Below are 262304 nucleotides of genomic sequence, written 5' to 3'. Positions count from 1 at the left end.
TTTCCGAAGGTGGGATTGGACGTAATCTGTCACCCCTGAGGCGGAAGCCATGCAGTGGAGTTGGGATGTACGATCTCTGCTGGCTCGAATGTTAGGGGGTTGGGTAGGGGTGTCTACGTGGGGCTCCTTCTTCGATCGTTTGGATTGTCTAGGGGCCTCTTCCTGATCAGACGTATGGTCTGAGGAGGTTTCCTCGTCGTCATCGTGATGCGAGTCAATGGATGCTGCCTCTTTGAGGGGGGCGATATAGTCATGGTCACTTGCCATAGCCTTGGCTAGTTTCGCAAAGTCGGCAGTGTGGGGATTTCTGACCCCCTTCCTATTGGATTTGGGGTGATTGCCAGAGCTGGGGAGCCAGCCTTGCTGCTGGGCATATCCGCACAGGTGACACTTCAGCTGTTCTAGGGCTCTCACCAGGGCTCTTTTGACTGAGTGCTGTACCCCTGCATCAAGTGCCTCCACAAGGTCTTGTTCCATGGACCCAGAGGGCTCTTCTTCAAAATATTCCTCCTCATAGAAGTATTCTGACATGATGGAACACTGCAGTGCAGCTATATATCCCACAGGAGGATTGTATGTCTCAAACACGAGGGGTTAAACCCACACACAAATACCTATATCAAATATAAGGGTCCAGGGGGAGTCGAACAACCCCAAGAAAGCCAATAGTAATTGTATATTAAAATGAGGTGGAGGGAGGGCTTGCCAGTACCACTCTAGGCAGAGCTTATGCAATTATACATCCTCACAATCGATATTTGCTGGGCGTCGCCAGGAGCAGATCGAGTGTTCACCAGCCAAGTGGGAAGACGAGCAGTGAAACGCTGCTCCCACGCTCGTTTAAGCCTGCTATTTCGGAAGAAAACAGGCAAAATGGCCGCCGCGCATGGATAACAAACAAGCATTAGGAATGCATTAGGGCTCGGGTTTGTTTGAGTTAGAGATAATGGCGTTGTAAATGGCAATGTGTTTTAGGCATGTGTTTTGGAGTGGAAACATGTGGTGTGTGTTTGAGATATGTGTGTTGGATTGGAATGTTATCAATGGTGGCATGCTGCACTTTAACGTAATATCTTTAAAAGGAAAAAGTGCAGCATAGTGCGATAGGTACAATATTAATTGGTGGATGCGTTATCAATTGGTGTGTGCATTGATGTGTGGTGGATGTGTGTGCCTGTAGGAATTGTGCAGTGATGGCTGTTGGTGTGTGTGTTTGGTGGAAGCGTGTAGTGGTGGTGTGTGTGTTATGTGTGTGTGGTGTATGTGTGTGTGGTGTGTGTATGGTGTGTGTGTGTGTGGTATGTGTGTGTGGTGTATGTGGTGTTTTCTGCACACTCACACACTGCCCCCACACATTCACACACTGCTCACCCGCACACTCCCAATGTCACCCTGCATAGTCACACACTGTTTATCCTGCACACTCATTCTGCACACTAACACAATGCGCACCCTGCACCCTTACACACTGTCTCTGCCGTCACTCTGTACTCACTGTCACTTTACACTCACTCTGCACTCACTCTGAACTCTGCACTCACAATCTGCACTCTGAATCTGCACCCTGCACTCTGAACTCTGCACTCACAATCTGCACTCTGCACCCACAATCTGTACTCTGCACTCTGAATCTGCACTCTGCACTCTGAATCTACACTCTGATTCTGCACTCTCAATCTGCACTCTCAATCTGCACTCTCAATCTGCACTCTCAATCTGCACTCTCAACCTGCACTTTCAACCTGCACTCTCAATCTGCACTACTCTCAAACTGCACTCTCAATCTGCACTCTCAAACTGCACTCTCAATCTGCACTCTGCACTCTCAAACTGCACTCACAATCTGCACTCTCCATCTGCACTCTCAATCTGCACTCTCAATCTGCACTCTCAAACTGCACTCTCAATCTGCACTCTCAATCTGCACTCTCAAACTGCACTCTCAAACTGCACTCTCAAACAGCACTCTCAAACTGCACTCTGCACTCTCAAAATGCACTCTGCACTCTAAATCTGCACTCTGCACTCACATTCTGCACTCACAATCTGCACTCTGCACTCACAATCTGCACTCTGCACTCTCAATCTGAACTCTCAATCTGCACTTTGCAGTCTCACTCTGCACTCTGCACTCACAATCTGCACTCTGCACTCTGAATCTGCACTCTGAATCTGCACTCTGCACTCTGAATCTGCACTCTGCACTCTGAATCTGCACTCTGAATCTGCACTCTGTACTCTCAGCACACATCACTCTACAGCACACACCACTCTACAGCACACAGCACTCTACAGGACACAGCACTCTACTGCACACAGCACACAGCACTCTTCAGCACACAGCACTCTACAGCACACAGCACTCATCAGCACACAGCACTCTACAGCACACAGCACTCTACAGCACACAGCACTCTACAGCACACATCACTCTGCACTCAACTGCACACAGCACTCTGGAAACAACAGCACACAGCACTCTGCACTGTACAGCACACAGCACTCTACAGCAAACAACACTCTACACCACACAGCACTCTTCAGGACACAGCACTTCTCAGGACACAGCACTCTACAGCACACAGCACTCTACATCACACAGCACTCTTCAGCACACAGCACTCTACAGCACACAGCACTCTACAGCACACAGCACTCTACAGCACACAGCACTCTACAGCACACAACACTTTTCAGCACACAGCACTCTTCAGCACACAGCACTCTACAGCACAATGCACTCTGCAGCACACAGCACTTCTCAGGACACAGCACTCTACAGCACACAGCACACAGCACTCTTCAGCACACAGCACTCTACAGCACACAGCACTCTACAACAGTGTTTCCCAAACTGTGGTCCGCGGACAGCCAGGGGCCCGTGACACATTCCCAGGGGGTCCGTAGGCAGCAGTTTTAAAAGCACAGAAAAGTTTCTTGTGTAATTAGAAGCTTTCCAGCAACAATAAAAGTGTCAAGATAATTCCAGTGATTAATGTACCTGCTGGAGAGCGAGGCGAGTTTTGTTCAGTGGCAGCTTCGACTTAACTAATGTAGCACAGAGGGTTAATGTGCCTACTGCAAAGACCGTGTAACATGCATTTTAGAAAATAAATATTTTATGTGCATAGGTTCGGGGTTACTGCTTTTGTCACAGAAATTATTTTGTTACTGTGCACTTCATAAGTGGCAATTGTAATATAGCAGAGGGGCCTATAAACTGTCATCAAAGAGAGGCTTGCAAACTGCATGATACCAGTTAGTAACTTATGTTTTTTCCCAGGTATTCATTATCCTGATGCTGCTAAAAAGATTTATTTGGGCGGAAATACATTTTTAATGTTAATAGCCAATGTATTATGTTCTGAATCCTGAGTTTGTGCTTTTCCATACCAAGCACTCTTTAAAAATGCCTACCAGTATGAATAACATGTAATCTTTGTAGTCCCCTTTACCTTATGTAACATTTTATATACACACTGATTTACATGTATGATTCAATGTCTCTATGTGTGTGTGATGTAAAGTGCTCTGACATCCTACAATAGTATGAGAGATGCTATAAAACAAATGAAATCCATGTGACAGAGGGGCTGTTCCTTCAATATAAAATACTAAGGGCCAGATGTGCGATCGGTTTTTATATGCGCGAATGGGTTCGTGAACCCATTTGCGCATGCAAAAACCTATTGGGCCATGTAAATAGCCTATTTCGCGAGTCGCAATTTGTTTGTGACTCGCTAAATAGGTTTTGCAACTTGCTATTTGGAAGGGGCATTCCCTTCCAAATAGCGAGTCTCAAAACCATGTACAAATGTTTTCCGGTCGCAAAACACTTGCAATTACCACCTACTTAAAGTAGATGGTAATTTTGATTTGATTTGATTTGAGCATTTGTAAAGCGCGCGATTGCCATAGGCGTCTTGGCGCTGTGATTCGATTCTGACTCTTATGATGTAAATTTAGGGATATGCGGAAAACAGCCACGTTTTTACTTGCTTTCTAAATGATTTCAGTGATGGACTTGTTTTTATATCTAACGGTAGTTGGTTCCAGCTTCTTGCTGTATGTACCAGGAAGCTCCTTCCGCCCCAGTTTGCTCTCTTGAATCTTGGTACCGCGATCATTTTCTTTTGGCCAGATCTGAGGGTTCTATTTGGCTCATATAGTTTTAGATGAGTTTTTAGAAATTGGGATCCAGTTCCATTGGTTGCTTTATATGCTAAGCACAGTGTTTTGAATTGTATTCTTTTTTCGATTGGTAGCCAGTGTAGATCTCTAAGTTTGTGACTGATTCTTTCAAATTTTGGTATCCCTAATATCAGCCTGGCTGCTGCATTCTGCAGGCGTTGGAGTTTGATTAGAGTTTTCTTCCTGGCTCCAGCATATAGGCCGTTCCCATAGTCCAATCTGGTCAAGGCTAGTGCTGTCACCACCGTCTTTCGTGAATCAAGTGGTAGGTAGGGTAGAATTTTCTTGATCATTTTTAGAATATACCACAGTGATGATGCCAGTTTATTCGCTTGGGCGTCAAAGGAGAGATTGGTGTCTAGAATAATTCCCAGATTTTTTACCTTTTCCGTTGGTTCAGGACATCCTCCTAGTTCTTTTGGCCACCATGAGTGGGACCAAATTTTTTTGTCTCCTCCTAGGATCATGACCTCACTTTTGTCTCCATTTAGTTTTAGACAATTTATTCTCATCCATTGGCTGATTTTATTCATGCAGATTTGAAATTTTTCTGCTGTGTTCTCTACGTCTTCGTTTATTGACACCACAATTTGGGTGTCATCGGCGTAGGATATTGGGGTGAATCCACAGTTCCTTATTAGTTGTGCGAGGGGGGTGACATATAAGTTAAAAAGAGTGGGGCTAATAGAGGAGCCCTGCGGGACACCACATGGTAGGTTGAATTGATTAGATTTTGCTTCTCCTGATTCTATTGAGAACGTTCTGTTCTCTAGATAGGAGGTGATGAGTGCACATGCTGATTCATGTAGTTGTACTGTTTTCAGGCGTGTGATGAGGATCTCGTGGCTAACCGTATCGAAGGCCGCCGATAGATCAAGTAATATCAAGGCGGCCTTCGATCCGTTGTCCAGTACTTGTCTAAGCTCCTCCACCGCTGAAATAAGGGCGGTTTCCGTTCCATGCCCTTCACGGAAACCGAACTGCGAATGGTCCAGCCAGTTGCCGTCCAGTAAGTATCGGGATAGTTGTTTATTTAATAATTTTTCTAAAATTTTGGCGGCGAAAGGGATCCTAGCTATTGGCCTATAGTTGTTCGGCCTTTCGCAGTCCAGGTTGGGCTTTTTTAAAAGTGGCCTGATCGATATCATTTTTCAATCATCGGGAAAGATGTTGGTTTTAATAATTTGGGAAAAGAGTTTCTCTAATGTTATGCTCAGTTGTTCGGAGCAGACATGCATTATTTTGAATGGGCATGGGTCCATTGGGCTGCCTGAATTAATGTTGTAGATCTCTTTTTGGATCTGTTCCGTTGTTGGGGGAATGAATTGGAAGAAGGTGGTAGGATCTGATTCCTTGCTCACTGAGGTTGTTGTCTGTGAATTATCCTTTATGGATATTTCAGTGCTATGATTCTTAAAGGAGTCATATACTATTGATACTTTGTTGACAAAAAATTCTCCTAATACGTTGAGGAAATCTGAGGATAACGTTTCTGAATTGTTGTTCTCCAATTTTGATAGTTTTTTGACAGTATCAAATAGGGTTTTGCTTGAGTTTTTTGACTCATTGATTTTATGGATAAAGTATTTACTTTTTTCCGTCATAATTAGTTTTTTATAACATGCTAAAGTGGCTTTGTATTCTTGTTTGAGATCGGTGTCATAGTTAGTTCTCCACTTTTTTTCCGCTCTTCTACATGTCTGTTTCTGGGTTTTTAGTGCTTCCGAGAACCAGGGTTGTGAGGGTGTTCTTCTCTTTAGAATGGCTTTTTTTCGTGGGACTGTTTGCTCTACTGCATTCTCCAGCCATTTATTAAATTGTTTGCAGGCTGTATTGCAGTTTTCTTGAAATGTAGGGTAAGATGTTTGTAGTATGTCAATGAATGTTTGGTTATCCAACTTAGACCAATCTAGATATGTTGTTTGCTTAATATTCTCCATAGGTCTTCCTGTGTCCTCTTTAATTTCTAAAGTGGAGCTGATTAGTTTGTGGTCTGTCCATGGGATAGGAATGGTATCTATTGTTGTTAGATTTTCACAAGAGGTAAAAATACCGTCCAATGTGTGGCCTGCCTCATGGGTATCCGCGTGTACTTTTTGTTTTAGATCAAAATTTGACATTGTATCAATGAATGAGGCTACCTTTGGATCGAAGGTTTTTTCTAAATGTAGATTAAAATCTCCTAGAACTGTGTAGTCCGGACTAATCACGCTAGATTCGAGAAACGGACTTAGCAGTTCGATCAACGGCGTTTTTGCACTAGGTGGTCTATATATAAGTAGTCCATTGAACGTGTAGTTGTTCGTGACTTTTATTTGGAATGTTAAGGTTTCATAGTCTGGGGTACTACCTTTATCAGATGTTTTAATTTTGTAGTCATTCTTTGCTATAATTGCCAATCCTCCTCCACGTTTTATTTTTCTATCCGCTCTGGAGAAGGAGTAACCCTCTGGAATAGCCAGGGTCAAGTCGGCGTCTGATGCTTCATCCGCCCAAGTTTCGGTAACAAATAGTATATCAATATTATTTGCATTTGCAAATAGGAAGGGGCCCCCAGGGGACCGCTTCCCCTTTGCAAATGCATTCAAAATTATTTTTTTTAAAAATGAAAAAAAAAAACGTTTAATTTTCTTTTTTTTTTAAATGCATGGTAAACGGGCTGCATTTTTTAAACAACTGCTTTATTTAAAAGCAGTCCCAGACATGGTGGCCTGCTGAGCCCAGCAGGCCACCATCCCTGGGAGGGCGGGCATTTCCAATGGGCTCGCAAATTGCGAGAGGCTCATAAATATTAACGAGCCCCGCAATTTGCCACCTCATTGGGAATCCCAAACAGTGTTAACACACTGTTGTACATTTCATTTAGCGACTCGCAATTTGCCACTTGCATTGTGTCGCCAATTGCGAGGCGCTAAATGAAATGGTCGTACATCTGGCCCCAAAATCCTTAGTACTTTGAGTATTTGTTTTGTGTGAACACGTGTGTTTTTTTTTTAATTACTGTTTTAATATTTGAAATTTAACTCATACAAATTGCTTGGGGGTCCCCGGCTTCCAGTGGTGACTCAATGGGGGTCCTCAGGAGTCAAAAGTTTGGGAACCACTGCTCTACAACACACAGCACTCTTCAGCACACAGCACTCTACAGCACATAGCACTCTACAGCACACAGCACTCTGCACTCAACTGCACACAGCACTCTGGAGTCAACAGCACACAGCACTCTACACTCTACAGCACACAGCACTCTACAGTACACAGCACTCTACAGCACACAGCACTCTACAGCACACAGCTGCACACAGCACTAAATGGGAAAAGAATGCACACGTTTGAAGGCCGATATATTTGTGACGCGGGTGATCCAGTGGTGCCATGTGCTGGAGTCTAATTGAATATGCTTGAGCAAATTCTAATTTTTGAATGATAAGCTAATGCTTTTTCTTACATAGCTTGGTGCTTATTTGTGGATTTTCTAATGCTGATCATGGTACAATCTGTTGAGTATTCAGGGTATTGTCATGCATAATTGACAAGAATCTGAAAGTGCTATTGAATTTTTTGCACAAATCAATTATAATATTTTGCCTCGACTAATCCGACGCTTAATGTTAGGCTAATCTCATGTAATTTTGAGCACACCCTGATGTTTATTTTGCTGAAGCCTCCTAGTTGAGAGATATCTCTCATTCGGGTAATTTTAGAAGTCAACAGTATCAAATTATAAAAACGTTCACGGAGGGCCTTTTCAACAATTTGTGCCACCAAAAAGCATACCTGTTGCTTTATCCCTCCCCTCCCCTACCCTCCCCAGTACTGGTGCACCTTTATGGGTGACAGAAGCGTTTTATATTCTCCTCCAAGAATTTGCTGTTCGGTTTTGTTGAATACATTCACAACATGCACCCCGCGGATTGGAAGTTGAAAACTTTTTCAGCCATTATAAGTCACACATTCACGTTATTATCGTTCATGGTGTTGTGCAAGGGCGGCAATAGATATATAATGGAATATGGAGCTCTGAAAATAATGAATTTATTTTTTACTCAGGCAGGGTATTGCAGCTGTGCTGGCTAGCTGGCAACAAGTGCATCACGTTTCCCTGAGCTTCGATTTCCTGTTTACTTAAATCATGAGGCAATTCAAGTTACCCTTCTTAATGAATCATTTTCACAATAGTTATTGGAAGTGGATAGCATGTTTCCTGTTTTTAGCCAAGGATTGCCACAGCAGAAAGTCCGCCAGCAGTCCAAAAGCTAAGGTGCAGGGCAGAAAGGGAAAATCATATTAGCCTCTGCCTCATAACACATTAACAAGCTGTGTCCTTCATGGGTGAATGCAGAGCTGGCCAGGGATACTGCGGATTTAGGAGAGAAAAGGCCTGATTCTTTGAAACTCACAAGGTGTCCAAAAACATCTGTTGAAGCTGACAGAGACAGTTGTCTTTAAGTTATAATAATGTGCTCCTATAAAATAAAAATAAAGTAAACGTAGTAGACAGGTGGGTGTATCAACATGGAAATGTCCTTTTCACCCAAATTATCTCACCCTTTTAACAAAAAATACTTAAAAACATTATTTCAAGGTGACTATGTGTACTAATAGGAAAGAACTGATCCATGGCAGCTCCACGAAGTACCTGCCCTTCATCATGGAGAATATCCATGTGTTGCATAATGGGAGCCATTTCAAAAGGTACTTCAGCGTCTATTTACAAGTCAATTATTTCTAGCTCTACGGTGCCAAGTAACATATATTTGTGAGCCTGTAAAATTTGAACACTGAAAAAACCAAAAAGACAATTCATACTATTTTGAGGCACAGATGCTAGAAGTACGTTATGGTTCTGCGCAGGGCACTTCTGTAGTGGTCCAGGCCAAAATCTGCTACTTCGAATATCTGGATTACAGAGAAGTGGACCAGGGGAAGGGGACGCCTTACTGACCTGTGGCTGAGTGACCTGAAACGCTGCCCTAATCGCCGCTTCCAGTACAGCGCCTCGCGGAACCCGCTTCACGGGTCCCGCTTCGAGTGTCGTGCGCTGTGGACACTTGGACCTCTCCTGTTGTTTTGCCCTAATCACACGGAGACTGCTGTGGGTGCAAAAGTGTGTGGGCAGGGCTGCGAGCTGCGGGACTACCTCTCCCAGGAGTCCTCGCCAGACCCAATTGAAACCAGCTGGGCCGCTCTCCCTGCCTGCCTGCCACGCCCCCCACCACTGGGATTTAAACCTTGGAACTTCAACGCTCATTGGGACGCCTTACTGACCTGTGGCTGAGTGACCTGAAACCCTGCCCTAATCGCCGCTTCCAGTACAGCGCCTCGCGGGTCCCGCTTCGAGTGTCGTGCGCTGTGGACACTTGGACCTCTCCTGTTGTTTTGCCCTAATCACATGGAGACTGCTGTGGGTGCGAGAGTGTGTGGGCAGGGCTGCGAGCTGCGGGACTACCTCTCCCAGGAGTCCTCGCCAGACCCAATCGAAACCAGCTGGGCCGCTCTCCCTGCCTGCCTGCCACGCCCCCCACCATCGGTAATAACTATATAAATAATCTGTTCTCCCCGCTGCGCGGGAGCGAGCGGGAGAGCGTCGGGAGAAGCCCAGGACAAGGGCGGGGCCGTCTGTGGCCGTCAGGGGCTGAAGGAGGCTGGGCTGGGCCCGGTCTCTGTCACATCTCACCCTTTTGTACTAATTCTGGTGTTCTGTCTCCATGGTGTATTAAATTGTGTGGTACTTTATTAATTTTGACCAAGTTATTGATATGTCTAAACCACTCCCCTCTTGTGTCGGTGTATCGTTCCTTGGGCCTCTCGACAAATACTTTGAGAAGGCAAACAAGGCGATTGATAAAGAGCTGTTACTAGCCGAGAAACGTCATCGCTCCATAGAACACCTGAAAAACAAATCACTGTCTACTCAACCAGATTTATACACTAGTCAAGATATTGTTAGTTCTGTGAGGGCGGTTGGAGATGCTGATATATTTAGTATCGACCAAATCCCTAGCATCTTTCGGGCACCTAACACCTCCCCCCTCACTCTGTGACTAATAGCGAGGGAAACAATAGTAGTCATTCCATCGTCTCTACCAGTCTAATTGATTTTAACTCCCCTGTTGTCAAGTCCATAATGCCCAACTTGCACTCAACACTTACCAATCGTTCTTTGGATAGTGCTGGTCCGAGTGAAAACATCCGGTCAAAAAATTATAGTGAGACTACACCTGAGGATAGGAACTCTAAAAGGGCTGTGTGTTCCCCTCTAAGGAAAAAGAGGAAAAAGGGTGGTGACAAAAGAAAAAGAATTAATAACCAGGCTTCTTCTTTGCCCTTAGCCACTCCTATTACCGGTCTCACTGCTTTTCCGGTGATAGAGGTTCCCCCAGGTACTCCCCTTTGTGTAACTCTTTTTCAAGATAATGCTATTGGGCTTAATAAGGAGTGCATCGATATAGTCGAGAAACTCCTTAACTCATATATGCTCCCCTTGTTGGAGAGGGTTAGGACCTTGGGAGAAAAAATTGATTGTATTTTGGCTAATGCTGCAATATCTCCCCCTAAGAGCAACATTATTCAGCCTAGTTTATCATTAAAATCTAGTGCTAATATAGCTGGTCCTAGTAACCCCCATAAGATAAACAGTAACCCCAATAGTACCAACAAATCTAAGGTTTCCCAACCGTCATCTAATGTACCTAGCTCTATTACCCTTGATAAAGATAAGCCTATGTTAGTATCTAACAAGTTAACTCCATTGGGAGAAAATCAAACTGCTAAGCAAGGGGATCCCAAACCCATTAACACCATTCATAGACACAAATTACAACGTAAGAATATAGTAGACCTCCCCCAGACTCAGTAAATTTTGTTATTGTTTTGACGGGTGTGCCTCCAATCCTAAATGGAACTTTGGAGAATAATGCTAATTTGAAAAACAAAGTCATCTTCTGGCTTAAATCTAATAGACCCCTTCCTGCTAATCTAAATGGGGACATTATTTCAGTCAGAAGATGTGAATGGGTGGGTCTTCGTCCTAAGGACATAGAGGGAGATATCGTGATCATTAATTTCAAGGATCATAGAGTTGTTTCTCATATTAGTGACTAGTATCTGGGAAATAATGTGGGAGGCATCTCCACACGGAATCTTAGTTATTTTTATCCAGAGAGTTTGATTAATCCACATCCACAACTTCGTTCCAAAAAAGTACCCCATTTTCTGAAACGTCCAATTTTCACTCCTAGCTTTCAAGGTCCATCTTTAAACCCTGAGGCTCGGTTTAGACCTTATGCTCAATCTAGCTATAATAGTTTCATACAAGCTCCGAATTGGGCTAATCCCAAAACTTGTTTTTCTGAATACCCCTCTACACCAACTTTCCAATTTCCTCGCCAGTCCCTTACTTTGAATCCCTACTCAAACAATTTAGGCAATTACAACCAACCGAATGCGTACTAGAATATTCCATTGAGCAATCTCTATGAACCACTTTCGGGGTTGGATTATAATGATTGACCATCTATCCTACCTTTTTCTTCCAAGGCAAATAAAGATTGTACGGGTACCGTTGTAACCCCAGTTAATGCATTATGCTTTATTGAAGATCCACGGGGCCACTCCTTTCAAAGTGTTAAAGGGTGTTTAGTTTCTACGAGTGGGTCCAGTGACAAGATATCAGATTTAGACACGGTGCCACAAGCTGTTTTATTTACTGAAGATGTAGTGATGGGGACTGTGGAACAGGGAGGGCCCGCTCGTTCCATCGATATAAGGAGTGATGATGCTTTGGAATATGAAGCCTCCCCGCTGCACAAAGTGGTTTATTTCCCTCCTAAAGTCATTTCTAGTGCTCAGGTAGGCCCAAGCGGTTTCAAGCTTGGAAGTTGGAACATAGCTGGTCTCGAGTCCCGAATGTGTATTCCGGACTGGGTGAACTTTGTAGAGCAAGTTGATGTATGGTCTTTTCAAGAAACCTGGGCACTTTTACCTTTATTCCTTACTGGTTACTTGAATTTTAGTAAATCTGCTAGTAAAGGCCATAGAGGACGAGCTATGGGTGGCTTGACCGTTTGGGTACGACAGTATGAGGGTGTGATAGCAGAGGAAATTTTTATTGATAGTCCCGACATATTAATGGTCAACATTAAATCCACCAGTGGACTGAATATCCTTTTGATTAATATTTATGTTAGGGGCATTCAGGGCGGAAGGGTTTCTCCAACACTTCTAGTTTTGGACGACTTCTTAAGTGGTGTTTCGTTAGAGGGTCATAAGATTGTTTTGGGTGATTTTAATACCTGTTTCGAACCCCTGAGTGTGGATGACGGTATAATTACCGAGGCCGAAGATTTGGTCTGGGGGATTCCACAGCTTGAGCTAGTCCCAATAAAAAATGGTCACAAGCGGCTATTTTTATTAAAGGATTGTGTCTGGATCAGGGTCTGCGTGCTTTAAACGGTAGAGTCCATTCTGATAGGTCGGGCAGTCACACTTTCTGTAATGGTAGAGCTAGCAGTCGAATTGATTATATTTTAATGGATGTTAAATTGTGGGCTGTCGTAGCGGATATGGAGGTTAAGTCCCGCCCGGAAAGTGATCACGATCCTTTGGTGGCGAAACTAAGGGATTTCAGCTTCTCTGGGCCAGTATCAAGTATGCCCAACCCAGTCCAGGTTGAAGTTGCTCTTACCAATGATGTGAGAAGGGTTCGTTGGCCTAAAATCTCTGTAGACACTGACGCACGGAAATTGATTAGATCTCTGGTCTCTAACTCATTGCTTGAAATCTCAAAATGTGACTCCCGGGAGGGCATTAATGCCACTATTACTGACATTCACTCCAGTCTTTTTTTAGAACTAAAAAAACTGTTTACAAAGTCCATTTCTAATCGGGGGAATAGGGGGAAAATGAAAATTACTAACTGGTTCGATGATGAGTGCCGTCGGACCCATGGTGACCTGTTTAAAGCGTTAAAGCTTAAGAATCATATTTTAATCAGGTCCTGTAGGAAGGCATTTAATGTCGCAAAACATATAGCCAAGGCCAAATGGGATGAAGAACGGTGGGTTATGCTGACAGAAGCATGCAGTTCCAGGAACCTACAACGGTTTTGGCACCTATTAAAATGGGGTTCCTCGCAGGAAGACCGCCCGAGTCCAGCTTCGGTGGGCCAACAACACTGGGTACAATTTTTTGAGGAACAATTCAGGTGCCGTAGTAGTGCACAGGAATATATTTTCTGTCCTGTGTCGGCCGATCCACTAGAGTTTACAAGTGGAGAAGTCAAAACTGTTCTGCAATCCATACCAAGGGGCAAGGCACCTGGCCCCGACTGCATCCCAGCTGACCTATTTCTACAAGACCAGGATCTATGGGTTCCCTATCTAGTTCAACTGATTAATGCTTTGGCCACTGGAGCAAGGGTTCCCGAATCCTGGGCAGGGGCTGAAATCCTGCCCATATACAAGAAAGGTGATCGGTCAGTTCCCTCCAACTACAGGCCGATCAGCCTTATAGACGCGGTGCAAAAAATCACAGCCCATCTTGTTCTTGGCAGGATTCAGGACTGGATGGTAGAGTTTAACATTCTAACCCCGCTTCAAGCTGGTTTTAGATCGCATGTGAGTACCTTAGACCAGGCCTTCCGTTTTATTCTACTTTATTGGAAGACGGTCTTCCTGGGAAAGGGCATTCTATATGCGGCCTTTGTGGATCTTAGGTCTGCTTTTGATCTTGTTCCGAGGGCTGGGATGTGGAAATGTTTAGTAGAAATGGGCATGCCAGCCCCCCTTGTTCGTTTTCTTGTAAATCTACATGCTCACACCTATGCCCAAGTACGCGGGGGCAGACCAGGGGAGGTAACGAACAGGTTCCCAGTCGCCAAAGGTGTATGGCAAGGTTGTGTATTAGCTCCCACCCTTTTTTCGTTATATATTAATAGGGTCATTAAGTACTTTGATAACCATCCCACCGACGCCCCATCACTAGATGGAATGAAAATCCCCTTGCTCATGTTCGCTGACGATACTCTTCTGATCTCACAGACTAGACAGGGACTTCAACAGGCCCTGATGAGGTTTGAATTGTTTTGCAGCGAACATGAGCTTGAGGTGAATGTGTCGAAGACTACATTTATGGTTTTAAGAGGAAATAAACTGATTTCAGCAAGGGTTACCATGGGGGGCACCTCCTTGGAGCAAACAAAGTTGTTTACATATTTAGGAGTAACATTTAGTGAGAACCTAAATTGGTCCCAACAGGTTGATATTATGGCCCTCAAGCATGCGCAGTTGGGAGGAGCCCTGATTAAAGAGCACAAAGGCTCACATACTCGGCCAATTTCGCAGCTGGTGAAAATCTATGGATCTAAGGTTCTTCCCTCTGTTTTATATGGGGCTGAACTTTGGGGTTATAGTAACCTGGACCCCTTGAGATTAGCACAAAATAAATTTCTTAGGGGGTAACGGGTCTACCACAATCAACTCCAAGGATCCCACTTCTGTATGACCTTGGGTTCCATCCTGTGGAGGACCAGGCCAGGTTTCGTCCACTAGCATTCTGGCGTCGTCTGTGGACAACGCCGGAACTCCATTTCTATGCAAGAGCCTGTTTGGACGTTAGAGAGCGTCCAGGTTCTTATAACATTGGCTGGTTTAAGGACCTTAGAACCACTTTGTTTTCCATGGGGTATGGCGAATTGTGGCAAGAACCAGCAACAGCAACATTTCCTTCAAAAAATGCTCTGAAATTAAGCTACTGGGAATGGGTGGTCCAAAATAGACATTCGAGATTGGGTTCTAGTAATCTTACTAGTTCATTTTTGGTCATTAAAGATTCCCCCAATCTTGAAAAATACTGGGATGTCATAACCAAGCCCATGGACCGCAAACTATTCCACCAATTCAGATGCGGTACACTGCCACTAAGGGAGTTTACTAAAAAGTGGGGCACAGGTGGGACTGGGCACTGTCCAAAGTGTCCGGGTCAAGGTGAATGCCTAAACCATTTTTTGTTTGTCTGCCCCTTGTATGCTGCCCCGAGAGCCAAATGGTTAAGTCCGGTTTGCAGAAGTTTGGGAACGCGCTCGGCAGTCACTGCTAGTAGAATATTAAAATCAAATGTGTCATCACTAATTGTAATAGGCGTAGCAAAATACATAGGTTGGGCCTGGATTCTTAGAACCAGGTTCATTAATGTATCCTAGGTATTTATTAAAAAAAATCCTAACCCTCTTTACTTCTGGGTAGTTGTACTTATTTGTGATATTGTATTGTGGTACTTTTAAGTGACTTTGTATTCTTTCAACGGTTCATAAGAAGTCTGTAATGTAATTTAATACGGTTTTAGAGGGTTTTTATTCTGTTTTTTTAAAACATTTTATATTTCATGTATATTTGTATTGCCTGTCTTTTATGATGAATCAATCGAATAAAGACTTCTTGAACTTGAACTTGAGAAGTGGACCAGCAGATTTCACAGCATTTTCCTATTACTAAATGCCTTTTGGAAACACGCGAAAAGCCTGCCATCTGCCTTCAATTACCGGCACCTCTGACAGCTCGTAATTGAGAATTCATGGCATTCTCCTGGCCGGGGAGACAGCATGCGCGCACTTACAGCTCAACAAAACTACAGACTCGTAAATGCGCGAACGGACCCTGACATCTGGTAATTGGGAATTTATGGCATCTCAGGCGCGTTCTGGCACGGGATATGCAGGAAATAGAGAGAGCAACATTCCTAGGGCCTATTGCGTGAAGCCTTACAAAAACACAGCTGTGAGAGGACGAATTGCCATGCAGATGGCACAGAACACCACGAAACATGCTCGCGCACTGAGGAATTGTTCCTGCACTATCCAGAAGCCCTAACATAAGGAGCTCGGAGCTCCGCCTCCCCTGCTGACGCAGGAGGCGTAGGCCGAGCCCTAAAAAGGACTGCGTGTCAGACAGACGCGCGTCCTCTCTCCCTTTCTCCCTCTCCACCAGCTGGCAACGCGGGCATGAGACACCCGGTCAGGGAGGCAGAGCGCTCCCAGGACAAACGCGCTTAAATCGGCAGCCGAATGCAGCTGAAAAGAACTCGCAAACAACAAATCGGTGATATCCTTGATACAATATATCAATCAAATTAACGATCCTGAAATGACAATCCTGAAATAATCTTAGCCTTCTTATAATCAATTGAAAATTATTCCAATTGAAAAATTATTACAACATGCAATACACAGGCCGAAGCTTGTCACAAGCTCAATCAATAACAGTAAAGGGGAATGCACTTCACTGGCTCCGGAGCAGCAAAGAAAGAGGACACAGTTACCTTGGTCAGAGCCTATATAGGGTCCAACTCTATGCTTGGTCATGCGAAATTGAGGTGTTCATGGGTAATGTAGTGTTTGTGACTTTTCTTTTTATTGGCTGCTGTGAATAAACAGTAAAGAAATAAGAAGCATAATCTGAGCCCCTGGTCCTGACATAGAATAAATTAAACATAGCCATAAAAAAATGTTAAATATTAAGCAGCATAATTAATCTTTCTGTAAAGTTCTAAGGGTGATAATGATGCAGCTAAGCTTTTCGACAAACCCTCAACCCTGTCACATTTAACCCAGGAGAAAACTAATTTCTACTCATCGGTGGGGCCCATAGCACCGCGAGTCTCACATTCACACACCACACTGCCCCTGAATCAGTGACAAAGAAAGCGAGCTGCTGGATAGCGGCGTACCTCAATTCTTACTCCTATACATTATACACATTTCAGAATATTCATGTAACTTGTTATAAGGAAATCCAATCATCAAGATACTCCGCTAATTGGTCGATGGACCAGCTAGTAGAAGTCAGTTGATGGCGATTAAGACCAGCTCAATCACAGTATTCCCATAACTTTAACATTACATTTTGTCATGACTTTTATTAAAAGAAAAGAAAACAGACTTGAGTTTATATTTCAATAGTTTATCTACTTCATTTAGGAAAAGAAATCTAGCATATTCTAGAGACAAGTACACTTTTAAGCATTTATTTAGTACATGTTAAAGAAAAGAAAATTAGAAAAGCATATTACCAATCTGTCATGGGCGAATGACAGAGTCGCATTTAGCAGGTTCCCAAACTGTCTGTCTCTCTATTCTCCTCAATGCCTCCCTTCTGACATAAAATCTCTGCAATCAATCATCTTCTCTGCTCCATCAAAGTTAAAGTCCAAAAATATTTCAAAGTCTCTAACACCATAAAATTGTTCAAACCGACAGCGTGTCGTGGTGCAAAATAAAATCTGTGGAGCCAACTTTTTTCTCTCTTTCATGCAAGCTCTTTTATACCCTTTTTTCTAACTATCTAACTCAACATTTGAAACTTTTAGGGTCCACAGTCATTTCTGATTGTTCCATTAGAGGGGTGGTGATGATCACCTCATGTACTCCTTGTTCAAACCAGTTAAAGATTCTGCCTTGTCACTCCCAAGACCTTCTCAGGATGTCATTTTTAAAGTTGTACTTGTCGTTCATTCCATGTATCATTTGTTCATAATAATACTTTTTCAATTTCCTTTCCCAGGCTTTTAGATGTAGGTATCCTTTGGCACATCTCCCGATCAAAGGCCAAGCTGACCTTGACATCACTTGCTTCGAGCATAGGCCATCCACTCGCACTTCTCATATTCACCGTGCATACGTGAGGGCCATCTTTCAGCATTGTTGTTCTCGTTTCACTTAAACTGCCATTCTCAGACTAGGCCGCGCTGGCCTCATTGGGAACTTAATGCAAAAATAAACATAACAAAAATTAGATTTAGAATTACAGCCCTTCTGTTCACCTCCCACTATTCTAATTTTCCCAGTTAGATGTTAGCTAGCAAAAGCACACAAATAAGCGACTTTTTACTCACCTTTTGCTTTCTTTATTGTCACAAAAGAACTTCTAATATAAGCACAAACACACATGCTTATTCAGTTAAACTATAATATCACAGCTCTATATTAGTATGACTCGTTTGTTTTTGTTAGTATATTTATTTCAGCAAAACAGCAATTAGTTTTACCACGTTTTGTTGACTTTAAGTGCACTTTGTTGATTAGTTCACATGCTTTGCTCCATTAGTATCATTATGGTTATGACAGATTAACTTTACACGGGGTACACAACATTTTTTGTCTCTCCCCTGCTCCATCAATAACAGCTTTATTAAAAGCATGCAACATTAAAAAGAATAAACTCATTGGATAACATCTGTAAAACAGAAACCTGGACAGACTTGTAAAAACAACCTCTATCTCTACGTAGTAAGACAATGAACATTATTCTGGGCACAGTATAAAATTGACAAAACATGATACAATGCATCATGTCTTGTGGAGACCTGTTGTCGCAGGGACCCAGGTAATTTTAGTCAAAGCATCCTTTTGGGTAGGCGAATGACAAATATAATAAATTATATCTGAACCTGACGAGCAAAAATATTTCCCTGTTATTTCTCTCCAGAGCTAAGTAAGGCATTGTGTCCTGGCTAGTGGTTAACATAACATACTTTGTGATGAAGGGTTTCACCAGTTCGGACTCCTCTCTTAACAGAATGTTCTGTTCTAGCAAGTGGTCTGTGGTATTCTTGTTTCATTAACATCCAATGCAGCAGCATGGTTATGTCATCAGAATCTTAGTTATGGAACCTTATGAGTCATGAGTGGCTCCGTATCAGTAACCATTTGAAATGTGACAGTTGTCTTTTGTATGCTGCTGGGTCCTTTTATCTTGACTACTTAATTAAACCTTATCAATTACTTACTGGAGTTCGTCAAGCTTATTTATAAGCAAACACCTCATTTTGGTGACGATTGACCTACGCTGCAGAAGATATGAGAGGACCTCAACAGATAAAATGTACTCATCATTTATTTAAAAGACACAGAAGTATTGCTGAACGAGAAGACTGTGTTAAAAAGTAATTTGAAGATATAAGTATTCTACGTATTCTACTTACACTGTGGTGAGCAAGAAATATTTCGGAGGTATTAATTTGTTCAAAATTAAAAGCGAACAGTAGTTTAAAGATGCAGAATGTAGCGACACCACCGTTTTTTCTAACTAGCCCAGGTGACCCTCCACTACTTTGGAAAAAATGGGAAAATGTTTTTGCTCATTATGCTCAAGTTTGTGGCATGCCACTAAGTGCGGAGAGAATAACATCTTTACTCATGCACTGTCTAGGTTCTGAAGGATAGGAGGTTTTTGAACATCTTCCTGAGTTAACTGTTGATGAAGGTGCTTCTTTAAATGAGTATGAGATATGTATAAAAAAACTAAACTTGATTTACAGAATCTACCAAAAATAAGCACAGTCCTTGAACGTTATCACTTCGGAAGAAGAATGCAAAGAGAAGATGAGTCTGTACAACAATATATAGCTATTCTACCGAAATTGGCTTCAACTTATAACTTTGGTGCCAGTTTAGAAGAACGTTTGAGGGACCAGTTTATGTTGGGTTGTGCACAAGATAAGAAAAGAGATGCTCTATGGCAGAAAGATAATCCAACAATAGCAAAAAGTCACGAACACTCTAAAGCGTGTGTGGATGTCATAAAGAAAAAAGATTTTCCTAATGAAAAGAAAGAAGTTTCTGAAGTAAAAGTTGTTGAGAACAAGTATGATGATTAAACTGTAAAGTCCAAAGAAAGAAGTAACCTTACACAGAAAAATACTTCTCGAAAAGGTTTTCAAGGAAAGTGTTACAGATGTGGTGATTCTGGCCATTTAGCAAATTTCAAAGACTGACCTGGCTGGAAAACTATTTGTAAAGTTTGTAAAAAAAGGGGTCATACTTCAAAATGTTGTAGGTGGAGTAAAAGTCAAAAGAAAGTTAGTGAAGTTGATCACTTAGTAGAGGATGATAACGAGGAAGAAATAGTAGTTTCACAAATTCTAAGTGACTCTTTAGATGGTCCTTATGAAACTGTTTTAGTCAATGATGCACCAGTTAAGATGCTTTTTAATTCTGGAGCTAAGATAACTTTTATACCCAAATATTTTTATGAAAAAGGTTTATTGGGAATAGTATCACTTGTAAAACCTGATATTAGACCAAAAGGTTATGGTGGAGTAACCATTGATTTGCTAGGTTATTTTTGGGGAACGATTGATTTCAAAGGAAGAATTATACCAGGAAAGATTTACATTTCTATGAAAGGAGATTCACTAATCAGTTGGTTTCATCAAAGAGATCTTCATGTCTTTCTTGATCCCAATGTGAAACCATCTATTTGCTTGGAAGAGTTACCTCCTGTGAGTGTGGTTGAAGTTTCAGATCAAGATTGGATTAAACTATTTCCTGCTGTTTTCAGAAATGAGCTAGGATGTCTTACAAAATATGTACATCGCATTCTAGTAAAGAGAGGAATTGAACCAAAAGTTGCAAAAGTAAGGAATGTACCTTTGCTAGTAAGGAATAGCATGAAATGTGAATTAGATAAACTTTTAGAGAAGGGCATAATTCAAGAAGTAGAAGGAACACAATGGGTTTCTCCAGTGGTGATGGCTCGAAAGGCCAATGGAGATGCTCGGCTGTGTGTTGACTTAAGCGAACTAAATAGGGCAGTGATTGTAGATCACTACCCTTTACCTAATATTGCTGAGATGTTGTGTTCTCTTGAAGGAGCAAAATTCTTTTCTTCTTTGGACTTAACCTCACCATATCATCAGGTTAAACTTCACTCTTCGTCACAAGATCTTACCACCTTTATAACTCCCTTCGGGACCTTTAAGTATTCGAGGATGCCTTTCGAATTAGTTTCCGCAGCCTCTGTCTTTCAGAGGGTTATGGAAAGCATTTTAGGAGGTCTTGATGCGGTAAAAGTGTATCACGATGATGTACTTATTGTTGGGAAAGATCAGAACCAACATGATTTGAGATTGAGATCTGTATTACGTCTGTTACAAGATGGTGGTTTAACTCTTCGAGCTGACAAATGTAAATTTAATGTTTCAGAGATAGAATATCTTGGTCATCGTGTCTAAGCCAAAGGCATTAGACCAAAACCATCACTGGTTGATTCTATTCTCAATTTACGTTCACCTTCTAACAAAGAGGAGTTGGCAAAGTTTTTAGGTATGGCAGAATTTTACCACAAATTCATTTGGAATTTTGCAAGACAAACTGAAATATTAAGGTCTCTCTTGAAGAAAGGTTTTGAATTTAGTTGGTCAAGAAGTTGTGAGGAGGAGTTTATTGGGATAAAAGAAGATCTATATAATGCTCCCTCCCTTAGCAGTTTTGATCCTACAAAAATGTCATATATTATGACTGATGCAAGTTCCACTGGTCTAGGAGCAGTCTTATTACAGAAAGTTGATGGAGAAGACAAAACAGTTTTGTTTATTTCAAGACCTTTAAGAGGTGCTGAATGTCATTATTCAGTTATTGAGAAGGAGGCTCTTGGTGTATTTTGGGCAGTTCGGAAGTTGAGAAAGTTTTTGTGGGAAAAACAATTTAAAGTGTTATCTGACCATAAACCTCTGAAGGAGGTTTTTACAAAGAAAGAAATTGACTTTGTCTCTCATCGAATACGAAAATGGGTGGTAGCGCTTCAGGAGTTTATGCTTGATGTGTCATATTTGCCTGGTGCAAATAACCTAATTGCAGATTGTCTTTCAAGACTTGGTGATGCTAACTCTGAAGATCATGTTGACGGTGTGGAATGGTTTGGTGGTGAGAGTTTTGAGGAAGAAGTTAATGTTTGTCTGATTACTGGAGGAATAGTGTCAGAAAATGAGTGGAAACAAAATATTATGGATGATGTCACTTTGCAAAAAGTGATCTCAATGATGAATAATGGTTGGTGTGACAAGAAAGATTGTTGTGATGAATTACAAGGTTTTTGGAATGTAAAAGAAGAATTATCTGTGGTGGATAACCTTCTTTTATGAGGAAGAAAACTAATTCCTCCTTCCTTGCTTAAGAAGAAACTTGTTGATAATGCTCATGCTTCTCATATGGGCATTGCAAAAACAAAAGAAAGAATCAGAGAAGCCTATTGGTGGCCAGGGATGGATGTTTTTATTGAAAGGGTTGTTAGAGATTCTGTAGAATGTATGAATTGTGATAAACAACTCAAATGTAGAATACAGCTCATGGTTGTTAGAGAACAAGCAAATAATCCCTGGTCAGACATTTCAATAGATATATTGGGTCCTGTAAAATTTGGATCTCATGATAAATATGTTATTGCTTGCATGGATCTTTTTTCACGTTGGCCAATCATAAAAGTAGTTAACTCTGTTGAAACAACAGTTGTTATTGGATTTGTAGATTACATTTTTGGAAGTGAGGGTTTTCCACTGACAATTTTGTCCGATAACGGAGTACAATTTACTTTACAAAATGGAAGAATTTTTATCATTGAGAGGAATTGAGCATAAAAAATATGCCTTATATCATCCACAGTGTAAAGGTGTTGTGGAAAGATGTATTAAGGTTTTGAAGGAAACTATGCAACAAGCAAGAGCCAATAGAGATGATTGGGAAGTAGCAATAAACAAAAAAGTCGGAGAATATAGATTTACACCACACTCCTCTACCGGTGTGGCACCTTTCAGGTAATACAAAGGAAGAGTTGCTAACACTGAAGCTGTTTCATTATGGGTGTGTGAAAAAAGGGCTTTAGTTTGTGACAATGTAGGATGTACGGATGGTTGGAGAGAAAAAGAGAGAAAAATAATGAATAAAAGAAAAGTTTGGTACGATGAAAGGAAGGCAGTTAAAAGTACAAAGGTTTGTGTTGGAGATTGGATTAAGATAAAATCTCCAAAGAAAAGTGGAGGTGTCTCAAAATTCAGTAAACCTTTTCAAGTTATCAAATTGTTTAAGAATGCCATAAAGACAAATGATCATAAAATTTGGAATTTAAACAGAGTTGCAAAATTACATTCTGACACATCTACTGAGAGAAATATTGGTTGTTATACACAAGATGTTAATCCAGATATTGACTCTAATGTGAAAAGTTCAAGACCACTTCGTGTGAAAAGTGTTCCTCTTAGATTGCAAGACTGTCTAACTTAATTAATTTGTTTATTTCTTTTTGACTAGTTTCTTTCACTGTTAAATCATTACTTATATTTTATCATTATATTGTTTAGTAATAAGGGGGAGGTGATGTGGTATTCTTGGTTCATTAACATCCAATGCAGCAGCATGGTTATGTCATCAGAATCTTAGTTATGGAACCTTATGAGTCATGAGTGGCTCCGTATCAGTAACCATTTGAAATGTGACAGTTGTCTTTTGTATGCTGCTGGGTGAGGTCCTTTTATCTTGACTACTTAATTAAACCTTATCAATTACTTACTGGAGTTCGTGAAGCTTATTTATAAGCAAACACCTCATGGTCCTTTACCCATTTTTTATGTTGTTAAACAATTCCACCCTACCCATCTCCTGAAATGAATCTATTATGTACTTAAGCTAGGGTATTTTAATCAATCAATCAACCAGGGGAGTTTTAAGCACGCTACTCACCCGTGAGGGTCTCAAGGCGCTGGGGGAGGGGGGGGCAGGTCCGGTCAGTCGAAGAGCCAGTTCTTGAGGGTCTTCTGAAGATGTGCAGGGTGGCGGGGGTGCATCTGATGTTGATCGGCAGCTCGTTCCAGGTCTTGGCCGCGATGTAGGAGAAGGTTCTTCCACCCTTTCTTGCTCTGCGGGTACGTGGGGCTACGGCGAGGTCGGCGGATCGCAGGTTCCTCTTGGGTTCGTGGAAGGAGATTCTGTCGTTGAGGTATTGGGGTCCGGTGTTGTGGAGGCATTTGTAGGCGAGGGTGAGTATCTTTAAAGCTTACTCTTTTCTCGGTTGGGAGCCAGTGGAGGTCACGTAGGTGCTGGGTGTTGTGTTCGTGTCGAGGGATGGCGAGAATGAGTCTGGCTGCGGTATCTGTATGGTCTGGAGTTTTTCGGAGCAGAGATTTGTTGATCCTGGTGTAGAAGGCCTTTCCTTAGTCCAGTCTGCTGGTTATGAGTGCGTGGGTGATGGTCTTCCTTGATTCAGGGGGGATCAATTTGAAGGTCTTTCGGGGGATGCGGAAGGTGTTGAAGCAGATGGAGCTAACAGCATTTACCTGTCGGGTCATGGAGAGAGAGGAGTTGAGTACGATGCTGAGGTTTCAAGCGTGGTCCGTGGGGTTGGGGGGGCTGCCGTGGGTGGTTGGCCAACAGGAGTTGTCCCATGCAGAGGGGGAGGGTCAGAGGGTGAGGACCTCTGTCTTCTCCGAGTTGAGCTTCAGGCAGCTGCTGCTCATCCAGGATGCAACATCCTTCATTCCTTCCCGGAAGTTGAGTCTGGTGGTGATGGGGTCCTTGGTGAGGGAGAGGATGAGCTGGGTATCATCAAAATAGGATACTATGCTGAGTTTATTTATTTATTTATTTATTTTGAAGCTTATAAAGCGCACGGCTACCCCTAACGGGGGTGTCCCGACGCTGCAGACAACCGGCTAGCGTGGGACGATAGCAACTAGAGACTAGAAAACAGCCAGGTTTTCAGTTTACTCCGGAACAGTGACTCTGATGGAGAGAGCCTAAGATCTAGTGGAAGACTGTTCCAGAGTTTCGCGGTCCCTACTGCAAATGCTCTGCCTCCCATTCTGGACCCGCGAAAACACGGAGTGAAAAGGAGGCAGAGGTTATTAGATCTGAGAACTCTTGTGGAGTGGACAGGTTTAAGCCTATTTCTCAAGTAGGCAGGACCAAGGCCTTTTAGGGCTCTGAATGCAACGACCAGTGCTTTAAATTGAATACGTCGAGTCACTGGCAGCCAGTGCAGCTTCCTCAGGTATGGAGTAATCGAATGACGGTAAGGAACGTTACCAATCAGCCTAGCAGCCGCATTCTGCACAATCTGCAGTCGATTGATCAGGTAAGCAGGGGCCCGACATACAGACTATTTGAATAGTCAAGATGCGAGGTGATTAATGCATGTATGACGGTCCTGCGTGAGTCAAGAGGTAGATAAGGAAACATTTTCCTGATCATGCGAAGTTTGCCGAAGCAGGTTGTGGTGACTTTGTTCATTTGGGCTTTACACGATAGAGTATTATCAAATTGAAAACCCAAATTACGAGCTGCTTGGACCGGGATTGGAGGAGGATTTACCTCCGAGGGCCACCATAATGTGGTAGCTAATGGGGACTTCTGATTGAAAAACAGGACTTCCGTATTGTCCGTATTAAGTTTAAGTTTATTAGAAGTCATCCAAGAGGAGATGTTGATAAGACAGAAATTGGTTAAACTGCCGTCAGAGTGATCTCTGAAAGAAAAAACAAGCTGAGTGACATCAGCGTAAGAGATCACTCTGACCCCCCAGGATTCAAAAACTTTTGCCAACGGGATAAGATATATATTAAAGAACAAAGACCGGGGGCGTGGCTACGCAGGCGAACGTAATGGCCGCCTGACTGTAGAGCTCCGCCGAGCGGGCGTGGAACGGGGCCATTCACACGAGATCCGACACTGCGCTGGGGTCGGCAAATGCCTGACACCGACCCCTGACACCATCCGACGCAGCTGGCCAAGTTTGGAGGCCGGAGGACGGCGAGAACGGGCGAAACAGCGGAGGGGTGGTGAGGCCTCCCGAGCCTCGCTGGACGTTGCCCTGCAGCGCCGGAGCGCCTGGTGAGTTTTCTGGGTGGCCCCTTCGTTGTCCCCCTCGGCCTTGGGGTTGCTGTTGGGCTCTCCCGGGCCCGCTGCTTGCTCCCGGAGGTCTCCGCTGGTGGAGGGGCGGTCCCTGGGTACGAGACCGGCCCGTGCGGCCTGGTCCGACTTTGGGAGCCGGGGCCTCGATTTTGGAGACTGCCCGGGACATGTGGCGGCGGGCGGGGGGGCTGGCGACGGGCCCCGGTGGTGAGTGGGGGGTGGCGGGGGGTGCGACCGGTGGACTCTAAGGCGTCCTTCGGGCGGCTACTCATCGCTGCACTCGGTGGGGACACTACACCTTCGCCCTCACCACTGACGTGCACCCCAGGACCACGCCTGTCCCCCAACAGGCCCAGGAACTACGCACTCCCCAGCTATCATACTGCTGCAACTAGCCACGAACATTACACGCCTATGACCATTGGAATGCCCAGCGGAGTCTGCATGACCTGAATGACTTTACCCGATTTCCTTGATGACGCCTCATTGACCTGAATAACTGGTCCCCCTACTACGCTGCCACTTGCTGCCTGCCTAGGTGGATGAATAGTCCTGCCAGCTGCTGCTGAGTGGTCGCCACGGCCCTCCACTGGCCCTACTTACTGCAAGGGGCTGCTAACGATCTGCTACAGACGGTGGGGACACTCAGACGCGGGAACTCCCTGGAACAGCGTGGCTCGGCCTTGGCGTCCCTGGGGCCCCTGCGGTACTGACCAGCCCTGGCCCGAGGGGGTATCTGAGACCCCTGATCCATTGGTCCCGGCCTGAACACCTTTCTGACAGGGTGTCCTGTGACTGTGCTAAACATTCTGGCTGGTCGCAATTGTCGCTGTGTCTTGCACTGCTGGGGATTGTTCCACCACCATTTCCATCATGGGCAAGAGGGATCTTAACCAGAGTAAACTAGCCTTCGGTGCGGCTTCCCTCCGTACAGTTGAAGTCCCACCTACAAATACTGCGGACACTGGGGGCCAGGCGACAGCGAACGACACCGCTGGTATGGTCGCTGAGATGATGGGTGAAATGCGTGCAGGATTCAAGGCCTTGGACTCTCGCTTCGACACCCTCGAAAAGAAAATGGCGGACATGGGCGCGACGATTCAATTGCATGATAGGCGCCTGGATTTGGTTGAATCCAGAGTTTCTGACATCGAAGATGGAGCTGCTTCGATGCTGAAAAGATTGGAACACGTGGAAAAGATCCTTAAGGATGTCGCAATTAAGAACGAAGATTTAGAAGCGCGCAGTAGGCGCAATAATATTCGCATAATTGGTGTGGCGGAGACGACAGCAACCGGACGCTTTGACACATTTGTGGAAAATCTCCTAATTGAACTATTTGGCCGAGACACGTTCACAGCTGGCTTCATAGTGGAACGCGCACACAGATCGCTGGGGCCTCGGCCTAATCCGGGGCTGCCACACCGACCCATCATAGCCAGAATCATGAACTTCAGAGACAGGGACGCGGCGCTAAAGGCTGCCAGAGAAGCGGGCGAGGTGAGGTGGCAGGGTGGAGTGCTATCTTTCTACCCAGACTTCACAATCGTGGTCCAAGACGCGCGCCGTAAGTACACTGGTGTCAAGGCTGCTTTGCGAAATCTGGGGTTACGCTACGGAATGCTGTACCCCGCCAGGCTCAGAGTGGACGTGAATGGCAGGTTTTGCATTTTTGATTCCCTCGCAGAAGCACAGGAATTTTGCCAAGTTTACAAAAGCAGGGGGTCGCCTCGAAACTCAGGCGATGCACAAAAATCTCCGCCACACACAGACTCGCAGGCTAGTGCGGACCTCTTTGCTGAAAGTGGACAGGGTTGACTTGTATCTCCACCCTCTTGTTTATGACAGGCCATTTCCTTCAGTATTACGCATCTAACAATGTTGTTATTTTTTGCAGTGTTTTCTATACTTGCTGAGAATTGAATGTTGCCCCGGTTGGGGTACCCGCATGGCGGAGCGTTGCCACCCCCCAATGGCACGAGCCGTACTGTACTTTTCTCTTACTTTGTCTTTATTTTTCAGGTACATTTCTAGACAACTGTTTTTGTCTGATGATATTGGTTTTCTTCTTAGGGGTGGGAGAAGCCTCCTAGGGCTTAAGGAGTGGCTGGGTGGTGGGAGGTTGGGGAGGGTTGTGTTATGCTTTGGTTCTAATGTTTGTGATAATGCACTGTTTTTCTACATGAATGATGCCTATTTTGCGGTAGGGAGGCGGCGATTATGCACACACATGTTTTATTGTGATTCCTTCGGATTTGAATGGCTAAGGTAGGACAGCAGTCTGGTTCTTCCGGACTTACCCTCATGTCTTGGAATGTCCGAGGTTTAAATGACACGAGAAAAAGACGGCAGGTTCTAAACTACGCAGCGCGACATGGGGTCGATGTATTGTTTCTACAGGAAACGCACCTGGTGAAGACTGACTCTTCCTCCTTTGCCAAGGGTTGGGGCATCCATAGGTTCTTCTCCAGCTATAGCAGATATGCGAGAGGGGTGGCGATAATGATACATAGGCGCGTCCCATTTGTGCACTCAGACAGTATATTTGATGATGATGGCAGATATGTTATAGTTACGGGGGTACTTTTTGGCTTTAAGATCACCTTTGCTGGAGTATACGGTCCCAATTCAGATTCCCCCGCCTTTTTCCAGAGTCTCCAGGATGCTCTGCTACGCTTGGACACTGATATGTTGGTGATAGGGGGCGACTTTAACTTGTTGATGGACCCTACCAGAGACAGCACTTCTTCTTCCCCAGATTGTAAACCCCGTTCACACGCTATACTGACAGATATGTGCACACACTACCCACTAATTGACATTGAGGCTCGTTTGCACACTACCACACCCGCCTATACCCATCACTCTGGATATCACAACACTAGTACCAGAATCGACTATTGGCTCCTTTCCCCAGGGGTGGCCGGCTGGGTTAGAGATCATTCGACACTCCCACGCACACTGTCTGATCACTCTCCCATTGTGCTAACCCTACTGATTCCCAGACTGGGGGGATACGAGAAGCAATGGCGCTTCCCGGGCAAGGCGTTATCTGACCCGGTCTTCAAGGAAGACGTTCGTACGGCAATAGAGGAGTATTTTGAGCTCAACACGGGCACAGTGGACACTTGGGCCACATTATGGGAGGGATTCAAAGCCACTATTAGAGGGGTTTGCATCAATAAACACGTAGGGACCTTGCGCGAGATCCGTGCCTCCTTGACACGTATCGAGAATGCAATAGCCACACTGGACAGGGACGCGCTCACAGACGCTGACGGTAGGATAGAGGCGGAAAGATTAGAGCTACTGCAAGAGTTCAGAGACACTGCAGACAGGGAACTGAACTATCTATGCGCACAACACTCAGCTAGACAATATGGAGAAGGAGAAAGGCCTGGCAAGCTCTTGGCTCAATTGCTCCGCCCTCCCCGCCAGGCTTCATATATCTCTGACATGGTGGATGAACTGGGTGTTCGTCATCAGACCACCCCTGCTATTTGCGATGCCTTCTTGTCCTACTACAAAACGTTGTACACCTCCACTCTAACAGAAGACCGTCGCGACCCAGGCCCCTATATCAATGAGATCTCTATGGTATTCCTGGAGAGGTATATGCAGGAGTTTCTGGCGATGCCTATCGATCCGAACTGCGTTATGGAAGCCATAGATGCATTGAAGGGCTCCTCGGCGCCGGGTCTGGATGGCTTTTCGGCCGACTTTTATAAAGAATACAAAGAGGAATTGGTACCGCGCCTGATTGAGGTGTATGCTGAGGCGCTTGAAACAGGGGTTTTGCCACCCACGCTTCGAGAGGCGGTCATCATTTTACTTCCTAAACCGGGTCGAGACCCCACGAGATGTGGATCATACAGACCCCTTTCCCTACTCAACCTTGACTATAAGATTTTAGCGAAAGTCCTCGCAACCCGACTGTCTTTACTTATGGAGTCTATCATTTCACCGGCCCAGTCCGGATTTGTCCCCCACAGATCCACTTCCTTTAACCTAAGGACGCTGTTTTCTGTGCTCCACAGAATAGACCCAAATACACCGGCGGCTGCGGTGTTCTTGGATGCCGAAAAGGCATTTGACTCCCTGGAGTGGCCCTTTTTTTTGTCAGTTATGGAACGGATGGGCATGCCACCACTGTTTGTCTCCACGGTCAAACTGCTCTATACCGCCCCTAGGGCACGGCTGCGCCTTAACGGCACGCTCTTTGATAGCTTCCCCCTTTCCCGGGGAACCCGACAGGGATGCCCCCTGTCCCCCCTGCTATATATCCTGGCCATGGACCCTTTGGTACGGCACTTTCAGGAGCGTCACCTACACCGTGGGCTCCAGTTTCGAACGGGTCCGGTACTCATCTCCCTCTACGCAGATGATACCATTTTATATGTCAGGGCTCTGGAGACAAATCTGACGCCCTTGCTTCTGGAGATCACACGCTTTGGGGAATACTCCGGCCTTCATATTAACTGGCATAAATCCGACATTTTCCCACTCACCCCCTCCACTGACCGCTGGGACTGTCCGTTCCCGCTTGAGTGGAATGCTGATTCGGTGAAATATCTAGGTATCCACATTCATCTAGACACGGTATCCATGGTTCGTCTGAACTATGGCCGAGCTTTGGACTTTCTGGAGGATAATGTGGCGCGTTGGATTCGCCTCCCTCTCTTGATGGCTGGCCGTATCGCCATAATCAAAATGATTGTGCTTCCCCGTTTTCTATATTTATTTAACAACATACCGATCCCACTCACTAAAATCTTCTTCACCCAACTACGCTCACTGTTGCTGCGGTTGGTGTGGGGGGACAAGAACCCGCGGGTCTCGTGGCGTATCCTGACGCTGCCTTATGAAAGAGGTGGCTTTGGAGTGCCAGACTTTTATCTTTACTACCTAGTCGCACAATGCGCCTATGCACATCCTTGGTTCCATCCGGACGCTCGGATTCCATATCTGAGACCAGAGGCAGACTTGGTACTACCTCTTGCCCTCAACACGATATTACCCAAAGGCTTGCCCCGAGACCCGCTTGACATACAAACGGTGTCCACTACGTCGTGGGCTTGGATGCAATTACGTAGACTACTCCAGTTAGACGTGCTGTACTCTCCGTCTCTTCCACTACCGAACCCACACTGGTTCCCCATCACCGCGGAGACAGTGGTCCGCAAAACGTTGTCCAAATATCAACTCACCAAAATGGGAGACCTGTTCCCAGACGGACATGTTTTTTCGGTGTCCGAAGATCCGCGATTCACGGACCGGACGTTTATGGATTCGTTTGTCTTGACCAGATTGCGATCCATGCTCAGATCGCAGTTTCCCTCGTTCCCACTACCACCAGATGACATGCCTGCCCTGACTTTCCTCCAGTCACAAACGGGAGCACATATGGTTTCCAGGTTGTACGGACTCTGTGTGATTGCCCTTCCTACTTCGGACGCGAGGGTCCGTGCGGCATGGTAAACTGATCTGGGTGGCACTATCACAGACGACCAATGGGCTGCCTGTTGCCGAGCCACTAAAGATGTCTCCGTCAACAGTAGGCATAAGTTGATACATTTTAAGTTTTTGAGGCGACTGTACTTCACACCGGCCCTGGCCCACAAAATCGACCCATCCAGACCTCACTGCTGCCCTAAATGTCTGGCCCCACATGCCGATTTTGCACATCTCACTTGGACTTGTCCGAAACTACATAACTACTGGCTGCAAGTACACCACATCTTGGGCGACATTTTAGAGTGCAAACTGCAACCCATACCAGAGATTGCGTTGCTTGGGTATGTCGCGGAGTTCCCCCGCGCCACGCGGAAACTTGCTGCCATAGGTTTCTTGCTCGCAAAACGGGAAATTGCTTTACTCTGGGGGTCCAGACGACTCCCCACTTCCAAGGCTTGGTTGCGCAGCCTTGCCTGTTGTAATACCAATAGTGTGGAATACTCCACACAGGTCCCAACAGCTTCACGCCCAGTCGACATCTGGGGCCCATATCGACAGTACGTTAGCAAGTTAACGAGGGCTACACAATCCCAAGCTGCTAGTTCCATTGTCCCAGAAGAGGTGGGCTAGATGTCTCTAGTATGACAGTTGAGCGCTGCCTGTTGCGTTATAAAGGGCTTAGCATTGAAATACTACTGAGAAGGGGAAGGTGTGAACTGCTGATTCCAGTATGGATGCTGGTTGATAATGGGGTGTTTTTCTCATCTGCTTCCTTGCCTACTTGGCCCCGATTGAAAATATTGCATTACCCACGTCTTTTCATTTGTCAATCCATCAATCCTCGTCTGCCTACCCCAGTGATGCTACCACCTTGCTCATAATTGATGTGTTGCTTGTCGTTCTCTCTATCACGAAGGCATATTCTTTTTCGTTATGTTTGAAAACAGTTATATCTCTTTACATTATCCTTCCACGAATGCGATTTTCATTAAGAACTGGAATAAGGAAAATAAGAGTTCTAGAATGTTTTGCACTACTTGTAATATTATTGGTCACGTCCTCCAGCTACTTATTTTGTATAATTACCACTACAGTTTTCAATGTAACCGGTTTACTATGTGATTGTATGCTTGCACGGACCAATCTGATGCTAATAAAGAGATTTAAAAAAAAAAAAGAACAAAGACCTGAGTGCGGAGCCCTGCGGGACACCGCAAAGCAACGGTTTTTCCTCAGAAATAAAAGGGGGAAGAAAGACCTGCTGGGATCTATCCGTTAGAAAGGATCTGACCCAGGCCCATACAGTTCCCCCAATTCCAATATTACGCAGGCGGTCCAGTAGTATGTCATGCGATACAGTATCGAAAGCCGCGGATACGTCGAGGAGAACCAACATGGCCTCCTCGCCCGTCCATGCTGTCTGACGATGGCGGCAAGGGGGGCAATGTATATGTTGAAGAGCATGGGGCTGAGCAATGATCCTTGGGGTACTCCGCAGTTGATTTCCGTGGGTTCGGAGAGGAAGGGTTGAAGTCTGATTCTTTGGGTTCTGCCGGCATGGAAGGAGTGGAGCAAGTCGAAGGCGGTTTCCTGTATGCCGGCTTCGTGGAGTCTGGCAGTGAGTGTGCGGTGGGAGACGGTATCGAAGGCTGGAAAGAGGTCGAGTAGGATCAGGGCCACGGTGTGTCCTTGGTCAAGGAGGGTGCGGATGTCAACTGTGGCGGCAAGTATAGCGGTCTCAGTGCTGTGGTTGCTTCGGAATCCGGACTGGGAGGGGTCGAGGATGGAGTTTTCTTTGATGAATTTTGTTGGTTGGGTGTTGACGGTCTTCCTTGTGACTTTTGCCGCGAAGGGTAGGAGGGAGATGGGTTGGTAGTTCTTGATATCCCTGGGATCTGCTGAGGGCTTCTTGAGTAGAGTTCTGTGCGTTTCCAGTCGTCGGGAAAGATGCCGGTTTCAAAGGTGGCGTTGATGGTGCAACGTAGTTCTGGGGCGATGGCAGCGGCGGCTCTGTGGAAAATGTGTGGGGGCGGGGGTCCATGGGGGCTCCTGATTGGATAGCTTTCATGGTCTATGTGGTGTCTTCGCTGGTGACTGGGGTCCAGGAAGAGGTGGTAGGCTGGCTGGCGTTGCTGGCGGGTGGAGTGGTTACGCAGTCAGGTGTCTGGTCGTTGAAGCTGTCATAGAGGCCCTTGATCTTCAGGTGGAAATAAGAGCCAAGCTTGTTGCAGAGGTCTTGGGAGGGGGTGATGTCAGTGGTTTTGCTTGGGTGTTTGGTGAATTTGACAAGGATCTTGTTCTGGATAAAGGTCCTTTTGGTGGATCTGATGATTTGGTGGTATTCTGTCATCGTTTGTTTGTAGGAAGTGCGGTCCTCCAAAGATTTGCTATTTCTTCAGTTCTTCTCGGGACGTCTGCAGGTACGTCTGGATTCTTGGAGTTTGGCGGTGAACCTGGTGGCCTTCCTGGGGTGCTGTCTGTCCATCTAAGGGGGTTGTGTGGTGCGGCTGAAGTGGGTGTTGTTATCTCCTACGAAGATGGGGTTGAGGGTGTGTCCTATCTTGTGGGTGGGAGTTTTGATGAGTTGTTTTAGTCTGAGATTGGTGAGGTTGTCCAGGAGGGTGGCGTGGTTTGGGTCGCAGACGGTTTCGAGGTGGAAATTGAGGTCTCCGATGAGTCTGTAGTCCATGGAGGCGATGGCGTGGGGCCCATTGAGGTCGGTGAGGGTGGTGGTGAACTCCGTTCGAGGTCCGGGAGGTCTGTAGGCGAGGGTGCCTCTTAGGGTTGTTCTGGAGCTGGCCTGGAAATGGAGGTGTTCGGTGGTGGGCGGACAGTTGCTCGAGCTGGAGGTCATGAGTCGGAGGGAACTCTTGTGTGCAATGGCAGGTCCTCCTCCTGGGCGGTTGGGGCGATCCTTCCCATGGATTTTGTATCCATCAGGGATGGTGGTGGTGATGTCTGGGGCTGAGGTTGAGTTGGTCCAAGTTTCTGTGAAGAAGGCAAAGGCTGGCGAGAGGGTGTTGAGGAGGTCCCAGATGTCTACTGCGTGTCTGTGCAGGGAGCTTACATTGAGGAGGATGCATCTCAGGGCTTGAGAGGTGTTGGCGTTCGGTGTGGGGGTGGCGACCGGGGGGGATGCTGGCGGTGGTGAAGTTCTGGCGACAGTGATGGTAGGAAATTGGGGCTGTGGGTGTTGTTTGGCGTGGACAGCTGACAGTTGTTGTTCCTCCCAGGGTTGAGTGTGAGAAAGGGCAGTGGAGTCATTGCGGAGTGAGGCCGGAGATCCAGGGTCCCTGGGGCTGGTTGCGGTCGGGTCGTGGATGGGTGCAGACGGGCCTGCCTTTGGTGCGCATTCGGCGTGCCAGTGGCGCTACTGTGCAGCAGCCGCTATTAAATAGGGAAAGGTGAAGGGAAGCGCAGCTGGGAGGTGGGAACCAGCAGGGGCCGCGGGCACAGCAGCAGCGGGAAAGGAAATGGGCATGGGGACACAGCAGGCCAAAACAGAACAAGGCACAATAAAAACAAAAACCGGAGCAGAACCAGAAAACAGAAACCGAACAAGGCACAAGGAACAAGGCACAATAATCATACAGAGCACTGACAAGACAGCAGAAAAAATGGGGACAATATAGAATGGACAACAGCGGCCTCGAACACCTTCCAGGTGGAGGTGAGCGGGGTCAGCGGCACCGGCACAGTCAGCGGAGCTGCTGGGTAGAGAGCAGGTCTCGGACCAGGAGGTCAGAGGTCTTGCCTTTAAAGGCATGATTAAATGATTAACAGTCCCACTGAATTAAAGGATTCAGGCTACGTTCCTCCATAGACCCTACCCTAATCCATCCCAACAAGGGGTGGAGGGCTAACTGGTTGCTAATGTACTTGACTTCCAACTCCTCATGTACACAAACGGTCGACATGCTTTTGGAGACATACAGCAGGTATGTAAGAATTTATTTTCCACAGTTTGCAGGTTTGTTGAGAACCACATAACTCCAGATATCACCTCCATAGGATACCTTAGAGATATAGAGATACACTTCGCCTGGTACACCTTGACTAATGCCATAAGCGGGCTACTCCACATTCTTGTTGCAAAGCTAAATAAAGCTGCATTGGTCTTGGGAAACTCCTCTTTCTTTGCTGTTATTAAGGGTTTCCAGCTCATGTTAGAGTCGAATAACACACCCGAAAGAAGGGAAAGCCTTAACTTTTGCAAGGACATATTGGCTCACACTAAAAGTTTTAGATTTTGTAGATGTAAGTCCCACCACCATAATAAAAGATTTAGTAAAATTAACTGGCAGGTCAGGCTTACTCATAAAAACATCAAGGGAGTTCAGAAGGCATTGCAGACCCTTGGCTGTCCTAGCCATCAGAACAGTGAGCGGGTGGGAACCAATGTAGGAGCAATATGCCTAAAACTGCCACAAACGCCTGTTCAAGCCCATTTATGTATAAAGAAATAAGAAAGGGGCAAGTATCCACCACACTTGGCGAACCCCCTCATTGTAGTAAAATTGTTAGTTCATACAGATTCATTAAAGTATCTAACTGACGCTGTCGTGTTGGCATGCAAGTCCCATAGAAAGTAAACAGTTTTTGGGTCCACCCCCATTCCCAACAGAATACTCCACAATTTGTCACAGTTAACTCCGTCAAAGGCTGATGTAAAGCCACAAAGGTGAGGTGGACTGACTCAGAAGGGGAAACAGTGTTTTTATTGATGACCATATAAAGATTCAAACACAAGTCAAATTGCGGATTTACCCGGTCTAAAACCAAATCACGATTCTCAGATAACATTGTTCTCATCCGCCAAACAAGATAGACTTTCCAATAGAACCCTCCCCATGACCTTTACAACTGAATGGATTAGTGATATGGGCCTTTAAAATGCAGATTATCTTTGTTGCCCTTTTCAAAGACATGCATCATTACAGCAGAGGACCAGGACGGCAATCCAAGATGACTTTTCTCTGCTCTCTACTGATGAAGGGCTAAACCCAGAAACATGTATCTAGAGATAACAGCACTACCTGCACCAACTTTGGTGAAAACTACAGCAACGTTGAAGTAAGGGTATTGCATTTACCAGAATGCAATGGCATTAACTGTGCTGGGATGACAGTCAGTGTGCTTCCTCTGCCCTGTGTTTAAAAGACTCCCTCGAGCCAACGAGCTGACACGCTCACCTGGGATGCACCTGTGTGCCTGTGGAGTGGTACCGCGACCTGTGAAGACTTGGGAAGCATTTCAGCAACCCCAGATTACTTTTCTCTGCTCTCTACTGATGAAGGGCTAAACCCTAAAAATAAGCAAGCCGTGAGGTTCAGGAATCGACTGCGGTCTTGCTGACCTCATTGGAGCTTCAGAAATGAGCCACCATTCACTGTGGCGTCAAGCTCTGCCCCAGGACTGAGTCTCCCTGATAATTTGAGCAAACCACTTTCACAAGTTGTTTGGGAAGCACTGGAACCTGCTACTATTATTAGGCAAACATGTTCAGTAGGAGGCTAAATAAAATACCACTGTGGGGGTGATTACGATGGCGGACGGACTTAAGTCCATCCGCCATCGTCCCGGGGATTGGGACCGCCTGCCTATATGGTGACTGTCCCGCGCCACAAATTACATAGCGGCGGCCACAAAAGGCAGTTTTAACATTGCGGCGGGTGCTGCTGGCTGCAGGGTGGAGTAGTATGTTGTGGAATAGAGAAGTATAGTGGCATGGAGTGGCGTAGAGGGAGTTGCGTAGAGCGTTGTATAAGTAGTGTCGTAGAGTGACATAAAGCGGAGTAGAGTGTTGTAGAGTGGAATAGAGCTTCGTAGAGTGTAGTGTAGTGTCTTAGATTGGATTAGAGTGAAGTGGCGTAAAGTACAGTAGTTCAGATTAGATTGGCGTAGAGTGCATTGACTTTGAGTAAAGTGGTGAAATCCATTGCGGTCGGCCATTACGCTCAACTTTGCTCCAGTCTTGCAGCAGTAGATGTCCGCTGTTGGTGCTTTGATCTTTTAGGTGCTAGATTTCATGTTAAATGGAGTGCAGGACAGATAAACAAACTGGATTGGGCCCAGTCTCCGCTTACCGTCGGACTTTAAAAGACATTTTGAAGACAAATGTGTCACAACAGAGAAAGGTTCACTAACCTTACAAAGCCGGATACAGCAGGAGCGAGGATGATGCTAGTTTCTCCCTTCCGCCCTTCACGGTACCACCTGAGAGTAGATAACCACACACTCAACAGATGGGACCCTAACAGGGGAAGGGAAAAAAAAGGGAGAAATAAACCAAAACACTGTGGCAGCCATAAACCATCTACAGCTAGGGTGGTAGGATTGGTAAGCTTCCTTCTATGGTTTGTATCTGGAACTGTAAGGGGAAACACAAGAAACAAACATAAGTTTTTTGTCCTCCGCCCATGCCTCTTTGTATAGCTATATATATTCAATGTGGGTACTCACTATATGTACTGCCACTATTATCCAAGAATAAGAAGGCACAAAAAAGAAAAAAGAAAGAAATAAAAATAAAATAATTCTTCCTTGTTCCGTAATGCCTGTAACAGTTCTGGAACAGTAAATGTCACCAAATGTCAAAAGGTAATAAGACCTTTACTTATCTGACCACTGTCTCTTGGCTTTCCACTGTAGGTATTTGTGTCATGCTCGTGTCTGTACCTAATGCAGTATGGAGGCGCAATCCGAGCCTCTCAACGGCTCCACGAAAAAGAGGAAAAAACAAACGTAACAAAAAAAAAAACTTTTCGATAGACTGTTCCAAACGTTACCGCTAGTTCCTTCACCAACGGATACAAAAACGAAGGGTAATAATCAGTCAAGGGCAGACGATACCATCGTTCACCAAATAGAAGCTCTCACCTCCCTTACAGGGATAACGTTTCTGGCAACGTAATTCTCCAACGCCTTCCTTATAATTGCAGGTTGCGTTTGTTTCGCAATAAGCACAGAAGCAAAAAAGAAGAATGTTCCATTAAGGAACCGAACTCCATAAAAGTAATGTTCCGCGTTGCCCGCACTTCATTCAATAGCCGTGATGCACGGATTCCAGCAACTCGGATCCCCGGCTGCCGGAACAAAGTTCAAAGGTCGTGAACGCGCTCCAGCGCGTCTTCTTTCCGTGAAGAGTTTCCTCGTGCCTCCAGACTCAAAAACACAAATCTATAGTTCCAAGCATACAACAAAAAGCCATAGCGGTTTCCACCATGAATACAGGTGACAAGCACCGGTTAGGTGTAGAGGAGGAGACTATAGGGAAAACCAGTGATAGGTAGAAAGAAGGAAAGAGAGAAAAGACTAAAGCTAGGTGTTCTGGGAGATGTAGTGCCTCAAACTAGCCCGGCTGCCTAACCCTTTTAAGCGATGCAATCATGACAACATGCATGAGAAGATAATATTCCATGGGGCAAGACAGCTGGCGGTGTCCAAGGAGGAGGCATCACCGTCGGGGAGTTGCTGGTCGAAGTCACAGTGAAGTCCTTCATCTGACTAATTTTTGAAAGTCAAAGATGTCTAGCGGGATGAAGCTGCAGGTTATAGCTGATGGGGCTCCACGAGGTCAGCTACCCCTAATCCGAGGAGACACTGAACAGGATTTGCTTCTGCAAGAAAGAACATAACGGGTGCTGCCTCAAAGTCAGGCCGACCGATAACAGGTAGGTCGCAGTCCCCTCTTGGTCCTCAGAGCACTTTTTGGTCAACATTTTTTGATGTCCGAAGTTTTAGATTTGTGCTATTTGGGCATTTTTAGCACCTCTTCCAAGGGTCAGGCACTGAAGGGGTAACACTTGGAGGTTCAAGTGCTGAAACATTCCTAGCTGGTGGCTGCCATCTTGGCCATGCCCCACTCCCATTTAAAAAGGATTTTAAATTACACTTTCTCAGACACCAAATATGACTTTCCTACTTGCTCCCAATCAAAAGTTATCATTTATTAAATATAATAAGGTAACCTCATGTTATCCTGTGGGAGAGGTAGGTCTCACAGTAGCAAAACATTAATTTCTACCAGGACATGTAAAACTTAAAAGTTTCTGTCCAACTTTTTCATTACAATGCATCAAGCCCTAAGGGCTGTCTATGGTCTACCTTAGGTCTGAATTATATGTACTAAAAAGGGAGTCTAAGGCTTGTCAGGGAGTTATTTTGCCAAGTCGAATCTGCGGTTAAAACAGGCTGCAATGGTAGGCTTTGAACATGCTTTAAGGGGCTACATAAGTGGGTGGCACAATAAGTGCTGCAGGCCCACTAGTAGCATTTCATTTACCAACCCTGGGCATATGGTTTACCACTTTAGTAGGGGCTTGTAAGAAAATAAAATATGCAATTCGGATGTTAGCCCTTTTCACCACACTTTACGGAGTGAGCTCAAGCACTGTAGCACTGGTTAGCAGTGGTAAATTGCACAAAATCGAAATGCCAGCAAACATGATCTCAGCAATAATAGGAGGGATGAAGGCAAAACGTTTAGGGGAAAAACACCCTAAGGCAGGGGTACTGAAAGTACGGCCCGCGGTCCTCCAGCGGCCTGGCAAGCCTTCTTGGCGGCCCGCAGACCTTTCCGACATCCTACCTGTGTTTAAAAAAAAGTAATTAAAGAGTGTCCGCAAACACTGCGGTTGCAGTAGCGCTCTATGGGGGCCGGGTGATTCCAGCGAAAGTCAAAGTGATGCAGGGGCGCTAAGAAGAGGCGAAATACAACAAAGCCTCATTAACAAGTAAGTGGTCTGTTAAAGACCTGTGAAGTACTCGGGTGCGGCCGGCAAGCTGCCTCAGCCCTGGCTGACACACACGCACGCCAGGTGAGGTGACAGAGGGAGGGAGACAAAGTGAAAGGGAGAGGGGAGGAAGGGAGAGAGAGTCAGAGGGAGGGAGACAGAGTCACTAGTGAATGTGGGTCTGCAAAACTGCCCAGCAGCGCTGGCCGTGTTTGTGCGAAGTTTATTTAAAGCACATTATTGCTCAATGTGATTAGGGGTCAAAAAGTAGTTTGTTGTGTCAGTGCTTAAGAGATTTCTTTTATTCTCTGCCATATGACTGCTGAGGAACAGCCCCGTCTGGCACTGAGTGAGGAAATACTCTTGGTGCATGTGTTAAATGCCTGACAGGTGACCAGGCGTGCTGAATGAATGAACGAACACTAGGTCTTTCTAGATTCCAGTTGCTTCTAACCTCTGCTGTGCCAATGATTCCAGCAAGGAATTCATTTGAAAATGAGCATTTAGAGCCAATGTGATGCAGGCCACCAGCATTACAATTAAGTTTCTTACTTTTCTCACTGTTAGAGGCTGTGACATGTAGTAAAGAAGAAACAACCATAGTCGCTCGAGTTAAGAGTAAACCTTTTCCATAATTAAATTGAGAGTTGCATCCAGAAAATTCTGTATTGGCTAGGAATGCAGATGTGACTTTTTGACCGTGGTATTAAAACGAAGATTGAGTAGCAAAGTTTTTGAGCCAGAAAATTGCATTTTTGAGCTGTGCTCTCCTACACCAGCCATCTAATTATGGACTTTTGATATACATGAGCACTTTCACAATGTAAATGTGCCGCAACCACTGCCAAACAATTTGTAAACATCCATGTAGTTGACATTATTCCACAACGCAAGACTAAATTGGGAATATGTTCGCTTGCCACAAAGGAAGATAAAACTGAGAAATGAATGCACTGCAATGTGAAAATATGCATCATTTAAATCAGTGGTGGTCGTGAAGTCCCTCTCCTAACTCCTTCAATACAGGATCACTTCCTGAAGGGCTATCATTCAGAAGTGTACTGTCTTTACATAAAGGTTTACTAGACAGAAGTCTATAAATGGAGACAGAGAGAGAGGGAGACAGAGGGAGACAGACGGGGGGAGGGAGAGACAGAGGGAGGGAGGGGGCGACAGAGGGAGGTAGGGGGAAACAGATGGAGGGAAGCAGAGGGAGGAAAACCGATGGAGGAAAACAGAGGGAGGGAAACAGAGGGAGGGAAACTGAGGGAGGAAAACAGAGGGAGGAAAACAGAGGGTGGGAAACAGAGGGAGACAGAGGGAGAGGGAGACGGGGGAGTGAGACAGAGGGAGAATGAGACAGAGGGAGAGTGAGGCAGAGGGAGACAGAGAGAGGGAGACAGAGGGAGGGAGACAGAGAGAGGGAAGAAGTCAGAGAGGGAAGGAGACAGAGAGAGGGAAGGAGACAGAGAGAGGGAGACAGGGAGGAAGACAGGGAGGGAGACAGTCAGAGTGAGGGTGACATAGGGTGTGAGAGGGAGGGAAAGAGAGAGAGAGGGAGTGAGACAGGGAGAGAGAGACAGAGTGAGGGTGACCGCGGGTGAGAGAGAGAGAGAGAGGTGTGTGTGTGTGTGTGTGTGTGTGTATGCCGGGTCAGGTGGCACAGTGGACAAAGGCGTCCGCTGCAGAGACCTGTGTTCAACCTCATGGTCACAGTTTTTATTTTGCTCTAGACCCGCCTCCCTCCCCCACTGACCCCGCCCCCACCAGTGCGGCCCTCGGCCACAAACCACACTGTAAATGTGGCCCCCGAGAGAAAGTTTGTGAGTACCTATGCCCTAAGGTATACATGTTTAACATGGACCATCATTCAAAGGGACAGGGTGTCCCTCAGATAACTGGCTAGAAGTTTAGGTCTTCTTCAAGCATCAGTTCAGGCCATATTCCCAGGTCCACTTCACTGCAAAGCTCTTCAGAGATTCAAGGCGAGTCATCTCAGGAGAGGTGTAAAATTATTAGAACTCACACAGCTATTGTCAGAAGCCAGAATGGAGATCCAGTGATGGCTGGACCATATGAAATATATCAAAATATTTCCTTTCTGTGTATTGATCTTTCAGTTGGTGACCATACGGCCTACACACTTAAATTGTTGTTACATTATATTTACCATCATATGATTACCAATGGAACGCCACACATCAATATTATTCTTTATAACTCTCAAAGTTTTATTTATATATATTTTTTTTTTTGTGAAGAAATTTCTTTAAAATCAAGAACATATTACATTGGTACACCATATAGATACAGCTATATTTATAAAAAGTGTGCTCTGTTACAATTTTATCCACTATCTAACAAATCCAAATTACGGTATCTACTGCAGAGTCACACCACAATTTAAGAATCCTGGTGTAATAAAATTAAATGCATTGTACAAACAAATTATACACAGTAAAAAGTCCCATTGTCGACGCGTTTCGGTGCGTAGATATACATTTGTGGCACCTTCCTCAGGACAGACGTAATGTTAAAACCAATGATTTAAACTTCTTTCTACAAAAAAAACACAAATAAATATAATCAATACTTTATACCTCTAGAGAGTTTTTTCTAACTGAGTGTGGGCTAATCTTATTAAAGTTCACTTTTGATATATCTGATGCTCTTACTTGAATTTTAGATTATGGGGTCCTTATGTTAATCTTTCAGGACTTCTTCGCTTTTCATGAAGCGTTCACATAAATTCGTTCTCACCATCTACATTCCCTTTCAATGGCCTTTCTATGGATAGAAAGCATGGAGTTATACACCATACTGAAAATGAGTACTTGGCTAATACCTTCCGATCTCATACGTTACTTACTCTTGGGGTTTCTAAATGGCCCCTTAGAGAAAACGTCTCAATATAGCAGAAGTCCTTTTCAATTTAAGGTCCGTTTCTTTTCTGCACTTTTTCCGCGCCTATAAACAGTGCACAGTTACTTTGGTGTTTTTTTATATTAATGTTACGTTTACTGTTGCTAATACTGTATGGGACTAATGGCACCTATACATACCCGTAGCTTTTGTTAATGTAGCCGACACCCAGGCTTTTCTTCCTCGCACCGCCTCGCAGGGTCTAATGTTACCTGTTCTTAAAAAACATGTGCTTATATTTTAGTGGGTCAGATGTCTTGATTTCTAGATGTTCTATCCTGACGTGCGCTTAGGCTTACATACCTTGTCGGGGTGGGGATTTCTTTAAAGTGCCCAAGATGCAGCTGTTAATATTCTTGAGCCGTTACTGGTGTTCACTGATTGTTGGAGGATGTCTCTTCCCTCTTTTTCAACCTGGGTAGTAGATACGACATATGTCAAATGAAGGTCCCTTTTATGTTAACACTCGCTTCCTAGTTGTTACATTAGGGCTATTTTTAGTTTTTAGGTTTTTTCTGGCTAGTCTGGGACTCCACTCCGTGGTACTTGTAAGGGTCCCACTCTTTTTCTTATGTTATTACCCTTAAACCCTTTACAATGGGGTGGTTGTACGTTAGACTCTAGTCACAAGGCAGAGGTTCCCACTCCCTCCCATCAACCCGCCTAGCTCACGGGGACAGATTGCTCACCTTTTCAGTGCGGGCGTTGTAGTGACTCAGCGTACATCGGACCTTCAACTGGCGGCTTCCTCCTGCTTCTGCTAGCCAGACTCGGAGGTGCCGACCTTTTATACTTTTGTGCTCAATTTAATTAGTCCCAATTGTTCAATTATCCAATTATTACAAGGGACAGACGCCATACTTGTAGTTTATTCACGATTTTTGATGAGGCTGAAACACTTCAGACCTCTCAATTTTTTCATGGAAACTGCATATTTATGCTTAATTAGCTATACCCTACGTGGGGGATGCATTTTTCTTTTTTAATTTTATAAACTCCAGGGTTCTGGTTATCCTCGTCTCCCGGATCGTGTTTACTCATGTTGGTACTCGCGGGTCCCGTATTTCCGCGCCATTTTGGTAGTTTTTTGTATTAATATAAACTACCAGGATACGTGTTCGCGCCCCGGGGTCGTCAGAACAATGTCTTGCTGGTCTGCTTCTTTTTATTATTAATGCCCGCTACACAACGGGTAATTGTGCCTATTTATTTGGAGACATCGCGAACCATTTATTTTTTATATATACGGGCCAATTTTAATCCGAATCATGCTATCTATAACCAAATACCTATTAAGGTATTTGTTACTGATTCAGTCTTAGTGCTACGTAGATTTTGGGAAACATTACTCGTTTTCTAGTACAAAATGGTGAAAGACAACCACTGTTTCATTATCCATCTCTATTATCTAACAGTCAGCTTACTCTTCAACCCAATATTTAAGGAGACAGATCTACTTAAATTAACCAATTCATTAATAATAGTACAGTGATACATCTTGCTACAACTAGTGGTAACTATAGGGATGTTACAGGCTGTCAAACACTATCTACGAAAATCACACCAATTCAATCGGATGGGGAAAATTCACATATGTCATAATCTCTCAGTTATTTTCATGTAGTGATTAGTATTGCAGACAGGTGAATTCATATAGGGCTATTACAATATACCTAATCCACATTTTACAAATATTACGCAGATGTCATGTTATCGAATCATTCTGTCCCACTCCTCCCGAGAATTTAACCCGTGGTAGTATGACTTAAATTTGGACATATAGAATTGTTCCCGTTGTTTTCGTTTTTTGTTCAAATCACCCCCTCTCGCGGAGATCTTGATTTTCTCCAAAATGAACCACTTGATTTCATCAAGGTTATGTTTTTCCGCTATCCAATGATCTACCAGTGGAGCATTCTTTTTTTGGTTTCTGATCGCGGAGCGATGTTCTGTCAGGCGTAGGCGCATTTCGCGTCCTGTTTCGCCGATATAACATTTGTTGCATGGACACAGCAAAAGGTACACTACGTTTGCAGTGCGACAATTGACGTGTTCATTCATCCAGTGGGTTATTCCCTGCACCTCCAACTTATCAGTCTTGATAACATTCTTACAGTGTGTGCAGGAGCCACAAGGTAAATTACCCCTAATGGGGTTATTTGTCACAACATCTCTTTGTCCTCCCCGCTTTGGCTCTTTGAAAGTGTGTACTAGATGGTTTCTTATAGTCTTATTTCTCCTGTAAGCATAAACTGGTTTTGCCATAGATGTTGTTCCTGCTTTATTTAATATGGTCCAGTTTTTATTTATGAGGTTCTTTACTTTATTGCTGAAGCCATTAAAATCACTCACCATGATGATTTTTTCATCACTACTACATTTCTGTTTATGTGACACCTCAAAAAGACTATCACGGTTATAATATTTAGCTCGCTTGTAAGCTTGTTTTATTAGACGTTTGGGATAGCCTCTTTGTGCAAGCTTGGTTTTTAGGTTCGCTGCATGTTTTTCATAGCTTGCCCTATCACTGCAGTTCCGCCTTATTCTTAGGAACTGACTAAAGGGTATCCCATCTTTTTGGCATCTGGGATGATAGCTTTCATGATGAAGGAGCGTGTTTCGATCAGTCGGCTTTACAAACAAGTCCACATTTAAGACTCCTTCTCTTTCATGGATTTTGATATCGAGGAAGTCTACTGCCTCTTGGCTTTTATTTGAAGTAAACTTGAGGTTTGGATCCCCACAGTTTATCCATTCTAAAAGTTGTCTAAATCCTTTTCTTCGCCCTCCCAAATGAAAAAAATATCATCTATAAAACGTGACCAACACTTCACATTCTCAAAAAATGGACACATTTCATTATGGATATGTTGGGTCTCAAAGTTCCCTACATATAGGCATGCCAGACTGGGAGCACATGTGGCTCCCATGCTGGTGCCCTTGATTTGACAATAATAGTCCTGGTTAAAAAGAAAAATGTTATTTTTTAAGATTATCTCTATGCACTCTAGTATAAAGGAGTTTTGTGAAGTTAAGTCACCATTTTCATCACTTAAAATGCCCTTCATCATTCTGACAGTATCTTCTTGCGGAATGTTTGTATATAATGCTTCAATGTCGAGGCACACCAGCCACTGAGTATCCTTATTAAATTCCCTACCCTCTATTTTTGAGATCATATGGGTGGTGTCCTTTACATATGAAGGTAATTCCGTGACCAAAGGTTGAATGAAGTGGTCAACGTATTTACTGAGGGGCTCAGTCAAAGAGTCTATTCCCGACACTATCGGGCGCATTGGAGGATCCTCCAAATTTTTATGCACTTTAGGCAGCCCGTATAGTGCCGGGATTCTGGGATTTTCGTTTATCAGGAATCTATATTCCTCCTCGCAGATGACATTATCTTCCTTTGCAAAGTTTACAACGTCGTGAACTTTTTTCTTAAGATTATTCCATTCCCTCACGTTGCTTGGTTTATAATGGAACTCATTATTTAAGAGTGTTAGCATTCTAGCTTCATAATCTTTGGTGTCTAAAACCACTATGCTCCCCCCCTTATCTCCAGGTTTTATAGTTATTTCTTCACAGGAAGCCAGGGTTTTTAGAGCATCCCTTTCCTCTTTTGATAGATTGTTTTCTGTCCATGTTTTTGTATCTAATAATTTTTCAAGGCCTATGATCACAGCTTTTTCGAAAGTATCTACTTCAGGGCCTACCATCCCAATATTGGGAGTCCATGTGGATAAAGGTTTGAGGCCAGACTTGTTGGTAGTTTCTCTATCTTCCTTGCCCATAAAGAACTTCTTAAGTCTTATCTTTCTAAATAGGTCCCTCACATCCCTTTCAATGTTAAATCTGCAGCCCATTGTGCTGGGGGCAAAACCCAAACCCTTTTCAAGGACACTAGTTTCATGCTTACTCAATGCTTTATTTGAAAGGTTGATTATTGGGGCTTTTTGGACTTCACCCTCCCTTGTCTTTTCCTGGTTCGGGGATATTGGGTTTTCTCCTATTAGTCCCATTCTTTCTGACTGCGGGTCCGCATATAGGGTCTCCGTGTCATTCCTCCTGTTTGTTGATTGCCCTGACGTCCCCTCCCCCGGGCTCTGAAACCACGTTGTTGTCTCCTCTGTGGCTGACCTAAAAAAACTGGTTGGTATTCTCTGTTTGTCTGGCCTCCTTGTCTGTCATCAGTTTTGTTTCTAGGGTCCTGATGGTTTTCCCCTTCAGATTCAGAGCTATTATAGGAGGTATCAGAGAATGTTACATTCTTCTTATGATACCGATTCCTATTGTAATTAAAGTGTTTACCGTTATATTCTGTAGGTGCTGGTTGCTCATAATAATCTTTTTGGGTATATGGATACACAGTTTCAATTTTATAATTAGCTATATCTTTCCTTAGCTTGTTGTTTTTTCGTCTGTCCCTTGTAATAATTGGATAATTGAACAATTGGGACTAATTAAATTGAGCACAAAAGTATAAAAGGTCGGCACCTCCGAGTCTGGCTAGCAGAAGCAGGAGGAAGCCGCCAGTTGAAGGTCCGATGTACGCTGAGTCACTACAACGCCCGCACTGAAAAGGTGAGCAATCTGTCCCCGTGAGCTAGGCGGGTTGATGGGAGGGAGTGGGAACCTCTGCCTTGTGACTAGAGTCTAACGTACAACCACCCCATTGTAAAGGGTTTAAGGGTAATAACATAAGAAAAAGAGTGGGACCCTTACAAGTACCACGGAGTGGAGTCCCAGACTAGCCAGAAAAAACCTAAAAACTAAAAATAGCCCTAATGTAACAACTAGGAAGCGAGTGTTAACATAAAAGGGACCTTCATTTGACATATGTCGTATCTACTACCCAGGTTGAAAAAGAGGGAAGAGACATCCTCCAACAATCAGTGAACACCAGTAACGGCTCAAGAATATTAACAGCTGCATCTTGGGCACTTTAAAGAAATCCCCACCCCGACAAGGTATGTAAGCCTAAGCGCACGTCAGGATAGAACATCTAGAAATCAAGACATCTGACCCACTAAAATATAAGCACATGTTTTTTAAGAACAGGTAACATTAGACCCTGCGAGGCGGTGCGAGGAAGAAAAGCCTGGGTGTCGGCTACATTAACAAAAGCTACGGGTATGTATAGGTGCCATTAGTCCCATACAGTATTAGCAACAGTAAACGTAACATTAATATAAAAAACCACCAAAGTAACTGTGCACTGTTTATAGGCGCGGAAAAAGTGCAGAAAAGAAACGGACCTTAAATTGAAAAGGACTTCTGCTATATTGAGACGCTTTCTCTAAGGGGCCATTTAGAAACCCCAAGAGTAAGTAACGTATGAGATCGGAAGGTATTAGCCAAGTACTCATTTTCAGTATGGTGTATAACTCCATGCTTTCTATCCATAGAAAGGCCATTGAAAGGGAATGTAGATGGTGAGAACGAATTTATGTGAACGCTTCATGAAAAGCGAAGAAGTCCTGAAAGATTAACATAAGGACCCCATAATCTAAAATTCAAGTAAGAGCATCAGATATATCAAAAGTGAACTTTAATAAGATTAGCCCACACTCAGTTAGAAAAAACTCTCTAGAGGTATAAAGTATTGATTATATTTATTTGTGTTTTTTTTGTAGAAAGAAGTTTAAATCATTGGTTTTAACATTACGTCTTACCTGAGGAAGGTGCCACAAATGTATATCTACGCACCGAAACGCGTCGACAATGGGACTTTTTACTGTGTATAATTTGTTTGTACAATGCATTTAATTTTATTACACCAGGATTCTTAAATTGTGGTGTGACTCTGCAGTAGATACCGTAATTTGGATTTGTTAGATAGTGGATAAAATTGTAACAGAGCACACTTTTTATAAATATAGCTGTATCTATATGGTGTACCAATGTAATATGTTCTTGATTTTAAAGAAATTTCTTCACAAAAAAAAAAAAAAAAGATATAAATAAAACTTTGAGAGTTATAAAGAATAATATTGATGTGTGGCGTTCCATTGGTAATCATATGATGGTAAATATAATGTAACAACAATTTAAGTGTGTAGGCCGTATGGTCACCAACTGAAAGATCAATACACAGAAAGGAAATATTTTGATATAGTTCTTATTACCCAGTCCTTTCTGGTCCCTGGGAGACTCTCTAATTTTGGAGATTGTTCTACAGCCTATTGGCTGGAGAGTGGGCGCTGTAATATATAAAATGGACACTTTACGCACGTTTGGTTTTTCAGAAGACCAATTTAAACAATTGATAGGGGATTCATCTAAAACAATAAACTCTTTAACATTGACTAAAAATGATGATGAAAGGTGGAACAAACTGTGGAACCTAAAGAAAAAGATGATAAGAACAGAATTACATTCCGAGTTCATAATTCAATATTGTAGGAAGGGGATTATACCAATAGGACTTCAAATTAGGAACGAACCGGGCCTGTTCGTTAATAATGAGAAGTTCAAGGAAAGCTGGACTCTAATCGCGAACAGGTGTAGTCGCGATTGGATGTTGCTCATAATAGAGACTGCCCAAGTCATAATTATAATAGAGAGGGAAGAAATTGAGACCCTTGAAAAACAGCTAAATGAAAGTACAGCGTTGGAGGAAGCTAAGAAGAAACTAGATGAGATAAAGGAGGACATCAATGGATACCAGGAGTGCATGATAAACAAAAAAACAAACAAGCTAAGGAAAGATATAGCTAATTATAAAATTGAAACTGTGTATCCATATACCCAAAAAGATTATTATGAGCAACCAGCACCTACAGAATATAACGGTAAACACTTTAATTACAATAGGAATCGGTATCATAAGAAGAATGTAACATTCTCTGATACCTCCTATAATAGCTCTGAATCTGAAGGGGAAAACCATCAGGACCCTAGAAACAAAACTGATGACAGACAAGGAGGCCAGACAAACAGAGAATACCAACCAGTTTTTTTAGGTCAGCCACAGAGGAGACAACAACGTGGTTTCAGAGCCCGGGGGAGGGGACGTCAGGGCAATCAACAAACAGGAGGAATGACACAGAGACCCTATATGCGGACCCGCAGTCAGAAAGAATGGGACTAATAGGAGAAAACCCAATATCCCCGAACCAGGAAAAGACAAGGGAGGGTGAAGTCCAAAAAGCCCCAATAATCAACCTTTCAAATAAAGCATTGAGTAAGCATGAAACTAGTGTCCTTGAAAAGGGTTTGGGTTTTGCCCCCAGCACAATGGGCTGCAGATTTAACATTGAAAGGGATGTGAGGGACCTATTTAGAAAGATAAGACTTAAGAAGTTCTTTATGGGCAAGGAAGATAGAGAAACTACCAACAAGTCTGGCCTCAAACCTTTATCCACATGGACTCCCAATATTGGGATGGTAGGCCCTGAAGTAGATACTTTCGAAAAAGCTGTGATCATAGGCCTTGAAAAATTATTAGATACAAAAACATGGACAGAAAACAATCTATCAAAAGAGGAAAGGGATGCTCTAAAAACCCTGGCTTCCTGTGAAGAAATAACTATAAAACCTGGAGATAAGGGGGGGAGCATAGTGGTTTTAGACACCAAAGATTATGAAGCTAGAATGCTAACACTCTTAAATAATGAGTTCCATTATAAACCAAGCAACGTGAGGGAATGGAATAATCTTAAGAAAAAAGTTCACGACGTTGTAAACTTTGCAAAGGAAGATAATGTCATCTGCGAGGAGGAATATAGATTCCTGATAAACGAAAATCCCAGAATCCCGGCACTATACGGGCTGCCTAAAGTGCATAAAAATTTGGAGGATCCTCCAATGCGCCCGATAGTGTCGGGAATAGACTCTTTGACTGAGCCCCTCAGTAAATACGTTGACCACTTCATTCAACCTTTGGTCACGGAATTACCTTCATATGTAAAGGACACCACCCATATGATCTCAAAAATAGAGGGTAGGGAATTTAATAAGGATACTCAGTGGCTGGTGTGCCTCGACATTGAAGCATTATATACAAACATTCCGCAAGAAGATACTGTCAGAATGATGAAGGGCATTTTAAGTGATGAAAATGGTGACTTAACTTCACAAAACTCCTTTATACTAGAGTGCATAGAGATAATCTTAAAAAATAACATTTTTCTTTTTAACCAGGACTATTATTGTCAAATCAAGGGCACCAGCATGGGAGCCACATGTGCTCCCAGTCTGGCATGCCTATATGTAGGGAACTTTGAGACCCAACATATCCATAATGAAATGTGTCCATTTTTTGAGAATGTGAAGTGTTGGTCACGTTTTATAGATGATATTTTTTTCATTTGGGAGGGCGAAGAAAAGGATTTAGACAACTTTTTAGAATGGATAAACTGTGGGGATCCAAACCTCAAGTTTACTTCAAATAAAAGCCAAGAGGCAGTAGACTTCCTCGATATCAAAATCCATGAAAGAGAAGGAGTCTTAAATGTGGACTTGTTTGTAAAGCCGACTGATCGAAACACGCTCCTTCATCATGAAAGCTATCATCCCAGATGCCAAAAAGATGGGATACCCTTTAGTCAGTTCCTAAGAATAAGGCGGAACTGCAGTGATAGGGCAAGCTATGAAAAACATGCAGCGAACCTAAAAACTAAGCTTGCACAAAGAGGCTATCCCAAACGTCTAATAAAACAAGCTTACAAGCGAGCTAAATATTATAACCGTGATAGTCTTTTTGAGGTGTCACATAAACAGAAATGTAGTAGTGATGAAAAAATCATCATGGTGAGTGATTTTAATGGCTTCAGCAATAAAGTAAAGAACCTCATAAATAAAAACTGGACCATATTAAATAAAGCAGGAACAACATCTATGGCAAAACCAGTTTATGCTTACAGGAGAAATAAGACTATAAGAAACTATCTAGTACACACTTTCAAAGAGCCAAAGCGGGGAGGACAAAGAGATGTTGTGACAAATAACCCCATTAGGGGTAATTTACCTTGTGGCTCCTGCACACACTGTAAGAATGTTATCAAGACTGATAAGTTGGAGGTGCAGGGAATAACCCACTGGATGAATGAACACGTCAATTGTCGCACTGCAAACGTAGTGTACCTTTTGCTGTGTCCATGCAACAAATGTTATATCGGCGAAACAGGACGCGAAATGCGCCTACGCCTGACAGAACATCGCTCCGCGATCAGAAACCAAAAAAAGAATGCTCCACTGGTAGATCATTGGATAGCGGAAAAACATAACCTTGATGAAATCAAGTGGTTCATTTTGGAGAAAATCAAGATCTCCGCGAGAGGGGGTGATTTGAACAAAAAACGAAAACAACGGGAACAATTCTATATGTCCAAATTTAAGTCATACTACCACGGGTTAAATTCTCGGGAGGAGTGGGACAGAATGATTCGATAACATGACATCTGCGTAATATTTGTAAAATGTGGATTAGGTATATTGTAATAGCCCTATATGAATTCACCTGTCTGCAATACTAATCACTACATGAAAATAACTGAGAGATTATGACATATGTGAATTTTCCCCATCCGATTGAATTGGTGTGATTTTCGTAGATAGTGTTTGACAGCCTGTAACATCCCTATAGTTACCACTAGTTGTAGCAAGATGTATCACTGTACTATTATTAATGAATTGGTTAATTTAAGTAGATCTGTCTCCTTAAATATTGGGTTGAAGAGTAAGCTGACTGTTAGATAATAGAGATGGATAATGAAACAGTGGTTGTCTTTCACCATTTTGTACTAGAAAACGAGTAATGTTTCCCAAAATCTACATAGCACTAAGACTGAATCAGTAACAAATACCTTAATAGGTATTTGGTTATAGATAGCATGATTCGGATTAAAATTGGCCCGTATATATAAAAAATAAATGGTTCGCGATGTCGCCAAATAAATAGGCACAATTACCCGTTGTGTAGCGGGCATTAATAATAAAAAGAAGCAGACCAGCAAGACATTGTTCTGACGACCCCGGGGCGCGAACACGTATCCTGGTAGTTTATATTAAAACAAAAAACTACCAAAATGGCGCGGAAATACGGGACCCGCGAGTACCAACATGAGTAAACACGATCCGGGAGACGAGGATAACCAGAACCCTGGAGTTTATAAAATTAAAAAAGAAAAATGCATCCCCCACGTAGGGTATAGCTAATTAAGCATAAATATGCAGTTTCCATGAAATAATTGAGAGGTCTGAAGTGTTTCAGCCTCATCAAAAATCGTGAATAAACTACAAGTATGGCGTCTGTCCCTTGTAATAATTGGATAATTGAACAATTGGGACTAATTAAATTGAGCACAAAAGTATAAAAGGTCGGCACCTCCGAGTCTGGCTAGCAGAAGCAGGAGGAAGCCGCCAGTTGAAGGTCCGATGTACGCTGAGTCACTACAACGCCCGCACTGAAAAGGTGAGCAATCTGTCCCCGTGAGCTAGGCGGGTTGATGGGAGGGAGTGGGAACCTCTGCCTTGTGACTAGAGTCTAACGTACAACCACCCCATTGTAAAGGGTTTAAGGGTAATAACATAAGAAAAAGAGTGGGACCCTTACAAGTACCACGGAGTGGAGTCCCAGACTAGCCAGAAAAAACTTAAAAACTAAAAATAGCCCTAATGTAACAACTAGGAAGCGAGTGTTAACATAAAAGGGACCTTCATTTGACATATGTCGTATCTACTACCCAGGTTGAAAAAGAGGGAAGAGACATCCTCCAACAATCAGTGAACACCAGTAACGGCTCAAGAATATTAACAGCTGCATCTTGGGCACTTTAAAGAAATCCCCACCCCGACAAGGTATGTAAGCCTAAGCGCACGTCAGGATAGAACATCTAGAAATCAAGACATCTGACCCACTAAAATATAAGCACATGTTTTTTAAGAACAGGTAACATTAGACCCTGCGAGGCGGTGCGAGGAAGAAAAGCCTGGGTGTCGGCTACATTAACAAAAGCTACGGGTATGTATAGGTGCCATTAGTCCCATACAGTATTAGCAACAGTAAACGTAACGTTAATATAAAAAACCACCAAAGTAACTGTGCACTGTTTATAGGCGCGGAAAAAGTGCAGAAAAGAAACGGACCTTAAATTGAAAAGGACTTCTGCTATATTGAGACGTTTTCTCTAAGGGGCCATTTAGAAACCCCAAGAGTAAGTAACGTATGAGATCGGAAGGTATTAGCCAAGTACTCATTTTCAGTATGGTGTATAACTCCATGCTTTCTATCCATAGAAAGGCCATTGAAAGGGAATGTAGATGGTGAGAACGAATTTATGTGAACGCTTCATGAAAAGCGAAGAAGTCCTGAAAGATTAACATAAGGACCCCATAATCTAAAATTCAAGTAAGAGCATCAGATATATCAAAAGTGAACTTTAATAAGATTAGCCCACACTCAGTTAGAAAAAACTCTCTAGAGGTATAAAGTATTGATTATATTTATTTGTGTTTTTTTTGTAGAAAGAAGTTTAAATCATTGGTTTTAACATTACGTCTGTCCTGAGGAAGGTGCCACAAATGTATATCTACGCACCGAAACGCGTCGACAATGGGACTTTTTACTGTGTATAATTTGTTTGTACAATGCATTTAATTTTATTACACCAGGATTCTTAAATTGTGGTGTGACTCTGCAGTAGATACCGTAATTTGGATTTGTTAGATAGTGGATAAAATTGTAACAGAGCACACTTTTTATAAATATAGCTGTATCTATATGGTGTACCAATGTAATATGTTCTTGATTTTAAAGAAATTTCTTCACAAAAAAAAAAAATCTATATAAATAAAACTTTGAGAGTTATAAAGAATAATATTGATGTGTGGCGTTCCATTGGTAATCATATGATGGTAAATATAATGTAACAACAATTTAAGTGTGTAGGCCGTATGGTCACCAACTGAAAGATCAATACACAGAAAGGAAATATTTTGATATAGTTCTTATTACCCAGTCCTTTCTGGTCCCTGGGAGACTCTCTAATTTTGGAGATTGGACCATATGAAAGCCTGCAATCAAAGAGTGATTTTTAAAGACTTCCCAGACATAGTTATAGAGTCAGATGCCAGCTGATGGGGCTGGGGAACTAGGTTGGAAAGCAGGATATTCCGACAAATTGCAGGGGTCAACCTCATCCTCTCTTTGCACAGGGTCATGTCAGACCGATGGCTTGGAGTATTTAAGAGGCCATTGGGTGACGAAGAGATTTCAGAAGTCGCTGCAGACCTCATACACACGGCCTGGGTTGGTAGAACACTTGAGACATACCACTCGGCCTGGAGGAAATGGTGTGGGTGGTGTATGGAGAAAATGGATCCCCTGGGTGCAGGAATTGTCCACATCCTAAATTTCCTATCAGAAACAGCAGCATCAGCTCTAGCCTACCTTCTGATCGGTGATATTTGCAGGACACTTCAGGTGAACAAGACCCCAGTGGGGGAACATCCTTGAGTGTAATGAGAGGAATAAGGCTGCCTTAATCTATGTATGCCAATTTATGGGGTATGGATAAGGTTCTAAATCATCTGTAAGTCTAGCAAGGCAACACCTTCGTATCTATAAAGGAGTTACAGCAAAACTAGCCATACTATTATGCCTTGTGTCATATCATGGGGTCACCGGTGTTAGATCACAAAATATTTCAGGCCGTATGTTTACTCGAATGGCGTCACCATCACCATTGCTAGAAGGAACAACACTATCACCAGAGCCATCCCCTACCCAGCTTTTGTAGACAAACTGAAGCTATGTGTGGAATGTTGAGTGAAGTAATACTAAAACATGACAGCGGAAGTCAGACGGGCGAGTGAAAGACAACTTCTGATTGCACTAAAGAAACCTTTCAAGGCCACTTCATCAACATCCATCGCCAGAAGTGCAAGGTAGATTATGCAGAAACCAGGTATAGATGCGGTTTGTTACCCTGCAAATAGAACAAGAAACACTATGTCCCCTAGAGCTGTTGCGGTGTGAGAGCAACTGGAAAATATTATTAATTTGGCAGACTGGTCTTCAGAACCGAATTTTAGGAAGTTCTACTTTATATGTTGGATGAAAGAACTGGATAATAGGTTTTTTGCAATATTTATTTATTGATGATATAACAACATAACTAAACATGTATTTGTAAAGTGCACATTCATCCAGAAGGGCATCTTGGCACTGAATAACAGATGTTTATTGGTACCCAACTCAATGGTACTCATTTTATCAACCTCAGAAGGATGAAAGGCTAAGTGGACCCACCGGAATTTGAACCTATCACCATGAGGAAAAGCACAGGCCCCTACAGAGGATACATAAGTCCACCAAGCCACCTGACCCAACAAGAATGTGCCATAGAGAAAAGTAATATCACCTCTGGAGTGACTCCGTACGGAGAGTCCAGAGGCGTACAAAAACAAGCAAAGTAGGTTGGCTCCGACTGTTGCGGCAGGAACGTCAAACGACAAATCACAACCGTTTCAGGTAGTAAAGTCCAAGTTGATGCTTCCTATGGATAACCGATTTGTATTATTTTACTAGGAGCAGATCTGAAGAACAAACATTGAGCCAAAAGGAGGTTTGGATTTTCTTGCAAGAAGAAAGAGAATGTTATTATTTGGAGAGGAGACTTTATGATGGAATGACTATGGTGATAGGTGGAACAAATGGTTACTTTGTTACCTGACTATTTCTCTATGTTCTTTGGGAAATGTAGTTGTGTTGACATTAAAGGAATGTTCTTGATAAGGACCTCTGTTAAATAAAAGTGTAGAAGGATATGCATAATCCCTGTTTCAGTGTCTGTAATAGAATGGAAACCTTCCTTCTCGATAGTTAGGGAATCTTACATGCTATCAAGGACTCGGTGGTGAGGGTTGTTCATGTCTTACATCACTTTATTTCATTTTATTTTTTATAGCAGTTGTTTCCAAGGATTATTCTTTAATAATAAACAACTACATTTCCTCAGAAATACAGAGAAATCTAATTGCAACAGACTGACCATATAGTTCACCAATCGCATAATCAGTCCTATATATTGTTTACTGTCTACTGATCTTCCTGTTTCTTCTTGGAAAGAGATACTAACCTCTCTTCATCTCACTGGTTATTCTTCCTTTCCAAACCTAATAGGGCAATGGAACCACATTATCCAGCTCTTTCAGTAAAACTGGTTTATATAATACTTCATTTGAGCTCATGAATAACAATATTACCTGCAGTAGTAGCGTACAGTAAAACAAGCATTGGCAAAGCCAATAGGTCTGGCCGTATCCAACCAGTCTTTTGGCATTTCTTATTTTGTTCTGTCATGGTTTTTATTGTTGGGGGAGCTGATGTTCTGTCATGGTTTTTATTGTTGGGGAGCTGATGTTCTGTCATGGTTTTTATTGTTGGGGGAGCTGATGTTCTGTCATGGTTTTTATTGTTGGGGGAGCTGATGCTCTGTCATGGTTTTTATTGTTGGGGGAGCTGATGTTCTGTCATGGTTTTTATTGTTGGGGAGCTGATGTTCTGTCGTGGTTTTTATTGTTGGGGAGCTGATGCTCTGTCATGGTTTTTATTGTTGGGGGAGCTGATGCTCTGTCATGGTTTTTATTGTTGGGGGAGCTGATGCTCTGTCATGGTTTTTATTGTTGGGGGAGCTGATGCTCTGTCATGGTTTTTATTGTTGGGGAGCTGATGTTCTGTCATGGTTTTTATTGTTGGGGGAGCTGATGTTCTGTCATGGTTTTTATTGTTGGGGGAGCTGATGCTCTGTCATGGTTTTTATTGTTGGGGGAGCTGATGTTCTGTCATGGTTTTTATTGTTGGGGGAGCTGATGTTCTGTCATGGTTTTTATTGTTGGGGGAGCTGATGTTCTGTCATGGTTTTTATTGTTGGGGAGCTGATGTTCTGTCATGGTTTTTATTGTTGGGGGAGCTGATGTTCTGTCATGGTTTTTATTGTTGGGGAGCTGATGTACTGTCATGGTTTTTATTGTTGGGGAGCTGATGTTCTGTCGTGGTTTTTATTGTTGGGGGAGCTGATGTTCTGTCATGGTTTTTATTGTTGGGGGAGCTGCCCGGCCCGCATTAATTCAACAAATATTGGCTAAAGGCAGAAAAATGTTTTTGGTCGTAAAAAGCACACATTACCATAGTAGCCCCTAGCACGCAAGGGAACTACTTTGCGTGTGGGCGTGCTCCTCATGAAAGGGCAGCAATGCCTGAAGTGTGCTGACCCATTGCCCTAGGATACATGCTGGAGTGGGCCGGAAGCAAATTGTGAATAACACAACTATAGACTAATGGATGAAGTCTGGCTGAACACCCTACCACTAACTCAATTAAACACCTAGGGGGCTATTTATGAGCCAGTTTGCATTGTGTTTGCACCACTCCATGTGGTACATGCACGCCACACACGTTAAGTGAGATTTATGAAGCCACGGCAGGTCACTTTGCATGGCCCTGAGTGGCTCCATAAACCTAGAGTAGAGCAACGCACCGCAAATTACTGTGCCTGAGAAGGCGTTGCATGGGCGTTGCTTGGGTGTTCCCACACAACTCCCATGGTTTGTGATGGATTCCCAGATTTATCATAACTGGTAAACCTGGGATGCTCCAAAAAGATCCGCCTTCCCAAGGTGAAATATCTTTATTTCTCCACGTTACTTCCTCTTTCCATCTGTGCTGTATTCTGCCTCTCCGTTTTTTTTTGTGCTGTAAGATGCCCTTTCCTGCACAAAAACAATCCTGCACGCAACAGAGGCATCCTTGCATCTTGGTGCAGGGGTGCCGGCCTTGGCGCTAGGCTGCCAAAAGGGCGCCAATGCTGGGAAAAGGGCAGGAATGCGCCGTATTGACTTCAATACGGCACATTCCTGTCCTTTCCCTGTCACGCCGTGCCACACAGCAAGGAGGCTTGCTGCACTATATTGCGTGACAAGATCATAAGTCTACCCAAGAATTTCTTTTCACATCAAGACGTCTTGGTTAACACCAAACCTTAAAAGCCAAGCCAATCAGTATGATGTTGCCTTCCAGACTCTTGCCGCTGCTAATGCTTTTGTTGTGATGGTTTTATAAACCTTTGTTACAATTAGATAAAAAGGCGCACAAATACAGATAGAGAGGGTTGTGAATAGATTGTGCATATAGCCAGCTACATAGATAGCTAAATAGTAAGCTAGAAATGTAGCTAGATTGCTAAATAGGGAGAACATTGCATTCATAAATAAAAAATAAATGTAAATGTTGTATTTGTAAAGCGCACAGCTGCCCACGCGACAGGGCGTCCTGGTGCTGTACTCATACCGCTGTGGAACCCGTCCTGGCCTGTTCCTGTGAGGTGCCCACTCCTGGGCGCCCCAAGGTGAAGCCAGGCATCCCAGTGCTGTTGGGGCCGTTGTGGAGATTAAGCAAGCTATTGCCCAGAGTCACAGAGTGGGACCCATGATTAGAATAGGCACCGAGGAGACAATTATCAGGTCCGGGGAAATTGAGCCCAAGACCCGCCGAGGCGGGAATTGAACCCTGGTCCCGGCCAGACCTCTGCATCAGGGTCTGCCGCTCTAACCATTGAGCCACACTTCTCCACATATTTTAGACATGTTTGCAAAAATAGACACCTAGCTAGAGAGTTTTGCATGCATAGAGAGAGTTGTATAGTTATAGAGGGTTGCATAGATAGATAGATAGGTCAGGCAATTGGAATAAACGGCATAGCTTCATGTAATAATATAATAGTTAACAGTCTATGTAAGTGCAACATACAAGAGCACTGAAAGCAAAGTAGAGATTCATACAAGCAGGAAATACAGACTAAATTGGTTTACAAGTATAACTCCATTCCTCAATTAAAATACATTCCAGCGTGACATACAGGAGTGAAGTTAGAAATGCACTTTCTTGGGTTGATACTAAAAAGAGAATAATGTTGGATACGGGTCCGATTTTTCTTGATTGATGGCAAACCCCAGATCGTGTAAAAACGGATGAGTCACGTTCAAGTTGGAAGACAGCTACTGCTGACATTGATCCAGCAATTCCTCCAGGTATATAATCAGTCTGATCCCCCTCGCTCTCAAGTATTCTGCTACTGAGCACCAGGGGGCTAATCACAGTCCGAACATCAGTACCCGCAACTCATACACATAGGGGCATATTTACAATAACTGGCGCATCCCTGCAAATCAGCAGGGATGCGCCAGTTATTGTGCGCCACAGCTCCGCCATCATGGATGCCCCACATTTACAATGCAGCGCACCATGGTGCAAAAACGGCACAGATGCGTCACGCATCTGTGCCGTAAAAGTGATGCATTGCTGGAGTTGTGTCGCAAGCGCAATACAGCTCCAGCAATGCTCTAGTGGCCCTACCTAGTTAATGCTGCGTCAATCCTTACGCCTGCTTCAGGCAGGCGCAGAGTTTTGACGCAGCATGGGCCCAAAAGTGACTGAGTGAAACCTTGTAGATTTCACTCAGCCACTTTTAGGAGGCGTTCCTGTGCCGGAACGCCTCCACCCCCTGCACAGGAACGCCTACATGTGGCGCAGGGCATTACAACGTGACGCATCTCCCAGATGCGTCACGTTGTAAGTACCCCGAACCATGGAGCAGGATTTGCGCCGCCGCTGCGTCACGAAAGTGACGCAACGGCGACGTAAATGAGGCGCAAGGGGCTTGTAAATCTGCCCCTTAGTCCCTCCGCCACATTTGAAGAAATGTGTAGAGTTAAAATGGGGACTGTCAAATAGGGGTCCTTCAGGTCGAGACGGACGTGCCAGTCTTCCATAGGAAACATGTCTCTCAAAAGATGGAGTCCCTCTATCTCGGAGTGGTGATAAACCAACCACTCGTTGACTTCCTTCAGATTTATCACCAGTCGGAGCCCTTTGTCTTTTTCCTGACCAAGAAAGTATTGCTTAGAAAACCTCTAGGCTGTATAAACAACCGGTAAATTGCACCGCTGATCTCCAGTTCTGATACCTCTTTATCTATGAGTCTCATCTCATCTTCTGAAAATCTTAGAGGTTGGGGCAAGCAGTGTGAACTGGGGTTGCATAAAGCTCTAAGTTGAAACCATGTACTGATGGCCAGATTGAAATGAGAGACTTAGGCAGGGACATGGTAGACATCAAATCTGATATGCAACCACTCAGTGAAAGGATGGAGCCAACGGGAGGCTAGCTGGATGCAGCACATGAGAGAACTGCAACCAGTGACTCAGGACCTGAGCAAGAAATACAACCAATTTTTTTTTTAATATCTTTTATTGCAGGTTTTATATGAGAATACAGAACAAAGGAGTATTTCTTTACAGGATAAGCTTGTATTTTCCCGTTTCCTTCCTATGTACATGATAAAGAAAATTAGATAGTAAGAACGGGAATCATTAATGCACAAATATATATATACTCAACAACAGTTCGCTACGATAACAGTGCCTACCATACAATTCCTGCAAGTCAAATGTTCGGTTTAGGGGACCTTTTCTAGAGAAATGAAAAGTCCAGGAATAATTGAGGACTATTGAAGAACAAATAGGATTACATCCAACAAACCGATTAAATTACATACCAGTTGGTGGGTCCCATCTCATGTGGGAGGAACTGTATGCAAGAAAGGGTCGGGACAGAACAGAGTGTTGCAGTATGTCCGGTCATGTATGTCACTCGGTGAGCAAGAAATACAACCAATATAGACTCCATTTAACTTGTTGATCATGATGTACCAATGATTTCTACACTGCTGTAGTACTTTGAATTTCTGAAATAAAACACAGATGGCTCTTCCCAATGGGACTAGGATCCACATGGCAAGGAACACGGAAGACAGTCACAACAATGGACGATGGCTTCGAGAAGATCTGCTGTGAGGATGTCTTCTCCCTTTGGTGGAACAGACTGAGCTTAAGGATTCAAAGGGCTCTTGAGGGATTGTTGACTGAAACACCAATGGAACAACGGGAAAAGTTGACAAGAGGGAGAATAATCTATGCAAATCTCTATCACACCAAACAGAAATTTCATTTTTTAGTATACAGTTGTATCAAAGGAGAACACAATATATTTCTTCAGGGATCTTTAATGTGTAGTATCTCGTATGATTCCCGCCAACACGTGTTTCGTCGTAAAGGAAATACCCACGACTTCCTCAGGGCTTGCGTTTGTCAACGATTATCAGTGAGCCTTCTGACTGGTTGTATTTCCGTCCCAGCCTAAGGATGGCTGATTTATAAATGAAGTTTGTCCAAGCGTCAATATTGTGCATAAATATAAAGCCTCTTGAAATTGAGAATATAACCGCATTTATCAGTTGGGATCGTGGTAACCGTTAGCACAAATAAGTGCCATCCATACAGACAATATTATGTCAGACCGAACGATGCTTCAGGCATTAGCACCGCCAACAATCCTAATGCCGTAAAAGCGCTCCTATCTGTGGCCGAAATCGAGAAGCGCCATAGTTATCCAGGAAAATAATCATCCTATCTTGTTCGAAGAGGGAGAATAACCTCAGGAACAGCATTCATGAGTCATGCAGGCTGAACACCACACTGACCTGGAACCCCATGAAAAAGGAGTCGCTCTCCCACAGATGCTGCATCAGACGAGAGGGCTTAACCACCGTACATTATGGGGGTGGATCAGGTGGGAAGTGGGGAGACAAAGAAAGAACGTGCCTGGTCCTCTGGTAAAAGCTATAATTGGCGTGAGGAGTTGAAGAGGTGGAGACACAGAACAGTCATCCAACTCATCGCCAATTTGAAGTGACCACACTGGACAAGGTGAGTGAGGAAACCTTCAGTTTATTGACCGTTCGTCTCCACAGCTTCCAGGGAATGAGCAACAGTCGCGGCCAATTCAAACTTGAACACTCTGTAACCATAGTGCCAAGTTACCGTAAGGGAAACAGGTTATTAAATTACTACAGGATGGTTAAGACGACCACGTGTACCAAGGCGACTATGTACATGCCAATATACACGACCCAGGCTGGAGACTAGTGATTTTTTAAGCCAAAAACTTTATTTTACTTCTCTCCTGCCCGAAATTGCCTCTGTGTCAATACTAATTAATGGAAAAAATCCATTCTCCTGATTTATTTTTCAAAATCTTCCACTTACCGGTACTAAAAATGTTTGCATGTTTGTGACTATGTTTTTAATAACAGTCCTATTAGAGAAGTGGGCGAGTGGGTTTCCTATCTCTTGGCTGTATGGGAATGGGAATCAAGCTGAAGGCATTGCTCGGGCTCTGTTGGCGTTGACCAGTTCCACAATAGGAGGGGTTGGATTTCTTTAGGTCCCCCGCTACATTATGTAAGATAGAGAATGGGGGCATCATAAGGAGAGAGGACAACTTCGCATGCCGCACCAACAACAGCTACGATTAAGGGGATAAGGCGTGAACAATATGAGCGATGATTGTTCAGATCCAGAGGGCCAAGGCGCATTAAGGACACATTAGGATGTTGAAGGGGGACTTGGGAAACAAAAGAAACTGAGAAACAGGAAGCCTTCCAATGGTTTTCAGCACTTGTACTCCCAGCGATAGGAGAGATGGAGGTAATCGAAGCCTATTTCAAGGAATGTAATGCCCCTACCATCCCCCCCGGGCATAAGGAGGGAAAGAGTACCCCCCCCACTGAGGCTGTGGAGGTCTGTAGGGCATGAAAGGAGATGAGTCTATGCAAAACCCTGTTACCTGACAGTCTTACAGGCATCTTCTAAAGGCCTTTCACTCACACTGCAAACACCATTGGTGTCTCTATTTAAAACCTGTACACAGGATAGTGGCCCATCCCTCTCCATGAGGGAGATGGATATTTCTTTAATTCACAATCTGAACTCTCAGATGAATAGGACACGTTACAACGCAAACTTATACAACACACGCAATTACATTGCAGTTTTTACCTCGCAACATCCATTACAACGCATGATTTTACAACGCATGCCATCACAACGCATTTTTAGAAACTACACCTACAGCACATTCCATTACAACGCATACCATTATAGTACATAATACTTTTAGGGCAACAGTAGGGTAAGTGTTGGATAGTGTAGGGGTAAAAAATACTATTTCCCATTACTTACCTCATAATGCGTTGTAATGGCATGCGTTGTAATGGCTTTTGTTTAGGCAGGCAGCAGGGCACTGGTTAGCAAAAGAACACGCACGGCCATAAATGAGAGCGGAAAGCTTGGCGCTCTGATGTTTAAAATGTTTTCAGGCGGGGCATCTTCAGATTATAGTGGAATGGATGGCTAAGGATTTGGGAAAGAAATGGCTCCCATGGGATAATGCAGTGGTGGGACAAATCCTATAAGATCTTTCATGGTTAGCGGAAGTCCAACAACCTCAAAAAACACGTATCGGGCCACTCCAGTTAAGAGAGTGTTGGAGGTGCAGGAGGGGGCAGGCTGGCATCCTGTCCTTCACTGGACACATCGCGACACTTCAGTCCAACCTAGCCCCCTTCCCGGGCGTGAGTGCGAAAGTGGGCTCTATGCTTGCGTCTCCCTTTGTTGCTTCTTTTTTTGTCATGTCTTATCTTTCTGGCCCCCTTCCTTCACTGTTCATCCTGTGCACATATATGGACCCACGTGCCCACCTTGATACGGCCTCTTCTTGGCTCCCAAGGTCCCCAGCTTTGTGGGACCCCTACATGCTATGTATTAAGTTCAATGATCCATTTTGCACTGTGTTTTTTGTACATTATTATTATAGCTTGACTCCAGTGGTGTGGAGATGCTTGATTCCAGTCTGGGAAAGACATGGCTTGGTAGTTCGGACTGGACTGTTCCCATGAGGCACAGGGTCAGAGCTGATTTGCATATAGCCAGTGTCTAACCCAGGGTGGTGTGGAGTGCAAAAAAACGATGGATTTAGGCCCAGATCCTTGTACTGGGGTGAATGTATGACATTGTTCTACATTCTGTCCATCAACTGTGTTTTTTGCAATTTTCACCCCGAGTGGGCTGGGTATGCTCAGACGTGAGTCTCAGGCTCTCCAAACCACTGGAGTCAAGCTATCCAGGCTGAATGAAGGCTGATAGCCAGAAACCGGTCCTTGGATGCTTGATTCCGGTCTGGGAAAGACATGGCTTGGTAGTTCGGACTGGACTGTTCCCATGAGGCACAGGGTCAGAGCTGATTTGCATATAGCCAGTGTCTAACCCAGGGTGGTGTGGAGTGCAAAAAAATGATGGATTTAGGCCCAGATCCTTGTACTGGGGTGAATGTATGACATTGTTCTACATTCTGTCAATCAACTGTGTTTTTTGCAATTTTCACCCAGAGTGGGCTGGGTATGCTCAGACGTGAATCCCAGGCTCTCCACACCACCGGAGTCAAGCTATCCAGGCTGATGAAGGCTGATAGCCAGAAACCGGTCCTTGGATGCTTGATTCCGGTCTGGGAAAGACATGGCTTGGTAGTTCGACTGGACTGTTCCCATGAGGCACAGGGTCAGAGCTGATTTGCATATAGCTAGTGTCTAACCCAGGGTGGTGTGGAGTGCAAAAAACGATGGATTTAGGCCCAGATCCTTGTACTGGGGTGAATGTATGACATTGTTCTACATTCTGTCCATCAACTGTGTTTTTTGCAATTTTCACCCCGAGTGGGCAGGGTATGCTCAGACGTGAGTCCCAGGCTCTCCACACCACTGGAGTCAAGCTATCCAGGCTGAAGAAGGCTGATAGCCAGAAACCGGTCCTTGGATGCTTGATTCCGGTCTGGGAAAGACATGGCTTGGTAGTTCGGACTGGACTGTTCCCATGAGGCACAGGGTCAGAGCTGATTTGCATATAGCCAGTGTCTAACCCAGGGTGGTGTGGAGTGCAAAAAAATGATGGATTTAGGCCCAGATCCTTGTACTGGGGTGAATGTATGACATTGTTCTACATTCTGTCAATCAACTGTGTTTTTTGCAATTTTCACCCCGAGTGGGCTGGGTATGCTCAGACGTGAATCCCAGGCTCTCCACACCACCGGAGTCAAGCTATCCAGGCTGAATGAAGGCTGATAGCCAGAAACCGGTCCTTGGATGCTTGATTCCGGTCTGGGAAAGACATGGCTTGGTAGTTCGACTGGACTGTTCCCATGAGGCACAGGGTCAGAGCTGATTTGCATATAGCTAGTGTCTAACCCAGGGTGGTGTGGAGTGCAAAAAACGATGGATTTAGGCCCAGATCCTTGTACTGGGGTGAATGTATGACAGTGTTGTACATTCTGTCCATCAACTGTGTTTTTTGCAATTTTCACCCCGAGTGGGCAGGGTATGCTCAGACGTGAGTCCCAGGCTCTCCACACCACTGGAGTCAAGCTATCCAGGCTGAAGAAGGCTGATAGCCAGAAACCGGTCCTTGGATGCTTGATTCCGGTCTGGGAAAGACATGGCTTGGTAGTTCGGACTGGACTGTTCCCATGAGGCACAGGGTCAGAGCTGATTTGCATATAGCTAGTGTCTAACCCAGGGTGGTGTGGAGTGCAAACAAAATGATGGATTTAGGCCCAGATCCTTGTACTGGGGTGAATGTATGACATTGTTCTACATTCTGTCCATCAACTGTGTTTTTTGCATTATTATTGTTTCACATAACTTAAGCCCCTCCCCCTTTCCTTATAAATTGTTTTAATTGTGAAATCTAACCGGGAGACCGGGTTGTGGTCCCTGGAGACAACAGGACTATGGGACCCTCTCAGATATACTTAAACAGGGGCACAGAAAATCTTCGAGGAATGGAGGCAAAGTTCAGAGTGAACGAAACGGATAGGCTTCAATACAGGCAGCTTAAGCACTGGGCATCGTGCCCACAAAACAGACTGCCCCAAGCGAATGAATGCAAATATTTACAAAACACACCAGCACTCAAGGGAGGCTGTCTCCCTCATATATCAAATATTGTGCAGGTGTGTGCTGTGCATAAGGCACAGCGAACAGGATATATTGTACGCGTTGACTTGACTTCTCTCCATAACGTCTATTTGCTTATTAGGTTCATTATTGCCCAAGTTTTCACACATATTTTAACATTTTTAAACTGGTATGTGCTATTTCATTTGTGTGCATTGACAGCATGGTAATATTGTATTACTCTTTAATAGTGTAATATGATATATACGTATTATTAGAACATTGGAATGTTGGCAGCTCCATTGAAAACAATTGAGTGCTCCGGGCTTATAATGGCTGGTATAAGACTGGAGCTCCAACATTCCAATGTTTCATTGTTCACAGCTCTGTCTGTGAACCAAGGCTTCAAGGAGTCTGAGGGGATTCCAGTCCCCTCACGCTCCCATAAGGCTTTGTTCTTTTTTGTTGGAACATTCTACTCTCTAGTGGCAGAATGTTCTAATAGCCTTATAGCCCTTCGTAGCTGGGCTATACCGGCTTTTAAAGTCCCTCTCCCTTGTTAAAGGCCCTCGCCTTTGGCTCTGGCCTTTAACGCTGGAGAGGGCTTTCAATAGCCGATATAGCCCTCTATGGCGGGCTATAAGGCTATATTAATTGATTCGAACATGGAACTCGGACTCATAAAGATAGCAAGATATAACGTATATATCGAGATACACCGACTATGAGAATGTTTTGCATTTAATTGTACCGCAATCAGCGGAATGGCTGAATAAAATGTAAAAGGCAATAAAGTTTGTTTAAAAAAAAAAGTATTAATTGATTGGAATTTTTATAAAGCACGCAATTATCCAAAGGAGAGGCATTTCGTGGCTCTAAAGGAAACATAGTTTTTTGTTTTTGTTTTAATAGCGTGAACTTGACCCGAATCGGGTATCAGAGCGCTTTACATAGCACCAGTTGCCTTACATTAGGGCACATTTCTTTTTTTTTTTTTTTGTTCGGCACAGGGAGATTAAAGTGATTTGCCCAGAATCACAGGATGTTCAGCGTAATTTCCGAGACTCAAACCCAGTTTCTCAGATTCAAGGTCAACTGCCCACGCTGTTAGGCCAACTCCTACGGTTCGGGACCATTCCATAGAAAAGAGAGGAGTTTTTAACAGTTTAGTAAGACATCTTTCAGACCAAGTGTCCAAAGGGAGGGCAGTCCATCCTTGGGCAGCAACTTCAGTGAAAATGCTGCCTCCTCTACTGGCTTTTCTAAATTTCGTCTTGGTCCCATAATGCAGGGAAAAAGAAAATAGGGTCCTGGAAAGAATGTCAGAGGACATAAACGAGGCCACGTAGTGTCCAGTCGGAAGATCATATAATGCATTGCAACAAAAATACAAAGCGGTAAGTGGGCAGCGTTTGCGGACGGGAAGTCAACGCCATTGCAAAAGATGGGATTCGTTCAGCTCAGGCCAGGAATGAGGCGGGTGTTCTCATTTGAAATCAGTTGCACTTAATTAAGGAGATAGCCTGCCAGCCCCACTAAAGTGATCTGCAGGAGTCTAACCAGGAGGCGATGAGCCCAGCCCCAAAAAAGTGATCTGCAGGAGTCTAACCAGGAGGCGATGAGCCCAGCCCCACAAAAGTGATCTGCAGGAGTCTAACCAGGAGCCGATGAGCCCAGCCCCACAAAAGTGATCTGCTGTAGTCTAACCAGGAGGCGATGAGCCCAGCCCCACAAAAGTGATCTGCAGGAGTCTACCCAGGAGGCGATGAGCCCAGCCCCACAAAAGTGATCTGCGGTAGTCTAACCAGGAGGCAATGAGGCCAGCCCCACAAAAGTGATCTGCTGTAGTCTAACCAGGAGGCAATGAGCCCACCCCCACAAAAGTGATCTGCAGGAGTCTAACCAGGAGGCGATGAGGCCAGCCCCACAAAAGTGATCTACAGGAGTCTAACCAGGAGCGGATGAGGCCAGCCCCACAAAAGTGATCTGCAGTAGTCTAACCAGGAGCCGATGAGCCCAGCCCCACAAAAGTGATCTGCTGTAGTCTAACCAGGAGCCGATGAGCCCAGCCCCACAAAAGTGATCTGCCGAAGTCTAAACAGGAGCCGATGAGCCCAGCCCCACAAAAGTGATCTGCAGGAGTCTAACCAGGAGGCGATGAGGCAAGCCCCACAAAAGTGATCTGCAAGAGCTTAACAAGGAGGCGATGAGGCCAGCCCCACAAAAGTGAACTGCGGTAGTCTAACCAGGAGCCGATGAGCCCAGCCCCACAAAAGTGGTCTGCAGTAGTCAAAGCAGGAGGCGATGAGGCCAGCCCCACAAAAGTGTTCTGCAGGAGTCTAACCAGGAGGCGAAGAGGCAAGCCCCACAAAAGTGATCTGCCGTAGTCTAACCAGGAGCCGATGAGCCCAGCCCCACAAAAGTGATCTGCAGGAGTCTAACCAGGAGCCGATAAGCCCAGCCTCACACAAGTGATCTGCCGGAGTCTAACCAGGAGCCGATGAGCCCAGCCCCACAAAAGTGATCTGCAGGAGTCTAACCAGGAGGCGATGAGGCAAGCCCCACAAAAGTGATCTGCCGGAGTCTACCCAGGAGGCGATGAGCCCAGCCCCACAAAAGTGATCTGCGGTAGTCTAACCAGGAGGCAATGAGGCCAGCCCCACAAAAGTGATCTGCTGTAGTCTAACCAGGAGGCAATGAGCCCACCCCCACAAAAGTGATCTGCAGGAGTCTAACCAGGAGGCGATGAGGCCAGCCCCACAAAAGTGATCTACAGGAGTCTAACCAGGAGCGGATGAGGCCAGCCCCACAAAAGTGATCTGCAGTAGTCTAACCAGGAGCCGATGAGCCCAGCCCCACAAAAGTGATCTGCTGTAGTCTAACCAGGAGCCGATGAGCCCAGCCCCACAAAAGTGATCTGCCGAAGTCTAAACAGGAGCCGATGAGCCCAGCCCCACAAAAGTGATCTGCAGGAGTCTAACCAGGAGGCGATGAGGCAAGCCCCACAAAAGTGATCTGCAAGAGCTTAACAAGGAGGCGATGAGGCCAGCCCCACAAAAGTGAACTGCGGTAGTCTAACCAGGAGCCGATGAGCCCAGCCCCACAAAAGTGGTCTGCAGTAGTCAAAGCAGGAGGCGATGAGGCCAGCCCCACAAAAGTGTTCTGCAGGAGTCTAACCAGGAGGCGAAGAGGCAAGCCCCACAAAAGTGATCTGCCGTAGTCTAACCAGGAGCCGATGAGCCCAGCCCCACAAAAGTGATCTGCAGGAGTCTAACCAGGAGCCGATAAGCCCAGCCTCACACAAGTGATCTGCCGGAGTCTAACCAGGAGCCGATGAGCCCAGCCCCACAAAAGTGATCTGCAGGAGTCTAACCAGGAGGCGATGAGGCAAGCCCCACAAAAGTGATCTGCCGGAGTCTAACCAGGAGGCGATGAGCCCAGCCCCACACAAGTGATCTGCCGGAGTCTAACCAGGAGGTGATGAGCCCAGCCCCACAAAAGTGATCTGAAGGAGTGTAACCAGGAGGCGATGAGCCCAGCCCCACAAAAGTGATCTGCAGGAGTCTAACCAGGAGCCGATGAGCCCATCCCCACAAAAGTGATCTGCAGGAGTCTAACCAGGAGGCGATGAGGCCAGCCCCACAAAAGTGATCTGCAGGAGTCTAACCAGGAGCCGATGAGCCCAGCCCCACAAAAGTGATCTGCAGGAGTCTAACCAGGAGGCGATGAGCCCAGCCCCACAGAAGTGATAGGCCGTAGTCTAACCAGGAAGCGATGAGCCCAGCCCCACAAAAGTGATCTGCAGGAGTCTAACCAGGAGGCGATGAGGCAAGCCCCACAAAAGTGATCTGCCATAGTCTAATCAGGAGCCGATGAGCCCAGCCACACAAAAGTGATCTGCCGTAGTCTAACCAGGAGCCGATGAGCCCAGCCTCACAAAAGTGATCTGCCGGAGTCTAACCAGGAGCCGATGAGCCCAGCCCCACAAAAGTGATCTGCAGGAGTCTAACCAGGAGGCGATGAGGCAAGCCCCACAAAAGTGATCTGCAAGAGCTTAACAAGGAGGCGATGAGGCCAGCCCCACAAAAGTGAACTGCGGTAGTCTAACCAGGAGCCGATGAGCCCAGCCCCACAAAAGTGGTCTGCAGTAGTCAAAGCAGGAGGCGACGAGGCCAGCCCCACAAAAGTGTTCTGCCGTAGTCTAACCAGGAGCCAATGAGCCCAGCCCCACAAAAGTGATCTGCAGGAGTCTAACCAGGAGCCGATGAGCCCAGCCTCACAAAAGTGATCTGCCGGAGTCTAATCAGGAGCCGATGAGCCCGGCCCCACAAAAGTGATCTGCAGGAGTCTAACCAGGAGGCGATGAGGCAAGCCCCACAAAAGTGATCTGCCGGAGTCTAACCAGGATGCGATGAGCCCAGCCCCACAAAAGTGATCTGCAGTAGTCTAACCAGGAGGCGATGAGGCAAGCCCCACAAAAGTGATCTGCAGGAGCCTAACCAGGAGGCGATGAGGCCAGCCCCACAAAAGTGAACTGCGATAGTCTAACCAGGAGCCGATGAGCCCAGCCCCACAAAAGTGGCCTGCAGTAGTCTAAGCAGGAGGTGATGAGGCCAGCCCCACAAAAGTGTTCTGCAGGAGTCTAACCAGGAGGCGATGAGGCAAGCCCCACAAAAGTGATCTGCCATAGTCTAACCAGGAGCCGATGAGCCCAGCCCCACAAAAGTGACCTGCAGGAGTCTAACCAGGAGGCGATGAGGCCAGCCCCACAAAAGTGATCAACAGGAGTCTAACCAGGAGCGGATGAGGCCAGCCCCACAAAAGTGATCTGCAGGAGTCTAACCAGGAGCCGATGAGCCCAGCCCCACAAAAGTGATCTGCAGGAGTCTAACCAGGAGGCGATGAGGCCAGCCCCACAAAAGTGAACTGCAGTAGTCCAACCAGGAGGTGGCGAGGGCCAGAGGGAGTCCTGGTGAATCAGGTCACCAATTTGATGTCCAGATAGACAGCTTTCTAAAGATGAGAATCTCCGCTTTGTCTATTTTTAGACCTTTTAATATTAGAATTCTCCTAACTGGCCTTAGAACGTAAGCACCATTTCAAGTTGTTTTGGTAGGTAGTCCAGCCCGAAACCAGTCCTGTGTTGCTTGTTTCCAGTCCAGGGAGGACCCGGCTTGGCAGTAAATTCATAATGTGGAATTCCTGAGTGTGCATCGTTCAGGGAAAGGCTTTCGATGACTCCCCTAATATAACATGTTTCCCTGACAGTGTCTGAAAGAATATGATAGTTGCCCAAAATTTTTATCTGCAGTTGAGTTGAAAGAGACATGTGGGTCACAGCCTGCCTGCTCCCTCCCTCAAGCTGGTAATTTGGCTCAAACCTGTGCTTGAAGAAGGGCCAAAGAGAATCTACCAGGCCGTGATTGCAGGGGGACTTGTAAACACCTATCAAGTCGCCCAACTTATGGGCTGGATGTCTGAGTACCAATAGGAGGTCACACACAGGTAATTACCAATTACTATGAAGCCAGAGATGTCTGTTGTAATATGTGTTTCCTCTCACTGTCCAGATGTCAGAAATCAGCAGGAGATTGTGAGTTAAAAAACTGCTGTAAGCAAACTACTGAGTTGTTTCCCCTTAAGATGATGGTGGACCAGCCTCTGGAGATTGGGGGTGCCTTCACTAGTAGGCCAGCTCAGGCAAGGGGAAGCACTTCCAGGTTACAACAGGCAGCAGTACTATTTAAATATCCTGAAGGCAAGTGACAACTTTGCCTGTCACAAGTGTTGAGCTTTTTCACTGTCCCCGTCTCTCACATTGTTATTTTCACCCTCTACGCTTCCCTCGGTTACGAGATCTTTGCCTGTTTGACTGACCTGGCTCATTAGACTTCGTTTGGGCTTTGTCATATTGCTTGATTTTTTCTCTGTTGCCGTCATCTTACTTTGGATCCCTGGATTGTCGCTCGATTGCTGACCTATCAGCTTCCCTCCAGACTGGCCTTGGGTCATCGTGACCCGCCATCTTGAAGCCGTTGAGCATACCATGTCTGTATACCATCATTGTCAACTCCTCATGATTACATCTGATACTAAAGTAGTGTGTGTTTTCTTCCTTCTTAGTGCGTCACTCCCCTAGCGGCAATACTAGTTCATAACCTTGATGTGATACAAGACATAGGGCCAGATGTAGGTAATTTAGATTTAAATACCGACCCATACCGAATCGGTATTTAAGAATCGGTAAATTTGAAGGAGGCAGATGTAGGTAAAAAAATTACCGATTCTGTAAGAGTCGGTATTTACCGATTCTGTAAATACCGAATCTGTATTCCACATTGATTCCTATGGGCCTTGAAGCCCATAGGAATCAATGGGAAATACAGACTCGGTATTTACAGAATCGGTAAATACCGAATCCTGCAAGGGTGCAGGGAGTGTCACTTTGACACCCTCTAGCACCCCAACTACAGGACTGTGTGCCATGTGGCACACATACATGCCCTAAGGGCATGTCTGTGTGTCACATTGCACAGGTGTGCATGCACAGATGTGCATGCACACCTGAATTCGGTATTTTACCACCCAATAGGATTGGGTGGTAAAATACCGACTCTTAAGTGCCTGTGGCACGCTCAGGAGTGTCATCTACATATGGATTTACAGAATCGGTATGTTTACCGATTCGGTAAAATACCGAAGTGGTAAATTTACCGAATCGGTAAATATACCGATTCTGTAAATTCCGACCCACCTACATCTCAAAAGCCAAATCTCTCTTTTTCTGAATCCTAGTCCCTCTTTCCTCTGGTATTTAGTTCTACCTTGAACTTTCTCATTTATACAGGTAAATCTACAGTCTGGGAAGTGGGCTAGACTGTCACCAGAATCTGTAGGACAAAACTCGCAAATTGTGACACCAGAGAGTTACCTATGCTGCTGAAGTGTTTGTTAAGTTTAACTTTTAAAAGAAGTTTCCCGTTAGTCTATTGGATTTTGAATCATAGTTTGCATTGGTGCAAAAATCACATATGGGATTGTCCAACAAGGGCAATGTTAGGGGTCCGCAGACACAACGTTTAACTGGGCGAGTCTTCTTTGACTTAGGGGTGAACAGGTTTTAGTTGTCACAGCAAGCCCAGCTTATGCATTTGAAATATTTTACTCATGGGTAAAGGTTCAACCAGTTGAGGCTACTACTGGGCATTTTGCTGCAAATAATCTTTAACCAAATCAGGCACAATATATAACTTATGATTGACAAGAGATCCCATTAGTTATCAAGAACTTGTATTATGGTTTGATGGGTGAGAGCTTAAGCAGGTTGGGGGTTAATCACACACGTAAACTTACAAGAGAGTAAAATCTATACATGTAAGTTTTCTTATACCCGTCAGGAGTAACTTTACTGCTTTTGCCTATTCACCATTTAGAAGTGTAACTCAAAAATGTAGACCCCCTTCCCACTTTGTCACACCCGTATTGAGTCTGTAAAATCTTCATGTACGACTGAGAGTTCCTACTAGTAGTGGCTTTACAACCATATTTGACATACCACACACTTTACGGCTACCCCTGCAATCAGGGCAGATATCTCCCTGTGCTAAAGAATAGGGGCATTTTGAAAAGATAAACAAAGTTGTAAGTTAATGTAAATAGTTTTTCTAATACATTTTAAATGTAGAACGTTTTTTTAAAAAAATGCTGCAGTACTGTTGACTAAATGTTAAATTAAAAAGTAATTAATTTTAGTATATTAAATTAACATTATTTTTTAAGCTTTCTTTACAACAAAACATACATAAGGGAAAACATTTATAGTTATTTGCTTGATATTAATTGTTATTAACGTTATGCATAGAATTCTTGTAGATTAATGTAATTTATTTTCATTAAAAGTTTCAATTATTTTATTTGAAAAAGGTTGTTAAAATATGCTTTTAATGAATGATTATTTGTTTATAACTTGACATTTATTTTTTAAACATTATACTAAATGTATAATTATTTTTTCAAAAGTTGAAATAAATTAATTATTTTAACATTATTTCCTAGTGGATTTTATTTTAAGTCCCTATGTGATGGTTTTGCAGTACCTATGATTGGCCATGAGTGGTGCTGGACTTACTCCAGCTCCGAGCTAGAGAACATTCACTACTGTTTTTGGTCCTTTCTGGAAATAACAAATTTAGAACTGAAGTTTGAGAATAAGAAAGAGCTTACTCTTTTTTGGGTAGGTGAATGTCCCTCATTAACCTTCTTCCTAGCTCTCGCATTACCCCTCCTCAATCCTCCCAAAACCACGTCCCTTCACTAGTAAGTATTCCTGATTTTCCAGCCACTCCCCGTTCCTCCCACATTTATGACTAAAACATATGCCTATGTGTGCAGTGATATCTGGAGTTGGACGGAGTATATTTTGGTAGACGGGATATCCATCACCATTGTGACAGAGTAACCCATCCGCCAATATTTAAATCAGAACTAAAGAGTCTGCACACTATAAACAATAGTTCTAGGCAAAATGCACATCAACCAAAATGAAATCCCTTTTTGTATTTCTCACAAATCTAATTAATTGGAAGCAGTCTATCCTCATGCCCCAAGACAAACACCGATTATTGACTATGTGTTTTCCCTTGGGAACAGTACCACTTATACAGGATTATACCATGTGGTATCCCTATATATGCTAGCATGTATTCTGCAATGAATGGTGTACCCGCTTTAGCTGTATTTCAAGAGGTCTTGAAACAAATATAAAATGAACTTGGAAGAACAACAGGAACTTGGAGCCTCTTCGACAATTGATTTGGGCATAATGGTAATGGGTAGCCGTGGTAATGTGTTATGCTTGTTCTGTATTGACATGCTAACTCTCAATTCTGTGTTCAGTTCTAGAATTGTGTTGCACAGGTTCTGGGGCACTGCTCAGTGGGCTGACTTTGTCAATTGCTGTGCTGCTCCAGATCCTGCCAGTCCAGTTGTGTACGTGGGCTTCATGCAATAATCATATAATAAATATCACTTTCTTCCACATTCAACTATTCTTCCGAACTTGTGTATCCCTTACCACAGTAACTCCAATGCCTTAGGTGTCCATCTTTTAAAGCCACAACTCAAGTCTAAGATTGAGGCAGAGGGAATAGTAAAGGAGAAAGCTTTTATTTTTTTATTTTATTTATTTATATAAAATTTGTATCGCGCGCAGTTACCCAGGGGCATCCCGGCGCTGTGAACACAGGAAGAAAGGCTCTCACTCAGTCCTACACCGGAAACAAGTGTGTTTTCAATAGTTTCCTAAAGTGCAGGATATTGGGCTCAACGCGGATCTTGAGGGCAAGGAGTTCCAGTGTGCCGCCACTTGCACCGAGAAACGTCGCCCCTCAGAGCGAGCTCTTTTTACTCTTGTAGTCTGCATCAGATGTCCTTGATCTGAGCGCAATGGACGTGTGGGCTTGTAGGGGCGTGCCATCGCGGACAGAATAGAAGGACCCCTACCATGCAAAATTTTATGGGCCGTACATAGCGCCTTAAATTTCACCCGCTCCTTCACAGGGAGCCAGTGGAGCGCTTTCAGGGCGGAGGCAGCTGACTGCCTTCGCGGCACATCCATCAGAACCCTCGCAGCTGCATTCTGCACCTGCTGAAGGGTTTTAAAAGTCGCTTCGGGTGCGCCCAAAAATAGCGCATTCCCGAAGTCGAGCCGTGACAGAATTAGACCACGGATCAAAAGCTTCCTAGATGAATTAGGGAGCAAAGGTAACACCTTGCGGGCAGATCGCAGCAGGCCAAAGCAAACCCCCGCGGTTTTCCTAGCATGGGTCCTGAAGGATAAATCTTCCTCCAACCATACCCCCAAGCTCTTGATTTCCTTCTTGGGGGAAGGCGGGTCACCCAGGGACCGAGGCCAACAGCTAGTGATGAGAGAGGGACTGGCCTTGCCCAGCACCATCAGCTCAGTCTTGTCACCGTTGAGCTTCAAAGCGGACTGGGACATCCAGCGATGAACATTAGTTAGACAGTTATGAAGGACTTCGGGTTGTTCCTCCAGCTGGGTGAGGCCTACAACCAGCTGAGTATCATCAGCATAGCTGATGATCTTCACTCCTGAAGGGGAGACCACTCTTTCAAGTGGAGCCATATAGGTGTTAAATAAGGTAGGGCTCAAGGATGAGTCCTGCGGGACTCCACATTGAAGAGGGAACAAGGTGGACTGTTCTCCCCCTTCCCATACTTGATAAGACCGGTCTGAGAGGAAAGATTTCAGCCATTTCAGGGCCGTCCCTGTAACACCCACCTCAGCCAGCCGTTGGAGGAGCACCTGATGATTAACGGTGTCAAAGGCCGCACTCAAGTCCAGGAGGATCACTGCCACTGATCCCCCTGAATCAAGAATGCTCCTTGCTTCCTCCACCACTGCCAGCAAGGCTGTGTCTGTCCCCTGACCAGGGCGAAAACCCGTCTGGGAGTCCCCTAGCAGATGGTGGTCTTCAAGATGGCGAGAGAGCTGGTAGTTGACCAGCTTCTCTGCGACTTTTGAAAAGCCGGGCAGGAGTGAGATGGGCCTGAAGTTGGCCAGATTAGATGGATCTAATCCAGGTTTCTTCAGTAGTGCTTTGACAACAGCGGATTTCCACCTTCGAGGCACTATGCCCTGGGCAAGCGAAAGGTTAATAAGATCCGCAAGCGGAGTGGCAAGAACATTAGCCACCTGTTTAAGGAATTTCATGGGCGCCGGGTCACTTGGAGACCCACTCTTCATCCTTTTCAGGACTTTTTCGACCTCCGCCTCTGAGAAGGGGCCGAACGAGGGCAGCTCAACGGGGCTTATTGTTGGGCTGCCGTCCATTTCCAAACTCTGCGACATCGCAGGCAGTGAGGACAAAATCTTCTCGATTTTCAAGTGAAAGAAATCGGCAAGCTCCTCACATTTCTCCTGCGGGTTGTCGTAGACAACTGGGGGGACCGGAGCCTTCAGCAGCTCTTAAAGATTTTAAAGGATTCCCCTGGTGAATTGCTTGCCTTCTCAATCCTATCACTAAAAAAGTTCTTTTTAGCCTCTTTCAAAGCCACTTTGTACTTCCTCATCCCTGTCTTGTAGTCGTTCCGATTTTCGTCGGTCCGCTCTCTTCTCCATGCACGTTCTAATCTTTTGCATGAAGTTCTAAGAACCCTGAGTTCGAAAGTGTACCATGGGGCGGAGCCAACTCTTCTTTCTCTGAGAGGCCTCCTCTTTTTCGGGATCAGCGAATCCAAAGCCACCGTGGGGTCAGTAACAGGGGGAGGACAGGTTCTTGCCAACTCGGCTGCCCAGCTTTCCACTGGTAGCCTTGACCAGAGACATTCCACTGTGTACCGTTGGGGTACCGAGTCTTTCCCCTTCGCCAACTGCCACCTAAGAGGAACCAACCGATGGTCAGTCCAGGGAAGAGCCAAGGGATGTAGGGCAAGCAGGTTTTCCGAGTTCGCAAAAACAACATCCAGCTGATGGCCTCTCTCATGGGTGGCGACGACATTAACAAGGTGAAGATCAAGTGCGCCCAGCATGCCTTGTAAGTCATTCGCCCATCCATCGTGAGGGTCATCAAAGTGCACATTCAGGTCCCCAAGAACTACAAAATTAGAGGATGCAGCGGCTAATGGTATCACCGCTTCGATAAAGGAATCTACAAAGTTTCCCATAGTAGCAGGAGGCCTATAAAGAAGGAGGCCTGATATGGAAAAAGTAGAGGATAGTCGCAGCACAAATTGACAGCTTTCCGAATTATTAATGCCACAATCAACAGCCTTGCACATGTAATTGTCTCTATACAGGATGGCTACCCCTCCCCCCCTCCCTTCCAGCCTGTCCTGATGAAATATGAGGTATCCCGGCGGAAGGGCTTTTACAGTGTCCGGTCCGGAGCTAGGGGTTAGCCAAGTTTCTGTTAGAAACAACACGTCCAAATTATAGTCTAAAATCAAAGAATGGATTTCCGTGGCGTGGCAGGGTAAAGACCTGCAGTTGAGCAAAGCCATAGATAACTGTGTTTGGTCCCTGGCACCACAGGCCGAACTACAGAGAGCACATTTCGAATAGGGGGTACCTTCTACCCAACAATAGCTACAACCAGAGCGTCTGGGGGCATGCAGTGACATCAGAGTATCCTTAGAGTACCTGATAATGGGATCCATGTGACGTACAGGATTAAACAGAGTAACATGCCCTGTGCCCGTCCGTGCACGGATGGGCACAGACGGGCTGGACTCTGGCGTGACTCCGGCGTGCTCCCGCTGCGCGCGAACGCTGCGCGCTGCCATGGCCGTTTTAAATACCTTCGGTATTCACGCCGCCTAGTACGCTGCCCTGAATGGCGCTACCGTCATGAAAATTACCCCCAAGATGGCGCTGCAAATACGAAGCAAGGGAAGAAGGGCCGCCAAAAGCGGTGATGACACAATTATTGAGCAAGTAAGTGGGTTAAAAACAGGGTAGAATTGACAAATAATTAAATAAGATACAAAAACGGGTAATTTAAAATTATTCAACAATCCGAGTCTAATAGAGATAAATGCGCTGCTGATCAGCGCGCTGCGCGAGAATTGTGAGTCTTGCCTGGTCAGATGTCCGGATCCCAAAACCCAACCCACCTTAAATACCTTCGGTATTCACGCCGCCTAGTACGCTGCCCTGAATGGCGCTACCGTCATGAAAATTACCCCCAAGATGGCGCTGCAAATACGAAGCAAGGGAAGAAGGGCAGCCAAAAGCGGTGATGACACAATTATTGAGCAAGTAAGTGGGTTAAAAACAGGGTAGAATTGACAAATAATTAAATAAGATACAAAAATGGGTAATTTAAAATTATTCAACAATCCGAGTCTAATAGAGATAAATGCGCTGCTGATCAGCGCGCTGCGCGAGAATTGTGAGTCTTGCCTGGTCAGATGTCCGGATCCCAAAACCCAACCCACCTTAAATACCTTCGGTATTCACGCCGCCTAGTACGCTGCCCTGAATGGCGCTACCGTCATGAAAATTACCCCCAAGATGGCGCTGCAAATACGAAGCAAGGGAAGAAGGGCCGCCAAAAGCGGTGATGACACAATTATTGAGCAAGTAAGTGGGTTAAAAACAGGGTAGAATTGACAAATAATTAAATAAGATACAAAAACGGGTAATTTAAAATTATTCAACAATCCGAGTCTAATAGAGATAAATGCGCTGCTGATCAGCGCGCTGCGCGAGAATTGTGAGTCTTGCCTGGTCAGATGTCCGGATCCCAAAACCCAACCCACCTTAAATACCTTCGGTATTCACGCCGCCTAGTACGCTGCCCTGATTGGCGCTACCGTCATGAAAATTACCCCCAAGATGGCGCTGCAAATACGAAGCAAGGGAAGAAGGGCCGCCAAAAGCGGTGATGACACAATTATTGAGCAAGTAAGTGGGTTAAAAACAGGGTAGAATTGACAAATAATTAAATAAGATACAAAAACGGGTAATTTAAAATTATTCAACAATCCGAGTCTAATAGAGATAAATGCGCTGCTGATCAGCGTGCTGCGCGAGAATTGTGAGTCTTGCCTGGTCAGATGTCCGGATCCCAAAACCCAACCCACCTTAAATACCTTCGGTATTCACGCCGCCTAGTACGCTGCCCTGAATGGCGCTACCGTCATGAAAATTACCCCCAAGATGGCGCTGCAAATACGAAGCAAGGGAAGAAGGGCCGCCAAAAGCGGTGATGACACAATTATTGAGCAAGTAAGTGGGTTAAAAACAGGGTAGAATTGACAAATAATTAAATAAGATAGAAAAACGGGTAATTTAAAATTATTCAACAATCCAAGTCTAATAGAGATAAATGCGCTGCTGATCAGCGCGCTGCGCGAGAATTGTGAGTCTTGCCTGGTCAGATGTCCGGATCCCAAAACCCAACCCACCTTAAATACCTTCGGTATTCACGCCGCCTAGTACGCTGCCCTGAATGGCGCTACCGTCATGAAAATTACCCCCAAGATGGTGCTGCAAATACGAAGCAAGGGAAGAAGGGCCGCCAAAAGCGGTGATGACACAATTATTGAGCAAGTAAGTGGGTTAAAAACAGGGTAGAATTGACAAATAATTAAATAAGATACAAAAACGGGTAATTTAAAATTATTCAACAATCCGAGTCTAATAGAGATAAATGCGCTGCTGATCAGCGTGCTGCGCGAGAATTGTGAGTCTTGCCTGGTCAGATGTCCGGATCCCAAAACCCAACCCACCTTAAATACCTTCGGTATTCACGCCGCCTAGTACGCTGCCCTGAATGGCGCTACCGTCATGAAAATTACCCCCAAGATGGCGCTGCAAATACGAAGCAAGGGAAGAAGGGCCGCCAAAAGCGGTGATGACACAATTATTGAGCAAGTAAGTGGGTTAAAAACAGGGTAGAATTGACAAATAATTAAATAAGATAGAAAAACGGGTAATTTAAAATTATTCAACAATCCAAGTCTAATAGAGATAAATGCGCTGCTGATCAGCGCGCTGCGCGAGAATTGTGAGTCTTGCCTGGTCAGATTTTGACACTAAGAAAAACCAGAAAGGTAAACAGAAAACATGGACTGTATCTCGACCACAGTAGGAGTCCAGATAGGGAGGATAGAATTTGAAGGACAATGTTAATGAGCCAGATCGGTATCAGTAAAAAGGCAGCCATTCTTCCCAGGGTTTTAAGCAGCTTAGACGCTAAGGAAATGGTGAAAGGAGCGGCCAAATCGAGTATCGTAGAAGGTACGAGTACATCCGTCAGAAGACTTAAAAATAGCATGTTTGAAGCTGGAGATGTACAAAGAAGAAATAGATAGGTTCATATTCAAAAGCTCATTATAAGGAAGGGAAACATGCTGGTTTGACAAAAAAGAAGCATACCTCAGAAAATGTGAGTGCTTTTGGGGAATGGGACATGGCTAGTAGACAGAAGAGAGGTAAAACAAAAGGGTGACTAGACTCTCAAGCAGCATCTGGCCAAGACTCCTAATATCAAATAGAATAGATTCAGATAGAACTGCTTAAGTGGCGTAAATTCCCATGACAGGTTAGCATTTAAGAAATACAGACAGAGATATATAATATATATTGTACACTATGTAATAGTCTTCTGGTCACATTTGTTGGCTAACCACGATTAGCTTCCATCTTTTATAATGGACACCTCATGGAAAGGATGTAATGCTTGAAGCATTTTCATCATGTGCGCCTGAGGTTCTTCAGGACAAGTAGGCATGTGAATCAGCTCTGAAACAAGTTCCATAATTTTAAAGAAGTCAAACGGGTCGGATAACGACTCTGTCCCACATTCCCCTTCTGAGTGAATTGCAGGTGCAGCCTCAGTATCCATGAAAGCCAGAGGTGAATCGTGATATAAAAGCTATCCTGAATCAGTTACAGTATAAGGGAGTGATAGTGCCTTGTCGCTCAACAATGAACACTCCTTTTTTTCCGTTGCTTAAGCCAAACAATTCATATAAAATCGAATTCACACACACATACAATACAAAACGCTTACAGTACTTACTGATGACAACTCGGACATTGCCAATGGATTCTTCAGCCAAAAGGTAGCGCCTAAACCACAATCTTTAACTGTCTTTACATTCAGTGATACTCACTACATATACAAGGGATTGCCTCAGGGGTATGATCAAATTCTGGAGCTAGTCACAGCCAGAATTATGGAGAATCTTTAAGAGGACGCTGATGTGTTATCATATATCAATTACATATACATTACTGATAATGACTTCAATGAACACCTGGAAATGGTGGACAAAAAAGTGACCATTTTAATCTTACATATATATAACATTAATTTTCATGAACCAAAGATTGCATATTTTAAAATGATCCTTTTAGTTTATGAACTGTCCGGAGAAGGCAAAGGATTGGAAGCAGATTTCCTAAAATAATGTATCATCTTACAGCCACCAAATGCATTGAGAAAATTCTGGGCTCTCATCTGGGTCTGTAGTTTTGGAAGAACCTACTTGCCTTTTTACAATAAGTGAGTGAATTCCCTCAATCACTTGATAACACTCACGTTTTCTGAAAAGAATTAGACAAATACACAAACATCTTTTCTACGTGAAAGGAGAAATATCTCCAAACACTGGACAATAAAAAAAAACTATTAATTACGGTTGTCCGTAGTACTCCAGATTATGCACCTGTCATATCAACGAAGGACAGACGGTGCCCATAGACTACAAGTCTCATTTATATTTCAAGGATGGGAAACGATTCACTCAAATTGAGAACCGTCTCATGGCTGTGCAAAGGGCTATTTTGAAAGAGCGGCCTCTCACGAAATGAAAACAAATGACTGTAGTTTCCTCTGTAGCTACATTGGAGGCAGCTATTAAGGCTAGCTTACCTAATGCACATGCAATACACCTGAGTTGGGTGCAGTGGGAACTATGCAAATTTCTAGTGATATAAAATTTAAGTGTGACCTCATGTTAAGGACACAAAAATGTTTTCATTTGGCAATACCACAGACTCCTCACATACTACCCATACATGAGTATAAGAACGTGTTCTATTCTGACACCACTGCACAGCCTGCAGTTGGCACTGAACAAAAAATATTCCCCAAGTTGTACTGCAATATTTTGTGTCTTTCTAGACGGTGACTTCAAGGCACAACAAACTCACACTAAGACATTAGGTAATTCAACTGCAAAAATAGCTTAATTCAGGCCCATCATCGGGGAACATCCTTTACGACACAACTATTACTCCGCACTACCATTACAACGCGGGGATTACAACGAAAGTCGATACAACGACTTTCGCTGGAGGGCGCTGTTGGATAGGGAATAGTTTAACTTTCTATCCAACACCTTCCCTACTATCAACGGGGACTGGAGTTGGAATAGAAAATTAAACTATTCCACTATCCAGCACCCCCCAAGGCAAGTCGTTGTAATGACTTGCGTTGTAATCCCCGCGTTGTAATGGCATGCCGGGTAAAAGCATGCGTTGTACTGTCATACAACCCCATCATCTGGTTCTTAAGATGTCTGATCTGCTGATAGATGGGGCTTTGTAGCCCAAGAAGGTGGGTGTGAGTCGCCGAAGTTCTGAGCCATACTCTTATAATCCAAAACAATCCGTCCAGGAATTTCATGGAAGGATTGTTTTGGGTTGCCTGTCGTTGGTGGAGGTCTTGAATGCAACACATGCAGGTCCTGGAGGCGTTTCACCATTTGAGCTGTGGGAAGGTGGCTCTGTATGAGGGGCAATGAGCCAGGAGACACTAAGGCAGGCCTTGACTTGTCTATACATAATTTTGCAATGTCAGTAGAGGTAATCAATCACATTTAATACAATGGAAGGCATTAGCTGGGTTGATTGGGCCTGACCAGTGGCCTCCTCAAAGACCAAAAAACACCCAAAAACAACCAAAATCTCCCCCTTCTTATTTCAATAGAGCAAAGCACGGTGAAGCCAGTCAGGGCCTCCTCATAACATAACATAACAGGTGTATTTGTAAAGCGCACAATTACCCGTAGGTGTCCTGGCGCTGAATAACAGATGTTTATTGTTACCCAACTCAATGGTACTCATTTTATCAACCTCCGAAGGATGAAAGGCTGAGTGGACCCACCGGGATTTGAACCTGTGACCATGAGGTCAAACACATGCCCCTGCTGTGGACGCATTAGTCCACTGAGCCACCAGACCCGGCTGTTAATAAGCACAACAGACCTACTGTTTTTGTTTTTTTAAACCACCTTTATTGAAGTTTCATAATCTCTCTGGCAGCACACTTGCAGGGTCCTCCACCAACACAAATGCAGGCAGGACATTGCGGGTAAACAATACCGTGTACATTACATAATGAAGGATTACGATGGTGGGATAGTTCCAAACAAAGTCAACAGAACTGAAACAATGAGCCTAGCCATTCCATCAACATGGAGGTAGACCCCAGTGGGGTACAGAAATATGTGCAGCACACCCAAGAGTAGGGGAAGGAGGGGACAGTTGAACGCGCACAACACTAGGAAAGACCTGCAAATCTCAGATCACATTAACTCTGTGCACATGAATTAGAGTACTTTACACTGGGGGGGGGTCAATGGGGGAGGAGAGAGGGAACAAGGCGGGGCAACCGGGCAGACATGCCCATAAAAAGCGCTCTCATTGTGAGAGACATTACTTACCGAAGGTGAGATTGTTTTACATCCACAGGCACTGTAGTTGGAAGGATTAAAAGACCTGGCAACCAATGGGAGTGTGTTTTGTAAAATAAATGAAAGAACTGATAACATCAGACCCCCGGTGAAGACAAGCATTGAGAAAGGCGAATTCTCGCCGAAACGCGTCTGCTTGGCACAATAAAAGGGCTGTGGAATACGCTGTGTGCTCCTGAATGTTCCTATTGGAGCGTTGTTGACAGAAATGTTAAATTCGTGCAACCACTGGCACGCTAAAGGAGCCACCTGATCTGAAAAGTGTTTGGCGGTCACAAGAGTGGCATTTTGTGCTAATGGCTCCTCCACCAAGGCAAAAAGCAAAGGGAAAAGGGAGCAACACTGACGTGTACCCCTACCAACCGGAAACCACTCGGATATCCTACAACCTATCTTCACCCTTGCCAATGGCTCAGTGTAAAGAAGCTTGATCAACCCTAAAAGCCTACCCCTGATGCCCATTTGTTGTAAGACTACAAATATAAATCTCCAGTCAAGGGTGTCAAAAGCTTTCTCAGGGTCTATCGCCGGGTAAGCAGAGATGGACCAGTATGTCATAGAACTCTCCAAAACTCTATGCAATCGACGGAGAGTAAGAGTCGTGGATCCACCCAGGATGAGTCCTTTCTGATCAGAGTGGACAAGTGTTGGCATATGTTCCAAAGACCAGGCAGCCAGCACCTCACTAAGAAGCTTAAAGTCTGAACCCATCATCGATAGCGGCCTATAACAGGAGGCCTCCAAGGGGTCCCGCCCCTGATGGGGAGGGACACGAGAAGGCCCCCCTCGTAGTTGGGGGCAAATACCCTACAACAAGGGCAGCAGTGTATAATTCTACCAATTTATGTAACAATAAGGCTTCATAGGTCTTACAGAATTCAATTGGTAATCCATTGAGCCCTGAGACTAAACAGGCAGGGGAGTCCCGTGCAGTGCCCCAAATTTCCTACTCAGTTACAGGAGCACTCATGGCCTCTCTCCACCCCACAAGGACCGATGGCAGCGGTACATCAGGCAAGTAGTCTGGGATCCTGATCAGTTGAGAATGGGCCGCAGGGTCATACAGGGCCTGGTGGGGCACACAGAATGCACTGTGGATCGCGTCCTGGGTGGTGGTGACAATGTCTGGGGAAATACGGATGCTGCTCACCAGTACAGGGTCTAATGCACTCTGTAGCAACCAAGCCAGCAGACGCCCCGGCTTCTCCCCCTCTGCATGGACCCTGGCCTGGCAAGCCGCGTATGCCAGGCACCTCAATGATTCTAGAAGTTGGGAATGTCAGTTCTTCGTATCAGTTAGTTCGACCCTGGCACTCTCAACCTCAATCGATGCCCACTCTATACACCGCAAGGAGATTTCTGCCTGGAGGAGCCCCACAACCATAGTTTTCAATGCACCCCACTCCACCAACCATGTGGTGGCCGTGCCACTGTTCTCTGTTATATAGTTAGTTAAGGTGCTATGGACAGAGTCATGAAACACAGTTTCCTCCAGCGCCGGGAATTGCAAGGACCATGTAGGCACCAATGGTATTGTGGCTCCCCCGCGCAATCTGCCAGAGCAGCGGTGTGATCTGACATGGCCTTCCCCAAGTATTCCACCAGTGTGACCGTAAGCTGCTTGGCAGGGTCGCATAGGAAATGGTCAAGCCGCACATGGAGGTTATATGGCAAAGAATAAAATGAATATTCCCTGGCATCCAGCTGCAGGGCTCGCCAGCCGTCCCTTAAGGACCAGTGGGCAAGCCGCAGTAACAGGTAGGCAACTGTACCCATAGTGGACGACTGGGAAGAGGAGGGTAGGATCTATCCAGGGCAAAGTCCAGAACACAATTAAAATCACCTCCAAGCAACATGAGACCAACAGGTCAGCAATGAGGAGATGCGTGCAAGGAAGCCTGCTTGGGCAATATTTGGCAGATACCGACTCCTCAAGAACACCTCCACCCCATCCAATCTCCCCACCACAGGGTTAGCTTTAACCACTGTCTCCTGAAAGGCCACCCCCGTCATATCCATATGAAATGAAATGAAATTAAATGAATTTGTATTTGTAAAGCGCACGGCTGCCCCAGCAACGGGGTGTCCTGGCGCTGTATTCATACCGCTGTGGAACCCGTCCTGGCTTTTCCCTGTGAAATGTCCACTCCTGGGCACCCCCAAGGTGAAGCCAGGCATCCAAGCACTGCTGGGGCCGTTGTGGAGATTAAGCAAACTATTGCCCAGAGTTGCAGAGTGGGACCCATGATTAGACTAGGCACCGAGGCAAGAAATATGAGGTCCGAGGAAATTGAGCCCAAGACTCGCCGAGGCGGGGAATTGAACCCTGGTCCCGGGCTAGACCTCTGCATATGGGTCTGCCGCTCTAACCATTGAGCCACACTTCTCCACTTATCACTCCCCTAGCATAGCCCGAATAAGGCATGCAGAAGACCCTCCCAATCCAGGGGTTTTGAAGTTGAAGATTCTCCCCTGTCTCCAGGTTAGTCTCCTGATAGAGGACCACATGTATCCCCCGGGCTTGAGGCATTGATGGACTGAGTGGCGTCTGGCCGCCATTGCCCGTCCCTGGACATTCCAGGTAAACGTTAGGATATCCGTACAGTAAACAAGCAGAGAGGCAACAGCAGACCACACCTCCGGAACAGGGTGATCTGAAAAAAGAAAGTACGATGAGAGTCTCAATTAAAATGTCAAAATGGAATCCCCAAACCCAGGGCAACAGAGCAAAATCTGGCTGCCAAAAAACACTTAATGTAATGCTGCAAGTTTGTTGCCACTACTAATCAGCCATGGTATCCCAAGGGGGGGGGTGAACATGGTGAAATATACTCTGAGTACTATCCAGGTGGAGACAGAGGGGCCCAATATTGGCAACATAATTCCCAGACCCCCATAAGTCCGGAGACAGAGAGACTGGGGCATTGGTCTTAGAAGTCACCAGCAAACGAGCATCAAAATAGGGTCCATAATTAAAGCAAGTCATTGGCCATTTGCGGAGTGACCGGCGGAAGCAGGTTGAACGATGCACTTACCTTGGAGGGAAACAACCTTTACAACTCAACTTTTACAACGCACTACCATTACAACAAAACTTTTACAACGCAACATCCATTACAACGCATGCCATTACAACGCAACCATTACAACGCATGACACTACAACGCATACCACTACGACGCATGTCATTACAACACAGTCATTACAACACATACTATTACAACGCATAACATTACCATCCAATACTTACCCTACTGTTGCACCCCCTGGAGTTAGAATAGTAATTTTTACCCCTACACTATCCAACACTTACCCTACTGTTGCACCCCCTGGAGTTAGAATAGTAATTTCTACCCCCACACTATCCAATACTTACCAAACATGCAATGTAATGTTATGCGTTGTAATGGTATGTGTTGTAAAGGTAGTTTTTAAAAATTTGTTGTTATGGCATGCGTTGTAATGGATGTCGCGTTGTAAAAAATGCGTTGTAAGGATATGCGTTGTAAAAGTATGCGTTGTAACGTCATACATCCACATTGGATGTTGCAGGGTTTCCATCAGAGGATGCATCCTCCACGTCTTCCCTGCCACTGCCTGTGCCAGGGTCCTGGAGATGAGTTGCCACCGGTGAGGGCTGAAATCCTTTCGTGGCCCGTGCAGTCAAGAGAGCACCAGGGCACCGGTAACAGGTGCACGCGGCCTGAAGTACATGGTAAGAAACTCACCCAAGCAGTTCTTCACGTCCTGGCTCCATGTAGGGAAATTGTCCTCATGCTTTGTGTTAGAGAGGCCCATCGGGCATTGGCCCCAGCCACCCACCGGGCCCTCTCATGGCCTATAATTACGAAGCTCGTGAAGGATGCCGACAGAAATGCGATAGTACGGATGGCAAGACACAAACTGGACCTCCAGCGCGAAACAGCACAGGTCCTCATCTTTCCAGATTACTCTACTAGAGTGCGACAGCAGCAGTGCTTTGTGGGGTAAACCAGGTATTTAGGGCCATGCAGACCTCTTATATACTGCTGTACCAGGCTATGTTAAAGGAGTTGTTTGAGGGGATATCCCTTTTCTCTGAAATGCCTGGATCCGCCTGGGAGTGGGTGGAGGAAAGGAAACCCTTGCATGCACACCCAGAAACGAGGCTTCAGATGGGAACATTGCCAGTCCCAGCTTGAAATGGGGGAGAAAATGCCACATAAAACTGAAAAAGAAGATGACGGACACGACGGAAGTGGCTTCCTCATCTGGAGCTAGCAACAGCTCCAGGTGAGCTTTTTAATAAAGAAGATAAGAATAAGGTGAAAGAGAGGGGGTCCTGCATCTTGACAAGACATCACCCTGTGAGCTCCAGGACTGGGGTGGTGACCATCAGCTTCTCTTACAGGTTTGAGACTCTTAATCCTTTACACCTGGGAAAAGTAGACTAGCCTGCCCTGAGGGACTGCCTACAATCTCCTTTGAGGGAGAAAGCTGACTGACTTCACAGGAGGGCTTCAGTGGCAGTGCATGAAGAAGACACTGCTCAGAAGCAACAACTGCAAGGAACTCACTCAAGACGAAGTTATGCCACTAATGCAAAGTGGAGCGACACCCGCACCGCGACACTGCATAGGTGTGTGTCCACAGGGGAGGCAACATCAACACCAATGGCTGAGGATGGCCCTACATATACAGACTTCACAACACCCACAGCAACACCCATGGAAATGCCATTCAAAGCAAACTGCTGCGTGGGAAGGGGCCGTATTTACAAGGAGAGGAAAAGTCACGCAGGCTGGCTTTTCCTCTCCTTGTAAATATGGAGGAGCCCCCTGCCAAAAAGTGACGTACTGGCGGCGCAGGGGGCTTGTAAATCTGCCCCTCTGTATTTATTTCTAAAATGTTTTTTCTGACTCTGTTTAATTATCAATCAGATATTCTTTAGGCAGCTTTAGCACACTTTTTAAAGTGTTTTATTGTTGAATTTGCTTTGTTAACTATATACTGATGAAGGGACAAATATAGGCTTTTGGTATTTTCCCAGTTTTATATGCCAGCCAGAATAGTAAAATACTGGCCATCCCGGTAAGAAAACGACTAGGAGTCAACCCTAGAGGTGGGAAAGGTACACTAAAATACAGACATCTAAATTACATACGTTCAAAGTGAGACTCACCCATTTTTTTTTAAATTTCAAATCGTTTTTATTAATGAGAAAAGAAGACATGACAAACAGAAATCCTCCAGTATAAAAATGAAAGCAATTGTGTTGCTTGAGTACAATACATAAACCTAAAAGAAAATCAAATCAAATCATATATTGCTTGCAAGTGTCGTCTGCAGACAGAGCTACATAATGAATATCACACAGAAAGGAACCATATACATGTAATCAATGAAATATACAGTTACACTACAAGTCAATCTACCATCCATAAGGTCTGGCGTCGGACTGCGCAGTAACCAGGGTAAACAGTTTAGTAAACACATCATGGTGGATCAAAGTGGAAGGAAGACATGTCAAGCGACTTCCAGAGTTTCTTGTTGGAAGGGCGCCACGTAGCCGATTGTAAAGCCGAATTGTCAGCCCCCTTCAGGAATGAAAGCCATTCCTGCCAAATTTTGAAATTCACCTCTGACGTGTTTTTACATTTGCACAAGATTACCTTACAGGCAAGTGTTAACATCAGGTCTAGTAGCTGGCGATCATGTGTACTAGACAAGTTTGGATCAAGGACTCACAGTATAATATATACAAAATCCCTGGCGGGTTTCAGGTTGAACGTATGTTGGATGCAACTGAAGATTTTTCCCCAGTAGGTTTGAGACTCAACCATTTGGAAGTCAAATTCAGTGGCGTGACTCAAGGCTCCCCATTATGCATTCTCCTTCAAGCTTTTATTTAAATAGCAGCCGTATTGGAACTTCGATATTGTTCAAGTTCAAATGTTTCTTGTTTCAGTTAATTAAAAAACATAACAATGTAAATTCTAAAAACAGAAAAGGACAGTAAAAAGTTGTATTCCTGTTTAAAAAATATTTTGGTAGCAATTATTAATACTCAAATATATTAAAAAAATATTTTAAACAATTAATTGATCACTTAATAATATTCAAATGCTTACAAAATACATGCTTAACAGTTAGTAGATCAGAAGCGTTTTTTGGCCTATAATCCGCTGTACTAAAGAGAATACTTTTCAATTGTTTTTGACATGCTTTCCAGTATTCACTCTCCAAGGCCAATCACCGGGCAATAGCTCGAGATTAAATTTTTAGAGCTTGCTCATGTACGGTAAGCAACTTTATTAGTTTACAGTTCACTTAGGTGTCAGTTGGATCCAAGCCAGCTATGATTGCAGATCTGCACGACCTTATTCTGCTGATGTTCATAGCATTTTTTAATAAAGTGACTCGTTTGTAACAATTTAGAACATGTGCAGACTAGATAATTAAAATCCTCTTTACTGCTTCCACATAATCTACATTCTTTCGACCCTTTGTGGACCCTTGATGGCTGGTCCACAACGGATGGCAGTTTACCTGAACGCAGGGCCATTAGTTGTGACTTTCTATAGGCCGAGAATGTGATATCTAGATATGGCGCTGGGGTAAGTGTCTCATAGTTGGTGATTACCATCCAGAAATGTTTTCTCTTACTGAAGATGTTTTTGTCTACTAGCAAAGAGTGAAATTTTGCGGAACTTCCATATAGAAAAGTAAAAGAACCACAAAACCTATGGTTCTTAGAAGAAAAAAGCGAGAAACTGCCTGAACAACGCGGATAGAGCTACAAGTGCTGTTCCAATACAAGAGCAACCACGCTTGTCTTAACCAAGGTTATGTTCGGGAATGGCAATGCGCAGTCTAGATGCTGAGATGGGAAGGTCCATGAACAGGAAAGATCAGAGAGGACAAGGTGAGGTAAGTGGGGCTCAGGCCGGGTTTTGGGGGGTGAGGGGTAGTTTTTATGGGTTGGGGTAGTTTTTAGGGCTCAGGGTTGGTGCTGGGAGCGGGATGTTTTTAGGGCTGATGGGGTCGGAGTAGCTATTAGACTCATGGGGGGGCGGTATGGGTAGTGTTTAGGGCTCAGGGTAGTTTTTCGGGCTCAAGGGGGGTTGTGGGTAGTTTTTCGGGCTAGGTGGATCAAATGTTTTAGGGCTCAGGGTGGCGTTGGGGTACTTTTTAGGGAACGGAAGGCATTGGGGTAGTGCTTAGCGCTTGGGGGTTTGGAGTAGTTTTTATGGCTCGGGGGTGGAGTCGTTTTTTAGGGCTCAGTGGGTGTTGGAGAAGTTTTTAGGGCTTTGGGGTTGTCTGGTTAGTTTTAAGGGCTCAGGGTGGGGTCGGGTACTTTTTAGGGCTCAGGTGTGGGTCGGGTAGATGTTAGGGATAAGAACAGGTAACATAGAGTGTGATCTTTACGACACATCCCTATACCAGTCATGCCTTTACCACAAATTTGCGTAGTAAAGGCATGCGTGGTAAAGGAATATTTTGTTCGGACGCATTCGTAGTTTAGGCTACATAATAGAAGTGGTTTAGCCATGCGTGCCTCTGTCATACAGCCGGAAAAAAACCTACTACAAAGATGGAACTCAGAGCATTTGGCTCCTTGAACTCATCTGCTGGCATCTGATTCGATTATTAAGTTCAGAAAGGATCCAAAGATCCCATTTCAGGCGTCCATGTGATCCAGCGAACTCTGGATCTCCGTCCTAGCCTCCCTCAATGGGGGAAGTAAATGGGAGTTTGTCAGTCCTGTCCTGAGATGTGATATTTTGAATCGCTAGAGGTCGATGAAGACAGTAGACCCACCGTCCTGGCGAGTTGCGAGAGAAATCCTGTCTCTTCTCATAACTGTTGTAAATTCTTTTTTGTTCTTGGATAACTTCTTCTCCTGAAGACTTAGAGGCATGTTTACAGAGTATATCACGAGGCCTAGAAAGGAAATAGTCTAACACAGTCTCAGGTCTGACTTTTCTTGATTGATCACGAATCCCAGTTCCTACAGCAAGGAAACAGTTATGATCATTTTCATGGCCAGACTGGCCGTAGCGGGCACCGGGCATTTCCCCAGTGGGCCGCCAGGGTGGGGGCCGGTTTTGGGGCCCTGGGGGGCCGTTTTTGTTACAGGGCCATTGTTCAGCATAACTGTAATATCGCCCCTGTAACAAAATCATTAGAAACCGGCCCTCACAAATAGCTCGGCCGCACCCCCTACCCCCGGGGGCTGGCTGAGCACTTTGCCAGGGCCGGTTTTGGTTCCCAGTCTGGCCCTGATCATGTTCAATTGTAATTGTTGTCATCATTACTATTCCATCAACAGGATATAGTCCAGATGGATTATAAGTCATATTCTTCTGGCTTTAAGATGTTCCACCACCGTGCATAGTAGCCTTGTAAAGCACCGCGGGCCGATGACAGGTCAAATGGATGAGTGAGGAATACGTACACTTGTTCCCTCCTAATAAACTGAGGATCATAGATAGGAACCCCTCAAGCATCTGTCTTTCCGGCCAAGCCTGACCATTCAGTCTTTAAGAGGATGTCCCTTAGTAGGTGGGTCCCCTCCATTTTGAAGTGACGGGAGACTACCCAATCATTAAAGTCTTTCAGTTTTATTATGGGTCTGAAACCCTTGTCCTTTTTCTCCACTAGAAAAGGGTCGTTCTTAAAGTCTCTTGGGTGTAGTACTGACCTGTTAATCACTCCTTTGGCTTCCAGATCTCTCGAACCTTGATTTATCAGACCCATATTTTACACAGTAAACATCAGGGGCCTGAGGTGAGAGGATTGCCTTGGAGAAGAATAAAACTCTATGTGAAGCCCTTGAGTCATTTTCAGGACCCTTGGAGCTGATGAAATCTCCATCCATTTGTCTGTGAACCCTCTCAGTCTTCCTCTGAATTTTAGAATGGTAAGGTGGATAATCCTTCCTGGGAAATACTCCTGAAGTTGTTTCCGTTGTCCCTGCCTCTTCCGAAATCTCTTTAGGGGAAGAACTTCCCTGACTGATGACCATCATACCAGTTGTTGTTCCTACTTCTTTGTCATAGAAAAGAGCCTTCATGGAGAACTCGGTTGAAGGAGCAGTCCCTACCTCTTCCAGTCCGAGGAAAACTTTCCCGAAAAAGATTTTCTTAATAGTGTTTTTCCCCTTGTTTAGGCCTGAGAAAGTGGCAACAAATGTTCCCAACTCTTTAAAGAAATGGTCTCCTGGGCAATGGTGCCTGCCTCTGAAGTTGATATTTCCCCTAGCTTAGGGGTCAATCTTAATCTGGATTGATCTGCGTCGCTCCACCTATAGTACACAGTTAGTGTTACACAGCATGCCGACTGCTCGTTGTAGCGTCCTCCCCAGCCCGGGTACATGTAAATGGTAACACCACTCACCTGTGCTCTGTATTACATTTTTTTATTCTTCAGAGTGTAACCGTTAACTGAAAGTACTACGTCATAAAGTTTCTTAACCACACCCACTCACTTACGTCATTATCCTAGGGTAGTCACAACCGCTCTCTGGTTGTGAGGTGCTGTCTTCTCCTTTGGTGGCCCGCAGTAGCTTTGTTTCTTGCACGGGGTCTTCGCCACTCTCAACTCTTTGAATTGTACCTGGTTTCTACTGCCTTTAGTGTTTCTTTTTGTAAGAAATGTTTCTGCTTTTAGCACTCTGATATCACTGCCTTTAGAGCTTCTCTGTACCTGATTGTCACTGCATTTAGCATTTTCGTATTGTATGAATGACTGTTTTGTGTTAGGTTGTGACGCAGTATCTCATGTCTCAACTTTACCAGAAAATTTCTAGCCGACGACAAACAAACTTTCTCTAAGGCCTTCCCTTTCTTTGCTTTAGTGTCAGGTGAATTAACAATGACAGGACCCTTGTGGCTCCTGATGAACTCCGTAGAGCTATGATGTAATGAATAAAGTGTACTGCAGTGAAGGCTGCTTTATATTAGTGAGTTTGCAGTTTCATGCAGACAAATAAAGACATGTTTTACTAAGCTCCATGTGTGGCATAGTCATTGGCGGGTACCCTTGCTAGGAAAACACTACAAATGCGGACAAGATAGGGGACAAGTAACCTGAAGATTGACAATGCTCTCTCAGAGAGTTTGCCGTGGTCCAAGCAAATGCGTGTGTGTCACATGTGATGTCGTTGAAGTACGGAATCAATGCTGAATGCACGTGGAGTAAAAACGCTGTTCCAGCCACTGTGAAACAGTTGAAAGTGAAAGCATTTGCAGAGAATCTGCACATTGTTGTTCGAGAACCTGGTTGTCCAACCATACATAAAGGTATTGTGCTACTACGTAACATAGAGCCATACCTAGAATGGAGAAATAATGCTGCACTTACAAGTGCTGCCGAGCAGAGATCAACTAGGTGTCATGAAAAGGACAAACAACAAAGCGCAAGATAACATTACAATTAGAAAGTGGTGAAGACAAAGAGCGCACAAAGAGACGCCTAAGGATAACACAATTATTTACTCACCAGTACCTGAATAAAGTCATCCAGTATCACCTCAGCGCAAGGCACCGCAACTGAGATCAAGCACAGAAGTTGTGTTTGACAAGTGCACGACTATTTCCACAGTCTCCAAATATCTTCGGAATAGTGAAATGTTTAAGCTGGCAGACAAGAAAGTCATGCTTCCAGCTATCATTAAAGAGGATCCTGAGGCCAGTACAATGTAAAGTCCTCACTGCTGAGTCACATAAACCAAGCTACAGAGATCAGTGCACAGTATTAGTAAGTTCTACACTGGTCTACAATGCTGCCGCTTTCCTAAAACGACCACCACCATTTAGTACCACCAAAAAGCAAAATATTGGCGATAGATGGACTGCACAATAGAGACATTTGATGAAATAATTGATGCACTTGAAGAGACTGATAACAAAAAGATGATTAAATACCTCAAAAATCTTGCTGGTGATGTTGTAAAGGAACTCATAAAGAAGATGCCACAAACTGACCAAGAAATAACATACCATCAGATTAAAGAAACCTTGAATCTCAAGTTCAAACCAATGCAAAATGTGACCATGAAGAATATATCTTCAGTCAAGAACGAAAGAAAGTTGGTGAAACCATTGATGAATGTGTATACAGACTTCACACACTCATCAAACACTGTAAGTTTATTGAGTGTAATGATGAAGAGGCTATACCTCTCGGGGTCATTGATGGATACTTGTCCGATTCATTCAGACGGCGAATGCTGAGAGAAACTTTCAGTCTGGAAACAGTGTTGATGGCTGACAGAGCCAAAGAGCGTGTTGATCGGGAAGCTGCTGACATGGAGGCCGGAGTTACCCAGATTCAATCAGACATGAGTGTGAAAAGCAAATCAAAGCACAAGACTGAAGGACCCAAGGTGATGTTCACACATGAAAAGAAGTTATGTTTTAGATGTGGTTTTTCATTTACGCACAAAGACATATGCCCCGCTATTGGGAAAATATGTAAGGGCTGTGGGGAGGAGAACCATTTCATGACTGTGTGCAAAACAAAGGGAAGAACAAGTGTGTCATGATGTGCAGACAAAATGGCTGCTGGAATGTTCCAGAAGTAACGTTCTACACACACCCATAAAGCCCAGTGGAGGCATCAGATACAACAAATCAACACAAATTGAAGTGCCCTGGGAGGTCTACCACCAGAAACGCTTCTCACTTTCGGCATTTGATTCATAGTTCACCAGACCTCTATGGTGAAGGAGAGACTGATTCTGTAACACCAGTGATTCCTGCTGCCTTTTCACCATCAAAGTAGATCTTGGATCATGATGGTGGCTGGTCTGAATTCCACACGACACAATCTTTTACATACTTTGCAAAAAAGGTACATATGTGCTGGCCAGTGTCAGGCTTTGCAGTGACTTTGCCTTCAAATGAGGGTCTGGGCCACCCCGGGCTCAGTCGTGCCGTGATCTCCTTTTTCAGAGGCTGCCTGATTTTCCTGGCAATGTAGTCTGCCACTTTCTGAGTAGTGACCCAGTCTGATAACCTAGGACGGTATATATTTTTGAGCATGCCAGACTGGGGCACCTTCTCCGGTGGTGTACCCATATGGGTTAAACCGGGTCGCCAGGGCCAGCTGCACCCAGGTTCACTGTCTGAGGCGCAGTTATTACCGCTCTCCCATAATGCACGGGAACTCAAGCTGGGTTTTGCATCTGGGTTCCAGAGTGTAAATGTTTCAGCACACGTGAAAATCTGATGGAAGACTTTGTGCAGTCTGTTGAAGCCTTACAGATATCCCACGTCATACTTACAGGATGCCTTCTTGGGGAATTGGCTCTCCGACTCTGAACCTGTACTTGGGGTATTATATTGAGGGGTGGGGGGTCTTCCACCACAGGATGGGGAGTCTAGCATATGGACTCCTAATTTGGTCATTAATGATCTCAGGAAAGAAGAGACTGCCCTAGAAATAGAATTATAAGATTCCCCAGATAGACTGCCCCATAGAGGGCCACTCCTCTCCATCCCCCTCAGAGAAGTGGAGCATTTATGGTAATTAAATGCTTACATTTTAGTAAGGGTGAGCGGACCTAAGAATATAAATTGTGCAGAGAAGCTTTAGTCGCCAAAGCATAGCTGCCAAGGGTTCAGATTGCTTAAGTGTGACATTTTCATAATTTCCGTGTAATTCTGAGTGACATTCAACGAATATGAGTGCCACTTTTCATGAGCAAAATCAAGCTATGAAGATGAGGGAAATATATAAATAGCAGAAATTACACCCATTTGAGCAACAAGTAACTCTTAGAAGATCTTTAAACTGCTGCAAATCACCATAAATGGAAGGGCACTCTGGAACCCAACTGTACCAAATAGGATGTAAACATAGATGCAAAGTGTTCAGATTTCTTATGCATGACATTTCCATGGTTTCAGTGCACCTATCAGTGAAATTCTGCTGCCAAATGTGTGACACTCAGAGTGACATTTCTTGCAAATAAAACTAATAAGCAATTAAGTCCATCGAATGAGTTAAATGTTAGAAATGCTGCCATTTTCAAAAAGGGGAAGTGCTAAAAGATCTTAAAACTGGTGCAAACCCCCTGGTCACTAACCCACTGTCCCTTTTTAAGATGATTATAATGTAATTTCATTGAAGACATTACAATTTGTTTTGCAGTTTTGTATAGTGTCAACTCGACCCAAAGGTATTTGAGTGCTTCACATGGGCACCAGTTGAATTTCATGAGGGAACATTCATTTTTTGAGGCACAAGGAGATTAGAGGATTTGTCCAGAATCACAGGATGTTGAGCTGACGCTGGGACTCAAAGCTGGTTCTTTAGTTAAAAAGAAGTGCCTGTAAATTCACATCTTACATGTGAGCAGTCATTAAATGTGAACTGTTATGGATCCAAGTGAGGTGTTTTTAGGGGAGAAGTGGTGCCTTCTTGTTTTCATGCTGTGTTTCTAAAATGGTTTTTCTTTTTGACATTTATGAAAACAGATGCTATTTTGAAACAAAACCAAACAGCTGGGTTATATTAGGCTGTGATACGTAGCAGCGCCCTGAGGATTGGGCCTGTGAAGATATATGCTTAGGCTCACAGATATCATGGATGCATACTATATAATTGACACAAAGTTTTAGGGAACAAATGCTTTCTCAGATGTCAGTGGAAATATGAAAAGCAAATTCGTATTTTTCTAATCAGTCTGTGCAGGGCTCACCTGGCTGTGCCCAGACGTACGTTCCCACATGTCTGCCTGGCTGCTCATTCTGAGCATGTTCTTCAGCAGCAGCTGAGCATGGGGTGGTCAACAGGCTGCAAGAGGGCATTGCTAATTGTACCTGCTAGTGATGATTACTACGGGGCCTTAATCGGCTTCCTTGAACGTTCTGCTGCTTTCCTGTCATACACAACTGCGATTAGGAGCGGCCATGGTTGCTTGTGTCATGTCTATTCCAACATTGAGTGATGTCATGAGCTGACCCACTAGCAGAAGAGTCGCCCCCGACCCACAAACATGCCAGATCCAAATCAAATAATTTCAAAGGGTTCAGAGAGAGCCATTTAATCTGTCTCCCCAGAGTCCCTCGGGCTGCCCCCACATACATACCACTGAGGGGGTTGGGCACTGTACTACTTGTCTGGGCTGCAGGGTGAAGTAAAAACATGAAAGCATTCTAGGGACTGGAGCTGCCACCAGGACTAATGACCACAAGTGGCCCAAAAAACAACAGAAGGCTGCTTCAGATCGCCGAGAGGCTGGCCAGGCCTGACAATGCTTTTTGTTAGGCTTTAACAAACTCTTTCTGACCCTGTGGGTGACTGCCGCTGCTGCCGGATCAACTTGACATGTCCCAAAGAGACTGGGATTTCCAATGCAGTTATTTTCATAAGCCTCGCATTGCTGTGAAAACAATTTGTCCATCACACTTCAGACTATTGCTCACTTTATCAATGTGAAAGAGCCTAGGCCGACAGCCTGGCATAAGCAGACCTAAATAAATAGCACTACAGCAAGCAGCCGAAACATGCTCTAGCTTCTTTTTTTTTTTAATTCCTGAAGCGCCTCATTGCACATGAAGTACAAGGAGGATGTATGTGTGACTAATGCATTTAAGTGCGGTGATGCGGACACCAGCACAAAATTGCGTTAGTCTAACCCCTGATGCGTGGCATTTGGCAGGGCTGCCAAAGTGCTGCTGGATACACTGGGGCTGCCACTCACAGATACTGGAACCTGGGGACCCCCATTGAATCATTACTGGAATCCAGGGACACGCAGTGACTCATTATTGGAAGTGGGAACTCCAGCCAAGCAATTTAGCTGATTTGAACCGCAAAACAATACACAAAAATTTCAGAAACAAACATTTATCAAAGAAATCATGAAACACTTTATTTATACCTCCTTAATTATACTGAAAGAAGAACGTTTTCTATCTTGTTGGTGTTTGTCACTGCCCTGCATCCTTCGGACCTCGCTGGGTTGTCATTGTCCTTCCTCTATGTCCGTGGATACAGTAATGTTAGTCCTTCCTCTGTCTCCATGGATGCATTGAGTCCATGGTGGCTCACCTCGCTCTGTCCTACTTCTATGTCCATAGCCTGCTCGCGGCAGCCGTTGCTTAGAGACAGCTGCCTTCAGTTAAAAGAGGAGTGAGGGGCTACGGGGACCGCGAAGGGTCAAAACATTCCGGAACGCGGCTTCCTGGAGAAGTAGAAGCAAGCAGGTAACTGTAGTTTGGTGCATGGAGGGCAGGGTGCTGGGGTCTGTGTTTTATGTATGGCTGTCCCCCTCGGAGAGCAGCAGGTTGTACAGTGGGTCAGCAATGGCTTGTCAGCAGCACCCCCCCCCCATTAAGTGCATCTCGCCCCTCAGAGGGGGCTGGGGGCTCCTGTTGGTGCCGAAAGCTGTCCCATCCTTGTCCCCAGCAGTGTCCATCACCTCGAGGGTCTGCAGAGTCACCCGCTGAGAGCGCCGTGTCTGTCACTGGCCTGCAATGTTCCCTCGGTGAATTACTGTCAGTCTGTCACTGGTGTCCGTGGGTCCCTTAGTGTCTGCTCTGTCCCACAGCAGGAGGCAGCCTGTCCCTCACTGAGGTCTGCTCTGTCCCACAGCAGGAGGCAGCCTGTCCCTCACTGAGGTCTGCTCTGTCCCACAGCAGGAGGCAGCCTGTCCCTCACTGAGGTCTGCTCTGTCCCACAGCAAGAGGCAGCCTGTCCCTCACTGAGGTCTGCTCTGTCCCACAGCAAGAGGCAGCCTGTCCCTCACTGAGGTCTGCTCTGTCCCACAGCAAGAGGCAGCCTCTCCCTCACTGAGGTCTGCACTATCCCACAGCAAGAGGCACCCTGTCCATCACTAACAACCACAAGGCAGTAATTAGCATAAAAAACAGTAATGACAATAAAGTGGAGAACAACAGCAGATCTTATATTTTCAAATTCCAAAGGACGTTTATTTGGATCCACATTCAGCCGACACGTGTTTCGTCGTGTTCAATAGTTGAGTCAACACGACTCTTCAGGGCTGGTAAAGACCCAGGCATCTATGGGTTAATGCAAAACGTCGGTGTTGTGGAGTGATGAATCCTGTATATGAATAAAAGGTGATCACAGTATGAGTAATCCAAAATACTAGGTTCCGGGTTGGGAATGCAACTAGTTTACAACGTAGGCGCTCACTGAAGCGCATTGGAGAGCGAATGAAGAGACTAGACACGTGTAAGTGTCAGAAATTACCGGGAGGGGATCCAATAAGAAGGACTGGAGTAATTTGTTTATTTTTCATTAAATACGCGGTGCGCTAAAATTTGGAATCCCTCCTCTGTGTGTTCCCGGTCGCTGTGTTCCATACACGTGTCTAGTCTCTTCATTCGCTCTCCAATGCGCTTCAGTGAGCGCCTACGTTGTAAACTAGTTGCATTCCCAACCCGGAACCTAGTATTTTGGATTACTCATACTGTGATCACCTTTTATTCATATACAGGATTCATCACTCCACAACACCGACGTTTTGCATTAACCCATAGATGCCTGGGTCTTTACCAGCCCTGAAGAGTCGTGTTGACTCAACTATTGAACACGACGAAACACGTGTCGGCTGAATGTGGATCCAAATAAACGTCCTTTGGAATTTGAAAATATAAGATCTGCTGTTGTTCTCCACTTTATTGTCATTACTGTTTTTTATGCTAATTACTGCCTTGTGGTTGCGAGAGCTTTGCTTATTCTGATTATTGAAGGTCTTTGATTTTCTACGAACGGTTAGGGTTATCCCGTTCGCTCTTCACGCACCACGCCACAAACATTATTCTCCGACTACACTGTAACGTTCACCATAGGCAGAGCGCCTTCCATCTGTACACAACATAACCCTCACAGCTGTCTCCTTGACTGTCCATCACTAACGTCTGTGTTAAAATCAAATCCAGGAGTCAAATAAATTAAGTTGATGTTTATTATCCAGCACAGCATTAATAGCCTCCCTGCTTCCAGGTCGAGATGCAACTGGCTCTCTCTCTCTCAACCACCTTCCAGAATACAGAATGTAATTGGAATATAAGCACGGTGTACAGGCAGGCATCTCAAGAACCCCATGATGTCACATAAGCAGATGTGAATGAACATAAAAGAAATATGATACAGGATGTAACAGTCTGCTCCCTCTGTCCCACAGCAGGAGGCAGCCTGTCCCTCACTGAGTTCTACTTTGTCCCACACCAGGAAGCAGCATGCCCCTCACTGAGGTCTGCACTGTCCCATTTTAGGAATAAGCCTGTCCCTCACTGAGACCTGCACTGTCCCACACCAGGAAGGAGTGTGGCCCTCACTGAGGTCTGCAGTAGTTTTTACAGAGAGCATCGTGTCTCTCAATGAGGTCTGCTCTGTGCAACACCATAAAGCATCATGTCTCTCAATGAGGTCTGCTCTGTGCAACACCATAAAGCATCGTGTCTCTCAATGAGGTTTACTCTGTCCCACACCAGGAAGCAGAATGCCTCCCAATTAGGTCTGCACTGCCTTCCAAAGCAAGCAGCATGTCTTTCAATTAGGTCTGCTATGTCCCACTCCATGAATCATGTCCCTCACGAAGGTCTGCACTGTCCCACACCAGGAAGCAGCTTGTCCCTCACTGAAGCCTACACTGTCCCACACCAGGAAGGAGTGTGTCCCTCACTGAGGTCTGCAGTGTTTTTTATGGAGAGCATCGTGTCTCTCAAAGAGGTCTGCTCCATGCCACACCATAAAGCATTATGTCTCTCAATGAGGTTTGCTCTGTCCCACACCAGGAAGCAGCATGTCTCTCAATGAGGTCTGCACTGCCATTCAAAGCAAGAAGCATGTCTCTCAATGAGGTCTGCACTGTCCCACTCCATGAATCATCATGTCCCTCACGAAGGTCTGCACTGTCCCACAGTAGAAAGCAGCATGTCCTTCACAGAGATCTGCAGTGTTTTTCTACGGAAAGCATATCTCTCAGTGAGATCTACATTGTCCCACACTAGGAAGCAGCTCGTCCCTCATTGCAATCTGCAGAGTTTTTTTTTAGCAGGAGCAGAGTGTCTCTCAGTAAGATCTGCAATATGTTTTTCACTTGGGGCATTAATTAATTTAAAAAATCTTTCGGTCAGTTTTGTATGTCTCCAGGCTCAGAAATGTCCCTCGCATTTGGACAACATGTCCATGTTCCTCGCTGATGGTAGCATGTCCATCACTAGGATTCATAATATCTTTCTGAGAGCAGTATGTGCCTCATTGAGGTCTGCAACAATTTTAATGAGAACAGCATGTGCTTCACCAAGAGTACGGATTCACCTGACTCACAGCAGCATTTATTTTATTTTTTTCGAGTTTTATATAGCGCAAACTTGACCCAAGGGTATCGGAGCGCTTTACAGATTATGCATAGCAACATTTATTAACAATACACATGGAAAATAATTAAAACAATAGCCATACATGGCAATAATATAAAAAAAACAATGGTGGAAAAGGGGGATGATATATGCCTGTCCTTTGGGCCTGCCATGCCTATTCAGGCCTCAAAAAATCCATAAAATGTTACTAGACCTGCAGGTGTATTAACGTGAATAATCTACTCGACTAACCTGTATTGTACTTGACCTGTAAGCCTGTCTAAAATTGTGTGATCCTAGACAAATATTTTATGTTCTGGACCTGCCTTTTTCATCATCACATTTGAGAGCACCTTTAAATATGCGTCTTCAGCATTTCTGCTGTACAAAAATAACTCTTGTTTATTTAATAGACTAAACATTTGCTCAATGTAGAATACAAATCTGGCCCAATACACATGACCCCTGATTGTCATCATTGCGGAGTCAGGAATATTTCTCAGTTTGTGTTTAAAAACTCTGTTTTAATAAATATATTACTAAAGCATGATGTGCACAGTCATTTACAGACCACACATTTCCCATTAAAATGGCCACAAACATTTCCATTAACACGTGGTTTTACTAATAAAACTATATAGTCCATAAACGATGTTGGGAAATTGGGTTTCAGCACAAAATGTATTTGCACATTGTAGGAGAGTGGGGTCTGCAATCCTATGGTCACCCCAGATTTTTGCTTTTTGCTTCACTGGTTTACGACTTTCCCTGGCTGTGGGCCTGCTAATCAGACCCACAGCCTAGCTGTTCTCTCTCTAAATTGACAACCATGTACTTCAGGTGCATTTACCAATTGGTACTGGGCCACCTTATCAGTCCCTGTACAGTGTACCTTAGGTATCCAGGGCATAGGTGTACCCAGGGCCTACCAGGGACTGAAGCATGTATTATGCCACCCCTGGCTGGCCATTTAAAACTGACACAACTGGCTGCACGACAGCTGGGGCAAGGTGGTGTAATCACCCTTTGCTGTAGATATAGTATACCTATATCTAACCCTAAAATGGACACGTATATTCCTATCAGTCACTCCTATGGCAGGCCTTATCAATCCTGAAGGCAGAGTGCTTGGAATTATGTGAGATGGTGCTCTGGCATGAGCTGAGCCCGTCTGCAGCTTGTGGAACCAAGTCCTAATAGCTGTTCCGTGATAACGCTATACCATATACTCTGAAGTGCATTATCAACCTTGCGGTTAAATGCTAACTCTGGTATAACATTATCAAAACATGTCGAGTAAGGTGTCATACGATTTGGAATACTACCCCCTCGCCAATTCTGGCGACGGGGGTAGCATTCCACCCTTCTAGAGGGGCACGACATGTATGTAACTGAGAACCCCGGTTAAATTTAACTCGAGCCTTGGCATCACAAAATGAATGCTGCCACCACAGACACAAGTCTGACCTCCTGCTGCTGGGAGTCCTTCCAGCGAGGGAGGCTTGGACAAAGGGTTTCCTGCCTTGGGAGGTGCTAGCACCACCCCAGACAGGATTTTGTGTATTGGGTAGGACAGGCCTGAAAGGAATGAGACATGCCTCGGGCACACAAGGTGTCCTGTGCATACACCGGTTCAAACCAGTTGCTGGGGCATCCCTGCCCCAGCTCTGGCGCGAAACCGGACAAAGGATAGGGGGTGTAGCCACCCCCCTTCCTGGTCCCACCCAGGGGAGGGACCTAGTCAGTAGTGTAGCCCCCTTTAGGAGAATAAAGGTAGGAGCTGGTCCCATTCCAAATTAGATTATCCTGAACAACTTTACAAGAAGAAACTCTGGACTTCGACGTTCTGCTCCACAGAAGACTGAAGAATCTCCCTTGTGGGCAAGGAGTGTCCACCCTGCAACTGCAGGCACCATCATGCGTCCAGCGGCTTCACTTTGTCGTCTTCCCTCGAGGATCCAGACTTCAGAGCCCGACGAGACCCGGATTCCCAGACCTCTCCGACCTCAACTCACATCTGCAGCAAAGCTGAGACCCGTGGATGCGACGAGACACGTGGGACCGGCCATCTTGAAAGAAACTGCACTTCGCTTCCAGCACGACTCCCAAGGTAAACTCGACCAAGTGCTTTGGGGATTGAGAAGCCCCAGCCCCGAGCAGCTCCTGCACCGAAGATCAGCCCTCCAGCTTCCACGAGATCTGCGTGGGGCCCTTCTGCTTGTTTGCTGCTCGACGCGTTGTCTGGTCACTTGCCGGCTGGCTAGTTGCCTCCTAGAGGACAAACCTTGAAATCTTCACTGCTGGTCTGGTTGCTCCAGACTGGCCCTTGCTCCCTTCCAAAAGAGGGGCACCCCGGACTCTCCAAGTCCGCACCAGACACCTTTTCCACTCACCGCGCGGGTTGCCTTTGCCAAGGCCTGTTGGCGCCGAATCAGGAACAGACACCGCCGACAGCGAGAGCCTGCGTGGGACAGCTCGTGCCTCCATCCTGGTCGTCGAAGACACCTCCTGGTCCACATGGCTGCAGAGTCAAGCATCCACTCTTCACTTGATCCCGACGACGACATCTGGTTCCTTCCTGGTTCCACTCCAGTCACTGGCTAGTGACTGTGAACATTGTCCCCTCTGCTTTCAGGTCTTCAGCATCTCTGATCCACCCTTGGATCACACCGGACATCTTCCCCCTGGTCGCCTGCAGCATCCTTTCCTCCAGGCTCCATAGACTTCAACGCCGGAACCTGACACGACTTTGCACCTATGCACCCGCAGCCCGTGGGTGAGGTAACAAGAGCATTTCGGTGCTCAAGGGTAGATTGACTCTCCTAGTATCCAGATCCACAGTCGTTTTAGTCCTAACTAGTCAGGATTGTCCGTACTTACCTTTTACTTGAACTGTACTGTCCATAGACGTTGTTATGCATCTCGCGTGTGAGTTCACACTCTGCACACGCGTTCCGTGGGCCTCCTATTACTTACCTAAAGTTAGAGTAGCGTGGTCCCAACGATCCTACAGCCTCTGGACAGCTCCATTCCTTCCATCGACTTTCACATTCCATTTACTTAGTATATGGTTTGACCTGCCCCTAGGGCACCATTGTAATTTTGTGCAACTTATCGTATTTTTCCTAAGAGATTGTCATGTGCCTAGCCCTCTGACCTCATAAAGAGTTCAGAGGTGTTTGTTATTAATAAATATACTGTTTATTTTCATAACAACCTGTGTGGTGTCCTTTCATCTGGTATTCAAGGGGTTATATTGTGGTAAAACAGCTGGCTTCACATGCCAAAAGAGTTTAGCCTAAGACTGCTTTGTCCATGCTACCATTAGGATAGCTGGTCTATAAGGTTGACTTACAACCAATCACCATAAGCGTTGTTTGGACTGATACAAGGTGATCACTAGAACTAGTGAGCATCATATATCAGGCCAACTCCTCACACACATCACCAAGTAATGTGTTCTAATTTGTTTTTGTCCTATAGAAATATTATTTTCCACCACACTGAATTACAAAAAATGTGCTTTCATAACTACTGAAATATATTTTGAAATGTTTGGGCTGTGCACTTTTTAGCTATTTAAATGTTATGTTACAAAAAAGCCTGACATCTTACAGCCTTTCATTTCACACACTTTGCACAGCGGGATTGTAAGAGATCCTCTAACTTTGCAGTCGGAGAAAGAAAAGTAAATGTAAGAAGAAAAACTGATTTTTGACACCTGTCTCTAAATGCAGAGCATGTGACAAGATAACAACAAGATTTAAAGGCATCTTTATTGCTTATTCACTTTGTAATTGATTTTATATATAGCGCTTACTACCTCTGACAAGGCATCAAAGCGCCTTTCGGTGAGTAGCATGCTACTCCGGAACCCAAAAGGTTTAGTGATGGATTAGAGTAGGGAAATACGAGAATGGAAGAATAGAAGAGGGAAGACTGTAGGAAGTGTTAGTTGGGAGATCATAGTGGTAAGATGAGGTTTTGGCTGAGTTAAAGGAGAGATGGATGAAAGAGTCTCTAGGAAGGGATTAGGGAGATCATAGTAGTGTATCAAGGTTTGGGAGGGGCCGAAAGAGGGATACACGAGGGAAGAATTTTGAAAGGGTTGTTTGGGAGATTATTGTAGCAAACTGAAATGCGGGGTAAGCCGAGGAGGGAAGAGTCTAGAAAGGGTTGTTTTGGAGATTATATTAGTAGTAGAATGAGGTTTGGGATGAGTCAGAGAGTGAGGGTATGTATTGAGAGAGGTATAGAGTGAGACAGAGTAGTGCATTGGAGAGAGTCAGTTATGTTTTTTTGTTTTGTGTGAGTGAACAGAACACCTGGTATTTGTCAGCTCGCCAGAACGGGCCAGTAGACCCTAAAAATAGCTCACCCTGATGAAATCTGACTCGCCATAGCAAGTGTGCGAGTAGATTTCTCGAGGCCTGCTATTTCTGGGCTCAGCCATGTCCCTCGTCAGGGTCGGCAATTTTCATTGCTGCATCAAGAATGTTTGTTTGTATAATTTTTTTTTTTTTTTTTTAAAGAATTTAAGTTTCTTTCTGAGCTCATTTCTGCCCATCACAGACAGCAGTATGGGCCAGATGTCCAAAGCATGACTACCAACTCCTAAAATGTGATTGCAGCTACATACTGATTCAATATTTGTAAGTGGTGTGCGTGGGCGTCTATCCAAATACTGAATTGGAATGTCATGTATCGCTGTTTTGCTACCCTAGTCCCGGCACAAAACGCTGAAAAGTTATATAATCCCGAATTGGCCTGGTAACCCATTCCCAAAAGGGCCGTGTTCTATTAGGACCCTTTTTCCTTTGTGAATGAATGGAAAAACATTTGTTTGATAGTACTCTAAAACAAACATTAAAAAAAGATGTCTTTTTTCTTTAATGCAGCACCGTTTCCTTAACGAAAATGGGCTTTTACTTTACTTAACGGTGATCACAGAGATGGTGGTCTGCTGACCCTAGCAGGCTACCGTCCCTGTGATGATCACCAACCACCAATAGAAGTGAGTCCCAAATTGCTATCTATCTCATAAAAATTCATGAAACAGGTCTCTTTGTGACCCACTCCTAACTGGAGTTTTACGAACTGACCTATTAGTTCATAGGTTGGTTTGTAAAAATTCTTAACTGATCACAAAAATACTGGTCTCAATTTGAGCCAATTTTTTTCCGACATATATATATTTTTTAACATCAAGCACTATGTCCCTTACTGAGAGCCGCATGTTCCTCACTCATAGCAGCATGATGCCCACTGATACTGGCATGTGTTTTGTTGAGTGCACGATAACCCTCATTACAGTCAGAAAATCCCAGACAGATGTCTGGATTAGCATGCCTCTTTGAGACCACTGTCGCGGTTTAAGTTAAACAGCCTTAAATAGGAAATGCTTTCACAAGAGACAAAGCACAAACCGAATCCAGCTCAGAACAGTGACTGTAGTGCATTGTATCTACTGCTTTTGTTGCATGGTTTGCAGCCCCAAGTCGACAAACCCACACCAAAGACTGTAATACTAGCCAATTGATACACTTTATTAAAAGTCTAAACTAAAGGAATTCAGAAGGATGGTACCCAAAACGATGTAAAAATCGATGCCTCGTGATATCTGTAAAGTCATTCAACTGAAGGCACTTCAACTTACATCCACTCTCATGCATCTGCAAAGAGAGGCTGTTAGATTTAGTCGGGTCATTTCTGTCTATCGTGAAAAACTACTGGTTCCTTTTCTGAACCCAGCAAGAATTTGAGATTTAAGGGTCTGATCTTCTCCTATTCTGTTTGCAAAAAACTGCACACTATTTTTTTGCGAATGGAATAGAATTTTGCAAACAGAACTATCTACTAATAGGTCAGTTTGCTAAATACCAAATCGCAGGGGGCCGTATAATGACCTCCCAAATGTGTATTGATTAGGCAGGTTGCCATTTGCAAACCCTTGGAAATATCTGCAATCACATGTATGGGATCCTGCACAGGACAACATGTCACCTTCTGTACAAATGCATTCCAAAGCACAAAAACTTTTTTTTTTTTTTTTTAGAGGCAGCCCGTGTTCTCTAAAGGAGCCAGGACTCCTTTTTTTTTTTTAAGTGTTCTGTTTTGGAACACTTCAGATGGAGCAGGCAGTGGTGCCCTTGAGCACTACCTTCTCCTCCTGAGTCTGCCAATACTATTCCCAAATGGGAAGCGATGCTATTGAGAACCCTCCCCTTTGAAAAACAGTTATTACCCCAACATAGAGGTTGGTAACTCATCAGTGGTTGTGACCTCACTTGCAGTCTTAAACCATTGACCTCATCAGAAGGAGGCACATCTTCAAATATTGTTCTAGTTCGTTCCTTCACGTATTATATCTCCTTGTTTATCATAAATTCACAACATTCCAAAGTTTTCTCTTTATCAGAAATGTGTTTTTATTCCGATCACAGCAACTCTGTTAGCCATTATTTTCGTCAGGTTCCAGATCCAGAAATCTCTTCTTATTGAAATTAAGTCATCCAAAATGTGTTTTGAGGGAAACACCCTCTTCCTCAGGGCGTGAACCTCCAGAGTCCGGCAGGGACTTCACTCTACTCCGTGTAAGATGGGATCGAGACCCTCATCCAGGCAGCTCTGACCGCAGCACCCGCATTGATTTTGAATGCTGTTGGAAAGTGGACGCTCACCAGTTGAGCCCTGCCTGATATGAAGAGGTTGATCTCCGTAAACTGCTCATGGTCTGCAAAAGGAGGGTCTGGAACCTGAGGAAGCACAGCTAAGAGACTTGATGTGATCGGAATAAAAAATATTTCTGATCAAAAGAAAATGAAGGAATGTTGTGAATTTATAAGAGATAATAAGGCAGGAATGAACTAGGACAAGATTCTATGGCGTGCCTGCTTCTGGTCAAATTGAATTATTAGTAAATCAGGAGGCACTGGTTTGGAGGGGAAGGCGCTGGCCTACAGATCCGTAAACCTCAACTCTATGTAAGCCACTAATATTATTACTTTCAGAATCAAAAATAGGAGGGGCTTCCTTTCACGCTCCTTCTATTTGTGATATGGAAAGGACCAGAAAAGTCATTTTACGTGCAAGATAATTTTATGACTTGTTAAAGAGCTTTTGTATATAAAGAACAGTCATTTCGAGATGGCAAACCCTGTGGTTTTACAAATCACAGGGTTTGTGACCGCAAAGTGATTTTGTACACAAAGTCCTGACCTCTCTGTTTTGGACCCATATAAAACGATTCAGGCTGTTGTAGGAGCAGTACTCTCTGTGCCTCTTCCATTCAGGAGTCTCACTGCCCTAGTGTCTGGAAGGGAGGCTACATTAAAAATATCTGCAGCTGTCGGACTGCCCCTGCTCCCTATTCTAGAATATCTTGTTGTTTGGTCATTTATTCATGATCGTTCACGCAGCGAGCTATAAGTAGTCGATCTCTAGGAGTTAAGGGACAATTGACGGTGAACTAAGGTTACAGCTGTAAAAATATTCAAAGGTAAGGAGGAACAGTGCAGCTGTTGGTCCTTTAGTTGGTGTGGTTCTGTGGCACCCCTCTTATTTGATAGTGCCAGGTGTTTTCTCATCCCTTACTATTTAAAAATATTTTTTATAAACAGCAGAAGTGCAATACGAAGGGTCTCTGGTTCAAATAATGGGCCTTTTGTCGCAGTTTTGTATTTTGTGTAGCATTTTGGTATATTGTGGTTTAAAGAATTAAAAGAAGGTCTTCATCGGTGTGTTTCGTAGCGGTCGGTCTGCTCTGCGCTTCCTCGACGCTGGCATTAAGTAAGACACTGACTGTACTCATGTCAGCATATTATGTTTTCACCGAGTAAAGCCTTATATTTCCTACAATCATCTGCAGGTCAGTAAATGCAGGTAAGCAAGAAGACGTCGAAGATGGAGAAAAGAGGCGAGAACCACTAGCACTTCAAGAAAACTCAAAATGTTGCTGTTGTAGTCGGATTTGGAATGCACTGTGTTCATGATTAGATACCAGATTAGAGGAATCTGTGCCTAAGGTTTACAGATGAGATGAAGCTGAGGATCTTTGGTCCATTGGTTAATCGGTTGTTTAATTTCTAGATAACAGTGCGGTGTGCGTGTTCTGTATGCAATACTCACTCACTCTTTAGCTTAAGTCATTCCTCACCCTTTAATCAGTGTTGGCTCTACCTAGCTTGAGAGATGTGATTTCTTCTCTCCCAGATCTAAGAGCAACCCATCTAAAATGTATACTTAAAAGAAAATGGCCAGTAGTCACAAGAGCAGGGGATTAGGTGAATAATTCATCACAGACTCAGATGGGACACATATATTATTGTTTACATTTCTGCTACTCGTGCTCGCAAATGAGGAATCCCAAAAATCTAAACTGTGTTTTCTATATCTTCTAAGGCCAAAACAGACAACAATGGATGAGCGAAGGAAAGCTGAGGAGAAACTTGAACCTCCTGCTGCGTTCGCAGCTCCAAAGCCAGCAGGTAACACTTCTCGGTTAAAAATATGAGCTGAAATGTTATGTTAACTTATTTCAACAGCACAAATATACCGAAGTTTCGTGTCCTTGAGATGTGTGAGGTTGAAGGATTTATAGGTCAGGCCCATGCTATAGAATAAGGTAAACAGTAATTACCACTTGTGATGCTATCCTGCAGTCTGTCAGACTAGAGTGAAACCATTTTCTGCATAGTGAGACTTCACTCAGAGAGTGAATGAATATAAATGGCAGATGAGATGAACTCCTGTTTTAATGGTTATTTAAAGTCAGAAGGTTTTTTGTGGAGCTGGTATCTGTGAAGAGGGAGATTCAGTGCATGGTTACTCCTTCTGAGTAAAAGGGTGTCTCGGGAGAGGAAGTGCCTCAAAGGAGGCTTTGAAGGTGTCATTTGAAGGATCTGGGCACCAGGAGGTCTTTTGTTGAGTCTAACTAATGCCTTGAGAGGTTGGCTTTTTACGCTTCCAAGGGGGGTGTTAGTGGGTAAATCGTTGTTTTAAGGGGACATTTAAGGTTGCATTTGGTGGGGCTGGTTCAAGGGGTATCTCTTTTGTGGTTCCCATATGTGGCAGGAGGGTGGCTTTTGAACTTTCTGGAAGTAGGTTTGTGGTGGGGATGATATCTTAAGGGTGGTCAGAGGTTGACTTTAAATTATTCTGTGGAGGTGAAGAGTGGTGTTCTTGTTGGCTAGATACTCTGTAGACTGTGGCCTCACACTTGCTCTTTGGTCTACCTCACCTGTGTCTCTCTCTTTTGCTATTCTAGGTCAGCCTAGGTTGATGACCCCATCACACTTCGAGAACAGGCTGCCCCCAGTCCCATTGTCCTTCGCGCCAGGGACAGCTGTTCGGCCCATGGTACAGATGCCCTTTCCCGCTGCCGCCCTTGGCCCCAACCCTTGGGCCTCCATGGGTACGGCCACCCGAGACTTGCAGGATAGTGTGTACGTGAAGGAGGTGCATAGAAGGACTGATGGGAGAGAAGGAGCACGTGGCCGTGGGTGTACTGATCCTGAGGAGACTGATGCCAGAGCCAGGTACAGCACCTGAGAGAAGCCAGGCATCTTTTTGTTTCACTGCACTCCTCACACACTGTGGAATCCATGGACAAGCCCAGCCTTTCCCACAGTGAAACCTACAGGCGTCTCAACATTTCCCTCGGTTCTAGCCTACAGCGTGCCCTTCTTCACCATGCTGCAACACATACTCATCTCCTCTCAGTCTTGCTTTCTCTCTCTTATTTATTTTTTGCCTCCTTGCATTTTCTGTCTTATTTCCTCCTATTCTTCCTTCTTTCCTTCACTCCTGATTTCCTTCATTCTCTTCTTAGAATGTATAAGAGAGCTAGTTTAACAGGTAAATACAACTGAGTGCCACTGCCGGACTCCCTTAAGTACTATAAAAATAGGAAGGTCCTTAGACCAGCATGTCCTGAAGCAAACCATCTACTCAGCATGCAGAATACTTAACACTTCCTCCCAGCACGTGCCACATGAATTGCAAATTGATTCTTAGGCTCAGAAAGTACTAATGCTTTATAATGTAAGCCAGCAGCATTCTTTCCTCCTCACTGTGGGTGCCATATGCATACATCCAGCGACTGAGTTTCGCATCGGCAGCTGTTGTACCACTCTTAACCGGTCACACTTCAGCGTGTCTTGTGTTTCTCACTAGTTGTAAACACATGGCTTGCCTCACAGATGGTCTGAAGGTCTAGATCATTGTTCTCCAAAGTCGGACCTGGAGGGACATATCCATGCCAGAATTTTAGCTTACCTCCATTTAGACAAATGTAGTTATGTTAAAAATCTTGCATGATCCGGCCCTCCAGGACTGACTTTGAAGAGCCCTGGTGTTGATCCTAAAGTTGAAGGAATCATCCTAGCCAGGGTCTGATGGCCTCACCTCACTCATATATCTTCCACCGCTTCTGGTCGATGCGGTCGTTTGAATTTTTCTGCACTCGTCATATAGCACTCGTGGTGACTATAACTGGTTCTTAAATTTATTTAAACTTATGATACTAATTTCATCTATTGTAGCCTTGAGAAAGCCCTGGTCCAACTGACCGCTAAAGGGCGAAATTCGTGTCTGCTGTTAAATGTCTAAAAGACTATCCCTGTAACATTCTGTAGAATGGTGATAGTTTATGACTCAAGACTTAAATATGAAGAATAAAAGCAGAAAATAAATATAAATTGGAACTTAAACGTTTTTTGGCTAAAAGAATATTAACACTCACTAAGGAGGAGTATGCACTCATCTGTTTCCCTAACTTCTTGCAATAAAAGGTGAGTAAGGTCCAGCACCTCGAGTGAACCTCTTCCTATTACCTCTACAAATAGGTAATACTCTCCAGGAAAAGGACCTCTGGACCTTCTTTCTTACCAAGACCAGATGTACTAAACCGCCGATCTCAAATTGTAAACAAACTTTTTGTGGCCAGTCTTTCATTTTGCAATGCCACCGAAGCACCTGTTGATCTCGTCTCCAAATCTGTGGCCACAGGAGGGAGCAGACCGATCTGCCTAAGGACTATTACTTTCGCTCTTTGTGGCCCCTGTGTTTGGCGACCAACACAGTGTGGGGGGCGTGCAGGGAAGAGCAGAGCATCGCCCCTTGGTTTGAATTCACAAGTGAGAAGTCTTGTGTCTTTAACTCAGCCCATATTCTATAAAGTGAGCCAGTGCTGCTTGAAAAAACAGAAGTTTCCGTTGTGGGAAAACAACCTGCAGGCTGTCAGCATGATCCACACAGGGGAAGGCGCTACTATGGTAGCCTGAGGGAGGCATCTGTGCTCTGCAGTGGGACTTCACCTGAGGTGCACTGAGCAGGATTTCAAGCACCCTGCAGCTCTCTGCTGCTGATGGATACAAATACTAAACACGCCCTGTGGCTGCACCAGCCTTCAAACTGTGAGTAAATTGAAAGGACTGCCTCCTGTAGAGCATCTGCTACAATGTGGGCAAACCGGTGCAGTTATGCCTGGCAGTGTCCTCCCTCCCTCTTGAGAGGGGTGAACCGGTGCAGTGATGCCTGGCAGTGTCCTCCCTCCCTCTTGAGAGGGGTGAACCGGTGCAGTTATGCCTGGCAGTGTCCTCCCTCCCTCTTGAGAGGGGTGAACCGGTGCAGTTATGCCTGGCAGTGTCCTCCCTCCTTCTAGAGAGGGGTGAACCGGTGCAGTGATGCCTGGCAGTGTCCGCCCTCCCTCTTGAGAGGGGTGAACCGGTGCAGTTATGCCTGGCAGTGTCCTCCCTCCCTCTTGAGAGGGGTGAACCGGTGCAGTTATGCCTGGCAGTGTCCTCCCTCCCTCTTGAGGGGGGAACCGGTGCAGTGATGCCTGGCAGTGTCCTCCCTCCTTCTGGAGAGGGGTGAACCGGTGCAGTTATGCCTGGCAGTGTCCTCCCTCCCTCTTGAGAGGGGTGAACCGGTGCAGTGATGCCTGGCAGTGTCCTCCCTCCCTCTTGAGAGGGGTGAACCGGTGCAGTTATGCCTGGCAGTGTCCTCCCTCCCTCTTGAGGGGGGTGAACCGGTGCAGTGATGCCTGGCAGTGTCCTCCCTCCCTCTTGAGAGGAGTGAACCGGTGCAGTTATGCCTGGCAGTGTCCTCCCTCCCTCTTGAGAGGGGTGAACCGGTGCAGTGATGCCTGGCAGTGTCCTCCCTCCCTCTTGAGAGGGGTGAACCGGTGCAGTGATGCCTGGCAGTGTCCTCCCTCCCTCTTGAGAGGGGTGAACCGGTGCAGTGATGCCTGGCAGTGTCCTCCCTCCCTCTTTAGAGGGGTGAACCGGTGCAGTGATGCCTGGCAGTGTCCTCCCTCCCTCTTGAGAGGAGTGAACCGGTGCAGTTATGCCTGGCAGTGTCCTCCCTCCCTCTTGAGAGGGGTGAACCGGTGCAGTGATGCCTGGCAGTGTCCTCCCTCCCTCTTGAGAGGGGTGAACCGGTGCAGTGATGCCTGGCAGTGTCCTCCCTCCCTCTTGAGAGGGGTGAACCGGTGCAGTGATGCCTGGCAGTGTCCTCCTCCCTCTTGAGAGGAGTGAACCGGTGCAGTTATGCCTGGCAGTGTCCTCCCTCCCTCTTGAGAGGGGTGAACCGGTGCAGTGATGCCTGGCAGTGTCCTCCCTCCCTCTTGAGAGGGGTGAACCGGTGCAGTTATGCCTGGCAGTGTCCTCCCTCCCTCTTGAGAGGGGTGAACCGGTGCAGTTATGCCTGGCAGTGTCCTCCCTCCCTCTTGAGAGGGAGTTACTTCTTGGAGTTATCAGGGTGACAAGCCTGTGTGCATACACCTGATCTCTGGAGTGCTTCTTCACAGGAGACTAAAAGCATATTTAAAACCCCTCTGAAACCAGTCTGTAGCTCTCTGCTGATGACGGGCAACAACCTAGAAACGTGTCCAGAGATACAAGCACTGGCTGTGCCAACATATGGCGATCACATTTCAACTTGTGACTCTGTATTTATCCCAAGCCTCTATCCTGGTGCATGTTGGCATCTAAGCGAGGTGGCGCTGCAGTGCCCCCTCTCCTTTTCACTTCTTACTCCATCTTTAGGTGGCCTTTGATTCCACATCACAGAACAAGAGGGGATCTAACATTGTGCAGTAAAATGCAGTTTGCCAAATATCGAGCACATGGATGGAAGTGTTTAAAACGCACAACAAAGCCAGCAAATTGTTCGCTTTGCTGCAAAGACTTTATCATGTATAAGAGGAAGGGAGGGAAGGCTCCTACACTCTTCGTTCTGGGGCCTGCTACATCACTTGCGGCTCCTTATTCTACGCCAGACTCCAGTGCTTCATTTGTGAACAAATGGAAGGGCTCTGAGATTGAGCCCTCAGTTGGAGCTGCCAAAAACCAAAGCTGCTGATCCTTAATTCTAACACCCCATCTTCCAGTTTCTTCTTTATCTCAGTCTTGCGGAACCTTTTGTACCGCTGCTTACCCTGTTGTCACAGTTTTCCTTTCTTTCTCCCTTTTCTGCCTTTCTTTCTTTTGCTCCTGGTAAAAGTCTGATGAGGAAAAATAAAGGAATGTCAGTGTCGAGCACTTTGAAGCACCGGCACAAATTAAGCATTGTCTGGCTTTCCTAAGCTGACTATGAAGGCGCCTGAAACAAAAGTGAGCCCACCAGTCCCCATACTCTCCCCACACATACCCAGGTATTCACTTGAGTGTCTCCACCATCAGTCCACCTGCACAGTCCCCTTGCTAGCATCCTTTCCTTTAATGTGCATGTGATCCCTCCCATGTGTTCTTCAGTCCTCCCAGGACTTCAGATCTAGGGTAGGCCTCGGTCCCCTGGCTGGACTCCCTCTATCGTGTGATCCCACCCAGTCCTCTGGCTGGGCTCGCTCCATTGCGTGATCCTGCCCAGGTGTTCTTCAGTCCTGCTGGGGCTTTGGATCTAGAGTAGGCCTCGGTCCTCCGTCTGGGCTCGCTCCATTGTTTGATCCCACCAGGTGTTCTTCAGCCCCGTCGGGGCTTTGGGTCTAGAGTAGGCCTCAGCCCTTCAGCTTGGCTTGCTCCCTCGTGTGATCCTGCCCAGGTGCTCTGCAGTCCTCCCAGGGCTTCAGATCTAGTGTAGGCCTCAGCCCTCTGTCTGGGCTCGCTCTATCGCGTGATCCTGCCCAGGTGTTCTTCAGTCCCGCCGGGGCTTTCGATCTAGAGATGGCCTCAGTCCTCTGGCTGGGCTTGCTCCATCGTGTGATCCTGCCCAGGTGTCCTTCAGTCCTGCTGGGGCTTTGGATCTAGAGTAGGCCTCGGACGTCTGGCTGGGCTCACTCCACTGTGTGATCCCCCAGGTGTTCTTCAGTCCTCCCAGGGCAGCTTTATCGTCTGATCCCCCTCAGGTGTTCTTCAGTCCTCCCAGGGCTTTGGATCTAGAGTAGGCCTCAGTCCTCTGGCTGGGCTCGCTCCATCGTGTGATCCTGCCCAGGTGTTCTTCAGTCCCTCCGAGGCTTTGCATCTAGAGCAGGCCTCAGTCCTCTGGCTGAACTCCCTCTATTGTGTGATCCTGCCCAGGTGTTCTTCAGTCCCGCCGGGGCTTTGGATCTAGAGAAGGCCTCAGTCCTCTGGCTGGGCTCGCTCCATCGTGTGATCCTGCCCAGGTGTTCTTCAGTCCCGCCGGGGCTTTGGATCTAGAGAAGGCCTCAGTCCTCTGGCTGGGCTCGCTCCATCGTGTGATCCCACCAGGTGTTCTTCAGCCCCGTCGGGGCTTTGGGTCTAGAGTAGGCCTCAGCCCTTCAGCTTGGCTTGCTCCCTCGTGTGATCCTGCCCAGGTGCTCTGCAGTCCTCCCAGGGCTTCAGATCTAGTGTAGGCCTCAGCCCTCTGTCTGGGCTCGCTCTATCGCGTGATCCTGCCCAGGTGTTCTTCAGTCCCGCCCGGGCTCTGGATCTAGAGTAGGCCTCAGTCCTCTGGCTGGGCTCGCTCCATCATGTGATCCTGCCCAGGTGTTCTTCAGTCCCTCCGGGGCTCTGGATCTAGAGTAGGCCTCAGTCCTTTGGCTGGACTCCCTCTATCGTGTGATCCTGCCCAGGTGTTCCTCGGCCCCGCCGGGGCTCTGGATCTAGAGTAGACCTCGGTCCTCTGGCTGGGCTCACTCCATTGTTTGATCCCCCCAGGTGTTCTTCAGCCCCGCTGGGGCTTTGGGTCTAGAGTAGGCCTCAGCCCTTCAGCTTGGCTTGCTCCATCGTGTGATCCTGCCCAGGTGTTCTGCAGTCCTCCCAGGGCTTCGGATCTAGTGTAGGCCTCAACCCTCTGTCTGGGCTCCCTCTATCGTGTGATCCTGCCCAGGTGTTCCTCGGCCTGGATCTAGAGTAGGCCTCGGTCCTCTGGCTGGGCTCGCTCCATCATGTGATCCTGCCCAGGTGTTCTTCAGTCCTGCTGGGGCTTTGGATCTAGAGTAGGCCTCAGCCCTTCATCTTGGCTTACTACATCGTGTGATCCTGCCCAGGTGTTCTGCAGTCCTCCCAGGGCTTTGGATCTAGTGTAGGCCTCAACCCTCTGTCTGGGCTCGCTCTATCGCGTGATCCTGCCCAGGTGTTCCTCGGCCCCGCCCGGGCTCTGGATCTAGAGTGGGCCTCAGTCCTCTGGCTGGGCTCGCTCCATCATGTGATCCTGCCCAGGTGTTCTTCAGTCCCTCTGGGGCTTTGGATCTAGAGTAGGCCTCAGTCCTCTGGCTGGACTCCCTCTATCGTGTGATCCTGCCCAGGTGTTTTTCAGTCCCTCTGGGGCTTTGGATCTAGAGTAGGCCTCGGTCGTCTGGCTGGGCTCACTCCACTGTGTGATCCCCAGGTGTTCTTCAGTCCTCCCAGGGCTTTGGATCTAAAGTAGGCCTCAGCCCTTCAGCTTGGCTCGCTTTATCGTCTGATCCCCCTCAGGTGTTCTTCAGTCCCTCCGGGGCTATGGATCTGGAGTGGGCCTCAGTCCTCTGGCTGGGCTCGCTCCATCATGTGATCCTGCCCAGGTGTTCTTCAGTCCCTCTGGGGCTTTGGATCTAGAGTAGGCCTCAGTCCTCTGGCTGGACTCCCTCTATCGTCTGATCCCCCTCAGGTGTTCTTCAGTCCCTCCGGGGCTATGGATCTAGAGTAGGCTCAGTCCTCTGGCTGGGCTCGCTCCATCGTGTGATCCTGCCCAGGTGTTCCTCGGCCCCGCCGGGGCTTTGGATCTGAGTAGGCCTCGGTCCTCTGGCTGGGCTCGCTCCATCGTGTGATCCTGCCCAGGTGTTCTTCAGTCCCTCTGGGGCTTTGGATCTAGTGTAGGCCTCAGTCCTCTGTCTGGGCTCGCTCCATTGTGTGATCCTGCCTAGGTGTTCTTCAGTCCTCCCAGGGCTTTGGATCTAGAGTAGGCCTCCGCCCTTCAGCTTGGCTCGCTTTATCGTCTGATCCCCCTCAGGTGTTCTTCAGTCCCGCCAGGGCTCTGGATCTAGAGTAGGTCTCAGTCCTCTGGCTGGACTCGCTCCATCATGTGATCCTGCCCAGGTACATTCCTGCACGCTCGCATTGGTAAACATCCTCCTTGATTCAGCTCTCTGGGTGATCTGGGCCATCTATCCTACAAATGGTGGTTATGGGGCTCTCGGCGCCAGTCATCCCCAGTTAGTTCAAATCTACAGAAAGCTGTTGAGACAACCAGTCTTAAGAAGACCAGCCCTGCCTGTCTCCTTATTGAAACCCTAAAATCTCTAGTTGAATCAAGCCCTGCCGCCTGCACTAGCACGGATCTAACCTTCTGCCTGCTGCTTCCAGCGCTGCGAAGCAGACACACAACACATCCGACTGCTGTGCCTTCACAGCTGCTGTCTGTCCCAGAGCCTCAGGCTACCCTGTGAGGGCAGCCGCATCATGCGCAGAGACTGCTGGGTTCACACACAGAAGATTGCTTGCTCGATGGGTTTCTACCCCACAAATAGGCTGGGAGCTGCTTGTTCGGACTTCACTACAATGGTTATTTCGTCTACAAGCAGCAGGAGGGGGCAGCCCCGAATCTGCATAGTGCACAAGATGCTTGTTTGTTCAGATGCACATTTACGTTATTGTGGCATATGTTGAAGAACTTAGGAGCGTTAATGCTGCCTACGCCTCTCCTGTACCGGTGAGTCGCGTATCCACCCCATCTCATACTGCACGCTTGCAGCCGGTTGTGGACATGAAGGCTTGGGTAGGAATTGTTAAGAAAAAGAAGCGTTCGCTGCTCAAACGTGAGACAGTCCTAACTTAGGAGAATTGGCAGAAACTGAGGAAGGTGCAGCTGAATATATGTCTGTGACCATAAGTCACAAAAAAACCACAGTGCACAAATCACAGAGCTTGGGATAGCCTGGAGACTGACACAGCAACCAAAGGGGGCAGCTCCAGAAATAGGGATATCCGAATCGCCCACAAATGTCGGCCGCCAATCCTCACCATGGACTTTACTTGGTGTACTGTGGCTACCAGAGGTCTCGCAGCTGTTGGCTCAGTTGCTTTTGTCACTAGTGCAGATTTTGTTTTAGGGTAATGTAAAACTTGCTCTGGAAATTATTTTCTGGGACCAAAAAAGAAAAGGAGTTTCTTAGAAGTTTTTTTTTTTATAAACTTTATTTATTGGATTTTCAATACAAAACAATACAAAGGTTGGTATTGTGGTATACAGTAGTCACACCTGAATCGTGCAGCGTAGACAGTCCATGGCAATTCAACAGCATCACTCAGCGGAAGAAGGGTGTCAAGCTAAATACAGTGTATGTCAATCAAGGACAGTTTCCCATGGCCATTGTGCAGCGTGAGAGCGCCATGCATCAACCTATTACGAAGATATCTAGAGGGTGGTATCCAGTCTTCCATGCATAGCAACAGTGAACAGTGATAAGTTATGCTAGACGTTCGTTCATACAGTTACATATGTAGCAAACGTTCATAATTATAAGCCATCCATTAATAATTTCACAAGTCAGTTCAGCCATACCTCACACGGCCATCAGCACAGATCAGAGTCCTGCTTCCATCCGAACCATCATCCCCATCACCCTGAGCTAGCATATTCATGACAAGAGGACCCCAGATGTCTTTGGGCCTGCTGGAAATCGGAAGTGTTTCAGCAAAAATTACATATTGTTCCTGACAATGAGTCATGTCTGCAAGCCAGTCTTAAACTTTGGGGACCTGCCACGACCCCATCTACACGCAACGCGTCGTTTTGTAAGAAGCAGTACAACATCTAAGAATTTCCTATAAGCCTTAGGGATGTGAGGTGTGTGCCCCAGGAGCATCAGTAATGGATCAGGAGTTATTGATTCCCCGACCATAGATTCGAGGGCACCATGCACCTGTTGCCAGTATGCATGAACAAGGGGGCATTCCCAGGCCAGGTGTAGGAAACCAGCATGTTCCGCGCAGCAGCGGTCACATCTATCATTACTGGACAAGCGGAACTTGTATTTTTTGACTGGCGTATAGTACAGTCGCTGCAAGAACTTGTAGTGGATCATCTTGAGCCTACTGCTGGCCGATATCCGAGCCGTAAGGTTGCAGCAGTATAGCCACTGTTCATCAGTGACCTCCGTTGCCAGGTCAGCAGTCCAATGTAGTTGGGCCATGTTCACTGATCCTGGGCTGGACGCCCTAATGTGGCCGTAAATGCCCGACACCAGATGCGAACCGTCTTGCGAGCATAACATGAAGTGCAGCGGAGAGAGGACTTCAGGTTCATTGGGAAAGTCAGGCAGAATCTCCCTCATCCCCTGGCGCAGTCACATGTAATAGAACGTATCGAGTGGAGTAGGGTTGTGAGAGGTAAAAAACAGATCTGCAGAGTTGAACTGGCCATTAGAGAAGAGGTTGCCCCAACAGGTGACTTGCAGGCGCCGACAGAGCAATTGGAAGCCACGCTCCTGTGGGAGTTCAAGCTTAGGGTGGTATGTCAGTGGTAGCCGAGGAGAATACGGTAAGGCGCCGCCCAGTCTCTTAGCCATGCGACGCCAGGCATCCATGGTGCATGTGACAGAGGTATACAGTGTTTCTATGGACGCCACTGGGCAATGTAGGAGCCCATTGAGGGGAAGGGGGTTCGCGATCCAGTCCTCTACTGCCAGCTGAGGCATATAAGGAGTGGGGATCTTCCACTGATATGCGTAATGCGCGTGAGCACATAAATAATAAGCTTCGAAATCGGGTACATCGAAGCCCCCCTTATCATATGGTTGAGTGAGCATTGACCATCGCAGCCGCGGGTATTTACTCCCCCCAGAATAATCGACACAGCTCCGACTTCAATGTTTTTTTAAAAAAATGCACCCGGATAGTAAGGGATAGTTAGAAAAAGATACAGCAATCGGGGCAGCACCACCATTTTGATAAGCGATGCCCTCCCCGCCATGGAGAGGGGGAGCGGGGGAGGGATATCCCACGATCGACCGATACGGTAAGTTTCGTGACCGCCACACCGTAGTTCAGCCGCAATGTTTCGTCTTTATCACGAGCGATTTGGATACCAAGGTAACGCAAGTCCGAACGGCACCACTCTAAAGGAAAGTCAAGTGGGAAATCAGCAACTGCGTCCGTAAGAGGGTAAAATTGTGACTGAGCCCAGTTTATATGCACTCCAGACAGTCTACCGAAGACAACAAATTCCCTCAGCAGGGGATTTAAGTTTCGTACCGGATATTTGACAAATAGCGTCATATCGTCTGCATATAACGACACATCAATCTGACGCTGGAAACAGCGAACTGCGCCCTCACGGTGCAACTGACGGAGCCTGCAAGCCAGTGGTTCATTGGCTATTGCAAAAAGGAGAGCGTCATAGCGGGCATCCATGCCGGGTGCCCCTTGTGCTCGTAATGGAGGGAGAAAGGCGTCCATTAATCAGTACTTTCGCTGACGGTTGCGTATACAGCAATTGGACCCATGAGATAAATCATTTAGGGAATCCCATACGTGTCATGACGGTGAATAAGTACGGCCATTCGACAGAATCGAAGGCCTTAGTGGCATCTAAAAAAAACGCTGCAACTGGAGTATCAGGGAGCACCGTGTGGAGCAGGGAAAACAATGTGCGTAGGTTATGGGAGGTGGATCGACCAGGGACAAACCCAGACTGGTCAGGTAATACGATCCGGTTCATCAGAAGGGACAGTCTGGTGGCCAGCACCTTTGCCAGTATTTTAACATCACAATTCAAGAGCGAAAGCGGGCGATAGGAGTCGCAGGCGCTGGGCTTCTTGCCAGGTTTCAGTAGTGAGGTAATAACGACCTCACGCATTGAGCAGGGAAAGACCCCGTCAGCCAGAGATTCTTCGAAGACCTCGCGGAGGACAGGAGCCATAATGTCTATATATGCTTTATAAAACTCTGCTGGGATCCCATCTAGACCGGGTGCTCTTCCATTTTTGAGTGACATAATAGCATCTCTGATTTCGTCCAGTTCAAAAGGAGCGGCCAGGAAGGCCCTATCCACGTCACTGAGCCAGCAGAGAGCTATGTCACCAAGGAAGTCATTATACAACAACACAGTGTTCGTGGCCGTGGTATAAAGCGCATGATAATGAGACATAAAAACGGTCAGTATGTCATCTGCGTCTCTGACTGTTTGTCACTGTTCACCTACAACCTCTAGAATTGTATTATGAGTGTGCGGGGTACGTGTCAACACCGCCAGGGCCTTGCCAGGTCTGTCTCCTTCACAGTATTTTGTCGCCTGCCAGTATTTCCCTTTAAACTTGGCCTCCCTGGCCGCTTCTCCTCATATCGTGTCAATTTATCCCTAAACTCTGCATGTGTTTCAGTATTATGTCCCGCTACCATCCGAGCCTCCAAGTCCTTCAGTTCGCTATCGCGTTTCCTGCAACATGGCGATCTGAACTTGGTGGCGGTCCAAGTATGCAATCACATTTCGATATTTCTTGGCATTGTTGAGACCCCTTATATTCCATGACATACAACTCAATTGCGCATCGGAACCCGACCCCGCCATAATCCAAAAAACAGCATAATATTGCAACATGCCATTGCAGTATCTATAGAACTATCCCTTCTCAGGTGATGCATAATACCACAAATTCCAAACAACCGCTTTCCCACCCTGTAAAGCAAAATTCCCTCCTCAACAATACTCCCACTACTGCATCCCAATCATGCTAGCAACCACCCGTTCCCACCCTGCCCCTCTCCCCTACCCCCAAAAACTTCCACAACTTGTTCCCATGGTTGGGGTATACTCGTAGGGGAAACAACATCAAGAGCGCACAACCGCTTCTCCCTCCGTTAGCCTCCTGCTTTGTACCACCCGTGGTGGAGGCCAAGGCAGGATAGTGGTCCCTGGAATACTTTACCACTGGACGAGTTCAATAGTCCCCAACTTCAGTATGGTGTCCGATCCGTCGGACACAATGTCCTCAAGTTCCAGCCAACTAGAATAGGATCCAAGTTGTCCATTCAATTGGAGGCACCTCTCATCAGTCAGCATCATCCGCTACCGGTGGGTCGTCCTCGTGGTCAGCATTGCCGCCCTGACCACCCCTCTATGCTTTTCTGACTGCTTTCAAGTAATCCTCCACTTTTTGCGGGTTCGTGAAGAATCGCTGCTTCCCTTGGTGCGTCACTCGCAGTTTCGCCGGGTATAGCAGTGCATGGTCTATCTGGGCTTCACACAATTTTTTTTTTTGACATTCAGAAATTTTCGTCTCTCTTCCTGCACTAGAGGAGTGAAATCAGGATAGATGGAAAAGGTGATACAGTTGTAGTTCAGGTTCTGCTTGGTGCGGGCTGCTCTCAGTGCGACGTCCCGATCACGATAGTTCAGCAGGCGAGCGATTATAGGTCTCGGCAGTGTTCCGGGCTTAGGCACGGGGGCCAGCGATCTATGCGCCCTTTCGACAATGAACAAAGGTGAGAAAGCATCCTCACCCACCGATGCCCTGAGGAGTTTCTCCACATATAGCTCCATCCTGCCCGTGTCTGTGTACTCCGGAATGCCCGTAACGCGAATGTTGTTGCGCCTGCTACGGGCTTCCAAATCCTCATTTTTGGCCGCTATAACCCGTAGTAGGTTGTCCATGCGGGCAAGTGGAGATGTATGTGAGGCGGTGATGTCATCATTGTCTGAGATACGTTGTTCCGTCGTCGTTATCCGCTCCTCATGTTGGTCCACTTTATGCACAAGGGCGTCCATCCTGGAGGACAACCTGTCCACTTTCTCCACCACCGTGGCAAAACCTTGTCGCATCTCCGGAGAGTCTGTGTCGGCAAGATCCGCTCCATTAGGCCTTGGTTCCTCCGGCACCGCCTTCGACCCTTTCTTCGCGTTTTCAAAATTTATTTTCAGTTGGCGATTGTCTGGACGCACCATCGTGCCTCTGCGTCTCTCACTGCCCGCCACTTTGGGGTCCAACTGTACTATATTGCGCCCCCTCTGGCCAGATGGGGAGTCACGATACCTGTTAGCACGCTCGTAAGCAAGGTATTACACCAGGTCTGTAGTTCGTGCCTCCTCGTGCTGTTGAACCACCACAAACGTAGAAGCTACCCAAAGTGCTGCCCAGTCATGGTGTAGTTACCGGGGGGGCCATGTATAACAAGGAGTTCTCACTGGCCACTACCAATATCAAGTTCAGGCCGATCTGGTCTATCGCCTGTCCCTTAGCAACATGCTCTGCTCGATCCAAAGGTTATGCAAACGAGGTTGTGCACTGTAAAATGTTGAAGCCTTCTTGTGCATATAACTTATCAGCGGCAGGCGCCTCTATATGAGTAGTACCCAGCCACTGCTGGCCATCCCATATCTCCAGACTGCAGCGGTGTCGCAGGGCAATGGAGGAGGTCTTCGTAAAGTCCCACGGCAGTCAGCAGCCGCCCTTGCAGCCTCCCCTGCGCCCCCACCAGTGCCGTGCAGGCCGATCTCAATGTTCCACCTTGGGATCAGGGGACTCGCAACCCCACCGGTACAGCAGTTGTCCCACCGACAAGGAAATAGTCCAAGTGCCAGCCGTGTCGAAGACCCGAAGGGATCGGGAAACACCTCCAGGTCGGGCCGACCCTCCAATGCCCCCAGCAGCAGTCGGCCGGAGCGGGCTCGTCCCAGAAGTCCACAACGGCAGCCTCTCTACCCCCAGCAGCGCTCCGTACCTCCGTGCTGACAGCGGAGGCGAGGCAGGATAGGCGGCTCACCCGGCGGCAGCCTCAGCCCACAGCCACGACCGCAGGGAACCGCAGCACTCCTCTCGGCTAGCGCCAGCTCTCACACAGGACGCCTGCCTCCGACCGCTGATGTGTGCCCGCTATGTCAGGGCTGGTAAATCCAGTATACATACGCCACCAGGCGTCAGGGCTCCGGGGGGGTTCTCTCAGTAGGCGGGGGAAGGGGTGGATAGCCACACCGAGAGTATCGGTTACCACAGTCTCCGCAGCCGGGGCCTATGGTCAGGGCCCGCCGCCTCGCGGCAATCACCAGCCTCGCGTAGCAGCTGTAACCTGATCCCCCACGTCCCACCGGATCCAGTGACGCCGCCGGGGAGTTGCAGCAGGATCACTTTCTCTGTCCCAGATGCACCTAGAGATCCACGAGTTGGACCGAGCGTAGGTGGCCTTATGTTTCACCAAAACAGCTGCTTTTGGGGACTCTCACTCTCCAGTAAGGTAGGATTATTTAAGGATAAATTCTCCAGGGAACGGGAGCCTCACCGTTAGGCGGCCGTTCCGTGTGTGCGCCCTCTAGCGCCCCCGAGTTTCTTAGAAGTTAAATGATTATATTTGTAAAAGAATTTAGAAACAGTGGCCACTTTATTGTGTGAAGACTGCACGTACTAGGCCCAGCTTTCCCCTTGCTGCTGCATCGCTCTTGCTCCTGTATTCTCCTTGCTTTTTCTCCTTGGCTCGCTTTATCGGGAAGCCACCACCAGGGTGTGCACCCACGGAACCGCGCGCCCACCCCCAAAGAGGCCCTGGCGGAATCGGTGAGGAGTAGAGAAGGGGGCGCAGAGGGACCCCAAGAGAACCAAGGAAGCGGCGAAGGGGCGACACCGCCAGGCAGTCCGAGGAGCCAAGGGGAGGAACTAGAAAGACGCACGAAGATGAGCGCACAAGCATCGTCCCTCACGATGCCGATCCCGTTCTTACCCAAGCCGGGAGAGCCTCAAATGAAGTGGGAGGACTGGAGAGAGTACTTCATGAATTATCTAGAGGCATTAGAAGACGAGAACGGTGAAGCATTCCCCAGCAGAAGGAAGAAGAGACTACTTTTACACAACCTAGGCCCTGAAGGGATAAGGGTGTTTCAAAATCTGGTGCCCACGCCCCGACCAAACGCAGATGATGACGTGTTTAGGCATGCGATAGAAGATCTGAATAATCACTATCGTCCGGAAGTATGCACGTCTATTGATCGATATAACTTCCAGCAGTGGAAACAAGAAGTGGGTGAAACCATAGATGACTATGTCGCAGCGCCGAGGAAGCTGGGGATAACTTGCAAGTTCGGAGTGCTGCACGACGAATTCATAAAAGATCAGATAGTGATGCACACCACTAACAAGACTGTTCAAGATAAGCTGTGGGTGAACGGGGATGCCACGCTTAGAGAGGTGATCGCCATGGTGAAAAAGGGCGAACTGTCGAAACGGTGTGCTGATACTGCCAAAAGAGAACCGGTCCAGAGACACATGGTGAATAAAGTAGACGATGCAGAACTTCAGGAAGGGGCAAGGGCACGCAGTGGGAAAACAAAGGTCCAAACAAGTGGATGGGTAAGCCTGGACAGGCGAAAAGACCGAATAGAGAAAGCACATCCATGTGCTACAGATGTGGAAGCCAGTCCCATGCGGCCCATGACAAACGATGCCCCGCGTTCAAGGGAAAATGCATGTTCTGTGGCATAGTGGGGCACTACGAGAAGGTGTGCCGTCGCAAGATGAAAAGACCCACGGTGAAGAACGTGGCGCAGGACAAGCAAGAGGAATAAGAAGAACAGGACGAAGAGGATAATGTACTGTGTGTGGAAGGCCAAGTGCTGGGCATCGACTGCAAGCGCTTCTGCAAGCCCCAATGCGACATGGTGATTGGAGGAGTGAAGATTACAATCGTGGTGGACTCGGATCCCCGAACACCATTGTCCAAAGGTCAGTGTGGAACGAGAAATTCAGTCCCAGCCTGGGCCCACGACTGGAACCTTCTGACATTAGACCGGTCACGTACACTGGAGAACCAATCCCGATGGTGGGGTTTCGAGTCCTGACTTTTGAAATCAAGGGGCGCAGTGCTCAGTGCAAACTGTATGTGGCGGAGAAAGGACCGTCGGTCCTGGGATGGATGGACCAAGGGGACCTAGGGATACAATTGGATCCAGGAGGAGACACACAAGTACTGATGACTACCCCAGAGCGCTGGCTGGACTTTGAGAAGATGAAGAAGGAATATCCGAAGGTTTTCGGAGAGAAAGTCGGAAGGTTGGAGAAATTCACTCACTGAATAGACCTTAAAGAGAATGCTGTACCAGTGTCGCATAAGGTGAGGAACATACCACTCGCGGTGAGAGAGGCGGTTCAGCAGGAGTTACGCAAACTTGAGGAGAACGGAATCATTGAGCCAATTAACTGTTCGGAGTGGCTAGCGTCGCTAGTGGTGGCAATGAAGCCGAATGGCAAAGTTTGCCTATGTGTGAACCTTCGAGAACTAAACAAATGCATCATCATGGAGAAATTTCCGCTGCCACGCATTGAGGAAATGCTGGCGAAAACAAAAGGAGTAAAATGGTTTTCCACCATTGATCTCATGTCTGCCTATCATCAGGTAGCTCTGCATCCGGCGAGCAGGAAACTGACGTCATTCATAACACCCTTTGGATGTTACCAGTTCCTCCGCATGCCCTTTGGCCTCGCTTCGGCAGCGGCCGTCTTCCAGAAACTGATGCACCGCCTGTTCCAAGACATAGAGGGAGTACAATACTTCCAAGATGACATCCTGGTGATGGGAAAGGAGCTGAAAGATCATGACAAGAAGCTGGACAGGGTGCTGCGGATTCTAGAGAACAATGGGCTAACAGCCGAATGGGAGAAGTGCCGGTTCGGGATGACGTCCGTCACCTACTTGGGGCACGAGATTGGAGAGCATGGTATCACTCCCAAACGCACGAATGTGAGGGCCATCTGCGATGCCCCTGCCCCCTCCAGCAAAGAAGAAGTGAGATCCTTCTTGGGAATGCCGGAGTATTACAGTAAATTCGTGCAACATTTCGCTACCAAGACGTACCACCAGAGGCAGCTCGTAAGAGACAAAACGGTATTCACATGGACGGAGGAGACGCAGAAAGAATTTGACGTCCTGAAAAATTACATTAGCCAATCCGTTCCGGTACAAGGGTATGACCCCCTAGTGCGTTCGGTATTAATAACAGATGCCAGTGAGAAAGGGCTGGGGGCAGTCCTTATGCAAGAGAAGAAAGACGGGACAATGGAGAATCTCAGCTTCGCAGCCCGGTCCCTATCGGCTACGGAACAAAAGTTCAGCGTAATTGTGAAAGAGATCCTGGCGGTAGTGTGGGCCATTGGGAAGTTCCGCCAATTCCTATGGGGCACGAGGTTCCAACTCAAAACAGATCACAAGTCTTTAGTCAGGGTACTAACCTCGAGCGGACATGTGACCGCGACACCGCGCATTGCCAAAATGACCTTGAAACTTCTGGATTACCGATATGATGTGGAACACATACCGGGAAATAGTAACAAGATAGCTGATTATCTCAGTTGAGCGCCAGCTATGGAGGGAGCTCCCAGCGAAGTGGGAGAGAGTGAGGAGATGGTAGCCTTGATGGAAGACCCAGAACGAGTCCTAAGCAAACAGGAATGGATGGAAGCTTATGTGGCAGATCAAGACATGGAAGAGGTCAAGGAGTGTATAGTACATGGATGGCCCGAAAAGAGACAGCTGCGGAAGGAACTCAAGAAGTTTTATGAAATTAGAGAAGAATTGTCGGTAGGGGATGATGGAATGTTTGTGTACAGAGGTGACAGAGTAGTTCCACCGGTCATGCTGGTACCCCGCCTGCTAGCGATACTGTATGAAGGCCACCTGGGCATCGTGAAGACAAAAATGAGGACGAAGCAGATGTATTGGTGGCCTGGAGTGGACCTCCAGATGGAAAGACACGTGAGAGACTGCGACCAGTGCCAAAGAGCAGACAAAACTCTGAAACCGCTGAGACCAGCATTTGGGAAGTTTGCCAACCCGAGCAACCCGTGGGAGGAAGTATCAGACATCCTGGGCCCGGTATTGGACAAACAAGACACACCCAAATACTTATGCGTCCTAGTGGACAGATACTGTAAATGGCCGGAAGTACACATTCAAGAGGAAATGGACACTGATACGGTACTCCGATTTCTCACAGCTGTATTCCTAAGAGAGGGCATTCCCAGATCCATTCTCAGTGACGATGGGCCACAGTTCACTTCGGACAAATGGGTCAAGTTTGCGGAGAGGAATGGCATCAAGAACAAGCATACCTCTATTTATCATCCCGCCAGTAACGGCCAAGTGGAGAGATTTAATAGAGTGATAATGGGCTCCATACAGGCGGCCATCACGATGGGCAAAGATTGGGAAAAGGAGGTCCAAAGCATGTTGTGTGCCTATCGCATCGCCCCCATGAGTATGGGGTACAGCCCTTTCCAGATTCTGAGGGGACGACACCCCTTCACCAAAGAAAACGTAGCGTGGAAGGAAAAGACAGTAACCAGTAAGTGGTCTCCGGCGGTGGTGCAGCACAATCTTGAGAAAGCCCAGAGAATTTATACAGAACATTACAATCGCAGAAGAAACGTGAAGGAAACCATCTTGGAGAAAGGGGAGTAGGTGAGGGTCAAACTAGCAATACTAAAAAGGAAAGGAGACCACAAATACACCCCACCCCTACAAGTAAAAGAGGTATATGACAGAGCAGCATTGCTCAGCGTCGGAAATGTGTGGTCCCAAGACCGAATGTCTAAGTGCAATAAAATCCTGCATTGGTCCAACGAGGAAAATGAGAAGACACTACAGGAGTGCGGGGCAAGGGAGGTCGAGGAAACTCCTCCTAGAGAAGTAGAGATCCCAGGATCCAGTGATAACTATGAGGAGAGTGAAGACAACGATGGCCCTGTAGCAATGGAACAGCCGGGAGAGGAGAGAGTGTACCGGGGGAGAGAAAGAAGAAGCACCCCAGAGGACTGAGTGGTGAGCCCTGCAGAGAATAGCTGTCGGGGAGAATCATCCACCCCGGTGAGGCGCAAAAGGACTGGCAGAGTGGTGGTGAGGCCCACCCGGTTCCGAGACTATGAACTAGACGGTTTCTGAGGAATCCCTGAAGGACCCAGACTGTAAGTTTTCCTTGTTATAAAAGGGGGAGATATTTAATGTTGCAGTCTAGTTTATGCGCGCTACGTCCTGACGTAGCGCGCGAGGCGGACGTTCGAGGAGCCATTGCGCATGCGCTAGGAGCGCGGAATTGCGGTCGGAGCCCGATATACGCCCGACGCTTTCTCTAGCCTTATATCTTCATTAAACCCCTAATTAATCCACACTACGGTGTCCTGCTGCTGCATCACTCTTGCTCTTGTCTTCTTCTTGCTTTCCTCTCCATTTTTTGAGTGCCTTCTCCTTGCTTTCCCGGGTTCTCACTGCTTTCTCCTGCTTCCCTCCCCATTTTTATGTGCATCTTCTCCATGCTTTTCCCCCCATTTTTTGCGTGCCTTCTCCTTGCATTTTTCTTGTTTTTACTACTTTCTCCCTGCTTTTTCCCTGGATTTTGTGTGCCTTCTCCTTGCTTTTCACTAGTATTCACTGCTTTCTCCATGCTTTCATCCCTATTTTTTCTGTGCCTTCTCCTCGCTTTTCCCTTGTGTTCACTTCTTTCTCCTTGCTTTTTTCCCTGTTTTTGTTAGCATTCTTCCTCTCCTTGCTTTCCCCCCATTTTTTGTGTGCCTTTCCCATGCTTTTCCCTTGTTTTCACTGCATTCTCCTTGCTTTCCCCCTGTTTTTTGTGTCTTCTTGCTTTTCCCACAGTTTTTGTGCCTTCTCCTTGCTCATCCCTCATTTTCACTGCTTTCTCCTTTCTTTTCCCCTTCGTTTTTTTTGTGTGCCTTCGCCTTGCCTTTTCCCCGTTTTTTGTGTGCCTTCTCTTTGATTTTACTCCCTTTTTTTTGTGTGCCTTCTTGCTTTTCCCTCTGTTTTTTGAGTGCCTTCTCCTTGCTTTCCCCCCATTTTTTTGTGCGCCTTCTCCTTGATTTTAGTCCCGTTTTTTGTGTGCCTTCTCCTTGCTCCCCCCCGCTTTTTGTGTGCCTTCTTGCAGCCTCACCACACAACTCCAGATTACACATCACTTCTGTTATTCCAAATGGTCCTCAATACTTGGCTGGATACCATGTTGGGTAATTAGCCGTGCTTTACAAATCCATCTTGATTGATTAGTTTTCGCCCATAGGCCATCCTCATGGCTTTAGCCATGCAAGAAGTAGGACTGATGACAACCTTTGGCCATGGAATCACCATTGGTTGTTGTGAGTCAGGATGCAGCTATCACGGTATGCTGATTTTGCATTATATTTGGTCTCCATGGCAGTAGACCTCTGTTATGTTGTCTTCAGGCATCAATTAAGCACACCTGGCCCTGATGTTCACTGGAGGTCTTCAAATGGTGCAGATACAGGCAATAATTTTCTGAGGCACCACAGGACAGATAGATTTCTTAAATCCACACACTGCTCTACCAATGCACCCCTATCCAGACCTGCTGCACTTACTGTTATTCAGTACTAGGGCCAAGCACAGCTCTACCACTAGAGCATTGCCATTACCCACTGCACTTCCTACAATTCTAGTTCTGGGACCCTTCCACAACCCTGCCAATATCGCATTATCCTGACCAACTACCTCCCTTGCTGTGCCATTACAGTGGGAAGGGAATTGGGTTGTGCGGGCCCACAATATATTGTTCAACCTGGTCAACTGTACTCTGTTATTCTAATACTTCCATGCACAATACTGTTTGATTGTGTGCTGTGCTCTAGGTCCCTGGACCGTGGCCGTGAAGAAGATCGTGCATCACACAGGCATGCCCTAGATATCTCAAAGCAGGCGGAGATCATCTCACAGCAGATCCGTGATATCCACCGCCTGGAGGCTGAATGCACTGGACTTCGGGCTTTGTCCAGCCAGCAGGAAGCACGGCTGCAGGAGCGGGAAGAGGTCCTTGGCCGGTTGCAGGAGGAGCTGAAGGGAGTTCGGGTGCAACTGGCCAGCGTTGAAATGCAGAAGATGCTGGAGGCTGAGAAGGCGGCCATGGCCCACCAGGCTGAGTTAGGGCGACTGCAGCTGCAGGCGAAAATTGAACTAGAGCGACTGGAGAGCAAGCTAAGCCAGCAGCTAGACCAGGTGCGGGCGGAGAATGAAAGACTGCATGCTGAGCTAGAGTCAGCTATGGAGGTACACCAGCGTGAAGTGTCAGCCCTGAGATTGGAGCTTCGCGAGACAGCTGAAGGCAGAGAAAGAGACCGAAGACGGCATGACGAGAGGCTGCAAGAGCTGCTTCAGGATACCGAACAGAAACTTCAGTCCCAGGTAAGGAAACCATGAGGGAATTCTGTGCCTCTTCAGAGGCAAACCCAACTGCTCCTGTGCACTCTTTTGGCCAACACATCCCAATAATGTGCTCTCACTGTTAACCTTAGCCAGTATTGTACTTCTTTCTGCCTAAGTTATTTCAGTATTGTGTAACCCTGGGCATAGTTTGCGTAGTAGCGCTACCCGTGCGTAGTGTGGTAGGAAAATGCTGTTCGCACTGATTGCACAGTGCCGGATGCTTGTCCACACTGTGCAATCATTGCAAATGGCATCTTGCACAGTGCAAGCGGTCGTTTCCTGCCGCTCAAGTAGATTTTTACTTGAGCGGCAGCTCTCTCAACATGAACGGATAGTTTCTCATTGCGAGCGGTAGCAAGCATGCGTGACCACTCGCAATGAGAAACATGAACTCCCGGCGTTGTGAATCTCACCGGGAGGTTTATTTTCCATGCTCGCGATAGGCAACTTGATGTTGCTGATCGCGAAAGAGGAAAAAGTCTCGCTGGGATGTTGATTTTGCTCGCTCGCGGTTGCCAAATTGACGTTGAGGACCGCGAGCAAGCAAGAAATGCCTGCTACGCTATGCGTTTTTGCACTGTGCTATGTGCAATTTGCGTAGCGTGTAGTAGCGCAAAGTACGCACGCTCCGCGAGTGTAGTGTGGTCCTACGCCCAGGGTTCGTATTGTGCTCTAGTACTTACTTAATCCATTAATGTGTCCTTTAAGGCCCGGGTCTGCTCAATGATATGCTTCATGTGGCCAGGGGGTATACATTAATGTTCATCATAGCCCCTACATCAACTCTCTCATGTGCTCCTCATGGTTTACATTTGTCATTAATGCACTTCCCAAGGCCTTGATCAACCCATTACTTTGCTCCCTTGAACCTTCCCATGTTCAAACTTTGTCATAAATTATATCTGCCCCTCTCAATAAAGTAAAGTGACAAAAAGATTAGAAAATTAGACTTCAAAAATAGATTATAGATTGTTAGTGTTGTTTGGGTTAGGGATAAGCGGATGGGGGTAGGGATAGGTTTATGTTCAGATGTAAGGGATGGAGTAAAGTTTTGGTGTGAGGGATGATGTAGGGGAATGTCTATGGGTCAGGAGTTGGAGTAAGCATTACGAGAGGGCTAAGAGTACTGGACTGTGTTAGCATTGCAGTAAGGGAAAGTGTTTTAGTTCAGATTGGAGTAAGAGTTTCAATTGGGGTTGGGTAAAGTGTGAGGTTTGTGTTATAGTTAGGATAAATAAATGAAAGGCACAAAGTTAGGCTCTGGGAATAAATGTTAGACATAGGTTAATGGTATGTCTTTGTGTAGATGAACAATTAAGGGATGGTATAAAATATTCTGTTTATCTCACTTGACCTTTTTGAAATCTTGTTTTGTTGTATTATAATTTTTTTTACAAATAAATTCAAATAGCTTGCAGAGTCCTAGCCTATCACTGCATCCCCATGACCTAAGGCTACTAAACATTTGCTATCCAAGACCATTTCTGTTTCGGCATTTGCAAAAATCTATCACATCTCACTAATTCAGTCCCCTGCATTTTATTGTTCTCAGAGTCCTACCTCATACCACTTACTGTTACTGATGTATCATCACCCTCTGATTCCATTCTTGCGTCCCTTAGTGCCAGTGTCCTGGCGGTCATGATGCACCTTAAATGCAGACTATGATAAAACTACAGTCGCTCATTGCCTTTATCGCCATTCCAACGCTCCGGCATCTGTAGAAGTGTGCACATCTGGAGTCTATGTAGTGGTGCGCTCATCAGGAGTCCACTAGGTATCCATGGGGTCTTCTTTGCTACCTTTTCATTGATCAATCACTTTGTCTGTCCTGTGCTTTTTCCTGTGTGTTGTACAGAAATATATGGTATCCCAACTGGTATTGATTAAAGACAATTAACATTGTACATGTTAAAAAACATTGTAAGGAAGGACAAAGGAGACTCATACGTTAGTCATAGATGTGGCTGTGGCATCATATTTATCCAAAACAAAAGGTAAAGCAAATTACAGTTGTAGCAGCACTGTAAAGGAACAAATTGGTACAACCCTAATTGTACTCGGTGCTCAAAAGGTGCAAGTGGTGTGCACTGTGGCGACGCAAGTGACAATATAAACAGCAAAATAGACGGCACAAGGTATATACAGTGAGTTATGACAATAATGTGGTTCCTGCTGTATTATGGTACATTTGGAGGCTGGCAATAGTCATAGGTGAACCACATTGCATGTTCGAGCCTTCAATTGCGCTGTATGGTCGACGGCGTTTCGATCCTCATAGTTCAGGATCTTCATCAGGACTGGGTTGATTAATGGACAGTGCTCAAGAATAAAGCGGCAGGGAATCCTGGTGAGGTAGACTTCAATGGTTGGAAGTTCGGAAGGTAGGAGGCGCATTCATCAGACTGGCTCAACGGCGATTAAGCCCAGAGGCTGAGGCCCATTAGAACGAGAACCGATGATCCATTCTAGAGGTAACCTGCGGGAGTAGGAGTCGTGATCCGTCAGGTGGGGGCGGCGATCCAGGAGTGATCGGTGCAGGCGGGAGTTAATCTCTCGCCGTGGCCGGTCCCGAGTGAATCTTCATGTGTGTGTCAGGGCTCTGCCAGTTGTGGGCAGCATCTTCCCTTTTCTCTTACTTCAAGGCAGAGACTGAGAACAACTAGACAGCAGCAGGCATTGGGGGAAACAAACCCACTTTCCTAAATGCTGGCCGTGCACGCTCCTATATACACTTGCAGTGTCATTCTTAAAATTTCACGAAAAGAGATGAGCACCAAGAGAGTTGCAGGTTGACAAGGGTGCAATGTTTTCTACAGCATAGCAACAGCCTGCATAGTCCAGCAGCCTCCAAAGCAGCAGAGCATGGACATCTGTCATCTCGTCCACCAGGCATTATAGTTCCCCCTTTCACCAGCAAACAATGTGTAATGTGGCCCTTGTTTAGAGATTTTCACCGCTCAGAATGTGTGATGGGGATAATTCATGCCCTACATGGGTTTCAAACAAGCAGCTGCAGCTCAGAGTTCAAGAGTTATGTGTCCAAGACATGTATGTGGCCTATTGAACTTGTAGGCTTTAACAAAAAACTTCCCTAGTATCCTGATGTGCAGTCATGCCTTTCTGGAGCGACACAACTGGAGCACCCTGTCTGCCCTCACACACAACAGCCATACATGCCTGTGCTGATTGTACTTTGAACATGGACAATACCAACCATGACACAACTATGGCTTGAAACAAAGCTGCAGCACTTTGGTGGGAGGAAATAGGGTGTGTTATATGGTGTGGTTGTGCAACCTCACCATCTAATACACTTACCCCTTGAGGACCCTTGGGTTTCGTCTGTGACGACCTCAGGTCAACCCTGGGTAGCTGTGGCACTGAGCAGCAAGGGCTACACAGAGGAACTAGAGTAAAGCACTTAAACAACACCAACACAATTGAAGAAGAAATCGACACAACACTGAAATCTAAAACCAATTCATAAAAATAGACTGTATTTTCATAAGACTTTAGACACTAGAACGAAAATGATCCAGTGTAGGGTTCCGGAGTCATGGATTTTACAAGAAATAATAAATCACAGCATTTTCACTCCACTGGGATCAAGTCTTAGCAAATTCAAGGAAATGGACACGTCAAACGTTTTCAAAGAAACAGGTAAGGGTCAATGCAGTCACGTAGAAGTACTTTGGGTGTCAAGCAAGGTCCTCAAGAACAGATATCTCGACAGAAGATGCAGCCTTCCAGCAGTTCCAGGCACTTTATCTGCATTGGAATATATTCATTTGCAATGGTCCTGATGCAAGGGATGAAGGATGCTGAAGTTTCTCCAAGGATGCTGTGGATGCAACATGATGGACAGGGGTCTTCTTGGAGACGCTCTTCAGTCCACAAAGATGGTGCACGGATTTGCATAATTGACGTCCCACGAGGTCCTCTCCAGTCTAGCCAAAGACCAGTCATCACTGGACTAACAGTCACCCGGTGTCGCAGTCACAGGCAAATTCTTCCAGGGTTAATGACTGCCTTCTGAGGGCTCTAGTGGCTCTCCAACAGCACGTCGGGGCTCAGCAAACTCTGGTGCAACTCTGCATCGGGTATTGGTCCTTGGTGCTGCACAGCGGGAACTGTAGTAGCAGCGTGAAGAGTTTAGGCCACCAACTTGCCACAGCAGGCTTCTACAGCTGTTGTGTCCCCTTGCTGTGAACAGAAGGCCAGTTAGCTGGCTTTCAGAGTCTTTTGGCTTTACTGGGCTCTGAAGACAGTTTCTCATTGAGCAGGAAACTGCTGACACAGTCCCTCTCTCCGCTAGCCACCTTGTGCAGTCTTCAACGAATTAGCCTCTCCTTACTGGTTGCTCTGTTAAGCAGGGCAGTCCTTCTTCGATCCTTCTTCCAAGTCAGTCGAGATCTCAAATCTGGGTGCCACTATGCTCAGAAAATGTCCTCCGGGCAAGATGTAGTTGGTAGCCTATGGGCTACCAGATTCTCTCCCACCTGGTGACCGCTTCCTGAGTATCTGATGGCTATAAGCCCCTGGGGAAACCAGTTTGGCACCTGGTTTGCCTTCTCGGCTCTCCGTGCCACCCTGTCTGCCAATGGGGCAGCATTCCTCCCTAGTGTGACACATATGCACCTGAAAGGCGGATTCTCCTTTGAAGCCTGTCTTTTGGGGCTAACACCTACGTGGCTTCCAGCAGGATGGAGGTAACACTTCCCTGACCTGGAATCCTTCATTGTACTCCTTCCGGAGAGTTGTTGGCACATCTCTTCAGAAGGGCAGAAGGCTGTCTTGTGGAACTGGCTCCATGTGTGCTTTGGAAGGCACAAGAGTTTTAAAGGCAGCAAAGTGGCATCCTTGTAATTGCTGCACACTGCAACCACTTACATTAATTTAGACTTCAGATACAAGTTGGGCCTAATGTAACTAGTTGTTTGATGCCTTGGAGTGCACCCTTTGGTCGCACCATTCAGGCGATAGCACAGCTGAGAGGTCAGCGTGTAACCTTGTACTCGCCAATTGGGCAACCGAGTTACAGTAAAAACAGGGGTTTTGTGTGTTCACTGTCAGGCCATGTAAAGTACCTGTCCTGCCTGTGTCATATGTTGTACCCTGCCTTAGATCTCTATAGGCCTGTCAGATGGGTGATTTACACAGATGTGCAGGGAAAGAAGTGGCTTTGCCAGTTTTCAATTGTAAAATCGGGCTAGCAGGGCATGACTGGTCATCAGTGGTGGATTGGGGACTCGTTTTACTTGGGGGATCTCCAGCGTGGCACAACCAGTGCTGCAGTCTGGGGTGCCCCTATAACTTACATGCCCTGGGTACCAGGGTGCAATTTACTAGGGACTGACAGGTACGTTAGCCATTTCTAATTGGATGCAGCCAGAGGTAAAAGCCATCCTTATGGCTAAGTTCACCTGAACTCTATTTTTGTTGGATCAAAGACTTTGCACCGTTTCTGTATTATTGGTTACCTGATTGTTTATTGGTATTATATTTTCACATGATTGCTTATTGGTATTATATCTCTACATGATTGCTATCCTATCCTGCTACTCATTTACTACCAACTTCTATATTGTACTCAATAGTTTGTTTAATCACCCTCTTGCCCCTACCCCTTGGTTCTGTAAAGCGCTCTGATATCTGCAAAGATCTTGTTCGCGCTATATAAAACTTTGAATAAATAAATAAATAAACATACACTTTAGGGTCCGGGCAGCCGCACCAAGGTCTGGTTAGCAGGCCTCCATGCACTCTCGGAGGTGAAAAACCAGCAGCATCAGTTGAAAACCTTGAGGGTGACCATACAAGAAGAGCCATTTACTTACATTTGGGGTTACAGTAGTGGTAGCAATGCCCTTTACAAATGCAAAATGTGTCACAATACAGTGGGGCAAGTAGTTCCAGAGGGAGGACGTAGGGGAAACAAATTTGCAAAACTCCACCACACAGTCTTGTAACAGGCTAGGGATCCTGTGAGGTCATTGACAGTAACAAGGAATTCAAATACTCCTCTCTCTGAAAGCCATCCAAACAACAATTGTTGTAAGCTGCTTGGTAAAATACTGCTTGCATTCACACTGCTGACTTTGGTGACTTGATAATGATTTCTCCAGGTGAATGCTTCCAAATAATTCCCTCCCATGTGCTGGTCCTTTTTACAGCTCTCTGCAGCCGCTGTGGCCCAGTGCTGCGAGGCAGACTCTCTGCGGCAGACTGCGCAAGCACTGCAGGAAGACCTTCGGCAGGAGCGTGAGCAGAACAGACAGGAGGTCATGAAACTTCAGGAGCAGCTGCTCACATCCAGGCAACAGAAGGACAACTTGGCAGAGGAACTGAGGTAGAAGTGAACATCTTGTCCCTCTGGTGTTGCTTGGGCATTTAAGCGTAGGTGACCACAAGAAGTGGGTTGTACTTCCAGTAATTCATGTTCCACCAAGCAGCCATCATTGAGAACTGAAATATTCTCCACAATGAAACAAAAATAGTTTGCTTTTTAAACGAGTTGGATAGTGTTGCTTTGTCTGAAAGTGTATGGGCTGCCAAAATATGTATTCATTGTGTATCATTAATGTCTGATGTGTAATGTTTGAACTGAGAGAATTAAGCATGTGCTACAACAATGTCTTAGGTGCTGTGTTGACCAGTATCCAAATGACTGGCTCGTCCTCTTGGTTGGTCGGAGAGTGCATACCATTTCCAAACTCAGACCTTCAAATGTCCGCCATCTTGTTTTTGTTCCTATGGATCACACCTTCATATAGTTAACCATTACATTACCTCCATAAAGCAAGCCCCAAAACAAGGACATACACCTATAATGTAAGTAAATATTATGTTATGTTAAAAGTATTTGTAGAGCACACATACACCAAGTGGTTTCTTGGCGCTAATTGTAAAAGGTATCCTACTGCTCTTTGATTAATTCATAAGCCTGGTGGAACAGTCAGATTTTTAGAAGTCTCCTAAATTGGGGGTGAATTGTCGAGAATCTGATGTTAAAGGGGAGAGAGTTCCAAAAGTCAGCGGCCAGACAGCAAATCTTGATCCATCTAATCTCTTGTGTTTAAAGAAAGGAGTAGCTAAGAGGTTAAGATGGGATGACCTAAGGTCCCAGGTAGGAACATATCTCTGGACCAGGGTGGAGACTAACTCCGGGCATGTGCTATGGAGAGATTTAAAGATGAGAGACCCTATCTTAAATGCACAGCGTTCTGCTACAGGTGAGCCAGTGTAGCTTTTACATTAGGGGGTGGGTAACGTGATGCCATTTCTGCTGACAATAGATTGCTCTAGCTGCCTAGTTTTGCACCAGCTGCAGTCTTCTTATTAAATATTCCGAGAGGCCGAAGTAAAGTGAATTAGTATAGTCAATATGGGAGATGACCAAGGCTAGAACAACCTGGGTAAGAGCTTCAGGAGTAAAGAATCTACTTATCACCCTGATCTTCTGAAGCAGAAAAAAACAGGTAAAGACCACTGTCCCAATTTGGGACTTCATTGTCAGGTTGCTGTAAATTGAGACCCCAAGGCTTTTAGCTGATCTTGAGAGTGGCGTCCCCAACTCAGCAGGACAAACATTTGAATTCCAGGGAGTTGAGGGGCCCGACAAGGATCAGTTCTGTTTTATCTAGCTTCAATTGTAAGTGATTGATATTCATCCAGTTACATATGTGTAGCATGGTTGTCTGAAAATTAGAGATGGAGGCGGCAGACTTGTTGATGGTGAAGATCAGTTAGCGTAGTTGATAGTCCACACATTTCTTTGACCTAAGTATTGAATTACTGTGAAGAGGAACACATTGAACAGGTGCGGGGACAGGGAGGATCCCTGCTGCACACCACATGTTAATTTGACTTTAGGAGCCGTGAATTGCGAAAGACTGACAAATTGAGAGCGGTCATCTAGAAAGGACGAGAGCCATTTAAGGGCCAGACCTGGATCCCTGCGTACTTGACTCGGTCCACCAGAAGTTCATGGTTGACCGTGTCGAAAGCCACCGAGGGATCAAGGAGCACTAGTGCCTGAGTGGTGCCCTTGTCTACTTCTTTCCTCGTTTCATCTAATACAGTCAGGATTGCTGCCTCCGTTAAGTGAGAGGGCTGAAAGCCTGCTTGATGGGAGTCAAGGAATTGAGACTGTTCTATAAAAGAGCAGAGACAGTTGGCAACATATGCTTCTAATACCTTGGCTAAAAAAGGGAGCAATGAGATAGCATGATAGTTTGTAGGGACTAGTGGGTCTGCACCTATTTACTTGATGAGTGGAACTATTTCTGCTTCTCTAAGGTCTGGTAGCCAAGCCCAGGATAAGTGAATTATTCAATAGAGAAAGAACGGGTCAAGACAAGTGCGAAAAGCTTCCCTCAAAATGTGCGGTGGCAGCTATCGACAGGAGATCCAAACCTAACTTTGGTCAACAGATCCAGGAAGACGTCTCTGCTAATAATTGGAAACTGATGTAGAGGGTGAGAGTTCCTGAGGGCAGCTGGCTGGGCACCAGGAGGGGAATTAGTGGGTATACTGGATTTAATGGTGATGATTTTATCTATAGAAAATGTGTTTTGAGAGTTACACGGTGACTGGATAGGAGCTAATTTGACCATGACTCTGTCCGGATTGGATAGCTCAGCAACAATTTCAAATATGTTTCTGGATTTGTTTGTTGATTTCAAGATTTTATTAGAGAAATAAGTGGCCTTGGTTTGAAGGATAGAGTTTTTATATTGTTTGAGATGAGCTTGGTAAATATCTTTTTTTTTCTCTGGAGAGTAATTCCATCTCCAGATATATTCATTCAGTACGGTGCAAACACATTTTTAAAGTTTTAGATCTTCTGAGAACCATCTCTGAATATCGTGGCGTCTTGCCGTTTTGACTTTCCTGAGAGGGGCATGGATATCACTGGTGGCCATAATCCGTGATTTAATATTTTCTTCATGTTTGTTGACCAGAGACTGTTTAGTAGGCATCACAGTTGCCAGCAGATTACAGAAGGCGTTAATATTGGTACGATATCAATTCCTCGCCATTAGGCCCGCCTTGACTTGGCATTTGGCTATAGAGCGATTAGTAAGGGAGAACTTTATTTCAAAAAATGATCGGACCAGGTGCATGGTGAAACCATCAGAGTAGATACCGTGAGGTTAGAAGCCCAGCCTTAGTCAAGGATATGTCCTTTTATGTAAGTGGGAGATGTCACATGTTAAACGCAGTTCAATCTATTAAGTAAGTCAGCCAGTTCTGATGAAGTTAGGCCACCCATCTCCTCATTAGCCCAGTAGTTTAAATCACTTATCAGAAGAATTTTAGCATCATTTGATACTAAGTGGGATATATTGTTCATCCAATAGCTGGGGGAAGTGAGGCATATTATAGGGGGGGGTCTATAAATTAGCACACAGATCAAGGGGGTAAGAGAGGAGTCCAGTTTAATAATTATGCTTTCAACTGAAGTGATTCCTTGAGCAGTTAGGGTAGTACACTTTACCTTTTGACGAATTATAGCAGCGACCACTCCCCCTGTTTATCCTGGTGCCCTATTCGCCTGGAGAATATACTAGTTACTAGGGAGTGCGGCAAGGATGTCAGGATTTGACTCTGAGAGAGCCATGATTCTGTTAAAATGAGGATATCTGGTTTGGCCGAGCCCAATGAATGAAATATTTCCAGTTGATGTTTAACCAAGGTTTGAGTGTTTGAGAGATATATCACTGTGAGTTCAGTCGTCCTATGGCTGTTCTGCCTATGGGAGCTATATTCAGTCCTATGATTGTCTTGCCTGTGAAAGCTATCTGCCACGGGATGCAGCTGGTTGAGTTCAGGTAGAGGAGCTCTAAATTTCATGATCCCCAAATTAACTAGTCTAGTACGAGTTGTAGGTTTAAGTATATGGTCATTAGAATACAAATGTTTTAGTTCAGACGTAAAATAAGTTAAAATATGTGACCCGAAACCTGGACATAGGATAAGTTAAAATATGTGACCTGAAAGCAGATCTGGTGGATCTGTGTGGTTTCACCTACACACTTGTTCACTAATTCACCAAACTAATTCATTCAACAAAGAATGTGCATGAGGTGCTACAGTGGCCTCTGACACGCTGCTGTCAGAAGTGTACAACACTTTCAGAACGCCTACAGACTATGTAAATGGTTCCTGGTTCATGGTAGTTACATTAGCTCCTAGATATCCTAAAAATCTGGCATGTCTCTGACCATCTTGGACTAGCATTTGGCAAACAAACTTGATGTAAAGTGACTTCCTTTATCATTACAATTTTTGTTAGTAAAGTATATAGGGAACGTTCTGTTCAGTTGGTCGCCTGTTTCCTCTGCTGTTCTTGGCATGACACAGGCTTGTTACATTTGTACCCTTGGTCTTGAAGACTTTGCTTTAATCTTTCCTACCTCTTGTTTCTCACCATGCCCAAAATGTAGCAAGGCCTCCACAGAGCTGGACACCCAGAACGCCCTAGTACAGCAGCTAAGGACGTACATTGGGGAGGTTGTGCCGGACAACAAGAAGGCAGAGGAGTGGAGGCGGGAGAGAGAGACCTTTGTGGGCACAGTGCAGGTAAGGAGCAGTGGGAGGTACATTGCAGCTAAGGAGCAGTTCTACTTAAACTGCAGGTAAGGAGCAGTGGGACTTACAGTGCAGGTAAGGAGCAGTGGGATGTATGGTACAGGTAAGTAGCAGTGGCACTTTGGTGTATGATCTTCCAGGGATTGTTTGTTGGCTTGGAACCTGATAACTATATATTTTCCACATCTGTCCAAGACAGAACTGTGTTGTGAATACACTGCAATACATTAACAAGTACATAGCAGTCACAGATATTTATGTGAGTCGCAGTCAGAGAAACAGAAACCAGGTGAAGGATGTGAGAATGCTGGCTTGAAGGGAGGGTTTGTTGAATGACTGCAGTCGAATAAAACATCTGTCTACAGGGGATGGTAGTGATATGGTTTTGGAATATGTTGTGTAGTACAGGTGTTTGAACACCAAAAGCGATACAGTGATCTGCAGAAGGGTGGAGTGTTTGTGGCTGATGAATTCTAGAGCGGTTGCATTGTCCTCATTTGGTGTGGTGTTGGAGATTGTCTTTGAGCGCAGAGTGCATTCGTGTTAGTGCCCCATTAGGGTGTTGCAGAAAGTTGGGTATGGCGTTTAAACATAGAAGGTGTCTGTGCTCGCTTAAGAAAGGAATTTGTGTGGTGCTGGTGCATGTTTTGAAGCTCCACAACGCGGTACCATTACAACGCTGTTGTTGTTACCACGCATACCATTACATTGCAAGTCATTACTACGACCTGCTGTAAAGGGTGCACTGGTGTTGGATTTAGAATCCAACACCTTCCCTGCTGTTACACAAACTGGAGTAGGAATAGTAAATAATACTATTTGTAAGTCCAGTGTGCCCCTACAGCAAGTCGTAGTAATGACTTGCGATGTTATGGTATGCATTCTAACAATGTGGTCATTATAACGACAGTGTTGTAATGGCATGCAATGTATTCGCATGCGTTATAAGGGTATATATTCATTTAATGGCATAAGACTAAGCTCAGGGTCTCCTATTTGGCAGAGGGTTTCGAACGCTTATGATGATGCAGTGCTCCTATTGGCCAGGGTGTTGATCATGGTGTTTGATCTCAGAATGCCATTGTAATAACTTCCATTTGGGGGGGGCTGATTACAGCAATAAATGCAGAAACTACGGCATTGATATAATAATAGACTATTGTGTGGTCCTGATTGAGTGTTAATTTGTTTTTGGCTTTCAGTGAGGAAGAGCAGTCTATTGGCCTGCTGCTGGGTGAGCAGGCACATTTCTTGACATCCAGTTTGAGTTGGGAGTGCGTTGGTTTTAGTGTTTAAACTCAGCAGGCCTTCAATGTGGGGGTGCGGAGTGAGAGTAATGTTTAATGTATAATAACTGAGAAATATGTTGTGTTGGTCTCCTTTTAAAGAAAGCTGCTGGCCTCTGCTATCCTCTGGGTGGGAGTTTCAGTTAGAAGTGTAAATGTTGCCTAAAGATTCACAGATAGTTTGTGCTTTTTGTGTTGCCATGATCTTTGGAGTAATACTTTCCACTTGTTCCTCCTGATGTCTTCTTCCAGCACCTGGAGAATGAGCGCGCTGCCCTAAGGACCACTACAGAGCTTTTGAATGTCCGTCTGTCCGCATTGACTGATATCCTTTCCATCCAAGAGCTGGAGCTTGGCAAGAAGGTACCATTGCACTAATAGGGTTCTGTTTGCAGCATTGTGGGCAGCATCTTAGAGGGCTATTCAAATCCCACAAAGATTACAACTGCAGAACCCAACATCCCCTGGGCATTAGGCCTAGTACACCTTCACCTCTTTGAAGGATTGCACAGTTAAATACAATACACCCTGACCAAAGGCCAAATTTATTTATTCTGTTGCAGTTAGGCTGCAAGTTTCTTGTTTAGTTCATGGTGACAGGATAACTCAATTGGGCTGAGGTGTGCTGCGTCTGCCAATTTGACTTTAACATTTCTCTAGAGTGGTATTAAACATAAAGTAAACCTAACTGGTTATATTTGTCTAGCAAATATTTCCAATCTAGACAAATATTGTATTCTTTTGTGTTCTTCTAATCATCAAAGTGACATCCAGACTGCCAAGCTGCTCAAGTCTAGTCCCACTTGTGATAAGACAGCTGAAGTGTAATTTCCAAAGTTGCTTTTTTCTCATCCCCACTGTAACAGACTATTCCCACTGCTCCTGGAATCTTAGACGACTGATTTTCCTCCCTTGCTGCTACTGGTGAAGATGTTTTTGGCAATCGCACTTGAAATCCTTTTGCGAATCTTTTTTTATCTTGTGACACAGCATAACCAATTGTGTATAGCAAGGGTCTTTGAGGACCGGCGACTTCCCAGATGTCAGGGACATTTGCAGATCATTAATATCTATTTTCCAGTTATATTTTCAGTAGTTGAAGGCACATGTTTATGTGAGAAATTGGAGAGAGCACAGCTGGTTGTTTTGATACATCCCACATTTCATCCAGTTCCTGTGGAGCATCAGGAGATGTAAAGTCCACTGCTGCAGCAGCTCTATTGGCTTTCGGTGCGTAAACGAATAAAATTGAAGGTTTGCTGCATCATTCATAAGGCAGTGTATGACAATGGTCCAACATATCTTGTTGAGAAACTCTGCCAGTATACCCCTCATAGAGTTCTCCGATCTAGCTCCAAATGCCTTCTCAAAGTTCCTCAGATTAATAAGTCTAGGTGTGGTTCTGAAATTCTGGACCCTACCGTTTTCCCGGTATCGAGGTCCAATACCCGTGTCCCGAAACATCAACGTACCATGACGAATTTGGTGTCGACGAACCGATAATGATTAGGACATCATTCCTATGCATTTGCGTCATGATCGAGGCATGCTAACACCCCTGAATCGTAGTTTCCGTCCCGACCCCTCAGACTCCATTTTGTAAACGGTATCCATCTTGTGTCTTGCCCTCATGATAAGTCAATTAAAGGTCGAGCTTGATCTAAAAGGACACGTCCACCTTCCCTGACTTCCCCCCTGACCTGTCCCAACTGACTCCCTTGCCTCCAGCCAAACCTGTTTGAGCAGCTCCTCGCCCAGTGGCCAAACACGATAGCATCAATGCACAACATACCACAAACCATTCACCGCATACAGATCATGTTTTCTACACACATACACACCTGTCCACGGTCCCTGTTTATGGCCAGTTTTATGACTAGGAGGTGCCTTCTTTTATTGGGGCTTCACCGATATCTGATGGGAGTTCCGGGCCTGGCTAGGTAATCTATCACGAATTTGTAATCTAAAATACGGGCTTGCCTACATGACTTCGCTCTTTTGTATTATTGTAGAAATATGTGTATAGCCATATCATAAACTCAAGAATTCTTGCTTGCAGCTATTATTTTTGTATATAAGGAGAAGGCTGGTTCTGTAAAAACGAACAGTCTCCTGAGAACATATGACCCGTGTTTGTCGTGCTTCTAGGACACCTGTTACTTGGTAGCTGCCAATAAAACTTGATCTCTGACTCGACTAGAAGACTCCGTGTTTCTGTGGTCCGGAACAGGGAGAACTCAGAGGTCTTCGGGTGTTATCCCCTGGCACCAAACGGGTTCCTAAAAACCTGTTACCTCATAGGGCTGGGGGGAAAGCCTTTTCGTATCTTGCCACAAGGAACTGGAACTCGCGCCCAATTCCACTAAGTCAGTGCTCGGACCACCTTCATTTCAGGAAATCCCTGAAAACATTTTTGTTCTAGAAGCCTCACATAGCACCAGCACTGTCAAGCCTGTCCATTAGCGCAGAGATACCCATTCAAGGGCGATTCAGGCGCTATATAAATAAATAAGTCAGGAAAAGGAAAGGCACATGGTCCCTGCTTCAGGGGTTTGCTGTGGCACGAAGAGAGATATGAAAGTGCTTTACCTTCTCAAAGCCTCTCAGTGGGCAAAACAAGAACAGTCTATGGAACAGTGAGGCAGTGGAGAAACATGTGCCAAATATGCTGCATCCTGTTTTCTGGGAAGGCACGTATTTTATCAGGCCTTTCAACAAGAATTATTTGTGGTGCGAAGAGTAATATCTATTTAATTTTATACGTGATGGCCATTAAATAGCACCCAGTAAATTCTGAATTGAGTCTTGGCAGTATGCAATGGGTGTTTAAATACCAGTGTTGGGTTGTAACTATCTACCTTGAGAAATGAAAACTGAGTTAGCCTTACAGATATTCAAATGAATGCTCTCAAGTTACATGGACATATTTCAATAGGCACAATACTCATGGAGCTATGTTACTGGGGTTAGAACATGTGACCTGCAAGTTACACCCAGTACTCTACAAGAATCAATCAGCCCTCTCAGCTATGTTATGATATACGGCAAGACTTGAGTCATCTGCCTAAAATGTGACCACATTACATCTATCCTGCCTGAGTTAACCTGACTTCTCATTGAAGCCAGAATTTTTTTTAAATTGGTATGTTTTGTTTACAAAGTTATTCACCTCAACTCCCTGCTCTACCTTACTTCCATACTCAAACAGTCGGTGGTAAAAGAGTGTCAAGAAGTGAAAATTAACCTACTCAAGCCATCCGTCATCAAAACTATTCAGCATCAGTCCTTCTCAGGTGCTGCTTCACTTTTGTGGAGCTCACTAGCACCAGCCTTAAAAGAAAACACACCCAGCTAAGAGTAAACGCCCCGGCTTAGAGTAAACGCAAGCGCACCCTGGTAAGAGTAAACGCACCCACACCGCGGTAAGAGTAAACGCACCCTGGTAAGAGTAAACACACCCTGGTAAGAATATACGCACCCTGGTAAGAGTAAACTCACCTTTGTGTCCTTCCACAAACACCTGAAAACGAATCTCTCTGGTTATTTGTCAGACTAAGATAATCTACTATTTGTTCCTACCTATCCTGAGGCGCGCCTTCCTCCCAATACAGCTGCTGTAAAGTGTTCGCTTGCCTTTCTGCTATGGTATTACTATTTTTGTTGTAGGGTGTTCATTGTAGACTGTGCTTTTTTGTTGTTTTATGTAATGCATCATCATACGTTTTGGTGCTCTGCATTATATAAAAACGTTAAATATGCATCTTTGCGGCAAGCATGTCATCCACATGAGGTTTTGTAAGAGTATTGGAAGCTCAAAGATGCCGGATAAAGTAAGGGCTTTCCTACCAGCAGTTCCTTGGCCAGCAACTCAAGCTCATTTGATTTCTCAGTAGGTTAATGTGACTTCCAAATCCTGTGGCAAAGCCAACTTTTCACCCTACTTTGACTGTTAAAATACGTATATTCAGGAGGGAGATGGAGGATATTATAGAGCATATGAAATCAAAAATGGGGAAGGGAGGGAGAAGCAATGATCCATTCCGCTGCCATGTAGTATACAAAGATCATGAGGGAATGGATCACTTGTACCTGTGTGACCAGGGTCATGAGTTATTGGTTACTCTCATAAAAAACCCTCATGATCTTTGGATATTATAGAGCAGTCTTAGCACAACCTCCCTGAGACTACTACCTGCAAGGGCTGTGTGACTGACTTATTTGAAGACTTCACCTTACTAAATGGGACTTTTTTTTAATGGATGTCAGATCTCGTCTAGGGTCTGGACAGATTGTCCACAACCGGTTGTTTGCAACTGGTGTCCTGAGTGTGTCCTCTGCAAACTGAGCCAACTAAAACCATTTCTGCACTTGACTGTCAGGGTAGGCTGGGCGAGCAAACAAAGGCTTCTCAGAGACGTAATGTGAGGGGCAAGAGCTCCGAACTCAACAGTCAAACAATACACACATTAACGTAATGTCCAGCCCAGTGCTTACCTTTCTGAACAAGAAAGTATTTTGATCTCCTGGCAGAACTAAATATTACACAATCCAATTAGTACATCATGCAGGGTTGTCATAAGCTATAATTTTACCATGAGGTGCCACACTTCCCCTTCCTTACCCAGTAACCGTCTTTCCTTCTGCTATGGTAAACATCCCGCTAATATTAAGTCTAGGTCATAGGCAACAACTAGGCTCAGATGCAGATCACTCAAAAGCTTTCACAAGTTAAGTGTGCAGCTCCGCTTTATGTCCTTAGTGAGTTTTGTAACAAAATCTCAAGTGGGTGCAGCAGATTTGCCAGTGTGTCTCAGTCTACTTGGCCCCAGGTGCAGTTATTATTATTATTATTATTATTATTAATGAGTTTTATATAGCGCCTGGTTACCCTTGGGCATCCCCGCGCTCAACCAGACAGATACGCTATCACAGAAGGGCAAGCACTAGACAGAAAATAAGAAGGTTTTTAAAAGTTTGCGGAACCGTAGGAGACTCGCTTCCGAGCGTAGGTGCAAAGGGAGGGAATTCCACAGGGTGGCTACCTTGATAGAAAACCTTCTGCCACCGGTTCTTGCCTTCCTCACCCTCCGAACCTGCAACAGATGTAGATGATCGGAACGGAGCGAGCGGGAGGCCTTATAAGGCTGAACCATATCCCCCAGGATGGGTGGGCCTGCCCCCTGCAGAATTTTGTGGGCGATACAGAGTGACTTAAATTTCACCCTTTTCCTGACAGGGAGCCAGTGCAGCGCCTTCAGCGCAGGGCGAGCGGACTGATGCCTAGGAAGGCCCGTCAGGAGCCTGGCGGCCGCGTTCTGCACTTGCTGCAGTTTGTTCAGGGTGGATTCTGGAGCACCCAGAAACAACGCGTTACTAAAATCCAACCGCGAGATGATAAGCCCCTGAACGAGTAACCTCCTAGAAGCCGCTGGGAGGAGAGGTAGAATCTTCCGGGCTGATCGGAGCAGGCCAAAACACACGCCTGCTGTTTTTTTTGCGTGCGTTTTAAAAGAAAGATCCTGCTCGAGCCACACCCCCAAGCTCTTGATCTCATGCTTGGGGGAAGGTACCGGACCCAGACAGTCGGGCCAGCTGCTAGGAGATAAAGATGGAAGGGAATTCCCCAGCAGCATCAGTTCCGTTTTGGAGCCGTTAAGCTTGAGAGCTGAGCTGCACATCCAGGTGTAGATCTTATCCAGACACGAGTGCAGCCGGTCAGGTTGGTAAGCCGACTGGGAGAGGCCTACCACCAACTGAGTATCATCAGCATAGCTGATGATCTTAATACCCAGAGGCAGTACCACACTCTCCAGAGGGGCCATATAAACGTTGAATAAGGTAGGGCTCAACGAAGAGCCCTGTGGCACACCACACTGGAGAGGAACTGAGAATGATTTCTCATGGCCTTCCCACACCTCAAATGTCCGGCCTTCCAAAAAGGAAGCGAACCACTTGAGGGCCAACCCAGAGACCCCCACCCCGACAGCCGTTGGAGAAGCACCTGATGGTCTACGGTGTCAAAAGCAGCACTAAGGTCCAGGAGGATCACTGCCACCGATCCCCCTGAATCCAGAATGCTCCTCGCATTCTCCACGACTGCCAGCAGGGCAGTGTCAGTCCCCTGACCGGGGCGAAAACCCGTTTGGGAATCGCCCAGGAGGGAGTTGGCCTCCAAAAAGCCCGAAAGGCGACTATTCACCAACTTCTCCGCCACCTTACTGAGGCCAGGCAGCAGGGAGATAGGCCTAAAGTTGGCAAGGTCGGCAGGGTCCAGATTTGGCTTCTTCAAAAGAGCCTTGACGACCGCACCTTTCCAACTGGGGGGTACCAGTCCTTGGGTGAGAGACAGGTTTATAAGGTCCGTCACAGGGCCGCCGATGGTAGGGGCTACCTGCTTTAGATATTTCATGGGTGCAGGGTCTTTCGGAGAGCCACTTTTCATAGTCGTCAAGACTGAAAGGACTTCCTCCACAGTGACAGGACCAGGAGAAACCAACTCTGCTGATCGCACCCTTGGCTGAGGGCTTGAGCTGCCACCGGAGGAGACCTCCTCCGATTGCCGGGGAAGGGATGCAAGGATATTATCAATTTTCGTTTTAAAGAAAAAGGCCAGTTCTGAGCATTTCTCACGTGGGTCCTCGTGAATGACCTGAGGTTCGGGGGTTTCAGTAGTTCTTTAATGACCCTAAATGACTCTTTCGAGGAGTTGGCCGCAAGGCCTATTCTCTCCTCAAAGAATCCGGATTTTGCTACCCGAATAGCAGATTTGTAGGTACTCAGAGCCGCCCGATATGCTTTCCGGCTCGTTTCACTCCAATCTCTCCTCCAAGTCCGCTCTAACCTCTTGCAGCCCTTCCTCAATGTTCTCAGCTAGAATGTGTACCAAGGCGCCGATCCCACTCTCTTCCCCCTGGTAAGTTGTTTCTTTTTGGGGAGGAGGGCATCCAACGAGTTAGTGATCCAGATGTTTAAATTCGCATCTGCGACTAGCGGATTAGACCCAAGGGGAGGCCGGGTCGCCTCCAGATGAACCGCCCAAATATCCACTGGGAGCCTCGACCAAGCTCTTTCCACAGTATGAACCCTAGGGACCAGCGCAGCTGGGATGTCAAACTGCCACAATGCAGGAACCAAAAAATGGTCTGTCCAGGGCAGCGCCAGCGCTGGGAGTGATTTAAGGTGGTCCGAGTTAGAGAATATAGGGTCCAACAAGTGGCCCTTCTCGTGGGTAGCACCCGAGTTGGCCAGGTTGATCCCAAAAGCTTTGAGGTCACTTAGCAGATCTGCTCCCAGGGAGTTAGAGGGGTCATCAAGATGGATGTTGAAATCCCCTAGAGCAACGAAGTTGGCCGTTGAGGAAGCGAGAAGTGCAATTGTTTCTAGAAAAGAGTTGGAAAAATTTCCCAGGGTTCCAGGTGGGCGATAGATCAGCAATCCTGCCATGGACGCAGTAGATGTTAAGCGGAGAGAGAACTGGCAGCTCTCACAGTCACTCACCCCTCCGTTCTGAACCTTACAAACTAGCGTATCTCTATAGAGGATAGCAATTCCTCCTCCCCTCCCCACAGGCCTGTCCAGATGAGAAATGAGGAAACCTGGGGGGAGTGCTCTGGCCATGTCAGGGCCCGAGCTACCCAAGGTTACTGGTTGATCGCTGCCATCCAGGCTGATGGGGTGGCGTTTCCACCCTCATGGTTCTTCATCTGCTCTCAGTTCAATGTCTGGTTTTCTAGCCTCCAGCTACAGGACCGCAGGTAGCCCCCTTCCACTATCTGGGGGAGCTGTCCTCGCCCTCTTTTTTGACCATGCTACAACCAGGGACATCCAAAATGGATACCTCTGGCCTCAGAACACAGATGCTGAGATGTTACCACTGTGTCACACGCTCGCTGTATATGCCCTGCACATACACAAAGAAGGTCGTCACTAGGTTCTGGATTTCACCTTGCAGTGGAATTTTACATGAGTGGTCAGTAAACCACGCGATCGCTGATGCAAGGAAAAACATCTGATCACACTACAAACCACTGTACACCGTAGAAACTACTTTATGTGATACACCCAGGACACGTAGAGTACTCCATGGCCTACTTTGAGGGCCTGCTTGGTGCTCCATTTCAAGTCACGACCAGTCCTGGATGTCAGGTTGTCAGGAACAGGCCTAGGTTTCTGTACACATGCTAGATAAAGTCCGGATACCAGTTTCACATGCATTTAGGCAGTCAAGGCAGGAGAACTCCATGAAGTGGATATTCCCGCCCCAAAAATGATAGCAGACTAAGTTATTGAGAAAAAGGATGCATACCCTCGCCGACATAAGTTGGCATGTTTCATCATAGGTTGTGCTCCCTCTCCAGCAAAAATTGGTGCTTAGCAGGTTCATTGAGCTCTTCGTTTGAACTGTTTTTCGGTAATATGAGAAGTGTCATGATCAGTTAAAACTGTATTGCGAATGGGCTCGGTACTTTTTTTTTTTGTGAATGAATGTATGTACTTTATTTGATAAAATTTTATCATAAAAGTATACACATCCTTTACAATATAAAAAGAACCACCAATCCATTCGTACATACAATTGTGCGTTAAAAATACAAAAGTATTACTTTAAAAATAGTATATACAATAAAAACAGAAATTAAAAATCACATAAAAGCAGCATAGCATAATCCGTATAAAATCATCTATGGGGGAGATTGCTTTATCCTACGCAGGCGAGTCTGCCAGGCGCTGCCCAGGAATTTTGCTACCCCACAGACCATAGCTAGAGAAGACGTATCTGTGGTAAAAACCCTCAAGGCCATCTTATGACACCTAAGGCCTAGCTCCTTACATAGTGGTTTTAACCCTGTCTTCCTTGCACCCCTATATGCTGGCATGCAAAGAGGAGATGAGCCATGGACTACTTAGGGGCTGCACACCCAGGGCAGGATATTACTGGGGAACTTGGCTTTTTCCACCCTGCAGTAATTTCATTCACCGGGAGGGTCCCGAACCTTAGTTTTAAATAGAGTGATCTGTCCAGGGGTTTTTGTATAAAGTCAAGGAACGGTTCGAGTTTCCTTACGGGTTTAAACTCTAGGAACCGCTCTGTAAGGGTACCCCTTTTGCCTCTACACAAGTCCTCCTCCTGTACCCAGTCCCAATATAGTTTCTTCATTACTTGCTTTGGGGGTGGAGTTTGGCTAGCCCATATTTCATTCAAACCTAGTTTTAAAACCAGCTGTCTAAGGTTACTCAACCACTTAATCTTATTACCCGAGTTGAGTAAGATTAGTTCATCCAAGACAGCCGCATACTTTGAAAGTTCTGGGGTCCTTCTAAGACGTACCCACAAAAGTAGCTGGCGCAGACAAACTATGTCTTTCAGAGAGCGGCTACCCGTATCTTGTCGTAGGGGTATTACCGGAGTAGAGATGGGGAGTGACACCAATTCTCTCAGGAACCTATTTTATGATGTCACTAGATCGGTTGTATTCTCGAACCCCCACAGCTCAGATCCATAGACTGCCGAAGGCAGGGCTTGACCTTCGTACACCGCGAGAGCCGGGGCTACAGGTTTACTCATAGACTCTCGCTGTTCCGTAGGATCGCTCCTGAAACTCGTTTGTGATTTAAAAGCATTTTAGCCAAATTATCCTTCCAAGTCATCCTACTATTAACCCTTACCCCCAAATAGTCGAATGAGTCTATCAGCTCCAAAGGGGTACCGTTAAGGGAGACATTGTTCTTGAATCTTTTTGAAGGCGAGATGGCCATAAGCTTCGTCTTGGTAGTGTTGATAACAAGACCTCTATCCTCACAAAACGAGCTAAAGCGATCCAACGGCTCTGTACTTAGTTTTAATGATATCAGGACACCTACCTTATCTCTAAAACAGGTCAAAATGCTTGTTTTGCAAAAGCATTATAGGGATTTTGTCAGGACCAATAAAACCCTTCTATATGGCTTGCCTTAACCTCTCTAACCTTCAGTGTGGTGTAGGGGGAAATTCAAATGTAACCTGTCAGCGAGGGTAATCGGGTACACCGGATGTTATCCTGTAAGCATTAGGCATGAGAAGCGTTAAATTAAACACATGATGACTCCTGGTCCCTAAAGACATGTTACTATCTTACTAGAAAAAGAGTTGAAACTCCTGGTGCCCCATGATATAATAACTACCATCACTCAACACCATTCACATGTTCACTACAATCCAAAGAAGTAAGGTGGACCATGTATGTTTTCTATTGCACTTGAGCTTAAATCTGTACTAGAGTCCAGGCTCAATTTGAGCTTGGATTTTAAGTTTACATCAGATTTATTTTTATCCCAGCACCCCCTCCACCAGACAAAAAGTGTGCAGGTGGATTCCTGGCCTTTCCCCCTCGATGTCAGAAAATACTCATAAGAGGAACTCTGAGAGGTAAATAATTTAAGAAGTCCCTCTGGTATCTACACCACTAATGTCTGACTTTCCAAACTGGCTCCAGTGGGATCACGGACAGAATAACGTAACAAAAATATCGAGCGGACAGAATATTGTGTCAAAAATATCGAGGACCAAAATATGGCAAAGTGCAAATAGGTAAGTATAGATTATAGATTCACGATTCTTAACTCCACATCTGCGTACTTTGAAGATATATATATATATATATATACATTTATATATATATATATCAAGCAAGATAAATATATGTGAAGTTATATATAGTAAACCTTTGTAGGGACTGTCGCAAGCAGGTGTGTCACTTATGTTTGGACCGCGACTCCAAGTAGTGCGAGAAGTATCATTGCATGCATCCACAGGTGATCTGGAATCGCAAAGTCAAGCTGTACATCACCTAGCACCCCAGAAAGTCACGCAAGTCCTGTCCAATGTTGAGAGTGTGGACCCACATCAATAACCGAACTTCTTCACAGCCCAAATCTTTGGGTAATTCCAAGTCCAAGAAGAAATGTAAGAAGTTCAAACAAGACTCATTTCAGTCTTGCCACTGTACCTCTGAGAAGTTGCGAGGGCGTTAAAGTACCCATCGATCTCGTCCCCTCTTCGCTGCCCAGGAGCTAATCCTATAACTTATCAGATGCACCCCAAATTTCCAGGACCTTGATTCTTTCAAGGAAACCATGTTGTGGATCTTTGTCACCCTGCTGGCTCCCTCTGCTGTGTGTTGGGGGCCCCATGGATCCACAGAGGCCTCCAGCTGAGCTGGTGGATCATCTTTGCTGCCTTCTGTTCCTTTAAAACCCATTTCAGGTTCAGTCTAACTCCAGAGTTAACTCTATGACCGGCACCAAGATCCATGTCATTCCTGCCACGTTAACGGCGGCCCCGCCGCTGAGGATGAAACCGATTCTATTGTCCTGTCAGTCTCTGAATCAAATCTGTTTCCACCCCGACTGAACTAGAATCCTGGAATAGTTGTGATGCACCTAACCCCAGTTCACTCTGATTCAGAGAAAACAGCACCTTCGGCTTGGGGCCAACTCCAACTTCATGGATCAGGTTCAGAACAAACTCAACCATCCTTTAGCGATGATGGGGCTGAATTTCTCGCACAATATGACAACAATTTCTGTTTGGACCTTTAAGAGGTCAGTGGCTTGGACACTTTCCCAGACATGGGACTGGGTTCTCCCCGGGTCCTTCAATGGAAGAGACCACCTCATTTGCCGCGGTCATAAGTCTGATGACCTCAGCAGTTGAAGTCCTGAATTTCCAGTTCCAGTCTGTTGAGGTGAAAATTGAAGATTAGCAGCCTGGTTAAACCTCGTCCAAGCCCTTCCTTCCATTCAGCGAAGGCCTGACTGCCACTCTCATGGGCATCTGTGCTAAACCAAGTTCCTGCCCAGGTATAAATAGAAAGGTAGCACAACGCCACAGACCTGCTCCAAGTGACCTTTTGTTTTTGCTGCAAAATCTTGGGAGCCAGATCTCTCTGCTTCCACTAGCAGGATTAACCCAAACTCATTCCCTATGACTTCCCTGAATAGAGAGTTGAAGAGAATTGATACTTACGGGAAACATGTGTATTCCTCGCTTAGAGTCACCTTTCAATCGGACAGAGCCAGCTACTTGCGGGGAGGCACTCCATTGCAGTATGGAACATGTTGCTGAGATCTTACCAGCAGACTTGGAGGAATTCTGTGCCAACATGGCTCAAACTAATGAGGATGGCTAGAATGTAGCCAAATACATCTTAAGGTGAGACTTATAAATGACTGACTGTTTAGGCAGAACTAGCATGGTACTCCAGTGCCACGCATGGATGAGTTCCACCGAATTCTCAGGTGACATCCCGGCATCCCTCACGCATATGCCTTTTCACGGGTCTCCCCTCTTTTGCAAAAAGGCCAATTCTGCCCAGGTGCTTTTTAAAGAAAGGAGAGCCACACCACGCTTCCTATGTCTCTCCACATGCAATGGAATATCCCCAACAATCTACTTTTTAGGACTCTCCAAATCTCCCTCAGTGATTTCCCCTTGCTATCTGTGTCTGCCTGGAGCTCAGTGCTCCAAGCCTGGCACAAGAAAGCTGGCAGTCCGTGGTTGTCATGTCTAGCACCTAAATGTAGAAAAGTCTTCCCATATTTGCCGGTCTTCTCCTCAGATTTGTCCGAATCCTGAAACTGCTAAAATCCCTCATTTTCAGTTTTTCTTGGCAGGGTCGATTATCCGTTGGGGTCAGTTATGTGTTTTTCAATCAAGTTTACAATTTCCTAGCTGGCAATGACCTGGGTGAAAATTTAGTTATATAAAGCTGCAAGATTGTGGTAAATTATGTTCTCGCATACATGCATTTTTTGTGTGTGGAAAAGGATGGTTTAGATGTTAGTGAATTCTTCCCACAGGCCAGGTTGTAGTCCATATTATGCTCAGAACAAAAGTGGTCATAGTTCAATGGTAACCATTTTCAACTGATTGCCCTGATTCCCCTCCGTTTCCAGGTCCGATCAGACGCTCTAGATATGGACTCCCCAGCGGCTGCAGCCCTCCTGACCTGCTGGAGGAAGAAAGTCTTTGCTTTGATGGTGCAACTGAAGGCACAGGAGCTTAACCAGGAGAACGACGCGCGGCACATCCATAGCAAGGTGCGAAGGGGTTTGCCTGGGTGGTGGTGAAGGAAGGCTGTATTCTGGGGAGTATGGAGGTGGGTAGCATGCTGTGAGAATGGACTGTTTCAAAGAGTTAATCTGGGTCCACAAAGTTTGTCACCTCTAGCACAAGATGGCATATGAATTACAGAGCTTGTAAGCTCTAGGAACTGAGGCCTCCGGGAATCAGTACTAGGATACAGAGCCAGTCACTCTTGGACATTTGTCGTATTTGGAATAGCACAACTAAAGCCTTGTCACCTCTGAGACAGGACAGTTCTAGAATAGGAGCGGGGACAAGGAGCCCGTCAATTCTAATAGTAGATGTTACCTTGAGTACCATGAAGATACAAATCCTTTCACCTCCTGGGTTTGGGTTTTGGCTAGGCACCTTTAGAAATGGATACCGTGTAGTCTGGAGAGGTATAACATTCACTTCTAGGGATGGGTGGTATCAGCCTGTCACCACAATGTTTGGATGCCTTTGGATCTGGCAGAGAGAGAACCTGTCACATCTTAAACGGGATAGCTTGGGGACGGGCACAGCACTACAGAACCTGTTGCGGTTTGAACTGGATGAAGCTATCTCATGAGACAGCTGTGATCTCCTCCCTCTCTTTTCTTGTACATCAGATCGCGGAGCTGGAGGAAGAGCTGCAAGAGAGTAATCGGAAACAAGCTGTGCTACTCCACAGCCTACAGGACAAGACGGCCCAGCTAGAGATGGAGAAGGTCAGCAACAAGGTAAACTCTTGCACCTTTGCCACTTATGCTGTACACACTCCTAGTGCAAGGGAAGCTTGCACAACTGTTGCCACTTATGCTGTATCCACTCTAGTTGCAAGGGTTGCTTGCACTACTGCTGCCTGTGCTGTACCTGTAGCGTGCCTCAGGGAAATTTGCATTGCTGCTCACCATGTTGTATTGTGCTGTACGTGTGAGGAAGCATGCACTACTGTTGTGTATTCTGTACCCCTTTTATATAAAGTTTTAAATTGCCTTTCTTTGAAACTTTGCTTAGTTTTAACAAGTTTTAAAGTTTTACTGTTTTCCCTTTCATTGTGTTGGGTGTGATATTTTGTTTGCCCCTCGGCTTGTTTAGGTGCTGCTTGTGCTTTGCCTGTTTTCTTTGTATGAGAGAAAGGTGAACTGTTGGTGGCAGTGCTGTACAGGCTCTGTGTGAATGGAGCTTGTTTGTGAGGGATATATTCATTTCTGTTCCTTGTGCTGTATCTGGTGTGTACCCGAGAAATGCTTGAACTACTGTTGCAACTATGTATCTTTTGTGTGCCTGGGAAACAGACACAGAGAAGTTGATCCCTCCCTCACATGGGTAAAACTTTTATTTCTCCTACACAGACACTACAGGAGGACCTCACTCGAACCCGGGCTGGGGTTTCGGGAGTCCTGCAAAGAGCAGAGCGAACAGAGGAGGCACTGCAGCACCTGGAGAAAATTGTGGGCAGGTAAGAAAGTCACTGTTTGTAAATCAAAGTTAGGGAACAAGAGAAGATTATCGTCACTTTGTAGAAGGAAGAGAGGAGTTTGCTTACTTAAATAGCAGGGTGCACTCATCTCACTGCGGGTGGGAGATGGGGCCTGCAGACAGTGTGGCAGATTCCACCAGCGTCCTAGGGGCGTAGCTTGAGTCCACAGATTAAACATCAGAACACTTCAGACTGTTTAGTAGCACAGAAGGTGAACTGGAGTTGTCTTTAACAACTCACAACTTGGAACTAGTGTACAAAGGTAGGCTTATGAACCATTTGATGTTTTTGCATACCAATTGTTTGATTTGATTTGTGATTTTGTAAAGCGCTCATCTGCCCTTGGGCGTCTTGGCGCTGTGGATAAGACATGATGTCCTGAGACTTGATGAGGGTTAGTTTATCGGGACTTGAATAGCCATGTTTTAATTGCTTTCCTAAATGACATTAGGGAGGTACTGTTTTTGATTGCGAGAGGGAGTTGATTCCAATCTTTGGCGGCATGTAGCAGGAAGCTTCTGCCCCCCCACCTAGTTTGTTTAAACCTAGGAACTTGTATCAGTTTTGCCTGGCTGGACCGTAGATCTCTTGTGGGGACGTATGGCTTGAGGTGTGTCCTAAGGAACAAAGATCCTGAACCTTGGAGCGCTTTATATGTTAAACATAGTGATTTGAATCTAATTCGTTTTGCCAGGGGGAGCCAGTGTAGCGTGTCGAGATGGTGCGATATATGCTCTGATCTCGGGATGTTTACAATCAGTCGTGCTGCTGAGTTTTGCAAGCGTTGTAATTTGGTCAGGTATTGGGCTTGCATCCCGGCATATAATGCATTACCGTAGTCGAGTCTTGATAGGGCTAAGGTGGTCAGCACCGTTTTTCGGGAGTCCATGGGGATGTATGGCACAAGTTTCCTGATCAGTTTTAAGATGAACCACATCGTGGATACTAGTTTGTTGGTTTGGGCCTCAAAAGTGAGTCTGTTGTCTTGTAGGATGCCTAGATTTTTGACTTTGGCCACCGGTGATGGACAGTTGCCAAGATCTTCCGGCCACCAGTCTGGGGACCAAATTCCTGTATTTGTTCCCAGTAGCATAACCTCACTCTTATCCCCGCTTAATCTTAGGCAATTTTGCTCCATCCACAGGCTTACCAGCTTCGTGCAATTTTTTAAGTTATTTGCCGTGTCTGAGGTGTTATTTTTAATGGAGACTACAATTTGCGTATGACATTGGCAAAAAGCCACATGCCCTGATGATTTCGGCTAGCGGTGTTACGTATAGGTTGAAGAGAGTGGGCTCAGCGAGGACCCCTGCGGGACCCCACATGGGGAGTTAAAAGGTTTAGATTTTTTCTCACCCAATTCTACTGTGAATGTTCTGTTGTCCAGGAAGGATGCCAACAACTTTCTAGCATCTTGGTGGACTCCTGCTGCTGTTAGTCGGTCCAGGAGCGTACCATGGTTCACCGTATCAAAGGCCGCTGACAGGTCTAATAATATCAAAGCGGCCTACCCCCCAGCGTCCAGCACGCACCTGAGCTCTTCCACTGCCATCAGCAAGGCTGTTTCGGTGCCGTGCCCTTCACGGAAACCGTACTGTGAGGGATCCAGGATGTTTGTTTCGGTAATAAATTGGGCAAGTTGTTTATTTAACAGTTTCTCAACTACCTTGGCACCAAAAGGAATTCTAGCTATTGGCCTATAGTTTCCGGGTTCTTCTGGGTCCAGATTGGGTTTTTTCATAAGGGGTAGGACTGATGTTGATTTCCAGACGGTGGGGTAGGTGCCTGAGTTCAATATGTGTTCCAGAAGGCCGATCAATCGCTCACTGTACAGCTCTGGGAAGAAATGAAATATTTTCGGTGGGCATGGGTCTGAATATGCCCCCGATTTAGTCGCCATAACAATCTGGTGAACCTGTTCCTTCTCAGGGAGGCAACATTTGAACTCTGGTTTTAAGGTTGTATTAGTAGCTAAGTCCTTGGTTTGGTCGTTATTGTCCTGTGTAGGAGATTGTGATTTGGTCGATTTTAAAAGATTCATAGACCCGGGTCCCTTTGTCAATAAAAAATTGACCCAGAGTGTTGCAGAACTCTGTAGTGGCTGGCATATTGGTGTTAGCTTTTACTTTGGCTAGTTGTTTTATTGTTAAGAATAATTCTTGACTAGAGTTTTTTGCTTCCTCTATTTTCTGGATAAAATACTGGCTTTTTGCGGTAAAGATCATTTTTTTGTATACGTTCAGGGAAATCATGTATTCAGTTCTGCTGTCTGGGCTGTAGTTTATTCTCCATGTCCTTTCTAGTTTCCTGCATATTCGCTTCTGGGCCCTGAGATTTTCTGAAAACCAGGGTTGGGATGGTTGTTTTTTCCTGAAGGTCGCCTTTTTTAGTGGTACTGCTGTTTTTATGGCCGATGTTATCCAATTAGAGATTTGGTCAGTGGCCATGTTACATTCCTCAGGTAATGTGGGGATATGTGATGCTAGGTGGTCTCGTAGTTTAAGGGTGTCTATCCTGGACCAGTCTAGATATGAAGTAGGTATGTTTTGTATCTGGGGAGACGCTATTCCTACTATATTATCTAGGGTTAAAGAAAATATAATGATTTTGTGATCCGACCAAGGGACGGGGAGGCAGTCAATTATTTTAATGTATTTGTTAGAGGTGAAGATACCGTCTAGAGTGTGTCCTGCTTTGTGTGTGTCCGTATGGACTAGCTGTTCTAGGGCCAGATTATTTAATGTATCAGTCAACGCTGCTGTTCCAGTATTGTCGCTTTTTTCAAGATGGAGGTTAAAATCTCCCAAGATGGTAAAGTCGGGGTATTGCACGCTGGATTCTAAGAAGGGGTTTAGTGTGGCTGTCAGGTCAGTTTTGGCTTTAGGCGGTCTGTAGACCAAAAGACCATTAAAGGTATAGTTTTGTGTTAATTTAATGTGGAAGGACAGCGTTTCGCAGTGCGGGGTGCTGCCTAGGGCGCAACTCTTCATCTGTAGTTCATTTCTGGCGATGATAGCTAGGCCTCCCCCACCCCCCCGTTTCTTTTTCCGACCCTCGTCTTCATTTTGTGGTGTGATAAATGTTTGAGGCAGGAGACATTTTGGGATCTCCTATGAACTGGAGTTAATGCAGGTTTAAGGCCTGCAAGGGACCACAGACCTTTGTCCCTGCATTAACATTCCCTGCATTCTGATTTCTTTGTAAAGCAGCCCCTCTGCTGCTGACAGGTCAGCTTTAAAAAGAATAATTTAGCATACATGGGATGGCATTCAGAGGTATGGTCCTATCGACCGCTGTCTTCTCCCTTGATGCCAGCCGTCACCTTTCACAAAGTGGGTGCTGCCCCATGGCACAGCCTTCTACATTGCAAATGGATTAGCACCCCATGTTGACTTCCCGTATCTTGTGACTGCACTTGTGGTTGTAGAGTGTTGGTACATAGCATTTTGCTGTGAATGAGATGAGAGAGTGCTTTCCATGACCCCTTGTCCTTGCCATTCAGAATGAATCATCGAAGGCACCCTCTCGGGCAGAAAGGCCTTTCTGACTGTCCAAATTCTTTTGGTACATTGCTACTTGCCTACTTGTGATTGCCTAGAGGGAAGTCTACTGGGCTCAGTACTCGTGTTCCTTGCCCCTCATACATGACTGAACGACCGAGTTAGAAAATTACAAGCACCATCAAACAACCTTAAGCTAGTTTTGTAAAGCATCATGTAACCAAGGGTTTTGCTCCTGCTAGTACTCTGCTTGAGGTTCAGAATGTAAGGGGCACTGGGCCATGATGACAGGGGTTAGTGTAGTCTCCTAATTCCACATTGTGTGTAGAGGATAACTAGCAGTCTGAATTCTATATCATTCCCGGTTGTAAGAATGCAGTACATCGAAAATCAGCGAGGAGTAATCCGCGATGAGTAAATGGTCTGACATGCTTGGAGAGACTTTAACAAGGGAATGTACACAGCAACATCTCCTTGCTACGGCATTGGACATGGAGATTCATTTTCTCTGGGCAAATCCACTTTGGATAGTACATGGTGAGCAAACGTTGTTCCTAGGTCTCACCGAACATTCTTCCTTTGTCATCTGAGATGTTTTCATATCATCCCACAAATATTACACAGAACAATAATCTTTATTTTCCCCTATGCGCTTTTGAGGCCCATAGTTTTCTGGGCATCATTTGGATCACTAAGAGGCCTTGAGATACAATCTGACACCTATCTAGACTGGATGAGGGCTCCCACTCTCCAATGCCTTGTAGCTCTTAGCACTCATCGAGATCCCAGTTTTAACCTAGAGGCACAAGAGGACTTGAAATACTATCTGACACCTCTCTAGAGCAGAGGATGGCTTCTACTCTCCAGTGCCTTATTGCTCTCATCACTGTTATCGTGATCCCAGTTGTTCTCTGGTTCAGGCATGTGTGCTGACACACATATCTTTGTAGACTTTTTATGAACGCTACACCCCTACATGTAGTAACCTTAAGTAAAGAAGGAATCGGCATACACTGTGTTGATAGCTTCTTCTATTTATAGTGGAATGTACATATTGGGACTGAATTCTTTTCTTCATCTGTTTTTCAAAGTCTGACGTTAAGGTCTGAGTGCAACATGAAAAAAGAACCTTCTCTTGAGTGTCTTTCTCCCCCATGCCTCAAACACTAACCCCCGAGACAGTTGTTTAGTTCAGATATATGTATTCCAACTATAGGATTATCGTTTACAGTGTTGTGTATTGAAGCCCAGACATGTGTCTGCATTGTGTCAGTATTCCTACAGGGTTCACTACCATGGGGCCTTCTTTTTGGTCACCGACTGCTTAGTAAAAGGCACAAGCCCAGCACAATCAGGGTTTTGTTAATGGGCTATTACATTGTCGGCACAGGCTTGGCTAAGAACCTGAATATCTGATGGTGGGTTGGACTATTTCTCTTGCCATATGTCATATAAACTTAGGCTTCCGCAGGCCAAATTTGCAGCTTTCTAAATTAGTAAGAAGCCCTTAAAGGGGTCTCTAGCCTTTTCTGTAGTGAGTGCTACTTCTGATGAGTGAAAATCAAAGTGAGCTACTCAAGGATAACTTGCGCATTGTTACCAGTCACCCCCATGCACATCTTAATTGCCTTTAAGCCAGATGCTATCGTTTGAACAAAATACTTTGATTAGGGGCACTAAGACAGGGCTGCCAAGTGTGTCAGTGAACTTGTGGTCTTCGGGGATGCATGAACATGTTTTCGTATGAATGGTATATTTGTGTACAGGTGACGGAGAGACTGTGTTGTATAGACGTGTGGCACTGGATATACCTTTCGTCATATTTGGCACCGTTACATGTATAACACAAATGGGAGAAATTTAAAGTGCAAAAAAATGTTCAGCAAAAATGCTCAGATTAAGGAACTTTTTCTGCGCTTTTACTTCCTCCAACTTAAAATAATGGCTGTATTTATCACTTATAAATATGTCACAATATCGAGAAAATTAAGCTGAAGTTAACTGTGTTTATGTGGATTCCATAAATGTCATCATTTCAATGTTCTCCCATTTCCAAGTGTCAAATTCACAAACACCAAACACCAAGCATTTTACTCCCAGTGGTCTAAAGACATGATGCCATATTTATAACAGAAAAATACATTTGGTTAAGTGGGAATAATGCTAAGTGAATAAACATGCTTCATAAGACATTAAGAGGTATTTGGCTTAATTGAAAGTGGAGAAAGACATTAATACTTAATGTTTCATAGAAAAAGTTTTCTTCACTTTACATTTTTCCCATTTGAAAAACATTACAATTCTTTTACTTATAAATATGTCTCAGTGTCTACTGGCCACTGGGAGCAAAATGCCTGCTGCTTGTAAATACAACACTATAAAATGGGAGAAAATTAAAATGAAGAGTTAAATCATTACGGTAAATTTTTATTTTCTCCCATTTAAAAGCATTCAGAAACTTCATTTTGTTCTCACGCTCCAATATTGAATCGACAAGGGCTTTTATTTAAGAGTTAAAACTTCCGTGCTTCAGTGCTTGTCTCCTCCGAGACCTAGCGTGGCCCATAAATCGGACTGAGCCCTGCTCCTTATCAGGCTCTACTGTCTGCAGCCTGATAATAATAATTTAAGTAAATGCACCCTTCCATTAATGTTGAAAGAGAATGTTACCCTGCACTAATTTAACAAGCATTTACAATGCAATAGGTCTCGGGTTAATTAAGTTTGAGCTATTGGCATTGCTTAATATTGCAACACCAATTGAACCAAAAGTCTATAAATTGTAGGCCAAAAAAATGTGTATTTATTTTTGTAGCAGTGGTGGCATGCTGCGCTTTAGATGAATATGTTTGAAAGTAAAGTGCGCCATACTGCGATTGCTACAATAGTTATTTGTGGATGCGTTAACAATTGATGTGTGCACTGATGGCTGGTGGTGTGTGTGCCTGTAGAAATTGTGCACTGTGGTGTGTGTGCCTGGTGGAAGTGTGCACTGCCGGCTGGTGGTGTGTGTGCCTGGTGGAAGCGTGTACTGACGGTTGGTGGTGTGTGTCTGATGAAAACGTGCACTGACAGCTGGTGGTGTTTTGGCCTGGTAAAATCGTGCACTGACGGCTGGTGGTGTTTGTGCCCAGTGAAAGCGTGCACTGACGACTGATGGTGCCTGTGCCTGGTGAAAGTGTGCACTGACAGTGTGGTTGTGTGTGTGGGGTGGTGTGTGTGGTTTTGTGTGTGTGTGGTTGTGTGTGTGTGTGTGTGGTTGTGTGTGTGTATGGCTGTGTGTGTGTGGTTGTGTGTGTGTATGGCTGTGTGTGTGTGGCTGTGTGTGTGTATGGCTGTGTGTGTGTGGCTGTGTGTGTGTGTGGCTGTGTGTGGCTGTGTGTGTGGCTGTGTGTGGCTGTGTGTGTGTGGCGGCTGTGTGTGTGGCGGCTGTGTGTGTGGCGGCTGTGTGTGTGGCGGCTGTGTGTGTGGCGGCTGTGTGTGTGTGGCGGCTGTGTGTGTGTGGCGGCTGTGTGTGTGTGGCGGCTGTGTGTGTGTGTGGCTGTGTGTGTGGCTGTGTGTGTGTGTGTGGCTGTGTGTGTGTGTGGCTGTGTGTGTGTGGCTGTGTGTGGCTGTGTGTGTGTGGCTGTGTGTGTGTGGCTGTGTGTGTGTGGCTGTGTGTGTGTGTGGTTGTGCGTCTCGAGCTGTGAATCCTTTTAAATACAAGCATTTGCAATGCAATAGGTCTCGCATTTGCGAGAGTTTAAGCTATTGGCATTCATTAAAGAAAAGAGTGCCTACAGACTAAATAAGACATATATTGTATAACAACAGAAGTAAAAGGGCCACCAGTCCTCATGAGAGGTTACAAATGAAGGAAAGGCGGTACTAAGGAGTGACTAACAAGCCTATTAACGAATCAGAAGCCAGCATTTACAAATGACAATGACCCAAGCCAATGACAAATATGGGCGGAGAATGAGCGGAGCTTCAAGTCCATACTCTAATACAGCATGCCTCGCAGAGCAGCGCATGTGCTGCTCAGGCTCAACCTAAAAAAGGGCCCAGGTGACACTGTACACAAACAATTAAAAGAGAACACTTCACTCCATCTCTCAGATCGCCACCTTTTAAAATGTAGACCTTAAATGATTTGTCATGAGAGGGATGCAAAATGCAAAGCGACACTTCTCCATTGGCAGTTTATCAGAGAATGATGGAGCACACGCATGCATCTCAAATGATCCTGGATCACACTATGTGTGTATCTGTTCATCTGGGTCTTGTGAGCTTATTTGAAGTGTGTCAGGTGGACTGCCAGGTAGATGGAGGCCCTGGCCTCTACCCTACTCGTAGAGGACCTACTGTTACATTTAGAGATCCTTGCCTGGCTCTCCGGGAACATGATGCAGTGAATGCATCTGCTGGTGCAGCAGAGGCCCGGAAGGCAGTTCTGAATGCCAAGTGTGTGTCTTGTTTGTTTCTCCTGCTAAGATTTAATTTTTAGTTTTGCTGAGAAAAACTTCTTAATCAGGAGTTTGTTTCAGCAAAAACAAAATATCCCTACTCACTCCTTGTACGTTTGGTCAGTTTTTTCCCCTGCACTAATCTACCACACCAAGTAAGGCCTACCTGGACAGGGAAAATCAATGAAGCTCACTGCTTGTTGCGATGGGCGGGTATACCACCACTGTGACCTGGAAGGCCAATGGGGGACGGATCATCACATGAAGGGTTTCAGATGGGGTACCTTGCTGAGTCTCACTGTTGGAAACTCCATGAACCCTCATCTCCAACTCTAAACGATTTAGATGAACCACAAGTTTGCTGGGGCAGGATGACTAACAAATTTTGGATGTGAGCCCATCTTTCAAAACTCTAAATGGAGCTCTTATGCTCTACAGAAAGCTTTATAGTGCTGTGTTGGATTAGCAATTGTGGAGTATGCTTCCTTTCCCCCACCGTTCCTTAACCAAACGGCACATAGAAAACAAGTGTTTCTTGCAGGCTGGTGGTGGGCAGGACCAACCTCTACCAGGTAATATCTTTTGCAGGTATCTGGTAGTGGGCCTGCTGGTAGCGCCTTTTTAGGTCGAGCTCTCTCGACCTATTGTCATTGAGTTGCTCCTCAAGGGAGATAGATTGGTGCACGAGCGCCGATTGCACATCGTGCACGAGCGCCGATTTCACATCGTGGACGCACGCGCACCCCTCCCCCCCCCCCCCCCCCCCGCCGTGCACATCTTTTGCTCCACATTCCACATTCACAGCGGCAGCCTCTCACAATCACGCACGCACACGCGCGTGCACACACGCTGACACACACACACACACACACACACACACATACACATTCTCCCCCCCCCCTCTCTGCCCCCCCACCAACTCACCTGGCTCTTTCCGCGTGTCCCTCTTCCTCTGCAGCGGGTCAGTGTAGGCAGCAGGCAGCCTCGGAGGTCTGCGTGTCTTCTCTGGCGATCCGATGTGCACGCTCACGGCGACGTGCGCTCCCGCTGCGCTGTTTCGCGCCCGGCGATCCCCAGCGTGACGACTTTGGGCAGCATGTGCAGGCATTGCCGCATCGATCAGCCAGTAGTACAGTACTACTATGAGTCTGTGACTGTCTGGTAGCAAACAGCACCAGGCCCCCGCCTAATTGAACAAATCCGTTATTAAACCGAGGCTGAGCAAAGGCAGTGCAGCCAGTGTGTCCCCACCGGCCGACCCACCACCATTAACGGTAAGACGCTAAGTAGAAAACAACTGACTTACTGCACTAGTACCTAAGCTAACTATTTCAATATATTGATAAATATGCTGTGCCTAAACCAACACTGTTTATTCTTTGTTAGCGTGGGATATATTGATGGCTCACAAATGTAAACTGGTGCTGCACAAGACCTTCAGCGTGTTGCTTCAAACTGGCTGCGTATAGAGAAGGGGAATTAGGGCACGGGACAAGCTGTAGGGAGGAGTCAGTTTTCTGTGCACTTTTTTGACCTGTCACTATAAGGACATTTACCTGTTATTGACGTGGCACATCCCATCGTAATCATAATGCTAACGAGAAAAGCGCCTATAGCGGCCAATGTGCCATGTTGGCAGAACTATGTGTAACGCCATATATATTGCGATTAGTATCGCCTGCGTTTTGTATTGGTCGTTTCTTACACATGCATCCCATGTACAACTTTCTGCACATCTAGATGTTTGCAAGATGGGGAGAAAGTTGTACATGGGATGCATGAGTAAGAAACGATTTTCTTGACGATGACCGATGCAGATGACTCGTGGAACAGTGCTGGTGTTACATTATTTCAGCTCTATGAGGGGCGCCTGTCGGCATGCTGTCATAATGACTTTCTTTGTTTCTCCATTGTAAGCCGGCTGCACTGCTACTAAAATATTACAGGAACCACGTATATCTTATTTGTTTCTGCTCTGTGTGTGTGCGCTTCTGTTCACTTCGACTGAGTTTTCAATAGACTTGTGCAAAAGGTTACAATAAACTGTGCGTGCCTTTTCTCTTGGTGACTTCTTCTCAGGTCTCAAACATTTTAAACAGCATTTTAAGGACATCTTCAGGAGCCTGCGATCGATTCCTTTTCGTAGCGTGGGCGTGGCTGCCGGTAGAATCGAAATGTTGACTTGGGTTGTTTCTCAAAGAGGCCAGGACAGTATATGCATCCATGAACTGCTGGGCGCTATTTATTATTTTCATGTGTTATTTTCTTTCGTTACATCCAATGTAGCTCCTACAGACGTTTACCCTGGGGTTTTTTTGTGTTTTTTTTTGGGGGGGGGGGCCATTAGGAGGAAGTGGAGAGGTTCAAGGCTTGCAGATATGTTTTGATCGTATTATTTGGGTACAAAGCCCAGGTACCGGCAGCACAGTTAAAATATTTTAGTGCATACCTATTCATTTTCATTTATGGTTTTATTTTAGATTTGTTTTTATTTATTCTCAAACCTTTTACTGTCTGTACACAAGATGCGTCACCTCCATGATCCTAAAATGTGCAGCCATACAGAAGTGGTTTAATAGCACATTGGTGTCTATTATTGAAGTAGAGGTGTTACAAGATAATATTCATCATCCTGATACGTGCACCCAATGCATCACCACCTACCTGAACTCCCATTGATTTTTTTCTTAGAACACTGTATTTTTATGATACGGTTCTATAAGGACCATAGTACATTGTCTGCTGTTCCTCGGATAGTTAGGATGAAGGATGCATCTGCTACAGCCTCCTGCATGACTTGGACACAGCACATGCTCCTACAGATGTGTACCTCTTGTTATGTACTTTTTAGTGTGACAGTGTAAATTATGACACACCCTTCCCCGTTAACACACAATTGGTGGCTGCCAACCTTACATTCTAGCCAGGCAGGTTTGGGCTAATAGCCAACATTGCTACAGCTCTCCCATCGGACCCGTCCATGCGTGGCCTTTCACCCTCGAGGTCTAAGTATGTCTGTCCCATTCCTTACACCGCCGCCCGCTACACCCTTCCTCCCCTAGAAAGGCACATTCAACTTACTTTTTTAAAACAGTAAGTGCCATGGCCCTTGTTCTTTTGACTGCTTCTGGGTGTGTGCTTCTGATTCTGATCCTCACCCCTCTCCCTAAAGGTTAGCAAGAGCACGTCATTTGAGGGAACAATATATCGCTTAGCAGTGTCAGTTCACAGAGGCATTTCGTGGCAGGCACCGATAGTCTGTCTGGAAACCACCAGATCACAAGCATCTGCAATGCAATTGGTTTCGCATTTACACAAGTTTGAGCTATTGGCATTTTAAATGACCATGCCTTTTATTTATGTTTTGGTTTTAAAAACATAAATAAAGGGCATTGTCATTTACAATACCAATAGCTCAAAGTAGCGTAAATGCGACACCTATTGCATTGCAAATGCTTGTATTATTTCTTTCTAGCCCCGTATGCCATTTTCTGCCTCATGACAGCAGGGAGCAGCTCTATTATCACCTTCACAGAGCTGTCTGAAAATGTGAGAGGCAATTTGATTTTGCTCAACCACAGGGAGAGCGGATTAGAAAAACTACAGAATATACAGAAATTGACTAGAAGGGTTTCTGCTTTAAAATACTCGGAGGTGTCTTGTTTGAGCATGTACTTCAATTGTAATGTAGGATAAATTGATAATAAAACACAATTTATGGAAGTTATATTTTTATTTTTTGTGCTGCAGGAGTAGCAATTGCATCGCTTCCTAAAATGCATATTTCTTTTCTGTACTTGAGGGGGGCAGTTGCACAATTCGTATTGGAGAATATTAAGAAGGTTCTTGTCATATCAAGTCAAATTTATATTGCTGTGACTTCGAATAATTTTTAAATCAGCTATTATAGTCAACCCCTTCGTGACAGGCAGCCCTTATTATTGAGCTAAATTGGGGTTTCGCCTAAACCTCGTTCCCATCATCCTCTCAACTGCAGGGACATGAGCAGCAATGAAATGAGCAGCTTTTTTGTCGGTCATTGTTAATGGGAGAAATAGTCAGTCTGCTTATGTGATACATTTTCACTCTGTTGTGGAGGATCCAGATGTATCTTTACAATCTGCTGTTTTTCACCCATGTATGGTCCAAAACACACTATGGGGCCTTTTTTAAACGTTTGTCAATGTGAAACAGTATTTTTTTACCAAATACAACTCGCTGGTGTTTTGTAGCCTTGTTTAAATGGTATAATTTTAAGTATGAATTAATACAGCCATTTTGTTTTTAGTCCAACATTTAGAGATTGTTGTCGATTTCCTAGTCACTCCTTAATGGTTGTCATATCTCTGACCTCTGGATCAGTTGCTGGGTCATTGTTGCCTTCTGTATTTGAAAGACATTTTCATATTCATGTTAATCTGGAACTTTACCATGCAGCCAGATTTTGACAACTTAGTTTATGCAAAATTAGAGCTCAGGTTCCTGAGGCTTTCCCATCTGTGATTACAGTATCAATATTTAGACACTTTTGTAAGGAAATTCTATGGAATACAGTGAGTGCCTTTCTCTAATTTATGTAAGTTTTTATTTTGAAAAATAGGAGAGAGATGTACATTTCCTTCCTTTGCTCTAATGAGCATTTGTGATTTTTGAGATTGACAGTGTCCACAAAACCAGAGTAGTTGCTTGTCTACTGTCGAAATATTTTCAAAGTCTCTCTTTAGCCTAGCAAAGGGCACAGAGATGCCACTATAGCAGCAGATTGTGTGGTATACAACTGCCAGTTAACATTCACAATAATTGGAGCACTGTAAGACCCATAGGATCGCTGAATTAGTGTCTAGTGGATGACTTGAACTTCTCTTGGGTGGGTTATGTGCTTGGTGGCATGAGTTTAGCTTGATAAACCAGATGCAAGAAGAATAATCAGTCCTGCCAATGGAGGGGTATGAAGGAGGGGTGGGTAATACCTCTGTGAAAGTGTAGTCAGCAGAACCTGTCTAAATAGGGCTCATTCCATTTCAGGTAATTCTTGAACATTTGGCAAATTCGTTGTGTTCTCAATGTTTGATTAAGCATTTCATGAAGTGAATGACTAGTGGCTGGCCTCGTTCATATATTTTTTTTAAATCAGAGTTCAGTGTAGTTGATCTGAGCAATTGTACTTGATTTCAAATTGTTGGTGCTAATGTATTAAGGTTTTGAAGATAATTGCCCTAGAAGGTCTTGTGCAGGTTGTACAATCGGTCAACATCATGGTAGTGGTTGAGTATATGTGAATTCAGTTAATGTATATGCTGGCCACTTGAGTCTGTATCTCTGAAACTGTTGTATGCTCAGTAATATTGCTGTAGTCTAGTCCCAAGAGGACCAGATATCTGTTAAGGTCTATGAAGGGAGCAGGATAACTACGTTTTCAATAAGGCGAGTTAATAACGATTGATGGGAGCCATGTTCACTTTGCAGGCAGGATTAAATCAGCAATTTAGAGTAACAATTTTCTGATGTGAGTGCACTAGGTCATGGACTGACCGTTTTTAGGTCTCGGCCTGCGTAGGCTGCACTTGCGCAGTCTCGCTGGTGAGACATTTTGTTTTACAGTATGGGGGGTTGAACCCGCCCCTCTTCTCCATTGGCTGGCTTCCTAAACCGAGGCCAGCCATTGGAGGAGAGGGGCGTCACTCCGTTCAAGCCCGGATTTGGGGGGGTGTTTTTTACGTTCTTTCTATTTTCTTTCTCTCCTCTTCCAATTGGCTGGAATTTTACATTCCAGCCAATGGGAAGAGGAGAGAATGAAAAACACGCCCCCCAGTCCTAAAATGTCAGGGCTTTTTCGGGAGCCATTTCTGCTGGAACGCCACCGGATGAAGTAGAGAAGCTGCCGAGTCCTCCGGTGAGTGCTCGCTTTTCTTGCCTCTGTTCCCTGATTGTGTCCGTTTTCTGGCGTCTGCCCCCTCGTTGTTCTTGCTTTCCTGCCCCCTCGTTCTATGTGCTTGCTCTCCTGCCCCCTCGTTCTTTGTGCTTGCTCTCCTGCCCCCTCGTTCTTTGTGCTTGCTCTCCTGCCCCCTCGTTCTTTGTGCTTGCTCTCCTGCCCCCTCGTTGGTTGTGCTTGCTCTCCTGCACCTCGTTCTTTGTGCTTGCTCTCCTGCACCTCGTTCTTTGTGCTTGCTCTCCTGCCCCCTCGCTCGTTGTGCTTGCTCTCCTGCCCCCTGGCTGTGCTTGCTCTCCTGTCCCCTGTTTGTGCTTGCTCTCCTGCCCCCTGGTTGTGCTTGCTTTCCTGCCCCCTGTTCCCTCGTTGTGATTGTATTTTCAGGCCTCTGTTCCCTGTGTGTGTGTCTGTGTGTGTGTGTGACTCTGTGTGTCTCTGTGTGTGTGTGACTCTGTGTGTCTCTGTGTGTGTGTGTCTCTGTGTGTGTGTGTGTGGCTCTGTGTGTGTGTGTGTGTGTGTGTGTGTGTGTGTGCTCTGTGTGTGTTTGGCTCTGTGTGTGTGTGTGTGGCTCTGTGTGTGTGTGGCTCTGTGTGTGTGTGGCTCTGTGTGTGTGGGGCTCTGTGTGTGTGTGGGGCTCTGTGTGTGTGTGGGGCTCTGTGTGTGTGTGGGGCTCTGTGTGTGTGTGGGGCTCTGTGTGTGTGTGGGGCTCTGTGTGTGTGTGGGGCTCTGTGTGTGTGTGGGGCTCTGTGTGTGTGTGGGGCTCTGTGTGTGTGTGGGGCTCTGTGTGTGTGTGGGGCTCTGTGTGTGTGTGGGGCTCTGTGTGTGTGTGGGGCTCTGTGTGTGTGTGGGGCTCTGTGTGTGGGGCTCTGTGTGTGTGTGGGTGGCTCTGTGTGTGTGTGGGTGGCTCTGTGTGTGTGTGGGTGGCTCTGTGTGGGTGGCTCTATGTGAATGACTCTGTGTGGGTGGCTTTGTATGTGTGTGTGGGTGGCTTTGTGTGTGTGGCCCTGTGTGGGTGCAAATGCAATAGGTCTCGCATTTGCGAGCGATTAAGCTATTGGCATTGTAAATTACTATGCCATTTATTTATGTTTTAAAAACAAAAAACATAAATAAAAATAATGTCATGAGCTATGCCAATAGCTCTAACTTTAAGAATGGCGAGACCATTGCATTGTAAATGCTTGTTTTCCCTTGTTGGCACCTGTTCAAAGTCGGTAATCTCTAACCCGGCAAATCCTTCTTTTTCTGTGTTTTGTTCCATCTTTCAAAACGGATTGCTGAAGGAAAAGGCTGAATGCAAGTCTATTCGACATACACATGGACCTTCTATGATGGAAACTGGTGTATTATATTGGGTATGGGTTTGTAGCTGGCTTTTTGCTGACCTACAGGCCTCAACTCTAACCCGGATTGCTCACACCACTCTGTCTTGAGTTGCTTAGGAAGTGGTTGTCATACTCATCGACCGGATGCCAATGTTTAATATTCAGGAATCTGCAATCTATCGTTTTTGTAGGGTAACCACCTCACTCCAGGTCATTACCGACACTGTCTTGAGTCCTTAGCTTTTCAGCTACAAATCATTGACTTCAAGTGTGTTAGCTTCAGTAGTTCAATGGAACTAAAAGACTACCACACCCAGAATGCATTTGGCTACCATTCAAACTTCTAGGACTGGAAAAACTGTCCACAATGACCTGGAAGGAGAGGGTCACTTGATGTATTAGCTGCCATAATATACATTTACCCTTTTATATCCCAACGGGTGTCCAGTTTAGGTTGTGAAGTGGAGTATGTGTGATAAAGTGAAAAAACCCTTCAAAAATGGTGTATCATGCATGTAACATAACCGGAACATATCTGTGAAAATCTAAAATAGACCGGTAAGGAGAGACATCATTTAGATGAAAGAGGCTGCGGCGTACCCCGAATCATTAGGCCTTTCAAGTCCAGCACACACACCTGTTTAGAGTGGAATTTCAAAAAAGAAGTCTTAAAGCTTGTTTACGGGCAGACATCAACAAAGGCCGCCACACCCACGGAAATAACAAGCACCTACCTCTCAGTGCCCTCACTGCGTTGCGAAACTTCTCGATGCCGGCCCGGTAGAGAGCAGTGATCGGCGCGCGGCGGGGACGCTGGCGCCGTGAGCGCGACTGAATCCGCGCGTGGCCAGCACTTGTCGCTCCCTCTCCCATTAGGAATGCTGGGCGCGTGCCCAGCTCTTGTCTCCTTTTTGGCGGATTTGGCGACTGACACGATTACAGTAGTTCTCTGCCGAGAACGCGCTTCGCGCGTCTCTAGGCCGAGACCTAAAAATGAACTCAAGGCTGCAGGCTAATGCATCCACAGCTTGAACAGCGGAGTTTTAGCTCTGCATTTCACGCTAATTCCAACAAATCCTGGTCCTGCGCAATGCTCCCCAGCGCCACCCGTTGCGTAATGCCACTGTGTTGCAGATCCAGACAAATTGCTAAAAGTGGGGGTGCACCAGTTCCATGAAGTCCAATAGACTAAGTGTGATGTAAAAAAAATCCTTTATTTCAAAATCTTTTTTTCAAATGTTCAGTAGAAAAATTAAGCTCAGCCAACACATTTTGTTCCCGCTAGGAGAACTTCATCAGGGCTGAAAATATCATACAAAAAGACGAACATCAAAATAAAAACACAAATGCGTTCCAACTTAAATACGTAAAGAAAAAAGCACAGGACTCAAACACAAAACCACAAAAATTTCAAAAATATCCTTGGAGATGTTACAAACTAGACATGCACAAACATTTATATGTTACAGTGAATAACATAACACATAGAGCATAAAAACACATTGATATGTACAAGTTAAAAACAACCCCAAAAAAAAGTGTCATTCTTAATCAGCACTGTAGTACTAATCCATTCACTATTCATGTGAAAGTGGCTTGATGGACAGTAAATCATACAAGGCAAAGATTCACATACTGGTGCATAAAAAGATAGTGGAAGCTGCAGGAGAGCCCATAACCCAACAATTTAAGGAATTGAATAGAGCTGTGTAGGCGTGGTTGGCTGCCCCAACCTCAGAAGCATGCGGGAGGTGGAGTCCTATAGAAAACCCTAATATAAGGGACTTAAAGGTATGGGCATGGGTGTACCCTATAAGTTCAAGAAAATATATCCAGAAGTGTGATGGCTCTGCGACAATTCTCTCCAGGATATTGCGCTGGAAACCGTAGTGGTACTTACAGTCATGATAAAACCTGCATGTTGAAGACCAGTTGTGTGTAATGAGCCCTTATTAACATATTCCCAGGACAACCAGGATCGCAGACCCATGCTAATCGTAGCTAATGTGTAATAAGCGGCATCAGATAGAGCCAAGGTCAAAAAAGGCGCCTCACGGGCGGACATCACTACAGCGTCCCAGAGCGATATCAAAAAATATAAAACATCCGCTGTTGCAGAGGTACATGGCATGCCTGGTACACCCTAAGTCCAAGTTCTTTTTTTAAGATGGTTCTGCCCATCGGTAATTGGCCTGCAGGAAACCTGGATATGCTCTGATTTTAATTATGATTATTATTTTGTTTATTCGTGTGCTGCAAAACCCACAATAAAAGGGCATGCTAGTGGAGTTATATCCATTTTACTTTGGAATGGAATGAAAATTTATATAGCACAGAAACTGCCACCCTACGGGTATCCTGGCGCTTGAATTAGAAATCACATCAAGACAGCAAGCGCAATTGTCAATATCCGGAGAACTAGTAGGCATTCCTTGGAGAGAGGTAATGGGGTGTACTGCGCACTCTATTTTAGTAGTTTTAACCTCTTGTTTTAGGAAAATAAATCCATTTAAGATGGGGCGTGCTAGGTGGGGAGGCGGTAGCTAGTCTCCTGTAAGTTACACTGAGAAGGAAAGTGATAGGTTATCACTGAACCCTGCCTGCACAGCGGGTGCCAACCATACGGTTCGCTATTTCTTGAGATTTTCTTATATACTAAATTTCTGAAATAATTTACATTCTTGATCAACTGTTTGGTTTTCAGTCATGATTTTTCATGATTTATTGACACCAACATATTTATGTCATATATCTCTTATGAATTAAATTCATTCATCATAAACAAAATCAAAAATGGTCACAAAATGATTTTACATCATAAAACAGTTACATGATGCTATACAATTGTAAGTAGTCCATCCCAATGCATTTCGAGATCTTTTGATCTCTTCTTCAGGGGAACCGCAAATGTAAAACAAATTCATATAAATTTGATGTCCATTTCATATTAGCAAACAGAGAGGAGCGATAATTTGTACTCACAACTTTCTACATTCATCATTGAATTTACTCATCAAATGCAGACCTTGCTATAAATGTAACAAGCAATGTAAACGACAATAATGTGAGTTATTAGTATGAAAAGAGAGTAATAAGGTGAAGGCATGCTTACCTACAAGTGAAAGGTATTTCAGAGATCCAAACTCGTAGGGTCCTGGCAGAACCCTCAAGTGTATGTTACAGGAAGCTATAAAGTGAAGGACAAGACTATAAATGTCTGTTGAGAAGAGCTAATAAGATCCTTCTTGTCTGTTGAGGATTCCTTGGAAAGAGCCAGGTGTTCAGGCTTTTCCTAAGCCCAATCAATGAGCTTTCCTGCCTAAGATTCAAAGGCAGCCCATTCCAGATATGTGAGGCAAGTACTCCGAAGGCTCTACCCCCCCTTCCGGGATTTCTTACATTTGGTAGTTGTAATCAGATTGATATTTGACGATCGGAGCTGCCTCCTTGGGTTATACCAAGTAAACATTTCTTGCACCGGGATAGGACCTTGTCCATGTGCTGCCCTATACATTATGCACAGAGATTTAAAGTAAATTCTCTTCTTAATGGGCAGCCAGTGGAGATCTTTTAATGCCAGTGTTGTAGTGGACCCACGTTGTCTATTTAGCGCCAGTTTTGCTGCCACTGCCTGCACTCTCTGTAGCCTCTGCACAATATATTGTGGTGCTCCCAAATAGAGAGAGTTACAATTGTCCAACCTGCTCAGTATTACACTTCTCACTACGAGCGGTCGGGAGTCTTCTGGGAGTAGGGGAAGGATCTTACGCAATACTCGTAGCAGAGAAAGACACACACTGGCAGTTTTGTCGGCTTGTATGTTCATTTGGAGATCTTCATCAACCATAACTCCCAGATTGCATACCACTTTATCAGGAGCCAAGGGTTCATCCTCCTGAGTAAGTTTAAATTCTATCGGCAGATGTCGAGACACTCTGGTAGCTGGACAGTACACCACCTCAGTTTTTCCCCCATTAAGCTGAGCCAACTTGCAGTTTGACACATGCACTCCTGGAAGGTGTCCACAGACCCCGCTTGTTTCCCCTCCAGGGAGAATATCAGTTGAGTGTCATCCGCATAGTTGACCAGGTCTACCCTAAAAGACTTAATAAGGGGGAAAAGAGGACGCAAATGGATGTTGAACAAAATTGGGCTTATTGCCGAGCCCTGTGGCACCCCGTGGTGTGCTGGGACATGTCAGAGATAAACGGTGTTAAAGATACAGCTTGTTGTCTTCCTGACAAGTATGATCGTAGCCACTGCAGGGCTCGACATTTAATCCCTATGCTTTCCAGACTCTCAACCAGCATGGCCTGGCTCACCGTATCAAATGCGGCTGACATGTCCTATAATACAAGGACCGAGGAGTTACCATTGTCAGCACGCATTCGCAGGTTGTCCGTTGCTGTTACCAGCACCATCTCTGTCCCATGTCCCGGGCGGAAGCCAAATTGATCCCTGTCCAGCAAGAAGTTGTCCTCAAGATAACATGACAAACTTTTGCTGACAACCTTCTCCAGGATTTTAACCAGGTAGGGCAATAGGGAGATGGGTCTAAAATTAGCTGGATCAATGGGGTCCAGGGATGTTTTTTTCAACAAGGGAGTTACAACTGCTTGTTTCCATACCTCGGGAACCACCCCTTCCTCCAGTGACTGACAACAGATCCTCCATAGGTCGTGGAAGGTTTCTTTACCCAGGATCTTCCAGATTTTATGGAGAAACGGGTCTAAAGGGGAGCCTGATGATACACTAAGAGCGAGCTGGTTAAACAAATCCTCCGAAGGGGCATAAAAGAAGTCCAGGGAAGTGGTATTCTGGGAGACAGTATCAGGCATCCAAGCCGAATCATCTGGGCCATCAGATTGGAGTTTACTGACAATGTTGGTTATTTTGTCCTTAAAAAAGGAAGCAATTTCGCCACAAAGTTCCTGTGATGCCACTACCTTATTACTTGTAGAGGCTGGGCTTGAAAGCTCCCTAACAATCCTAAAGAGGGCTTTGGTGCTATTGGGTGCTTGGACAATGGCTTCAGCATAGTAATCTGCTTTGGCCCTAGTAATCGATTCCCTATACTTGGTCTGGGCCCGTTTCAGCGCTTTTTATCAGAATTCCAGTAGGCCCTCCTCTATTTTCTCTCTCCCCTTTTACATGCTTCCCGCAGCTGTTTCAGTTCATCATTATACCAGGGAGCAGAGGTTGTTTTCCTGAGTTTTATGCGTCTTATCGGGGCCACCGAGTCAAGGGTTTCCACCACCGCATTGCAGTAGGACTGGTAGTTTTCATCTACCGAGGTGGAGGGGGAGAATGACCACTGACCCTGAGAAGGTAGTTGGGCCCAATTTTTTACCACCTTATTCCATTCTCTGCCCTTCCGAAAGGTCGATAATTGGTTGTTTTTATCCACTAAGCTAGGCAACTTAATTGAAAAGTGAATCAGGAAGTGGTCAGTCCAGCTGTGAGGCACAATGTCTACCACCTCCGTCTCAGCCTGATTCGCAAATAGGAGGTCCAAAACATGTCCTCCTGAATGCGATGGTTGCATTACCATTTGATGGAGACCAAGATTCTCACAGGTGTGCCTTAAATCCCTTTGATGGTTGTCTAGGCTACAGTTATCCCATAGGTTAAAGTCTCTTAGTACCAACATACGTGGGTGGGTTAAGCTCAGATTGGTAATAGAGTTGAGTAGATCCTGGTACTGGGTATCCACCCCCGGGGCTCTATAACAGAGAACACCCATAAGTAGTCTACCTTTAGTCTCCTGGAGTGAGAAGCCCAGTCTTTCGATCCCAACAACCTCATCTACCTGTAGGGGCGCAAAGTCCCATTCTTCTTTAAAAATTACCCCGACTGCCCCTCCTCTTCCCAATGACCGCGGCTTATTAAATATTTTGTGGGCAGGCAAAACCCAGGTGCACCAACGAATCTGAGGTGGTCCAGGTTTCAGTTAGGAAGAGGGCATCCAATTTCATGTTTTCTAACATGGTGGAGACCTCATGATAGTGTTTGCTCAAGGATCTACAGTTGATCAGACCACACTTGAGGGTGTTCTTACATTGATCCAAACTAGTAGGTGGAGAAGGCGTCCCCCCTTTGTCCCTCTTTCCTATAGTGAGTAGCTGTTCCCTGGTATATTCAATTCTATCCTGGTGTGGGCTGCAATGGGCAGCATGGCTGGCGCTGTGCGCGACCGGTGCTCGGACAGGTGCAGACGGGCTTGCCTCTGGCGCACCGCCGGAACGCGCGCTGCACGCTTGCATTGCCAGTTCTTAAGTAGGCAAGCAGGTGACTGACCGCTAGAGCACAGCCCCTGAGATGCAGCCGAGCCCAATTCCCCTCACCCAAGATGGCGCTCGAGAAAGACGCCGGTTACTCTATTCCCGCTAAAGCAGCGGGGTGGCTGAATTCAATTTTAATGTGCAGGTAAGAGTAACATCTAATAAAACAAAAGGGCAATTTTAAAAGATTATAAACAATTTTCGCAGTTTTAGCAGTTTTTCACAACAAATGCAGCAAAGTGACTCGAGTGCATCAGTTAAAAGGATTAGTCAACTGGTATTCTCCTCGTAGTGCGCGAGTGAGTTATCAGCTATTTTTTGTTACTTTTAAGTTCCAACTAACCGCGCGCTTGCATTGCCAGTTCCTAAGTAGGCAAGCAGGTGCCTGACCGCTAGAGCACAGCCCCTGAGATGCGGCCAAGCCCAATTCCCCTCACCCAAGATGGCGCTCGAGAAAGACGCCCACTACTCTATTCCCGCTAAAGCAGCGGGGTGGCTGAATTCTAACTTTGTATTCGTATACATTGAAATCCAAAGCTATTTGTTCATCTTTAAAAATTGTGCGTTTGCTTTAAGTTAGATTTGTGTAATTTGACTGGCATATGTATACGTCCTTTCTTTTGGTCAATGTGTATATCCCCCCAGGAGGGCGAATGATATCTTAATTAAATCCATGTTCTCTTTTACACACAATATTAGTGTTTCGGAAGAATGCACATTGATAATTATTGTGTGAGATTTTAATGCTAAAATCTCGAATTGTTCATCTTTGATTTTTGGAAGTAGAGAGTTTGAAGAGGTGTGGAATATTCCCGAGGGTGTTTTGCCAGGTAATATTAGATCAGCCAGGCGGGGCCTTCGCCTTCTGGACTGCCTGAGAACTAATGATCTTATGCTTTTAATAGTCCGTTTCTGGAGAACTCACCAGCCTCTGTTACCTTTCAATCCTTTCGGGGTCAATCATCATTAATCGATTATATAGTGGTTTCCTGCCAAATGTTTGGTGCCTGCTCCCATATTGAGGTATTAAGGACGGATTTAAAGTGATCAAAGTATTCTTTCGATGTTTTTTGATTTAGGTCTTAAGTCATTTGAGCTGGAATTCAAGAAACGTCAGCATTGTCTACAGTTAAACCAATGAGCATACTTTTTGGCCTGAAAATAATGTGATGAATCTGGTTGCTTATGTTAAAATAGCGACTTCAGCCCCTTCCGTTATTTTCACAGAGAACCCTATTGCTTGGTTTGAAGAGCAGCTGTCCCTGTTTCGATCATGTGGGAGAAAATAAAGTACTGCCAGTGTTAAATCCTCTGTAGCTATCTCCTGGGAGGTAAAGAAGGTAAACCATGATATAAATTCACTAGTAAGAAAACAATTTAAGCATTTTGTTGCTACTGAGGCAAAGGGAAATCATCGATTTGAAGCGGTTAGAACTAGATTGAAGGTGTCTGAACAGATGAGGGAGGAGGACCGGAAATGGACTGTGTTGAAAGAAGCTGCTTCCTCTGGTGATTTGCGTAAATACTGGTTATTGATAGCAGAATACTGTGATACTAGAATTAAGGCCAAGACCATTCTGATTTCCGGTGCAAAATGGTCCCATTACGTCTTGCAGTTATATGCCATCAATTCCAGTTGCGGGATGTTGTTGGAGTTGAGTGATGAGCTTCCTTCTTCGGACAAATATGGCCCGCCCTCTTTTGAGGGGATAGAGGTTTTTATTTAAGGCGCAAGATTCTCTGGAGCAATGAGCCTGGATGAACGTCCGAAATCTGGTCTCTGCATGGGCCTCGCTGCTGTGTCCAGTGTTCCAATATTGTTACCAGCATGGGGTTATTCCGTGGTCATGGAAAGGTGGTATGGTTGTGCCTCTATATAAGAAAGGTCTGAAAACCTCTCCCTCTAGTTTCAGACAGACTGCGTTGTTGGACGCGATCAGCAAATTGTTTGCAAAGAGTTTTCTCCTTCACCTCCAGGACTGGGCATTTGGTAATAATTTTGTTCCTGCAGACCAAGCTGGTTTTTGTAAGAACTGCGGAACCTTGGATATTATTTTGGCCCTCCAAACATTGATAGATAAGTATCCTGTGGGCAAGGGAATGGCCTTATATTCTGCCTTTATTGATTTCTCCACAGCGTTTGATAGGGTTGACCATGGGACGCTGTGGAGGAAATTGGTGGCCTTGGGGATCCCTGCACATTTGCCCTGGTTGATAGTTGAATTTTACGCCTCAACTTGGTCACAGGTTCTGATGGGAGGGAATCAGGGTCTCTCGAGCAAAGTAGAGATGCACAGTGGCCTGAAGCAGGGGTGCTTACTTGCACCCCTTCTTTTCTCTGTCTACATACATGATCTACCTTGCAAAGTTGGACAGTGTAAGTTGGATTTGCCTAAATTAGGTGCAAAGAATATTGGCTGTTTACTCTATGCTGACGATGTTGTATTGCTGTATTTAACTCTGAAAGGGCTACAGAGGTGTCTCTCTGAGTTGGGAAATTATGCTGATGAGCATTTTTTTCAAATGAATATCCTTAAGAGTGAAGTTATGGTTTTCAGGTCGAGGGGATGCAGAGTTAGGAAGGGTTTGCGTTGGTTCCTGGGGAATGACAACCTGGAAGCGGTGATGGTGTATCCATAGCTAGGTAGACATTTTTGCAATAACTGCCTAAATAAGGATCACATTAGTCAGTGTAGAAGCAAGGCTTCATCTCAAGCTTCTGCCACAGGCAGATTATATAGGTGTTGTGGGCCCAGGCATTTCACCCATGTATTGGTTGTCTATAAGTTTTTAAGATTCCACCTGCATTGAGCTATGCCTGAGAGGTAATGGAAGAGCGGTATTGGTCTTTTTTGAGAAAGCGAAGGGTAAATTAGGCGACAAATGTTTTATTTGAATTCTTCGGCCGTTCCAACGGCTCTCCGGCTTGCATTTGGGCTCCTCTCCACAAATGTGTTTGCTATGGCTGCTGTTCTAAGGTGGTGGAACAATCTATTGAATGGTGAATCCAAGTCCATTCGAGCTGCATTGAAACATGAAATATTTTATTGTTTATGGGGAAGAAGTGTCCTCTTTTTAAACTATGTGAAAGCTCTGGAATTTTTTTTTTTAATTGGTCAAAATGGGATGGTTCTCTTCCCAAAGCTCACCGTAAAAAACTTGATCAAAAATCAATCTATGAAGTAAGCTAGAAAAGGGATATTGTTTTATGTGCTCAGCAGGCCCGGAATAAAATATTGGGGAGTAGCCTATGTAAAAATAAAAAAAATAAAAACTGTATGTACTGTGAAATCTCCCCCATGGTACGCGCATAACCATTTTATTATTAAGGTTGAATCTGCTCTCGTTACAAATCATTACTGGATCCTGGTAAGGGCTACCAAAGGAGAGTCTTTATGATCCCTGTGGGAATTGGGCGCTATTTGTATGTCTTCATCTTCATTGCGGCACCAATTGCTAAGACTCTTGTTTTTGAAGTACAATATAACCACGGTAGTGGAGGCCCGGAAATGATTATCTGCAACACCATCAGAAATAATTTGTGCACATTTTTTAAAGAATTTTGGAATATTTTCTAGAATTGTCTGAATGTAGGGCTGACCCTCCCTTCTATCTCCACACCCGCCCAGAAGGACTTGGATGCGGCTCTATCAGTGGAGGAGGTGCGAGCGGCCCTCGCCCGCATGCCGCACGCAAAGTCACCGGAGCTGTGACAGCTACCCGCTGGAGTTTTACCAGGAGTTTGGAGACGCAATGGCGCGTCTTTTGGTGCAGGTCTACGCCGAAGTCTTTGTGACCGGATCGCTCCCGCAGAGTATGTCCAGTATGTCCAGTGGAGAAATTTGTATGATCCTTAAACCGGGCGGGGACAAGCTCGACCCGTCCGCATATCGCCCTATCACCATGATCAATACTGACGTTAAAATTCTAACTAAATTATTGGCCACCCGTTTGGCCCCGCAGAGGGCGCATTTGGTCCACCCGGACCAATGCGGCTTTATTCCAGGGCGTAACACCGCCATGAATCTGAGGCGCTTGAATCATATCATGCATGAGGTTGAGGGGTTGGATTGGCAGATGGTGCTCATATCAGCTGACCTGGCCAAGGCGTTTGACACCGTGGACTGGGCTTACCTACAGGAGGTTCTCTGGGTGATGGGCCTAGGCCCGAACTTTTGCCGTTGGGTCCGTATTTTATACAACTCCCCCAGAGCTCGGGTGATATTGGGGACTGCGCGTTCGGAGGAGTGGCAGTTGGGGCGGGGCAAACGACAGGGGTGTCCCCTTTCACCACTTCTCTTCGCTCTTGCGATAGAGCCTTTGGCTGTCCGGATTCGTCTGGAGATGTCGCAGTGGGGCATACAAGTGGGAGATACGTGCAACATTATCTCTTTGTATGCTGACGATGCCTTTTTTTTATCTGAAGGCCCCGAGGGAGGCGCTTCCTGTGTTGCTTAATCAGTTGGATCGGTTTGGGGACGTGTCGGGACTGAGGCTCAATAGACGCAAGTCTTTGATTTACCCGCTGTCGAGATTCGGCGTGCCCGAGACGATTTGCCAGAGCACGGGCTCCGTTGGGAGACGGATACTTTTCGTTACTTAGGGATTCAGGTGGCGCCTACAGAGGCGAGATCCCTGGCCTGTAATATTGATAAGGTGCTTCAGTCCCTGCATCACTCCATGTCCTTTTGGAACACCCTCCCGCTGTCCCTCATGGGCCAGCTTTCTGTCGCTAAGATAGTGATGTTGCCTAGGACTCTTTATATACTGCAAAATACGTTGTGTCCCCTCCCCACTAGGGTCTTTCGCACACTGCATGTGCTCCTTACGTCCCTACTGTGGGCGAACCGACGTAGCCGGGTTGCCCTTCACACAGTGGTGCGATCCTATGATGAGGGTGGCCTAGAGGCCCCACGCTTTGACCTATACTATTATGCTGCGCAGCTGCTGCCAGCCGCCAGATGGTTTGCGGAATCGGAGGTTTGGGAGACGCAGCTGTTGGCGGGTACAGCGACGGTGCAGGAGCTTCAGGTGGCATTGATGCGGGGAAGGGGGGCAAGCAAGACTCTGCCCTACATCGTGAGACATACGGCGAATGTCTGGCACCGCTTTGTTGAGATGGTGCTCCGGGCGGCGCCCTTCCACAGAGGCCTGTCGCTTTGGATCCTGGCGCCCATGGTGGCGTTGGAGGAGCAAATGTCCTTTCGGGCCTGGCGGGAGGGAGGCTGTGAGACCCTGGCAGATCTGTACCCATCCGAAACCTTTTTGTCATATGAACAGGCGGAGGAGGCTTTCATCCTGGGTAGAGGACAGTTCCTGCATTACCAGGGATTGCGTGATGTGGTGAGGTCGCTGTGGATACAGTGTCTAGAGATTCCCCCAGTGACTCATACCCTGGCTGGACATTATATTGTCTTGTGGCAGAGGATGTCGACTTATTTCCCTGCTGTATGCAGCCATGCGTAGGGACTCTGCCCCGCCGGTTCCTCCGGCGTGGGCGGCCTGGGAGGTGGATTTGGGTGCTCCGGTGGAGCAGGATCAACGCAAGCGAATAGGGGCCCTTACAAAGAAGGTCTCTAGTAATGCGCGCTTTAAGCTAATATATTTCAATTTCCTGCACCGCACCTATCTCACTCCGAGCTTACTGCAACGTTACTCCCCGGGTAGGAGGGATGATTGCCCCAGATGCGGCGTGGGGGGAGCGGGGTTCTTGCACTTGGCCTGGGGATGTCCAACGGTCCAGAGTTTTTGGGGGAGGGCACTTGAACATATTACTGCCACAACTGGGATTCACATTACACTGACACCTTTACACTGCTTGTTGGCGTTGGTACCTAGGCCAAAGAAACGGAAATTGTCTTATAAATTGATGCAATTGATGCTGGTGCTGGCCAGGCGCAGGGTGGCTATCACTTGGATGGGTCAGAGGGCCCCGGAGATTCCCAGGTGGCTGAGTGCTGTGCGGGAGCTGTCCCTGGCGGAGGAGGCACATATGCAGAGCTGTAGGAGGGACGAGAAGCTGCAGGAGGACCTGTTGGCCTGGCGCGTAATGTGTGGCACGATAGTGGTCCTGGACCACGCCTCCCATAGTGAGTCAGAGGGGACGAGTGGAGAGTTATTCTCACTGATGGGTTCGGGCGCTGAGGATGATACTGGGGACGCCCCCGGAGTCACGGTGGAGGGGGAGTGAGGTGTAGGGACTGGCCCAGGGCTCGCAGGGCGTTAACTGTTGCCTGATAATATGCAATGTGTCATGGGTAACTATGTATTTCAGTGTGACCTCTGGTCAACCAACCGTGCCTTAATGAGTCTGTCAATGTGCATATGTGATGTTTTGATGCCAATAGGGGGATGTTATTGGTTGTTTAATTTCTGCAAAATGTCAAAAAATAAAGTTTAAAAATTGTCTGAATGTTCGTAAATTTTAAAGTAATTGCACTGGTTCACGAGTTTGAGGAATTGGTACTCTAGGTTTCAAATACGTTTGCACAGTATGACATTAATTTATTGTGCTAAGTACTGTATTAGCGTTGCACTTTAAAACATTTTCCTTCCCTCGTTTGTTGTATTTATTAGGCCTGCCTAGTATTGCGTTATATTATTTAAATGAACTGATTGCGTATTTGCACTTTTTTGTGTCCGGGGCCTTAGACCTAAGTTGTAAGGTGATTGTTTTTTATCATGTATTTCAGAGTTCCATGTACTGTATATTGAATGAATTTTTTTTTTGTACTCTGAGTTCCAAATCTTCATATTAAAAATCTTGAATCTTGTTGCTACAGGTAAGTAACATTACCCCACTTAGGCTCTACAGAGAGTATGAGAGCCTCGAAGTACAAGATCAGAAAAGTCATAGTTTGGACAAAGATTTATGAACTGGTGGCTATCCTCACCTGAGAACATTTTGGAAGCACCACTTGAGACTGTGCAGCACTCTGGACATTTTGTGTTGCCTTCAGCTCCCAGAGAGCTATCTTTAGGACATGAAAATAAACTGTTACCCACAAAGGCTGGGGGTGGGGGTGGGGGGCGAGGAGGTGAGGAGGAGAGAGAGAGAGAAAAAAAAAAGGAAAAAAAAGAGACCTGCACAGATAGACTGATTCACCTTCCTTGGTAAACAAACAAATCTACAGTGGTCTCAAAGGGGCATGCTATCCATGACTTTGGCAGAATCAGGAGAAACTGCTGTTGTAGAGACTTCTAAACCCACTCTGTGAAATATTTGGAAGGCGAATAATCAAAGCTATAGGGAGATTTCTAAATTGTCCTGTTGGCCTTCACAGTCCTCGTCAGGAAGCTACTAATTTTGCTTTTGTCTTTCTACAGCTTCCACCAGGTTTTTGAAACCCAGGAGTCTGGGCTGAAGGCTGCTGTTGCTCGCCTCGGGAGTTTGGGCCAGCGCATGTGTTTCGCAGCAAAGAGAGTGGACACAATCCAAGGTCTGGTTATGGCTTTCCTTCTCATTGCGTTCATTCTGGAGTTTAAGGCCCTGCAAGTATGCCCACCATCTACATTACTTCCCTGCTTTCCCATGCAGGCTGTGGGCTGGAATGGGACCATATGGCTAGGACAGGAGTCTCTCGACCACCCTACCAGTGGAAAAGGTGTACTGCTGCCAGCTCCTGGGGCGTCTGCCCTCATACTTCATAATGCACCTTCTGTGTTGTATTGCTAAGTCTTCAGCTATCTCTAGCCATTTCCCTCTAACTTGCTCCAGGCCTCCATCTCAGGGGACTCTCGCAATCTCCTTCCATCAAGGCCTTTACTTGTAGCAGCCTTCACTTCATTTGTTGGGAAGGCCTAGCCCTGATGGAAGAAGGTGCAATGAGCACGACTTCTTCCATGACCGTGATTGAGTTTACATGTATTTGTTTACTTCTGCAGGGATGGTGGCCAGGAAGATGGCCATTGCTGGGCTGCAGTTGGAGGAACGGAACAGAGCCCAGGAAGCTGGAAGAGACAGGTGAGGATTACACCCAGGGTTTGGGATAGTGTGTGCAAAAGTAGTTCAGGCCTGCTGGCACAAAAGTCATGTTGGTCTCGATGAGCTGGAGGGGAATGGTTTAATCCATTTAGCGTGTTTGAAAGGCGGATGATTTCCAGGACATCCATGACCATTACAAGCTAGATCAGTCTTCCTCAGAAAGAGACTTGGTTATTATCAAAATAGGAACCGTAATAATTAGATATATATTTGATGAAACTCCTGATCAACACATTCCTTGCTCTGTCAAGACCAGCAGCACATACAGATACTAAACTCTGTTTTGAAATAAAACCAGTGTTCGCTCACCATCATCAATTTCAATATTTGCACATCTTTTGACCTCTGATACTTCTAATATTTAGATATAAGGAGGCCCTACAGCAAGTTTGATTCACAAGCATTAAACTGTGAAAGTTTGGCCGTCCAAGACACTTGGTGCTGAAGCCATTTGACATCCGAGTTGCAGAACATGATTATACTAGAGGGCTCTTACAAAGAGGGAGATCCCTGAGATTTGTATGAGGTCAAAGCTGCCTAAAATGACTTCTCGCGTGAAGGAATTTATCCCAAGAACGAATTAGAAGGTTATGTGATAACCTCCACCATTTGTCTACCAATGTCAATGTGTGCAGTAACCCTCTCATGGTAAGTGTAAAATAAAATGTACCGCAAAACATAGCTAATGTAATGTGCTGCGTTACTAATGCTAGCTGTCCCCCAAGCTCATGACTTCTGCTGTGGGTAATCTCACAGGAGAACCATCAATCCGAAGCCAATCACTACCATCCCTTTAAATCTGAGTCCACACTGGAAGAGGTGGTGTTACCTCAGAAACCAAGGAAGCGGTTAGGAGAGAGCGAGAATCACTGGTCCGGTCGCAGAAGATGGTGCAGCTTCATGAACCCAGGAACCACGGAGTTGAATTAGTCAAAGGTACCACGATCAAATAATACAAGCCCACAGTGAGCAGAACAATAAAAGGTCATCAACATAAGGCATGCCTGTCTCAGTAATTCATTAATTCAATACCTAACACACCTCTTTGATGAACACCATAATGAACCCTGGGAAGATCAGGACCCAACCTTTATACCGGTGAAGGAGGAGGAGAGACTGAAAGGAAGAACAGTGGGGACAAGAAACAGACAAGCAAGTAGTGACACTAAAAGGATATATGCTGCAACCGCAAGGAAGAAAAGAACAAAGAAGAAAGAACTAGGAAACTCCATGCAGACGCATGGAGCTGCCAGGCATAGACCCAAAGGACATGCTCACTGTTAGGCTGTCACTGGGTATGATGACTTCACAAAGTAAGTGTAAAACTAGTTGTGAGTGCGCACCCATAGTTTATAGCCTCCAAGATGCCATGTCCCCGTTGGTCATACCCGCCACCATCCAATCCTCATTGTGGGGTGAGTTTTCTCCATATTATGGCTAGCCAGTTTACCAGATTCTAAAAAGTACAGAGCGTGTGGCGTGTCCCCCGTATAGAGAATGGAAAAAACAAACACACCATGTACTAAAGCCAAAAACTCCCTTGCCTTCCAGTTTTTTATACGATTACCTTCAAAATCCTCTGTCCTCTTTAAATCCATAAGTAGCTCAACTCTCTCTTACCTAGAAAAAAGGTACAAAATGATACTCCAACCAGAGCTTTGCATTCTACCAACCCCAACCTCATCCAGGCTGCCAAATCCACTGGCAAATCGAGAGGTGAATAGACACTTTTTAGTTGCGGGGATCCCCCCGTGGCACAGCCTCCACCTTTACATGCAGAGCTAAAAATGCATACTATACAGTAAATAAATATATCTGCAGATGACTGACTGTACATAATCCTCTACCATTGGATTCTTTTTGATATCCATGAAGAGTAGAACATGTGGGATCCCTGGAACACCGTTTTTCCAGCTTTTAACGCCATGGATTTCCCTTCCCCGGAACCTCATCTCTCCCGTAGAGGGTACCTCTCGACAACATAGAAGTCTGGAGGGTTCCTGTACTTCAGCAGAATCATAGCTTTCAACAATGCCACCTCCTGTGATTCTGACACTTGTAGTGCCTATTACTGTACCAGCTTCTCCTCCTTCTCCATGTCAACCTGATAAGGACAAGTCCTCATCTGCCCAGAGTGGATGAACCTGCGAAGAAAAAGAAGAAAAGGAAATGCCATTGTTGCTTCTCGAGGAGAAGAGCCTTACGGGTCCTGAAGTTCCGGATAACATGCTCCTCATGGAAGAGACACCTCATTCTCGGCCGGTATGAGCAGATTTTTTAGCCAGGTCTCCAGGATCTCCAGCTTGCTGTTTCTCCAGGGGTGATGTGGTTTCTTTCCTGTAGGTCAATAATGGAGCGGCAAGAAAACGTAATACTGAGCCACTACTGCTGGTTGGGGAGTTGTTGAAGCCCACCTCCCATACCGAAGACTCCGGCTTCCATTAAGCCTGTGGATAGACACAGAGAGAAAAATTATAGAATTTTAGTTTTGATTCTCTCATATTATCGGCTGTTAGAACAGCCTAGCATGCCACCTACTATTCTTCCTGTGACACCTAAAAAGGGAAAGTAAAAGGACAGCACAGTGGGTAAGAAAGTCTGCACAACTTCTACTGCAGCTTGGAGTGGGTGGATCCACAGCTCTGCTAGGCTGATACAACAGAGAACCATCGAATCCCCCTCAGCACTTTTTTGAGCAAGAACTGTGAGAGCATATACAGGAATTTAAAGTGATCCAGAAAGGCTCCTCTCTTGTGAGTTCTTATGTAGAGAAAATACTCCAGTAGATGGAGCCAAAACAAACTCATTTGTCTTGGCAAAATGCAAGCATAATCCTAAAGAACAATTCAAGGGATGAGGGCTGCATCTGACGTCTCTTCCCTTCTGGAAAACAACCGCAACTGCAGAGCTCAAAACTGCAGCAAAAGCAGTGTTTTCAGAACCAGAAAACTCAAAAAGCAAAGGTGCACAACAGCCTTCCGCAGCTATAGGAAAGGCTCGGCTAGCAAGACAGTAATTGCACATTTCTGTTGACTGTCCAGAACCCCAATGTGGGAAATATCTAACTATTTTCCTGCCTGGCTCCACCTTCCATTCTTCCAAAGGTGTTAAAACCCTCACACCTGGTGTGGCTGATTCAGGAGATCAAACTCTGCTAGATATGAAAGCTGCAGTGAAGGTTCCCAAGTTTCAGAGCAACAAAGAATCTACTCCTGCTGCTTTTTGGTCCCAAAAAAAAGATCATGTTAATGACTCTTTATGTAGCACATCAATCGCCCGCAGGTCTCCTGGCACTAGGAGGCATTAGAGACTGAAGTTCTGTTTCATCCTGGTTTTGACTTATGTGAACACATGCGTCGGGGGATAAATTCCACACGCTGGCCCAGTCATCAGATGTTTTCTCACCTCCACCAGGTATATTGCTTAGCATAAATAGATGTAGGAATGCTTCATCACGTATACCCAACTGCAAGACACAATTGAAATATCTGTGTTTGCGAGTCTTGAATCCTGCACCAATAGTCTTTTTCAAAGTCATGGCAGTAGTTGTGGCAGTGCTACGGATTGGACCTATTTGTCTACCCATACTTCAACAATTGATAGATGAAAGCATATTGAACAACATGGCCGCCCAATCCCTCACATTGTGTTGAGAGATTCAACATGCAACGGGGAGTTACTTTTCAGAAACCCCTGTGTGCATACTCTGGCATGACCGGTGCATTAATGGACGATAAGGATAAGCAAAATTGTATATCAGATTTGTATATGGATGCGGACCATCTGCAGATCTCCCGTGGTGGAACCATGAATTCTTTCGCCTAGCGCCGTCATTGCCTGACCGGGAGGTTGAGGCCGCCATTTTAAATATCGGGGAACGGTCCCATGAACTGAACATTTTTCTGTAAAATGATTGAAGGGGTCAGGGTAGAGGCACCCTGACCCCCATGGGTCAGAAGGATCTATGTTGGGTATTACAAAATTGAGTTATATTGGGGGGTTTTTTCACTTTGGGAATCAGTGGATCCCCCGCGAGGCTCTGCGCAGCCTCTCCCATGTAAATACGCAACGGATCTTGACGCACCGTTTGAAAAAGAAAAAAATCATTTTCAGACACCCACACAGGTACTCTAACGCTCATTTACAAAGGCACTCACTCACCCAACCACTCACAGATCTATGCAGGCATTGACACACCCATTCACTGATCCATGTAGGCACTCACATACCTAAACACATACACTCACAGACCAACACTGACACCCACTTACAGGTCTACACTGACACCCACTCACAGGCCCACACTGACACCCACTCACAGGCCCACACTGACACTCGCTCACGGCCCACACTGACACTCGCTCACGGCCCACACTGACACTCGCTCACGGCCCACACTGACACTCGCTCACGGCCCACACTGACACCCGCTCACAGGCCCACACAAACACACCAACTCACAGACCCTCTCACCCACTCACAGGCCCTCTCACACACTCACAGACCACCTCACACACTCACAGACCCCCTCGCACACCCACACAGACACTCGCACACAAACTCACAAATCCACACAGGCACTCACAAATCCACACAGCCACTCACTCACACAGCCACTCAGACTCACACATGCACTCACACACACACATGCACTCACACACACACATGCACTCACACACCCACATGCACTCACACACCCACAGGCACTCTCACACCCGCAGTCACTCACACACCTACTCATGGACCCCCACAGGAACTCACACAACCACTCACAGACCCAAACATATACTTACACATCCACTGAGGCATTCGAACACCCACTCACAGACCCACATAGGCACTCACAGACCTACACAGGCATTGACACACCCACTCACAGACCCATGCAGGCACTCACAGACCCACAGAGGCACTCACACACACCCACTCACATACCCACATGGGCACTCACACACCCATTCACAGACCCACACAGACACTCAGACCCATTCAGTCACTGTCACATCCATACAGTCACTCTCACATCCATACAGTCACTCTCACATCCATACAGTCACTCACACACCCTCTCACTGACCTATACAGCCACTCACACCCACTCGTCAAAGATTACTGGTACGCCCCTGCAATGCACTGCTTATGATCTCACATATTGCATCACTCTTGACCTGGTCAATGGCATTACTGATGACTTCACTGATGACATCATCCAGTGATTGTAAGTGTTTTCTATAAGTGTGAGTGTTACACATATATACCAAGATAATACAAAAGTAAAATTTGTATACTTTGTGTACTGCAAATGAGTGATGTTTCTACCATATAATGTGAGTGGCTGTGTTACAGTGTATCCATATATGAGTGGCTGTATGGGTGAATATGTCAGTGTGAGAAGATGTATGGGCGAGTGAGTGGCTGTGTAAGTTGCTGTGTGGGTGAGTGAGTGGCCGTATGGCTGGGTGAGTGGGTATGTGATTGGCTGTATGGGTGAGTGAGGGCTGTGTGAATGGCTGTATGGATACGTGTGTGAGTGGCTGTATTGAAGAGTGAGCCACTCGCTCTGTGGCTGTGTGAGTGACTGTATTGGTGAGTGGGTGACTGTATGGGTGGGGGAGTGAGTGGCTGTATGGGTAAGTTTGTGGGTGGCTGTATTGAAGAGTGAGTGGATAAGCGAGTGCTTCTATGGATGTGTGAATGGGTATGTAAGTGGTTGTGTGGGTGTGTGAGTGGCTGTATGGGTGAGCAAATGGCTCTGTTGAGAGGCTGTATGGGTGAGCGAGTGGTTGTGCGAGTAGGTGTATGTGTGAGTGGGTGTGTGAGTACGTGTGTGAGTGGGTGTGTGAGTACGTGTGTGAGTGGGTGTGTGAGTACGTGTGTGAGTGGGTGTATGAGTGGAAGTGGTTCTGTGGATGATGTCATCAGTGATGTTGTTTGAGATGTCATCAGTGATGTCACTGACCATATTATGAGTAATGCAATATGGGAGGTCATAAGCAGTGCATTGTGGGGACGTAATTTATATGTTTGTGGTTTTGGGCCTAACAATAACGTACCTGTAACCTTAGTTTTTTCAGTGAATTTCTAAGGTTTTACAATTATATTTCCTTACTAATATCCCTGTAACCTTTGGTTTATATAGTGAATATATAAATATCTCTTCACAAAGAAGATGTCCATATCCCATTTTCATGTGCTTTATTTTCTTTGGAGTATGAAGCAGTTCACTTTTAAACCTTATGCGTTTCAACTCTCTTGGGAACCTTGATCACAAGGGAGCTTTCTCCTTTTCAAACTGAGGTCAGCCCCACTCAAAGCCCAATTTAATCTTTTAAATGTAAACCCTTTCTCAGTGACCAAACAAATATTAAGGGTCAAGTACTACATGACTCCCTGGTGGTGCATATGGCCCACAAGTGTGCCTCTCCTCAGGCCAATCACAATGTTCTTCCTCCATACAAGGAGAGTAAGAAAATAGACCTATAAACGGTCTGAGCGGCAACCCATTGGCGGTTAGCCATTTTGGTGCTACTCCAGTCATGCTTTGACAGGGCACAGTGGGAAGAGAAGAAAGAGCTCCTTAAGCGCTTCCCAGAGCAGTACAGGAAGCGGGGGTAGTGGATGGTGTCTCAGATGGCAAAGCCACCTTTGTCCGCTGCACGTTGGATGTTGCACACACAGCCTGTAAGGTCATTAAAGAATCTTACTGCGCCTGGCCAAAGCCCGTGCAGGGCAGGGGCGTGTAGGTGACCATGGGAGGTTGAGCGCAAGGCCTAGTGCCACACACAGCCAAAGGATGCTTGCTGCATGGCTTGAGCCCATGCTGCGCACCACTGAAAATCACCAGCTATGATTCGCGGCTCAAACCATAACATACATTTTCATCTTGCTTTGCAAATGACATCCCACATGACCTCAACGTTGACTTCATAAGTGACACCATTCCTTACATCATTTATGAGATCACCAGTGACAGAACCCTGTTTGTGTTTTAACTCTTAATTTGTTTTTCTAAACATTTTGCAAACAATAAGAAAAAAATGTTTTACTTCACTTTCCTTTTAAACTTGGAAAAGAGTCATTAATCTTTTTAATCCAGGTATTATTGCCTGGGAGAATGTTTGTTAATCTCTGCTGAACAACTTAGTTTCCACTGCTTGCAGTAGGTTGCCATCTTCTTCCTCTTCAGCTTGTTGGAGAACTTCTGGTGTGGGTTTCTTTATCTCCTTCCTCATGCCTCTGCATCTCCACTTTGGAGTGCTCATTCGGGTGCCCTACTCTCATATGCTTAATCACAACACTAGTGCCAAACGAGTACATCCCCCAGTCGCCCTCGTTCTAGGACTTGGTCACATACACTGCGTGTGAGCTTGCGAGAATTTACGCTTTTATCCTGTAAGGTACATAAAACATTTTCCTACCACAGATTATCTTTCTGGCTCAGGTGCAATAGGATTCCTTGGTATGGATGGCAGCCATCTCTACAACATCAGCCTGTTGTGTCTGTGCACAAGATTATCCTTCTGTTCTCTTTAGTGCTTCCTGGCTTTGCTAGGATGCCATAATGCAGACACTTGTACGCACCTTGTCTCACTCTCAAGGAATAATGACAAAATGATGTCTTCCAAAGGTTGAGCTTCTTGTTTTTAAGGCTGTGTGCTTTCTTTTGGATAGCATGGATAGTTTAGCCAATCATGAGGTGTTTTAATTTTTTTTTATATTTAGCGTTTTCAGATTATCTCAGTAAAACCATGCTATGATGCTGCCGCTTTCTCGACAGATTGGGAAGGCAGAACATCTTTCCTGGTTATTGCAAACCCAATGCCAGAGTTTTGAATCCTGTTACCATTTACAAAGTTATGTCTAGTAAGAAGAAAAAAAAAAAAAAAGCCCAAACCTTTGAGGCGGGTAATCTCAGTAACTACAGCACCAATCACAACACCCAATACAGCGTTGGAAAGGGCAGTTGCAGCAGAAGGACATAGGCTTTTCAGATGGCCACCATATACATTTTAATTATTTTTTTTTTTTATTGTTTTTATTAACTTTTTAAGAAACAGTGGTGTTAGTCACAATCATACAGTGCAAGACATACAATTGTACCGTAGGACACCATATACATTTAAAAGGTAAAAGAACCGTGCCAGCAAAGTAGTCCCTTGTGGGCGTTGGCTGGGGGCGTGACTAATGCTGGGGGCGTGTGGTACGGCCATCACATCGTGGACTGGGGGCGTGACAAACGCTGGGGGTGTGTGTCCGCCCTTCATGCCATGTGAGTCGTACATACAAGCGCCAATTACGTTGCTGCGCAGCATCAAGGGGCTTGCTGGGGGCGTGACACGCTGGGGGCGTGTGTCCGGCCTTCATGCCATGTGAACGCAATTGCGCCGCATCAAGGGGCACGCTGGGGGCGTGTGCTGCATTCCGCCCTTCATTTCATGTGGGTCGTACATTAATCAGAAGATCGTCTGCTGTGGCCGTGTGCTGGGGGCATGACAAACGCGTTCAGCTGGAGGCCTGATAAGTAACATTACTGCAGCCTCTCCTGCGCGCTGTTACTGAACTCTCTCATTCAACAAAATTAGACACGCCTGCTACCATCAACCAGGGCTCTAGCGGGCTCAGGCGGCGGATCAGTACACTAATTACAAGCGCCTGATAACATCAACCAGGGCTGCAGCTGGGCCTCCAGTGGGGGAACACGCGCCTGCTAACATCAAACAGGCCTGCATCTGGGCCTCAAGCGGGGGAACACGCAAATGAGCGTGTCTGCCGGGACAATTACTGCAGCCTCTCCTACTCGCTGTCACTGAACTCTCTCATTAAACGGATTTACCCGCGGCTGATCACTCTCTCATTCAACGACATTACACGCGCCTGCTAACATCAACCAGGGCTGTAGCCGGGCTCAGGCGGCGGATCACTACACCAATTACATGCGCCTGCTAACATCAACCAGGGATGCAGCTGGCCCTTCTCCGTCCCTATTATAACGAAACAAAAAATGTTGTCTACCGCGAGATTTTGAAATAAATTGCCCTCGCCAAATACACACATTACACACATTCTTTTTCATACCCGGACAACGTCGGGACGGGTTGCTAGTGTGAGTTATAAGTTGCACTTAGTATACACCTAACTGTATTGATACATCTCAAAATTTCTTTTAAGCCAATTTGTAGCTGTTGTACTGTGAACCAGACCACACCTTCAAGCCATGCTCTTGGAGCCACAAAAGAATCCTTGTTCACCATTGAAAAGATTTCATTGGTTCCTGTGAATGTATAGTTCCCCTTTCAAGAAGTTCTTATGCTTTTTGCATGTTTCATTCTGCTCCTTGTCATAGGACAGCTTTGCAGCAAAGAAGGCTACCTTTTTTCTGTGCGTTCCCTTTCTTAGATAGTTTTTTGTTTTGTTTGGCAATGGCTTCTGGACAGGATCATCAATGGATTTGTAGAGCGTCTCCAGGTGCTAGGATCCTGCTGCAATCAGCCGTAGAGCCATATAGTTGGACCTGGCCTCGTGGCATAGTTCCCCCGCATTCCTCAGCACCCCGCTAGCGTAGCCATGCACCTAGAGTTCCCTGGTCGTCCTGCTCCCTGTACGCCCAGACCCGTTACCGACGACCAGCCCCGCTTATCCCGTCCCACTCCCGGCTCCGAGCGCCTAGAACCTGCATGCCCCACAAGGCCCGGCAGCCATTTTCCCTTCCTGAGATCCCTGACTCCCTGAGCCTAGCGTAACCCCGGCCCCAGCAAAACTCAGACTCCAAGGCGCACCAGTCCCGGCTGGGGGATAAAGGGCTCCCTGAGTGAGATAAGACAGGGAGTTTCGATGGCACCTCCGGCCTCCCCTGAGAGACTGGTTTCTCTCACACCTCTGGCCGGTTTCGATCGCACCTTTGGCCTCCCAGAGTGCTGGCTCCAGACCTGCTGGGCGTCTGGGAATCCCCGGACGCATCATCAAAGGATCAAAGAGCCAACCGCCGGACCTCGCCAACGACCAGCCCCCAAGGCATGAGACCTCCGCCTGCGAGGGTCCGGACATCAAAGGGCCACTGGACTATATCAAGGCCCGCATCACAACTAGCGGGCAGTTGTATCCTGGACAAGAAAGCCATGCTGATCTGATCGCGGCTGACCCTTGGGAGAACTGAACCTTTGAATCGCTGAGCCCTGCTGACGCTGTCGCGGCTCCCTCTCATAACACGGAACTGAACCATCGGAGCCCTGCTGACGCTGTCGCGGCTCGTCCTCTCAAAGACCGACTAAGACCTCGGAGCCCTGCTGACCTCGTCGCGGCTCGAGCTTGAACTCGAAACCATCTGAGCCCTGCTGACGCTGTCGCGGCTCCTCAAGGACATCTCCGGATCGAGCCCTGCTGACCTTGTCGCGGCTTGAGGAGTACTCTGGTCCGGCTGGACCATCGACGCTACCTTCACGACCTGAGCCGACCCGACGTGAGTGAAGCAGCTAGTACGACCATCATCTCACGTACCCCCCGGCTCGAGGATTGAGAGCTGTGCGCAGGGTACGCTTCGTACTGGTCTAAAAGACTAAGACTGTCCCGCTTCCCTCTTCCCGAATTCCAAAAGACTTTACGATCCCTCGATCGCTTGTAAATAAGAGTGCTGATTCCTTTTTACTGTTCATAAAGAACTTATTACTGAATACCTACGGTGTGCTGTCCGTTCGTAAGTGTGGTGTGAGTTCAGTGTGTACGATCCTAGACTCGAAGTCCTCCCCGGTGGGGACCTCACGATAAGACTCGGCAATATCTGTGGGAGAGGTGGGTCCTGGGATGGTCAGGTGAGCACAATCTGGCCCTCAGATCGCCCCTTCTAACATTGGTGGCAGCGTCGCGATAAGAACCTACGTCTAGGGATCGTACAGTACTGACACACTACCCGAACGAAGAACAACCATGAGTCTCATCCTAACGAACGACAAGACCACCTTCCAGATGGAGCTTCTGGAAGACTATACGCACCGAGAGCTGAAGCAGTTCTGCAAGGATCTCCATATAGCTACAACAGGATTAAGCACCAAGGAGGACTTTCAAAGAGCCCTGACGGCATGGGTCGAGGCCGGAGCCCATCTTCCCCCGCCAACTGAAGCCGGTGGAGAGGGAGGGCCACTGACCGAAACCCGCGCCCAAGAGGGTGAGCGAGCAGAGTCCCCGACACGGAGTCCCAGCACGGAGAGAGGTCTGTCACCAGAGGAGATGACCGACCGAGAGCGCAACCGAAACCACGAGCTAGAACTAGCACACCTGAAGATAGGAGAGCTCAAGTTGGCTGAGAAGAAGCTAGCCATCGAGCAGTTACGACTGCAAGGAGAACTGGAGGAGAAGAAACTCCAGAGAGAACACAAAGGAAAAAGACTCCAGCTGGAGCACGAGCGCGGCCTGAAGGAGATCGAACTGAAGGCCCGGAGCGACGACAACAGAACACCGGGGACCCGAGAGGCCGTTCCCCCGGTGGAACCCAAAGTCCACATCCCCAAGGATGTGGTAAAGGAGTATTACAAGAACGATGACATCCAGCAATGGTTCAAGGCCTACGAGGTCGCCATGACCTCCCACCGAGTTCCGCGGACGGATTGGGGAGCCAGGCTGTGGGGTCGATTCCTGAGCGAGGGAAGAGACACCCTGCTCGATCTACCATCATCCGAACAAACCTCCTACAGCCACATGAAAGCGGCCCTCCTCACAAGGTACGGGCTCACCCCAGAAATGTACCGACAACGGTTCAGAGACTGCAAAAAGATCCCCGGCACCACATGGGTAGAATATGTGAATTTCTACAGCCGGGCCTTGGAAGGGTGGATCAAGGGCAGCAAGGTGTCCACCTTTGAGGGACTCATTGACCTCATTGCCTACGAACATTTGTCCACGAATTGCTTTGTGGAACTGAGACAGCACCTTCTGGACAGTAACCCGGCGGTTGGCTGACCCCCGGAAACTGGCCGTCGAGGCAGATCGCTGGGTGAGCACCAGAGTCCCCCGGGGTCCCGGGGCAGACTATGGCCGAAATGAACAAGGGTCTCCCCGCCAGAGGGGAGGGGGGGGTAGGAATAGACAGAGGGGGGCCCAGGTAGGGTCCCCACGAAGCCCCCCCAGAAACCAGTCCGGGACCTCTCCTCCCACAGCGCGAGCAGGGTTCCCCCAAGCCAAGCCAGGGCCCCGAGTCAGCCAAGCCTGCTTCCATTGCCAGCAACCAGGGCATTATGCCAATGACCCCCGTTGCCCCCATTCAAGAAGCCCGCCGCTGCGGGTCCCCCAGCACGCCAAATAACCTCTGTAGCCCTAGAAGAAGAAGAGGGGGAGGATTTAGAGGGGGGTGACCCAGCAGCCATGATTTTAGTCTCCCTGGGTGATGGGGAAATGGTCCCCGGAGCCCCCCTGCCCGACAACACTGAGAAGTACCGACAGCAGGTGACCGTCAACGGCCACCACATAGGGGCGATCCGAGACACAGGGGCCAGCATCACTGCAGTAAAGTGTCACTTGGTCACCGAAGCCCAAATTGTACCCTGCGTCTCCTGCAGGGTGATCGCAGCTGATAACTCCGTCCGCACCTGCCGGATAGCTCAAGTCCGGTTCGAATGGGGGGGCGTCTCCGGGGAGTTACGAGTAGCGGTTCGCACCGACATGCCCGTGGACTGCCTGCTCAGCAACGACCTGGAGAGCTCCCCGTGGAAGCAGGTAGAACGAAGGACCCACCTGGAGATGGTGGGCCTGCCCGAATGGGCCTGTGTGAGCACCCGTTCCATGACCGCCCGAGTGGCCACCCCCGAGGGGGTAATCCCTGAGAACGCCCAGCCAGCCCCCAAGGACCCAGAGTCATCTGAAACCCCCGAGTTGTCCCCCGGGGAGAGCCTTGTCTCCGACGCAGGTCCCCTTGGGCCTGACGCCGAACCGATCCCAAGCCTCGACGACCTTCCTGAGTTGGCCAGTGGCGCCAAGAAGGAGGACCCTCCCGAGAAGAGTTCTGCCTCGAACAGACCTCCTGTCCGTCCTTGGTTGGGCCGCGGCAGCAGGCCGCCGCCCAGGCCGCCGGTGACCAGTCCGGCTCCCACATGGTCTATTGGGAAAACGGCCTTTTGTACAGCGAACAGAAGTCGGCCGAGCTAGGGTCAGCCCGAGTGCTGGTGGTACCCCTACGCTTCCGCGGCTTCCTCCTGAACCTGGCCCATGATGTTCCCCCGGCGGGACACTTGGGACAAGACAAAACCTATCACCGCCTGGTCACGCACTTTTACTGGCCCGGCATGCGCTCCGATGTGGAGGCCCACTGTAAGTCCTGCCCCACGTGTCAGTCCAGCGGGAAGAGTGGCGGAAGGCGCAAGGCCCCCCTCCAACCCTTCCCCGTGGTCAGTACTCCCTTTGAGCGGGTGGGAAAAGATATCGTGGGGCCTCTCGACCCCCGGACCTCCTTAGGCCACCGATTTATCCTAGTCCTGGTGGACCATGCCACCCGATACCCCGAAGCCATTCCCCTCCGAACGGTGACGACCCCCGTAGTGGGGCGGGCCCTCATGGGGATCTTCTCCCGGGTGGGATTCCCTCGAGAAGTAGTGAGCGACCGAGGGACAAACTTCATCTCGAAGTACATGAAGTCCCTCTGGCAACAATGTGGGGTGACGTACAAGTTCACCACCCCATATCACCCCCAAGGTAACGGTCTGTTTGAGCGATTCAATCGGACCCTCAAGGGAATGATCATGGGTCTCGAAGAGCCCCTGAGGCGCAAGTGGGACGTCCTCCTTCCCTGTCTCCTCTTCACGTACCGCGATGTCCCCCAGAAATCCTTGGGATTTAGCCCCTTCGAACTGCTCTACGGGCACCCCGTCAGGGGGCCCCTCAGCCTGGTCAAAGAAGGGTGGGAAACGGCGGCACCAGAGCCCCCTCCAGATGTGTTCCGATACATCCTGGCCCTCAGGAACCAGACTAGGAAGTTCCGAGAGCTGGCCGAGGCAAACCTCGAGGCCAGTCAAGAGGAAATGAAAAGGTGGTATGATCAGAATGCCACTCTGGTCGAGTTTCAGCCTGGACAGCAGGTCTAGGTGATGGCCCCCGTGGAGCCCTGTGCCCTGCAAGACAAGTGGACAGGGCCCTTCAAGGTGGTGGAGCGCAAGAGCCAGGTGACCTACCTCGTCGATGTGCAGTCCCCCAGGAACCCCTTGAGGGTCCTCCATGTGAACCGCCTCAAACCCCACTTCGCACGGTCCGAGTTGAGTTTGCTCCTCGCCACTGACGATGGAGAGGAAGAGGAAACGGAGCCTCTCCCCGATCTCCTGTGTGCGAAAGAAAAAGATGGCTCCGTAGAGGGAGTGAGTCTCTCCTCCCCCCTCACCCCTGAGCAGCGTGAGGACTGTCGCCACTTACTGGGACAATTCTCCAGCCTTTTCTCCCTCATCCCCGGCGTCACCAGCTGGTGCGTCCACGACGTGGACACCGGGGACAGCCCTCCGGTACGGCACAGAGCCTACCGCGTCCCTGACAGAGTCCGGGCCTGCATCAAGGCCGAAGTTTTCAAGATGCTAGCCCTGGGGGTGGTCGAAGCCTCTGACAGCCCATGGGCCAGCCCCGTGGTCCTGGTTCCGAAGGCGGCCGCCCCTGGTGCTGTTCCCGAGCTAAGGTTCTGCGTCGACTACCGCGGGCTCAACGCAGTCACCAGAACCGATGCGCATCCCATTCCCCGAGCAGACGAGCTTATTGACCGCCTAGGGGCTGCTCGCTTCCTCAGCACGTTCGACCTGACCAGCGGATACTGGCAGATCGCCCTCACCGAGGGGGCCAGAGAGAGATCCGCCTTCTCCACTCCGGATGGTCACTACCATTTCCGGGTGATGCCCTTCGGGATGAAAAACGCCCCCGCCACCTTCCAGAGGCTGGTTAACCAGGTCCTGGCTGGGTTGGAGGAGTTCAGCACCGCGTATCTGGACGATATCGCGGTGTTCAGCTCCCACTGGTCCGAACACCTCCAACACCTCTGGGAGGTACTGATGGCTCTACAGAGGGCCGGTCTCACCATTAAGTCAAGCAAGTGCCAGATCGGACAAGGGTCCGTAGTCTACCTGGGGCACCAGGTCGGAAGCGGCCTCGTAGCCCCCCTCCAGCCCAAAATCGATGCAATCGTGGCCTGGGAGGCCCCCACGACCCCGACGGAAGTGCGGGCGTTCCTAGGGCTCACGGGGTACTACCGAAGATTCATAAAAGGGTACGGCAGCATCGTAGTCCCCCTCACGGAGTTAACCTCCAAAAACCAGCCGAAGAAAGTCAACTGGATCCCCGCCTGCCAAGAGGCATTCGAAACATTAAAAGATGCCATGTGCACTGCTCCTGTACTCCAGGCCCCCGACTACTCCCGAGAGTTCGTGGTCCAGACGGACGCGTCCGAGCATGGCATCGGCGCAGTCCTGTCCCAGGTAAATGAGAAAGGCCTAGACCAGCCAGTAGCATTCATTAGCCGGAGGTTACTCCCTCGAGAGCAAAGGTGGAGCACCAACGAGCGGGAGGCCTTCGCGGTGGTTTGGGCCCTGAAGAAGCTGAGACCCTACCTGTTCGGTACTCACTTCCGGGTCCAGACCGACCACCGACCCCTCCGGTGGCTAATGCAAATGAGAGGGGAGAACCCCAAACTGTTGCGCTGGTCCATCTCCCTCCAGGGGATGGATTTCACTGTCGAGCACCGGCCAGGTGTTGACCACGCCAACGCGGACGGCCTGTCCCGATTCTTCCGTCTCAGTGAAGAGAACCCCCAAGAAGATGGGTAGTTCTCTCCGCCTTTCAGCTGGGGGGGACGCGTGTTGGACCTGGCCTCGTGGCGTGGTTCCCCCCCGTTCCTCAGCACCCCGCTAGCGTAGCCATGCACCCAGAGTTCCCTGGTCGTCCTGCTCCCTGTACGCCCAGACCCGTAACCGACGACCAGCCCCGCTTATCCCGTCCCACTCCCGGCTCCGAGTGCCTACAACCTGCATGCCCCACAAGGCCCGGCAGCCATTTTCCCTTCCCGAGATCCCTGACTCCCTGAGCCTAGCGTAACCCCGGCCCCAGCGAAACTCAGACTCCAAGGCGCGCCAGTCCCGGCTGGGGGATAAAGGGCTCCCTGAGTGAGATAAGACAGGGAGTTTCGATGGCACCTCCGGCCTCCCCTGAGAGACTGGTTTCTCTCACACCTCTGGCCTTCCCCTCGGGGCCGGTTTCAATCGCACCTTTGGCCTCCCCGAGTGCTGGCTCCTGACCTGCTGGGCGTCTGGGAATCCTCGGACGCATCATCAAAGGATGAAAGAGCCAACCGCCGGACCTCGCCAACGACCAGCCCCCAAGGCATGAGACCTCCGCCTGCGAGGGTCCGGACATGAAAGGGCCACTGGACTATATCAAGGCCCGCATCACAACTAGCGGGCAGTTGTATCCTGGACAAGAAAGCCCTGCTGATCTGATCGCGGCTGACCCTTGGGAGAACTGAACCTTTGAATCGCTGAGCCCTGCTGACGCTGTCGCGGCTCCCTCTCGTAACACGGAACTGAACCATCGGAGCCCTGCTGACCTCGTCGCGGCTCGAGCTTGAACTCGAAATCATCTGAGCCCTGCTGACGCTGTCGCGGCTCGAGCTTGAACTCGAAACCATCTGAGCCCTGCTGACGCTGTCGCGGCTCCTCAAGGACATCTCCGGATCGAGCCCTGCTGACCTCGTCGCGGCTCGAGGAGTACTCTGGTCCGGCTGGACCATCGACGCTACCATCACGACCTGATCCGACCCGACGTGAGTGAAGCAGCTAGTACGACCATCATCTCACGTACCCCCAGCTCGAGGATTGAGAGCTGTGCGCAGGGTACGCTTCTAAAAGACTAAGACTGTCCCGCTTCCCTCTTCCCGAATTCCGAAAGACTTTACGATCCCTCGATCGCTTGTAAATAAGAGTGCTGATTCCTTTTTACTGTTCATAAAGAACTTATTACTGAATACCTACGGTGTGGTGTCCGTTCGTAAGTGTGGTGTGAGCTCAGCGTGTACGATCCTAGACTCGAAGTCCCCCCCGATAAGACTCGACAATATCTGTGGGAGAGGTGGGTCCTGGGATGGTCAGGTGAGCACAATCTGGCCCTCTGAGATCGCCCCTTCTAACACATATCTTGAGTTCCTTTCTGAATTCTGTGAGAGGCTGCTGTCCAGAAGTAGGGGTAAGGTCATTCCAGGACTTGGAGGAGAGGTTGGAGAAGGAGCATCCTCTGTTGTGGCTTTAGATGCCGGGAGTATGAGCGAGGGAGGAGGAGAGTAGGTGTCTCGAGGGTTGGTGGAAGTTCAGGTGGTGTTTGATGTATGCTGGTCCTTGGTCGTGGAGGGCCTTGTATGCGTGTTGGCATCTTTTCTGGATGGGGAACAAGTGGAGGTTCCTGAGGTGGGGAGTGATGTGCGTCCATTTGATGGGGGCCATGGGGGGGGGGGGCAGGATGAGCCTGGCTGCTGCGTCCTGTATCGTCTGGAGTCTCTTCAGGAGTTGGGAGGTGATTCTTGCATAGAGTGCGTAGCAGTGGTCCATTCGGCTGGTGACTAGGGCTTTGGTGGCGGTTTTCCTGGTATTGACAGGGAGCCATCTTAAGACTTTTCAGACCATGCAAAGGGTGTGGAAGCAAGTAGAAGTGATTGCGATGATCTGGTGTTTGATGGCGAGTTTGCTGTCCAGGATAATGCCGAGGTTGAGAACGTGGGGTGTAGGTCCGAGTTCGAAAGGCCCCTAGGTCTCGTTCCATGGGAAGGTGTTGTCTCCAAAGATCAGCACTTCAGTCTTGTCTGTGTTGAGCTTCAGGCAGTTGGTCTTCATCCATTCTGCAATGTTCTTTATGCAGTTATGGAAGTTGATCCTGGTGGTTGAGGGGGTCTTCTGAGAGTGAGAGGATGTGCTGTGTCGTCTGCGTTGGAAATTATGCCAAAGTCATGGTTTCTGATGGTGTTGGCCAGGGATGTCATGGAGGTGTTAAACAGGGTGGGGCTGAGGGATGAACCTTGCGGGACGCCACAGACCATTCTCTTGGGTTCCGACGTGAAGAGTGGTATTCAGATTCTCTGGGTTTGTCCTGTGAGGAAGCATGCAATCGTTTTGATGGCGTCGCCCTGTATCCCGATGAGGCGGATTCGCTTGATGAGGGTGTGGTGGGATACAGTGTTGAGCGCTGCTGATTGGTTGAGGAGGATCAGAGCTGCGGTGTCTCCTCGGTGGAGGAGGGTTCTGGTGTCGTCGGTGGCAGGTAGCATGGTGGTCTCAGTGCTGTGGTTGGTGTGAAAGCCAGTCTGGGAGGTGCCCAGCAGGTTGTTGTAAGTCCAGAAGAACAAGCTCAGGTGAGCAACGGAGATCAGTGGGATCGCCACACTCAGTATTCACTGGCTCAAACGGAGTTCATCAAGTGAAAGTTCTTCACAGACCCTGAAGGGGAAAAATGCTGTTGTGGATAACGTTACATGCCTGGTTGCCTTGGAATTCAAGCGGTAGCCCAAGTAGGATGAGTTCCCAAGCTCCCTAAGGTTGGACACCTCAACCCCTCCTGAAAGAAGCAGCAGTGTCTCGGACCATCTCAGCAACTGTTGCTCTGTTTCTGGTCTTTCTTTCTTCACTGATTTCATTGTTTGTTGTCTACAATCCCTTATGAAGAATTCGTGCTTGCTACACAGTGTAGGAATGTTTAAAAACATCCATTTTACAATGGCAGTTTGTGCTGTGTGCCTTTTCCACCTGCCGCACAAGCTGCCTTTATAAAATTAATGTTTCCGATCGCCCATAGTGCGGTTGCATCCTAATACTGAGGTCAGAACCGTCGACCTAATGTCGGGCGGTTCCAGATCGCTACGGTCCGCCAGACATCCTATTAAGCCCCTGAGTCTCCTATGGCTCTATCCCAGCCCCTATGTTATTCAGTCTGAACATGGACCTGCTAGGTGAACAACTGTGCGAATCAATAATAGCCTATGCTAACAATTATCTGAATCGGTTGCCCTTCAGGGCATGATAAATATATAAGTGTGGTTGAACCGTGATCATGATTGGCTAATACCGAAAGCACCTGTTCTCCTCCAGCAATCTCCAACTTCCTCGTCCAGTCCTGTCTGACTACCCTGAAAACACTTGACATTGCTCCCAAAAGCATTGATAGCACCACGTCTATGTCTTTGTATTGGACGATAAATTTCCTTTACAACTACATTTAAAAATCTGGATGTCTTTCTGAAAGACGTTTTTGGATTTTAAGGGTATCAAAAGCCCAGTCTGGTAATTCTCTTCCAATTCTACCTACTTTTGTGATCCACCTCACCATGACTGTTGCCCTGTTCAGGGCAAAAGTGTACAACTCAACGTGAATAATAGACATGCAACACTCTCAGGGTGGCTTTTCAGATTGAGATAAGACCACTACATGGCAGAAGTATGTACATCATAGAGAATATACTTCTGTAGCAGATTGATGCTAAACACTATTATCATTTGAAGGTAACTTTTGTAATGTTATAATCAATATGAGATGTTATCTACTGCCCTGTGACAATCTGCCTCTGGAGCACATACTCATCTGTGACCTATTGAGCAAACCAAATGCTGCCCCTTCTTGGTACATGTGTAATGCCTCCGCTTTGCTTCTTTTTCTGTTCTTGACGCTGCAGTGGACAGCCTTCTTACTCCGAGCTCCAGGACGAGGTGACCCTGCTCCATGTGGAGAGAGACCGGTTGTCTGCTGAACTCAAGCTCACTGCTCAAATGATTACAAAGAAGGTGGGCGAGGCTCGCGATAAAGGTAAGTACTGCATCTCTGGATTGGGGGTCCTCCGGCCCTCCCACCTCTCTGGGAGTAGGTGGGGATTCTTCTCTTATGCTTCCTTGTTTTGATTCTTGGCAGCCGACCAGGAGCTGCGGGACCAGCAAGTGAAGATGAACCTGCTCCAGGAGGCCTTGGAGGAGAGGGTCGCATCAGAGCAGGAGTTAAAACAGAGGCTGATATTGATCCAAGAGCAGAAGGAGGAGGCAGTGCAGGATCTTCAGCAGAGACTCAGTGAGGTTGAGGCAGAGCTGCAAGAGACCGGTGGGAGCCTAGAAGAGCAGAGACAGCATCTAGCAGGGCTGAAGGACGAGTATCAACAAGGTAAGCTTGCGGGAGCATCAGCACACTTCTACTTTGTTTCCATTAGTTCTAGATCTTTTCCCAGTGGAAAAGGGCCCAACTAATGGAACAATCAGGATGCCTGAAGGTGTAGCAGCACTAGTATCCATGGAGTTATGGTACCCAAAGTGGAAGCTCCAGTATCCAAGAGTCACAGTACTCAAGCAGTCATGATGCCCAGGGGGGAGAAGCTCCAGTATCCAAGGAGGCACAGAGCTCAAGCAGTCATGATGCCCAGGAGGGAGAAGCTCCAGTATCCAAAGAGTCACAGTACTCAAGCAGTCATGATGTCCAGGGTGGAGAAGCTCCAGTATCCAAGGAGGCACAGAGCTTGAGCAGTCATGATGCCCAGGAGGGAGAAGCTCCAGTATCCAAAGAGTCGCAGTACTCAAGCAGTCATGATGCCCAGGAGGGAGAAGCTCCAGTATCCAAAGAGTCGCAGTACTCAAGCAGCCATGATGGCCAGGGTGGAGAAGCTCCAGTATCCAAGGAGGCACAGTACTCAAGCAGTCATGATGTCCAGGGTGGAGAAGCTCCAGTATCCAAGAGTCACAGTACTCAAGCAGTCATGATGCCCAGGAGGGAGAAGCTCCAGTATCCAAGAGTCACAGTACTCAAGCAGTCACAATGCCCAGGGTGGAGAAGCTCCAGTATCCAAGGAGGCACAGAGCTCGAGCAGTCACGATGTCCAGGGTGGAGAAGCTCCAGTATCCAAGGAGGCACAGAGCTCGAGCAGTCATGATGCCCAGGAGGGAGAAGCTCCAGTATCCAAAGAGTCACAGTACTCAAGCAGTCATGATGTCCAGGGTGGAGAAGCTCCAGTATCCAAGGAGGCACAGAGCTTGAGCAGTCATGATGCCCAGGAGGGAGAAGCTCCAGTATCCAAAGAGTCGCAGTACTCAAGCAGTCATGATGCCCACGAGGGAGAAATTCCAGTATCCAAAGGGGCACAGAGCTCGAGCAGTCATGATGGCCAGGGTGGAGAAGCTCCAGTATCCAAGGAGGCACAGAGCTTGAGCAGTCATGATGCCCAGGAGGGAGAAGCTCCAGTATCCAAAGAGTCGCAGTACTCAAGCAGTCACAATGCCCAGGGTGGAGAAGCTCCAGTATCCAAGGAGGCACAGAGCTCGAGCAGTCATGATGCCCAGGGTGGAGAAGCTCCAGTATCCAAGAGTTACAGTACTCAAGCAGTCACAATGCCCAGGGTGGAGAAGCTCCAGTATCCAAGGAGGCGCAGTACTCAAGCAGTCACAATGCCCAGGGTGGAGAAGCTCGAGTATCCAAAGAGTCACAGTACTCAAGCAGTCACAATGCCCAGGTTGAAGAAGCTCCAGTATCCAAAGGGGCACAGTACTCCAGCAGTCAAGATGCCCAGGGTGGAGAAGCTCCAGTATCCAAAGAGGCGCAGTACTCAAGCAGTCATGATGCCCAGGAGGGAGAAGCTCCAGTATCCAAAGGGGCACATAGCTCTAGCAGTCATGATGCCCAGGGTGGAGAAGCTCCAGTATCCAAGGAGGCACAGAGCTCGAGCAGTCATGATGCCCAGGAGGGAGAAGCTCCAGTATCCAAAGAGTCGCAGTACTCAAGCAGTCATGATGCCCAGAGTGAAGAATCTCCAGTATCCAAGAAGGCACAGTGCTCGAGCAGTCATGATGCCCAGGAGGGAGAAGCTCCAGTATCCAAAGAGTCGCAGTACTCAAGCAGTCATGATGCCCAGGAGGGAGAAGCTCCAGTATCCAAGGAGGCACAGAGCTCGAGCAGTCATGATGCCCAGGAGGGAGAAGCTCCAGTATCCAAAGGGGCACAGAGCTCGAGCAGTCATGATGCCCAGGTTGGAGAAGCTCCAGTATCCAAAGAGTCGCAGTACTCAAGCAGTCATGATGCCCAGGGTGAAGAAGCTCCAGTATCCAAAGAGTCGCAGTACTCAACCAGTCATGATGCCCAGAGTGAAGAAGCTCCAGTATCCAAAGAGTCGCAGTACTCAACCAGTCATGATGCCCAGAGTGAAGAAGCTCCAGTATCCAAAGAGTCGCAGTACTCAAGCAGTCATGATGCCCAGGAGGGAGAAGCTCCAGTATCCAAAGAGTCGCAGTACTCAAGCAGCCATGATGGCCAGGGTGGAGAAGCTCCAGTATCCAAGGAGGCACAGTACTCAAGCAGTCATGATGTCCAGGGTGGAGAAGCTCCAGTATCCAAGAGTCACAGTACTCAAGCAGTCATGATGCCCAGGAGGGAGAAGCTCCAGTATCCAAGAGTCACAGTACTCAAGCAGTCACAATGCCCAGGGTGGAGAAGCTCCAGTATCCAAGGAGGCACAGAGCTCGAGCAGTCACGATGTCCAGGGTGGAGAAGCTCCAGTATCCAAGGAGGCACAGAGCTTGAGCAGTCATGATGTCCAGGGTGGAGAAGCTCCAGTATCCAAGAGTCACAGTACTCAAGCAGTCATGATGTTTAGGGTGGAGAAGCTCCAGTATCCAAGGAGGCACAGAGCTCGAGCAGTCATGATGCTGATGGTGGAGAAGCTCCAGTATCCAAGAGTCACAGTACTCAAGCAGTCACAATGCCCAGGGGGGAGAAGCTCCAGTATCCAAGAGTCACAGTACTCAAGCAGTCACAATGTCCAGGGTGGAGAAGCTCCAGTATCCAAGAGTCACAGTACTCAAGCAGTCACAATGCACAGGGTGGAAAAGCACCAGTATCCAAAGAGGCACAGTACTCAAAAGGTCATGAGGCCCATTGTGGATCAGCCTCTGTGATTAGTGATCGTGTCTGGGGTGCAATTGCCCCAAGATACAAACTGTGATGGTACACTGGTTGGAACTGCCCCAGTTTGCTAACAGTCATGGCTTCTGTTGTAGAACAGCCCCAGTTTACAAACCGTCACAGTACCTGGAGTGAAACTGCACCACTATTGGTACTTAAACATCGTTACCCTATCAGACGTGGTAAAGAATGAAATTTTCACATTTGAACAAGCAGTCCTGAAAGAAGTTTCCAGAGGTGCCACAACTACCCCCTATCAGGGATCACAGACAACAGAGCCAACACTTTGGCTTACACTACTGAACAAGCGGATGAAATATATTCGTTGATACAAGAGGTGAGATCAATGGATGCCCATGGTGGCTCAATCAGTCAACAATTGAAGCAACTGAAATATTTAACACAACGCCAACTTAATCAAAGGATGCACGCATCTACCCTAGTGCAATACCATAAGGCGAAGCGCATACCGAGAGGATTAAGACTATCTATTAAGCCCATGCTGTTCCGATTCAATCTCAATGCTAAATTTATGGAGAAGTGGTACAGTATATTAAATAAATGCTCATTAGACTTGATCCTGCTTATAGTTGAGCAATTATCCAAAACAATCCGTGAACTAGAGGAAGAGATCTTTAACCTTAAAACAGAACTGGAAAATAGGATGGAATTAGACACGTGGAAAATTAACATGGAAGGCATCAACCAAAAACTCGACAAATACAGTAAAGAATTGCAAGAGGGGAAACTACGCAAATTCAAGCGCGACACAATTGACTATAAACTGAATGAAGTTTATACGTGGGCAGACATTTACGCCCGCCGACAGTTTCACCCAAAAAAAACTACACCTCCAGCTCACTCATCCGAAGAAAGTTTAGTAACTGATAAAGAAACATCTATCAGTAGAGGACCAGTGCACACAACAACATCTACCAACATTGGGGTCTCACAAATAACAACAACTAGTGGCAATGTGGCTTTTTTGTCCCAGGAACAGAACCAAGGACAACCACCATCACATCAGTTGGAAACAACAACAGATGGCGCAAAACCAGGAGAGGAAGTGGCAGGACAGTGGTCTGATTATTAACATCTCTTCAGCAACTTTGTCACAACAGGAGATCACAGTGCTAAACAAAGAGGTTTCATTTGTACCTACAACAACAGCAAACATTATGGAAACTGAGGGAGCCTTGTACCGCTTCATGAGAAACCTGAGATTGCGGCACTTTTTCACAAATGTGGTTGAACCTTCAAATCAGATCACGGAGGTCTACGAACAATGTTTTAAACCTAAGAGCACATATATACCACCAATCACTCACAAGATGTTGGACACTTTTGACATTATGGTCAAAAAAGACATACAAACTTTGGATTTTAAGAAAACAAAACAACACAATCTTAAGAAGACTGAACTGCACATCATTCAGAATATCGCGAATAATCAAGACCTCACTATACAACCAGCAGACCAGGGTGGGGCCATGGTTATTATGGATACTGAGTTCTATGAGAGGAAAGTCAATGATCACGTAACAGATACTAACACCTCTTTGTTATTGGACAACGATCCCACAGTAAAACTTCAACAAATGCTAAAGGAATTATTACAAAGAGCTTTTGATCAAGGTTGGATGGACAACAATACACAAGCTTTCTTGACGAAGTCACATCCAAGATGCCCTAAGCTATATATGATCCCAAAGGTTCATAAACATTTAACCAACCCGCCTTTCAGACCAATTGTCTCGGGGTGTGGTTCGATTTTCGAACCCCTCGGACGGTACTTGGATTACTTCCTGCAAAAATTCGTACAGAGTTGGAGTTCTTACATTAAGAATACTACAGATTTTTTGAATAAATTATCCTTAAAACAACAGGATTTCCAGGAACATTGGATTCTGTGCACAATCGATGTTGTAGCACTCTACACTTCGATCCCACACTCATCAGGTTTAGAATCCACAGAATGGGCACTACTCAAAATGGAAGATTTACCCACAGACAAAGTATTTCTATTGCAACTTCTTCAGTTCTGTTTACATAACAGTTATTTTGAGTGGAAAGACCAATATTTTGCACAATTATCTGGCACTTCTATGGGCTTTGCAGGGGCCCCTGCTTATGCTAATATCTTCATGGCCCAATTTGAGGCAGAGAATCTGATGAACACAGAAGCATGGAGCAATATCGGAATGTATTGCCGGTTCATCGATGACATTTTTCTAATATGGGATGACACAAAAGAGGCTCTACAAGAAGTGATTTTGAAACTCAACCAGGTGAATCCGAGGATACAATTCACCCATAAAGTTGACAACAAAGTAATGGATTTCTTGGATGTTAGAATCATTAAGCAAACAACAGGACTTGAGACCGAACTGTTCACAAAACCCACGGATCGTAATAATGCACTGATTTACACAAGTTTTCATCCCAGAAGCTTGGTAAAGAATCTTCCACTCTCTCAGTTTATCAGGATCAAGAGAATCTGTTCAAACCCGAAGACATGCATAAGATTGTTACAGGACCAAGCACAAAAATATGAGGACAGAGGTTACCTCAGAGAAGAACTACAGGAAAACATAGACAAAGTCATGAAGATGGACAGACAACAACTATTAACACCTAATATAAAAACAGCCAGTGATAGAATGGTGTTTGTCACGAAGTACACAACACAATCTAAAGCCATCAAAAACATCATCAATCAGAGATGGGAACTATTGTCCACAGAAATTGAGTTTAAAGATATATTCAGAGACAGACCTTTGCATGCTTATACAAGGGGTCAAAACCTCAGGCAAATATTGAACAAAACGCGGAAACACACGACTCAACAGACACAAATGCATAAAGGAACAATAAGGTGTTTGAATTGTACCCATTGCAATAATGTGATCTTAGGCAATGAATTCACACATCCCACAACTGGAGCAAAGATTAAACTCAGACATACAAGTGATTGCAACGCATTGAATGTAGTTTACGCAATTAAATGCCCTTGCGGGAAGATGTACGTTGGCAAAACCAAACGCAAACTAAAAATTAGACTCACGGAACACAAGAGCAGTTTGAATTTATCTTCCCCATTGGTGTCGCATTGGAAAGACGCGAGTCATACCATATCTCAAATTCGTTTTCTAATTATTGAAAAGGTCGACATGCGACCTGGAACAGACAATGATCAAAGGCTGTTACAACGTGAACTATTTTGGATTAAATATCTCAACACCATAATCCCAATAGGTTTAAATGACAGGTATGACTTATCGTGCTACCTGTAAAAATCAGACTGATAATTCACACACCGTGAACATAAGACTCAAGTTTAAACCATCCACATAGGTTCAGTGATAACAGGACATAAATTGAGGTTTACAAAATAACAGCCTGTTTTGATACGAACTTAGGTTATTTGAAACCAAGTTCATTCCTGTAATGTATTTTCAATGGTACAAAAAGAAAGAATGTTATCAGGAGTGGTAATTGAACATGCTCAGATTTGATGTATGTACAGAAAAGTTCGGCTAATAAGTTGGATTAGATAACATGCTTTGTTAAGAGAATGACTATTGTTTATTATGCATGGCTAAGTATTGTCAAGAACATAAAAATAGTATTTATAAGTTGTACAGACCAGAAAACACAATACACATTTAGAGTCAATCAAGCACGGTATAGCACCACGTTGTAAATAACCATTGTATTGACAGAGAATAACAATGGGAGCAAGATGTCATTAAACACTGATAGAGTGCTTAGCGTAATAATCATGCTATCAGTTAGGTGATAAGCATCCAACATTATCGTAACATACACTTTAACCTTCCATGATAGGTTTGAGTAGAATAAGTCTAGATAGCTTGTAATATATTCAAAAAAGTAACTTAATTTGATTAGACCATAAATAAAACAGATTGAAACAACATCAGCGAGCTCAGTTAGTGATACATACTAACTCCACATCAATTATCACTATACCATATGCATATTAGGATTGAGCCCTTCGTGCGATTGATATTATATGATCGAACACTTGGATTCGCTTGAAATGCGCTAAATAATAATTTCGTTTTTCACTTTTTATTTTTATGTAACAGCCCACCGTAATAAAGTGTGGGATGCATAAATGATTTATCAGGTCGGGTCGTGTCGTTGATAGTATTGTTTGCCATGTCGCTAGCTACAGCATTTTCCAGCTTAATATGGCGTCCGTATAAAGTATTATTTTCAACAACACAGCCCCCTTAGTCCGTTTTCTATGTTCTAAGCTGTTCAGCACCGGCACAAACAGGTAAAACCACGTAAGACATGGCGACGAAGTAGAACGCAACGCCGCACACGGGAATATTACGGACGGCGATAGATACGGTACAAGGTAACAGCGCATAACGCGGTCTCCGTCCTTATTTAAAATTATGGCAATAACTCATAGTGCCGTTGTTCGTTTTTTTCCGTTTACTTTTCAGATCGTTTTTTTGAAAACTGAGGTATGTAAACACAGTGCACGGGCCGTGAATTACCAGTAGCAATTTGAAGTATGAGGTGATTAAACATAATACTCATGATTAGAGTAAGCACCGAAGCGAGAATTATCGAGTCCGCTGACCAAGGTCCACGACCCTGCCGCGTCGGGAATTGAACCCTGGTCCCAGGCTGACTTCTGCTCTCAGGCCTGCCGCCTCTAACCAGTGAGCCACACTACTCCACACACATGTGAAGGAAATTTCTTTTTGAAGTGGTTAAGGTGAACACACACCAAGTGCACAGTGCGCGCCTAGGTAGGTTTGTCAACCTGCCATAACTATCTATTTGAACAAGGAGTGACTACCCTTATTAGCCGCAGCACCAGTCTATTAAAGTGACGAACAAGTTGATCAGGAGTGCTCCCCACGCACCCATACAACTACCCCCTTCCACAATCTTTCAGCCCTAGAACTCACAGCTGTGAATTCTTTGGCCAAGGATCACAAGACCACCGTTACCCAAGAAGATAAAGGAGGGGCTACCGCGATCATGTCCACTTTGGACTACGATAATGAATGTAATCGTTAACAGGCAAACCACCATTATTTCACCCCAATTGCCAGTGACCCTACTGGCCGTTTGACCACACTAATCACTGCAATGGTCTCCACAGCTGAAACACAGGGTTGGATCAGTCAGAATGAGGGCGATTTGTTTTTTTTATCAAGATGCAACCCAGAACGCCTTGTTTTTATATCCTACCCAATATTCACCAGGGTCTTAATCCCCCACCTGGACGACCCATTGTATTAGGGGTTGATTCCCTCCTAGAGCCCCTGTCACATTTCTGTGACCACTTTTTACAACCTGTGGTACAGAAAACGCCATCATTTCTACGGGATACTAGGGATGTATGGCGTCTCATTGAAAACATCCCCACCACAAATGAGATCGACTTGTTAGTCAAGTTGGATTTAGAGGCACTCTAAACAAACATTCCACAAACAGCCTCACAAGAGGTCGTAGAAGCTGCCCTTTTAGCTGAGGACTGGGATTCTCCTACTTCAGTAAACTTCATTATGGAGTGTGCCACACTATCTTTAACTGAAAACGTTTTTCAATTAAAAAAAACAACTATACCACCAAACCCAGTTGACTTCCATGGGGAGTACGTTTGCCCAGAGTCTGACATGGCTGCTTTTAAAAAAGGATGATCTTCAATGACTCGAATCCCTACAACACCAAGATATTACTCTGGCGTGGATACATTGATGATATCTTGATATTCTGGAAGGGTGAAACAACATTATGTGAGGATTTCTGTAGGTGGATCAATACTCCTAATCTCTACCTGTGTTTCACCAACACCATTTCCCACAAGAGTATTACCTTCCCCGATCTCATGAACACACTGACTGAAGGACAATTAAGCACCACATTCTACAGCAAACCCACAGTCTGCAACAGCCTCCTCCTATACAGCAGCCACCATCCTAAAGCCCCGAGAGATAATCTCCCGTATGGACAATTTTGACAGCTGCGCTGTAACTGCAGTACCTTAACGGACTACAATATTAGGGCTGACCAACATGCATCCAACCTGAACTCTCGGGGAATACCCCACACTCAGTATAAAACTGGCAAAGAAACGGGCCAGAAACTATAGCAGAGGCGCTGTTGGAACAGAATCGGAGACAAACAACAGACACATTGACATGTTTCACCACATACACACCAGTTTCTAATAGAATCTGTAAGATCATTAAAAAAACATTGGGGCAATCTACAAATTGGTGAATTGACATTACCTCCACCTTGTTTAGCTTTTAAACGCACATGGAACTTGCAGGACATACTCGTACAAACCAGACCACCACCTTCTACCCACTGTGACCAAATATCCTTGTGGAATCTCCCCCCTGTGACAGGACACTACCCATGTGGATCCTGCTTTTACTGAGATTACCAAAGAAATTAAATTTTCCAACACATTGAAGTTGGTGCAGAAAAAACACACCAACTGCAAAACATTCAACTGTATATACACCCTCACCTGCCCTGTAATTTACAATACATAGGTATGACTACCAGCATGGTTAAAACACTCATCATGGTACACCGATGCAGCATTAGTTGTCACAAACTCAATACTAAGATGTGCACACACTTCAAACAGAAGGAACATACACCAGACAACTTACGATGGACAATAATTGAAGCACATCCCCAGATGAGCAAAAATGCCCTCTTCAGGAGAGCAAACTTGGATTTTTCTATTCTCTACTGACAAACAGGTTCTCAATGAGGACACCCCTTGGAGCGAACTGAACAGATAGACCTCATTTCTCTTTTGTGGATAAAATAGGCCTTTATGTAGCTTCTCTGAACTAGGAGATCCTTCCACATATATTGACACAGATGTCTATAGTTCTGCATATATCTATATGGAATATCCCTATTACATAAATGCCGCATTGCCTTTTGCCTTCTCAACCTTAAGACACTGTTGTACGAGGTTCCCTTACCCCAGGAAACTGTGTGTCGTACTTTGACCACATTGCAACCATAGTGAGATGGCCCTTGACCGTATACTTCCAGCTGGCACTTATATACAGCATCCCGGTCTCTTTGATATCCAGGGTGCCTGACATCTTACTTGCGTTATGCAACGCTCCATTTCACTGTACTAGCCACTTGCTGCTTGATTTGTCATTTTCCTTTTGGCAGCACATGCCTTACACACTACCTGTCCACCGTGGCCTGATAATACATTGTTATTATGAACCTTATGTGGCCAACTAACTACCTGTCCACCCTGACCATGAGGGTGGTCTGGTTTGCATTAAAAAATGGCAGCCACACGATCACTAATACCTATGTGGTGTACACGTTGTTTCTGCCTGTTAAGTCATGTTATTATTGAACTCTAGCAAAGGCCATTACATCCCCCCCATACCCGCTCAAATTTGGCGTTGACTCTGTGTTCACACATTCGTGAACCTATTGTGGCACACGCCCTGTTTCAGCCTTGAATACAATCTTGCCATTTCCATCACACACTTATCCTCCATGCCAGCTGCTATTTTCACTCTTGTTAGTAACTTAGTCTCTAGCGGTTAAGTACATTCAAATATGGCACCCATTTTTGGCACTCTTTGACTGGAGACCCAGACACGTCACTTTTATGCACCACCACCCCCTGGCTGGTCGCGCCCCCCCCCCCCACGCGGACTGCTTCCCTGATTACCTCTACTGGTGCGAGTAATTAACCTTGCCCCACATGGTTTCCCACACTCAGCCGAGCTGGTGGAGTGAGGGTACGTCAACCGGCTACTGAGCCGATGCCCAACTGTAAGTACTTCATCCTTGTGGTTACTATGGGGTCTACCATTGGGCACCCCCAGTTTTGTTGGCAGTACTTCTGCTGATTTGACAGATTATTCTATCTGATACGACTTCTTTGTTACACACTAGGACGTTAAAAATTCTTAACTTTCCCTCTACCAGCAATTGTTGAAGCTAGTGAGCCACCCCAGATGGGTGAGTTACAACAGTTTTCCTACATACCATGGTGGTTGACAAGCCACCCCGCCTGCCTTAGCCCTTAGATGCGCCACCTGCCTGCCCCTTATTTCTTCCTTTTCACTGCACCTATCACTTTTGATCTTTCACTAACAGCTTGACTACATTTCTAATGCATGCTGTCTTTTCAGAGGTTTTTTAATGATGTATACCATTATGTTTTCTAGGATGGTATTACTATAAGGTACTTCACTGTCAGGTTGCTTGAGTGTTTGGTTTACCCTGGATACTAATAAGGAAACCAACCATTGTGTAGATAGTTATTTTATTCTTGGTCCTAAAGAATTCCGATTTGATCTTTTTGACAACCTAGGCAAAAACATGTTGACCTTTATGCTGTAGCCACCGCTGAACATTACATCAGTGGTGTGCCATTCTAAATTTTAACTAGGACAAGTAGATTTGCTGATTAAAATGAATTCTGAGTACCAATGAGTCCTATTTTATAATCCCCCACACATTTCCCTACACCCTTTACAATCATCGACACCTCAAGGCCCTATACCCGCACCGCACCATACGGCTTGGGGAATAAAAGATCTCCCACAAAGAGCCCCTCATAGGGTGCCCGTAAGGCATTGCAGTGCCGGCCTGACAAGGAGCATGCCCTAAGATGAAGCATGGCACCTATCCTGGTGTGTAAGTGCCCTGGTGCCTAAAGTGGGAGACACCCTCTCCTCCTTTTGGACATTTATCTGCGCCGACCTTTCTCTTTAATATCTCCAAGGAACTGCATACTTTTGTGCAAATACTTATACCCTAGGGGCATGTATGCTCCCCCAGTCCCCTTACTTTTGATATACCTTATCAAACTACCACTTATGTTTCTCTATTCCCTGTCTCCTGTTCACGTTCCTTAACCTTCACTTTCTATAACTCTGCTGCTCCCCCTTTAATATTTTTATCTCTCCCACTTCTCTTTTATTTGCTCTTTTATTTGTGGGTAAATGTTCCGTCTCCCACGTTCACAGCAGTCACGGTACCCTATTGTGTGAAAGTTTTGCTTTCAATGTGTGAAAGTGTTGCGTTCAATTTTTAAAACTACACCCCGAAACCCTTATTGAGGACAACTATCACAGCGCAAAGTCCCCCATTAAAACTAACTATATTTTCTACACCAAACGCCCCTTCAAATGGAATAGCACCTTTTTACACCACCTCCCAGTATCGAGCGCAATCAAAATCCCCCATGGTTTTAAACTTGCCACTCCTTCCTCGTTATTCCCTGGTGATATAATACTCTCCATCTACAAAACTGGAAATATCTTGATCCAAGTCTCTGAACAACACCTCACAATTTTTGAACTCCTCTTCAGCACTCTTTCTAACCAGCTGACACTACCCTCTCCCCCTTCAGCACCCTCAGTCCCTCACTCCCTCAGTACACCCCTCAACGGCCACAACTCCTAACCCTCTCCCTAACAACAGTCCCCCCCCCCCCCACAACAACTACTACTCTGGCACCCTCACTTGAACTCTCCCCTACCGTAATACTATCCCCTCCACCGATACCAGCTTCCTGCCCCATCCACACCCAATACCCTCCACCTCCCAGAGAATCACTCTACAACCCCATGACACTCCTTCCCGCTATGACTCTCCTTCCCATTAACTCCTAGCCCCCCCTCCACTCTGACATCATCCCCCCACCACTCCTCTAATACACTCCTCCATATTTCCATACCCCCAACAACCGTCCACTTCCAACACCAAACCAACTCCCCAGTACCCCTCCTCCCCTTCTAAGCCGTCCCATAATGACTAAAAACCCCCACGCCCATGTCCTGGCCCTTTCCTCCACAAATGACACTTCTATGTCACCCTCACCCGAACCCTCCCCTGCCGCAACCCCTTCCCCTCTTCCCACTCTAGCTCCCTTTCACACCTACTCCCAACTCTCCTCCACCTCCACCTCCCACGACACCCCCCCCCTGTAATGACACATCCCCCTCCGCAGCTCTGGTTATACCCGCTTCTCTGGAACATCCCCCCCTTTCTCCACTAACCCACTCCTTTAAATTCCCATATCCCCAAATGACCATCCACTTCCAACACCCTATCACCTCCCTAACACCCCCCTCCCCTTTTAAACCATCCCCTTATGACCGTTTCCCCACAGGTCCTACCCCCCCTCCTCTAACCTCTCACCCACCCACTACGCTGATACCAAATCCCCTTTCACACCTCACATGCTCCCCTCACCTCCCCCCTTCCCCATAACCCCCCTCCAAGCCATCGCACGTCATTCCCATCCCTCTCTCCCAACACCGGGCCGTACTACCCTCCCCTTCCCTGGCCTCTCGCACTCCTCATTTAAACACAGACCTACCCACACCACTCCCCCCAGATGAACCGCTCATACCAAGATGTCAACCTTAACTCTCTAGTCACCCTGCCCCTAACACCCCCTCCACTCCAACCACCTCCACCTCCACCTCCACCTCCACCTCCCTCCTTCTTAACCTCAGCCAGACACTTCGTAACTTAGATGATAATCTCGTTACCCTAGCTACCGAACTTGCCCTACTCAGAAAAGATTTCAATCAATTCAAATACTACAAGCCCATAGCCCACCCATAGCCCGCCCCTCCTACCCGCCACCCCTTTATGCTAACCCTCAAACTCTTAGATACCAAAAATGGGTCAACAACGCCACTCCTCTCACGCTCTCACAGACCCCTTCGAACCTCTAACACCTACTCCGCCCCTGATCTCTCTGCCCTCTGCCTCACTTACCTTAACGACCCCCAATCTAAAGGATCTCCCCCCCCTCACTCCAAAATCTCAACCTCCACTTGAACGAACCTAATGACCGGGCAATCAACCTCCTCAATAATTTCCTTGAGATTGTCGACCTCAAGCAACTTTGCCTCTCCCCTACCCACGCCAAAGGAGCTATCCTAGATGTAATCATCTCCAACCCAGATCTTACATCCCTATCCAACATCATCCCCATCGACTGGTCTGACCACCATCTCATTCTGTTCACACAATATCTCCCCCAGGCCCTCCCGCCCCAATAAAAATAAATAAAGCTACAATTGTAGCTAGAAAGTTTAAACAAAGCCCTCCTGGCGCACAGGAACATAAACTCCAATCCCAACTTAGTCTCACACCCCCTCTTCAAACGCTAATAATCTCACGGAGCATTTCAACAAAACTGTAACGGAGGTGTTAGACCAACTTGCCCCTCTGAAAACTAAAACATTAAAAAGTGCCCCCTCTAAATCATGGGGGGCACTTAATAAAGTAAGATGCTTGCTGAGACTGGCGCAAAGAACATGGAGACAACACCCCTCCCCCTCCCCATCCCATCTTGCCCTCCTTAGAACTGAGAGATCCTCTTACAAAAAACACATCTTTTCAGGGAATGCTTCATTCTTTCATCTTAAACTCCCTCGCGCCAAATACAGACCTAGAGAACTGTTCAACATTATTAGAAACCAACCCACCCCTGCACTCCTTAACCCGGTGGCCTCCATTAACAAATGTGAAGAAATTGCCAACTTTTTCTGTGAAAGAATCGCAAAAATAGACCGCGCTTTCCTCGAAACTCTACCCTTACCCCTCAACCACCCTTGATTACCGCACCTCTTCCACCTCTCCTCTTGAACACTTCCCTGACCCCCTCTCACCACCTCCCTTCTCTTACCCCTCCGGAACCCATTTCCCTTCCGCTTTAAAAATAACTCCTCATGGCATAATTTCCACCCTGTATCTGAACAGGAGGTCTTCAACATTTTAGCCAAAATCAAACCTTCCTCCCACACCAAAGACCCTCTCCCTTCTGCACTCATCCAAGATCTCAAACATGTCATCGTCCCCTACTGGACCAACAGCATCAACACCTCCCTCTCTACAGGGAGTGTGCCCATCTCCCTTCAACTTGGGCAAATCACTCCCATCCCCAAAAATCCCAATGTTGACCCCAACGACCCTAATAATCTCCGTCCTATCTCCAACCTCCCCCTCCTCTCCAAAGCCCTGGAAAAATACGCCCTTCTCCAACTGGACAAACACATTGAAACTTTCAACCTGCTTGACCCCCTTCAATCTGGCTTCTGCAAAGGGTTTAGCATGGAAACCGTGCTTCTCAAAATAGTCGATGATATTCACCTAGCCCTGGACAAGGGCGAGACCTACCTACTCATCCTTCTTGACCTTTCCGCGGCATTTGACACAGTTTACCACCCAACCCTGCTCAACACACTCGAAAATCGCTTTGGCCTCAGTGGCACTGTCCTTAATTGGTTCACCTCCTACTTTCAACATAGAACCCAACAAATTAAAATGCAAAACTGCCTCTCTAGCCCAACCACTGTCTCCCTTGGTGTCCCTCAAGGATCCATCCTCTCTCATGCTCTCTTTAACCTCTTCATGGAACCCCTCACCCGGATACTCAAACAAGAAAAAAAAATCAACTACCACCTATATGCTGACGACACCCAATTGTACTATAAAATAAAATCCCATGCTGACATCCTGTACCTTAACACAGCCTTAAACAAGATCCAAACCTGGTTCCACAACAATCATCTGAAACTCAACCCTAACAATACCGAGATCAGCCTCTTCCCTCCCAAAAACAACCCTCTCCCCGTCCAATCCTGGATCTCCGACCTTAATGCGCTAAACTGCTCTCCCTCCCTCGCCGATTTGGTTAAATCACTCGGCATCACCATCAACAATAAACTCACACTAAATTCCCATGTCAAGAACTCAGCAAAAAGTGCACTCTTCACTCTCCGGCATCTCAAAAAAATCAAACCTTTAATCCCACCTAAAGACTTCAAATTAATTATCCAGTCTCTTGTTCTATCCAAAATAGACTATGGTAATGCCCTTCTCTGTGGCACCCACAAAATCCACCTTGCCCCCTTCAAACCCGTTCTTAACCTCGCCAACAGGCTAACAACAAACTGTAGACATTTTGACCACACCTCCCCTGCCCTCAAGTGGCTCCCCATTAAAAGCAGATCCTCCTATAAAATTGCCTGTATTACTCTCAAATCCCTTTACCAGAAGACCCCATCCTACCTCTCAACTAAACTTAAAAAAGCTGGTTGTGCCCGAACACTGAGAAGCACCAACACTTTTCTTCTCATACCCCCCTACTCAAAAAAGCTGCTTCGAAATCCCGCTCGTTCTCTGGTAAAGCCCCAACCATTTGGAATGCCCTACCCAAAGACCTTCAATGCAACCCCTCCTACTCCAGATTAAAAAAATACCTTAAAACTCACATGCTCACTAAATTTTGGAGAAACTAAATCCCGGATCTCCTTTCTGACTACATCTCCTCCTCCCTCCTTAGACTTCTCCCCCTTCCCCCAATCACCCCCCCCCATTTTTCTCTTGTCACCTCCCTCTCTCCCCTCTCTTTACCACCCAGTACCTATTATGTCCTTTGAATCCTCCTTGACATACTGTTAAATTTACTATTTACAATAACATTCTGGTTCCTGCAACTTGCTTTTCTATCACTTCCTATATGTACTTCTAATCACTATGTTCCCTAAATTATTCCCTGTATTTTTTATTTGTTTGAACACCTTGTATAACCCGTTTCGTTCAACTGCCATGATTGTTTTTATTGTGTGCTTCCATTGCTGATGTAAAGCGCTCTGATATCCTTGGGTGGAGCTTGCGCTATATAACACCTTCTAAATAAAATAAATAAAGTTGCTGCCTCTTGAATCAGAAGAAGTATCTTAGATGGGGCGGCTGGTACTGCAGTTTGTGCACCTCACTTGGGTCGGCTGCGTCTTACGGCTTTGATGCTTTACATTGTCCTCCGGTGGGTGAATTGCTCCTCATAGACATGTCTTGGTCGAACTGCTCCTGACTGTCCTCACTTGGGCAAGCTGCTTCTCATGATGCTTAGTTGAGCAAGCTGTACCTTTGTGAGGCCTCCTGGCAGAGCTGCCATCTTGCGCCTCATTGGATCACCAACTTCTCCTTCAGCGTGCTTCAGCATCACTTGGGTCTTCTTTGATCTTCGACGCACAGCTATACGTCTGGTAACTGATCCCCTGAACAAGGCCTGGTGCTCACCTTCCTTGACATATCGTGCATCTCTAGATTAGGGGTGGCCTTGGTTCATGTTATCCGAGTGGCATATTGTACAGATGTTTGCCTCACACCACATCAAGCATACATGTTTTAATTGTTGTTATTTTGGGGTTGAGCTGTGCACCACTGTTCAGTCAGAGGTGAGATAGCGCAGCATTTAAGTCCTTAAAAGACCCAAACTATTGTTTTATTACATTCTCCCCCAGCACTCCAGGAGAAGGTGTCCGAAGCTGAAGCCGGCATGACGCAACAGCTCTCAGAGATGGAGAAGAGAGTCCAAGAGGCCAGGCGGGAGCACACAAAAGCAGGTGAGACCCTAGGACGCCATGTTTGGATGCAACATGTGCCCCCGGGGAGGCCACACACCGCGGCAGGCGAGGTCCCAACATGCCATAGTTCGGCCATGCTGTGCTCAGGGTGAATGAATGATCAATAGAGATGTAGGCGAAATCCACTAGAGCAAGTCATTACTCGTACTGTATGAGGCAGCAGTGGCGACTTCTGTGTTACACAAGAAAAAACAGAAAAGATCCCTTTTCACCCGAGGATTGAAACAATCTAGATAATTTGTTTTACAAACCGGCAAAACCATAGGTCAACATTTGGTTATTAAGAGATGGGATTACAAAGCTGAACAATCTATATCTATACTACTATTATAAAGAGAGAACTTGCACCTTTTGGCAAGGTAAACTTGGGAACCACAGCGCCAATCCACACACCCAATACATTGATGTAATCCTCAGGGTGTGTAGATGGACATAGGCTGCATAAAATAAACAAGCATTGAAAATGCAATAGGTCTCGCCTTTAATTAAGTTAAAGCCATTTGCTTTGCTATACAATACCATTAGCAAAGCAAATCGCTTTAACTTAATCAAAAGCGAGACCTATTGCATTTTCAATACATTTTCAACTTTGGACCATAGGGACAAAAAAACTTGTGAAATTATGGTGTGCAAAAATGAAACGTATGCTTGTGTGTCCCTAGATGTCCATTCATGACTTGTAGATAGCAAGCAGTTTACACTTTTGAATCCTGGTAAGGCCAATTTAGCCTTTCATCCTTCTGAGGTCAGTGAGTTTAGTACCATTAAACTGGTTTTGGTAGTAACCTTCTTACAAGGCATAGAAACGGCAGAAGTGTGTTGAAAAAGCTACCTAAAATCTAATTAGTATTGTCCATAATTTATCATTTTTATACAGACATTTGTTTCAGGCATATTCTGTGCATATGAGCGATACGGAAGGCCAAGTTCCTTTATAAGAGCATGAAACTCAGAGGTGACTTTTAATACCCTTTTAATGTATGGCAGAAGGTATTTTATAGCTTATCATACAAAGTCATACCATCACACTTCCCATAAACCGTATACATCCTTGTTGTCTTGTGTTGTCAGATGAAATGATAGTATGGATGCATGCATGAAGATTACAATTTTGATCTGTAGTACACAATTAAATACACCAAAAAGCAGTTAGTAATCTGCTCCAAATATATCACAATCATCCTAATGAAAGTCGGAAACCCAAAGAAAAAAATAAGTTGTGAACGGGTAGAAAAATGCAAAAAGATTCTATACTTCCTGTAATCCCCCATAGAATGCAACAAAAAATAAATTGCTATGATAGTTCCCTTCACGCTGATCAATGTTTACTTTACAAAAATGAAAAGGCATTGTTATTTACAATACCAAAAGCCCCACCAGCCTACTGACGGTTCGCAGCAGTCAGTCTGGACATCTGATGAGGACTGGCTCTGTAGCACCTTGCAGAATTACACACTGGAACCCCTATCTGCCTGTCACGTGACCCACCCCTCCCGCAGTCTGCTACATGCATTAGGCTCATCACTGAGCCGCAGACCCCCCGCACTTCACCCTTCTACAATATGTGTAGGTGTGGAGAGCCACTAATATAGCTCGAGCTATCTAGGCGCTATACAGCCAGGCATTACAGATCCTGCGAGGAGTGGATGGACAGAGAGCGACACGACAGACAGCTCGTGAACATGAGGGACGAGAGACAGAGGGCGCTATGGACAGAGGAAGAGTATGAGAAGATAGAGCATGTGATGAAAGGAGGAGACAGGGAGAGAGGAGACAGATCCCATGACGGAGAGAGGAAGAGTACGAGGAGACAGAGCATGTGATGAAAGGAGGGATTGGAAACTGAGAGACAGAGTGCGCTTTGGAGAGAGGAAGAGTACGAGAAGATAGCGCATGTGATGAAGGGAGGAAACAGGGAGAGGAGAGATCGAGCCCGCCACGGACAGAGGAAGACTATGAGGGGACAGAGTATAGGATGAAAGGAGGGACAGGGAGACGAGAGACCCAAGCCCATGTCGGAGAGAGAAGAGTATAAAAAGACGGAGTCTCCCGTTGATGGTTGAGCATGTGATGAAAGGAAGGATAGGAAGCTGAGAGACAGAGGGCGCTATGGAGAGAGGAAGAGTATGAGAAGATAACGGATGTGATGAAGGGAGGAAACAGGGAGAGGAGAGATCGAGCCCGCCACGGACAGAGGAAGACTATGAGGGGACAGAGCATAGGATGAAAGGAGGGACAGAGAGACGAGAGACCAAGCCCACGGCGGAGAGAGAAGAGTATAAAAAGACGGAGTCTCCCGTTGATGGTTGTTAGGGAACCAGGATGCATGCTTGATAAGGCAGAAAGGAGGAAAGACTGTGAGACGAACAGAGAAGAAGGGATAAACTGGAATGGACAGTGGGAATCGCAAAAAAGATGAGTACAAACGGGGGAAAATGGGGAGAAAATAAATAAAGTTGAACCAGTAAGTGGCACCATGTTGAATTCCAGCATGTCATGGGGACGGGGGTAAAGCCTGGGCCCGGAAGTTGCTTAAAGAAGAGACACGTGGCTACACTACTATAACAAGGGAGGATACCCGGAGAAAAAAACGGCAAGCTCGAGGGACAGACAACACGGCATTTTAGGACAAGTAAAGCACTCCAATTACGTTGGTCGAGTTTGCGCTTAATAGGAAAGGACGAGCCCTAAAAATATAATTTGTGGCATCACTCCCAAATAAATAAGGAGAGGAGGCAGTGGTGAAAGGTTTTGGTGGTCTGGTCAACATGGCATGTTGAGGGGAAGAAGCGCTGCATAGAGGAAACCAGGATTGACGCTTGTGCTGTTTAATGGGGGGCTGACGAGACGCATGGGGAGCAGCAGCCTTTGATGTGCCGGCCGGCCATGCAGTGAATAATTAGGGGAGGAGAAATGCCGGCCTGAGGCCGAGCGCAAAGCAACAGATGGCTTTGATGTGGAGGCAGGCAGCTCGGGCGAATTGAAGCGCATTCACGAGACCTCATGCACTCGTTGAAAAAGGAGTGCATGAAGGAGGGAGGGAAGGAGAGACCAGATGGCTGGAGTGCAGACGGCCCATTCACGAAATGCAGTTTGCAAAACAAATTGTGCAAATGACTTCAGAGATGATGCGCCCATCTTTAATCAAATTAGACATGCGAAGAGTATTAAAATAACAACATGAGTGAAAACAGTACAGTAGCATCTTAATGACATAGTGAAAATGATGGGAGCGTTGGACAGAGATAATGGCCAATATTGTTCGTTGTATATAGTGCTGTTGTGGTGCCTGATGGCCACTTCAAAGCACTCTGAGACAGTGTAGGTTTTATTGCTAAGGGTTGCTTGGGTGGCTTTGCGCACTTTTGCATCATGCCCACGGGAGTTTGAAAAGGAAGTAACTTGAAGCAATGCTGTGCGTTACTTCGCGCCAGTCCGGGGCAGCTGAGTTGTGTGTGCCGAGCTTGTTTACAAACAGGAGAAGCTGGTGGGGGAAGCGGAGACGGGGAGAAAGAGAGAAGAAAGCTGAGCAGGGAGGGTTTAGGAAAAAAGAGTGGAGGAGTGGGGCTGAAAAGGACGAGAGGTTGCGGTACGGAAGGAGAGGAGGGAGGCATGGTCCGACAGGAGAGGAGGAGAGCGTAAAAAACAAGGCAAGAAGAGGGAGAGGGGACATACAGCGAGAGAGAGGAGACAAAAAAGACTGCGGGAGCCCTGGCAATGGGATAGGGTGGAAGAGGGAGGGAAGCAAGAGAGAAGACGCTGAAGACGACTGAGAGGCGTTATTTGGAGGTAGAGCAGGAGGGGTGATTTTGCAAGGCTTCTGGCGGGGGGAGAAAGGAGGGGCAGCGGAATGCGTGCGAGGGGAGAAGTGTGGCAGGCAGATGTGCGGCCTGGTGAGGGGGCGGGAATGCGAGCCTGGTGGGGGCAGGCGGATTAGGGAGATGCTCGTGCTTGTGTGGTCACGTGACCCGCTTTGTGGCCACGTGACCTCACATGCACTGTGAAGAAACGCCAGTGGTTTCACTAGCCGATCAAGCACTATAATTCTCCCCCATTTCCCATTGCTTCGCAATGGTAAAGGACGAGACCTAAAAATAAACGTAAATTAAAAAATTAAAGTTTAAAAACAAAGTAGTCCCCTAAAACAAGCGCCGGCCGCGACGTAGCGCTGACCGCGACCTACACCTGCGTGATGACGACAGGCGGGGAGGAGCGGTCACGAGCGGCGACGTGCTGCGAGGAGTGACGTGCGGCGAGGAGTGGCGTGGCGGCTCAGGTAAGGGGAGGCGGGAGGCGGTCCAGGCAATGTCGGGGGGGAGGGCGGGGGCCCAGGAGTGGGGGCTAAGTCCGAGCGCGGCTGAGGTAGAGCGCGGCTGAGGTAAGGCAGAGGCGGGAGGCAGGCCGGCGGGCAATGTCGGGTCGGGTCGGGCGGGGGGGGGACCAAACAAATGCTCAAAATGCAGCCGCCAGCCCCCTTCTGCCCCCGGGCAACGCCGGGGCGGGCTGCTAGTTATATATAAAGAATAAAAACGAACAAACATCAAAGTTGCTAAATTACGTGATACTCTCAATCATAAGTCAGTAAACACATACAGATAAAAATATGTGCATCTAAATCTTTTATTCTTCATTGACAATTAAGAAAACATTATTTTCAAACACAGCGTATATTTAAAAATACATCATTGTAAAGTGTTAGTGCAGAAAATGTAAATCACTAATATAACGTATCTCATGGTCACATTCAAATACACATAGACACTGTAATCATCAATGGGACACTGTTTTGTTAAAAAAAAATTATGATTAAAAACCAGCTTCAAGGTTAATTGAAACTGGAAAAAATGTTGACGCGGTGTTACGGTGAAAGATCAACTATTTGTCACCTTCTTCAGGACAATCATTAAACAATTTAAAATCATCACTTCTAAAAAGTTGTCGCAATACGGAAAAATATGTTACGTCCCCTAAATCAGGGAGTAACATTTCATGGAACAATGTGGAACTGCTTCTCTCCAAAGGATTGGTAATCGCGGATTAGATTTTAGAATAATGAGTCTCCAACAATTGTTCAAACATTTACTAGTGGACCCTGGGCAGCTAATACTCATGCATCTGGGTGTCCCTGATATAATGAAAATGTAAAGATCTGTATTGTCTATGTCCCCATTATGACAATTGATTAGATACTATCAGAGATAAAAGGCAGAGCTCGTTATTGCGACTGTCCGTTTCACAACCCACTGTTTCGGGATCCGTGTAATAACGGATCCCGAAACAGTGACCTGCGATACGGACGGTATAAATACCCTGTCCCTTTTCCTTGTATAAGGGTAACTCCTTTGTGATTCACTGTTAAACAACCTCAGTGCAATGGCTTTTCGCACTCCTTGTTCCCGTACCAACTCTGCTACAGAACAGAAGCGGTACCTCCCTGGTCGAGATCGGGCGAATTCAGGGTGGTATGGCCGTAGGCTGCTTTACCTCACTGACAATACACAAGAAGGCCGAAACATGTCTGGGGTTACTCGTGTTCCCCTTCAGAGAGGATGTGGCCAGCATTTCAGGCTGGAGCAGTCACTTCATATGCCCGACTGTACTCTTGTGTTCCACATCTTTCATTCCCACTTGCATTAATGGTGCTGGTGGATCATTTACGTTTATCCTTTTCCATGCTCTTCTCACTCTCTTGATCTGGGATTGCAAGAACACCTAGAATTAGGTACCCCACAGCAACTCACACTAGGCGCATCTGTCTCCATTAACTACTAGGATGATGTCCTAAAATCTGGATGCTTTTCCCCTTTGTAGTGGTTGCTCTGAGACAGGCTGAGAGGCAGACTGTGCGGGACAAGGAGCGGAGCCAGGACATGATGAGGCTGCAGGAGGAGAAGCATCAGCACGAAATCCAGCGGCTGAGCCAGCAGCTTCGCGAGATGGAGAGGGATCGGAATCTCATGATGGTACAACCTCTGCCATACCTACCAACTTCTGTTCCCGATCTATCAGTGCCAGATAGTCTTAGAAGCGTAGACTTAAAACACTGTCCAGGTCAGATCTTCATCTCTGAAATCTGCAGCAGAGGAGGACCACTACATGCAGCTCTGCCATGAAGGTAGCGCTTGACTTTAGACCAGGAGTGCTTGGAGTCTTCATGGGATAGACTGACATGCTGTTGGGTATTTGGATCATTTGATTCTCAGGTGTGTCATACCAATATATCCAAGGGTTTAGGGGTTAATTCTAGTACTTCAGGCGAGTCTCCTAATCGAAGTGTGTTATTATATGGTGGCTATTATAATACAGTGTCCCAGATTGTGGACTCTCAAATGATCACTTCTTCCTTTCGTTCTGTCACGGCTTTTGCTTGCTATCTTCTTTTGTTACCCTGATTTTTGGGTGCCAACCACTCTAGTGTGTCACATTCGGATGTGTATTTCGGGTTATCACATTATGGGAATTGACTCCTTGTCTCACATTGCTGTTTACTATAATATTGTGTATTTACAGCATTGACTTCCCACTAATTTTATTGATACACAGCACTACCAGTTCCTCTTTCTTGTAGACTTAGGGCCAGATGTAGATAACCCCAGATTACCGATTCGGTATTTAAAAACTGGCAATCGGGATGTAGGTATTTTTACCGATTCAATTACCGAATCGGTATGATTTGATAATTACCGAATCGGTATTTACCGATTCGGTAATTTCCATTGATTCCTATGGGCATTGAGGCCCATAGGAATCAATGTCAATTACCGAATCGGTAAATACCGATTCGGTGAAATTACCGAATTGTCAAGGGGGCAGGGTGTCACTTTGACACCCTGTTGCACCCCTGATTCTGGCTTGTGTGCCATGTGACACACATACATGCTCTTAGGGCATGTATGTGTGCCACATGGCACAGGTGTACATGCACAGATGTGCATGTACACAGGAATTCGTTATTTACCACCAAATAGTATTTGGTGGTAAATAACGAATTCTTAAGGGCCTGTGGCACTGTTTTCAGTGCCACCTACATCTGGATTTACAGAATCGGTATTTTACCAAATCGGTAAATTTACCGAATCGGTAAATTTACTGATTCTGTAAAATTTAGGCCCCCTACATATCAAAAAGCAAATACCGGTCGGTAACGGCCGAAATCGGCCGTTACAGACCGGTATTTGCCTTCCTACATCTGGCCCTTTGTTTGCTAAGTTTTAGCAAGTGGTGAAGGTTACTTTATCAATGTTTTAAGAATGATTACTTGTAAATGCCCTGATATCTGTTACTGTTACTAGTCCAGAGGAAGTTGATCGGACAATAATTTCCAGCAACGAAAAGTGTTGGCTAGCTTGTGGAGAGACTTGTTCATCAGGGATGCGATTTATATTTACTTTGATAATAACATATATTGAAGACCTTTGATTTGAAGATTGTAACTGGCTTCTTTTGGTGGAGTGCTCAGGGAACACCTCTCTTCTGTACAGCTCAGATTGAGGCCAGCTTCTCTTTCCATGCAGTAGCCCATCATGCTTTGCTTTCATTCTTTGATCCAGATCTCGGTTACAGTCTGTCTTCTCTTCACAGGCCACACTCAGACAGGAAGGGCTCCTGAGGCAACACAAGCAGAGCAGGTTCCCTGCCCTTCAGACCTCTGAGGCCATGGGCGAGGAGGAGACAGAGCAACTACCAACAGCACTTGCACCCAAGGCCACACCGCTCTCTAAAGGTAAGTGACCCCTTCGTTATCACTTCTGAACCCAAGAGATGTGGTGGTACCCCAGGTGAATATCTCACCATCTAGAAATACCTAAAACAATCAAGCAAAACAATACCTAGGACAGTCCCTAAATACCTATACATATTTACCTAAACAATACCTAAAACAATCAAGTAAAAGAGAGAGCTCGAGCACAAAGACTAGTCCGCAGTGTTGTATCCGGTATATGTTTGTGGAGCGCAGAGAGCAGTGTTGTATCAGGATATGTTCTCTCATAGGGGGTTTCCATGTATAGTCATAAGCACTGGAATAGTCCCGCCCACTTGTGGGGACCCCGGGCCACTTCTTTAGATATATCTTCTTAAGTGGATATTTTTCACCTTTCTTCAGGAAAGCCTGCAAAGACACTTAAGAGATAGAAAGACAATAATGCAGCCTAAATACATAGGCTACACTGGCTGCATCCTCATAAAGAATTGAAAAACTTGTAGCCAGTATACTAAATTTGTGTAGTTTTTGTAGTATTAAACACACAGAATAACCCCCTTCACAAAACCCTTTTTTCATGATAGAGATGAAAGGAAAGGACAGTATAGCCCCATAGGCTGCCATTATATGTCTTTGAAAATTTGAAGCTATGCCTTTAAGATCACAGAGACCATCAGTTTCCCATTATGCACAGCTAGTGGCAGTTACTTCAGCTCTTTTTTCCGGCTTCTGCTTTTTGGACCCTGGAGCATTGAACTCTACCGAGTTGGTGTTTCTCTTCAAAATTAACTTCTGAATTTAGCAAATAACTACTTCACTCGACGGCTTTGGTCTTCCTCTTCTTGTTTCTGTCTTTTTCTGACGGAAACTTTGCAGTTGTTCGCTCAAAATTGCCATCTCTTTTTGATAAGTGTCCAGGCTGTGGTAGGACAAAGGCCAAGACTGATCCTCACAGAGTGTGCATGATTTTTGTCCTGCTTCTCATGTTCCTGATGCTTGTTCCATCTGTAAACCCTTCTCTAAGCGTACTCTGCGTGGCAGGAACAAAATTCCGTTTGAGGGAGCAGAAGAGAGAAAAAAACATCAGGTCAATTCTTCAGGTGGGACTTCAGGGCGAGGAGAGGGTCATTTCTCTACCAGGGCTCTGTCTTCAGCCTCTTGGGGCCTCTACAGGAGAAGAAGAGCTTAAAAATGGCACCGGTCTGGTCGAGGACGATGACGTTGAGAGGAGGTACAGTGCCAACTGTTCACCGTCGACCCAGGGCTCTGGTTCCAAACGACGTAGACGTTCCACCTAAAGAAAAAGATCATTGATGTCGATTTCTAAGCCGACGACGAGACGACCTCGGTCGGCTTCAGAAAGTCCACTGCCGACGATGACACCTCGTAAGTCGCTGTCAAGAAGCTTGTTATCACCGGCAAAGTCACTCGACGTCGAGACAGCACCTGTCCCAAGTCATCACTGTCGATCAGCGCACGCTCCCACCGTCTGTCGACGCCAAGAGGGTGGCGCTCGGCGTTGAAGCGAGATCCTCCTTCTAGACTACGTCGAAGGTCGCTGTCGATGAGTAGATCAATGTCTAGAGGGAGTCAAAGAACCTCCTCAGGAACTTTGTCACCATCTTCAACACTTCAGTAGGCACGTAAGAAGAGAAGACGTATCTACACGTCAGATTCGGAATATTCCTGAACCTTTTCACCATCTAGGCTTGTTTCTTCTCCAGCATGTCTTCAGCAGTCTCCACCACCTCTTCCATATGTGGAACCAAGATCTCCTCCGCCTCCTCCTCCTCCTCATCTCCTCCTCCACCTCCACCATCTTCGCCATGAAGACCGAGGTCTAGATCCCACATGAGGCATCGTTCTCGTAGTCATAGATCCTCTACTCATTCATGTCATCGCCATCATAGACAAAAGTCACATTCCAGACATACCAGAGACACTTCCTGGTCAAGCACTGGCAGATATTCACCTACACTGACTGAATCGACTCCCCCGCGGATCTCACCAGTTGATGACATTTCAACTTTTCAAGAGGTTTAAGTCCGGGGTGATTCTAAGTTGAACATTCCAGTCTCCACTCCTACACCTACAACTTCAGTCATATTTGATACTCTGCAACAAAAAAAAGGTGTCACGTCCTTTACTTCCTCTGGTGTCAGGACTGTTAGAACCAACGATGGAGCTTTTCTTGACACCCTCTACTGTTAAGTCCGCTCTTTCCAGGCTGCAGAAAAAATACCGGCCTCCAGAGCAGGATCCTGCTTTCCATAGGATGGACCCAACTCCGGATTCTGTTATTGTGGTGGCTGCGAAGAATCAACATGCCACAGCTCCAACTTCAACAGTACCACCAGATAAAGAAAGCTGCAAAATGGATTCGGTTCAGAGGAAAGTTTGCAACACAGCAGCATCTGTGATGAAAGCTGCTTGTGCCACAGCCTTGTTGGGGACTACGTCCCAAGAGACAAGAGAGCAGATTTTAATGAAATACTGGCAGAGGGTCTGATGGTCTCTAATCAAATTATAAGTGCAGCAGCAGACACATCCCTTCTTGCTGCGCATGAGTATTGCCATGGTGTGGCATTACGGCGGCATTCATGGCTACGCCTTATATCACTCAAGCCTTAATCGCATTCCGAATCTCCCGTTTTTAGGTACGACTCTTTTTAGCAATCACGCAGACGAGGAGATGGACAGGATGAAAGCCGAAATGGAGACACTAAAAGCGGTAGGCCTTTAGAAGCCTAAGAAGCAGCGCAAATCTTTCTGTCATGTTCAACGACGTTACTGTACACAGAGGGTTCAAACCCTTCGATGGTATCCGGGCTGCCAGGCAGGTACGCAGCCATAGTACCAACATTCCTACCAGCAGTATAAAAAAAATAAACCAAGAGGAAGGTTAGGCGAGCAGCCTGCTCAAGGAGGCAAGATGCCAGCTGGTGCAAAACCCTGAATCCTGTGTTTTCCCCTCTTCCATTACCTGCTCAGGTAGGGGAAAGCATCAGACATTTCCTGACAGAGTGGCAAAAAAATAACAGGACAATTGGGTGCTGAATATTGTTTGCAATGGATATTCACTCAGGTTAATCAACCCTCCATCGTCAATACCTCCAAAATTACAACTGAAATTGCCATTTTCTTACAGAAACAGGCGGTGGAACCCGTTCCTCCCTTACAATGAGGCAGGGGCTACACTCCAAGACAGGAACGAGTATATACCCATTCTCGACCTAAGGACGGCCAACAAGTGGATTCAGAGGGAGAGGTTCCGAATGCTAGCATTAAACCAAATCTAGCCTCAGTTACATCGAGGATATTGGTTATGTGCAATTGACCTTCAAGATGCATACTTTCACATTCTCATCATAGAGAAGCATCGCAAATTCTTGAGGTTCACAGTGGGGAACAACCACTACCGATACTGTGGGCTCAGCCTGAAGTCAGCAACCAGGATTTTCTCCGAATGCAAGGCGGTGATGGCGGCGCATCTGAGGAAGCACAAAGTGTTTGCCTACCCCTATCTAGACGATTGGCTAATCAAGGCATCCACGGCTCAGGAACCTCTGCTGCATTTCAGTTGGACTGACGATCTCCTTCAGTTGGGTCTTCATATCAACCAGGCAAAATCCACTTTGGTTCCCTTGCAGTGCCTGCAATATCTGGGATCTTCCATCGATACTCGAACGGCAAATGTGTGTCCTTTGGATGAGACTTTTATCGATACTCCGGAAGGCTCAGGCTCTCATGGCACTGTCTCGCCCGACTGTGAGAAAGGTATCCTCATTACTGGGTTCAATGGCATTCTGTATATTCCTCACTCCGAATGCACGTCTCCACATGAGACCTCTGCAGGAATGCCTGGAAGATCAATGGGATCAGCGAACAGGCGACTGGGAAGACCAGATCCAATTGTCTCAACACGCCCTCCGGTCCATCAAATGATGGTGCTATCCCACCAATCTCCTAAGGGGGATCCCGTTTCACTAGGAGATGCCTGCTCAGACCGTAGTCGCATATGCTTCTCTCCTGGGATGGGGAGCCAATACAGGTCAACTCCAAATCTAGGGCAAGTGGTCACACAAGGTATCTTCTTAGCACATCAATCTGCTAGAGCTACGAGCTGTTCACATGGCGTTGAAAGGCTTTTGTCCATCACTCAGCTCCAACTCCCTGCTTGTACAGACGGACAATACAATAACAATGTACTACCTCAACAAGCAGGGAGGCTCGAGGTCCAGACCTTGGTCACGGGAAGTACATACGATCTGGAAGTGGCTTCTGGCCAAAAACTTGACCATAACAGCAACTCCCCCCCAGGTGTTCAAAATGGTCAGGCTGACTCTCTAAGCAAACTCCTCCAGGAAAACCACAAATGGGTCTTAAATGACAATGTGGTCCATGATATTTTCGGAATATGGGGTACTCTGGAGGTCGACTTGTCCGCCACCGCAGAAAACAGCAAATGCCAAAACTTTGCGTCAAGGTTCTACCAACCGGGAAAGTTGGGAAATGCCCTATGGAACAACTGGTCAGGCAGACTTCTCTACGCCTTTCCTCCAGTTCCTCTATTCCCTGCTGTCCTAATCAAGCTGGCACAGTCACGGACCACAATGATTCTCATAGCTCCAGAGTGCCCAGGTCAATCGTGGTTCGTGGACCTCTGTCACCGGTCTATCCATCCACATCTCAGGCTTCCTTGCCGATCAGATCTACTAACGAAGTTCAGAGGCCAGATGGTGCACCATAAGCTCTTCTCTTTAAATTTGGCAGGCAGCATGGCTCCTGAGATAGTACAATATGGACATGTGAAGCTGCATGGACATCCTCAAAGAAGCTAAGCGGCCATCCATGCGGTCCGCTTATGCTCATAAATGTAAGAGATTCTGTATTTGGTGCTAAACAAAGCATGAGGATCCTACCTCTTGCCAGAAAGCTGTCATCCTTCCATATTTGCTTCATCTGGCATAATCTGGCCTTCAATTTTCTTCCGTTCACTTGGCAGCCCTTACTGCCTACAGGAAATGCCCTTCACAAACTTCCTTTTTCAGAGTTCTTGTCATTAAAGATTTCCTAGAGTGTTTGTAAAAGGTTTTTCCTCCAATTACGAGTCCTTCTCTTCCCTGGAAGCCTAATGTGTTACTTTCTCATCTTATGTAAGAACCTTTTAAGCCTATACATAAATCATCTCTTCAGCATCCTTCTTGGAAGACGGCTTTCCTTGTGGCAGTTATTTCTGCCCGCATGGTTAGCTAAATCCAGGCACTATGCTGTAAAGAGCCATACACAGTTTTTCGTGCATCTAAAGTGGTTATGAGGACTCCTCTGAAGTTCCTCCCTAAGGTGGCTTCGGATTTTCATGTGAACCAGACTATTTCCTTGCCTACCTTTTTCCAGCATCCATCTGCTCCAGCGGAGAGATCTCTTCATTCCCTGGATGTTAGACGGGTTTTAAAAGTGTAATTAGCGAAGACTAAGGATCTACGGAGATCTGACCAGTTATTTGTAAACAATGGGTCCCTCCGTACTAGTCTGGCGACTTCTAAGCAGTACATCTCTAGATGGATTGTTTCCTGCATCCTTTTCTGTTACCAAAAATCCAATAAATCCTTATCTAGTAAGCCTAAAGCTCACCCGACAAGAGTGAAAGCAACTACTGCGGCCTTGCTTCGTAATATTCATATTGCAGAGATTTGCAAGGATGCTACCTGGAAATCGGTTCATACTTTCACTAAACACTACTGCCTAGATTCAGATGCCAAGGCAGATGCTCAAGTATGGCAGACTTCCCTCCGGAACCTGTTCGCTTAAATCTACATATCTCCATATCTGTCTCTTCCACCGCGTTTTACAGGGATGGGCTTGAAAGTCTATTCAAGTGCTTATGACTATACATGGATATCCCCTACGAGAGAAGGAACAGTTTCTTACCTGTAACACCTGTTCTCTCGTAGGGGTATTCCCATGATTTCATAAGCAACCCTTCAACCGGGAAAGAGGAATAGACACAGGGGTCCATAACATAGAGTATACATTCTCTTCTCATCTCCCTCAAAAAGAACTGAAATAACTGTCAATAGCTGTGCATGATGGTATGCTGGTGGTCTCTGGGATCTCAAAGGCACAGCTTCTATTTTCAAAGGCATATAATGGCAGCTTATGGAGCTATTCTGTCCTTTCCTTTCGTCTCCATCATAAACAAGCATTGAAAATGCAATAGGTCTCGCAATAGAAGAGTTTAACATTTTTCGTTTTGCAAATGGATGAGTGGCGTTGCGTGGATGAGTGGCGTTGCGTGGATGAGTGGCGTTGCGTGGATGAGTGGCGTTGCGTGGATGAGTGGCGTTGCGTGGATGAGTGGCGTTGCGTGGATGAGTGGCGTTGCGTGGATGAGTGGCGTTGCGTGGATGAGTGGCGTTGCGTGGATGAGTGGCGTTGCGTGGATGAGTGGCGTTGCGTGGATGAGTGGCGTTGCGTGGATGAGTGGCGTTGCGTGGATGAGTGGCGTTGCGTGGATGAGTGGCGTTGCGTGGATGAGTGGCGTTGCGTGGATGAGTGGCGTTGCGTGGATGAGTGGCGTTGTTTGTGTGAGTGGCGTTGTTTGTGTGAGTGGCGTTGAGTGGCGTTGCGTGTGTGAGTGGCGTTGCGTGTGTGAGTGGCGTTGCGTGTGTGAGTGGCGTTGCGTGTGTGAGTGGCGTTGCGTGTGTGAGTGGCGTTGCGTGTGTGAGTGGCGTTTCGTGTGTGAGTGGCGTTTCGTGTGTGAGTGGCGTTGCGTGTGTGAGTGGCGTTGTGTGTGTGAGTGGCATTGCGTGGTTGAGTGTCTCGTATTCATAAACGTTGGACAGAGTAGCGGATTGCCTCGTTGACAAAGGCCACATAAATTAGACAAACGGAAATCCAGGTAAGCACACACTGACACGGGAACTGAACAGAAAAAGACAAGCATGCACATGCATTAAAGGACATACACACAAGCCTATGAAAACACATACAATGCTAAACTAAAGCACTAGTTAGTCAGATGAGACGTTATGCAAACCTTCTTTACACAGTAATCCCGCACCAAAATTAAATAGCAGGGCTAGATTTTCCTAGAGGTTAGAGAAGCTATGTGGCCTTTAATTGAGATAGATGGCCGCGTATGACAACTCCATGTTTGTTCTGGAGTGGTTTATTGTCCCAGGAGAGCCGCAGAGTCTCATGTGAAGCAGAGGCTTGAGGAGTGTCCGCATTTTGGCAGCCCCTTTATAACAAGCATGAGATGGGACCCGAAAACAGTGGAATGAGAAGGGGCTGAAAGGAGCTAGTGACAGAGTTCAACTGGAGGAGAGGTGGGCAAAAACAATGAAAAGGTGGACAAGGGAGGAGAGAAGGAAAGGTGACAGAGAACTGCTGGAGGAGCAAAGAGGAGAAAAGAAATGCGACACGGCGGGCAGGGGAGGGGGCGGAGCGGGTAAAAAAAAAAACAAGACGGAGGGAAAGGCAGATAAGGGGAGGGGGAGCAGACGGTTGGCAGTGTCCTCGGCTCTGAAGTAAGTGTTTCTTAGCACATGTGTTTGCAGGGATGCCTATCATCAGGAGAAAGGGGTCGGAGGAGGCGAGGATCGGCCGTAAGCATGTGTGCTTTCTGAAAAACAAAAATGTTAGGGGACGGCTGGGGGGGAGGGGTAAGGATAAGCTGAAAACACAAGCTGCAATCACTTGTGTTTTCAGCCGATCCACGTTTAGTTTGCAAAGCAACTAACGAGGATCAGCTGAAAAAACAAGCACTTGCAAACTAAAGTAGGATCAGGTAAGTTAAGTGAAATAAAAGGGTGGCAAATAAATGTTTGGATTTTTGTAACGTGGTAATAATTCAGCCCAAAACGGCTGCAAGGCTGAAAGATGAAGCCGAGGCACTTATGTGAAGTGCTTGTAAGCCTGTGAAGTGAACAAACAGCGCAACGAGGGTTAGGTGGGAGATAAAAAACAAAACAAAGTGAGGCTGCAGGCATGAAGGTTTGAGACCCGGCATAGGCTCAACAACCTGGGAGTGTGGGCAAATCATTCGGTCAGCACGGAGCATGATGGCTTTATTGAGGGAGGCCCCCTGCGGCAGGGTAAAACCCCCGCTGGTGGCATATCACTCGGTCAGCATGGAGCATGTTAGCTTTATTGAAGGAGCCCCCCCCGCTGCATGGCAAAACCACCCGCTGCTGTGACCGCATGCATACGCAACGCAGTGTAGGCGGAGGAAAAAAGCAACACGAGGTCTGGTGTTGAAAAAGCGAAAGAGCCGTAGGCGACATGGTAAAAAATACAAGCAACATGAGGTCTGGTGTGGGGAAAAGAAAAAGCGCCATAACACACTGATACAATGCCTGGTGTTGGAAAAGCGGAAGCGCCGTAACACACTGATATAATGTGCGGTGTTGGAAAAGCAAAAGCGTTGTAAGATGTAGTAGCACACACGCAAAATGAAACCCCGCAATTTGCCAAACTGTAAGCAGTTGTAAAAGCGAAAGCGCTGTAAGACGGAGGGAAAGGCAGATAAGGGGAGGGGGGAGGAGAAATGCGACACGGCGGGCAGGGGAGGGGGCGGAGCGGGGAGAGGGTGTGAAAACAGCAGGGGCCTGGAGTGCGGCTGAGGGAACTGATGTGCACGCGCTTTTAAGCTCAATGCACATGCGCATTGAGCTTAAAAGTCACGGGCACTGCAAGGAATCGCCACGATTCCTTGCAAGTTAGTTAAAGAGTGGTTAAGCCCCAATAGTCTTGCAAGCTCGATGCGCATGCGCATCGACAGGCGAGACCTAAAAAGGGGTTTCGTAAAGGAGATTATTCTGTGTGTTTAATACAATAAAAACTACACAAATTTAGTATACTGGCTACCTTTTTTCAATTCTTTGAGGATGTGGCCAGTGTAGCTTATGTATTTAGACTGCATTATTGCCTTTCAATCTCTTAAGTGTTTTTGTAGGCCTTCCTGAAGAAAGGCGAAAAATATCTACTTAAGAAGATTTATTGAGGGAAGTGGTTGGACTGGAAGGGTTTGCGGGATTGAGAGCCTTAGGCATCAATCATCTTGGCGACGTATGGAGAGGTACAGCGTCACTATCCTTTGAGGACTTACAAACCGAATGCAGGCTTGCACCTACCCAGGCATTGCCCCCATATGCGGCTTATACATGCACTCCATCGAAACATTAAGGCAGGAGAGGCTAGTCCATACGACTCACCCTTGAAGGATAGCTTATTGGCGGACCCCATACTGAACAGGGCGACCTCGACGATATACAAAAAATTAATTCACAATGCGCTGGATCCCCTGATACTTCTGCAGACAGCATGGGAGGCCGATGTGGGTACTCTTGAGGACGAGGAGTGGACTGATGCGTTACAAGGGCCCAGAGAAATCGCGATCAGGACTAGATTTAGGCTGATAGAACTCAGAATCATACATCGCTCTTACTATCCTCGTACACTTTTGCACAACTGGGGCAAGGTACAATCAGCAGACTGCGTGAGGGTGTGCCAGGCAGAAGGGTCATTCTTCCATATACTTTGGGACTGCTCAGTGATCGCATGTTATTGGAAGAAGTGGCGGCAGCAATGTCCCGGGTAATAGGAGTAGAGGTACCGGTGGAGGCCAAGGGTCTTCTATTGATGATTAAGGTGAGAAAGTCTGGCCTAGGCACATGAGAATTTGGCTTTCCCATGCAGCCGGGGTGGCCAAATGAAACATAGCAAGCAAGTGGGGGTTCTGTGTATCCTCCACTGTACCCGCATGGGAAGCAGATCTTGATTGGTGCTACCAATTGGAAAAAGTGATATATGATAGAAGGGGATGCAAGAAAAAGAGCATTGTGCAGCGTTGTATCAGATATGTTCATGGAGGTCGGAGAGCAGTGTGCAGCGTTGTATCAGATATGTTCCTGGAGGGCGAAGAGCAGTGTGCAGCGTTGTATCAGATATGTTCATGGAGGTCGGAGAGCAGTGTGCAGCGTTGTATCAGATATGTTCCTGGAGGGCGGAGAGCAGTGTGCAGAGTTGTATCAGATATGTTCATGGAGGTCGGAGAGCAGTGTGCAGCGTTGTATCAGATATGTTCATGGAGGGCGGAGAGCAGTGTGCAGCGTTGTATCCGATATGTTCATGGACAGCGGAGAGCAGTGTGCAGCGTCATGCCCATGATATGTGCAGTGCTTCTGTTGGGCGATGGCTAGTGGTCAGCCACAAACCTCAGCAGCTGCTTATATGGGGGCCTGAAATGCAGTGTGAGTGACACCTGAAATCAAAACTTTGTGTACAAGACAATCCGTTGTGTCTGTTTTTTTCATTATTTCCAGGTGCTCTTGTTTCTCTAGAAACAGTAGGTTTTGGAACTAGTCTTTCAATATTGCTAGACACTATTGTTGCTCCAGAAGGGTTAGCGTTCGGAACCAAGTTTATTTTTGTTCATTTAGTCAATGTGCACTCATTGCTCTCGAAGGGATAGCTTCTGAAGCTAGGCTTACATTGATGCTTAGAGGCACTCTTGTGCAAGAGAAGATAGGTTTTGGAGCAAAGATTGTTTTTATTTGAGGTGCTCTTGTTTCTCTAGAAGGGGTAGGTATTAGGGTGAGACTTACGTTCATTCATCTGAGGCGCCCTTCTTTCTCTAGAAATTGTGGTTTTTGAGTGAGGCTTACATTCATTTATCTGAGGTTCTCTTGTTGCTGTAGCAGGTACAAGGGTAGGTTTTAGACTGAGTCTTACACCTTCATTCTTTCGTTCGTTTTGTGGTTCCCTTAAAAAAATAGGTGTCAATTGATCTGAATGTTGAAAAACAACCGCCTGCCAAATGTGCATTAAACACTCTTCTATTTGGTGTAATCCTGAACTATTAAAAGTATACAAAGACTTGATCTCATAATCCAGTCTATTCGATAGGTTTCTAATCTTAACTGCCACGTGGCTCTTTCTCCCATGTTCAGTATGGGGCTGGCGACTGTTGAAGTACTACCCCTGAGTCCCTTCTGTCTGCCACGTGACAACCTGTACAGAACTATCCCTAAACCCTAATGTTTCATCATAATGAAGTGAAGACTTCACTACTCATAACCTCTGGGAACTGCGATGAATAATCCTTGAGAAAATTGTCAAGTCACTCCAACCGTTGTGTTTTATCCAGAAAAAAATACCTAATTGTGGTAGAATTCAGTCAATCAATCAGTATTTGTAAATCGCGACACTGTCAATGCTAGTGGTATCTGGGCGCTGAGGGTGTCACGTCTCCGTCAAAAAGGCAGATATTGAGTTTCTTTCTGAAGTCCGTCAGGGAGAGGAGGTCTTTGCAGGTCTTTGCCGTGATTTAGGAGAAGCAGTGGCCTCTGCTGCAGCAGCGTTGGACGTGGGAGGTATGTGCGAGGGCTAGAGAAGAGGCCGTGTCTTGAGGGCCGATGGAATACATGACAGTGGTTGATGTAGGATGGTCCTTGGTCGTGGAGGGCCTTGTAGGGGTGTGTGAGGATCTTGAACTGGCATCTTTTCTGGATTGGGAGCCAGTGGAGCTTTCTGAGGTGTAGAATGATTTGTAATTTTGTAATTTAGCAGTATTTGTAACGCGCATCAAGCATCCCGGGGGACATCCCGGTGCTAGGACGGATTAGAGTGTGTTGAGAGTGGTCATTGATGGGTTAGTCTCTAGGGAACAGATGAGTTTTCAATGTTTTCCTGAACAGTAGATAGTCGTCTGTTAGGCAAAGATCAAGGGGTAGGTTGTTCCAGAGGACCGCAGCTGATTTTGAGAAGGACCGGTCTCCCATTCTGACCTTGGAAGTGTGTTTGTCAGAGGCAAGAGCTAGATGACATGGTCTCAGATTACACGCAGGGATGTGAAATTGTAATTTATCGTGCAGGATTTGTGGTCCCGTTTTATGGAGGGTTTTATGCGCAAAGCAGACGAGCTTGAAACTGGCTCTCTGATGAACTAGAGCCAGTATAGTTCCTTCAGGCAGAGGGATGCTGAACTATATATTTTTTATTACAAATTAGTATGGCGGCAGCATTCTGAACTACTTGGAGTCTGGCAAAGAGATAGTCAGCCATGCCTAAATAAAGGGCGTTGCCATAATCAAGTCTGCTCATGAGCAGAGCCTAGGTGACAGGTTGTCTGCATTTTTGTGAGATCCAGGGAAAGTCACCTGAAAAGTTTCAGAATGGCGTAGATTTTACCACACAGTGTGCGCACTTGGTCTATCATAGATAGGGTGTCATCGAAGATAATGCCCACATTTCTTGCCATTTGTTTAGGTTCTGGGGTGGTGCCCAATGCCTGTGGCCAACAGCTACTGTCCCAGATATTCCTGGCATCTCCAAAGAGCAGAATTTCCGACTTTCCGGAGTTCAGTTTTAGACAGTGCTGGGACATCCAACCTGTGAGTTCAGTGAGACAATTAATTAGATTGTTTTTCGGTTCAGTGTTAGACATCCTGTCTATCAAGGGAATCGCCAATTGTGTGTCATCGGTGTAGGAGCAAATATCAAATCCCCATTTCCTACTGATATCCGCCAGAGATGAGACGTAGGCATTGAAAAGAGTGGGGCTTAAAGTAGCTCCCTAAGGGACTCCGTACTTAATGCTCTTTGCAGTGGAGGTGCAGGATCCCATTTGAATTGTTTGGGTTCGATCTTTCAAAAAAGAGGCGAATCATGATAGGGCTTTGAAGCAGATCCCTTTTTTGTGCAAAATTTGGAGTAATTTAGTATGGGAAACCGTATCGAAAGCCGCAGTGAGATCTAATAAGATCAATGCTACGGCTATGCCCTGGTCTACTAGTGTTATCGGACACAGCTAGTAGAGTTGCTTCTGTGCTATTGCTGGTTCTAAAACCCGTCTGTGAGGGGCCGAAAAGGTTGTTGGACTCGAGGAAGGTGGTCAGTTGCTTATGAACTAAGCGCTCCAGGACTTTGGATAAAAAAGGTATTTGAGAGATGGGGCGATAGTTAGCTGGGTCTTGTATTTCAATTCCTGCTTTTTTTAAGAGTGGAAATACTACTGTTTTCTTCCAAATGTCTGGGAATGACGCTTGTTCCAGAGATTGGTTAAATATTTTAGTAACATGGGAGATGAGATTGGCGCTAGTTTTCAGAAAATAAAATGCGGACAAGGATCAAGTGGGGAATTATGTGGGTCTGTTTGGGGAGGTGCAGGATGAGTCTGGCTGCTGCGTTCTGTATGGTATGGGTGGGGATTCCAGCATAGAGAGTGTTGCCATAGTTGAGGCGGCTGGTGACAAGGGCCTTCGGGATGGTCTTTCTGGTGTTGATTGGTATCTGAAAATTCTGCGGAGCATGTGAAGGGTGTAGAAGCAGGTGGAGACGACAGCATTGAATTATCGTTTCATGGTCAGTTGTCTATCGAGGATGAGGCCGGGGTTGTGAGCATGGTCAGTCGGCGTGGGTGCAGGTCTGAGTTCTGCAAGCCACCAGCTGTGGTCCCACTGGAACACAAAGCTTTGCTAAATAAGAAGTATTGATTAAGCTGCATTTGGGTTATAGTAAATGGAGGATTGGTCTATGCTTTATTGATTTGGGTGACTATGTTATGAAATGTATTCTCGAATTAATTTGATGGTCCTCTGCTTGGAGGAGGTTTCTCAGTTTTAGACTGTTAATCAGCCACTGCAGGCGTAGAGAGGGGTCTGTAGTCATTAGTACAGCATACACACAAAGTGGCCATCACAGACTCCAAAAGGACTAGAAGGTGCAAGGATACCTTACAATACTGTTAACACAACATTGTAAGTTCAGTGTAACTCAACAGAACAAGTCACTATGTGAATCATATTACGGGTCTACGTTTGATTGGTAAGGGCCCTTTCGACTATGCTGCCCCATTTCAGTGTCAACCCATTGGTGTCCCATTTTGTCTAATATCCGAATCATAGGGTAAGATAGGGCAATGTTTCTGGTGCAGGAGGCAATGAGTAGGGTCTTCTTGGAGCAGTGATCCTAGCTTTGTGCACGTTAGTTATTTATAATAAAAAGGCAGAGCCGAAACAGTCAAACTTGCTCCATTGTCTTGCGGAGCACCCAAATTTCTTTTAAAACTGGTGCTCTTCCATGCAGTGATTAAAACAACCTGCTGGTTAGCACATGCCAAGCACAGACAAGATGCACTGTTGTGATCGTGGTGGTAGAAGTGTTTGTTGTGAGATGTGTAGATGCCAATATACAATTGAAGTGAGGCTTCTCTGTTGGACTTTGAAGACTCATCGCCTGCTCTTTTTTCACCTCCAGAATCTCTGTCCACCATGTTGAACAATCTGCAGACACTGAGTGCAGCTATCATCAATGAGGAAGAGGAGGCAGCATCTGAGGATGAAGAGGACTAGAGATGCTATTATTGACCGCATGATCCTATTGTCATTTAGAGAAGAGATCACCGACCATCCTGAGAGGGAAGCTTTGGACGGGGACTGGACAATCACCCTTCCTCTCTCCGTGGTAGACGGTGGATGTTGGTCATCTGCATTCTCTTCCATCTGGTTGCTTAAAGCTCCCCTTTTGTTTGCAGAACTAATGCGTCAAGATTGGACTTCATTTATGCATTAATTGAAATTTTATACATTCTATTAAAGTGCCTTATGAACTTGTGACAGTCATCATCTTGCCCATTATGCGTACTTAACTCCTCAAAACAAGCAGCTCTTGGTAAGTCTCTAACTTCTCTTACAGAATGCATTGCCCCAGTGGAAGTGACCTTCGATGTTGGGTGGTACGTACTGATGCTTGGACTCAGAGTAGACCCGATGCATGCTTTCTAATAGGATCACAGATGAGATTAACTTTCCTTTTTAGTACTCTTCAACAAACTCATTACAGGTGAGTCTTGAAAGAGAGAACCTAGTTTCAGAGGGCAGAGGCTTGTTTATAAGTTTCCCATTTCAACCCATGCCCCATTGTGGTAGGAGATGATCTGACTTTCCATCAATTCTTCATGTGATCCTTTTATTAGTAAAGCTCTTAGCCGACAGCAAGGACCCACGGATGGTAAAATAACACAGACTACTACTGGCAGGATGGGACACAAGCATCATGTGTTGTAGTGTCCTGGGACATCTGGCACTTTAGGAAGTAGTGTGTACTATGTGCAGCTTTGTCCAAGCAAACCATCAAGGGCTAATCACACAGCAACACTTTGCGTAATGGATTTTCCTGTAAGAAAAACCCATCTTCTGAAGAAACGTCACAGTATGGCTCCCAGTTCACCTTCACTTGACTTCATGTATTTGATTTAACTTAGAAAAAAACTACTATATAAAGCAGCAAAGCTCCAACTAAATCTGCTACCTCCTTGTCGAACCCTTACTCGAACGCTTCCCTGCATGGAGGACCTCTCCAGTTAGTCAGATCTTTTCAGCACCATCCCAGATAAATGCAGAGAGCAGTAATGCATGCCTCCGCTGATCCTCCGAGCGCCTCTTGGTGCTAGATTCTTTTTGGACAGCTTGAGCACCAAGCTGAAAGCGAGAAACCTGGCACCCGTTCCTTCAGGCATGAGCTCGCTCGAGATGCTGAAAGCTAGGGGTAGGGTTTTTAGTGAAGTCAGGAAGAATGGCGCTCAGATCAGTTTGCGTAATATCTACCAGGATCAGACTACGTACAGTGCTGCCAGGTCGGGGGAGTTACCCAATAACCCCCGGAAGTGTGTGAGTCAAAGGACCCACACTGGAAAATTGAGCACAGTCCCGGGCACACGTGGTGGGGGTGTAACAATGGTATGAGAGTCTCATTTGGATCTCGTTTGGATCACAATTGCAACGGTCGACACCAGTGTAAAGTTGAAGAGGTATTTTGATGAAGCAACGACTGAATTGAAACTGACAACCAGATGCTTCCAATGCAGCTCTCTTGTATCTCGGTACCTGCTATCTGGTGCCGGAGGCTGTGGCGGCCGTCGCCCCAGCGCTAGCTGCTGCTGTACATATTCTCACCACTGGTCACAATGCCAGATCCACTATGTGCACAGCCTGCCGTGCACCAGCCCAACATTGGTCTTTGCTTGTGTTTTATTCTTTTGACATTTGAGCTGATCCAGCTATGACGTCAACTCAGCACCAGAAATAGAGGGTAACCGACTCAAATACTGACGCTGACATTATCCATGCCAGTACCAACTAACACAATGATGTGCACCCAATGAGGGGATATTTTCTTCATCATGACAAACATGCTTAGAGTGTTCCATAAGACCTCACCCCACCCACCTTCCTTGGCCTTAGAGTAAGAGAATCTGTGCCTTGGCCTGCTTAAGTTTCCTCACCAAAAGGTTTTCTAATTATGGGTTCCCAAGTCCTCAACCAGGTACAGGATCCTCTGAAGAATCAATCTTCTGAGTCTGTGAGTTCATAGTTTGAGCACTATATCCAAAGCTTCAAAAGAAGACACTGTCTTTGTGTCTGTGGAGCCTTCCCAATGTAGTCTGTTTTGGAGATGTCCGCCTCCGTAAAGAGGAAGGCTGGTTCCCTCACATGGACATGGAGGCTGAAGATCTACCAGCCTGGTGGCCTTCGCCTATCGTTTACCAAGGCCAGCGTGATAATGGCGTCCTGCAGTTTATACCTCTGTCTTTAATGTCATTTTTTTAAGTAATTCCACTGCCTTTCTGTGTTCAGAAGGCTTCTAGGAAGAGTAAATGTTTCCGCCTAATATTGTCAGAGAGGCTGTTCGGTGCCCCTGATATCCATGGACTTCATAGCCACTGATGATGAGACCATGAATAGCAGACTCCATATCTTAGAAGTCCTTGTCCAGGCCTGTTTGATGGGAACCACCAATTTGGTGCTTCAGGTGATAAAATGAAGCAGCGAAACAAAACTGTGACCTTAATGGCAAATCACTAAACTCCACCTGACCACAGTCATCCTCCTAACAGCCAATAGGCTTTTCGGTCTTTCAAAGCAAGGCCAAATTACTACCCAAGTTTCTCACTTCCCTAACACCAGAGTTCAGGAGGAAAGCCATGCTAGGCTGAAGTACACCCACATGTGGTCGCCCATACAGCAGACTCGACTCAGGCTGGTTGCAAACAAATACTCTTTACTTTTCTTGTCTCCAGTGACACACAGAGGTTTGGAGAATTTCAAGTAATTTAAAACAAAATAAATAATCTCTGATTTTGTAAGTAATGACACATTTCACAAACAACTTTTTGACAATGTTCATAAAAAATAACACTTCAAACCAAATCACCTGCAGTGTGAAAACTCCAATAAAGAAACATTGTAGGGTATTAGAAATCGTAAGAATGCACGCTGTCTTTAAAAAATATCGGAAAGAGGAAATAGCAAAACAGTTATCATATTGTGTATCTGTAAAGGACACTTTCACCTAAAGGGGCATCCTGGCTTTGGATGATAGATGTTTGTACCCAACTCAGTGGCACTCAATGTAATGATCCTGGAAGGATGAAAGGCCCGGTGGCGCATCATAAAGTGGATGCCCTCGTCAGCAGCCAAAAGACAGGTGTTGGGACAAGAATGTTCCCAGGGTGAGCAACTGGCATGGGTGCAAATTCAGGACAGTGAGTGTAAACATTCAGGACAAAGGGTCAAAATTCAGGAAAGTTGTCAGAATTCAGGAAATAAATTCGGGACAAAAGGTACGTTATACAGACACATCAGAGGAGGTTGCGCACTATCACATAAGTAAATAGACAACTAACACAAGCACAATTCAAAATAAGTTTATATTAGTTTGAGAGAACCTTGCTCTGCATCTGTTGTGTGTGCGAGTAAAACTTAAACACCTGCGTTTGCATATTAAAAAAAAATGAAGAAAAAAGATCAAAGCTGAAGGCTTCTCATATCTTGCATGCCCCCTCTCCCCCATTGAAAATAAACAACCCATCCGATCAATCATCCCAAGGGGAAGTGATGTGTAAAAGGTAAGGGGGCTCGGAAGGCTAGGGTAAACATGAAAACAATAACAGCACAAAAGCAGAAACTTTGCATTATTAGAGAAAAATAAATAAATACAAGAGCTGCTTCTTCGAAAAGAAATATGAAGGTCAAGGATGCCAAGAAACCATAGTGGGGACGCGCTCACCGACTCACCACAACGCCGTGAGGGGAACGGCTGTCCTTGGGCTCAGCTCCTCGTGCCGTGAGGGGAACGGCCATCAGCGTGAATCCAGCGCCGTGAGGGGAACTGCTTTGCGGTTTAGGCATTGGCGCCTACATCCCCCAGCAGCCTCCAGGGGAGCCACGTGAGTCCTGCGCCAGCCCTCAAAGCGCGCCCGCGCCCAGGCATCACGGGACGCGTGCCCCGACTCACCGCAACGCCGTGAGGGGAACGGCTGTCCTTGGGCTCAGCTCCTCGCGCCGTGAGGGGAACGGCCATCAGCGTGAATCCAGCGCCGTGAGGGGAACGGCTGTCCTTGGGCTCAGCTCCTCGTGCCATGAGGGGAACGGCCATCAGCGTGAATCCAGCGCCGTGAGGGGAACTGCTTTGCGGTTTAGGCATTGGCGCCTACATCCCCCAGCAGCCTCCAGGGGAGCCACGTGAGTCCTGCGCCAGCCCTCAAAGCGCGCCCGCCCCCACGCATCGCGGGACGCGTGCACCGACTCACCGCAACGCTGTGAGGGGAACGGCTGTCCTTGGGCTCAGCTCCTCGTGCCGTGAGGGGAACGGCCATCAGCGTGAATCCTGCGCTGTGAGGGGAACGGCTTCGCGGCTTGAGCATTGCCACCTACATCCCCCAGCAGCCTCCAGGGGAGCCACGTGAGTCCTGCGCCAGCCCTCAAAGCGCGCCCGCCCCCACGCATCGCGGGACGCGTGCGGGTGGTGCCGGGCTAAGCCCGCGCAAAGGGCGGGCCGCCTGTGGCCGTCGGAGGCCGGGCTGGGCCAGACATCTTGGATTTTTCTTTTTCAACTCTGGACTGCCTCATTGTAATGAAGTAAGATGTTAATGCGCTTTTTCATCTCGGGCCAAGAGTCATAGAATTTTAATGTAGTGGATGTAGGAGAGTAGGGTCTGCTTTCCTATGGTCACCCAATTTTTTTGCTTTTTGCTTCACTGGTTTTCGACTTAATATGGCTGTGGGCCTGCTAATCAGACCCACAGCCCTGCTGTTCTCTCTCTAAATTCACACCATGTACTTTAGGTACATCACCAATTGGGATTTGGGCCACTCTTATGAGTCCCTGTTCAGTGTAGTATAGGTACCCAGGGCATAGGTGCACCCAAGGCCTACCAGGGGCTGCAGCATATCTTTTGCCACCCCTGGCTGGCCATCCAAACTGACACAACTGCTGATCACTCAGCTGGGGCATGGTCGTGTAATCACCCCTTGCTTAGATATAGTATTCCTATGTCTAACCTTATATCTGGACACATATGCACCTATAAGTCACTCCTATGGCAGGCCTTAACAATCCTGAAGGCAGAGTGCGTGGTTTTATGTGAGATGGTGCTCTAGCATGAGCTGAGCCTGTCTGCAGCTTTCGGAACCATGTCCTTATAGCTGTTCTAGGATAATGCCATACCATATACTCTTAAGTGCATTATGAACCTCGGGGTTAAATGCTATTGTAGTGTAGTTCCTATTATCCCAATAGGCTCTGCGCATTGGAATAATACCTTCAATAGTATAGGCCTAGACCAGACGTTAACTAGGTCTTCTATTGTCGATATTAGACTTAAAGTTTTGGGTTTGCCAGCTAGCTCAGAGTTCACTAGAAACTTTCTAGAATAGGCAAGGAGGAGTTGAACCTCCCTGGATAGACAAGAAGGGATTTAGTTTCTGACAACCATAGAACATGACAACTTTGCTCTCCCCTAATCAAGAGTGTATCTCTAGAGTCGTGTGAAAACAAAAGACAACTTATTTTACTCAGTCAGTACGTGCATTCTTAGTTTCACCAGTTTGTAGAGAAAAGGAAGAGACGGGCGTGTTCAATAAAAGATGTTATTTATTGATCAGTCTCTTTTCTCGTACAAGAGAAATGAATCGATATTATTGCAATACTTATAGTTAAGTAAAGTGCATACAATAAAAGCAGAAGTATAAAATAATTCTGTAAAAACATTTATATGGTTTCTAAGCCATATGGTGGTTTAAAATGGATAAAATAGATACATACATATAAACATTTGACTAATCGTACTCAACTGGTGCTTCTAACTACGCCTACCCCAGTGTACCTGACCTAAGCCTAATACGTGGGCGGGGATAGAAAGTAGCAGTTTAAGTTAAGTTTGTTTTGCCAAGTGACTGATTCAAGAATTCTCTGCAAGGGGTTATTCAGTTCCGTACCTTGAATCTAGGATGATTGAGGGATGGTATTTCTCATCTTTGGTCTCGATATTCCAGGCTGCCTGCAAGGGCTGCTCGGAAGCGCCGGAGCTGGATTTCTCGGCAGGAGAAAGGCAGCGTCTCGTTCTCAGCGCGTCAGGAAGGCAGGGCAGCGCCAGTGGGCTTCGCTCTCTGCTGGGCTTCGGCAAGTCTCGCTGCTCCGATCTCGTCACCACCGCGTGTGTTTGCTTAAGGCAATATCGGTAATATTTATACCTGTAAGGTGCCGAGATTGACGCAAGGATGGACATAGATACGTCAATAAGGATGTCATACGAACTGGTCGTTAGCACATTCTTTTGCTGAAGTTCTCGGTGAAATCAAAACAATGGCCGCAGGGTTTTTCCCAGGTTGTCATAGGTTTGATTTGTTTTGAGAACTCCGTATGCCTTATCAAGGGCTGGAGGAATATTGCTTGTCTAAGTAGATGGCAAGCGTTATGACCTAATCAGATAACGCGTTCCTGTGCCGTGGTGTGGCTTAATCAGATAACGGTTTCTGCATCATGGGATGGCTGCTAGTTAACTTGTTAACCAGAACAGGGTCAGGAATAGGGGGATCGATACAGAACCTATAGGAATACATCACACCCACTCCACGCTAACTATGGCCATATTTACGAATCTAGGCATAGTAAAACATACTGTAGAGTATAGTGTATACCTTACCACCCCAAAATACACATAATGCATTTCGATATTATGTAATATACGGGAAAAAAATAATCACATGTACTATATGCACTCAAGCAGTAGAATAATGCTAAATTAATCACGCATATGTATACATTATTAGTAATTGAATATGAGAATTACACATGAAATGGCTCTTAATACAGAAGAAAAAGTTCGAGACCACTTCATCACAGTTCAAAAATATTTATGAACATACCAGCGGGCAGCTAATGTCTATGAAGTTTCTAAAAATAGAAATTAGTTATTTAAGAATAGTTCTTACTTTAAGCAGAAGATAAGTGTCCTGAAAAATCGGGAAAAAAAATATTTTGGGGCTGCTAAAAATTGCTGTCCGTGAACTGGAGGAAAAATTTGTTCTTGCTACTTTATTATTAAAGTTGAAGGCCAAATTCAAGGTGTCGGGAACGCCGTGTGCTAGCCTGTTCAAGAGTCATTATTTCTGCTCTGGTGAGAACATCATATCATTGAGACTGCTGAAAAAGCTGTCAACAGCTTCCTGTGAGAGTTCCACTAACTCGGAAAAAGATGTAACCATGCATTCGTGTGCATGATTGTCTCCATTGACGTTTTGATTAGTATTGCTGACAGAAGGTCGTACCTGATCGATGCTGCTTTCATCTTGAACTTCACTACCCCTTAATCGTAGTGGTGAAGTTTCCACGAATGCCGTCATCAGGATTGGCAGCCGTTGAGGGCAGCACAATGCATGAGCCGTTACCGGACCCAACAATGTTTCTGCATCCATTGGCGCATCCGATTGTAGCGTCAGACAGGTGTCCAACACGCATTCTTCTCCGCACAGCATGCACCTTAGTACAGGTAAAACGCATCTTTGCCATATCGGCCGAAATGAAAGAAACCAAGTCATGTTCAGGTCTCTAAGCCGGGTTAGTCCCAGGATTTTTGATATCCGGTCCCGGTATCCAATGGCTCGGATTGTTTCTTCCCTTGTCGCAGGTGTTTTGTCTGTGACATGGTTTGCCATAACGAAATATAAGGACTAAGAATAGGATTCCTGCAATTAGTCCCAAAATGAGGGGAAGTCCGCCAAAAATCGAATGGAAAAAGTCTGGAAAAATACCCAGTATGGCTTTGAATGGTGTTAATGCCATCGAAAATACTGTCTTAAATACATTTGAGACTCCACTGGTATCAGAAATATTTAAGATTTCATTCAGGATTTCTGCGAAATGTATGGGGGAATTAGTTGATAGCAATGAGTGAATCTCTGCAGTCGTCCTTGCGACTAGGAGATCATACGTTTCTTTTGATGACGTGAGCCTGGTCGGCGTCTGAAGAAGCACTGTTTTCATTCTGCTTAAAGTATCAATTCGAATAGAAGTAATTTTTAAGTTAGACCATGCCCTTGCCTCCCTGTCTGGAAAGGAGCTGGGGAACAATAAGCGTCCACAGCACATGACCTTCGCAGTCGTACTTACGAGATAAGGAACCCCGGGCAGTAGACTACAACATCTGCGATCCACAATTAGGATGTAACTCCCGTTATAGAGTCTTTTAAAGAATGGTTCTATCTGTGTTGCAGGTGTGCCTAGCTGGTGACATGAAAGGTTATTTGAGTTAACTTCACAGGCTCCATGCAAACTAATTCCATTACACAGAAGTGTACCGCTTAGTGACATTGCACAATTATTGCCACTAAGAAACACTTTCTGTCCTTTATTACTGACACATGCATGTGAATAGGGCAAGTTCCATGTTGTCTTAATGTACCCTTTTCCCAATTTTTCGTACATGCCAGCCTGTATATATTTTTGGCAGTATTGAAACCTGAAAGTAGATATCGGAATATTAATTATTCCATGTATTATCCATTCAATGACAGGTCGTTCTGACATTGTCAATGGTAATCTCTCGAGTTTCTCAATGCTCAGGATTGTATAATCAGCACCCTTTTGTCCCATACTGATTTGTTTATCAGTAAGGTTAAAGATATTGAATAGTGACGTTGTGTTGATTAAACGCCAAGGCACATAGCCTGAACGCAGGTTTTGTAACGTCCAGCCAAGCTGTACAATAGAACGCAATTGAGACTGACCGTGTTGTAACAACAGTAAGTCTTGCGATATTATGTCGATTGCTGAAGACACAATACTGTCCAATGAAAAAATTCTGGAGGACAGAGTCATTAACCCATTGTCCACTACAGAAAGCGATTTTTCCAAATTAATACGGTCAATTTCCCGTATACTTTCTGCTGTCTCAATTTGAGTTATCTTCCAGGCCTCGTTGTAAGCTGCATATATAGAGGCTGCTATGAAGCGTTTTTGACGCTGTTTGCGCGGTCCCATAATGAAATCACGCAAGTCAGCACCATCAGTAAGTAAAGTTAGGTGTTGCTTAATTTCTGTCAGTGTGGAAGTTTGTAGCCATTGAAGGCAGAGTTTTCCCACACTGTAGGTGGTGATTATCCCTGGGTGTTGTCTTTGGGAATATCTAGGGTCTGGCCTGGTCAATGTGAACCCCTGTGTTTTGTTCAGGAATCTGTCTTGACAGTTATTAGTATCTGTGGGCCAGATTAACCATTGTTTCCAATCAGGATTTGTTCTGTTTTGGTTTAATACATAGTTTACGTCTATCTCTTCATCTGCAGAGTTATTGCTGTTCATTGTTGGTTTTGGAATAGACGGTTTATTTAAGTCTTTGATTTTGGCTAATCCAAGACAGGTAGTTTGTTGAATAGTGTCATTCAAGAATATAATTTGTTCTGGGATCATGCAGGCTCTAAACAATGATTCTATACCCTGAACTTGCCATTCTCTTGTACCCCAAACACTTTTTACTTCCACATTTTTGTCCCAATAATCAAAACCAAATGTATTCATCTGTTCAAAAAATGAGTCCGAATATATCAATTTTGTGTTTGTAAGCATGGTTTTTGTTCCTGTCTTATTTGACAATTTAAAATAAAATGTTTCAGCTTTACTTGTATTGAACCCTGAAAAATATGAATATTTGTCATAAACGGTTCTTGAGCTTCCTTTTGGAGGGGTTGCACAATGTTCCCATTGATTATAATTTAAAACATTTCTAGGTTGTGCAGATTTATGTAGAAAATGGTTACCATAGTGGTTGTAGCAGTACATACTATCATAATTAGACGAACCCTGCAAATAATCATGTTTGGTAAATTTAGCAGACATCACTAGGTCAGACATCATGTCATTAATACTTTCAAAGTCCCAATCATCAGCAAATGAGTTTGGTTTTACAAAGTCACTCAACGAGATCTTGATTTGGTGTGGATATTTGAGGATTCCAACCGGACCATAAATTTCATAGTCAGTATTGTCCCATGCTACCCCACCCGGTATTGGATTGGCTGTGAAGTTGACTGAAGAAAGTTCTCTTTTCTCGACGTGTGAAGACGTGTGTGGCTTGAGGATCAAGTTGATTTTCTGGCTTGCTGTGTCCATTTTTGCATATTTTCCCTCAATGAAGCGTCCCAAGCATAGTACCATGATGAGCCAAACTATGAGGATAAATACACCAAAGGACACCCAAAATTCAATCCATGGAGAAATCAGATAGGTTTCTTTCAGTTGTTTCAAAAGTTCCTTAGCTTTGTCTTTAAGGGTTTTTGTTGATGGCTGTGTCTTTGATTCACTGAGGTCTTCAGAGGAATCGTTGAAGTTTATGAAGTAGCCGGATGCCGTTCTGTCTATTGTTCCAATTGCTTCAGGATTACTGTTTCTTGCAGCTTCAGCATATTCATTTGTTACTTCATTGTAGGTTGGTGTCTCTACTAAATGTTTTTATTTGGGTTTTCAGAGGTGTGAGGCCCATTGCATTGTTGCATAGTCCTTGTTGTTGTTCTGTAGGCGTTTCAAATGTGATTAGCCTTTTAGTTAGCACCTCTGTACTTGTAGCAAACCTCGGTGTTCTACTACTTATCGGGAGTCCACTTGGCCTACTGTTTGTTATCGGCCACATGATTGTGGTTTTACCAGGTCGATGGATACAACTCGGTTCTCCTTTTTACCAGCAAGCGGCGGTAGTACAACTGATCTTGTCCCGTTGATGGACAAGACAGGAACTGCTTTTCTGTAAGAAGGCCCAAATTCCTTCTTTACCGCGATCTTTTCTCTGACTAGATCCCCGACTTTTGGAATCCAGACAGGTCTTGCTGGGACAGGTGGTGGTTCTTCAGTGGTTGTTGGCTGCTGTTTCAACTTTATGTTGCTCAGGTCTTTTCTTGTTTCGTTTAAGTCCTGCAAAATAGCCAAACGGTCTTTGATATCAAAGCCTTTTTCTTTCACCACTGAAGTCTGACTGTCAAGATCTAAGACTAACATCCTAGTTCCAAACAACAATTCGTACGGACTGAATCCCCTCAGAGAATTTCTTGGCAAGTTGTTTAGACTACGTTGGACACTTATTAGATGTTTGACCCACCCAGCTCCCGAACCTAATACCTTAGCTGTTATAGATTGCTTTATGTCACGGTTTTTTCTTTCAACAATTCCGTTTCCCTCGGGATGAAATGGACAAGAATACCGCAATGCAATGCCCATGCTGGTCATGGCCTCCTTATAAGCCCTAGAGCTAAAAGCAGGACCCTGGTCAGAATGCAGCACGCCAATCGCGTATGTGCCGATAAAGACTCGCAAATCTTTTATAACAGTTCTGGCGTCAGCCGATCGCTGGGGCCACATCCATATGAATCTCGTGCATGAATCCACTGCGACCAAGATATATTTATAGTTACCATCCCTTTGTAAGGGACCACAGTGGTCCAGGTAAACACAGGCTAATGGTTTATCCGAGATTAGAAGGGGCGTCTGCGCTGGTCGTCTCACTGTTGATACTTTCATTCGTTGACATATTTCACATTCTAGAACATAGTTCCTGGTTTGTCTTCTCATTTGTGGCCACCAGTATCTCTGTTTTAATAACGAAACTGTGGCTGAGATGCCAGCATGTACAGAAGCAAGTCCTTCGTGTGCCGCTATGATGAGTCCTGACCTATGTTTCATGTTTGGAATTACTCTATCCCCCACTCCAGGGATTCGAGCAAATGGAACATTATTTGCATCAGTTATGTATGAGTACTTTACTGGAAAGCCTTTCGGGAGTGTTTCTATCGCATCTTTTACTGTAACGCTGACAGCCTGTAATATATCGCTGTCTATTTTTGTTTTTGATCGGGTGATGGCAGCTACGGAAGCCGTTTGCACAGCTGCCTTTGCGGCCTCATCAGCCAATTAATTCCCTGCAACGTGAACGCCATCACGCTGATGACTCAGTGTATGTATCACGTGAGTCTTTGGTAGTTCTTTCTGTAAAAGAACTACTTGTTCCCAGAGCATTTTATGCTTTATTGTGCCTCCTTTTGCATCCTTAAAACCATTCTGAAGCCAGATCTGTAAGTATTCATTGTAAGACTGAACGCAATAATACGAATCACACACTATGAGTGTGGGGAATTCCCGATCGGTATTTTCAAGCGCCATCTTGAATGCCAGTAGTTCTGCTCGCTGAGCTGTACAATCTCCTAGAGATTGTGTTTTAGTGACCGCTGGTTTGAATTTCCCATCGTGCCAGCGACCTTTTACAATCGCACACGCAGCACTGTAAGCTTGTTTACCCCCTACTGCGGGTTGTGCTGATCCGTCTGTATATATTATACAGCCGTAATGTTCTAGAGGCAGAATTTCGGTCGGCGGCGGACATTCGAATTCATATTGGAGAAACTCTTGTGTTTTTAAGTTAGGATCAAATTCGTATGCCACGTCTGTTGCAGCAAGAGAATTAGCCCATTGTATCCATCTCGGATGGAGCGCTTTAGCATTCGGTATGCTTGCTTTCGTTACAGCCTCTAGGGCTGGTATCGGTGTAACGATTATTATTCGTTTACCTTGTGACAGGGCTCGTTCTTTTGCTATAGCTGTCTGTGTTGCAGTAAGAATTGTTTCCGTTGGGCTAAATTTCATTTCAGCTTTAGTGTACAAGTGTGATTTGAATGCAATTGGTACCTTTTCTCCCTCATTAGAGGTCAGGTATGTGAATCCGCATCTTCCTGGGATGACTCGAATCACAAGGTTGCATGTGTTATCACGTGTTTCTAATTTTGTTTTAATTAACATATCTGTTTGTAAGGATCTCAGAATTTCTGTGTGTATTTGAGTCCAATTGGTTTTTTTAAAATCTGGTTTTATTAGATCATAAAGGGGTTTGACCCTTTCTGCGTAATTTGCAATGTATGTTCTTCCGAAATTTAGGAAACCTAGAATTGACTGTAGGTTTTTTAGTGTTCTAGGTGCTTGGAGTACGGCACATTTCTCTAGGAAATTGTCAGCCAGGCTTTTGCCTTCACTTGATAATTCATATCC

General features: G+C 46.1%; 1 protein-coding gene across 1 annotated transcript; it reads left to right on the top strand.

Annotated features, from left to right (window-relative positions):
• The first annotated feature begins 100132 nt into the window (after window positions 1–100132).
• CCHCR1 (coiled-coil alpha-helical rod protein 1) lies at window positions 100133–249571 on the top strand. The gene is made up of 18 exons (XM_078641730.1): window positions 100133–100249; window positions 111776–111861; window positions 112641–112911; window positions 133383–133932; window positions 140130–140305; window positions 144405–144540; window positions 146088–146198; window positions 158769–158912; window positions 159549–159659; window positions 160275–160381; window positions 189209–189321; window positions 189767–189845; window positions 209524–209654; window positions 209757–209999; window positions 227114–227215; window positions 233048–233199; window positions 234818–234959; window positions 249201–249571. The coding sequence occupies exons 2-18, from the start codon at window positions 111792–111794 to the stop codon at window positions 249293–249295; spliced, it is 2733 nt and encodes a 910-aa protein (XP_078497856.1). The 5' UTR covers window positions 100133–100249; window positions 111776–111791; the 3' UTR covers window positions 249296–249571.
• Window positions 249572–262304: the final 12733 nt, after the last annotated feature.

The sequence above is a fragment of the Lissotriton helveticus genome, chromosome 5_1 (assembly GCF_964261635.1).
Source record: "Lissotriton helveticus chromosome 5_1, aLisHel1.1, whole genome shotgun sequence".
Lineage (NCBI taxonomy): Eukaryota > Metazoa > Chordata > Amphibia > Caudata > Salamandridae > Lissotriton > Lissotriton helveticus.
This window is presented reverse-complemented; position numbering and strand designations above follow the sequence as displayed.

Coding starts and splice junctions, on each gene's coding strand:
- CCHCR1 (XM_078641730.1), top strand. CDS start 111,792: ATGGATGAGCGAAGGAAAGCTGAGGAGAAACTTGAACCTCCTGCTGCG. Junction 133,933..140,129: donor AACAGAAACTTCAGTCCCAG/GTAAGGAAACCA, acceptor TCCTTTTTACAG/CTCTCTGCAGCCGCTGTGGC. Junction 209,655..209,756: donor GGGCGAGGCTCGCGATAAAG/GTAAGTACTGCA, acceptor GATTCTTGGCAG/CCGACCAGGAGCTGCGGGAC.